The 242,289-nt window shown below is 39.8% G+C and overlaps 1 protein-coding gene and 1 pseudogene across 4 annotated transcripts; both read right to left on the reverse strand.

Moving 5' to 3' along the window:
- Positions 1-36,572: 36,572 nt before the first annotated feature.
- On the reverse strand, positions 36,573-215,407 carry ARAP2 (ArfGAP with RhoGAP domain, ankyrin repeat and PH domain 2). 4 transcript variants are annotated; one of them, XM_066387040.1, is made up of 33 exons: positions 214,994-215,407; positions 199,419-200,485; positions 188,538-188,596; positions 187,371-187,447; positions 185,787-185,878; positions 183,938-184,291; positions 169,089-169,158; positions 162,294-162,414; positions 152,332-152,504; positions 137,986-138,101; positions 134,948-135,147; positions 131,629-131,714; positions 130,717-130,899; positions 125,923-126,097; positions 125,321-125,455; positions 115,222-115,366; positions 112,619-112,721; positions 111,234-111,432; positions 110,971-111,034; positions 97,593-97,756; positions 92,789-93,001; positions 89,106-89,211; positions 85,506-85,653; positions 83,997-84,065; positions 81,376-81,450; positions 78,461-78,578; positions 68,453-68,581; positions 57,261-57,400; positions 53,568-53,650; positions 52,468-52,503; positions 49,728-49,791; positions 41,479-41,613; positions 36,573-37,389 (listed from the first exon to the last, which is right to left on the reverse strand). In XM_066387040.1, exons 2-33 carry the CDS (start codon positions 200,324-200,326, stop codon positions 37,006-37,008), a joined length of 5,124 nt encoding a protein of 1,707 aa, XP_066243137.1. In that variant the 5' UTR covers positions 200,327-200,485; positions 214,994-215,407; the 3' UTR covers positions 36,573-37,005. The 4 variants fall into 4 exon arrangements, with proteins under 4 accessions (XP_066243137.1, XP_066243138.1, XP_066243136.1 ...); XM_066387041.1 differs by having other exon boundaries at positions 185,787-185,875; positions 214,805-215,407; XM_066387039.1 differs by having other exon boundaries at positions 214,805-215,407.
- On the reverse strand, positions 145,018-150,566 carry LOC136405533 (C-terminal-binding protein 2-like; annotated as a pseudogene).
- Positions 215,408-242,289: the final 26,882 nt, after the last annotated feature.

A 242,289-nucleotide genomic window follows, 5' to 3' on the forward strand; every position in this document is an offset into this window, starting at 1 on the left:
CCCAAGTGAAATTAGACATGTCAACCAAATGTTTGCTATTAATCTATATCGCCAGCTTTGCATCTTACTGTAACACATGTTAGTGTTTTTTTTCCCAGTTGGCATCGTCTGATCACGATGATTTGATATTCACTGAACATCAGCAGTGAACTCAGCAACATGCAGAACATAATGATGGGAAATTTTCCTGGCCAGAGACCTTACACAGTGCTGCAGAGTAAGCAGAAAAGTGGGGATAGCTGTTGATACATTTAATTGAAAATTCAATGAACTTGAAGAACTAATATTAAAACAAGAAAAAGAGGTGGTTTAAGAAGAACTTAAAGGTAAAAAAGAAAGGATGAGTTTCTCATTCTGTCAGGAGGGAAGGCATGGTGTCCTAGAGTAGACAAAAAGGACCACAGTGTTGGGCATGACTTTGATTCTGCTCATTAAGGGCATACACATTAAACATGTATTCAGTTAGAGAATTAGTACTTGGATACCTATCAGAACTTCTCCTCTTCAAGTGAGTTAGCAATTCCTGGAGCATGCAAGGTGAATATTATATTAAAATTCCCCTTCAAATCAGTCTGATTATCTCTAGCAACAATGCGGTGAATGACACAAAAATCAAATAATCTTCAAGTTCCAAAAAGTGGCCAAGTCTCAAAAATTAGTTAATAAATAATATTTTTTCAAAATGAGTCTATCTATCTATCTATCTATCTATCTATCTATCTATCTATCTATCTACACACACACAGGTCATTGCTCACGGATACCATAACAGCATGAGGTGGACCCCATAAATGAACTTTACAGGAAACCGAAACAGTACATGTATATTGAAATAAGTATAACAAACTAATGAAATAATGTAAGGAGTGAGTAATACATCCCAGAAATAGTCATGCTAGCTACTTTGTAGAGTTCATTATAATCTAACAAGTTGGATTTTATTATAGTTACATCGAAGAAGAAAAAATAGAGACAAAGATCAGTTAAGAAGCATTGGGTTAATAAAAAGGAAAAAAAAGTGCTAAAATTTGAATCCAGTTCTACTAACCTCAAAATTCATACTCTTTTTTTTTAATGAATTTATTGAAGACTGGTTAATAACAATATATAAATTTTAGTTGTACAAGACTGTAATTTGACATCTGTGTGCTCCATTACTGTGTTGATCCCTTGAAGTCTAGTTTTCTTGTGTTTGACCTTCTTTACTTGTAGTACTCCAGCCCACTGGGAACTGCCAGTGTCACGTGGGAAAAACCTTCTCAGGACACAAACTAATGTCACTAGGAAGAGGGGGAGGCCTGCCAAGGGAGGCAAAGAAGACCTCCTGAATTTGCTGCTCCCTTAGCTTTTATTGATCAGAAGCAGAACAAAGGTAACAGGACTACAGGGGAAGAGATCAGGCCATAAGGAAAAAGAATGACTAATAAACTTTTTGCTGACATGAAGAAAGGGCTAATTTTGGTCAGTGCATTCTTTTTCTTTTGTTAATTAATGAGCACAAAGGAAGGGGCAATCTAGAACCTCTACTAGGCTAATTTTCTAAAGCCCATTCACATGCATTCCTTTGTGTCTGCACGAGGTTACTCATTCACCCAGCTTTCTGGTGTTTGCATCCAAGAGACATTCATTCAGGGCTTTTAACAAAAGTTCTCCAATCAAAGTCATAGAGCATTCAAGGTTAGATGGGTGATTCCCTACATTTACTCACTACACCCTCCCCAACCCCCCTTGCCCCTCTGGTAACTAACCACCATTCCATTGACTATGGCAACACTCATACACTTTCTACTACACTACCACCCCAACTAAAAAATATAAAAATCAAAATTTTTAAAAATATATTTGGTCTAATGGCACAGTTCTCTCATACGTGTATAATTAGCTACATAGTTTTGTGGCATGTTCAGTGTGTATGTAGACTGGTTTACCTCTAAATAATGTATTATGCTATTATTTTTACAAAACTTGATCTCTAAGAAAGGGTAGACATATAATTACAAAATCACAGCAAATTTGGATTTTCCTAGTCAAGGCATTATTAACTTCCTACTAATCATTAAATGGACTCTGTGGGCAGAGGCAATTTTCCTGTCATCTGTAAGATACTGGTATTTCCACCAGTGTCATTGTATTTATAACAAATCAAGTCACTTACCAATTACATATTCAGTCCATGGGGTGGGGAAGATTGGAGATAATTTTATGGTCAAAAAATTTATTAAATGGCAAGGAGCTATTTTATTTTTATTTTTTACTATTCTATTCTGGGAATCACTGGGGGTTTACATTTACACACAATTACATTTTAAGAAGTAAGTGGCATCAGAATATTTTAAAACTTATTAGTGAGGAAGAAGGAAAACAGCTATTGACAAGTGAGTACAAAGCACCCACCATATGGATTCTACCATTTTAATTATTTTGTCCTTTTCCGTTTTAAGGCAACTCTTAGTGGTAATAATTTCTCAACTAATGAAAGACCAGCTGCTACTTAGCGAGCCAGACACCCAATTAGGAATTTGAAGCCTGCTCAGCAACCTTTCTCTGCCAGCCAGCTCGCTGAATCACCTCCTGTCACTGGCACGGAATTGATTCTTTTTTGTTTTGTGAAACGCATGTTGTTGTCACACAAACTGGGTCTCCAGAATGTTTTCATTTCAGAAGATCTGAACAATCTAATGCCCTGTTAATCTCATTTTTTTTGGACAAGGTTGAGATTTGTAACAAGGTCCTTCATCTATCTTTGTAAATATAATTGAGGAATGGCCGTGGAGAGCTATGTCTCAAAGAACAAAGATAATGTGAAATGCGGAAGTAGCCACACCCAACAGCTCAATATTACTTGGTGATTAAATGATGAGATAATAGCATTAGATAAAATAGGTTTTATATACTCAGAACAAAAATTACTCCAAAAAAGATAATTATATTTCTACATATAACAAAAAAGCTTGATGCTAAATGTTAATGACATCTTTTTTTTGCTTAATATCTTAAATAATGAACTTGATAGTAACAAGATGCATTTTAGAATAAAAAAACGAACTTTCAAACTGCGATTTGATTGTATGCACTATATTTTTCCCTCTAAGAGAGCTCAAAACAGTTTTTCTCACAAAACAAATACAATCTCCCAAACTGCTAGAGGAAATAACACATTTAACATTGATGCTATTGAACATTTTTAAATGATATTTAATATTCAGAAAGTGTTTTCCCCCTTTTTAAAGAGTTATTGCTGATCAAATCTGAGTAAATAAGTCACACTGAAATCCAGAGATGATTGATCATGCAAAATAAATTGACATTTTCTTTGATTCATAAAGAAAATTCAAAATATCCTCTCGGAATATTTTGCTCCAGGCCAGGTGAGCCCTTCCTCAGCTGTCAGACACCTTGGGCATTGGCAGAGGGGCAGCCTAGGAGTCACATTTTTAGTTGAGCAATTCTCAGCGGCCTGGGAAAGCTAACACCACGGAGGGGTATCAGACACAACACAGAGGAACTGCCGCCTCCCACTGCTAGCTCTGCTGCGGCAGTTATCTGGAATCCTATTTCTGTGCTTAAACTCAGCGGGTGTGCAGTCAACACTGTTTATTGGCTGCCATTCCACCTGCTGTGAATGACAATGAGTACATTGGATCCTCCCGCAGCTCCAGCAAACGGTGAGGACCTCCACTGGGCGTCAGGGGACAGGAAGTGTTAAAGTCCTCTGCAGGGGACTAGCTCTGACTCGAACAGCCTGGAGTTGGTCTGGAAAAGAAAGCCTGGGGGTGAGAGGTGGGTGCAGTCTAGAGTAGATTCTCACTCTTGATTGGGCGTAGGGTGCAAGCAGTGTTTAGGGGGTGAATTATAGCTGACTCTTCACCAGGATGCCTCCCGAGACAGATGCTGTGGCCGGAAGGCACGTCCTTAAACTGAGAATTTATCTGCTCAATGCTGACTATGATTTAGGGAAGAAACAGATTGTCTTTGTCAGGCATGTCAGTAGGGAAAGCAACGGTAACGAGAAGTCAACTTTTATTCCACAATTCCTCATGTCTCTATAGTGCTGTCAGAGCGATTTTCTAGAAGGCAGGTCAGATCCTTTCGCAATTATACTTAAACAATTTAATGACTTTCACTTGCCTGCAAGATCACATTCAGGCTCGTTAGCATGACGGACTCATCGAGTCCTCTGTGAATTGGCCCTTGCCAATTTATTTTAAATTTCTTGTCTGACTCAGATTTCCTCAGATTATAATATATCACCTACTTGGCATATACAATTTGTTAGGTGCCCTTCTATACCCCTTACATAGATAAACTCAACTCTGGTCTCAGCCATCAAACCTCAGCTAAAGAAAGTTTTTCCTTATTAACTCTGATACTCCAAATCAGAGTTCTCTATTCTTTCTTTTTTTTTTTAAACAACACTAGACTTAGGGAAAACTAGTCACAACAATAGTTTCCACTACCACCACCACCACCACAGCAACAATAATTACCATGTAGTTATTATCACTTGCTGTGCTTGGCAAGGTCATCTACCAACTTCAATCTCCACAATAGCACTGCACAATAGCATGATACAGAGAAGTTAAGCAACTTCTCCAAGGACAAAGTAATGAGTGACAACTAGGATCTAACTCCAGATCTGCCTATGTCAAATTTAAGACCACTTGTGAAAAATTACGAATTGTATATGGCTACAGCAGAGCATTAAACTAAGCGCGTGCTCTTTTAAGCATGAGTACCAATGTGACTGCATTAAATGCATACCCATGGAGCCTTTCCCGGCAGGAAGCAATGGGAATGCAACTAAATATTTACTCATTAAATTACTGAGTATGTTAATGGCTTTAGAACCAAGATATACAAATGGGGATTAGCTAATATTGAACTATTCTTGCATACCCAGAATAACTTTTATTGGTGTATATTTTCAAGGTGGTACTGGATTTTACTTACTAATGATTTGTTTATAATTTTACATCTATATGTCTGTTATTGTTATCAAAGTGGATATATGTTTCATTAAAAGCATTTATAAATTTATATAACATTATGATTATCTAGTTTCTTCAATGTGGTAAGAATTCCTCCATTAAAGCCTCTAGATATGGTGGTATTTTGAGTTGTATTTCTTTAAAAATATTATTTCTTTTTTTTTCTTTATACAAGTAAATTTAATGCTGAAATATGATCTTTCTGGACTTGGTTAGTACCTCAAGACTGAGACATTTCTTTCTTTCACTATTTTCATTTGTATTTTTTTTATTTATTAAATTTAATGCAGTGACATTGATAAATCAGGGTACATATGTTGAGAGAAAACATCTCTAGATTATTTTGACATTTGATTGTGCTGTATACCCCTCCCCCAAAGTTAAATTGTCTTCTGTCACCTTCTATCTGGTTTTCTTTGTGCCCCTCCCCTCCCCCAACCCCTCTCTCCTTCCTCGCCCCATCCCTCCTCCCCCCACCCCCCCATCCCTGTTGCCATCACATTCTTGTTCATGTCTCTGAGTCTCATTTTTATGTCCCTTCTATGTATGGATTCATCTTAGTTTTTTTTTCTGATTTACTTATTTCACTCCGTATAATGTTGTCAAGGTCCATCCATGTTATTGTAAATGATCCGATGTCATCATTTCTTATGGCTGAGTAGTATTCCATAGTATATATGTACCAAAGCTTTTTAATCCACTCGTCCTCTGACGGACACTTGGGCTGTTTCCAGATCTTCGCTATTGTGAACAATGCTGCCACAAACATGGGGGTACATTTCTCCTTTTGGAGCCGTTCTATGGTGTCCTTGGGGTATATTCCTAAAAGTGGGATAGCTGGGTCAAAAGGCAGTTCGATTTAAAAACATTATTTCTCTTATAGATAATTTTGGTTTAGCCATTCTTTTTCTAGTCTAGTAAAATTTGATAAATTTTGATTTTACTGTTCATTTTTCTGTAATCTAAGTTTTCAAATATATTTGTTTGAATTTATACGAGTAATCTCTCATAAGTTTTCTAAAGGTTTTCTGTTTCAATAGTTATTTCCTTCTATCATTTTTAAATTTGTTGTTTTGTTTATACATTATCTAATGTTTGTCTGCAAGATGTCATCAGGTTATGACACAGTTCCATTCCTACCACAGGGACATAACCCGAATTTTGGTGTAAGTCGGAACACACCCTAGCCTAACACAGAGGAAACATTTGCATTTTTAGCAGTCCAAAATGGCATAAGTCAGCGCACTGGGGGACGCCAGCTCCCTCACTCATAGGCCGGCGTTACTGTGCATTCTTCCACTGCGCACAACTGAACTAGTTTGCCCACGTAGACTGTAAGTACAATGCTAACAGTGTAAAGCGAAACACTTGTGTCTCAATTTTTTTAAGTTTTAATGGGAGTGAGCATCGTTAACTTGAAACTTTGTTATGTTGAGGCTACCATAACCCCAGGACCTCCTGTATTTGTTTCCCCCAGATAATCAGTCTTTAATTTATTAATTCTAGTTTTTTTTCCTTTTTTCTCTCTCACTAATTCTGTACTTTTTTCCTTAAATTCTTACATTTACTTTATTTTTTTTCTTACTGGCTTTTAAATTTGAATTTATTCAGTGCTTTATCTCCTTGATAATTTTCATTTTTATTTTTTTCAAAACTTTACAATTTTCATTTTTATTTTATTTCCCACCAAAGAAAGTGTTCTTTTTGTTGTTATTATTAATTCAAGTTTTATCATATTGTGATCAAAAATATTTTTGCATCATTACTACTTTAGAGAACTAAATGAGGTATTCTTTGATACTTTATATAAAATCAATTTTTCTGAGCACTATGTTTAAACCTCCTTGTTGTAGAGGTATTTACACTGATGACAGAAAATGCAGAGTCTTCAGGCTCTGAATAACCCCAGGTAACTATTATTTTTATTCTGAGTGTTTGACTATCTGATTAAAGGTGTTTTCATCTAGATGATGATGATTTTAAAGTCAAATTTTACCTAAAATCATTGATTCTTTTTTAATAAATTCTTATGTTTCCCTTGTATGGATGTTGTCTGCCATTTTTTGTTCACTTTGAAAACATCCAGTTTTTAAGACTCAGATGGAATTTTTTTTGTTTTGATTATATTCTGGGAATAATAAAAAAATGATATTGTCTTAAAGATTGGAAATTATTTTTCATGGTCTTAACAAAGACTTTCACCTTGACCAAATTTTATTTTTTCCAGCCTTGCTGATATATAATTGACACATAACATTGTATACATTTAAGGTGTACACATATTAATTGCATATACTTATATATTAAAAATTATTAGAATTATTACCACTATAGTATTAGCTAACACCTCCATCAAGTCAAATAATTACCATATCTTGTGTGTGTGTGTGTGCGCGCGTGTGTGTGTGTTCAGAACATTACGTTCTACTCTCTTAGCAACTTTCAAATATATAACAGTGTTATTAACTATAATCAGTATGCTGGATATTAGATCGCCAAACGGTTGTTTTTTTTTTGTAACCAGAGAGTTGTACCATATATTCCTCTGAATATATACCCAGAATTAAGTAGGATTGCTGGGTCATACAGTAGTTTGATTTTTAGGTGTTTGGGGAATTTTCACGCTGTTTTCCATAGCATTTGTCCCAGTTTACATTCCCACCAAGGTTTCCTTTTCCTTCACGTGAACGTTCGCATTTCCCCAATGCTTAGTAATGTTGCACCTTTTAATGCACCTGCTGGCCATTTGTATGTCTTCTTTGAAAAAATGTCTGTTACTCTATCCATATTTTCAATTAGATTAATTTTTTGCTATTCAGTTGTACTATGAGTTCTTACATATATTTTTTTTTGAGAGAGGGAGAGACAGACTGAGCATCAACTCATAGTTGTGTCACTTTTAATTGTGCATTGATTGCTTCTCATACATGCTTTGCCCAGGGGATTCCAGCTGATCCAATGACCCCTTGCTCAAGCCTGCAACCTTTGGGCTCAAGCCAGTGACTATGGGATCATGTCAACGATTCCATGCTGAGGCCAAGAACCCTGCGCTCATGCTAGTGAGCTTGTGCTCAGGCCGGTGACCTCAGGGTTTTGCACCTGGGATCTCAGTCTCCCAGGTTGATGTTCTATCCATTGTGCCACTAACAATCAGGCTACTTATTTTGGATATTAACCCCTTATCAGATACATGATTTGTAACTATTTTCTCCCATTCTGTACATGGCCTTTTTCTTTTCATTTTGCTGATAGATTTCTTTACTATGTAACATTTTTATTTTGATGTAATCACACATATTGATTTTGCTTTTGGTGTCTTATCCAAAAAATTATTGCCGGGCCAATGTCAAGGGGCTTTTCCTTATATCTTCTAAGAGTCTTATGGTTTTAGTCTTCATTTTTAGGTATTTAATTTAATTTGAGTAAATTTAGGAGTCCATTTCATTCTTCTGTATTTGGCTACCCAGTGGTAAACAACGACACTTATTAAAGAGACTCTCCTTTCTCATTAAGTATTCCTGGTTTCCTGGTGAATAATTAGTTGACCATTATTCAGGGATTTATTACTGGACCCTTGATTTTATTCTACGGTTTATGTATTTATTTTTATAGAAATGCCATGCTATAGCTTTGCGAACCAAAGTGTGATGCCTCTAGCTTTGTTTTTTCCCAAGATTGCTTTGACCACTTGGGGCTTTATGTGGGTCCAGGCAAATTTTAGGATTGTTTTTCTATTTCTGTGAAAAATGCCATCAGAATTTTGAAGTGATTGCATTGAGTCTATAAATGACTTTGGGTAGGGTGAACACTCTAACAATTTTAATTTTTCCAATCTATGAACATGGGATATCTTTCCATTTGTCTCCTAGACCAGTGTTTTTCAAACACCGGTCCACCAGAAATTTTGTGCTGGTCCATGAAAGAATTAACTACCCTGATGTTGTATGAAGATTATAGACCTATTTATTATAGACTCTATATCTTCATACAACATGCATTGAAATTATGGTGTCATCAGAGAAGCTTTCCAAATTGGAATTTACCTTACTGACTTCACCACTGTCATTCCTTAGCTTTTCCTGCTTGGTGTCTTTAGCAACAGTAGGGACCCTACTTCAGGGATGTGATCACACTACCTAAGCTTGAAAAAAAGATTAGCCTGCGGGGGACCCGGGTTCTATTCCTGGCCAGGGCACACAGGAGAAGTGCCCATTTGCTTCTCCACCCCTCCGCCACGCTTTCCTCTCTGTCTCTCTCTTCCCCTCCCGCAGCCAAGGCTCCATTGGAGCAAAGATGGCCCGGGCGCTGGGGATGGCTCTGTGGCCTCTGCCTCAGGCGCTAGAGTGGCTCTGGTCGCAACATGGCGACACTCAGGATGGGCAGAGCATCGCCCTCTGGTAGGCAGAGCGTCGCCCCTGGTAGGCGTGCCAGGTGGATCCCGGTTGGGCGCATGCGGGAGTCTGTCTGACTGTCTCTCCCTGTTTCCAGCTTCAGAAAAGTGAAAAAAAAAAAAAAAAAAAGATTAGCCATGCATGTACTCTCACTGGTTTTCTCTCCCTGAAGGAAAAACACCTCTTGAAAAATAAAATAATAATCACAAAATTGACTGGTGAACATAGAATCAGGGTAAAAAGAATTAGTTCTGCCTTTCAGTATTTAGTTATATCAGTGTTGATAGTCAGATACACTCGTCATCAGAGTAGAGAGATACCTGCTACCAAAACCAAGCAGGGTGAACATTTTGTTAATGTGCTTTCTCCCCAGAACAGAGCTAGGAAAAGGGACTACTATCATTGATTGTCTAAAGGTCTTGTTTTTCTATATTTTATGTTAATTAATCACAATTTCTAATAATTCTTTTTAGATGTATTAATATCTTCTCTCATCTTTCTCTGCTCAGGGGGCCAACTTGTCTTTTCCAGGTGACTTTAGATCTCTCTTATAATTTAGTGTGGATTTTACAATTTGATTCTTAGAGAACCATTTTATTTCTCTGTTTCCAAATTCTGAGAAACCATCACTGACATGAATTTTTATGGAAATAGCCTTATAAAAATCTGACTATGTGATTACACACATATAAGATCCTTCTGCCTTCTCCTTTGGTGCCATTTAGTTGGGGGTATAGTGTATTCCGGATAGTTTAACCATGGGAGTTAAGTGACTAACATTAGCCTTTGGATATCAATCTTTCTGGCATACTTAGGAGGGCCAGTAGTATCTCTGATTGGACCCTCCCTGCCTATACAGCTTTAAAAAGTAAGGGCATGAAGTCTCACCTCCAAACTCCCAATTTGCTTCCTACTCATTTGCCAATTACAGTTAAAAGCACTTGGCTCCTACAAAAGACTATGATGGATCAGGGAATAATAGAGTTCGAGAAAGCAGTTGAAAAGCCTGTGTTTTCCATAAATACTCAAAAAGAAATTCTTTTGACTATTTTTTTCCCTTGTGTAAGATAATATTCATATTTCTGAAGTTTTTTCAGAATCTCAAAAGACCCTGACAATATGTCTAGACCTTACATATTGGCTAAAAAGTGACTGTGCTGACTCAGGCAACAGTTTATCTATAGTTTAATATCTCTACAGAGTTTCTCAACAGAGCTATATAAGTAGGTGCAGAAGGAGTAATCTTTTTTATACAGCCACTTTGAAGATATGAATACAAATCGGAGAGGAAGGTGAAGATGAGAAGCAATGCCATACGGAATATGTGTATCTTTCTAAAAGCTAATTGTAATGATAATTATCTTCTGCTCTAGAAGCATGTGGATGAGTGGGCTTTTACAATGGAATTTGTTCAAAGAAATGAAATAGATTGGGCTATTCAACAGTCACTGAATTGTTCATTATGTTAAGAATGGAAAGCAATCTTGTAAAATGTCATCTTTTGCATTTATTTTAATTTTCTGAGAACATTTATGCCAACTAAATGTAAAATTTCCCCAATATCACTCCTACTTCATTAAAGGGGAAAAATAATATGGCTAAATGCCTTTGACAACTAGTGTCATATTATTTTAGTAACTATCACTGTCTTTTTTCAGCAGAGATACAGACAAGGAAAAATCAGGTGAAGGATGTGGATTCAAAAATTTTGTTAAGGATGGAAAGATAAGAAGGAATCAAGAGTTCAGAGAGAAATTCACCGTCTGCTAGAAACAGCCACGCTCTGCCTCTCTCGGGAAGCATCCCTTCGTCACCTGCCACACACTCCAAACACACTCGGAAAAGTGACTAAAACCATGGCGAGGAATGAACTATTTCCTGTTTTGGAGCTACCAGCCCCACACGGTTTGTAGAAATCTGAACATCTCATCCAGATTTTGAACAGCTGTTTCTCGTCATCTGGTTAAAAAGTCGCCGACCTAGCCTGAATGCTGGGTTGGTGCCTGTGTAATTGGATTGCTTCTGCGTAAGCCTTCCTTTCCAAGTGGGGCCTCTGTAGGTTTACCTCCCTGGGTCTGTGCAGCAGTAGCCTGGACAACCTTCATCTGCTCTGCTTATGCATCTTGATTAAACTTTTGGAAGTAATCTCTGGCTGGAATGCTGAGCCTGAAAATTCTACTCATTTTTCCAGGCTGGCCTCATGCCACTGCTCTTTTTTTTTTTTAATTGAGGTATAACTGATATAACATTATGTTATTAGTTTCAGGTATAAATGATTCAATATTTGTGTAATGCAGCATGATCACAAGTCCAGTTAAAATCATCACTAGACAGTTACAAGTTTTTATGGTGTTTTGCTTTATTGTGCTTCTCAGATATTGCTTTTTTTTTTTTTTTTTTTTTACAACTTAAAGGCAAGAACTTCAGGTTTGATCCCTGGTCAGGGCACATGTGAGAAGAAATCAATGAGGGCACAACTACGTGGAACAGCAAGTTGATGCTTCTCTCTCTTTCCCTTTCTCTCCTTCCCTTTCTCTTTCTCTCAAATCAATGGGAAAAAAAATTTTTAAAGGCAGGAACCACTGCCCTCCCCATCTCAACAAGCAAAAAGATTACAGCTTGAGATACTCATTTTACTGTGGAGGTCTGGAACCAATCACTGTGCGGTATATAACACCCCCATGACTTAGTTATTTTGTAAGTGGAAATTTGTATCTTTTGACTCCCTTAACCCATATTGCTCATTCCCCAGCCCCTGCCTCAGGAAGCCACCAATAATATATATACCTCTTAGTTCGGTTAGTTTTATTGTTTTTTGTTTATTGTTTTATTGTTCTTTTTTAGATTCCAAAAATAGAGATAATATAACATTGTTTTTCTGCCTGACTTGTTTCACTTAGCATAATGCCTTCAAGTTCCATCCATGTGGTCTCAAATGAAAAGATTTCATTTTTATGGCTACATAATATTCCATTGTAGATAGATTAGATAGATAGATAGATAGATAGATAGATAGATAGACCACATCTTCTTTATCCATTCATGCATCAATGCACACGTTGGTATTTTCATGTGTTCAGTGTTGTAATATGCTGCAATAAACATGGGGCTGCCCTATCTTTTAGAATAAGTGTGTTTTCTTCAGGTAAGTACTCAGAAGTGGAATTGCTGGGTTATATAGTAGTTTTATTTTTATTGTCTGAGGAATCCCCAGACTGCTCTTCATAGTGGCTGAACCAATTTACATTCCCCCCGCCAGTGAACCAGGCTTCCCTTTATTCCACATCTTCATCAGCAGTTATCTTTTTGGTAATAGCCATTCTGACAGGCATGAGGTGATATCTCATGGTTTTGATTTGTATTTCTCTGCTGATTAGTTATATTAAGCATGCTTTCATGTACTGATAGCTCTCTGTATGCCTCCTTTGGAAATATGTCTATTCAGATGTTCTGCCCATACTTTATAACCTGTTTATTTTCACTTTCATAGCATTGTTTTTGGTGTCAACTCCAAATAATTATTGCCAATACCTTTGCCAAGGAACTCACCTCTTGTGTTTTTTTCTAGCAGTTTTATGGCTTAGAGCAGTGGTCCCCAAACTTTTTTGGCCACCGACTGGTTTAATGTCAGAAAATATTATCATGGACCGGCCTTTAGGGTGGGATGGATAAATGTATCACGTGACCGAGACAAGTGTCAAGAGTGAGTCTTAGGCCCTGGCTGGTTGGCTCCGTGGTAGAGCATCAGCCTGGCGTGCAGGAGTCTCGAGTTCGATTACCGGCCAGGGCACAAAGGAGAAGGCTCCATGGCCTCTGCTTCAGGCGCTAGAATGGCTCTGAATGGACATTGCAATAGAGCAACGTCCCAGATGGGCAGAGCATTGCCCCCTGGGGGGCATGCCAGGTGGATCCCGGTCGGGTGCATGCAGGAGTCTGTCTGACTGCCTCCCCGTTTCCAACTTCAGAAAAATACAAAAAAAAAAAAAAAAAAAAAAAAAAAAGAGTGAGTCTTAGACATGTGTAACAGAGGGAATCTGTCATTTTTAAAAAATAAAACATGGAGCCCTGGCCGGTTGGCTCAGCGGTAGAGCGTCGGCCTAGCGTGCGGAGGACCCGGGTTCGATTCCCGGCCAGGGCACACAGGAGAAGCGCCCATTTGCTTCTCCACCCCTCCGCCGCACTTTCCTCTCTGTCTCTCTCTTCCCCTCCCGCAGCCAAGGCTCCATTGGAGCAAAGATGGCCCGGGCGCTGGGGATGGCTCTGTGGCCTCTGCCCCAGGTGCTAGAGTGGCTCTGGTCGCAATATGGCGACACCCAGGATGGGCAGAGCATCGCCCCCTGGTGGGCAGAGCGTCGCCCCATGGTGGGCGTGCCGGGTGGATCCCGGTCGGGCGCATGTGGGAGTCTGTCTGACTGTCTCTCCCCGTTTCCAGCTTCAGAAAAATGAAAAAAAAAAATTAAAAAAAAAAATAATAAAATAAAACATGGTTCAGACTTAAATATAAATAAAACAGAAATAATGTAAGTTATTTATTCTTTCTCTGCAGACCGGTACCAAATGGCCCATGGACTGGTACTAGTCCGTGGCCCGGGGGTTGGGGACCACTGGTTTACAGTCTTACATTTAAGCCTTTAATCCACTTTAAGTTAATTTTTGTTTATGATGTAAGATAATGATTCATTGTTTTGCATGTGGCAGTCTAGTTTTCACAATATCATTTATTATAGACTGTACTGGTCCCATTGTATAAATATATTCTTCATTTGTCTGTAATAAATTAATTGACCATATATGTGTGGGCTTGTTTCTGAGCTTTCTAGTCTGTTCCATTGATCTATATGACTGCTTTTATGCTGATGTCATACTATTTTAATTACTATAGCTTTATAGTATACTTTTAAATCAGGGAATGTGCTGCCTCCAGCTCTGTTCATCTTTATCAAGATTGTGTTGGCTATTCAGGGTCTTTGGTGGTTCCATACAAATTTTAGGATTGCTTGTTATATTTCAATGAAAAATGCCGTAAATGCCATTAGAATTTTGATATGGATTGCATTAAACCTGTAGTTTGCTTTGGGTAGTGTGGACATTTTAACATTACTTCTTCCAATCTACGAGCATAGACTATCTTTCCATGTATTTGTGTCTTCTTCAGTTTCTTTCATCCGTGTCTTATAATTTTCAGTGTATAGGTACTGTATAAATACTGATTGAGATCTTAGGAGAGTCCAAAGTAAGACTCTGATACTATATTGCTATGTTTTTCAACATGTAGCATATGAAAATAAAACATTTACAAGGCTCTTTTACATGCACATTAATTCTATAAAATTAGGGGCTTTAGGATGGGGCTATCAAGTACTGATTAGACAATGATAAAAATTAAGTTTACTTCCAAAGGGATGAGGAATCATTAAAATTTTCATTTGTTTCCGAACAGTTCAGTTATAACAAACCTAATGTGCTGAACTTACAACAATGATGGGACTATTCCACTCTACCTTGTTCTCTTGCACTTTTTTTTCTCAAAAGATATGCATTTGTTTTTTTAACATTCTTGTCTCTCAAATACTTTGTAATATCTTTCTTCCACTTTCTATACCAGTATTTCTATTCCTCAGATGCTTGACTAGATTACTTCAAATAAAATGAGAAGTGTTTATCTTGCTGGGGCCAAAACCCACAAACATCCTTTAAGAATGCCTTTTATATATGGCTTGGTAGAGGCCTATAGGATCTCTTTTGTAGATCTCATGCTAATGGCTCCCTGTGGTCAAGAGTCCATTGGTTATTCACTTATTAAATCAATAAGCACATTGTTTTCAGCACATTCTTTTTTCTTTTTTTTTTTGTTAATTTTAATTTATTGTGTTAACATGGATTCAAGTGTCCCACTCAATATAACTCCCTCACCCCCACCCCCGTGTCCCCCATTACACCCCCTTTGCCCCCTCCCCCATCTCCTTCTCTCCTCCTCTCTGTGATTTTCTGTTCTGTTATCTGCATCTATGGCCAAGAAGAGAAAGAAAAAAAAAATCATATGATCTTACTTATATGTGGATCTAATGAACAAAGTGAACCGAGGAATGAAATAATGGCAGAGGCAGGGTCACAGGGAGCAGAGGGACAGCTGTCAGAGGGAAGGGGGAAGAGAGGATGAGATTAGAGAAGGTGAAGGGATTAGCACATTCTTTCTAAAAAATATTTTTATGGACTGCCCCATGCTAACACCTTTCCTTATCAAATTTGTAGCCTAGTGAGAGTCATGATTAAGCAGCCCCACTATGCTGACAATGGTCCTTTGATGCTTCTTCAAGGTCTGGGGCTCTGTATTCAATGATATAATCACTAATTTTATCAAATAATTCTCGATAATATGAAGAAAACTAAAGAAAACTTTAGAGAATTGCATTTCCCCCCATATTTCATACCACCAGATTCTTTGTCGAACAGCCCCTATTGTGTCTGTATATAGAAACTATAGTCCAGATATGAGAAACAATGTTTCCAGAAAGGAAACTAGAACTGTATTTGGTCTTTGGGGGGAGGTGAAATTAACAGAAACCACTTCAGAAACTTATAATAAGGATACACATAAACTTCCTAAACCTAAAGGAATGCAATGTGAAGAGGAAGAAAATTGTCTGAGATAAAAATCTGAATCAATTAGGCATGCCTGTAATTTCAGGCCGTGATTCTGGGTGAAACGAGCACCTGTATCACAGAGGAGAGGTGAACAGCGTAAGCACATCAATGCTTTCAGGTTTCTGTGTGTGTTCATTGGAGTTGAGTATCCTGTTTACCCAGGAAAAGGAGATTTCAAAAGGGAGCAATCCACTGTCAAAGGCCACTGGTTGAATAAGTTGTCTGAAGAATGAGAAGCAAGACTTTTGACCAAGTGGAGGTCATTTATGATTTTGACTAGAAGTAGGATTTTGGGGGGAGAGGGAATTAGTAGGGAGCAGAGCCGGGTTAGAGGAAGATTGAGCGAATGGGAGCAGACAGGGCACTTAAGGAGGCTCTTTTACAATGACTTGCTAGTGGGATGTTAGGAGATAACAAGAGGAGTAAATAAGATCAAAAGAAGGATTTTCTTTTAAAAAAGTTAAGACGGAAGCTCTAACAGGATGCATGTATGTTGACGACAGTAATAAAGCAGAGACAACACTTATAGCAAGAAAGAGGGGGGACTGTTGTCAGAGCAAGGTACAGGTGAAGAAATGGAGGCATGAAACGCTGAGAACCTTGCCTCAGGTCTGAGACCGGAATAAACGCTCAGGGCAGCTCCTTCCCCAGGTTCCCCTATTCATTCTACCTGGGCTGGGCTGTCTCTTCCCGAGGAAGGGAGGGAAGAATTAATCAGCTCCCTGTAAACTGGGTGTGTGCCTCCTCCAGCTAAGTTCCTGCTAGTCACTTAAAGGTAAGGGAGATCCCGACCAACTGTTGTTCCCTGCAATGGCTCTTTTGTAAACCTTGGTGAGTAGAGATTCCCTACGTGGATGTTAGAAGACATTCTCATGCAGACCACAGCAAGGATTTCTTTTCATGGAAAAGGATACATCATCATCCCCAAAGGTAGCAATAGCAGAGAAACTAACCACAGACCCAGCCCACAGGCATAAGGAAAAAATACTCACAAACCACAATAATACAGAACAAGAAAACCAAGATGTTTAGATTTCTTTCTCTCTTCCTGTCTAGGCCAAGGCAGAACTAATTCATCAAAGTCAGCAAAAATCCAAGAATCATGATAGTAAGGCACGTGGCTAACCATCTCATTAGGTCAGAAGGACTTGGTTAGACAGATATATGTGAACAAAATATGTTCTGAGCATGTTAACAAATAAATAAAACTACTAAACATTGAACTATATTTAGTTTTCACTCTTACTTGAATCAATCAAGGAGCAGATCATTTGGGAGCCCAGCTCTCTGGAGATCCTCTCCAAGGTGGCAGCACCTTCCGTGTTCCCTGTGACATCAGAGAGGTGGTCAGGACTCTCATGCCTCAAGGGGATGTGGACAGAGCAGACCTGACTTGCCGTGGGTTGGTCTCCACCTCCTCTAGACCAGGATTTCTTCCCCGGGGCCGTCCGTCCACCAGACGAGCAGGTGCAGACCAGCTCTTGAACTCCTCCCCTGCAGGCTGTGTACCAGCACCCTTCAGTCAGAATCAGCTCCCCAGTTCCTGAACAACCAATGCAGGCTTTTACTAGGGGACAGACTGTCCCCCATCCAAGAAAACCTAAGGTTTCTGAGATGGTTTGGTCTCTTCTGCCATAGCTTGATACACTTGATAAACCTAAACTCATTCTAATGGCTCAATTAAAGCTAGTGAGTTTTCCATCCTTGAATCTTTGGTCATAATCCAAATTATAGAGGACACTAGTATAGTCATCTAGTCTCTTCAATACAGACATCCTGTGGTGGACCAATTTTAGGTTTATATTTTCTCCTACGGCTCACTTCTTTATCAAACTTTCTACTGTGCTATCAGATACCTCAATTCTGCGAATAATTTCTTTAATCCTCGGTATTCATTGACTATTATTTTCCCCCATTGGCGAAACTGAAATCCACCTCATTCTTGTGGATACTGTTTTCACTGCATCCTACTCAGGTGAACACTGCTCATTCTCTCATGAATACATATCTCAGGACTCAGCTAGTAACAACAATTCATGTTTACTGAGCATATAATGCACTGCCTTTTATATATATTATCTTAGCTAATGATACTAGTATTAGCATTTTTCACATAAGAAAATGGAAGCACGGAGGTCCAGTAAATTTGCAAAAGCCACACCACTGGTAAGTGATACAACTGAAATGTCAAAAAGTCCAAGTCCAACCCTGGTGTGTGATTAGAATCTTCTTGCCAACACGTCCTTCCCTTTTACACAGACTGTGCTGGAACATGCATTCCAGTCAAGATGGCGCTGAGAATTCTCAGTGCCAAGGCCATCAAACAGTGGGCTCTTCTGCACAACACTGTGTCTCTTTCACACACATAACATGTGAAGGCAAATTTTAATCAGAGGGTGCAATGTGAATATGCATTAGGAACAATGCTGCATTTTTATAATATACATACTATAGATCTTAATCTACTCTTTGTGTATCTTAATCTTAAATGTATCATACTAGGAAAGCATCCATTTCCAAAACAGGAGTTAGATTCTTGGGCCAGGTCTCGACTCTGCACTTTTCTCTGCTTTGATCACAAAGTAGATTTAATCCCAACTTTGGCTCACACATTCTTTATTAAACAGATGGTACATTTTTATTCATACCACAATTAAGGCCAGACAAATCTACCTCTAAAATATACCCCTAATCACATTATAATTTTTCACCTCTACGGCTGTTAGCCTAATCCAAGTCTGCATCATTTTCCCCCCTAAATTATAATATATATATATATTTCTTTTATTTTACTCTTGGTCCTATCCAGTTTATTCTCCATCTAGTAGCTTCCATATGTTCTGGAATGGGGGCGCTAAATCTTTCATTACTGTCTAATCAAACCAGAGGAAAAAATGAGAAGCTTTAACTGTATATGTGAGGGCCCTGCATGATCTGGCCGCTGCTCACCTCTCCCTCAGTTTTACCCTCCAATCATTGCTTACAATGCTTCCGACACAGTGAGCTTTCAGACTTTCTCATGCAATAATTTTCCTTTTAAGATGCATTAGTCTTTGGAGTGTGCCAGCTAATAAATTGGTATGTGAGAAGAAAACACTAGAGCCCTAGAATCATATTTTTATCTCATCCTTTATTAATGCCTATTTTTATTGCAAAATAATACATGTTTCATAATGTAAATAATAAATGTATATAGGAAATAAGCTAGAGAGAGAATAGAGAGCTAGCTATTGGTACTGAATGCTCACAAAGTTTTTACTGGTGCAAGTGTAAAATAAATTAAAAAAAACAATTGAAGGGTACTTACTACCCTAATGTTTAAACTGTTGCTTACTTCTGAGGTTTTAAACATCTTATTCTCTGCCTGGAACTGTTTTTGCCCACTTTTTCATCAGGCTAACTAATTGCTTATGATTCTTCTAGTGTCATTTATAGAAAATGAAAACTGCCTAATAAAATTTGGTCCCCGTTATGTTTTTATACCTTTTCTTCAAAGCATTTGTCAGTGTATATAAGCATATATATTTCTTGGGAAGTATTATTTAATGCAACTCTTCCCAATGAAGCAGTAAGTGCCTTAAGATCTAAAACCACCCATTCTGTTTATCACTAAATCACAACTACCTAATAGACCCTAGTTTAGTTAGTTAACTCAACCCAGGTTTTTTGAATGGTGTTTTGTCCCTATAAGATATCTTTCTTTATCTCTTCTCTGGTCCATTATGTTGTAATTTCATAATTTATTTCTCCAAGATTAGTTCTCAGTCAAACTTACTGAGGTTCTTGTGAGCCACCTCTTTGAATCTCCAGGCACTGAAAATCATGCAAAATTAAACAATATCCCACGGGGACAAACTGTTCAGCATGCTTGTTATCACCAGTTTAAGCTCAGGATCTAACATTAGAAGTTTTATTTACTCTGGCAAACACCTTTTATATTCAATACATTTGACCTTTAACCAGTTCTCACTGCCTTACTCTTCTTAAACAGAATAAACTGTTGCTATTCAACTTTCATTTTGCAAAAATAGTTGCCTGGGCACATGGGGGTTATTCCCAGAGGGAACTATGCCCAAGAAATAACAAATCGAAACCATCTTTTTCAAAAACTTTTGAGTGCTTGCATATTATGGGCATTTTATTTTAATTTTTGTATTGAAAAATAATTGACATATATTAATTTCAGGTGTACAGCATGATTCAATATTTGTATATATTGCAAAACGTTCACCACAATAAATCTAGTTAATACCCTTTACCATACATAGCTACAAACTTTATTTTTTCTTGTGATGACTTTTAAGATCTACTCTCTTAGCAACTTTCAAATATTTGATATAGTATGATTAACTAGTCACCATTGTGTTTAATAGTGATAACTTAATCTTAAGTTTAATTACTATTAAACACTTTTCCCTGACTCTTCCTATGTCATTAAAGTATTTGCTTCTCCAAAAACAATGTGTTGCATCATACTTTATGAAAGTGAGCCCTCTGGTGAAACATGTTTCTGAGGAACTAGGAAGGAGTTGGCAAAACTGCTGTCCTTTTCTGGAAGCAGGCGCCCTGATGGGTCCTAGGCCTGAAGAAACGGGACCGACAGGCATCTAATAAGAGGCCGCATTTCTGTCTCATGATTAGTCCCTTTCCTTGAGGAGTTGTTAACTGTGATGGACTTCCTGCAATTGCTCTAAGTATGCACGTCCCATTTCAGGATATATGCATTCAGGTATTTAAATATATTTTGTTTGAAGATTAAATCTTGATATTTCAAAGCCTTGGCTTGGTCTTACATATTGATATTCAACTTTAACTGAAATGATAAGGTAGAACCAGTGGTGAGATTCTGCCAGTTCGCAGTGGTTCAGAAGAACTGATATCTAATTTCCTGTTGAGTTAGAAGAACCGGCTGTTAAAATGGCACTTGTAATCAGGGTTCTCTCTAGGTGGGTGCCTGGTCAGCTGCTCATTGTGGAAATCTCAAATTTACATTCCTTATTCTTTATTAATGCTCATCTGTGCAACAGCATATTCTAAGCGCCAGTAATAATGTTCATTCGGTCCATAGGTGAAAAAATTGTGAGGACACCAATAAGAAGCAATATGGAAATATCTTAAGTAACGGTTTTATTGTTTTTTTGGTCAGGTGTTTATTATTAATATTTTAAAACTCATAACATCTAGTTTTGTGTACCTTTTATTGTTCTTATTTAAGTATTAAGTGCATGAAATAATAAACTACCTTCTGGTATGTCATTTTTTTATACTTAAAACAATCATTAGGGCAGGCAACCGATTGTTAAATTATTTGAATCCCACCACTGGGTAGGATGTATGAAACTAGTGCATAACCTACAACAGGGGTTGGGAACCTATGGCTTGCGAGCCAGATGTGGCTCTTTTGATGGCCACAGCTGGCTCGCAGACAAATCTTTTATAAAAATAATAATGTTAAAAATATAAAATATTCTCCTGACCTGTGGTGGCATAGTGGATAAAGCATTGACCTGGAACACTGAGGTTGCTGGTTCAAAACCTTGGGCTTGCCTGGTCAAGGCACATATGGGAGTTGATGCTTCCTGCTCCTCCCCCCTCCTCTCTCTCTCTCTCCCCCCTCTCTAAAATGAATAAATTTTAAAAAAGTACTATTTAGACCTGGAAATGCTGAGGTCGCCGGTTCGAAACCCTGGGCTTGCCTGGTCAAGGCACATATGGGAGTTGATGCTTCCAGCTCCTCCCCCTCTCATCTCTCTCTCTCTCTCTCTCTTTCTCTCCTCTCCTCTCTAAAAATGAATAAATAAATAAAAATTAAAAAAAATTAAAAAAAATAAGTTTTACAAAAAAAAAATATAAAATATTCTCATGTATTACAATCCATTCATTTCCTACTGCTCATGTTCATGGATGCGGGTGGCTGGAGCCAATCACAGCTGTCCTCCAGGACAACACCAAATTTTTATTGGATAATGCATAACGTACACGGGTCATTGTATGGCTCTCATGGAATTACATTTTAAAATATGTGGCATTCATGGCTCTCTCAGCCAAAAAGTTTCCTGACCCCTGACCTACAATATGTCAGGAGCTCAAGAAATGTCTATTCAAGAGAGTTAAAAGAAAAAGGAACACTTTTCAGTGTAGAGACGTTTACAAGAAGCCACTGAATGTGAAATATAATGCTTAATATTTCATCTGAGTTAAAATATCTAAAATAGCTTGCCTTAGTATAGAGTTTATCTTTGAAAAATTTTCAGTTACACGGCTCCTCTTAGAATTAATTATGCATTTTTAAAACAAGATCAATGGGGAGGAGATAATAGCATTTTTGGTTGTTTTTGAAACTGTTAAGTTATTCATTTGTGAATTCATTTAATCATTTACTTATTAACACGAATTTCTTCAGGGTGCAATTCAGGAACACTGAGGAGCACAGTTGACCTGAGACTTGTTTTCATGCCTAGAAGGGAACCTTTTACACTTGGTTCTAGAGATGGACAAGACAGGGGTATATTTGAGAAGTCCCTGACCATGTCCACTTACGTTCTGTTGTGGAGTGTCTGCAGCAAGTCCCTGCTAGTGCACTTGAGTCAGAAAGTCAAACCCTATCACTTGAGGCTCTTTCTGGTGACGTCTGTCTGAAAATTTTCACTTTTGGTTTTAGCCAATTAGTATAAAATTAGTGTGATGGTGACTTCGCAGGAGTTGTTTGGAATTCTCATAAAATGAAGGCATTCCTGGCTGAAATACATTATTCTGGAACAACACACTCTCCTGCGAAAGCTTGTCTCTGAATGGGATGGAACGGGTTTCTCATCCTGGAGTTCCCTCTCCATTCTAATCAAAGATGCTGCTCCACCAGCCATTACCCTCAAATAGGTGCTTCAAGAAAACATTGATTTTATTAAAGGCTTTATTGAAAATGTTTTATCCTCCTATTCTTTTCTTTAGAGGATCACATACAAAAAAATTGTTTTCAATTACTTTTTGTGTATCTGAAATGTATTTTGCACTGATGTAACATCTGGAAAGTAACCATTCATCGGGACCTAATTGAAATATGGTATTTTCCCCTAATTGAATACCGTACCACCCACAATTCACTTGTTTAGATCTTTTGGCAGTTCTGTTTGTTTGCAAGTAAATGCATTTATGTTTGTTTTTCATGTGACAGTCCAGCCCTCAAGTACAGAAACAAGTCTTTTTATTTTTTATGTCATTCACTCCAAAGATAATTCTAAACAGTTATTATTTATATTGCTATGATTTTGTAAAGTACAATACATATCTAATTACTTTAAAATTCCCTTTTAAAAATCACAGAGACCTGATTTCATTCTCCCCATGTTTAGAAAGTCTTGCTCTCATGAAGTCTTTACGGAATCGTTTGTTCATCTCTCAGCACAGGTAATTCCTTTATGGCTGGGTTCCCCGCTGATGGTGGCGAGGAGAATTGTTCTTCTTGATAAATGCAGTTTTAGTTGGCTTTTGGTCAGATCGCTTTAGAGGCTCATCTTTATTAGCTTATGAGGCTGAGAAGGGCTCTTTTTGTGGTCAGGAGGATAAGTTGGTTTTGCTTGCTTTTGTAGAAACCTTTTAAACAAAGTGTCCTTTTCTAAGAGTTTATTTAGTTAAACTTAGTAAATATTCATAAATCCACTTAACCAGTCAAGTGTGAATGATAATACAATGAGCTTAACTGCTAATTCTTCCACATTGTATTTTTATTTATTTTTTTAAAACTTTATTCATTTGAGGAGAGAGAGAGAGACAGAGAGGAATGGGAAGGAGAAGCAGGAAACATCAACTCCCATATGTGCCTTGACAGGAAAAGCCCAGGGTTTCCGATGACCTCAGCCTTCCAGGTCAACACTTGATCCACTCAGCCACCACAGGTCAGGCTCTTCCACATTGTAAAACTCTCTGACTTTCCTTCAGGAAATTCAAATAGTGCATGTGATATATGACTAAAAAAGACCAACTGAGCGTATCCTGGCCAATCTATATGTTAAATATGAATAAAGGGTTTTTTTTGTTTGTTTGTTTTTTGTATTTTTCTGAAGCTGGAAACGGGGAGAGACAGTCAGACAGACTCCCGCATGCGCCTGACCGGGATCCACCTGGCACGCCCACCAGGGGCGACGCTCTGCCCACCAGGTGGCGATGCTCTGCCCCTCTGGGGCGTCGCTCTGTTGCGACCAGAGCCACTCTAGCGCCTGGGGCAGAGGCCAAGGAGCCATCTCCAGCGCCCAGGCCATCTTCGCTCCAATGGAGCTTTGGCTGCGGGAGGGGAAGAGAGAGACAGAGAGGAAGGAGGGGGGGTGGTGGTGAAGCAAATGGGCGCTTCTCCTATGTGCCCTGGCCGGGAATCGAACCCGGGTCCCCCGCACGCCAGGCTGACGCTCTACCGCTGAGCCAACCGGCCAGGGCCTGAATAAAGGTTTTTAAAGTAAAAATAAATTCAGATAGTTTTTATATACTCTTCTAACACCTTCAATTAATCTAAGCATTTTCTGGACCACTACCCTAGTACTAACTACTAGAACAGTTTATACATTAAAAAAAATAGGACATGTTAAATTTAAATTATGAAAAATTTTTAAACAATTGACTGTTGAACAGCCACTCATTACTTTGATAGAAATAATATAATCTGATGTTTATTCGAAAGAATATACATTTCAGTAATGCAGTAATTTGAATATGAATATAAAAATAAAATTGCCGGGAAACACAAACATTACTAACTGTTAATTAGAACACATTGGAAGGGAAGTTGGAATGAAAGCAAGTTATGGAACTTATTCATAAAGAGCAAATACTAATTTATTCTAAATTGTTCGTGTTAATGTAGTCTGTAACAGTGGACAAATCGGTGTTAATTGAATTCTAAAAGGAACACATTCAGGAAACAGCATTCACTATTATGAACATTAGATTCATATGAAAAGGCAACATTGAAATTAAATACAATTTAATTCAGTCCTGAATACTTTTATTACATCAAAAACGCTAGATGGAGTGAATAAATTACATGCACCCTTAATGTTGTACTTTTTTCCAATACTTTCTTACGCAAACATTTGAACATGATAAAAATCTGAAAACCTTTTTAGTGAATACCCCTCAGTCCCCCACCTTGAGTCTACCATTAACATTTTACTATACTTGCCCAGTCATACTATCTGTCCCTCTCCACCTTCATCCAGGAATTCATTTTATTGTCTGTTTTTAAAGTAAATTACAAACATCTCAACAACTTCCTCAAATACTTTAGCATACAGTTTTTATATAAACTTACATAAAATGGAAAGCCCATATTTTACGTGTACATTCCCTCTTTTTTTTTTTTTTTTGTATTTTTCTGAAGCTGGAAACGGGGAGGCAGTCAGACAGATTCCCACATGTACTCATTTACTAAAGGTAAAAATAAATTTAGTAGCTTAAAGAGACCTGTTAGGATGAAGCCTGAGGATATGGATAGCAGCATACCAGCGTTCACCAGAAATACCCAATAAATTTAAAAGCCTTTTCTTAAAGTTTTTTTTTGTCTTGTTTTGTTTTTTTGTATTTTTCTGAAGTTGGAAACGGGGAGGTAGTCAGACTCCCACATGCGCCCAACCGGGATCCACCCAGCACGCCCACCAGGCGGCAATGCTCTGCCCATCTGGGGCGTCACTCTGACGCAACCAGAGCCATTCTAGCGCCTGAGGCAGAGGCCACAGAGCCATCCTCAGTGCCTGGGCTAACTTTGCTCCAATGGAGCCTTGGCTGCAGGAGGGGAAGAGAGAGACAGAGAGGAAGGAGAGGGGGAGGGGTGGAGAAGCATATGGGTGCTTCTCCTGTGTGCCCTGGCCGGGAATCAAACCCAGGACTCCTGCACGCCAGGTCGATGCTCTACCACTGAGCCAACTGGCCAGGCTCATTCCCTCAGTTTTGATAAATACACACGCCTAGGTAGCTCAAACCTCTATCAAGAGACAGAACATTATCATCCATTGACTCCAGGAAGTTATCCCTTTACCATCCTAGTCAATCTTGGTCCCACCCACGACAACTGTTTGATCTGATCCTGTGATGAAAAACACCCATTTGATCTTTTTCCCTGTTCCTGGCACAGAGCTCTTAAAACCACTGGCATTTCCTACAAAGAGAGAAATAATGGTATCTTTTGTTACATTATTTTCCGTTATGCATGATGGGACTTTTGGAAATCACTTAAGGATGGGAGCTGGTTGACAGTGGATCCAACTATGTGATCAGAGAGTTGGTGTAGGTCGAGCGTAGAGCATTTACCTAGCGGCTGTGGCTTATGCAATGCTGTGAGAACACTCCAGCTCCCAGGACCCTCCTGGGCACACCCAGGAAGGAAGCTCGCCCGCTGCGTGGATATGACTCAGCGCCAGCCAGGCAGCCCTCTGACATTTTTGGCCATTGGCTATGAAGGACACGCCATAACACCCTATAGGCTGAACCCATCTATATAAGCTAGCTTACTTCCTGAATAAAGTGGATCTCTGTCACTGAACCTGGTTCCCGGAGTCGGGTCTCTGTGTCTCCGTTGTCCTCACCCCCGGTGGGACTTGTCCACATACTGGTGCCTCAAACAGGGACCCAAGCAGCATCCAAGGGACGGGTGAGTGACCCTCTGCAATGGGTAACCTTCTCCCCCACTCTTGAGCCCCGCAAGCTTGAGCCCTCTATGCCCTATTGCAGAGTAGACGAGTTAAAGTTAGTGAAAAGGATCTCTGTACTTACTGGGAGATCCTCTCTGGTTTCAATCCTTGGCTCCAGGATGTGCCTCTTTGGGACCCTAATACTTGGGCCCAAGCTTTCCGGCGCATCCGTTACCTTCCCTCCCAGCCTCATTCCTGCCCGGCTAGCGATACATGCCTGCCTGACCGGTGCTCCTCCTCGGGACCCTCCGCCAGTGCCAAAGATATTGCAGGCTGCCTCTTTCTCTGGGGAGCCCCCACCTTCCTATTCACCCCCCTCCACTGAGGAGGAAAGTAGTTTAGACTCCGAGTTTGACAAAATCGTGGCTGAGCGCGCAGAAATGAAACCAACCAAATTGCTAACTGCGCCATCAGCTCTGCCGCAGGAAAATCGGAAGTCACTTCTTTTGCATTCCCTGCCGGGGCTCAGTGCCCCACCCCAGCTTCTCAGATGCCATTTTCTACCCCAGCTTTAACTCCAACATGTGTTCCTGCTGCAAACCCATGGGCCAGCCTATATGCCCCCATGTGTCTTTTTTCTGTCTGTCTTGTATATTTTTCTGTATCTCTTGTACTCTCTCTCCCCCACCCCTCTCTCTGAAATGACGCTGGAAGGACCCAGCCACGGCACAGGGGATCACACCCTATTCTAACGCAAGGGAGAGGTTATACTTGTGTAGTTCAGCCAATTTGGTCCCAGGAACCCCCAACCTGCTTGACAGGGTTTCTTGGGAACCCACTAAATGGTTCAGTCTTCACCCGTCCAAAGCCACAGCCCTGGCCTTCTCCACACCGACTATGCCTGAGGGGAGGAGGTCCTCAGCGCTCCAGAAGGAGAAGACCTCGCAGCCGGCGTGAATGGCCCATCACCTGGGGAAATGTGGAGGCTTTGGCGGGGTGGGCCCAGAGAATGGCCCCTGATGGGCTGCCAGGCCCTGGTGCTCTGTTCTTGCTTGTGTGTGCTATAGTGACCGCTGACTCTCAGACGCAGGCGGACCCCCACGTCCAGGCTGCTATTCCCCACCCTGGCATAATTATGTCTGTTGAAGTTAATAGCCCACAGTTTCCAGCAGTATATTCCAGTAACTGCTCCCTTAGTCTCCCTGTGACAATAGTGGTCGGGAATCCCAACAGTGGAACGGCACTATATGGGGTAACCTCAGTGACCCAATGCTATTTAAGTTTACTCTGAATAATAACACCATCCCCTTGGAGGGGTGGGTCCACTTTCAAAATCATACTACGGGGAACTTTGCTGAAAACGGTCCTACCAACCAAGGCTCAGTACTTGGCCTACAAGCCCTTCTCCCCCTAGCTACCAACAGCTGGGCCTGCCCTGCTAACCTTGCCTTCCCAGGGTCGCCTCTTTGCCTGTTACTCCTGAGAGAAGGAATTCCCTGGAGAGACTGTCACATTGCCTCTGGCCTGGATGCACAGACCATCAACCTCGGAGTTTGGCATAGGAAGCTGAGAGATGGAATGCAACCATATGCAGTATGCAGCCCACGGCAAGCCATCTGTTCCATATTTGGATGCTGGGACCTTTGTGGAAAGGGGGCATGTATAGACCTACATTCATTTTTTGCAATCAAAATGGAACTGTGTTTAATGGCACCTGGAAGGTCTCTGTAACACAATAGGAGGGAAATGACATCCCGACCCCTAGGAGGAATCCCCTGTTTAAGACCCCCGTTCTATTTCCTAACTCATCAAACATTACAGAAGCTTGCCTCATTGTTTAATCCAGCTAATCTATTAGCATTTAATATAATAGATATTATAGTTGTTTTAGTTCTACTAGGGTTCTGTTGCATAATGCATAGCATTCAGAAGCTACAACAGCAACAAGCAGTCATCAAGCAAGTTCAACTGGCCTTAATTAAAAGAGAAGGGGGAGATGTAGGTAGAGCACAGATCATTTACTTAGCAGCTGTGGCTGACGCAATGCTGTGAGAATACTCCAGCTCCCAGAACCCTCCTGGGCACACCTAGGAAGGAAGCTCACCCGTTGCGGGGAAATGACTCAGCGCCAGCCGGGCAGCCCTCTGACCTTTTTGGCCATTGGCTATGAAGGACATGCCATAACATCCTATTGGCTGAACCCATGTATATAAGCTAGCTTCCTGAATAAAGTGGATCTGTGTCACTGAACCTGGTCCCTGGAGTTGGGTCTTTGTGTCTCCATTTTCCTCACCCCCAGCAGGACTTGTCCACAAGTTGGAACTTTCAGTCCCACCCCAGGGAAGGGAGAGACGCTAGAGATGGACTTCGGTCACCAATAGCCAGTGATTTCACCAATCCTGCCAATGGAATGAAGCCTTCATTAACACCGAAAGGAGAGCTTCTAGGTACACATGATTTGGTAAAAGATTTGGTGCGAGTGTCTCGCTGGGAGAAGGCTTGGAAGCTCCTGCTCTTTCCTCATATGCTCTCTGAGTAACTCTTCCATCTGGCTATTCCTTGTTATACCCTTTTATAATAAACAGGTAATCTAGTGAGATTTATTCGTGAAAAGGGCTGCAACCCTGTGCATGAAGATATGGCAAACCACATGGACACGCTGGCCCATGTGCCAAGATGGAAGGGTATTTAGAGAAGGGAAAAGGAAGAAAAGGGAAGGGGAAGTTAGAACCATAAAACTTGACTATAAATATAGCTTTCTTCCTGTAGGTTTCTAGTGTATAGGATTCTCACAATTACTTAAAGAGTATGAGGGCTTCCACAAGCCCTAGCTCCTCCCACAGGCTCTCCAGACTGATTGTCTGCTTAAAGCTCCTGTTAGTCTTTATCGACTCCTACGATATTTTCCAGTATAATGCTGCACATTACTTAAAGCGATCAAGTAAAAAGGAGTTATATATTCAACTGCTGGCTTTCTATTTTCCAAAGACATTAATAATGTTCCTCTGAATAAAAGAAAATATTTCAAACCACACTTGTAAAAAACTCATGCATCTTTCAAATGGTTGAGTAAAAGCTGAAGCATTTTTAATGTAGAAATAACTTATTTAAAGGGAGGCTGTCTTTAGTTGGAGAATGAGTGCAACACTAGACAACGTCCATCACGTTTCAGAGAGCTGGCAAGTCATCCGCACTGCGGACAAACCATGGTCACATCTACTGTCCTTCACCTACCTGATTATCCTACAGCTTTAGGTCCATCTATGAAATTGCTAGTTATCTCAATACCAGTTATAGAGTAGGTACACAATAAATATTTGTTAAATGAAATAAGATTGCATAAAAGAACAACAGAATGAATGAGGAGAGAACTCGTGTTTGCTAACTGTTCAGGAATATGAGTAGCAGAATGCTACCTGTTTTGAATAAATCATCTCTTGTTTTTTTTCCCCTTGGTACAGTCCTTCAAGTTATGTATGTTTTGCTAATAACTTGTACACTGTAAATGTTCAATATATCACTTTAACCACTAAAATGCATCACTATAACTACTGAAATGTGCAGGCTCTATCTTATTAAAGGGTCTTAATCTTCAAGAATATCACAGAAGCAACTGGAATACTCCTCTATAATAGCCTCAACACTAATTTCGTTATGTCCCCTACTTCTCTTTGTCTGTCTGGACTACAGAGGCATAGCCAGATAATACTGTATGAATATAAACCATTGGCATTTGATAATGTTATCGTTCTTTATTGTAAATACAGGAAACATCAGCAACATTATTTCAGTGTCAGTTTATTTATTTTTACTATAATTAGTAAGTAGGAAGAGCAACAGAATATTTGATATGCAGGATGTATATTTCTAGTACTCTTTACCAAAGGCAATTAAATTTCAATCTAATTATTAAGGAAGAACAGTGAAGACTGTATAAAGAAATGCTTCTCACAAACCACGATTAAAAGGAATTTTAATCAAAATGAGAGACACCAGATCTGGACTTCCAGTAAAAATTTGTGTTTATATAGAAAAAAAATGAAAGTCTGTCCTAATTTTACATTTAAATACTAGTAATGAAAGGAGAAAAAAGCAAACAAAAAAGTCAAAATAAACCAATAAATATACAAAATAACACTAAACAAAAACTATTACACCATTACCACAGACTATCAGATAAACATTTATCAACATTTAGAAATAATTTTTTACTAAGTGTGGGCTGCTGACTGCTCATATCCATGCAGTCATCCAAGAACTATTTATTAAGCACTTTATTCTGAGGCATGAGAGGAAATTCCCTAAGGGCCTGGAGGCTACTTCTAGGGCATTTTATAATGATTGCTGATTACAGATGAGGCCAGGAGTTCATTTTGCAGTAGCAATTTAAAATGTCTATTACCAGGAATTTATTATTCAAGTTTAATGACTTTAACTGATCAGCTGATTATCTTTTTTAAAATATGCAAAAAACTTTTGGTGATTTGTCATTTGACTAGTCAACTGATAAAAACGATTTAAATATTTCTAGTAGTTGAATTGTACTGCTTGTATAAGAGCACATTTAAAATATTTTTTAAAGTGACTGAATCCCTCTGTATGTGTGTGTGCATCTGTCACTTTCAGGTTGTTATTTCACTAAAACCCTATAAAGAAGCCTCAATTCTGGGAATAGTGTAGTACAATTACAAAATTTTAGATAAGACCTGATTTATCTGGAATGAATGCATAGCACTCTTTGCCTATGTGCCCACACTATTCTTCATGAGATAGACTAAAATAAGGCAGTATGTTTGTGCTCTAGAAGGTTAAATGTATAATTTTGAATTTGTTATTAAATATTAGTTAGACATCTAATTTCCTTATTCAACTGGGTAACTTTACCCAGTTGGAAGACTACAGAGTACATCATTCTATTTCAGTTACTTGTGTAAAGTAATTTTATAATTTTATTTCAGGAGAGAACCAGAATTGGTGTATAGTTAGAACAAGACATAAATGAAAACTTCCCAGGCAGACAACTTCCTTGGAAGCAAAGATTAAGTTCGTCTGCCAAGGAAGAAATATATCTTACTCAAGGATTAAGGATTCCTGTTGTTACTAGGTAACTGAGCAGTTGGTAGAAAATGATGAAGAAATATTAGAATTAATACAAATTTACTTATCATATTGGTTCTAAACCATCTCCAATATAAAAATATAAGTGTGGACCTGGCCGGTTGGCTCAGCGGTAGAGTGTCGGCCTAGCGTGCGGAGGACCCGGGTTCAATTCCCGGCCAGGGCACACAGGAGAAGCGCCCATTTGCTTCTCCACACCCCCCCCCCCCCTTCCTCTCTGTCTCTCTCTTCTCCTCCCGCAGCCAAGGCTCCATTGGAGCAAAGATGGCCCGGGCGCTGGGGATGGCTCTGTGGCCTCTGCCTCAGGCGCTAGAGTGGCTCTGGTCGCAACATGGCAACGCCCAGGATGGGCAGAGCATCGCCCCCTGGTAGGCAGAGCGTTGCCCCATGGTGGGCGTGCCGGGTGGATCCCGGTCGGGCGCATGCGGGAGTCTGTCTGACTGTCTCTCCCTGTTTCCAGCTTCAGAAAAATGCAAAAATATATATGTGTGTGTGTGTGTGTGTGTGTGTGTGTGTGTGTGTGTCTTTTTCTGGGCAGCCATTTGTAGACAGTATGGAGTGGTGCGCAGCTGCAGAGGAGACAGGACACACTCACAGAGTTTGATCTGCACTGCAGTCAGCATTTCCAAACACAACGGCCATGGACTCTCCCCTACAGCAGCTATGAGGAACCGGGAAATGGATCCAGCATTTAGAATGAAGAGCAGATGAAGTGTTCAAGACAGTATTGCCTTATGTTGCCAGGCTTCAGTAGATAAAAGGAATAAAGGAATTCCACAGAATGAGATGGAGGTCCCTGATCTTGGTGATGGTAGAAAGCTCTGTTACAATGAGTCCTTTCCCCATTTGAAATGGAAATTTTATCTTCCAGGAGTGGGAAATCACCTCTCTTAAACCTCTAAAGGTAAAGACAGCACTACCGTGTCCAGGAAGAAGAGTGCATCAACCACCAAGTTGATTGATTGCTCATTTCAATGCACAAATGATCTCAATAGTTGTTAGATGGCAAAACTCTTTCTCCAGAGTTAACTAGCTCAATTATTCTTTGTTCTGGTGGCTCCAGAACATCTTATACAACTGTTAGGAAGTGTTTTAGACTGTCAGAGAAGTTAACAGTGCAACGACTCCTGACCATTGTAATAATCTCTTATCCCTGCTTTTGAGTTGGACCAAGTAGGCTCTATTTCTGAGAGCAAGAAAGGAAAAAGTTTACTGGCAGAAAACTTACAGACTTATTGTTATGGCTTCAGTCATGCAACATTTCCATGAAATACAGTGTCTTGAGCTCTTACCCGTTCAGATGAGATCTTCTTACAGGGTGGGTTGGATCCTGGTCTTTGAATTTTGAATTACAATTCTATGAGAGATATACAGATCTCATTCATTAACATCTTCTTTTATAAGAGATGCTTCTCTGATACAATGTTTCCTACTTTCAAGTCAACTGTATTTTATATATATAGTATTGTGACACCAGTTTTCTTCTGGTGTCAGCATAGTATATCTTTTTGTCAACTTTTTGCTTTTGTCATCAGTGTTTACATCCTGAGAAGTACCAAACATAGATTCTGTTGTTTGCTTTTAATCGAGTGTTTAGTTCTTTTTGCATTTGAGGTAATTATTCTGACCTATTTGGCTTATATCTATCACCTTACTTTCTTCTATGGTGAGAGTCTACTATCACTGTACTGTTATTTTAATTTCATGTTTCTTTATTCTCCTTTTAAAAGTTCCTTTTTAATTTTTCCATTATTTTTCTCTGATGCTATGTACAATTCTCTTTGTGTTTACCTTGCTTAGAGTTTGGATAGCTTATTTTATCTGTTGACTGACATCTCTTATCAGTGTTAAAAAATTCATCATCTCTCCCAATATTGCGTCCTATGTACAGTCTCCTCTCCTTTTGGAGAGCAAATCACAGGCATGCTAGACTTCCCACAATGTAGTGTCCCACATTCTCTTTCTGCTATATCTTCCATTTGTTTTTCTGTTTGCAGATATATATATAGATAGATATATAGATATATATATATATAGATATATCTATATATCATCCAATTCATTAATCTATATTTTATTAAACCTCTATTATTTTAACATGAAGTAGTGTGTGTATGTTTAAATCCATTTATTTTATCTTTATTCTATTTTCAACTTTAGACTATCCATTTCATTTTTCAGATTCTATCACTCTGGCAGAATGATCCAACTTTTCCTGTATTTTCTTTTTCCTCTAATTTTCTTGATAATGTTAATACTGGCCATTACTGAGTCCTGAGCTGTCACTGAGTCCTTGTTTGATAATTCAAATTTGTGTTCCCTTGGGTTTTCATTTTATATTTATTTTCTCTTAGTTTCTCCTTTTTTTTTTTTTTGTTCACAGTCTTATCTTTTAAACAATGCCAGTGAAAAAAAAATTGTTGAGATTCTAGATAATTCTGTGTTTTGCTAGAGAGGATGCACCTTTTTATTTTTTAGCAGAGAAGAGACTGATGGCATTGATCCAATAAGGGGCTGAGCTGAATTGAGGCTGTGAGGCAGGTTATTTATTTTTAATTTATTTTTCTTTGTTTCTTTTCTCATTGAGGGATAAATGACATGTATATTAGTTTCAGTTGTATAACATAATGATTTGGTATTTATATATATTGCAAAATTATTGCCACAATAAGTCTAATTAACATCTGTGTCTATCCATAGTTATAAGATTTACTCTTAGCAATTTTCAAATATGCAACACAGTATTATTAACTATAGTTACCATGCTATATATTATATCCCCATAATTTATTTGTTTATTTTATAACTGGAAGTTTATACCTTTTGATCCCCCTCATCCATTTTTCCCAAGCCCAACCCTTGCCTCTGGGAACCACCAATCTATTCTCTGTATCTTTTAACTTTGTTTGTTTGTAGATTCCCCATGTAAGTGATAGTATATTGTATTTTTTTTTCTCAGACTAATCCATCCATGTTGTTGCAAATGGCACATTTTTATTATTTTTTTTATGTCTGAATAGCATTGCATGTATGCATATCATTCATGATGGACATGTAGGGTGTTTCCATATCCTGTGATTGTAAATAATGCTGCATTTAACAAAGGGGTCCATATATCTTTTTGAGTTAGTGTTCACAAAGTCTTTGAATAAATACCTAGAAGTGTATTCCTGGATCATGAGTAGCTCCATATCTAGTAATTCACTTTCAGGCTATAGAAATGAAAGTTAGAATAGCATCAATCTATTCGTGCTAGGCCTGTATACAGTCATCATTTAAAAATGAAACCATATTTGTATTGATGTATTTGAAGAAATGACAGAACTAATTTAAGTTTATATTAAATTCAAATTATTAAAAAAGGGAAGAAAGGAATAACTACTTATTTCGTAACAACCTTCAACTCTGAAAATAACAGAGACAAGTTGCATTCAGGTGGACTTGTAAAACCATTTTAATTTTTACTCAAAATATAAGATGTCATCATGAGCCCTTATCTTACACTTGGAAAAATGGAGAGAATTGTACAGGAAAGGAAGGGAGATAAGTTATTAGATTTTAAGCTCAAGTTTCAAAAATATTCAGGTAAGACAGGTAAAAAAATCCCAGATACTTTTTCCAGTGTCCTACCATGTCAAACAATTTTCATATGTTTCCTTACTTTACAACATAAGTATTACCATTTGTCAGGAATAATAGTTTATTTTAGATTTTTTTTCCCAAATCCTATGAAGGTTCCTCAATATTGCCACCTATTTTATAAACTGACCTGCAGCTTTTTCTTCTTAAAAACTTTTCTAATCTGTTTGGATTTGAAGAATAAATATCACACATCCAGGGCAAACAATTTTATCCCCACCAAACATAACTGATCAGCATTTTACAATGAAAAAGTTCATGGCATTTGACGGCATATTACTGTACTATGATTGGACTGATTCAAGTATGGGCCTCTGTATACATATTCTGGTAAGAAAGGCACCTGAAATATAGAGGGGGAAATGCCAGGAATAAAGCTTAACTGCAGCAAATAACTTTTAATTGAAACTCACCAGATCTGATAAAATTCTAAAGTAATTGCAGAAAAGTGCTGCCCTGAATGTGAACTATAATTAGTACTGTATTGTCTCTCCTGGGAAAATCACCAACTCAGTAGCTGACCCTACGTGGAAGTCAAGATGGAGGGCTTCGTTGTCATTCATCAGGCACAGGGGGGAGACTGCCCCGGCTGGAGAGTTACGTCATCTCCTACCACAAAACGGCCACGTGTTGTACACTTCCAGTTAATTCTGACATTGCAGAGAAACACGTTACAATCTTAGTTAAAATAAAAAGAAATGAGCACACAAAGTAAAACAGTAGCAAAAACAATGATAACACAACCCTGTGATGATGAGCTTTGTTCGTACCAAAGGAATAGCAAGAAACAAAATTTCTTGTACACAGCAAGAGTGTAAACGGCACCCGTGCCAGGTCCTGCTCACACACTCCCTTCAACGCAGTCTAATTTCTTCCCAGCAGCCACCGAGGCAGACCTGAACTGTCGTGAGTGTACGCCCGGGCTGGGCAGCGCGCCCCGTAAGTTAGCATGGCCGGTGCCGTTGTACATGTTTGTTGGCTGAATATACTCTTGAGAAATACCTAGTCACTAGACATTTTCTTAACAGTTTGTCAATAGTGAACCAGAATACATCTTGACTGGTTCTTTGGACGTTTGTTCACTTCTTGCCTCTTTTTAAAACCTCATTGTTACTTGATAGGCAGCTACTAAAATAAATCCTCCCCTCCCCCGCCCCCATTTTGTACTTAGCCCCCCTCCTTTTCCCTAGCGTAGACCCTATGTAAACCTAAAACCATGTGATAACTTAATACACAGAGTTTCTCAAAGTGCAAAATGTGTTAAACAGATTCATAGGCATCATTTAAACAGCATTTTATACAATACAGTACAGTTTGATATTTTTGCTCATAAATTACATCACTTAACAGATAACTACTTTAAAAGGCTGGCCACTCAAAGTAACTCAATGCCTTTTTTTACACAAGGTTAATACAGTTGAACTGTACAAGCTTTGTTCAGACCAAAATAAAGTTAATTTTACACTTATCACATATATACACATATATCTTAAAATGCTTTTTAAATGCTTACATATAGCTAGACAAATCTCACAAACCATAGATTATCTTACAGTTCGGTTTCTGATTTGCACATAAACATTGTAGACAATAGTTTTAAAATTTTGCAATTCATTTTATTTCTTTCTGCAAGATCTGCTCACCCTGTAACTCTTTTGGAAGGGTTCTGGACCGTTGTAGAACCACACTAAGTTCTTCGATGACCCTGGATGGCAACTTATTATCAGGGTCTAAAGTAGCTTTGCCATTCCTGTCCTCGGTCCTGCCCAATGTCTTCAAGCCTTTGAGGCCTTTCTGCTGCCCGTGAAAGACCTCAGGCTCTGTGTCGTCCAGACAGTTGAGACTCCGGTGTTTTCTGGAGCGATTTCGAAGTCTGTCGTCCCTGTGCTCCAGGCAGTGGGCCACAAGGGAGGCCCGCTCCTTCACGGTGCTGTCTCCAGACTCCCGGGCGTGCTGCTCACTGAGCCGCAGCCTGTCCAGCTCCGCGCGCACGCTCTGAAATACACGCCGCACGGGAAAGCAAGATTTGGCACAATTTAAATTTAAAAAATACATTCCATCTAAAAATGTTGATGCTTCTTATATTACACCTTATTTCTTCTATGAGTTAGGGCAGGGGTCCCCAAACTACGGCCCGCGGGCCACATGTGGCCCCCTGAGGCCATTTATCCGCACTTCCGGAAGGGGCACCTCTTTCATTGGTGGTCAATGAGAGGAGCACATTGACCATCTCATTAGCCAAAAGCAGGTCCATAGTTCCCATTGAAATACTGGTCAGTTTGTTGATTTAAATTTACTTGTTCTTTATTTTAAATATTGTATTTGTTCCTGGTTTTTTGTTTGTTTGTTTGTTTTTTTTACTTTAAAATAAGATATGTGCAGTATGCATAGGGATTTGTTCATAGTTTTTTTTTATAGTCCGGCCCTCCAATGGTCTGAGGGACAGTGAACTGGCCCCCTGTGTAAAAAGTTTGGGGACCCCTGAGTTAGGGTCTAACAACTTTGACACAAGTCTTGTCTAAATTTACAGACTGATCTGAGAGCTACAAAATCAAGTGAAATGTAGTCCATGAAAATCTATTTTAACATGCATTTAACAGAGAACATCAAAGATGTCTTTTAGGTCAGTTATTCAAATTGCCTCTCACTTCAAACCTGCCTCTCCTCATTCTCTTCTGCTCGGATCCGTCATGTGTTCATGCATCTGCAGTCCCTACAGCGCCGTCCTCCCGGCACCCAGAACAAGGGAAGTCTCTGTGGCCCCGGGAGTCAGGGACGTGCTCTGTCCTATAGCCCCTCTTAGAGCTTCACAATCCACACTGGCACAAAAACAACACTGAGGAGATCATGACAGATCAATCTAACTTCTTTTCCTATTTTTCTTTTCCAACTCGCAAAATACTCAGTGAAATCTTTCCTCTCACAAAACATCTATTAGAATTCCAGATACATTTTAAAAGACACAAACATTTCTATCTACCCACTTTAGTATCAGAGAATGAGAGTACATACACATCCATTCAGTAAACTGTAAGAGCCTACAGACCCTGGGAATCCAGTCACAACACCCTCAGTGGTACAGAGATACCCTTTCTTTTTAAAAATTTATTTCCCCTCAATTAGTTTCAGGTGCATAACATAGTGATTAGACATTTATATACCTCACGAAGTGATCACTCCGGTAAGTCTAGTACCCATCTGACACTGTATGTAGTTATTACTATAGTGTTGACTATTATGCCCTATGTTGTACTTGAAATTGCTGTGACTGCTTTTATTAATGGCAATTTATACTTCAAATCCCTTCCCTTTCTTCACCCATCTTTCCAACCTCCTCCCACCTGGCAATCATCAATTTGTTCATCTATGAGTTTGTTACTGCTTTGTTTGTTTGTTTTATTTTACATGTAAGTGAAATCATGTTATTTATTTTTCTCTGACTCCTTACTTCCTTTATCATAATACCCTTCAAGTCCATCCATGTTGTACCAAATAGTATGATTTAATTTTTTTGTGGTAGAGTAATATTTTATTTTATGTATATACAGTACACACACACACACACACACACACACACACACACACACACAAACACATCTTCTTTATCCTGTTGCCTATGGATGACACTCAGGTTGCTTTGATACCTTGGCTATTGTAGATAATGCTGAAACAAACAGGGATATATACATTATCTTCTTGAATTAGTATTTTGGATTTCTTTGGATAAATACCCAGAAGTGGAATCACTGGGTCATAATGTAGTTCTATCTTTAATTTTTTTTTTAGAAACTTCCATACTGCTTTCCATGGTGGCTGCATCAATTTACAACATCACCAACAATGAACAAGGGTTCTCTTTTATCCACATCCTCACCAACACTTGTTTGTTGACTCATTAACGATAGCCATTCTGACAGGGATGAAGTGAGATCTCATGATTTTAATTTGCACTTCTCTGATGGTTAATGATGTTGCGAATCTTTTCAGATGTCTACTGGCCATCTGTATGCTGTCCTTGTAGAAATGTCTATACAGGTCCTCTGCCTATTTTTTAATCAGATTTCTTTTAATGTTTTTGGTGTTAAGTTGGATGAGTTCCTTCTATATGTTGGACAACAACCCCTCATTGGAGATATCATTGGCAAATATCTTCTATTCAGTAGGCTGTTTTCTCCATTTGTTGGATTTCTTCACTGTGCAAAAACACTTTAGTTTGATGTAGTCCTATTTGTCTATTTTTGCTTTTATTTTTCCATTTGCCCAAGGAGATAAAATATTACTAAGAGCAATGTCAAGAATTTACTTTGTATGTTTTCTTCTAGGAGGTTTAAGGTTTGTAGAAAAACTTCCAATTTTTAATAATTTTGTTTTAATGCTTTTTAAACTTTCAACTTTTTTCCCCCAATGTTGGAATATGTAAAAACATATCACCATATTTAAATTTACAAAAAAATGCTTGGTTAATTTGAGTACTCATAAATTTCCCATTAACTAATATTTCATGGAATTAAGAAAAACCTTTAACAATTTCTTCAGAATTTTAGTTCATCAGCTTTCTAGTCTTAAGTGTACTAAAAAGAAGTTGTTGCTGAAACTCTGAATTTGGGATTAGGTAACAATTACATACTTAATTATCCTACAAATTCTTTACTGGGTATTGGTTCATGTATTTTGATACTAATGTATTTTGATGATACTTTATCTTTTGCTTTGCGCCATCAATAATCCTCAGGCAGCGTCAGGACAAGCAAGGGTGACAGTAGGTCATATCTACTCCTTATGTTTGCTTCCCTGGTTCAGCCTGTGTCTCCTAACCTGGGTGTCTGGGAAACTTGACCCTTAGAATTTGAAGGTGTAGATGACCCTTAGAATTTGAAGGTGTAGATTAGCTAAGGAATCCACACTTTTGCATAGCAGTTTATTACCAAGATAACCTGTAGTGCAGAAGGACCAAGTAGGCCACAAAGGTAATAAACCATTCTTTTCAAAGCTTTTATCTCTTAGAGAAGAGAAATACTAGAATGAGATAAATGTGCAAGGTAGTATAGACCTGGAGAAATATTTTTAAAAATCTGAGCACTAAATGAAAATGGCTTTAGTCTTTCAAATGATATTTTGTTTGGGAAAGCAAGAAATTCCAACAGATTGCCTGGCCTGTGGTGGTGCAGTGGATAAAGTGTTGACCTGGAACGCCGTGGTCGCCGGCTGGCCCCAGACCTTGTGCTTGCCCAGTCAAGGCACATATGACAAGCAATCCATGAACAACTAAAGTGAAGCAACTATGAGTTGACACTTCTTGCTACCCCCCCATAAAAATCAATAAATTAAATCTTAAAAAAAAAATAAAATTCAAGCAGCTGAATTCCAAACCTAGCCTCTAAGAATAATAACTCTTACATGCTTTTCTTTCTGCTTTGCGAGACTGAGGTAAGGCATTGAAACCTGCATTAGTCTCGAAGTATACAACCAGTTTTGAATGTAAACAGCCTACATCCTTTCCTGAAAAGACTGAACTTCAAGTCAAGATTGAGGCTACTTCTATTCTCCAGGCCCCTCCAGGTGAGAAGGAAAAGACGTCTCAGCTTTCAAGAAAAAATTGCCCAATCTTCTTTACTGATGCTCAGAGGTCATGTCGCAGTTCCTCAAATTAACTGGGACACCCCACTGGTTCCCAAACCACTAGAATGTGATTATGTCCCTAGAAAGTCTAGTTACCGTGGCTCCAGACATATTCTGCCATGGACTCATTCTCAGATTGGAAGAAGTAAACTTGTAAGACTAAATTTCGGATTGTGATTGTACCAACCAGAACTTCTGTATCCATATTCAAAATTGCTTGACTCCTTTGGGCATGAGAAAACAAGTGGCATTGTGTATATGTAATAGTCACTGCCATTATTAAAACTCATCATGAAAGAGAAGTTAAAAAAACCACAAAATTTCCAAAAATGCCAGAGGGCTATTCATAATGTTTTCGTGATGTGATTATTTCTACTTTTTTGAAGCCAATGAATTAATGCATCAATCACAGTAAGACATAAGAAAACAAATGCAATGCTAGAAAAGAAATGAAACCCCACCTACCTCGGTATTCCTCCGGGCTTGGCCTGCGTCTCTCTCCTGCGGGATGGGAATTAGAGGCAAACCTCCGATTTTGGGATTTTTGGTTATAGAACGTTTCCGTTCCTTCCCTGCTGGTGGCCGGATATCATTTTCATGCTGTGGAAACAAAATTCCTTGCCGTTGGTGTGTGATGTCATAGACCATACACCACGTTATAGAATGGCCTGGCTGCTTTCCCATATATGCACAAACCCAATGATCTGCTTTCCCCGAGAAAGCCACCTGTAATTATGATGTGGATTCTGGCGGCAGCACCGCTCCAGGACGTCAAACTCTCAAGGGAACTGAGCTTTGAGGTCTCGGTTCCATTTCTAAGTTCCAAATGCATGCTTCTGCACTGCTTATCAAACCAAAAGGGGGAAAATATTTAGGAAAACTGGCAAACTCTCTGGGGGGAAAATAGTACAGTTGTCTACACTTCTAGTCCCTGGAATCAAAGTAACTACACATTCACACTTACTCTCTACAACAAAGACGACCTGAGTGTACACATAATCATTTGTCCTTCTGTAGTCTAAGCCCAAATCAACTTTAGGCATATCTATCAGAAAAACTAGCTCTATTTTATGACCTTTTAAAACTGTTACTTTTCATCTAATTGAATTCCAAAGCACTGGTCCCTTGTACAAGACATTTATACTGAACATCATTAGACAACAGAGAGTGTGGCACATTTGTCCTCAAGTTATTGACTACATATTCTGGCTGCTGAGCAATTATAGATATGACTGAGGAAAAGTTAATTTTGCAACAGGGAGATATATCCACAGGTAAAAATATGAGCTCTTGAAAGATAAATCCTTGAGATAGGCATATAAAAGAAAAATCTTTAAAGATTTTTCTATTCCTCAGGGTAGATTCACCTGTCAGAAGTAGAGAAAAGCAACCTGATTTTCAGACAACAATCTATGAAAGAAATACAGAATACCAACTATAAAATGAGCAGCTTACAGAGGCAATGATGAGGTGAAAAACATTTGGTGAACTATGTAACTAAATGCCTGCTCTTATTAGCTTGTACTCTTAAGAGTCAACATGTTATTGTTCTTATGTTGCAATTACTATTCTTTTTTTTTTTTTAACAGAGACAAAGAGTCAGAGAGAGGAATAGATAGGGACAGACAGACAGGAACAGAGAGAGATGAGAAGCATCAATCATTAGTTTTTCATTGCGACACCTTAGTTGTTCTTTGATTGCTTTCTCATATGTGCCTTGACCGTGGGCCTTCAGCAGACAGAGTAACCCCTTGCTCAAGCCAGCGACCTTGGGTCCAAGCTGGTGAGCTTTGCTCACACCAGATGAGCCTGCACTCAAACTGGCGACCTCGGGTCTCCAACCTGGGTCCTCCACATCCCAGTCTGATGCTCTATCCACTGCACCACCGCCTGGTCAGGCACAATTACTATTTTAAAGTAGTGTTCTATCGCCCAAAATTCATTTTAACAAATGTTGAGTATGTACTCACTTTATAATAGCTAATTTATATTGAAGGGGATACTGATAAAATTTGTGCTTATCAATATACACACATTATCTCCTTCATTCCTTCAGGATTCTACAGTGTAGGGCCTAGTGATCACTAGACTTCGAGTTGTGCATGAGGTCGGCCTTAGCAAAGTTTACTTTGGTTCAACAAATGCACCATGGTAGATTATGCAATATTTCAATCAGGGAAAGTGACACACTTCATAATATTTTTATGTCATGGTTCAAAACTTGCTAAGATAATGTTGATATTATTTAATTAGGATGTTTCCAACATCTAAAGCTGGGAGAAAGCTGGCTGGGAAGAAAATAGGTTATTTATGAACCATGCTTATACTTTTACTCCCTGAGGTATTTAGTATAAGTATTAAATGATATTATGAGGAACCTAAGAGCAAATGCAGTTTTCAAACAGTATTTCTTTTCCTGACATGATAAATAATGCAGAGAATACTGGCTAATCAGGTTTCATTGCATTAACCCAAGAGGTATTTTTCCCAACAGCAGAAATCATTAGATGTAAATAATATGTCCTGATATTTATATTTAAGTGATTTCAAGTTATATTGCACGGATCATATAGCTGAAGATCATTATAACCAATGATCACACACCCAAATCTTCATTTTTTGCCTGACCAGGTGGTGATGCAGTGGATAGAGCATCGGACTGGGATGCGGAGGACCCAGGTTCGAGACCCCGAGGTCACCAGCTTGAGCGCGGGCTCATTTGGTTTGAGCAGAGCTCACCAGTTTGGACCCAAGGTCGCTGGCTCGAGCAAGGGGTTACTCGGTCTGCTGAAGGCCCCGGTCAAGGCACATATGAGAAAGCAATCAATGAACAACTAAGGTGTCACAATGAAAAACTAATGATTGATGCTTCACATCTCTTTCCATTCCTGTCTGTCCCTATCTATCCCTCTCTCTGACTCTGTCTCTGTAAAAATAAATAAATAAAAATAAATTTAAAAATCTTCATTTTGTCTCCCTCTATATATTTTCCATCCCTAGTTTTACTGAGGTATAACTGACAAAAAAAAATTGAAAAACGTTTAAAGTATACAAGTGCTGATTTGAGAGATTAACCCCCCCCCCCCACTGAGTTAATTAACAATCCATTACTTAACATTTACCTTTTCTTTCTTTCCTTTTCTTTTTTCCTGGCAAGAAGATTTAAATTCTACTCTCAGTAGCAAATTTTAGTTATATGATACCGTGTTATTAACGACAGTCACCATGTTACAAATTACATCCTCAGCACTTACTCATCATATAACAAAGTTTGTACATTTTTACCAACCTCTTCCTATTTCTCCCACCCCAGCTCCAGGCAACCACTTTCTCACTCTGTTTCTATGAATTTGACTTTATTTTTATTATTTTTTAAGAATCCACAGGTAAGTGATCCCATGCAGGATTTTTCTTTCTCAGTCTGCCTTATTTCGCTTGGTGTGATACCCTCCAAGTTAGTCGATCTTGTTGCAGAAGGTGGGATTTCTCTCTTTGTAAAGGTTGGGTAATCTTCCCTTGTGTATATGCACCACATTTTCTGGATCTACTCATTCAACTGTGCACAGACACTTCGGCTGCTTCCATATCTCGGCTGGGATGAATAAGGCTGCAGTGAACAAAGAACCTGCGTCTCATTTTCTGAGCTTGACCTCTTATCCTTCCAAGTAACTTGATACAGTTTCATTCCTGTCAAGTGTTCTTAGGCTCCTGAGACCTTCAATCCATTGTACTTGGCATACTTTTCCCCCACATTTCCTTCACAGCGTGGCCTACATTTTATGGTCAGCCAGTATACTCACCTCCTTATCAGTATTTTCAAGTCCCATGCTCTTTCTGCCTCCATCATACTTGCCTGGCAAAGCCCTGAACCTAGTTAAACCCAGTTCTGCTTACTCTATGGGTGCCTACCAACTGATGGAGGAAAATGAAGTAAGTCACTCTGGACAGGCCTCTCACTGTAACCGTAAGCGTCCAATGAGCACTGAGCATTACCTTGACATTCCGTTAGAGGGCAGGTGGCTTCCTCTTACTCTGCAGAATCTCATCATTACTCTGCCCCTCCATTCCTAATACCCCCATACAGTGACCTGATTTTATTAAAAATTATTAGTAATCATTCAAGAATTTCACTTTCCTATCATGAAATGTACTGATATCCTCCATATTTATAGCCAGTAAGTGAGGCTCCTTTCTCTCCCATCAGCATTGCCCTGATGAAGAAGCATGTCCCCAGCCCTCTCTGGAGTTGCTCAGTGAGCCAGCAGGCACAGTCAGTGACCTGAGAACCAGTGTGCCACACTCTCTGCTGCAGGATGGTTTTTCCAGCAATGATGAACAAACGTGCACTCACAATGCTTCACGTCTGCTCAGGGACTCTGCTGGTTTAATAACCTCCCTCCTCCTAAGAAGAACATTTTTTCTTCCAATTACTGGATTGTCTTCATCAGCATCCATGCAAAGTATGCACTCTCCATCTTAAAGAGAAACCAGATGAAACCCCAAACCTACCACGACTTCTTGTTTCTATCTACTCACAGCCTCATGTATCTCTATATAGCAAATTCCTTGACAGGATACTCTACCCATGACCTGCTTTTTCCTCCTTCCTCAACCTTCTCACTTCTTTTCCTGAGTTTTTCCCCCATGTTATACTTGGCCTTTCTATCTGTAGTGTCTCCTGGCTTGTCTGTCCTCTCTTTCTCTCTCCCCTATCACTCCTGTCTCTTCTTCTGTCTCTCTTATTTCTCACCCAAACTCATGACTTTCAAAACAATCTAAATACTGACTTCCTCAAAATTTACATTTCAGCTCCAAACTTGTGCCTGAGTTTTTCACCCATACATCCAAACAGTACTCAGCATATCCACTTGTATGTTTAAAAAGTCATGTCAGATCACATGTGGCCAAAACAGAACTCTCAAATTTTTTTCGCTGCATCCCTGATAATATCACTTACATTTACCAGTTGCCAGAGGACAAAAAACTAAGATTCTGTCTTGATGTCTACTCCTCTCAAACTGGTATAGCCAATTAATCAGCAAGCCTGCTGGCTCTACCTTCCAATATTCTTGAATCTGAATGTCGTACCAGAGCAACCACAATCTGAGCTGTTCTTCCACACACAGCCTCCTCCTAGAGTGTAGCTTCAACAAAGTAACCAACGCTGTTTATCAATGAATGTGAATTCCATATCCTTCCCTTACTTCCCACTCAATCTCTAAATTGTTACATCTTCTCTCACATAGGCCTTCACTGTTCATGGAATAAGCCAAGATTCTAACATCTGAGGCATCTGTTGGCCCCTGTCCCCGGAATGTCACACCTGCTACATACCTGCAAAACTCACTCCCTCATTCCCGACACAGCTGTCAGTCGGCCACCCCGAAAGGTATTCCCCGAGAAACTTTCTCAATGAACGCCCATCCTTTCCTCGGTCACACCGGCTTTCCTTTCCCTCACATATTTTATTTATTCATTATTCATTTTTTCAGATTATTTATTTACACTTTTTCCTATTTTACAAATACTGACTGAGCACATACCTTGTAAAAAGGTACTGGGTTCTGTAATATACATATAGGTCTCATAAGAGTCCTTCTCCAAAGAGGACATACAGACAGCCAATAGACATGAAAAGATGCTCAATGCCACTAGTCATCAGAGAAATACATATTAAAATCACAATGAGATATCATCACTTCACAACTCTAAGAATGGCTGTCATCAATAAATCAACAAACAGGTGTTGGTGAGGATGTGCACCGCTGGTGGGACTGCAGCTTGGTACAGCCACTGTGGAAAAAAGACTACGGAGGTTGTTCCTCGAAAAATTAAAAATGGAAGTTCCTTATGACCCAGAGATTTCACTTCTAGGAATTTATCCAAAGAAACCCCAAATACTAAATTGAAAGAATATATGCACCTCTATGTTCACGGCAGCATTATTTACAACAGCCAAGATCTGGAAGCAGCCCAGTGCCTATTAGTAGCTGAGTGGATACAAAATTGGTGGTGCAAATATACAGTGGAATGTTATTCAGCCATAAAAAATGAAACATTATCATTTGCAACAGCATGGATGGACCTAGAAGGTATTAAGCTAAATGAAATAAGTCAGACGGAGAAAGAAAAATACCATATAATTTCACTTATCTGTGGAATCTATAGAACAAAATAAACAAAAAAATTGAATCAAACTCAGATACCGAGAGTGAACTAGTGGATGCTGAAAGGAGGCGGGCTGGGGGGCTGGGTGAAAAAGGTGAAGGGATTAAAAAGGATAAACTGAATAGTTATAAAATATCATGAGGATATAAACCACAGCATAGGGCATTTAGTCAGCAGTGCTGTAATAACTATGTAAGGTGCCAGGGGGTACTTGTAATACTGGGGACTTGTGAGGTATGTGAATTATCTAACCACAATGCTGTACACCTGAGACTAAGGCAAAATAATGTTGAATGTAAATTGTATTTAAAATATTAAATTCCAACACCAGAGACTGACAGAGCATGGAATTTACATTTTAGTAGGAAAGACAAAAATGCAAAATCTAAATATACGAATGCTTTTTACTCAGTGCTACAGTGTTGAAGTACGGGATATTAAGTTTTCCTACAGGAAGGTCTAACTAGAAAATGAAAAGGTTTCTCTGAGAATGTGACATGTAAGCCAAGATCTCAAGGACTCCTGAGGCACGGGTGAGGCTGGGGATGGGTATTAGAAAAGTATTCCAGGCAGCAGAAAGACTCATTGTAAGGGACACTTACTATAGACGTGTGTGTGTGTGTGTGTGTGTGTGTGTGTGTGTGTGTGAACATACATACCCTGTACAGTTGTACCTACAGATACGAACAGACTAACATACGATTGTTTTTAAGATACGAGCTGCAACTAGGTCCATATTTTTGTTCAAGATCCAAGTGAAATTCCGAGATAGGAGTTGTGATTAAGTTTTTGTGGTTTCATTTTCAGTAAAGAAAGTGCAGTTTTAGTTTTGTTTAAAGTAAAGAAAATGCAGTTTTAGTTTACACTTAGTGTTAAGAAAGTGCAGTTTTAGTTTATGTGTCTACAGTGCCTGCATCCCTTCCTCCCTCCCTCCTCCTCCGCCATTCACCTCCATTAGCCGCACTCGTCTGTCTCCAACGTAAGAATACAGTACTAAATGACACTTTTTTCTTTTATTTCATATATTTTGCTATGCATTGGTAAAGTATACATGTGTGTTTCTTAATTAAAAACATGTCTTTTTTCATAATTTAGGATGGTTTGGGGATGTTTCACAGGGATGGAAAGGATTAAATCTATTTCAGTTATTTTAAATGGGAGAAATTTGTTTGATATATGAGTTCACTGACTTACGAGCTCAGTTACAGAATGAATTAAATTCGTATCTCAAGGTACCACTGTATTAACATTTACTGCTTTCCTGTCTGTTTCCCTGGGGAGGTGAACCATTAAATCCTTAAATCCACAAGGACCTCTGTGTTTATATTAATCCTAAAACGTGGAATGACAAGGAAAGGTACTGGGCTGAGTCTCTGGGGCCCAGACAACAAAGGACAGACAGGGCGGGAGAAATAACTTGGTCCTGAGGGCAATCTCTGCTTCCCAGCTACTTATACTTTGATTTTAAACTACAGAGTTGACTGACTTCAATTATAAAAACCAAAAAAAATCAATTTAGTTGCACCATAAAGAGAAAGTGGAACAGGTTTCAACTCTGTAGTTCCATTTTTAGTAAAATACTTTAAATCAAGTTTTTTAAAGTAAGACTTGAATATCTGAATTATTAAAAGTGTATCCCAGGTAGTAACAGTAGCACCAGGCTGAGAAGAACAGTGTTTATTAACCACCGGAGAGAATATTCAATTAAATGAACAAATGGTTTTCAACACAAATATCCAGATTTTAGAAGTGAATGAACTCTCCTGAGAGAGAAACCGGGGATACATCCTCAGTAATAAAGTGACACAACTTGATCGTTACCAGTGAGTTTCAATGCTCTTGTGGGAAGCATTTCTGAGAATCAGCCAGACAAGGCTGCAGAAAAACACAATTCTCCCACTGGGACTACTGAAACCTGCCCCCCCCCCCCAAAGTGAGTCCTCCTGAGGGAAGGATACTAAGTGGGGAACTGAGTGTACGTGTTGCCCTCTGGTAGCTCTGAGTTTAAACCACTAACTAAAGACATGGCACCTTTGTTAATCTTTATTACCTCGTCTATAAGCAATGCCAGGCAGAGTGTGTTGCAAGGAATACACGAGTTAACTCTTTTTGAGGTTTCTAGAAAATAAGAAATATTAAGAAAAAATGTAGGTTCCTGTCTTTGTTTGTGAATAACAGGCAGGAGTGGGGAGAAGAGATGGTTATAGAGAGAACAAAAAGGAAACTAACACAGTTTTCTAAGCAAAGATCCATGTGGGACTCGGGTAGTATGCAGCTTAGACGAACCCCTCTTTCTTATCCTATCTTTTTGAAGCAATCCACCTCTCCTAGGTGAAGGAGCTGCTGGGCGGGTAAAACACCTCAACAAGACAGAACTCTCTCTTTCAAAGAGTTATGGATAAAGATGGATGCATACAGATTAAAAATGTATCAATGAGTCAATAAAAGTATATGCATAAAACTCATTGAACGTTACTTGGAAATCACCACCATTTCCCATACACCATTATTACACTTTGCTGGACAATTGGGAACAGATATCTTACCTGGGCGATGAAGACACCAGCCATCCACTCCATCTGAGTTTGTAAACTATCACAACACAGGTGCCTGCAAAGCAAGATTCATACATATATGCATAAGACGACTATCCTCCAGTATATTTGGTGATTAAGTGATCAGACTTATTTTGGGGCTTCTCCAGTTAATCATTTGATGTAATCAAAATGGCAGTTTTTCAGTACAAGTTGCTTCAGGCTTCCATAAGTATAGAACATCAAAATAATAGTGCACATATGCTGTTTTAAATAAAATGTAACTAAAGTTTTGACAGCTGCTGAAAAATGATCAGCAAAATTTTTAGAAAGGTCAATGTCATTTGCTTTTTCAGGTGTGTGATGGGAAAATACCTTTGCCCCTAGAAACTCCCAGCCTAAGAAGAAAAATATGTGCATGCTTTCTTAATGGCAGATTTTTAAAAAAGGATTAGACAGTCACCATTATTATGACTATCAACATTAATACCTACAAGACCCATGGAAAAAAAAAACTACATGAAAAACCACTGCCTGCCCAGTAACACAATCCAGTCATTTTATTGTAAACCTATGTATAACAGCTCTTGCCCTCAAGATTCACATAGTCTATAAAGAGAGCCAGGCAAGGAACCAAATTAAACAGTGAGAAAAACGAAACATAGAGTGGAACACACACATAGACACAGCACACTCGGGGATGAGATGGAGGTTGTTTCCTGTAAGAGGAAAATTCCGTGGCTGGTGTTCAAATGAGAAAATGGGCATTTCAACATCTCTATTGTTTATATTCCTGGATTATTAAAAATCATTTATTTGAAAAAATGTTAAAATTTCTGAAATAATCTTGATTAGATTCTCTAAAAGACACCGTCCCTTCCCATTACCATGTCGTTCTCCCTACAACACCTTTAAATTACACACCCTTGCATATAAAATACTGTAGATACAGAGAAGACATAAAGAAGCAGAGGTGAGAGTTATTTGATGAGACTCTGGGGCATGTGAGCTACGGTCTGCGTGAAGGATACCAAGTCTGTGAGATGCGCAGGAGAGGACAGAGTGAGGGGGAAGAGGAGCAGCACGAGTCTGTGAGATGCGCAGGAGAGGACAGAGTGAGGGGGAAGGGGAGCAGCACGAGTCTGTGAGATGCGCAGGAGAGGACAGAGCGAGGGGGAAGGGGAGCAGCACGCAGTCTGATGAAGGCTCAGGAAGGGGCCCCATCTATTAAACACGGAGCTATGAGACGGCAAGGCATGCACAGCGAATCAAAGACGGACCACTGTTTTATCACTAAGTAAAAAGGGGAAGTCATGGGGGTTGAAGCTGGCAGAGCTCGCATTTCAGGGTCTTGTATGTCATGTCAACAATGTGTAGTTTATCCTGTAGGTCAGTGGTCCCCAACTCTTTTTGGGCCATGGACCAGTTTAATGTCGGAAAATATTTTCACGGACTGGCCTTTAGGGTGGGATGGATAAATGTATCACGTGACCGAGACAAGCGTCAAGAGTGAGTCTTGGACAGATGTAACAGAAGGAATCTGGTCATTTTTTAAAAATAAAACATCATTCAGACTTAAATATAAATAAAACGGAAATAATGTAAGTTATTTATTCTTTCTCTCGGACTGGTACCAAATGGCCCACAGACCGGTATTGGTCCGCGGCCCGGGAGTTGGGGACCACTGCTGTAGGTGACAGAATTCATGGAAGTGTGTGTGTGTGTGTGTGTGTGTGTGTGTGTGTGTGTGTGTTTAGTCATTTTAGAGAGAGAGAAGGGGGGAAGGAGCAGGAAGCATCAACTCTCACACGTGCCTTGACCAGGCAAACCCAGGGTTTTGAACCATCAACCTCAGCGTTCCAGGTGGACACTTTATCCACTGCGCCACCACAGTTCAGGCTCACAGAAGAGTTTTAAAGCAGGAAAGAAACATGATACCTGTTAGAAAGTTTCTCTGGTGGATGCACTAGAAAACAAGAAAGTCAGAGAAACGCAGGAAGAGCACTTAGAACTACCAGAATAGCCCTGGCCAGACAGCTTGCTTGGGTAGGCACTGCCCCAAAGCAGAGGTTGCCAGTTCGATACCCGGTCAGGGCACTTACATGAACAGATTAATGTTCAGGTCTTTCTCCCTCTTTCTCAAATCAATTAAAAAAAAAAAAAAAAGAACTCCTGGAATAATTCAGGCAGATGAAGAAAGGCACGACCCTGAGGACGCAGGGAGCGGGATGGGTGGGTCAGAGCAAAAACGAAAAGGCACATCAGGTATAGTGTCATATTGGTTAGACACAGGTTGGCAAGAGAGAAAGAGACATGTAGTATAACCTCTTGGAGAATGGCTAGATCCTGAGGACATCAGGGAAGGACGTAAATATATGTAAAAATCAGGACTGAGACAAAAATTTTTTAACTGAGTTTTGGGTAGTTCTTATTCTTTATTCAAAACTGAATTTTGCCTGCTTATCCCATAAAAGCCAGGATTCCACACTCATAATAACTAGAAAGAAATCAGATATAGTTTCTCTGAAGAGCTATTGGTAATTAGGATACATGGGATTCAAATGGACCTAAACCCTGAAAGCAAATATATTTTTCTTCTTTCTAGAGTCTTAGTATTTAATAAAGATTTTAACTTCACTTAGGTGAAACATTTCCTGTCTATAGATCCCGCTGCCAAATCCCAACATCATGCACTTACTGAAGTTATCATCAATGCACCAAATCCCCGAAGAAATGCCAGCCATTAACTTACCAGTGATGTTTTTCCGAATATGCTGTCAATCCCCAACTGCATCACAAGGGGGAGAAAACAAACACATTAAAAATAATAAACATTACAAGGTTCAAAACAGGATCGGATGCTAAGGAGATGACATTTACCAGCAGAAATGCATAACAGAATTGACACCCACAAGTAGCGATTCAATGGGTATGCTTTCATGGAGCGATAGATGATAAATGTTGAAGGATTTTGCTTCAAATTTAAATACGTTGAAGGGAGAGAGGAAAAGAGCACCGTGATGCTATGGAGCAGTGGGGAAATCTCTCAGACGTTCTGGCTGAGTAAAAGCAGCTGTCTAGGAAAATGGCCAAAATAAGAGAACATATATACTGACCTGCTGCTAGTGTGAGAAATGAAAGAATGTGCCAACTGCAACACAGGTTTATGTGCTGGGCTTATAAATTATGCATAGAGGCAAAAAAGTTGGGAACGTTCTTAGAATTGCAAATCACATACATACAGTTCATTGAAATGAAGTTTCATGAGATTAAGTGTGTAAGTACAAACATTAATTAGCTAATCAAAGTAATCTGTGGTAAGGAAGTACAGCGCGAGCCGAGTGCTGGGGTGATTCAGGTGTTAAGAGACCATCCAGTTGAAGAGCGGTCCACTTCCTCTCAACCGTCTCTGCGCTGTGGATTTACTACCAAACTCAGCCAAGCAAAAAGGGCAAATTATAGAGCCAGGAACAGACGCTCTCAAAGTCAAGCAGCAGCAGGAGGCTGAGGGCAGCCATCCGACTTGCTGTGTGTAGACTTGCTTGGAGCATTCCTTATGTCCCCAGGCCGAGACTGAGAAAGGAACAGGATGTGGAGAAACCCCTGTGCCTCTCAGCCGACAGGACCTCTGGGGATTTCTCCTGCAAAGGGCCGTGCAATCTCGCGGGAGCCTGCCGTCAGTGGACACCAGCCCTCCTTATCTACCCACACGGCTTCTCTTGACCTGGCAATTTAACGTGTCTAACGCTTAGTATAAGAAAAGTGAGGCTAATGCCACCGATCCCTAATTCCTCGAACAGATGATACATTTTCCTGTAACTGTTCCAACCACCCTTCCCTCCCAGGCTTTACCTTGTTGGAGGTTTCATTTTCTTTTTCACTCCAAGATAAAACCTCATTGAACTGAGAGACAACGTTTTGTCATGTTTGCTACTCTGTAATGAAAACAAAACAGTATGTAATTAAGCAGATTTTATAAATATCCTTGTTATCTGCCTCGAGTGTTAATGATTCGGTTTAAAATTGTTTAGTTTCTCCAATGTTCTGTGAATGTAAAATACCAAGTTTTTAGTAAATGAAGATTGTTTGGATTACAATGTTATAAATTTAAATAGGTAATTTTGGATTTATATATATATATGTTTATACATGTATATTTAAGCACACATACATAATAATTCCTTATTCACAACACCTGGGACCAGATGTGTATGAGAATTGATCCTTTCATTTTTCCCTATATCTTAAAAATACAATACAATGCATATACAATATATTATGCAATTCCACCACATTTCCAGTGTTGGATGGGGGCAGCACCCTGTATTCAAATATATTCATATTTCCATATTAAAATGCATGACATTTCATGCACTGTGAGATAAAGGCAGGCTAGAAATATTCTCATAGGCTGAATGTTTGTTTCCTCTCCGCCAAATTCATATGTTGAAATCAAGTCGCCGTGTGACGGTGTGTGGAGCTGGGAACTTGAAGAGGTGACAGGTGGAGCCACATGAATGGTGTCCAGGACAGAGAGCTGGCCCTCCCGCTCCACCAGGGAGGACACAGAAATTGGCAGTCCACAACGTGGAAGCGGGTCCTCACTGGCACCAACAAAGCCAGCCCCCTGACCTCAACATCCTGCCTCCAGGACAGTGAAAAATAAATTGCTGTTGTTTAGAACCCACCCAGCCTACGTATAGTACTTTCTTATAACTGCTTGAACTGAGACAAGATTTTCATGTTGGTTTGGGTCAAGTTTTGCTACCAAATGAATGATGATTTTCCATACTTTTTGGATTTCAGAATTAGAGAAAACATTATGAACATATATAGCCACATTCTGAATTATTTCAAATAATGAAAAATTTCACTAATACATGAAAATAGACTATAAAAAAGAATTTACATACATTTGCTTTAGATCAATTATAGCTTCTCCATATACATCCCGACATATTTATTTATGATTTATATTTTAAAAATGTTAATCCTTGCCTGACCAGGCAGTAGCACAGTGGATAGAGCATTGGACTGGGATGTGGAGGACCCAGGTTCGAGAACCCGAGGTTGCCAGCTTGAGCGCAGGCTCATCTGGTTTGAACAAGGCTCACCAGCTTAAGCCCAAGGTCGCTGGCTTGAGCAAGGCGTCACTTGGTCTGCTGTACCCCCCCCCCCCATCAAGGCACATATGAGAAATCAATCAATGAACAACTAGGGAGCCGCAACAAAGAATTGATGCTTCTCATCTCTCTCTGTTCCTGTCTATCTGTCCCTATCTGTTCCTCTCGCTGACTCTGCCACACACAAAAAAAGTTAATCTTTAAATCAAGACCATCAGAAAAGTTGTCTGACAGATATAAAACCTGAATCATTATACTTTAATTTAAAAACTTAGTATCAAATCACACACACTTCACTATTTATCCTTGGATACCCTGCGATAGATTTTAGCCACCATATCATGTATATAGAAGGACAGGATTAAGGAACTCAGTTTAATAAAGATCAAGGTGGGTGACCCATTGAAGAAAACCAAATACAGTTCAATCAAGATGACAATCAGCTGTGAAGTCTATCATTTATTTTTACATATATAAACCTAAGTTCATGAATCTTAAAATCTGATGTTCTATTCACAAAATCCCCAATTCTTATGTACAAAAGAAACTTCTTCTGCAAACTCCACTTTTCCACTACTACTACTACTAAAAAAAAAAAAAATCTGAAGAGTGATAATAAATAATAACTGGGCACCTGCCCAGACTCCCTGCTGGGTCTCTCAGATGGAATAACAAAGCGGGAGTTCAAGTGCAGTAGATCACACAGACTCTGGATAGAGGAATATTGGTTGCAGAATTCAGTGCTGTCTTACTAGCCTCCTGCCTGGACCTTCCACTCTCCTTGAAGAAAGTGGATGTCAGATGTACGCAACTAGCAATGCTACTAAGGTTTACTTATGGCCACACATGGAGGCTTCTCTGGAGAAACATACAGGGAAAATGATCAAAGAGTGTGGACACCTCAACAGATACTACCAAAAAATTGGGCCACAGAGCTTTGGAAAGCTAACAACTCTCTCTTCATATCATATTAACAGATGTTACTAGTCTGGTCTTTGAACATCGCCACCACAGAACACATTGTAGTGCCACACACTTCAAGTATGCAAACAATGCTTAGCTGAAGTTAATTTAATAATTTTTAATATAAAAAAGTATCTCTAGGTCCTGCTGATATTCAGCATTTAAACTAATTGTGTGGGCATTGCTTGAATCCCAAGGAAGTAGAGAAGATACCGCATACACTCATGTGATGACCACCTCAAACTGGAGGGAAAACATTTCTATTATTCTAGGACCCTGATGGCTAACTTTTTTATAAAAACCGCCCACTTTTGCAGTCCTGGTCAACCTGGTCCCTCCCGCCCACTAGTGGGCGTTCCAGCTTTCATGGTGGGCCAATTGCGATGAAGTTTGGTTGTTCCGTCCACCATGAAAGCTGGAACGCCCACTTGTGGGCAGGAGGGACCAGGTTGACCAGCACTGCAAAAGTGGGTGGTTTTTATAAAAAGTTCGCCATCATGGTTCTAGGAAGTATCCTTCTGACTCTATCACAATTCCATAGCAAACTTTCTCCACACCCCAGGCAAACACTTTCTAATTTATATCCCCATTAACGGTTTCACCTGACCTTAGACTTCTCACGGACAGACTTATATGGTACTTTCTGTGTTGAGCTTTTACTCCACAAGGATTTGAAGATTCATCTATGTTGCTACATGCATTAGCATTCACTTATTTTCCTGCCAAGTAGGATTCCAGTCTATGAATTTATCTTTCTTATAGTGATGGTCACTTGGAATGTTTCCAGGTTGCAACTGTTACGAATAAAGCTGCTTATGAACACTCTTGAACAAGTGCTTTTGTGGACATAATACCTAGGACTGGAATTGCTAGGTCACAGGGTAGATGCACTAATAACTTGATCTAAAATGTGCCATATATTTCTACACAGTGATTGTGTGATTTTACCCCTGCATCAGCTATTTAATGAGTTAAGTTAATCAACATCTTGTCAACATTCAGTGTTGTCACTCTTACAATTTTAGTCATTCTAGTTGACTTTAGCCAATGAGTAAAGCAGTACCTCAGACTTTTACTTTGCATTTATTAATTTCCACTAGCTATACGCAAGCCTCTTTAGCCTTAGGGCACGGCATATAATCTCAGTCAATAAAATTGACTGAAATGCTAATTTATATGCTCATTTATCTAACACGTATTAGACTTTTCTTTAGGACTTAAGTCGTTGCCTGCTCTAAAAAATGTGAAGTGCTCAGAAAGGCCACGTATGGAGTTCTTGACAGTGCTGCAGAGTATACTGGTGTCCCAGAGGTTGAAAGAGGTCACCGGCTTACTATGCATTTTATTTACTACAGTGCAGCCTTGACTTCCAAGAGAGAGGACCAAGAAAGGGGAAAAATGAGCATGTTAATACCCACACAAAAATGTATACATATTCAAATACTATATATACAAATACCTTGAGATCCTTGTAAAGGAAGAGATATCCATTTCGTAAAACACAATACCGATCTTGAAATTTATTTCCAGACAGTATTTTAGATGGTTCTTCTTTGATTTTCAAGGCTCCCTCTTTGATACTTTCCAGGCCCCTTCTCTCTGTAAAGCACATTGCTTTTGTAAGTTAGGACATTTTCATGTACTTGGAATAGGATATAAAACAATATTTTCAGTTTTGATATTATAAAGTAATATCTTGCTTCCTACCATTAAGGAGTCTGTCTGGGAATACAATGTCAGGGCGTATTGGATGAGTCACATATGCATCGACTAGATCCATTTACATCTATTTATAATAGACAGGCCTGCCTGTGCTGTTCTATTAGCACTGAAAATGCGGTTAGTCTCAATTGAGATGTGCTATAAGCATAAAATAAACATCAGGTTTTGAGGATGATACAAGAAAAATCTCACAATTTTGTAGTATCGACTACATGTTAGAGTGATAATATTTTGGATATGTGAGTTTAAATATTAGTAAAATTAATTTAAAATTAATTTAAAATTCATCCCACCATATATACATTTTAATGTGGATACTAGGCAACTTAAAATTACATCATCAGCTTGCATCGTATTTCTTTTACAGAGCACTCATGTAAACAGTGCAAGTGCACAGGTAAATAGGGAAACCTCTACCAGAATTCTGACACAGGAATCCAGGACTTCTGAAGGCATTAGAGAAATTCCTATCATTCTGAAGCGGGTGAGGGTAAAAAATGCAAAATGGCTAAGGTATTATATTTCACGTGCAATATTGTCATTGTCCCCCACTTAGGAAGCATTTCAGCTAACTCTATTAAGACAACACTTTTTGATAAAGAATATCAAATTTGAATTTGCATAAATTTATCATGTATACATTTATCGATATATCTCCAGTCTAAAACTGTCCCCTCCAATCCAGACAGGACCCGGCCACCCAGGTGAGAACTGAATACAGCGCAAAGAAAGGGTACGGGAGCCACGCAGTCAGGACACTGGCATCACCGGGCCAACCTCTGCTTCTCTAATGACAGGAGAAATGACACCTCTCCCATAGACGGCTGCGGCCCCGGTCAGGTGATGTTCACAAGAGGCGTACAGTGCACACTAGATCAGGACTAGGACCTTTAGCAATTTTTAGATGTTAAGGTGACATAATTTTAAAATATTCATGCATTGTTTCTAAACTTTATGAAATACTTCAAATGACTTTTAGAAAAACTTTTAGCCCTAAAACAAATCATCCTTTGGGTTGGAAAAAAACCTTATTTATACAGAAAATAACACACTGATGTTCACTGTTAAACTCAGCATAAGAAAAAAACTAAAAAAAAAAAAAAATAGAAATAGTTCCTTGCAACAAAAATATGAGCATGGAATGACTCCCTGGAAGAACCCTTCCCTCCCAGGATTAATCGCATCACTGGTCCTAACCACCAACAAGCAAAGGTCTTAACAAACCCCAGCAGTTTGCACGGTACACAGTGACTGGCCACAAACAACATTGTTTCAACCACATGGTCACACTCACATCGGTTATTTTTAGGTAGTTTAGGACTACAAAATAATTTCTGAATAACATAGCCTAAAATTGTCTTCCGGCAAAATTTATTATTATTCAGTTCCATCAAAAAATATTTTAAATGCTGTTTTATAGCTAAATAACTTCTGTTTAAATTGAAAATTACACTTTTCCAATTAAAAGACTTGAAGACATGTTTTAATACAACTGGAAAATTAAGAAAAAATTATACATTGTATAAAACTAGTATACATTTTAAACTTTTCAAAATGTTCTCATATTCTGTCACGATTTGCAAGTAACTTTCCAAAGTAGGAAATCCAAGTAATATAATCTCATTTTCTAAATGAGAAAATTGTGGCTCACAAAGGTTATGGGACAAGGTCAGAAAGCAACTGTACTAGAATCGCAGTTCAGGTCTCTCAATGACTAACACAGAAGTCTGTCTTTTGTAATGAGACACTTCTAAGTAATGGTCACAATTATCATGATCACCGCCATTACTACAGTAACAATAATGTCCATGTGCCTTTCTCGACCTCATGCACCGTTTTGCATTGCTAAGCACTCTTTTTTCCCTAAAACTCAATCCCTTGATGACTTCTGTGACATTGCTCCGTCTTTGTTGTCATGCAACCTTTCTGACTGTCCCTTCACATACCAAGCCTCTCTTGATACCTCCATCCTTTAAATGCAAATGCCAGTAATTCTATGCTCAGATCTTTAATGTTCTCACGCTAACCAGCAACAGGCATGATCTTGTATTCTCCCAAGGCTGAGTCCTCGTCTCAGGCAACGTGCTTCCGAGCTTCTTCGGGTCCCTTCTCGAAATCTCCCTCAGACACACTCCACAGACAACTAAAACCCAACACATCTGAAAAGGAATTCAGGTACCCTTCCCCTCTGTCACCCCACACAATGACCTTTTTCTACCAGGCTCCCTCTCTCAATGATTCACGAAGCATCCAAAGCGAGAAGCTGAAAAGTACACACAGGGTCTCCGTAATAATACTGTTGGGCAAATAAAATATATATATTATGCTCACTTTGTTAAAGATGGTTCTGCCCACGTGGAAGCCCGTCTCCCAGGTGATGATATTAGTTGTCCTTATGCTTGGAATGGGCATAATTATATTAATGTGTGTTGGGGGTGGGCTGTGGGCAGGCAGGATCCTTGTAACCTGGGTCTTGGTTTTAATTTTTTTTAACTTTTATTTTTAATTTTAATTTTTTTTTTTTACAGGGACAGAGAGAGAGTCAGATAGAGGGATAGATATAGACAGACAGACAGGAACGGAGAGAGATGAGAAGCATCAATTATCAGTTTTTCGTTGCAATATCGTAGTTGTTCATTGATTGCTTTCTCATATGGGTCTTGACCGCGGGCCTTCAGCAGACTGAGTAAGCCCCTGCTCGAGCCAGTGACCTTAGGTCCATGCTAGTGAGCTTTTTGCTCAAGCCAGATGAACCCGCGCTCAAGCTGGCAATCCTGGGGTCTCGAACCTGGGTCCTTCTGCATCCCAGTCAGATGCTCTATCCACTGCGCCACCGCCTGGTCAGTCTGGGGCTTGGTTTTAGGACTAAGTCTTTTCCACTCTTTTTGATGTGGGGTGGACTTTGTATCAGAGACTTCTCTATTTTGTATATTGGATAAAAGGTTTTGATTTCTGCATTATAAAGTGGGGCAGACCAGGAGCTTGCTCTCTCAGTTCCTGAGATTAACATTAGAGAGGAGAGCAGAGAAAGGCCACGTGGAGGAGAGGAGAGAGGCAGCCAAAATGATGGAGCCAGTTAGCGCAGAGTTTGTGCAGGGAGAAGGAAGGAGATGGGGAACAGAGGTGAATAAGTCTGGTGAGCTAGAAACCTTTGATTCTAGGAAACTCAGATAAGTCAGTAGCTTTGTGAGCACTGAATGAGTGGGTTTTGGAACCCAGTGTGTGTTTTTACTTGCCCGCCGGGTGCAAGCTAGGATTAAAGATGGTGGCCCACCAGTTTTCGGCTCCGTTGTTTCATTACCGTCTGTCCAAATCCAATGCGAACCAGACCGGTGGCCCTGGATACTGGCTTTACAAATACAATGCTCATTTCCTTTAGAAAGCATCCCCTCACCACCCTAATAATAGTTGAGTTTGCAGTCCTATGAGATTTTATCAGTAACTTCCCCAACTACAAAGTGTTTTTATTCATTTATATTTTTGAAAAGTTTACTGGACCTGTCCTTTTATTGAGTAAAAGAGTAAGACTGAGTCTTATAATAGAAGAACAAGACATACCGGAAAAACTAAAAAAGAACTATTTCCTTGAGTGAAAGACAATTCAGTGTCAGAAAATGTCAACAACCATCTGTAGTCAACCTTTCCATACCTACCGCCCACTTTTGTATCTCTGTTAGTAGTAAAATTTTCTAACCGCCCACCGGTTCCACAGTAATGGTGATTTATAAAGTAGGGAAGTAACTTTATAAAATTTATAAAGCAGAGTTATAGCAAGTTAAAGCATCTAATAATAATTACTTACCAAGTACTTTATGTCGGATTTTCACTAAGTTTGGCAGCATAAATCTTTATAAAACAACTTACTATAGTTAAGTCTATCTTTTTATTTATACTTTGGTTGCTCCGCTACCACCCACCATGAAAGCTGAAATGCCCACTAGTGGGCGGTAGGGACCAGGTTGACTATCACTGATCTAGCTGAACCCCTTTTCTGTGCTTGAAAGCTCTCCATAAACATAAACAACACGGCCCGCAGTCATCATGGATAGCATGTTGTGTTGGTACTTAGATTTGTATTTATGTAGTTTTCATCCATTTAGGTTCCTTGTGGGTGGGTAAAGTAAATGTTTTTACAATCCTTTAAATTTTCCACAGGTTCCTATATGAAACAGCGCTGAAACTTATCAAATAATTTTCTCAGTACCAAATTAAAATATCAGAAGTCAAGGCATTCATACTGTATAGTTCATATTGTTGTAAGGTACCTAAAAGCTGAAAATTGGTATTGATGTTCTGGGAGGAAAGGTCAGGCTTTCCTATCAGGCTTTCCCATCCTGTACTTTCTTTAGGGAGGGGAGGGAGAAGAATGTAGAAGTTTCTGGCTTGCAAGAACAATGGGTCATTCAGTTTTAAATCTAAAATAAAGGTTAACCTAGAAACTTCTTCTCTTTCAATGGGAGACAGAATTGACATACCACCCTGCATTGACTGTACTTCCTCCCCCTTCCTGGAATCTTGAAAGCAAAATACCTCTAGGCTAATAAGGGAAGATGAATCCTTAAAGATTTGTAAACATTTTTGATTGTGTTACCTTGAAAGTCTTAATGTTTCTGTGTATCCCCTAAACCGGGGGTCCCCAAACTTTTTACACAGGGGGCCAGTTAACTATCCCTCAGACCATTCGAGGGCCGCCACATATAGTGCTCCCCTCACGGACCACCAATGAAAGAATTGCCCCTTCCGGAAGTGCGGGGGGGGGGGGCTGGATAAATGGCCTCAGGGGGCCGCATGCGACCAGCAGGCAGTAGTTTGGGGACACCTGCCTAAACAAATGTTGCCAGCCTATACACCAGGGGTCCCCAAACTACGGCCCACGGGCCGCATGCGGCCCCCTGAGGCCATTTATCCGCCCCCCCCCCCCCCCCCCCCCCGCACACCCGGAAGGGGCACCTCTTTCATTGGTGGTCAGTGAGAGGAGCATAGTTCCCATTGAAATACTGGTCAGTTTATTGACTTAAATTTACTTGTTCTCTATTTTAAATATTGTATTCATTCCCATTTTGTTTTTTTACTTTAAAATAAGATATGTGTAGTGTGCATAGGGATTTGTTCATAGTTTTTTATAGTCCGGCCCTCCAACGGTCTGAGGGACAGTGAACTGGCCCCCTGTGTAAAAAGTTTGGGGACCCCTGCTATACACCATGATGTCATGCTCTCCCCTGCCTGTGTGGGATCAGGGTATATAAGCAGCCCCTGAACTATTTTTGGGACTGCACGATTTAGGTTTGATGGCTTGTGTCAGCCATATGTGGCCGGCATATTTAATAAATCTCCTCTAATAAAACTCTTCAAAATTCATCTGGACTGGGTGTCTCTATGTGAACTCAATGAAATGAGGTACAGTGCCTTTCAGAATCTGGGGTGTGGTACTTTATAACGATATCAAATGACTATCAATTCCCAAGAAAATTCTTCCACTTGAAGCGGACTAGGTCTTACCTGCAAACTTTTAAACATCTTTGGATTTAAAAACATTTGATGGACGTGGAATGTAAATTATTTTAGATAGACTATGATTTATAGACTCATGCTATTTCTGCTGAAATTTTCTTTTCTTAAGTCAGTTGACAGTGGATAGCTCAGCTTTCCAGGTCTGAACTTGCCGGAAGCAGTTGCATTTTGAACTATTCGATTCTAATGCAAATTTAATTCCAAAGCATCTGTCATAGCAGCAATCTAAATTTAGAAACCCACAGGGATCTGCATTTGAGTTACATCTTACATCTTAAAAGTATTTCTTCCCTATTGAGATCATTTATCCTCAAGTCCCCCATATCACATTCTATCGGGGTAATTTAAAAAAAAAACTTAGCACTTAAAGTAAGACTTTGGCAACATAGAATTATTTATTCTGGAACCTTACAGAAGCTATAAATTTATGCCTTACTTGTGATAGAGATGTTGAAACAAGAGATAATAATAAACGATGGTCTAATAAGATTAGCTGTGACAAAGTCTAAATAGCAATTTTAATGAAGTTTTATACTATCTCAATGTCTCAGTTATAATCCATGGTGTAGAAAAGAAATTGGAGGACTATTATCTTTCTTTTCAAGTTAGTTAACTCCTCATTACAGTAATGACAATGGCACAAATGTTTCTGAGAAATCAAATGCTGCTTTTGAAAAGCACAGAATTGACTTTTAAGTAGAGGCAACAGAAAATTCATTTACTCTAGTGTACTCCCAGAAAGGTATGTTACCTCACTACCTTAAATGAATGAGCAGCAGTTAAGTGTTGGCTGACTCTCAATCTATTCCTACAGTGATGGCTACATATTAAACTGTTTAGATAAAGTGAAAAAAAACAAACAGAGTAATTAAAACTCCTAAACCCCCAAACTTATTATTTAATAAAAATTCTTCATTTAGCAAACTAGTGGTGAAAACAACACCAATCAAAAGTATATGCTTGGAATTTATTACATAAAACTAAAAAAAGCCATCATACAATTAACAAAATGCAGTTCGTATATATTTGTGTGTGTAGATACAGCGTTGGAATAGAGATGGGTGAACAGACAGTAAATATTGTGGCAACTAGGTGTCAAGTATGAGGGGACAGAATACAGAGGATGTGGTATTGCTACTTTATGTTTCAAAAAATATTAACACATTGGCTATTTGTTACTAAGAGAAAAATGTGGTTGCAACCAACCACCCTTGTTTCAAACTCAGCTAATTTCTCCTCAGCCCCCAGGTTAGAATAAGCAAATCATAAGTAAGAGAAATCTTTAACATTGTACCCTTCCTACTGTGAAGAGTAATGCATTTCTGATGACTCAAAATTTTTCCAACAAACTGATAGGGAAATCACATTTGATTTACTTTTATTATTATTCTTTTAGATTCCAATTTTAAGGAGTGGTGGAGGTACTGAATGGCGCAATAATTCTGGAGTAGGTGGTCACTGTGATTGATTTAGGAGACATTTGCCAAGACAGAGACAAAGTAGACTGAATATCTAACCAGTCTAAAATCTATTGCAAAGCATATTGCATAAAATGTACTTATAAATGCTAGGTTGCTACAAGAGAAAACTAGAGGGGGAAAAATCATGATTTGAGAAATTGATTTAAAAAACAAACAACAGCTAGAGTTGATTTAAAAGGATAATCCTAAATTCACACATGCAGAAACATCCGTAATGAAAAAGATTAATTGCTTTGACAACCTAAATATAAATCAAGGTCTAATTAAAAGCACTTATTAAAATTTTATTGGCTAGAAAACTTTAAAAAAATAATTTAAATGTTTACGCCATTGGTACTCCTATTTTAATCCCCAAATACATAATTACCAATATCAAATTGTCTAATTAATGTATCTGCTGACAGATGTTACTCTAAAATCTGATTTTTCTTTTTTTTCTTTTTTTGCCTGACCAGGTGGTGGTGCAGTGGATAGAGCATCGGATTGAGATGTGGAGGACCCAGGTTTGACACCCCAAGGTCACCAGCTTGAGCACGGGCTCATCTGGTTTGAGCAAAAGCTCACCAGCTTGGACCCAAGGTCGCTGGCTTAAGCAGGGAGTCACTCGATCTGCTGAAGGTCCACGGTCAAGGCACATATGAGAAAGCAATCAATGAACAACTAAGTGCCACAACAAAAACTGATGATGCTTCTCATCTCTCTCTGTTCCTGTCTGTCTGCCCCTAACTATCCCTCTCTCTGACTCTCTGTCTCTGAAAAAAAAAAAATCTGATTTTTTTAATGCAATTTCCTGGAAGAAAGAATTATAGATATGTGACAAGTTGCATATGGTTTGGGAAACTGCGGAAGGAACAGGGCAGGGACAGGGATGTGTTTCAGCCAGCACCCTGTTAGAGGGATGAAGGAGATACGAGAGGTACAAAAAAGTTAGTGACATTTTACTTGACAGAATGTGTCATTCAAATTCTGAAACTATCCTTTAAAACAGGGGTCCCCAAACTACGGCCCGCGGGCCGCATGCGGCCCCCCTGAGGCCATTTATCCGGCCCCCGCCGCACTTCTGGAAGGGGCACCTCTTTCATTGGTGGTCAGTGAGAGGAGCATAGTTCCCATTGAAATACTGGTCAGTTTGTTGATTTAAATTTACTTGTTTTTTATTTTAAATATTGTATTTGTTCCCATTTTGTTACTTTAAAATAAGATATGTGCAGTGTGCATAGGGATTTGTTCATAGTTTTTTTTATAGTCCGGCCCTCCAACTGTCTGAGGGACAGTGAACTGGCCCCCTGTGTAAAAAGTTTGGGGACCCCTGCTTTAAAACCTGCTTTCACTGCTTGGGTTCTCCAGTCTTTACGCAAGATGCTTTGGCTCGACCTTACAGAGGCTCGTTGCTTTCAGAACAAAAGGACACACACACACATAACCCGACGGAGATGCAGGAGTAGGCGAGGCACCCTTATACTGCCCACTGGTCCTACTCTGTTTCTGGCTCGAGCTAATGTTCAGGTTGTCACGCTGCCCTTTCTTCCTGTCTTTTAAACAGCATAGAGATTTTACTCAGATGAGATTGCTCTCAACCTGTTTAATCTTTACTATCCTCCCCCAAAGATTAAGAGCATTAATGTTATCCTTGTTTGGATTTTTTCTTCACCCCAACTGCACAGAACGTTTCTGTATAGCACAGCCTTATAAGATCTTATTTTTGTTTATTTTTATTCACGTAGCCAGCCCACTACCACTCAAACAAGAGCTTAGGTATTATGTTTAGCTGTGAGTTTCAAGTATTTTGCAACATGAAGAATTAGACATGTGGGGGAATATTATAAAAAGGGATATAAATTTACTATAAAAATAAAAATTTACCTGAAAAGTTACTTCCTAAAAGAAAAGAAACCATGAGAACCATATGTATTTGATCATTTTGACAGGACTTTGTTTGTAAGCTCAGCAGGTTTTTTTACTTCAATGTTAAAATGAAAGAATACAGAGTTTAAGAACTAGAGCAGAATTCATTGATTATCTAAATCAGAAATTCTCAGCAAGGGCACCATTGACATTTGGGCCTGATAATCCTTGTTTAAAGAGCTTTCCTGTGTATTGTAGGGTGTTTAGTGGCAGCTCTGGAGTCTACCCACTATATAGCAGAAGCACGACCCTACTCAGCTGTGAGAGCCAGAAATGTCGCTAGCCACTGTCAAGTTACCCCTGGGGGACAAAGCTGGCCCATGTCTGAGAACCGCTGCTCTGTGACACAAAGGCATGTTGCATTCACATGAAGAGAGAGGAATAGGGAGGATGTGGTCAAAATCATTTGTAACAGTATCAAAAGAAAATAAGATAAAGGTCTCTAAAAGATTAAATTCTACAGCAAAAAGAGTATCTGCTCCCTTTATTTAGGTAATAGAAGACAAGAAAACTTGGCGTTGTTACACTGCTCACCTGTTGTAAAAACACTTGTATATTAAGTATAAAATGTATAGGACAGTGTGAAGGACTGAATGTGTTCCCCAAGACCACGCAATATGATATGGTTTCAAAAGATGGGAGCCTCCCGAATGGGATTCCTGCCTTTAGGAGAGTCACAAGAGGGCCTGCTTCCTCTCTCTGCTCTCTGCAATGTGACGACGTAAGAAGTCTGCAACCGGAAGGCGGCTCTCACCAGAACCGAACCATGCTGGACCCCCGATCTCAGACTTCGGTGTCTAGACTGAGAAATAAATTCCTGCTCTCTATAAGCTGCCAATCTATCGCAGTGACAGCAACTGAGACATCACATGAAGTCAGACATTTATCAGAGTAGCCATGGTACACTTTAGAACTTGCTGACCTATGGATATTAGCTTGAGGGTCAGCAATCATAACTGAGCACGAAGCTCACAGTCTTTAAGAGATGCATCAACACCCCCATGTGTCTTTTAATAACTAGAAGACAAATCTGTTCTCAAACCCAATATTTATTAGCTATAATGTAGATGGGGCAAGTTATTAATTGCTCTGAGCTTCTCTCTTAATTTGTAAAATTCGAAGGACAACATAACTCACAAGGACATTTTTAAAAGTTTAAATGAGATTTGGTGCGTACGGAGCTCAGTGGCTGATTAATATGTTATTAGACTGTTATATAATATGTAATAATATATTAATAGAGCTCAATTAATATATGCTTAAGAAATAATAATCGTTATCATTATTAACTATTAAAAGTTGTGGTAAATTTTATCTTATAAAACCTGAATCCTTTGCTTTTTGGGATTGTTTTACAAACAGAGCTGGCAGGAAATCTTTTTCTAATTTGTCAGTTAATGGCAACACAACAGAAGAATCAAAGTCTCACAATAAAGGTTTTCTGGTATCTCATAGCGGTTCAGAGACTAACCACGGGGCTCCTCGTGCCAGCTAGCTTCCTGTCTAACCTGACATGTGTACATGTCTTCTCCCAGTTGGATGGCAAGTATCCTTATTGGAAATGTTTTATTTTAGACGTGTTTCTTTTCCAGTATCAACAAAAATGGGAATTATATGAAGCACTCAATCTCAGGGCTTGCATGACTTGCACTTCTTGAATACCCAGAGAACTTCCACAATTTCAGAAGAAGGATCGGTCACCAGCTATCTAAAAATTAGGAAAACACTGGAGCATGGCAAAAAGCACTTAAAAACATAGACCAGTTCTCCCGAGCACTTTCACTCTGCGCCATCCGATTTGCTCACTATCACCCTAGAGCTAGCTGTGCTCCAGGAAACCCGACTCTAGCACGTGGCGCTCCTGGGTGTGTGTACACACTCTTCTTTCTGCGCATGATACTATGTCAGTGGTTCGGAGTGAGTCCCTCCTTTTTTCTTTTTTTACATTTTTAAATAACTCTTGTTCTGTAATAAATATCCTTTAACCACTTGAATTTTTAATCATAGTTACCACGTGAATAACAGCACCTACCATTATATTGTTTGATTGTATCAATGGTTAAGAATCTCTTCACCACGAGATAAGCAGAGCCAGGTTCAGCTAATGAACTCCACCGAAGCACCTGCTCTAACACGTTTTCTGTGTAGTGAAGAGGGCGCTCTGCAAAATATAAAACCAAATCAAATAAAAATATTTTAAGATGCCATTTTTTATAATTATAAATTCTTAAAAATCTTTTTCAAAATATCCTTATGCAACAATAAGCATAACCATATCCTATGTTATGCAATAATAGCAATAAGACTATATAAAACAGACTCTGATACCTAGAAAGAACACTATCAAGTATATAATAAAATTTACTATATAAATGAATCTATGCAATAATATTTGTTTTTAGGCTCAAAAATCACAGCTGTTGTCCTTTAGATAAAATCTCAGAAATAATGGTTACCCTTTTGTACAATAAATCACTGTCTTACTCTATCTTCTTTTGAAATTAGGTAACATTCCGGTTTGCTTGTGGAAACTGCCTATCTGCTTATACAGTTAAATAACTATAAAAGAATCAGCAAAATTACTCTTCTCCAATAGCAAGTATTTTTTTTTTTTTCATTTTTCTGAAGCTGGAAACGGAGAGATAGTCAGACAGACTCCCGCATGCGCCCGACCGGGATCCACCTGGCACGCCCACCATGGGGCAACGCTCTGCCCACCAGGGGGCGATGCTCTGCCCATCCTGGATGTCGCCATATTGCGACCAGAGCCACTCTAGCACCTGAGGCAGAGGCCACAGAGCCATCCCCAGCGCCCGGGCCATCTTTGCTCCAATGGAGCCTTGGCTGCGGGAGGGGAAGAGAGAGACAGAGAGGAAAGCGCGGCAGAGGGGTGGAGAAGCAAATGGGCGCTTCTCCTATGTGCCCTGGCCGGGAATCGAACCCGGGTCCTCCGCACGCTAGGCCGACGCTCTACCGCTGAGCCAACCGGCCAGGGCTCAATAGCAAGTATTAATCATAAAGATTAGCATAATATAAATTCTGCTCAGTAATAGTGAACAACTTAGAATTGATATCTTTATTCATAATTTCAACAGAGAACATATGAAAATAATCATGATATACTAATAGTTAATCTATGCTTAACTGTTAGTGGAAACATCAATCAGAAACAGTATGTGGCAATACAGGGTGGAGCAAAAGCAGGTTTACAGTTGTGAGTATGCAAAATACAAAGTTTATTCCTATTTTATTATATTATTAAACTACTGCATTATTTTCCATACAAACAACTGTCCACCTACTTTTGCCCCACATTGTATTATTCATTAACTATTAATGCAATAAACTAAAACCAAGAAATTAATGATATCCTAAAGATGTTTTCTTGATAAATACTCATTCATACACATTTTGTTTTAGGCAATCATATTTTTAAAAGCATTAGAATTTCTTAGCAGAGTTAAAAAAACATTTTACAATTATAGTCAAAGCCTCATAGAAAACTTTTATTGCTGATCAAAATATGCCAATCATTTAGTAAGTGTTACAACAGAAGCATATGCTAGAAAAAAATTCAACTGTTTTCACAGTATACTAAAAATAGAATAATTGAAACATCAAGAACATAAGCTCTAACAGGAAGATGTTAATACTGCTTCCCCAGTATCCTCGTCAACTGTAAGTCAATCCAACTCTGCTATACACTTTCTAAACGTGAAGCACATAGCACTTGAGCTTTTTATTTCTGGTTAAAGTAGGAATGCTAATAACAAACAAGAAAGAGTATGTCAATAGTATCATAGTCATATATGAACCATGATATTTTAATTGGTAATAAAATCACTAATAAAGACAACCTATTATATACTCTTCAACACCAGTCTCCCCTGCTATGACCACAGCATTCCAGGATATGTGAACCCCAGGTTCATAGAAGAAGAAAACAAATTTTTTGCCTCTAATATAAATAACCAGATGTTTGCTTACTATTCAATACAATGTAATGCAGTTCTGTACTTTGTGCTTATTGGAGAAAGCTGACGATGGCAACTCTAAATAAACAAATAAAGAATGACTAGGCCATACATCTTCAAGATATATCTCCCTCTTGTTTAAAAATATATCCCTGTACACAGTAGAGTGCTGAGTACATATATAACAGATTTCAAGTATATAAGTACTTGAGTAATAAAATGCCATATGAATTTCTATAGTGGCATATAACTAACAGAAAGTATTTTAAGTGGATTAGCAGGAAAAATATATTTCTTTGTAAAACTAGAGAAAATCCTTTGTGCTATATAAATCTTGTTTTTCTTCAAACAATTTTGTAAAGGGTTTGGCAAAAATCATAATTGTCCATATTTGCCAAAGCTATAATTCACTTGTTGATTAACCCATACATTGGTCATCTTCTATTAAGCAATGTTGTAATTCAAATTAATTGTATTTAAAAATAAAACTAATTATAATTTGAAATCCAGGCCTCAGCAATCAGACAAGAAAAGAAATAAAATGGCACCCAAATTAAAAAGAAGTAAAACTGTCACTATTTCCAAATGGCATGATACTTTATACAGAAAACCCAAGGATTACATGCACAAAAAATGCTATTTGAATAAATGAGTTCAGTATTTCAGGATATGAAATTAATATACAGAAATTTAAGATGTTTCTATAACTGGAAAGTGAAATAAAAAAAAAGAAACAATCCCATCTGCAACTGCATCAAAAAAGAATAAAACACCTAGTAATAAATTTAACAAAATAGGCAAAAGACCTGTATTCTGAAAACTATAAGACACTGATGACAGAAACTAAAAAAGACACAAATAAATAAAAGTACAGTGCTCATGAACTGGAAGATTTAGTATCATTAAAATGTCTTTACCTAAAGCAATGTACAGAATCAATGCAATTCCTATTAAAATGCCAATGGTATTTTTCAAAGAACTTAGAAGAAATAATCCTAATATATATATATATGGAACTACAAAAGACTCCCAAATATCCAAAAGCAATCTTGAGAATGAAGAATAAAGTTAGCGATATCACGCTTCTGGATTTCAATCTGTATTACAAAGCTATAGTAATCAAACAGCATGGTACTGAACAAAACAGATATACAGATTAATGGAACAGAATAAGAAACTCAGAAATTAACCAATGTTTATATGGTCAATTAATCTATGACAAATCAGACAGGAATAAGAAGACAGTCCCTTCAATAAACAGTGTTGGAAAAACTGGATAGATACATGCAAAAAAAAATAAAAAAATGAAGCTGGACAATGTTTTTAAACCATATACAAAAATAAACTCAAAATAAATTAAAGACTTAAATGTAAGACATAAAACTCCTAAAAGACAACATTGGCAATCAAGTCTCTGAGATCAATCTTACCAATATTTTTTGGATATCTCTTCTAGGACAAGAGCAACAAAAACAAAATTAAGCAAACAGGACTCTATCAAAATACAAAGTTTGTGCACCACAAAGAAAACCATCAACAAAATAAAAAGGCAGCCTACTGAAGTGGACAAGATATTTGCAGATGATATATCAAATAAAGGGTTGATGCCCAAAATATATAAAGAGCTTATACAACCCAACATAAAAATAAATTAAAACATAGGAATTTCTGGTCCCTGTTTTCTTCATCTGCTGCTCTAGTTCCAAAAGGTCTTCACTGGTTAGTTCTCTGCCACGGGTGTCAAGTAACTAACTCTGTGATACCATTTTCACTGATGTCCAGCTGCACTTAATTACCAACAGCCTGTATGGCATGCCGTTCTAAGTACAAGCTGCATGTAAGTTGGATGTTTGTAACTTGGGGAGTTACCATATAGAATAAGCACTTTCTTTACATTTTGTGTTATATAATTTTTCCTTCTACTACTTGCAAACACTGAGACACTACTGATCCCATTAACAGCTGCCATTTATGCAATAATAACTATGTATTAGACATTATGTATACTGGTTACTCTGCATCAGTTATCACTTTTAATTTTCACAACAATTCATTAAATATTATCATTATTATTCAAACTTTACATGTCAGGGAACCCAACCACTTGCTCAGTGAAACAGCTGGTTCAAGTGAGAAGCAGAGATTTGAAACTCAAATCTATCTGACCTCACAGACCCAAATCTTTTTTATCTTAATTTTTATTTATTGATTTTAGTGAGAGAGGAATGGGGAGAGAAAGGCAGGAACATCAATCTGTTCCTGGTCGTGCCCTGACCGGGGATTGAACTGGCAACCTCTGTGCTTCGGAATGATGCTCTAACAAACCGAGCTATCTGGCCAGCACAGCCCCGAATCTTAACTAATACACATAGTTTCATTTTGGCGAGTATGTAAACCCACACATAATCATTTTTTCACATGTGATTTAGGGAAAAAATTATCAATTCAAAAAGTTGTGGGTTTTTTTTGTTTTTTTTTTGGCGTGGACTGCACAAGGTGACTAAGCAAAGTGAAAACAAGGTCAGTTCACACTTGCCTAATTCCCCTTCACTTTCCTATCCTGAGTGAGAAGGTGGTAGGAAATGATAGCAAGATAGATCCAACATCCTATCCTTAAGGAAACTGATGATACTGCGGTTGACTTGGAGGTAAGAATGGTATTCTCTACTGAAAAACTTCATCTGGGTTGAATAAAAGTTTACTCTTCTTATTACAAGATGACATTGGTAATGAGACTCCCAGATATCAGTGTCTTATTAAAGAGGGTCACTATTACAAATAAGGGCTACAGTGATAGCTCTCAAGTATTCCTAGTTATACTGAAACTTATCACAGCAGATATGGAGGCAAATATAGATCTGTCTCTATTACATCAGTCTTATAATAATATAAAATACTTTATGAGAACAAAAATTGTGAAGATTCATGTTCCTGCATAAATGGCATTAAAATTCACCTTAAGAAAGAGATAAGAGGCAGAAATAATTGAGTCATCAAACATTGCTAGAATATAAATTCCTACAAATTTTTTTTTTATAGTTACATTTACAACTGCCTGTTATGGTAGATTATATGGTGCATAAGTCATTTGGCATTAGGGCATTATTAGAAATAATTCATTTGTGTACTATCTATAGCATAAAAATTGCTGAAAATTCAGTGTAGTTGAGAAGAACAGTTTATGGAGGTGGTTGTTTAGCTAAGTAAATAAAATTATTTATCTATCTATTTATTTATTTTGTGGCAGCAATAAAGAGACAGAGAGAGGGACAGATAGGAACAGACAGGAAGGGAGAAAGATGAGAAGCATCAATTTTTCGTTGTGGCACCTTAGTTGTTCATTGATTGCTTTCTCATACGTGCCTTGACCTGGGGGCTCCAGCAGTCTAAGTGACCCCTTGCTCGAGCCAGTGACCTTGGGTTCAAACTGGTGAGCCTTGCTCAAGCCAGATGAGCTCGCACTCAAGCTGGTGTCCTTGGGGCCTCGAATCTGGGTCCTCCAGATCCCAGTCCGACTGCTCTATCCACTGTGCCCCTGCCTGGTCAGGCAGATCCAATCATTAATAGCTTAAAATCATGTTCACAGAAAAACGCTGGGCTCCCGTTAAAAAAGAGAACTCTCCCATTTTTCACTTGAAATGAAAGGTATTGTCGTTAAATTTTCTGAGACAACAATGACGTCCCCAATAATTAAATTCTTAGTACTAAACTTAGAGCTGTGCAAGTCTCTCTCTGTCCTGTCCACGTAATTAGAGGGAGATAGCACTTTCTGTGTCAGTGAAGAGAAGGCCTGGGAAGAACCTGAATTAAAAATGAGCAGATCTTCAATATCATAGTAGTTATGGGAAGGAATCAATAGAACATTTCATTACGATACTGTTGCGTAGAAAGTGTTTCACAAAGTTGAATCGCACAGCGAAAAAGCCCACTTAAATGAGGGCCGTCGGGCCGTTACGACTTGTTAGCATGTGAAGGACCTGCAGGACATGGGGCTCTATCAGCAGAGGACAGGTTCAGCTTCAAGGTGAAGCACTGAAGTAACCGCATGTTTCAGAAGATTAGATCCTGACGAAGGCAAGGGCCTCTCCTAGGGTGGGCTTCCGCTTGTCCTAATGATCGGCAGCACCGGGCCAGGGATGCCTGGCGTCTTTCAAAAGATGAGACGAAGAAAGCCTTTTTCTCTCCGTACAAATTTCAAATGTCCCACCAGACATTCGCTTAGAAGGAAAACCTACTTATAAATTAACGGAGCCTAAAACTATCTCAGCTTTGTACAGATAAATTCTGAACATATTTTATACGGTTTTAATACGATGTATTTTTTCCATGAATCTGGTTACCATATAAGCAGAAAAAAATCAGGCTTTGTCAGAACTCCCTAAGAATTGTCCACCCTTTGCTAGGGTCTCCCTACCCCATGCCCCAGAGTCCTACATTGAAACCTAATTCCCAAAGAGATGTTAGGAGGCAGCACCGTTGGAAGGCAGAGTCCTCATAAATGGGATCGGTGCTCTTACGAAAGAGAGGCCCCAAAGCCCCCTTCCACCATGTGAGAACAGAGACAAGACAGCCCTCTGTGAACTGGGAAACCGGCTCCCTCCCACCTGACGATGAATCTGCCAGCACCTTGATCTGGGACTTCCCAGCCTCCAGAACTGGGAGAAATACATTTCTGTTGTTTATTAGCCATCCAGGCTATGGAATTCTCTGATAGCTGTCCAAATGGACTGAGGCACCACTTCAGGGACAACGGCAATGCTTCCAACGATGAAGAGTCACAAACCGACCTGCTCTTATCAGTGCATGTTTGTAGCTGTAACAGCCATGGTCATTCCATAGATGTGTAAGAACTTATTGTCAGGATCTTTGATCACAGAGGAGGGTCAGTATTTACATGACATTACGTATTTTCCTCTTACTCATTTTATATTATAATCAGGGTATTATATTCATTTTTAATGAATATAAAAAAGAATCTCAAAAGAGTAAAGGGAATATTTCAACGTATTTATTATACAGAGGTGTATAATACAGAGATGGCACTGGTTATGACAGGGTAGTGAACTATTGCTTTAAAATTTACAGACACCTAAAATAAAACCCAGCACTTCCAGTTCACTTATTTACCTGCTTACTTATTTATTTTTGGTGACTTGCTTACTCAGGGGTTTATATTTACATGAGAAAAAGCACCAATTCCCTGCTGACATTCCTCCATCAACAACCATCTGGGGACTCCCAGTGCCTTCCCTTTTATCTTCTTTTTCTCTTCCGCTTCTCCTTCCCTGCACGTTTCCAGCAATGAAGCTCTGCACACTCCAGGTCAGGTGGAGCGGGTCCCGTGTGCCGTGCAGGAAGCCGACATAATCACCGGCCCCTCTGCTGCCTTCCCAGCTTCGTGCCTCTAAAACCGTGAGAACCGTCTTCGTTTTCTCGTCTGGCATTTCTACTTGAACAATTTCTACTTGAACAGTTGACCAAACATGAAAGGCACTCCAAATTTTAATTCTTAACTCCTTCAAATGTAGGTTCTTGAGGTACGTGGGGTGTTCTTTTGATTAAATATTTGGAAATTCACAAATCAAAACAACTTGAGGTCTCCTGCTATTTTTAAAGCTTCAACGGGTAACTTTTTTTTTTTTTATGTAGAGAGAAGGAAACAAAAGAACAACAAAACAGTAACAACAATGTAACCCACCCCCATCCAACCTTACCATTTATTATCATTATCACATTTTCAGGGTAGGTATCCCTTCATTTTCCCTGATGAAATTTAAAAACAATGTTTCCAAGCTGATTACAATCTCTCTTCTAACTACATATAATCCCCTTCTACCCTAGTCCACTCTGCTCCCTCCTCTCGGGCTGAAGGAGGCATCACAGAGCTCCAATGCTGTGACACAGGAGACACTTTGACTGAACCCTTGAGAGAATGAGGTGGTAGAGAGAGGGTGCCTACGCCCAAATCCATGATTCATTATTCTGCTGAGAATCTCCTGAGAAACCAACAGAAACAGAAGCAGGCAGGAGACAGTCCAGTCGGCTGGCTCAGACCCAACCAAGGCCTTACTCAGATGGCCTCATGGTTGCTAATCTACAAGCAGGAGTCATTTTTTCATTGCCTGTCACATTTCAATACATTTATCCAAGAAGCAACAACGCGGAGCACTCAGGTTCTGGTACTCTACTCAGGTTCCACCTCAGTGAACAAGACATCTGCAGGATGTGTCCCACACCAGTGTGCGATGCTAGAGGCAGTGGGACATATAAAGGTCTGCAAGATACGGTAAATGTCCTAAGGAGCATGTGGCCCAGGGCAGAGCCAGGTACATACATTCAGTAAGGCAGACCACACACATTATAGATCTATAAGCAAATACTCAGGAAAAGAAAAGATCAGTGGGAACCATGTTGAAGTGGCATTATGGAGGAAGGGGTATTTGAGCTGGATCTTGCAAGACAGATAGGCAATAAGCACGTAATAAAAGGGTTTTAATGAGGGAATGGTACGATCCTGTTCGTGGTCTGGAAAGATGGTTCTGGCAGTAAAGGCTGACAGTCACCTTTTACTTACGAATATGATGAAGCGGACAACCTACACCCTTTCCTTATATTTAAACAAAAATCAAAAGACTCTACCACTACTGAACCATACAATGATACAAAATTGTGCTGCAGTTGTGCAAGAGATTTTAATTGCATGATACTGAAACACCAGAGCCAGCCTTGACAGTGAATATTGAAAAATAACATTTTGATACCTGTAAAGGTTATTAAAGAACTGTGCATGACAAAAAGGAAATAAAAACATCAAGAATGGAGCACTGAGAGATGAAAGTGTTTGATAATCCTATTTCTTGCATTCTAACAATGACCACAACATTCCCAAGAACACAGCACTGGAGTATTTCAACGTTGAATTTTACTTTTTAGCTTGAACTTGCAGGTGGCAAGATTTTACTTCTGGCAGTTTGACAGCTACGTGTGAAAGGGTCCCAAGACCTTAGTAGGTTATCAGCTAGACAGATGGTCAAAGCACAAAGACATCCTGCATCTTGTATTCTTTTTCCTAAAGGTCTTTAAAACCAAATGGTGTCGTTAGAATGGTAAGCTTATTCAGCACTTGACTGCCCGGATAGTCAAGGTGTTTTGAAAGCTCTCTTTATCCACCCACAGCTGTGACAAAAGAGGACAAAATATCTGACCCACTCCACTAATACACAAAAAGGAAAAAGGAAAAAAAAAAAGGCTTCTGATAGGCTTAAAACAAAATTATTTTTTTAAATAGTAAATATTCTTTTAAATCAATGTTCCTTTTGTTAAATAAGTAGCATGCAGAAATAATGTGGATGGTGGTGGTGATATTTAAGAATGTTGTTACAAATCAAACTGCATGTCCTTAGAAACAAAAGCCTTATTTCCTAAGACAACAACATAGATGCTTAACACTTTGCATTATATTTTCTTTTTTATTTATTTGTTTGCTTATTTATTTATTAATTTTTAGGTGAGAGGAGAGGAGATAGTGAGGCAGACTCCTGTATGCACCCTGGCCAGGATCCACCCAGCAACTCCTTCTGGGACCGATGCTCCAGTACCAAGCTATTTTTAGCCCCGGAGGTTGACATGCTTGGACCAACCAAGCTATCCTCAGCAACCGGGGCCACTCTCAAACCAATCGAGCCACTGCTGCAGGAGGGGAAGAGGAAGAAGAAGCAAGGGAGAGAGGGAGGAGAAGAGAAACAGATGGGCACTTCTTCTGTGCACCCTGACCGAGAACTGAATCCGGGTTGTCTGCATGCTGGGCTGACACTCTATCCACTGAGCCACTGGCCAGGCCCTGCACTATATTTTTATAGTCAATAAATAATCTAATTGTTTCAATGAGTAAAATCATAGGGGGGCAACCGCAAGTGGCAATAACATATCAGCACAGGCACTGCAGCAGAGGGGAATTTGTAATGTAAATCTTCAGAAAAACATAAAATGCTAGTAATGACATCACAAAAATAGTACTTCTTCATGTATTAAGGAATTTAAGACTCCCTGGCATGAAAATCACTTACCCAGCTCTTCATTATCAATGACTTCAAATGTGGCCCAGATATCACCTTTTGTAGGAATAATATTTTTTATTGCCAATATATCATTCGTTAATTCTTCTGCTTCCATCACAGGAGATATCTGTAAAAGAGGCCAAATTTCTTTAGAACGCATGTCAGATACAGACGAAGCCCAGGCTAAGGCACCCATATTCGCCATCCACCATCTTCTGATAGCCCAAGTTTCTTCTTAGTATGTATAACTAGCTTCTTTAAGCACACAGCAAAAAACAGCCCATTCAGATCTTTCCCATAAAATACATTTTAATGTGAGGGCAAAAAGTTATTACAACACAGACATAATCAGGAAGATTTTTTTTAACTTAGTAATTAGATCACTCAGAAGGGAAGCATATACCTAAGTCACACACTCAAAGACCCTCACAAGACAGCAAATCCAATGGCGTTTGAGAGTAAAACTTTTCACTTGTCAGTTCTATAATCAAGAGTTCAAAGTGGCTTGGTTTATTCAGCCTGATGCCCAAATTATACACAGCTGACTGCTGTCTGCTGTGCCAAAGAGCCTCAGGGTTTTAGTGGTCTGCAGTGTATCCTGCCCTGCCAAGTGACAGATGGTGGGACACCAAAGTGCACGGGAGACCGGATTTCAGGGCACAGGCCAGGGTCTGCAGCGCCAGCCCAGGGGCCAGCTCTGCAAGAGCCCCAGAGCCTCAGGCCACTGCCTGAGCACACCACCTTCTTCGGGACCTTGTGGCTGATTTGTTTCTTCTTGTTTCTGCATGTGCCAATCTGAAATGCATGCTGGCCAACAGCAAGCTGGCTTTCTTCAATGAGAACTTAGCTAACGTGTTAAACAAATAAAAGATGGTTTAAGCGTTCAACTATTCTAACCTCACATTTTCAGTAAAAGTATGTACCTATTTAACAACTTCTTAGGAAAGAAATGTGCTCGTTCCCATTTCTCCTGTCCAATACTGATCATGAACACACTGCACATGTATAAATAATATAAATAATTATCATCATAGGGAACTCATACAGTGTATCTTTTCAACTTTGTAGAACCCAGTACTTTCTTTGGAATACTAGTTACATGTGAACTCCACCGTTTCCCATCTAGAAAAGCCCAAGACAGTATAAACTTAAAAGCAAACCCCCCCAAATAAATAAAGCAGCATCTGGGTAAAGCAGAAAACTTTGAGCAGCAGAAACATTAGTCGATGACTCATTTCAATGAGGCTGTTCATCTGAATGGCTTTAAAAATTTTAAAGTATACTCTTTTCATAAATTAATCTAATTGAGAAATCAATAATAAATTAATGACTGAGAAACCAAATTTGTGACAAGGTCAGCAAAGAACACATCTCAGAGGGATACAGGACAGGAAGGCTGAACTCCAGCCTGTCTCAGGGAAAACCCACGGCTCCCTCTTCAGAACACCTCCAACTCCACCAACGGCACTGTGGAAACCATTATTGGAAAGAATATGTAAATCAGTATAATGGACATCGGGTTTGGAATATGGTGACCCAGGTTTGCATTCTGGCCTTGATGCTTCTTGAATTCCCAGTTCCGATTCTTATAAACTTAGGACATTCCCTGCTTTATCTGCCAACTTTGTTTGAGGTAATGATCAGCTGAGATAAAGGTAACTCAAGATTTTTGCAAAGCCCTAAGCATTAAACAGATGTTAATGGTTATTTTTGTATAGTGTTTGCAATGTTTTCGGAAGGAATTTTTACGGTGAAACTGGACAGTCATTTCTAAGTACTGTACTTAAAATAACAAAAAGTTTGCTCAGCTGTAAGAACTTCTTTTACAGCTTCCCTTAGTAAGACAAAGCTAAACTGAGCTACTAAACTAAAGCATTTGGGTGTATGCAAAGTCAAGTCATGTGCTGTGAATACTGATTCTAATGTAAGAACTGGGCTGATTCATCTGTCCTGGCTCCTCAAGACCCCTTCCATCACCATCACAGAGTGATCAGCATAAGAGCTGTGATGTGACCAAGGAGTCGCCAGACCATAGCCTGCGATCAGCTCCATGTTCTAGGCAAGGTAACCAGTGCTACAGTCATAATATGTTAACTATTAAAAATATATACATTAACAATCACAAGACATGTTTAACAGAACTAAAGTCCAGAAATATCTAATATGAAGACTCTGATCTTGAACTTTAAAAATGATAAACTGCTGTAGCTGAGTATGTCCTGCTACATGGCGTAATGTCTATTCCTCATAGAGAACGTTTTCCCACTAAGTGGGAATTGGAAATATCACTGTTACTCTTCCTAAATCAGACCAAGCATGGACCACGGTAGCATGATAAGGACCTTTTTAATCTATAAAAATAATTAATAGGCATAGAAAAAAAAAGAGTAATCCAATATTCAAATAAATTGTTAAACTAGAAACTAAAGTCTACAATAGAAAGGTAGCAGATTAATGATTAATAATAATAATAGTTGTAACAGTTATTACACACTTAATGTGCCAAGCAATTTGCTAAGTGTCTTATATGCATTATCTTATTGAGTCCTCCTATCAATGCTATGGTGCAATAGTTTTTCCTCACTTTACAGGTGAAAAGACAGAGGCTCAAACCAAATAAATAACTTGTATAACATTAAGAACCTAAGGGAAGGAGCGAGAAATTTAGTCTCAGGTTGTTTTCCAGGACCCATGGGAAATCCTAACTTCAAGCCAAAGCACGTTAAAATGCACCTTTTCCAAATGACTAAAACATGGAATTCCCAGAGGCTACTGGTTTAAAAAGTCAATCCTGTCATCAGTCATAGTTTGAACTGGATGTGTAAAATAAGCTATAAGAAACAGTGAAAAATTCAAAACATGTAAATTAACGCTGACAATTGCACTTTCCAGCAGGACTTTTTGCAGCCACGTTCAGGACTCACCCGGATTATAATACTGCAGTCGGGCTCCTTCCTTCCCACATACACTTCAATCAGCAAGTCCCCAGCCTGGGAAACCTGGCGGAGGCAGATGTGAAGACGGCAAGTGTAAGGACGTGGCAAGAACACATGTATGACACTTAAGACACTGAGACAGTACTAGTCCTAGTTCTGAATAGTTCATAATAATGAAGTCAGCCCATGTCCCCCTGAACAGCAGATGATACCAATTTACCAGATGTGGTTGACCCAAGACAAGGATCTACACAAACACAATCAGCCTCAACAGTTACAGGGAGACTTCTTATCTCTTACTGCAGAGCTTAGAGCCCTTAGATATCCTTATATTCTTGCAGAAATAATGAATCTGGCTAGAATAAAATTATGCTTGTTATAACAACAGCTGTTGTTTAACAAAATAAGGAGTGAAAAATCAGCTGTATGTAATTCTGCTCTAAGCGATAGTGTGGGCCAAATGCCAAATGAAAAATAGGTGCTGTGACATTTTCAGAGATAGTATGTCCACAAGTTGACATCTGAGGATAAACTCGGTCAGAGTTGTATTAAAACTACAGATAAAGTATACTTAGCAAGAAAAACAGAACAAAACAGTGAAGTGACAAAATAAGGTAGATAATAAAGATAACTTTTTAATTATTTTTAGCCAAGCATTGGTGCTATTTGGGGTCACTATGAAACCCTGAGAAGACATCCTAAGTGAAGGAGATACCAGCCAATAAATAAAAAGAATAACATAAGTGTTATGTAGAGATTGACAGTATAAGGTGGAAAAGATTAACAAAGAACCAAATTAATCTATGAAAAATATTTTGATAAGCTTTCTCCAAAAATTCCCTTAAGTTGTGTAACCATTTAGAAATAATATCCATCATCGAATCTTTAATGGAGAAAGGGTCATTCTGCAGTTAAATTTGCCTCGGAGTAAAACCTAATGAGTAAATTTGTGGGGGAAACACTAAAAATGTACTTTGAAGAAGAGTTCTTAATTATTCTGACACTGTAGGCTTAGAAAACCTTAGTTCTACTTTTTCTTTCTTACTTTTGATGCTATACAAAAATCCTAAGGAAGAAAACATCCAGTTGACATTTTTCCTTTTCACTGTGTTTGCATAAACAACTCTCCAGGAAGGACACGTTTTTAAAAATTAAAAAAGCAAACACTACGAACTCACAGAGTGAAGCCAAGAACAAGCACAGCTAAGATATTCAAACAGGGACACAGAAACTGTCAGAAAAATACTCCAGAGGAGAGAGCTGGATGAAATAGAGAAAACCTAAAGCGATAAAAACAAAAACCAAAAACCAAGAAACAGATTTTTCCAAACACTTCTAACTTTCCTTTCCCAATTACTCTATTATATAGATCATTCTTTTCTTATTTTTACTTATACCTAATGAGGAAGTATTCAAGACTCCTTTCTTTACTGTAAGATGAATATAGGAGAAAAATGCAAAAGGGTACTCTGCTTTATGTACAACAGTATAGCTAATGTGTCAAAGATTATCCCTTGGGCTCACACAATCCCTTATTTCATGACTGAAACTCCCCGAAAAAGCAAGAATCCAAAAGAACTTCCTAATAATGAGCCAGGTTTTTTAGTGTTCCAGCTAACTCCCCTGGAGGCTGCGTTCATTACTTGGGGTCAAAATGGAGGAAATACTTGTTTCGGAAATTAGTTTCAGAGTACTGTTACTCGGAAATCCAGGCACTGGCATAAAAGCCTTTCGTCATCTTTTTCATATAGAATGATGGCTCCGATGGCTTCTCTAATTAGGAGTGGATATTCCAGGAATGAGGTGAATTTGGGGTTTGACTAATAAGGAAGCATTTGCCTCATTCTCTGAGTGCATCTAATAAACAGAAAATATTCCACCCATTTCTATTATTTACATTGGTACCCTGAATTCACTAAAATTCCCAGTTATTAGAAGAGGATTAAAGAGTGACCGTAAGCAAGTCCAGTGAACAGTCGTCAGACGAGGAGAGGTACCCTGGAAAAGTGCAGCACAGCCTGAACACACACATCCAATATAATGAGACTGAAAAAAGCAAGAAAAGATCTAGAAAAGCCCACTAAGACATAAATTAGCATGTGTTACAAAGATCACACAGAAACGTTCCCGCTAATGCAATCATCCCACAGCAGGCAGAGCAAAAGCGTATAAGAAATAATTTATATGTTCAAAATCGTAACGGACAGAACCACAAGGGAGGCTGAATTTTCAATTCACTCTAGTATTTTGGGCTTTAAATGCTTCCTGTGAAATCCACTGACATTTTCAATAGTGCTTTTATAAATGGAAACTGATTTTATAAAGGATATTTTGATAAGATTAACGCTGATTTTTTTTTTTTTTCCCTTCTACAGTTTGAAAAATTTACATTAAGGAACTCTGGCATTTTGCATACGTGCTGCAAGCTGCAGAATTACACACCTATTTTATGTTGGGTCCCTTTGCCCATTAATTTTACTTTGCTTCAAAGAGAAACTTGAAATAAACACAACAATTGTTTATTTAACAATAAACTTACAATGGAAGTTTTGAGGGTTTAAAAAAATTTTTTTTTTTTATTCTTTGGAGATCTAACTATTACTACTCACTTGAGTGTCTTTCCACTTGGTAATAAAGCTATTTTCTATGTCCATTTGTTTGACTTGGTCTTCTTTAACCTGTTTAAAATATAATTTGGGACATTCTAATAAAATGCATGGAGTGATGGTATTCATCCTCACATAGTTTCTTCAGGAATTTAAAGACCAACATGTAAAAATAAACGAGCATGGCCATCTTAAACCAGCGCAGGCCCACACAGCTGGGGCAGAAATCAAGCCCACAAGGTAAGAGCTTCATAAAAGGCAGAACACTTTATGATGATACCACTTCCGGCGACAGGTTCTGTCAACGAAAGCCCCTTTGCCAGGGCAGTTTAATGATCAAAGGTGCAGATGACTGGTTTGTAGAGTGTATTATGTAGGTTGAGAGATAAGACTCGTTTCTCAAACTGAAATTTCCACCAATGACAGTTATATTTAACAAAACTATGAAAATAACCATTTTCTTTTTCATTAATGAAACAGTAAAAATAAAAAAATAAAGAAAGCACGCAAAGCCACACAATATTCTTTTTCCTAATTCTTTCAATTCTCAGCATCAGAATTATTGCACAGAAGCTGCTGTTGATCAAAAACAGTGAACATATATAGAAAGAAATAAAAAGAAGATCAAAAAGCAAAAAGAAACTGACAACTCCGGTGTCCGTTCCTACATAAATTAAGATATCAACCATGACTATTTTATTAAAATACAGCTTTCTTCCCCTTGCTAAAGAAATCTTGTGACCAGTTATTATAATAACATAAGGACTTTACAAATAGTAACCTACTAATACACTTGCATTCATCTGGTACATCTGTAGCACTAGAAAACAAGTCATCTTCTAGAGCACCATTTAATGCAATGCTCAGAAAGGTTCAATGACACAACTGAGATGCTGAAAATCATATGCAGCCAGACTGTTGACCTAGGTCCCCTGTATCCCTACATTCAAATTTCCTCTATTTTGACATCTTTGAACTATGAAACTATCCCTATTCTAACAGTTTTCTGATGAACATGAATATATTAACTGCATAAAATAGCAAACTGAAAAGTCAAATAATTAGAACAGAGATGATAGTGAAAATCACAGAATTATACTTCAGAATTTTCATTTTTTTCCAATTCAGTGCACAATGAAAAGAAAACATGGAAGCACTTTCAAGTGCAGAATTTAATAGCCTGGTGTTTATTACTGAATTTGTAAATTCATAATTTCACACCTCTAAGTACACATATTTAATGCATACATAGACTGAGGAAGAAAAACACACAGAAATACACTATAAATAGGAATATTATGTCTGACAGACACCAGATGGTAAAAGAGCTTTAAAAGCAGCCCACTTTAAAAAGCTGTTATATCTAAAAAATTAAGACCAAATATAACTATCCTTTATTTTCGTTATTTTTAGATATTCATAAAGATCTGAATAAAAGCATCCTAAAATATGTATTTTGTTTGCAAACAGTAAGAAAACTATTTTAATAAAAAGAATATATAAAATATTTACCTCAAATATTTCAACATAATTATTAATTAGGTCCTCAATTACATTTACTTCTTCACTCGTCTGTCCCTTCGTTTGAAATAAACAGGATGAAAAGACCAAGGCCAAATTATGGGCATTCATGTGATTGATTTCTGAGCATCTCTGAACCCTGTTAAAGAAAAGCATTGCTCATTATGACACGCTCCTATTTGAAAATTTCATAAACTAGAAGTCATATATTCATGTATCACTTTAATATGTATCAAAAGTCTCAGCTATAAAAGGTGCAGTGGTGTTTTAAAGGTAAATACACAGTTCTTTCTTCCAAGTAGCTAACAGTGTTGTTAAGAGCATAAGAAAAAACTACCATCAGAGAAGATATTGCTACAGGTTACAAAGCAGTGCCTGAGTGTTGATTTCGAGGGACCCACTGTATCCAACAATTCCCGATAGTGGGACAACCCATGACAAAGGCATAAAGGTGTACTTGAGAGCAGTGTGAAACGAGCTGAGGGGCCGAAGCACAGGTGCATGAGGGGAAAGGGGGTGGTAGGTCAGGAGGGAACCAGGCAGAATGGTCAATCAGGCGGCACAGGGCGGAGAGTCCCAAGGTCACTGTTCAGGGCTGCCCTGACTGTTGCAGAAAGTGCATTATCAAGGAACAGGATACTAGCTCTCAAAAAGCAAACATTTCAATTAAAAATATAATTATACTTCTGAATAGAACTAAGAATGGCTTCTTATAATGAACAGAAATGAACAGATGAGTCAAGTCTCCCAATCAGTAGGCTATGCTTGGGTCTTAGAGCCTTTAAAGCAGTTACAAGTGTAAGTTCAAAACGATTAAGATAAAAAGGAAAACTACAGCCATCACCATAATAAAAGAAAATTTATATTGATAAAAATGCATGAGATGAGAACACTAAGTGATAAACATGGAAGTATCTACCAATGCCCTCTATTATAGCAGCTGCTTAATTGCCTAATTACATGTCCAAACTTTTAGGACACATACCAAACAGGGGAGGCCAACTCCACCAAAAGATTAAAGCAAGACTAAGGTTGGTACACCTGTCTATAAGAACAGAAATTCTAGTAGGGACTGGAAGAAAGTGAGCAAGCATGACAGCAATATATATATACATATATATATGTATGTATATATATGTATATGTATATGTATATATATATATACATACATATATATAGTAAGAAATAAGATGCCAAGTCGCATAGCAGACACAGAATAAGCACAGTCATCCTATATGATCTACAGGATGCACACAGAATTACAAGTTAGAGAAGAATGTAATAACTGGACACCCTTCTCAAAACCACCTCTGTATTCTTCTACACTAGGCTGTGAACATCTGGAAAACGTATCTGCAGGTTGGTCTCTGTTACTAGAATCTAGGCATCTCACAGTCGGACAGTGTTGCTTTAATCACACTCTAGTGTGATTGCTGCCTTCATTTCTGGCCAAAGCACCTACAGTGTGGCATGTTCCTTTTCTTCCTGTATTTTCAGCCCCCACATGTTAGCGTTCCCTGGTGCTCCTTATTCAGCCTGCTCAGTCTCTTCTCGCTCAGGCCTTCTCGTCGGAAGCCCATTCAAACTGTTTCCTAATTAGTTTCTCTGCCTCTACTCTAACCTCTTCCCAACCATCCCACTACAGGGGTTATTATCCTAGAACAGATTTAATCAGTCACCACCTATCACTTAAAGGAATAAACCCTGAATGTTTTTGCATGATTCATAGAGCCTTTCACAACCTCCTGCCGCCAGCTACAAACCACCTCCTCTCCTAGCACACCTGTTTCCGAGAAAGTGCCCTTGGCTCATTCCTTATACTTCCTATACTACTGCATGCCCAGTTCATATGTCTCTTTAAATCTGAAGCATCCCCTGGACATCCACACACAACGAGTGACTCAGTCCCTCCTCTACAAGTCCATGGCTCACGATATCATTCTCTGTATGAAAATCTGCTCCAGTGTTGCTGAGCTTCCTTAAAATACATCCAGTGCCCTGCAGCACCGAGTCTACAGTGACATCCCCGGCTCCTTGGGGCTCCCTTTGGGAACTGCAGACTTAATGATTTTGTCATCTACATATTATTTTCAAATATTTGTGCTCACGTGGACTCCGACAGGCACCGTCTAGCACACAACAGAAGCTAAACTATATGTGAGGTGAGAAAAAGGAGTGAGGGAGGAAGGAAGGAAATGAACACGTTATCTCAAATTCTAAACTGAATTAAGAATTGTAAGAATAATGATGTGTAACTAAAGGTTTAAAAATTAATAAATTGCAGCAGCCTGGTCACTACTAAAATTATTGAAAAAGAAAATCTGTCCCAATGTCTCATAGGCATAGAGCTAGGACTCTGCTGACTATATTTATCTGATGCAATAAGAAAATCAGAAGGTCTCACTCGTGGGCATGGACACACAATGCAGGGTACAGGGATGTGCTGTGGAACTGGGCCCCGGAACCTGTAAAATTATGTTATCAGTGTCACCCCAAAACAATTTCAATTAATTTTTTTTTAAAGAAAAGAAAACCAGATTGATAGTCATAGAGTTTACATGTATGAGGAGTGGTGGCTGGAAAAGATGAAGAAGAAAAATAAATGGTGGAGGATATCTGAATATAGACTCCAATGGAGTACTTTGAGCAGAATTCAGCTTCCCAGAAATGTATTCAAGGGAGAACTGCATCCAGACAGGAGGCTACAACAATATATTCCTTAAACAATAGTCGTTTTCGCTGATCGCAAAGCAAACCTTTGGTTTTAATGTAAAAGGTTATTTTCAAACATCCTCATCCTTGAAGTGTCATTACTTAAGCTACCATTATATTCCTCCTATCCTCCCAAATACAGGGGACCACATGCTCTGACACAGACAAAGCTTCTGATGTTCAAAATTTCCTCATCAGATCAACAGTCTGACACCAATACATTCGAGTCCGGCCAGATACAAACTGGTGGTAAATAGATGAGTTAATGAAGAATCCACCATGAGAAAACACGGGCTCACAGAGTCCTGCTATAGAATTCCGCCCTTCCCTTCTCTTAGCCACCTCCCTCTTATTTTTAAAAACATTTTTTTAAGATTTTTTTATTTATTCAATTTTAGAGAAAGAGGAGAGCGAGAGAGAAAGAGAGAGAAAGAGAGAAGTGGGGAGGAGCAGGAAGCATCAACTCCCATATGTGCCTTGACCAGGCAAGTCCGGGGTTTTGAACTGGCGACCTCAGCTTTCCAGTTAGTGCTTTATCCACTGCACCACCACAGGTCAGCTTAGCCACCTCCCTCCTGAATGAGGTTCCCAAGTCTTGCTTATGCATTTGAAGATACTGTACATGACTATTTTTAATTCATTGAAGAAACTCTCTAGGGTCATTATTTGAAATGCATCTTAATTACAGAAAGAGACAGTAAAACAAGAGTTTAATGGTTTAATTAACTTTGAAAGTTTAATTTTGAAACCTCTCTTAAGATATAGTGAAAGATTTGCAGTCACATGTAGAAAGTTAACCACAGTACTTACAATTCTGGAAATAATAACTTATCAAGTGCCATGTTTGAAATGAACTAGAAAATTCATGAATGTGCCCACCTGTAGAGATGTTCTATTATAGCTGCCAGTGTTGCTCGGTTGACCCCTGAGAGTGTACGTATAAATGCTCCATATTTTTTAATTCTTTCCTTGTCATCTTGGGTATCTAGAGGTTAAAAAAGAAACTTTAAGTCTAATGTAATAAACTGTATTACAAATTTGCCTTTTAATAGTATTACATAACAATATTCACAATTATATTTCACTAAGCGATACAATCAAGTTTTAACAGAAAAATATTCAAACTTCTATAATCCTGGAAAAGTATTTACATAAACATTCCATGGCTATATGCTACAGTTCTTATTCAAAACCCAGGGCTGTATTTTATTTTCTACTTTATGGGCTACTGAACTTCATCTAATAGGAATATATTCAATTAATAACTCAAAGTGGAGTGAAAACTGAAGAGATAAGCCAAAAGTAGTTGAACTCTGACTATGAAAAGATTTTGCTATTTGTATTTGAAAATGACATTACTATTCTTTTTTCCCTTGTGAAATCATAGAAATCTTCCAAAAACTAACCATCCCAGAGCTGTGAACTGTGCACTACCCAGCAGGTCCAAGAAATTTCACCAGCCCTGGCACCTTCAGCTCTTTGGAAAAGAAAAGGGGACAGTAGAAGTCGTGTGCAGCTCCAGATAGCTACGATACTGACTTACAGGAGGATGGGCCCTTGGCCTTCGTCACGGACAGAACTTGGTTAGTCATGGAGCAGATGACAAGAAGGAATTACCCTCCACTCTCCTCACCCCAGGAAGTCAAATACATACTTGGAGAAACTAAGCATAGGAACCCCCAAAGTTCTAGTCCTTAGAAGAAGTCTAACCTACTAGTAGCTCACAGGGGAAATAACTGCTGACTTTGTAACTCGAGGGTATTGTACTCATATATTCCCTCTAAATTCCCAACTACTTTTGGAAACCAGACTTTTTCATTTTCTGTTTAGCCCTGCCTATTCTATTCACAGAAAGCCAGCGACAAATGAATAATTCTTTAGAAGTACATGGTCACTTGTAAAGGGCATTAGGATCCTTGGGGAGGTAAAAACCTCTATGACACATTTTGAAACACATTCCTATTCCATACTGCAACTGATAGCTCCTTTGTGCTTATTTAGCCTGCATAGAGATCTATAAAAGTAAACAGTCATATTGACTTATCTGCATTGGCAGATGAAATGACTATAAAAGCAAAAGGGGCAAACACCCAGATTACATTCAGATATCACACTGGAAGTGAATGAAGAATTAACCACTGGCCCCCTAGCTGGGCAGCTCAGCATCGTCATGGTGTGCCCCAGTTGCAGGTTTGATCCCCGGTTAGAGCACATAAAGAATCAACCAATGCACGCATAGATGAGTGGGGGGAAAAACTGATGTTTACCTTTCTCATTCTCTCCTTCTCTAAAATCAGTAAACAGTAAAAAAGAATTAATTGTCATCCCTAGTATAACCCAAACACTTACCCTTGTGTCATCCTGTTTCTAACTACAGAAATAATTGTATTTATTCAATAAAAAGTTAATTGATACTACTGCACTTATTACAAGAAGTCATTCTGGTATAGCACATTTTCACAAATCTTATAAAAACAAAAATAAATGACACTTTCAAAACAAAGCCTAAGCAAATGGAAAGTAAAACTTAAGACAGATTTTAGGTCACACAGAAAATATAATGAACTATTCAACTAGCCACACAGACTTCAGACAATTTAATAGTGTTCCTAGAAGAACAGATCATATATCATATAAGCAAGTGCTTTGTCACTGGAAGACATCCTTCGCCTTGGCTGCACAGGACCCCAGAGAGCTCTTCTGAGAGGTCACCCAGAGTTCTGGTTTAGCCTTGTCAGAAACAGCACAGGGCACTTCTGAAAGGTCAGGGTGAGAGCAGCAGGGAATTTGAAAGCCAAAGACTTTAAGGGCTATTTGACTCAGTATTCAAAGTCTTCTCCAAGTAAATTCTCAAAGAATTCACACCCAAGTGCAAGGTGAATGCAGTCCTCTCTGACACACGAAGCCACTCCCCACTACCTCCTCCCGGTAGACGGACATCACAGACAGCTTAGTCACTGAATCTGACAATTCAGCAAAAGCTTATGTGTCACATAGTTTTTGGTCACTAATATTATAATGAAGACAAAATTTAAATCTTTGTAAGACAGATACTATAAAGAACTATACAGTTAAACTATACAATAAAATCTTTTTAAAACAAACACGAAGGTGTCAAGGTATCATATAATTCCATATTTTATACCCCAGAAAATTGTACAGTCAACTCTTCTTGTGATTAGAGTTAAACCTATTGATTTGAGAAATATCAGGAAACAAATAAAAGACTTCTGACTTAGGCATACTGTGAAAAGCTTTATTTTTATAACAATATTCTGTTCTTGCTGGTGCTAATAGGGTCATTCTTAGAATAATATTTCAAATTGTGGATGTTTTGTGACATTTCAAAATTAATTCCTTCAAATATCATATTGGTGTTTTAGAGTAAACAAATACTTTCAAAGAAAAAACCCATTTCTCAACAGAGCAATATCATACTGTCAAATTCTAAGGTCATTTTCCAAATAAAGCCTTTTTAAAAAATATTTTATTTATTCATTTTAGAGAGGGAGGAGGGGGGGGAGAGAGAGAGAGAGAGAGAGAGAGCGAGAAGGGGAGGGGGAGAAGCAGAAAGCATCAACTCCCATATGTGCCTTGACCGGGCAAGCCCAGGGTTTCGAATTGACAACCTCAGGGTTCCAGGTTAACGCTTTATCCACTGTGCCACCACAGGTCAGGCCACCAAATAAATCTTAAAACAGATTAAATGTGCCAGAAAGGAATCTATTAGTAAGTTAATGATATAATTCAATGATAAACTTTAAAATTTGATATGAAAATAAAGACTGAAAATCTATTTTTTTGAAAACACTGTAAATATATGGAAAATGTTTGTGATTTAATAAAATATTTATAAATAAATTATAGATGTGGGACAAAGACCATAAAATAAAATGTAAAAATAAAAGTAACTCTATTGAAAAGATGGAATTAAAGACAATAGTTATATTTTGAACTCTTTATTGTTTTAATGTTTCTATAAAACGAGTTGTTTTGAATTAATGAAAATCTAGTTTTACTGAAATCATTTTGCCCAAATTAGTCATTTATTATAAAACTACTTTTCCAGAGTCGTTTCTTAAATAGGTTCTCTTACACTGTAGCAAAGATTTCTAACTTCATTTCATGGAATATAGAAAAAATAAAGAGTAAAAAATTGTCATTAGGTATTCTAATGAAGAAAATTAAATAATAGAGGAAATCCAAATGAGCCATATGGGAAAATCTTATAAAACCAATCTTATATTAAACCTTTCAGTTCAATCATAATGAGAAATTAACAGCATACATGGACTTGACCATAACACTTCCCAAGTTCAAGCAGAGTAAGAATTAAGAAATCGACTGAAAACTAAATATGTAAAACATGCCTTAACAATTATTATTATAAATTTCTTTTTAGGTAGATGTAAATAACTATTGTTATTTACACAATTTCTCTTCTGAGGCATATGTGCATTTTCCCCTTCAATTAAATTTTCAGCTTATCCAAGAAGAGTTTTAAAATTTAATCATCCAATTAAAAAGCGAACATTTATGATCATCCGCAGTACGTGCATTACCTAAAGCAGAAATCCAGTATGGATAGAGCTCCTTAGTGAGGAGTGCATCGTCGATGTCAGACAGAAAACTTTTCAGCACGCCCGTCACGTCTTCAAGCTGATGTTTTCCAGCCCTCAGTTTAAAACTTCTTGCATCTTTTTTGAAATTCTCCAGGAGTTCGCTTATGTGTAATGGATCACCGTTTTTTTGATAGATATATTTGTACCCTAAACCTTTAAGAAAAAAAAAGTTGTATGAAAGAAATCTAAAATCAAAATGTACATTGATATCTTAAAAATTGAACAAACTGGATGAGCAAGATGAAATCATTATCCAAGCATTGATAGAAATACGTATGAGGAGAAAAGGCTTGTCCTCCTAATTTTAGTATTTACAATGGAAACGTGATGAAATATTGTGTATCACCCTCGGCTTTTAGCAAGACCCTGGCCAGCCCTTCCCCCAGTTCTTCAGACTATCTTTTTTAATTGTCCTTTTAGAGCAAGTGCCCTATCTTTACTTAGTTGCCTGGAATATAACTTGCCTCCAGTTTCACTGACAAAACTGAAGCTCTCTGGTATAAATTTCCTCAACCCTCTGTCCTTGTGTTTGTATATTAGTGTCTGTCTGTTCCCACCTTCACCTTCTCATAGATGAAGAGTTGGGTCTTCTTTTTTACAAAGTTATTAATTCAAGTGCCCATATAAAATAATAGAAATAATAGTGGTTAATAGGAGGAGAAGTGATTGTGATGTTGAACGCAAAGCAGATGATACGAAAACAAAAAGCCTCCCTTGCCCCTCCCTGGTCTCTTTTCTCTTACTTCCAAAACTAAACGGAGTTTCCTGTATTTATTGTTCCTACTACCACACATCCCTGCTAATCCTCTAAGCACACATTCTGTGCCCAATTCCCACTCTATTAGGACAATCTTCATCAAGAATATCAGTGTGCCTGACCAGGTGGTGGTATAATGGATAGAATGTCGGACTGGGACATAGAGGAACCAGGTTCGAAATCCTGAGGTCATAGGCTTGAGCGCAGGCCCATCTGGTCTGCATAAGGCTCACCAGATTGAGCTAAGGTTTCTGGCTTGAGCAAGGGGTCACTTACTCTGCTGTAACCCCTCCCCCTGTCAAGGCACATATGGGAAAGCAATCAGTGAACAACTAAGGAGCTGCAACGAATCGATGCTTCTCATCTTTCTCCCTTCCTGTCTTTTTGTCCCTATCGGTCCCCCACTCTCTGTCTCTGTCACACACAGAAAAAGAATATCAGTGCCAACTTATTGGCTAGATGCTATTTCGTTTTTATGTAATGAGAATCCGCTGCAGTGTTTGACATTCCAAATGAATTTCCAAAAAATTTATTTTAATCTCATGGTTTCATGGCAATATATCATACCCTCCCTTACTCTATGGTCACACTTCCGGTCTATTTATTCTGCTCATCTAGTATTTACTGGCAATTCTAGGAATCTAACCTCCATTCTCTTTACTTCTCTACTTCCCCACAAAATTTTCAGGGTAAACCCACCCAACCTATGACTTCAACCACTTACATGTACTTTTTCACCCAGGTTTTAATTTCAAAGATTTCAAACACATTTGAATAAACATATGCCATATACATACAAAACACATGAACAAGCACATACACCATGCTTATACACATAGACAAATCAAAATAATTTAACAGAATGAATTCTTCTCTTGCTCCATTCACCATTTCATGTCCAATCTCATCATACCCTTTATTTAGTTCTTCCATCTCAATATATGCAAATGACTTTCCCCCAATTCTTCCATGGCCACCCCTACTCTGGGTAAGATTTACCCTTACAGACATCTGCACCAACCTCAGAAACGCTCTACCACAGAATTTTGTACACTTGAGATGTAACTGCCCACTTGTTTGTCTTTGATCCACAAATCTATAAAGCCCTAGAAGGCAAGGTTCATGCTTATTCTCTGTAGAGAACAGTTATATAATACCTAAAAGAATTAGCAGATTTTCAATAAATGATCACTTAATGCAAGAATAAGCAAATTCTACAAAAAACAATTGTAAGTTTCTGAGATACTACATTCCTAGCTGAGTGAATTTCTAATAGCTGGTAATCAACTAAGTTAACCAAATGTGAATGTGAACACAATTTTGTTTACATAAATTAATTTCCCCCAAGAACTAACTATTGTAACTCTTAAAAAATGAAAATTCTAAAGTTCATACTGTGAACTCAGTCAAGTTCAGATCTTGACACAATGAACACACAAAAATATTGGTCTTTAAATTTTAACCCAAAGGTCAAAAGTTAAAACTAAGCATGACCTGAAAGGCTCTGAGCTGTCCACCTGCATCCTGTAATCACTGGACATTTTCTAATATGATTGGGATTTTCCTCAAGTTCTGCTTATTAAAAAACATTAAAAAAAATAAAGTATTTCACTGGCTTTATTACTTTAATATGCAAGCTAATGTACCTTGTGTTAGAGTTATAAAGTAGATATAATGTATGAAATTTAGTTGAAAACAATCTAATGCTTAATGATTTTAAATTCAAATAAATATCACAAAGTAACTTCTGATTTCCCTAGAGAAACGTGGAATTGTATACACTGGAGCTAGTCAGGTTATTTTAATCAGTTGTCAGCTTAAGAAAGACTCTATGTCATTGTAAAATTAACATGATATGAAAATTCCCAATGAGGTTATGCCCTTGCCAAAACATAGCATGTGTGCAATTCATTCATACAACTGCACTAAACTGAATAACTGATAAAATGAAGATGATAACCTTCTCTCTGCCCCATTTTCAAATAAACAGATGATTACAGCAGATAAATTCATAAACATACTATCATGGGAAGAAACCTCACAGAGTAATGCCCATATAATGTGGTTAAAAACATATTTAAAGTAGAGGTATAATTCAAACAACATATCTGAATATTAATGATAATCATACTTGGATTATGTATGAAGTAAAAATACTTAAAATAGCACTATTCCTAGAAGAAATTAGATTAATATACACATATCATAAATTTCCACAATTATTTTCCTCACTGCTTCTGTTATTTCTGATATTTTTGTTACACATCACTTTGCTGTCAGTTCTCATGCAGAATACACATAAGCCACAGGTTTGTCTTTAGCTTTCTACTCACACCACCATATTTCCAGCACCAAGGTCAGCAGCTGGCACGCAAGACCCAATAAATAAGTAGCCAACTGAACACACAATGTTTTTTTTGTTTGTTTGTTTGTTTTAATTTTTTTTAAATTTTTTAATTTTATTTTATTTATTCATTTTAGAGAGGAGAGAGAGAGAGAGAGAGAGAGAGAGAGAGAGAGAGAGAGAGATGGGGGAAGGAGCTGGAAGCATCAACTCCCATATGTGCCTTGACCAGGCAAGCCCAGGGTTTCGAACCGGAGACCTCAGCATTTCCAGGTCGATGCTTTATCCACTGTGCCACCACAGGTCAGGCTGAACACACAATGTTTTACTGCAGCTCCCTCACTAACGATACTTTCTTTCAACTAAAAAACACCCCAACACATTTCTAATTTTAGGAAAACAGAAAAAGTTAATACACCTTCCAAAATACCAGATCAATCATTTTACTCTTTTCCACATCTGTAATCTAAATGAAGGGCATATTTATCTACAGATTAAAAAGGAGAAATATGGCCCTGGCCGGTTGGCTCAGTGGTAGAGCGTCAGCCTGGCGTGCGGGAGTCCCGGGTTTGATTCCTGGCCAGGGCACACAGGAGAAGCGCCCATCTGCTTCTCCACCCCTCCCCCTCTCCTTCCTCTCTGTCTCTCTCTTCCCCTCCCGCAGCGAGGCTCCATTGGAGCAAAGATAGCCCGGGTGCTGGGGATGGCTCCTTGGCCTCTGCCCCAGACGCTGGAGTGGCTCTGGTCGCAACGGAGCGATGCCCCGGAGGGGCAGAGCATCGCCCCCTGGTGGGCGTGCCCGGTGGATCCCAGTCGGGCGCATGCGGGAGTCTGTCTGACTGTCTATCCCCGTTTCCAACTTCAGAAAAATACAAAAAAAAAAGAAAGAAATATTTTAATATTAAAAATATAGTCAAGGAATTTCTAGCTTCTAGAGTATTAAGGAAACATGTACAGAAAGAAGGAATCTGAAGAATTCACAGTAATTTGAAAATAACCAGGAAGAATAAAGGCATACGTTTGCTTTTCAATACTATCTAAAATACTACCGCTGCATATTAAAGTGAAACTGGACCATGCAGGCATCAACTCGTTAGCTCATTTTATCTGCACACTATTAAGAGTTTTTGTTACAATTAAGTCAACACTATTACAATCAATAACCATGAGTCTTAATATAAACATGTGACCAATAACATGGTAAGTGAAATACATGCATACACTCTTATTTGCATGCTAAAAAAGTAAATTCTTTCATATATTGTCTTATGGTTTGCCACTTTTAAAGCCATGCTGAGCAGCACACTGAGTTTCCCGAGACCTGACTGTAGGCTTGCACCATCTGAAAAATATTCTTCAATCCATTTTCAATATACACTTCACGACACAGACTCTTTCAAAATGTGATTTAAAAATTTTATGCATGTAAAGGAAGAAGAAAATGGTAAAAGTACATTCCATAATTTAAATGAGTTTTACTGGGAGAAGGAATGGCCTTTTACTGAACAGCGACTGTTTTTATTTTTCACTGATGTACTTAACAACTACAAAAGGCTCTAATTCAGTCCAAAGGAGGTACCACTTAAAACCTGTAAGAAAGATACTAGGAGTTCTGGGGTTGAATAAAAACTCTTGATACTCACCATACTGCGTAACAAATGCTATACAGCTGTTCACGATAATGGGCACGTCGTTTTTGCTGAGCTGCTGATCTTGTAAAGCATTGCCATCTGTACCTGCTGCTTTCGCAATTGCAGTATGCCAGACTGAGAAATCCAGCTTGGTGTGCCCACGGATGTATAATGTTCTGTGAAGTTTCAAAAGCAGTTCAAATTATAATTTTGCTTAAAAAGAATTCTTACTTCCGGACAGATGACCCTTAAATCCATACACGTTATCTTGTCTGACCCATGAGAAGAAAAACCCTCCATCGACATTAGCTCCCACTCAGATTTCCTCTTTGTCCTGTACGGTCATCTCTCCCCATGGAGGAGAGGAAGTTTTCTGAATCTGTGGTCTCCCCTCCTTCCATTTCCCCGCCACTGTGACACTCCTTCCGCATACGGACTGAAATTGTTCTGGTAAGCATCACTGCTGACGGCTATTGGAAATATGTGTCTATACTTTTCAAGATTTACACCTGTTGATGATTTTCTTTCTTGAGAAAGAGAGAGAGAAAGAGAAAAGCCTACTCAATTGGCTTCGTGGAACAATTCTTTCTGGCTTGCCTCTGAGCTTTCTAGTCAGCTTCTTATCCGAGCTCAGTTACTCTTTCTGAAAATGAAGCTGTAACCTCAGTGAACTCACAAGAACTCCAAGGCCTCTCCACCAAGACGTTGTTCAGGCCTGTGGTCTCATCCCCCATACACAAACTGGGGACTCCCAAGGCTTCATCTCCAGGCTGTAATTTACTCTTATAAACCGAGTCTCCCTAAGCAAAAAGCAAGTCTGAAAACAGCGAGGAGAGTGGGAAATCGGACCACATCCAGAACTCATGTTCTAGCTCCGCACTACTTCCCGTGTGACCTGGGAGGGTCCCCAGCCCTCTCGGGGCCTCCGGTGCATCACTGGCAAAATGAGGATAATACCTGTGCCTTTCCCAGCACTGGATAAATGTAATATTAATAGCTAAGAAACATTAATCCTTGGGCACCTTCACCGTAATGTGTCACAGGCTTCTCAAACCTTTCTGCCTCCTCATACTAAACAGATACTATGATTCTCCACTTATCCCATCAGAAATTTAGGATTAATAGATTAGTTCCCCCACACAACATACACACACACACACACACACACCACACAGCACACACACACACACACACACACACACACACAACACATACAACACACCCACACCTTCATCAATGCCACATGAATTCAGTCACAAAATGCTGGTTCCAGTTCCCTGGCATATTTGCTTTGCCTCCTCTTTTTTCCAACCTTGCCTTATTTCAAGTCCTTAAAATGCTTCTTCAAGAAACTAAAACCCCCCTGCATAGAATCCATTCCCCAATTCTCCACCCATCTCATCCCGACTCTTTGGGGCTGCCGGAATGATCTTTCTAACATGCAAATCTAATGACATCACTTCTTGATCACTGTTCTTCTATACCTCTGGGGTTTTCAAGATTAAAAGGCCTTCATGATCGGGCCCATAATTCCTGTTCAATTCTGCCCATCTCCTTAGCTCTGTAATAAACAGTTCATGCGCTTTGGCTGGCAACTCCAACTCGCCCCCCCCCCCCCAAGTACTCCAGGGTGACCACCTTTGACACTCTAGCCTGATGTCCCGCCTACATTCACGTGTAACAGGTGTCCCTTCTCAATCCCGAGTAGCCGCTCTGCCCTCCATTCTAACATCTGTTCTACGTTTGAGAACATCAGAATCCAAACCTCACACAGGCGAGCAAGGAAAGCATTTCCATATCATTAGTCATTAGCGCAACGTCTGACATTTAGGAGGTACACGTAATAGTTTCAAAGTCCGATCACTAGATATAAACACTGATGTGAAGCTCCAGTTAAAGTAATCACTAATGTATTTGAGTGTGTTTGCACCAACGTAGTAAAACTATTTAAACTCCACTTCAATCTATGCGGGCGTTCCTCTGGACTCAGTGGGGAATGTGCTGGGTAAGCCTGGGTCGCTCTGGGTCTTCCGTGTTCCTCAGAGGGAGGGTTAACTCTTACCTTCCTGATAATCCACTGACCCTAGTTTAATGGAAGAACAAAATAAAAAGCCTTTTTTTTCCTTCAGTTTCTTTCCTTGAAATGCTCCTCCAAGAAGACAAAGTTATTGCACCTCACCACAGTTACGCAGGATCTGAACTCGCTGTGAGGGCCTACTTCACTAACGTCCAGCACCTCCATCACTTGCTTCCTGGCATCTTTAGCTTCTGTTTTTATTTTTCTACATCACTATAGCAGCCCTGACCCCCAGGCTTTCTCATTTTATTCTGACGGAATTCAGCCACTCTAATGAGATTCCTGACATGTGTCAGCCTTTGTCGTTTCTCTTACCTCATCTTTAGTTCAAGAACATTCTATGGCTGGGTATATTTATCTATAATAAATGAAACTGTGTAACTCTGGTCATTTCCCCGAGAAATTTCAAGCCCCTACACCTTGTTAGACCTCACTAAAGTTACAGATGGCTAAACTCAGGAGTTTAGGTAAAGAGAATCTTAACTTGTTTTGCGCCTTAGTTGTTTTTGTTTTGTTTTACCTGATAATTAAGCTCTAAATTAGATATATCTGAAACTATTTGCTTTTAAACAAAGCCCTACAGTGGATGTTTCACCAAGCAGTGAAAGAAATCCAAAATGCAATGGCCCTCCCACAATACCAATATAATTCTGCCATTAACTGTGAATGTTTCAAACTTCAAACTTCGTTTCTGGTCAGGAGAAATCCCATGATGACAAACTTAGTTGTCTCCTTGTGGGACTGGTGAGGGGTAAAACGAATGACAAGCTAAGTCCTGAGTCAACTTGTCAAGGACCGAATCCTAAAATACATCATCTGGTGCAGCAGATGTTTGACATTTAACTGCATCAATTCAACAACTTTCCTCCTTGATGCTTATCTAAACTCGGTGCACATTGAAAAAAACATCAAAAGATATTTTCAACACAAATGCTGGTGGAGTTAGTGATTTCAAGTGTTACCAACGAACCATTTTACATTTCTGGATAAGAATTCCAAAGAAACATTCATTTACATCTGGAAAATCTGAAAAGTTATTTTGAATTCTAATTGTAGAGAGAATTATTCTAATTGTCCATTTCCCAAGCATTAGTTTTAAAGGGTACCTCAAAGCCATATAAAGAAACATCCCAATATCCTATAATGAATCAAGACAGTTCAATAAGACCCAGAACCCAAGTCCCAGAACTAATAAAAACAATTCTCTCAGAATTGCAATATAATAACCACAGAGTGTGGTCTATCATATTTGAGCCTAGTCTACTGACAAGAACCAGAAATGGCTTCACACATAATAGAACTAATAAATTTGTATAAAAATAAATTCACTTATATAACTAAAGAACACTTTAAAAGTAAAAAGCAAATAATATGCTAAGTATACAAAAATAAAAACACTGAATCTTCTAGCGTGTCAGCATTTATTTGGCCTACAAATACTTTATTTTTCTTTCATTTCTGAAAAATATTTTTGCTGAATAGAGTATTTTAGGTTAACAGCTGCTGGTTTAGATATTTTGTTGAGGTTCCCCCCCCCCTTTTTCTCTTTTCTTTTTTTGGAAGGGGGGAGCATTTTAAAAGATATCATTATACTATCTTCTAGTTTGAACTGCTTTTAACCAGGCATTCTCACCTTTGTCTCCATATTTCATGTGTTTTCCTCTGAGACATTTTTCCTCACACTGGTCTTCATCATGCTTGAAGTATGTTGATTTTGTATGTGTGGGTTTACAGTTTTTATCAAACTCAGAAAATGTTTAGCCACACTTCTTCATATATTTTTATAAGCCATCTTTCTCTTCTCTCACTCTTGGGTTCCAATTATACTGAGACTGCTTGATACTGTCCCACAGGTCCCTGAGGCGCTGGTGATTGGTTTTAGTCTTTTCTCCCCGCGCTTAAGTGTTGATCATTTTTCTATTCTCATGCTTTGTGGTTCATTAGTGTTATTTTATATAGAGTCTACTCTTAGGTTAAGCCAATCCAGTGAAAGTTTTTCAGATAACATACTCTTTAGCTTTAAAAGTTCCATTTGATACTTTTTTATTTTTTAGTTATTCATATTTTCTTGATATGTTTGTTTTTCTTTACATCTTTGAAAATATTTATCATATTTAAAAATCACTGTTTAGAGTCTTGGCTAATTCCATTATCTTTCTCATTTCTGGATAAGTTCCTATCAACTGATTTGCAGCTTTTTCTTATCACTAGTAACCTTAATCATATGCTAGACATTGTGAGTGTTAACTGAGTGCCAGAACTGTGTTATCTTCCTTTATTGATTTGAGAGAGAGAGAAGGGGAGGGGGGTGAGGAGTGGGAAGCATCAACTCGCAGTACAATAGTTGCTTCTTGCATCTGCCTTGACCGGGCAAGCACAGGTTTTTGAACCAGCAGCCTCAGTGTGGTTTTCCTTTAGAATACTGATGTTTGTGTTGGCAAAATCTGCCTGTTTGATAAGGGCCACTAAATTACTTGTGGGGCAAAGCTGATCTTTTGGAGGTCTATTTTTGAAGCTTAGGTAAAAACAGATCAGCCTTTACTTGGAGGCTGGCCTGGCCCCGATACTAAGGAGTTCCTTTTCTGGGGTCTTTACCAATGCCCTATGTGTTTAATGAGGTCTCACACAGCTGGGTGGAATTTGAACACACCCAAACACTATGCTCTGGGAACTAACTGTTCAACGTGTAGCCCCACTGTGGGAGCTGTTCCTGCCCGGTGTCGCAGAGCCTCGCCGCTGAGGAGCTGGGACGGAAGGGAACTGCTCCACGTGTAGCCCCACTGTGGGAACTGTTCCTGCCTGTGTCGCGGAGCCTCGCCTGCTGAGGAGCTGGGACGGAAGTGAGAACCGAGGACGATTTCTGAAGCTCTTTCTCGACACATCTACCTCTGCTCTGACACTCCATCCTGCACATTTTAGCAAGCACAGACTCCCCGAACTTCTAACCCTTCCTCGTCAGGGTAGCAACACCGCCACATTCTGCTGGGTCTCCCCACTGACCGGGCTGGGGACTGAAAAGCGCCTGCAGAGAGGAAGCCAAGGTGGTCTTAAGTCTCACTTCCTTTGCTCCCCTTCTCTCCGTGATCACCCCCTGGAATACCCATGGTCCCCACGTCTGAAAGCAGATGGGTTCATCTATTCCGTCCAGTTTCCTGGTTGTCTGAACTGAGAGGGCAGGTACAAGGAGAGTTATTTCTTCATAGCTCTCAGAAATAGGAGTCTGGCAAATGTAATTTAGTCACTGCAGCTATAAATTACCTTCATTTTCATTTACAGAGATACAGTATTTTTTCCTAACTTCAGATAAGAAACTGCTGCACAGAGATGGACTTCTGGCCAGAAATGGGCAAACAATTATTAAGAAAATCTGCAGATGCAGACACTGTGTCGCAAGATTAATACAGTTGAAAATGTTATCCTAAGTAGCTTGTTCTTCCTGAATCCCACAGTACAATAAAATATGTCAAGGCACCTGATTCCCTGAGAAAGGCAAGGGCTCTAGTTTTTCAATCTCACTGCTATACACTCATAGGCTATACTATATAATGCTATGCTATGTAGTATATATACAATATATATAGTATATATATGCTATATAGTATATATACATAGTATATATATATAATTCTATGCTATATAGCATTATATAGTATATAATACTGTACTATACACAGTATTATAAACTATATAATAATATAGGAATGGAGACTCAACCCTGTTCTGAGTCTGCTCAAAACCTTTAATGGTGTTGCCTGACCAGGCGGTGGCACAGTGGATACAGTGTCGGACTGGGATGCGGAGGGAGGACCCAGGTTTGAAACCACAAGGTCGCCAGCTCGAGCGTGGGGTTGCTGACTTGAGCATGGGATCATAGACATGACCCCATGGTCACTGTCTTGAAGCCCAAGATCACTGGCTTGAGCCTAAGGTCGCTACTTAAGCAAGGGATCACTTGCTCTGCTGTAGCCCCCTGGTCAAGGCACATATGAGAAAGCAATCAATGAACAACTAAGGAGACTAAGGAGCCACAATGAAGAACTGATGCTTCTCATCTCTTTCCCTTCCTGTCTGTCAGTCCCTATCTATCCCTCTCTCTGTCTCTCTGTGTCTGTCTGTCTGTCTCTCTCTCTCTCACACACACACACACCCACACCCACACACACAACCTTCAATAGTGTTAGGCTGGCTGTTGGAGGAATCCAAATCATTTTAAAAAGTAATTTTTAAAATCGTTTTAAAATATCCTTTAAAAAGAAGTCTTCTATACCCTTGTAACGGACCTGCAGTCCCTTCCAGAACAAGGCAAGCTGTTAATGAAACTTAATTGCTAATACTATGTAATGTGGCGTCAGTGGCGTCTAGGCCCGCTGGTTCCTGCATCCTCCTCAAGACAGCAAGGGTAAGCCATCTGGACTACAGTAGTTCCACAGCCCATCCTCTTTCTCTGAACCCACTGTTTCCGCCTCCTGGAATACGTTCGTCTCTTGGTTGTCTCCTTCTTTCCTACTGAAATTCTACCTAGGAATTCCAGATCCAATTAAAAACACTTGTTTTGAAAAAAAAAAAAAAAAAAAGCCTAATCTTTTTTTTATCAAGATGGGATCTTTACATTCTTTTGTATTTTCTCCACAAATCTCATTTATTTGTAAGCTTACATTTTATATACAGAAGGGGCTTTGAACTGATTGAAATAAATTTCAAGCAAAAATATATACTTTAAAACCACCTTTTGTTAGTCCTGTATTCCCTTTACCACAATTCTCTTTAACAACAACTACAAAACACTTCACAACATAAATCTGAACACTCGTTTTCTTTTTGCAAAACTTATGGAGGTGGTGAGGGGAGAAAATCTCTTGTTTACCTTGGCAACATTCAAATTAAACCATCAGAAAGTTACAAAAACAGTCAAGCTGATATTGTGGGCAATCGGCTACTATTTAATTTGCAATTACATGCACAATTTAGAAAACACTTTAAGATAATTCACCCTCTGGAGTATTACTAACATAGCTGCTAGAAAACACAATTCAAGGAAGGAAAATATTACATGCAGTAAGTTGATATGAAATAAGAACCTTAAACTTAGGGTGCTAATGTCCTAAATTGAGAAAAGTAATCTGTTTCATAATTGTGGGACATAATGATAAAATGTTTATTCTCCAGTGGTAGCCCCTTTATGCCTGGAATTTGCAATTAAAACTGAATGCAATCAGGCTTGGGAACCATTAAGTGCATCATGTTTTACTGTAAGTCAACCAAGGAATCTTAAAACCAACAAAACCAAAGAAAACAAAACACACACACACACACACACACACACACACACACACACACACACACACACACACACACACACACCGTACCAGACTTTTCTAATAACGCAGCTGAGTTCTTCATTCATGTTTACTGTATATTTATTAAAACCAACAACCTTTCAGTAAAAGCTCAATAATAGGTGTCTGACAAATGGTTAAGAAGCTATTTAATGTGAAGATGATGAACACAGCAGGTTATTTATCAGAAAGAGATATACAGAAACTGTGGACTAAAGTGTACAAACAGTTTTCAAATTTTAAGAACAGGATATTGTAATCTATTAAATGTTCCAGTTAATATGAACATATAACCAGGAAAATGCCTTCTGAACTTGTGATCCAGAACATTCACTAATAAACAATAGATATTCAAAAACATGGTTTGGTTATTTTTGGTGGGTTTTTTTTTTTTTTTTTGCATACAAAAATTCTGATTAAGGCATAAGAGAAAAGCCCAGGACCCAGTCCCAATAACAGCAAGTAACAGCACCAAACAGCATGCCAGGAACTCTTAAGTGTAATCAAGAAAGCTTTATTTTTCCAAAATAATAATTTTTAAAGTATACAAAGAATACACATTAAAGCGACACCATCTGGAACACCTTCTGTTTAGAGCTTTTTAGAGCAAAAATGCTCTGTGCCTAAAAAATATTATTGCAATATTTCTCTGTCTAAAGGCACTCATGCTATGCATACAGAAAATTACCACAAAGATTACAATATATGTCTACACAGTGCCTATATTCAGAGGATGATTATCAATTTATGAACTTTTCTAGTTCAGAGGGCTTTTTCTCCTCCTTGCCTTTAAGGAACATAAATATGTTTTAGCACTTTAATCAAAGGTAGACAAGGACAGGGAAAAATGTGAAATTAATTCATTACATTTATTTATAATTTCCAATTCTGGTTCTAGCGGTTACTAGCAAAAAATAAATAAAAAGTTTAAAACTTACAGCTGGTTGGTTTCTTAGTCTTTCAATTATTCAGTATCTCTATATGCCATCGACATGAATAATTGGGAGTTGTTTTATTTCCTAAAGCCACAATTTTATCTGTCATTGACAAGTCTAACACAATTTACTTTAGCTCACAGTTGTTATTTCTCAAGGGGCTAATAGATCAAAAGAGATGGAAAAGAGGGTAGAGCAATGAAATTCTCTTATTTGGACATGGTATTAGAACAGCTCTTAAACAATCCCATCTAGAATTAGCGGGCCTTGTTTGAGTACTGAGAGAGAAGTTTATATTCCCTATCTCAGTAAATGATACAACCGTTTGTAAAGTCAGCCAGGCCAATGGCTCAGGAGTCATCCTTACCCCCTAGTTTACAAAGAACTGACCCCATCAGATGGGTGTCCCTCGCACATCCTACCACCGAATCTAGAAAGTTATCAATCAACCTTCAAAACCATCTGTCAGTTCCTCTTCTCTTCCTGTGGTAACTGTTCTTCTGTTGTCCACTCTCTTATATCTTCAGTCTGTGCTCTTTTGAGTCTCTTTCCCATTGGAATTTAAGGTTGCACAAGCTCAAGCCATCTCACAACAAACTGCACACACTTTCCCTTTCTGGGTCACATCGCTTCCACCTCGAGAATCCTTTTAACCTCCAGGCCTCCTTGGCCAACTCTCCTCCACACCTGTGTCAGCAGACTGGGTTCCTGCCTCACCCTACCCCAGCTTCTGTTCTGTCACGTCTGCTCTCCCAGCGTCACCAGATGGGGTCCACACCACTTATTAACGGAGTACCAGTCCTCACTGGGCAGCACCTGACACTTCACTATTCCTTCCTTCTTGAAACTCTTTCTAGATTTTGTGACACACTCTCTTGGTTTCTCGATTCACACCCTAGGTAAACTAGTTAATAAACTAGTTAATATCCAGGACAGCTCCTCCTCCTGACAACTGCCCCCACCTCCAAAACGACGCGCACTCACCAAGGCGCCAACGTGCGGCTCCCTCCCTCCTCACTCTCAGACCTGCTGTGGTGAGGGAGCTTATCTTCTGCCTACTATATAAGAACTCCAAAATCCAGTACCTCCACTCCATCCACCTTTACGTGAACATCAGACCCACAAATATAACCCCCACCTCGGCCTTTCCCCTTAGGGGTTGACGAGCACCTACTGTTCAACAGGTCTAAAATCAAACTCGTTGACTCCCAGCTTGTCTTCCAACCCTGCTCTTTCCCACCATTCCCTGTTTCAAGTCCATTTGTTTACGTAATCTCTATATGTGCATAGACATGTTACACAGGTCCGTATATGTGTAATCAAATACACGTGAGACCCTATTTCTACCACACACAGGTGCGGTTACACCCGCATACTCGCTGTTCTGAAAGGGTTTATAACCTACTCTACTCACCTCCCCCGGTGCTGAGTCTCCTCTGTTCACACTTCTGACTTCTCTTCCTCTGATTCATCTTTACTTAGGGAAGCGTTGTATGGATATTTTTTCTAGTAAAACAACTTTATAGGTTCTCTGTTAAAATATTTATTTTTTAATTTTTAAAAATTATTTTTATAAATTTTTTCCTCTAAGATTTTATTTGTTGATTTCACAGAGAGATGAGGGAGGAGGGAGGAGGGATGAGAAGTGGTTGCTTCACTGTAGCAGTTCATTGGTTGCTTGTCATACGTGCCTTGACCGGGCAAGCCCAGGGTTTCAAACCAGCAACGTCAGTGTTCCAGGTCAGCGCTCTATCCACTGCGCCAGCACAGGCAGGCTTTTTTTTTTCTATTATTTGTTAATTTTAGAGAGAGGAGGAAGGAGAGAGAGAAAGACAGAAACATCGTTCTGTTCCTGAGTGTTCCCTAACAGGGGATCAAACCTGCAACTTTTATATATAGAATCACACTCTGACTGAACTATCCAGCCAGGGAAAATTTTATTTTCTAATAAAATGATGAAATTTTAAATTCCAGTAACATATTGTTTATTCAGGCTCTGGATCCCTTGGTTGATTTAATTCTTGAGAATGAGCTGTACAAAAGTATTGGTAGATTAACACGTAGCACTTGTTTTAGAAAGAAAAATATTTAGCCTGACCAGGCAGTGGCGCAGTGGATAGACCATCAAACTGTGGAGGACCCAGGTTCGAAACCCTGGGGTAGCTGGCTTGAGCATGGGATCATAGACATGACCCCATGGTCGCTGGCTTGAGCCCAAAGGTCACTGGCTAGAAGCCCAAGGTTGCTGGTTTGAGCCCAAGGTCACTGGCTTGAGCAAGGGTTCACTTGCTCTGCTGTAGTCCCCAGGTCAAGGCACGTATGAGAAAGCAATAATCTCTCTCCCTTCCTGTCTGTCTGTCCCTATCTGTCCCTCTCTCTCATTCTCTGTCTCTGTCAAAAATAAAAAGAAAAAAAGAAAAAAAATTAGATTGTTAAGTTACCAATTGACTGTACTTTGACTTCAAACTAGAGTATTCTCTTCAATATCATAGAGGCACTGGAAGGCTGTTTAAACACTTAAAACAGTATCTTGCCCATGGTAAATCCTATACACTCTCATCACTGTATTACTGTTATCATCAGAATATTACTGAGTTGCAGAAAACAAAAAAAGCAAGTAAAATCAAGATGCACAGTGTGGTACAGTTATACTGCAATGCTGCATTCTGTATGGCAGCTCTTCAAAGAGAAGAAGGGAAACACCATGCTCACGTATCTGGGACCTGTATCTCTCCTGCTCCTACCCTCAGAACTTCTTGCTCTTCCTTCTGGAAACAGACTTTCAACATAACTTGCTACTGACACAGGTAGATAAAGACTTTGAAATTATTATCAAGAACATGATTGTGTAGCTTTGACCATTATTTTGGAATGCCATCAGTTTTCAACTATTATGTGAACTCAGATATGCTCCCCATTCCTACAGTCCAGGGGAAAAGTCGGTACGTTACAAAGTAACAGAGCAGTCTTCTCGCTCCCTCATCTTGCATCCCTAAGGGAACTCACTGCATGCAACAATAGCCACTAAATAAAAATTCATCATATTGAGAAATTCTAATCCACGTTTGCTACATTTTAATTAAGACCTGCGTAGCATTAGTCAAATCCTCCTTAGACTGAAAATGGTTCAAAAATCCTTAGCTATCGTACCCTAAAAATGTATACTGCTCACAAAAATTAGGGGATATTTATTGCTTCATATTCATTTTGAAGTATCCCCTAAATTTTGTGAGCAGTATATATAAATGATAAGCACAATAAATTCAACCAGCAAGCTGCTGCTTATTTGGTTATGTGAGTTCAGATTCCATAGCTGTATTGCTGACCACTTTTTCCAGCCGTGGAGGTGGCAGGCAGCAGACATTTCATAAATATTAATAGATGACTGTAAAAACTGCATTTGTGCTTGTCTTTAAGAATACAGTACCACCTATACATAATACTGCCTCATTAGTATTTCTGAACATATAATTAACAGTACTCTGACAGTACAGTAAAACCATCACCTGGTCCCAAAAATCGGAATCTCAAGTATCATGAACCATTATAATCCCAGAAATAGTAAGTGGAAACATAAAATCCTAATTATGCCTGTAAATTAAAAAATGAACGCTGACATAAATACCTCATCAGCAATACCCTTGCTGTCTGAACTGTTGATGGTGTCCTCCCAAGAAGCTGGAGAAAAGACAGGTTCAGGGAACGACGGAGAGTCATTATTCTCGACACCAGCAAGGGAAACACCCAGAGGGGAGGCTGACTTGGCTGTATTTTTACATTGTTCTATATATAGCAAATTACCTTGTATCCTTAGAGAGCTAAACATTCTGAACCCGTGTTAAGAGACAGTGATTCACAAGGTTTCTTGTCCAAAGAACAAGAAATTAGTGAGTAAAAGATCTTGTCTAAGAGACTATAGATTCCTAACTGCGGTGATATGACCCTGGTGGCTCCTTCTTAGTTTTTTTTCTAGATCATTCTAATCTTCCCGACTTCTAAATACTGGAAACCTTAGGGCTAAATGCTTAAGTCTCTTTTCTATCTATGCTCTTTCTCTAAATGAATCTGTCAAGTTCCTTGGCCAGTTCTACTGGTGACTCTCCAAGTGGCATCCCCACTCACCTTGCCACTTAATTCCAGACTCGTATCTCCAAATGCCTACTTACCAGCCCCACTTCGCTACCAAATAGATAGCTCAAGGTTATCATTTCCAAAATCGAATTCTTGATCTACTACTAGTTACAAACTTACTAGTAACTGACTTCTACTCCCCTGTATTTGTTATCTGACAAAACAGCACATCATCATGTAACTGCTCAGGCCAAACACTTTGGGGTCATCCCTGACCCTTACACTCATCCAATCCACCCACAGAACCTCTCCTTGCTGCCTTCACAGTACGTCCGACCACTTCTCGAACCGTGGTACCAGGCACGTCACCTCTTGCCTGGCCTCAGGGGCTGCATCCCAACTGGACACTCACTTTCACTCTTGTCCTCCAAAAGCCTCTTCCTCTGGGGTCAGAGTACTTCTTTAAAAACACGTCAGATCATTCCACTTCCCAGCTCTCAAATCAAGCAGTTTCCCATCATTCTTAGAATAAAATTCAAATCTGTGCATACCATCACCTGTAAGTCCCTGCATCATCAGTAGCTGTAACAGTTCCTGAGACACAGATGCTTCATAGTTACTGAAAAAGTGGATAAACTGGCTATGCATGACTCACATGCAGAAGTAATTCATCAGGATATTATTCATTCCTCATATACCTTCACTGAAAATATATTTACAACTACCAAAGTGCTTCCAAATACTTAAATGGGATGGCCAGAGGGATCCACATCTACAGAAAATTACAAAAATTATCATACTGAGTTTGTCATGAGTATATAAACATACACACATACACACACCCCTTTCACATACACCTCACAAAATTTCTAGTGGCTATAAAATAATCTGTTCTCCTCCAAGAAGATAACCAAAACATCCCACTCCCTAGAATTATTAATACAAAGAGTCAAAGAAAAAAATGCACTTACCTCCCTTTTTCTACCAAGAGCAAGATATCCACTTTTTCCCCATTTTGAACCATTGTGCTGATTGCTAGAAGGAGAAAAACATCAATACATTTCTTAAGAACATTTACAAAATACCTACTAAATACCCATAAAAATATAATTACTAATATTCCTTGGTCATATGTTTGGGAGTGAGCTTTCATTAATTTTATGTAAAAGCTACTATTACCATATGCAACAAATAATTGTGTCCAAACTACATAAATGAGGGAAAAAAATCTTACTTAGTTCTTGCAGTCTTCTTAAGTTCATTCTCCCTTCCTGAACTTCCTGCATTTGAAGGCAAAAATGCAAACTAGACTTGTCCATAGCAAACCAGCCTTTTCTCCACTGATCGAGGGCATGGCAGTCTTTGTAGTCGAGTTGACCAATCAAATTATAGTCAGCTTTTGTTAAGTTTTCAGCCACAAAGGGAACAAAATGCTGTTATAACAAATACAGAAAAGTAATGAAGACAGTGAAAATAAGATACCCCTTCCCTATCTAGAGATATGAGGGAAAGAGGAAAAATTATCTTTGTTTTTCTATTTTAAAGATTTAGAAGTAACCTAAATTTCAAAATAATATTTTAAACTTGCTATCAGTCTTAAAACTGATACCATATGCAATATGAACTTAAAACTGAACAGCTAATCAAGCATTTTCAAATGGCAGCATCTGAAGCCATTTTTCTTGAAATATGTAGACTTGAAATATAAAGACATTCTCTTAGTCAATGTGTGTGGTACTTTCCAAAATGTCAACCTTCACTGTTTGTCTTCATTTGTATCTTTTATAGAATCTCTCCATCTCCCCTTTGTGTATACTGTGAATAAGATACCTACCCATAAAAAGACATACACAGAAATGACTTTACAATATTGAAAAAAAACACTTAATCATCAGAACGTGACCTTTATTTGAAGAATGATTTCCCCAAGGTCCTATATGAAGTTCTTCTCCACTTAAGGCTCTAAGAAGGTAGTACTTCACCTCTTTTGACTACAACTTTTTTTTGTTGTTGTTATTTTTCTGAAGTTGGAAATGGGGAGGCAGTCAGACAGACTCCCGCATGCGCCCGACCGGGATCCACCCGGCATGCCCACCAGGGGGCGATACTCTGCCCCTCCGGGCCATTGCTCTGTTGGAACCAGAGCCACTCTAGCACCTGAGGCAGAGGCCATGGAGCTATCCCCAGCACCCGGGCCAACTTTGCTCCAATGGAGCCTCGGCTGTAGGAGGGGAAGAGAGAGACAGAGAGGAAGGAGAGGGGGAGGGGTGGAGAAGCAGATGGGCGCTTCTCCTGTGTGCCCTGGCCAGGAATCGAACCCGGGACTCCCGCAGGCCAGGCTGACGCTCTAGGCACATATGGGAGTTGATGCTTCCAGCTCCTCCCCGTCTCTCTCTCTCTCTCTCTCTCTCTTTCTCTCCCTCTCCCTCTCCTCTCTAAAATGAATAAAATTAAAAAAAATAAAAATTAAAAATTGACTACAACTTTTGAAAACTTAATGAAGAACGGACATTCTCCCCAGGATCTTGTATAATATTTTCGTGGCCCTCTGAAGTTCAACCACAGACCCCAAGTGAAAAACTCCCCTGGATTTAGAGTAATAATGCAATATTTAAATACCTTAGCTATTGCCTCTGTCCATTTTCTTTGGGCTTGAGATGTTTCAGCTCCAAATAAAAACGCACGTTCCGAGGGCAAATAGATCTCGAAGGTAAAGATGGGCCTATGGCACACACAAATAAAAAGATCGCACTTTTATAATGGGCTCTTATGAAAATAAATCACATGATGGTCAACTTTTTAAATATAATTCAGTCTGAAAACAGAACAATATTGTGAAATCAATCTACCATATGTTTCTGTTCTAAGTGTATTTTATTCAAATGAGTTAAATGGATCACATAAAAGGAAGAGTGTTCTGATTGCTTCATCACTACAGTGCATGGCTTTGCTGATGTCCTGGACCCTCCCCAGTTGGTTCCTGTGGCACAGGGCTTTCTCTGGTCTTGTCTCCCTCTCAGGCCACTCCCGGATTTACTTGAACCAAATTGTTCTAAGCGAACACCATCTGAACAGTTCTCTAATTAGCCGTCTTCTCGTCTTACTTCACAAAGTTTCCCTCCATCATTGCATCTTATTCCAAAATTTCATCTCCTTACTATATAAAAAATTAGAGCACTATTCCAGGTCCTGAATTCTGAATTGGTTTCTCATCCACAGCTTCAGCTATTTTGTGGAACATGCTAAGTATGTACTCTCCTATTACCTTAAAAAAGCCCTCAAAATGGCCCTGGCTGGGTGGCTGAGAGGATAGTATTGGCCTGGCATATGGACGTCCCGACTTCATTTCCCGGTCAGGGCACACAAGAGAAGCAACCATCTGCTTCTCCTCCCTCTCTCTCTCGTCCCCTCCCACAACCAGTGGCTTGCTTGATTTGTCTCAGCATCGGCCCCAGATGGGAGTTGCGGGTGGATCCCAGTTGGGGCACATGCAGGAGTCTGTCCCACTATCTCCCCTCCTCTCACTTAAAAAAAAAAAAGCCCTCAAAATACCCTATATCATATAGTTATCTTTCCTCTTCCTCTTTTTTACCCCAAACTCATTACATCTCCTTCATGTTCCAATTTGCAGGCATCACCATCTACCTTATCAACAAACCATCATGTTTAATTTATTCTTCCCCTTAACATCAGCTTTTCATCTATTGTAGCTAGTCAGACATTTAATCTTATCACATCAATCACAGTGTTCTCTCAATCCACTGTTTTTTTTTAATCATCTCTTCCTCTAGTTAGACTCTCAGTAATTAGAGTTTCTCTTCTTCCAATCTCTTCCTTCCAATTATATCCAGCATACTTCCAAAAACCTGCACACTCCTCAGTGCCTACATTACTGAGCTCAAACTCTACAATATGCTATCTAAGATAATCCAGAATCCAGCTCCAAACATTACTCTTTAACTGCATTTCACTGTACATGCTTCCTCCTGTACATCCACTTCTATTGGTATCATCCTGTCAAGAATGTTTCATTTTTAAATAAATTTATGCTGGCAACCTAACATTAATTATTTTAAATTTTATTTTATTTACTAATTAAGCAGCTTAATATATTGAGTAAACTTATTTTAACATTTCACGGTCAGATAGAGTACACTGATAATATATTTAGAATAAAAGCTTTGTTAAGATTAAAATAAAAACAAATCAACTAGTAATCAATTTTGTTTGCATAATAAATAAATTCTGACTTACGAGCAAACAACAGCCATCTCAACTAGAATATATTGGTCATTACGTAATAATGTTTCATGAAATTGTATGTAAGTAACAAAGCTTTGCAAATCTCTTCCCTTATATAAAATTTTCATTAAATACTATGCTCCATGCTCCTTATTTTTACTTTTGCATTAATATCATCACAAAATGTGATCAGAAACTTCCACACCAAAGATCTTTGATGCTCTGCTTCTAAAAGTTGTCACAGAAACTCTATTAGCCTGACCAGGCAGTGGCACAGTGGATAGAATGTCGGACTGGGATGTGGGAGGACCCAGGTTCGAGACCCCTCGGTCGCCAGCTTGAGCGCGGGCTCATCTGGCTTGAGGAAAAAGCCCACCAGCTTGGACCCAAGGCCGCTGGCTCGAGCAACGGGTTACTCGGTCTGCTGAAGGCCCACAGTCAAGGCACATATGAGAAAGCAATCAATGAACAGCTAAGGTCTTGTAACGAAAAACTGATGATTGATGCTTCTCATCTCTCTCCGTTCCTGTCTGTCTGTCCCTATCTATCCCTTTCTCTATCTCTCTGTCCCTGAAAAACAAACAAACAAACAAAAAACTCTATTAAACTATTCTATGAGACAATGTATTTTCCTTTGCTATCTATTTGAACTGTGGTGCATTAAATGAATGTATAACATTTAACCCTGTTCCACTATTTTAAATAATAAATCTTAAAAATTAGATGGCTACATGTTCAAGAATGGAATACTATAAATTTACTTCTGATTAGATGCAGATATGTTAGCCTTTCATATCACTGAATATAATATTGTACTTTGTAGTGAATTCCCTCAGGAACTGCAAAGTGAGCAGGCTTCAAGAAACGATCAAACCCTCCCACAATAAACAACTGAGGCACTGAAATAATGAAACTCTTGTTACCTGGTATGATAAATGTCAGAAAGTGTCCTCATCCTGCCTGTGCAATGATAGACCTACCCTGTATTTAGGTAGAAGTCCTCCTTATGGACAGCCAGGCAGATGACTTCATTGATATTAATGGTGCCATTGGGTGTGGTAGACTTATCATTTTCATAGTAACTCAAGAAGCCTCCTTCAAAAACACACCACTTTTTATTTGTCTCTAAGAAGGAAAAATAATAATAATAAACTGAACCCTATCAAAATTATAATAAAAAAATACATTGTTTAAATAATGACTGCATTTAAATAAATGAATTAATTTTCTGTTTCATGTAAAGAGCACGCTATTGCTTCATGAGACATAAAGTTGTCACACTCTGCTTTCAAAAAATGTATAATCTAGTAGCAAGGGATGTATAAGACAAAAATAACAGTGAAACTGATGACCAGTGAATCAGGTAGATCCATAAAGCACAGCTGCAAAACAACTCTGAAACAGACAAGACTGAGATCTGTCCAGACTTAGGCAGGAAAGAAGTATAAGGTGAAAAGTAAGACGATTGCTGATCTCAGGTGTACAGAGGAAGAAGGGGTCAGAACATGCAGATCCCATGTTCTGAGACTCAGAAAGACGAGGATCACTGAAGAGAATTACAGGGCTTAGAAAATGACTGATTTGCCTGACAGGCAATAGCTGGTACCTTCAGACATGCAAAACGAGGTCAACAAGAAGTACATAACGGTTCTGTAAAATCCCAGAAAGTCTTGGAGAGGCTAATGTCTCCGCAGGTGTGGGGTAAGAAGCTATTAATTGCTACAATTCAACAGAGGACTTGATGATGGAAGTCAAGACCTATTACCTAATGGTTGTTTATGCTTTGTCTTTTTATTTTTTAAATAAAATTTGGGGTAGCTGAAAAAAAGATGCTTATTTGCTCCAGTGGAGTCCAAAGACAGTGGGGCTGGGAAGGTGTCATTTCAGACACCTGTCTGTTATGGCTTGCTTTGCTCCCACTGAATTCTGAAAATTATGTGCAAATACACACTGTGTGTCACCACTTACAGTCTTCTAATGGGTTATACATTATTATACATTCCAAAAGTATTCTTTGCATTTAGCTTACTTCCCGACTAAACCACAGGCACTGAAAATATAAATGCAAAGGAGTTGAAACAAAAGGGATGAACGCCAACTAGACACAATGATTTTATATATATAATATGTCTCTGTATTGCCAAATTGTTATTAATCTTCATTGTTCCTTTTTAACTTGCACTTATAAAGTAAAATAATGAGCCTTGTTAATTAAGCAACAACGAAAAACCACCATCCCAAATATTTCCTATTGAAAGGCACTAACATGTGAAAATTAAACTCAGAAAGTGTTATCTTCTATTAAAATTTAATGATGTAATTCAAAGTTCGGTTTGCCTAATAACTCTATAAATGAGGGAAAATACTAAATTCAAATATTTCAATAAAGTAATTCAAGGAAAGAAAAGTTATTTGAAATTTTCACTTTCCCTAGATGAAATACATTATTATTATTATTTATAAATTATCACCTCACCATCCTCTTTTGGATTCTAGAGACTATACACATTCTCAAATTGTTAAGTTACTATGAAGAATTAAATTATATAAATAACCATCAATGTTTCATTTGAAATACACATCAAATCTCCAGACATTAAGGCTACTAAACAAGGTCTATAGGTACAGATATAATGAAGAAAGTCTATAAATCAAGTAATTTTCCAATTCTGATCACTGTATGTGGTTACTTCAGAGAACACTCTTATTTTTAAGAAATACAGCCTGAGGCACTGAGAACTAAAGGGGCATCAAATCTGCAACTTACTCAAGTAATTCTGAAAAGACATATACATGTGCATATGTGTATGTATGTACATATATAATACATATGTAAAGAAATGTACAACGTTAATATTTGAGATGACTGGTGAAAGATACATGGGGATTCTTTGTACAATACTTGCAACTTCTCTGTAAGTCTGAAATTATGTTAAAATAATTACAAATGAAAAGTGACAAGAAAGACTTATTTCCCTTTATCATGGGTGGGGTGGCTGTGAGAAGGAGAAGAAAAGACGATGTATTCAGCCTCAAACACCAGCGTGGGGAGGGACACTCGAAAGGCAAGGCCCCCGAGAACTGTAGGACCACTGCGTTCTGAGAACGTGACCACCACACGGAAGGCTGCATCGGAACTTGCAGAAGAAAACAGCACAAAGAATTTCTTTATGGCTACTGGAAAGGACATCTAACCGAGAGCCCATCCATTCCTGCTGGAAGGTGATGTATTGTTCTGGGACCCTAATGTTCTGAGTCACAGTATATACTCTGCACCGTCACGTAAAAGACACAAAAGAGTATTGTTTTTAAATAAATATTTATCTCAGATTTCTAAAATATAAGGAAAAGTCTAAGTACTAAGTTATAAAATAATTTTAAAACAATGTACTCAGATGCCTAAAATAACTCTGTAAAGAATAAAGCAGAGCCCTGACTGGTTGGCTCAGCGGTAGAGCGTCGGCCTGGCGTGCAGGAGTTCCGGGTTTGATTCCCGGCCAGGGCACATAGGAGAAGCACCCATCTGCTTCTCCACCCCTCCCCCTCTCCTTCCTCTCTGTCTCTCTCTTCCCCTCCCGCAGCCAAGGCTCCATTGGAGCAAAGTTGGCCCAGGCACTGAGGATGGCTCTATGGCCTCTGCCTCAGGTGCTAGAATGGCTCTGGTTGCAACAGAGTGACGCCCCAGATGGGCAAAGCATCACCCTCTGGTGGGCATGCCGGGTGGATCCCGGTCGGGCGCATGCGGGAGTCTATCTGACTGCCTCCCTGTTTCCAACTTCAGAAAAATACAAAAAAAAAAAAAAAAAAGAATAAAGCAAAGAGCCTGACCAGGCAGTGGCACAGTGGATAGAGCCTCAGACTGGGACACAGAGGACCCAGGTTTGAAACCCTGAGGTTGCAGGCTTGAGCGCGGACTCATCTGCCTTGAGACCCAGCTTGAGCTCAGGGTCGCTGGCTTGAGCATGGGATCATAGACATGACCCCATGGTCACTGGCTTGAGCCCAAAGGTCACTGGCTTGAAGCTGAGGTCTCTGGCTTGAGGCCAAGGTTGCTGGCTTGAACAAGGGATCACTCACTCTGGTATAGCCCCATGGTCAAGGCACATATGAGAAAGCAATCAGTGAACAACTAAGGTGCCGCAACAAAGAATTGATGCTTCTCATCTCTCTCCTTCCTGTCTGTCTGTCCCTGTCTGTCTCTCTCTCTGTCACACACACACACAAAAGAATAAAGCAAAGAAATGTACATGTGCTCAGAGCACTGATCACTGGCACAGGGTAGAAATTCCAGCCCATCCTCAGTCCACAGGCAGCTGTAATCCAATCAAAGGGGAGTTGTTTTTGGAATAACAACCACCAGGTGGTACCTTTCGGGGTGTGAATCCTTCATGGAGGGAAGCTAGCCTAGGTCTGAAGTGATAAAAAAAATTTACAGGAAAACACAGCTTCTGAAATAGTCATTTATGATTGAAAAGGCAAGTTTCTAAAGTAGCGAAGAAGGCATTCTGAACGGCAATCATTCCATAATTCTGGGGATAAAACATTGTGAGAAAGGTCATGGAAAGAGGAAACTACTGGAAACCTATTTGGCCAGAAAGTCGGATTACACATGGAGCTGGGACATGGGAAACAGGGCCGCAGGCTTCCGGCCCAGGCCGGGCCCAGCAGTCCCACAGGACAGGTGTTCAGGAGTCTGTACCTTTCTCAGTAGACAAGTGCGAGTCCTTGGGAGGTCTTAAACAAAAAGTGCCAAATACATGACACATAAAATAAACGTAAGTGCAGAACCTAATTATGCAAATGCTAACGAGAAACAAATGACAGAGCTCTTTAAAAAGGTGAGTACAAACTCATTTTAAGTTAGAAATATGGGCTTAGGAGCTTTAGACCTATAGCATTATCATCCCTATAACCCTTGATTAGCTTCATTTTTATAAGTGAAAATGGGCCAGAGGTCAGACAGGAGAGGCATGGATATTACCTTTGAGGATTTATAATAACAAAGCTGTGATAGCAAATCTTGACTTTCCTATTCATTTGGGAAGCAGTGAAAAGCTTTAACAAAATTATGTTGGACTGCATTGGTCTGCGTAGGCCAATTTCAGATATGCTCTGCAGATTCCGACCTTGAGAAATGTCAACTCCATCCGTGACACCTTGTTGGCTATGGAAGAAGTCTTACTATTATTATTCAGTTACCAGAAGACATCCACCGGAAACCAAACTGGGGCCACTCACAATGGATACCCCTCAGAACGCAAGCTGCTCAACAGATACAAGGTCATGTGACGGCGGTCGGACTGATGGGAGGGTTTGTCCATTCCTTCCATTCAATCTTAATGTTTAGGTCAAGGATGACAACCAGTACTAGAAATTACTCAAGTACAGATGAAGGACTCCAGAGACGACCTACTGAAATTCGACTATAAAGTGATATGGATGTGAGCGTTGGATATCTCAGTTGCCCCCTACAGCCGGTAGGATCTACCTACACTCAAGGGTTTACTGGAAACCAGAAGCAGCCCCTTCACGGCCTCTCCTTGTCCTCCTCATCCCCTTATCCTCACATTGACGTGCCGGGCGTTGTTCTACACTCTTCAGGTACCTTGACTCACTGCGTCCTCAGAACAACGCCATTAGGTCAGTTCCGTCACTATCTTCCCCTCCCTTGTATCCTGCAGACAGGCACAAAACAGTCCGTCGACTCTCCCAAGATCACACAAGTACTTCGCATCCGAGTGGGAAGCAGGAGCCAGGCAGTGAGCTCACAAAGCTCCAGTCTCACCTCCTTCAGGTACTACCTCTCCGTGCCTGTTGTACAGGGGAAGCATGTATGTCCATTTTTAAAATGTATTAGGGTAGAGTAGAGGTCTTACCTTCTAACACCTATGTGCACAATAAGTCTGAGATAGTTAAGGTGAAACTTATTTTTAGAAAGCATGAAGTCATTGCCTGATGAGGAATTTCCTAAACTGACAGTATACTGCATCCACTGACAATAAGAATACAACTAGGGGCCCTGACCAGGTGGATCAGTAGATGGACTGTCATTCCCGCGTGCCAAGGTCGTGGGTTCGATTCCTGGTCAGGGCATGGATGAAAAGCAATCAATAAGTGCACAACTGAATGGAACAACTAGGTGGAACTTAGAATTGATGCTTTCTCTCTCTCTCTCTCTCCTCTCTCACTCTTTCTCCCTTCCCATCTCTCTCTCAAATAAAAAAAAAAATAACAATACACACTAGGAATCATTTTCATTTAAAACTAATGTTTTAGCCTTGGAAACACTTCTTAAAACTGTACAATCCAGGCATTCATAAAACAACAGATCTCCAAAATTCCTCAATGCTAATCTATGAAATTAAAAATAAACAGATGATACAGAGTTTCTAGTAACCCTATCAATAACTTTCTTTTTAAAAATCAAACACTGTGTCAACAACCCAAAGTAAACTGCTAAGGGGAAAAATCATGGTTGAGGGAAAAGACCAGAAAACAAGCGGAGAACGCTATCCTTCAGCCCTGCACTGAGGGTTAACAAGAGCTATCAATCTGCCTTTGCACGAGCTCTAAATTGAGAAGGAAAAGGAAAACACAGATCAGTCTTCATAACCAGAGGCTAGGAGAACTTCAAGTCCTAGAAACCTGCGCTGACAGTCCGAGGCCTCTGTAGCTCTGAAGGGCCGCGTGCTCTTTTTCTCGGCGTTTAATCATTCGGCTCCTTGGCGTCCGGACAAGCGCTGATGGAATGGCGCGGTCCGGGGGCTCGCCATTCAGAGGTAGAGGAGACAACCACACTTTAATCTCTAAATCTCTCCGAATAATTCATCTTTTCCATCAAGCTGGTGCTCAACAGGAGCAATGCCACGACAGGATCTTGAGGGCAAAGAGAAAGAGAAAAACAAAAACACCAGAACTGCAGGCTTCTTGGTATTTTGACTTTTTCTCTTTTGTTCTTAACTAGGCTCCTTCTGAACAGAAAAAAAATGTTGTTTTTTGCCAGCAAATAGTATTTTTATACACAGGTGAAACACAAAATATTAACAAGTCACCTGCCCTTCTTCACTGGTAGTAACGTGATTTGGGAAATGATCATTTATTCAACAGAGAGTGATCACGCGACCACCACGTGTCAAACATGGTTTGAGGCACCGATGATTTAAAAATCCTGAATAAGCCAGAAAATGCTGAGGGTCCATTGACCTTTCACTCTGGAGGGAAAGAGGCACAGGCCAGTGAAGAAGGGAGCACCTTGGTGTGCCCAGCGCTGCCATGGAGCGGGCACGGACCCCGAGAGAGAAGGACTGGCAGTGGGGACGCGCGAGCAGAGGGCCCGGGCTCTGTCTGACCAGGCAGCGCTGCCATGGAGCGGGCACGGACCCCGAGAGAGAAGGGCTGGCAGCGCTGCCATGGAGCGGGCACGGACCCTGAGAGAGAAGGGCTGAAAATGGGAACGCATTAGCAGAGGGCCCGGCTCTGTCTGACCAGGCAGCACTGCCATGGAGCGGGCACGGACCCTGAGAGAGAAGGGCTGGCAGTGGGAACGCGCGAGCAGAGGGCCCGGGCTCTGTCTGACCAGGCAGCGCTGCCATGGAGCGGGCACAGACCCTGAGAGAGAAGGGCTGGCAGTGGGAACGCGCGAGCAGAGTGCCCGGGCTCTGTGTGACCAGGCAGCGCTGCCATGGAGCGGGCACAGACCCTGAGAGAGAAGGGCTGGCAGTGGGAACGCGAGAGCAGAGTGCCCGGGCTCTGTCTCACCAGGCAGCGCTGCCATGGAGCGGGCACGGACCCCGAGAGAGAAGGGCTGGCAGTGGGAACACACGAGCAGAGGGCCCGGGCTCTGTGTGACCAGGCAGCGCTGCCATGGAGCGGGCACGGACCATGGAGCGGGCACAGGCCCTGAGAGAGAAGGGCTGGCAGTGGGAACACACGAGCAGAGGGCCCGGGCTCTGTGTGACCAGGCAGCGCTGCCATGGAGCGGGCACAGACCCCGAGAGAGAAGGGCTGGCAGTGGGAACGCATGAGCAGAGGGCCCGGCTCTGTCTGACCAGGCAGCGCTGCCATGGAGCGGGCACGGACCCTGAGAGAGAAGGACTGGCAGTGGGAACACACGAGCAGAGGGCCCGGGCTCTGTGTGACCAGGCAGCGCTGCCATGGAGCGGGCACAGACCCCGAGAGAGAAGGGCTGGCAGTGGGAACGCATGAGCAGAGGGCCCGGCTCTGTCTGACCAGGCAGCGCTGCCATGGAGCGGGCACGGACCATGGAGCGGGCACAGACCCTGAGAGAGAAGGACTGGCAGTGGGAACGCGTGAGCAGAGGGCCCAGGCTCTGTCTGACCAGGCAGCGCTGCCATGGAGCAGGCATGGACCCCGAGAGAGAAGGACTGGCCGTGAGAACGCGTGAGCAGAGTGCCCGGGCTCTGTCTGACCAGGTAGCGCTGCCATGGAGCGGGCACGGACCCTGAGAGAGAAGGGCTGGCAGTGGGAACGCGAGAGCAGAGGGCCCAGGCCATGTCTGACCAGGCAGCGCTCCGCTGATCCCCGAAAGAAGGAGCCAAAACGGGGGAAGGGGCCTCCTTGTAAAGTGAGTAGCAATAGGCATGATCCAAAAAAGGCAGAAAAGAGTGGGGCACATTGCGGAAACAGACAGGAAACCAGTGTGGCCAGGCATGCCGCAGCGAAGGAAGGAAGGCTACGGGACGAAAGAGAGAAGGCAGGAAAGAGAGGGTCTTTAGGTCCTAATAAAGAACAGGGTTATGTTCTGGAATGGGGAACCATTCAACTTGACTTGAACAAGGGCAGCACACGACCTGATTGAAACTTTTAAGGACCACTGAGTCCGATTTTTGGAGACTGCTTTGGAGGGAACGAGGGCAGATACAGGCAGAAAGTGAGGGGGCTGTCACAGCCCAGGCAGGACATGATAGTGGCTGGAGCTAGAATTGTATGAGTGCAGACAGAGAATAGCCAACTGATTCATAACCCATTTTGAGTTTCAAAGAATAGACCCTGCTGACCAACTGGATGGAAGAAACGGAGACCACCGCAGAATACCATGACGGATTATTTCCAATGAAGTAACTTTTGTGTGCTGCATAGCCAAAGGCCAAAAGCTCCATTTCATAGTACTTGAAAGAGATGTGCTATAATGAGAAAACATCCCTCATTAAATTGCACGTACACAGAATGCACCAGTTTCCGCTTTTTCAAATAAATTTTAACAGCAACAAAAAGAATCTATAGTTGATTTAGAAAAGACAAAAGGAAACAATGGCTTAGTTACAAGTTTAAAACATCAATTCAATCCTCAAATAATTAAGGGAAAAAAACCCTATTTCAAGGAAACAGTCAAACTGGTAAGTCTATAAATAGTATAACCACAATTGTCAAGTTTTTAGCCTGCAGGGTGCTTATGACATATTGGAAAGCTTTGGGGAAAAAAGTCTTTATACTTCAAATTTCTTACTTCATCTTCATATAATAGTTTGACGGGTGGGTCTAAGATTGCCTACTGTGTAGAAGAAACATTCTAGAAATCTGGTTAAACTTATTTACAAGTACATTAATTGCCTTATTATCTAATTGTTTCAATAATTTCTATAGTCTATTCACAGATCATTTAGGTACTTTCTCCCTTTTCTCTGAGCAGTCGACTTCCAGTCCTTAAGAGTTTAACACTGAACCAGGAGTAACAGAAGATGAGGAAAATCTCTGTTAAATTCGCAATTTATTATTGGCTAGGTTGACTTAAGGGCGACACTAAAATCCAGTTGCTCTGAGAATCAAAAACATCTAAACTCCAAGGACAAACATGCTCTGACATCTCAGTGCCATCGGCCAGCGCGCTGTGACCAGCCCAAAGTGTCACAGTAACAATGGCAACACAACTCAGATGTAAAACTCTGCTTCGTCCTGAACTCCACCATTTTTCATGTGAAAATCCGCATAATATCAATTATCTTGCAGAGTTTTTATGAGGATTACAATTAATGTATGTAAAGTACCTAAAACAACGCCTCACATATAGTAAATGCTCACTAAAAGACTGCCCGTTTTCAGAAAAACCCAATGAAAGACAGCTAATCCCAACATAATTCTGCTTAGGAAGTAATTTTTTTTTTGGAAGTGAGGCGTTCATACTGAAATAATCACTTCAAAAGCACAAGGATCCGGATTAACACTTTAAAGTGGGTTTCTGATCCTACTGCTCCTGTGGGGCGTGGAATGCAGCTGGATTTTGCCGCCCGGGAACCAATATGGCCCTGAGCCTCGGACCGCCCACCATCTCTCCACCTGCACAGCTTAGTCGCCCTTAAATTCCTTTTGTTTCAGGAAGACAGAGCTCATATTTTCCTGCCTATATTTCTAAAATTAGTTCAAATATCTGTCACATGAGCATGGGGCCAGTGTCTTTCTCGTTCTCATATTCCTAAGGCCTGCCTCGCACATGCCTGACACAGGAGCTAGGTGGGTAAATGCCTGCGGAGATGCCGCTCAGATAATTCCCCAAACGTAGAATAGGCTGTTAAATCAATTAATTCCCATCATTATTTGAAAACCACACTAAGCTTTATTTTACACACACACACACACACACACACACGCACACATCTGCACACCACTTACCATCCGAACAAACTGAATGACCTAACATCACTCAGTATTCTAACAGAATGTGCACTGAAAACTCGTCAGTCCTTCCTAGGTGTTGACATTTATCTATATATCTTATCTCCCAAGTTAGAGAGTCTGTCCCTAAAGGGAAGGGGCTGAGTTTCACATTTCTTTGGAAGAACCCTTAAATCCTGGAACAGAATTGGTTGGCCCTGCAACAAACATCAGCAAGTTCTGTTGAGAATTCACTCGGCGTTCCACCCCGTGGTAAACCCACTGCAGTTCAGGAAATCGTATCTGCGCTAGAAGCATTTATAAATCCCAAGAAATACATTTCTCTGCTACAAGATAAAATCTAGTATCTTCGGGGGGGGGGGAGAAACCATCAAAATTTAAACCTAATTGTTTTGATAATAAAATATAGCTTGATCAGGTAACAAAATCTAAAAGGAGCAGAAAAGATACCTTCCAGCAGTTTCTTCTCTGTGGAGAGTTTCGAAGCAGCAGACGGAGCCTGGTACAGAAAGTCACAGAGGAACGAGCCCTGGGAAGACTCTTGACTTAACCCACTTTCAGAATGAATGTCGTGTTGAGGAAAATCTAGAAAATTCACAGAAATAATGCGGTTGAAATCGAAAATGTAAACAATTTTCCTTTTGCTCATAAACGGGTGAGTCCCGAGCCAGAAGGGAAACTACTTCAAACATACCGCAGAATAAACATACACAGATATTCACTTTACTTTGCATAAAACATGCAAAAGAAGCACTCAAGTGACGTTTATTATTCATATATGAAAATCGGATTTAATTTTGGTGAAAATGATAATGTAGGATTAACTGTTTTAATCTTCCATTTGTGAGATTAAAGAAACATAAAAGATTTACTTCCTGAACTTCTTAAAATTAAAGAAAACATAATCTTATGCATCCTCCATCTCTTTTGGTAGTTATGTCCTTTTTCTTCATTACGATGGTTGTTCTTTTCTCAGAAATAAACAGATTTGTGCTTCAGGCCATGTAGGGACATAGCAGAAGGAACAGGCTAATGAAAGGACGGGGACAAACCTGAGAACTTGTTATGGTAGAGGAATTCCATTTGCAGACTCTGCCCAGCCTTCTTGGCCAGCAGATAGGGGGTGCTGTGCACGGGGTCTCCAGTTGCACACATAACGTCTGCTCCGCTGAACAGCAAAGCCATTGTTTCCAGAACATCCGATTTCACCACAGCAGCACACAGAGCCTGCTCACGGAAAGAAAACACACCTGTTCAAGGAAGGAAACACATCCTAGCTATTAAAATGTGTGAAAATCTGTCAGTTCATATGTGTTATGAAGTCTGTACTCCTTTTTAACTGAGACATCTAAGTGTGCCTTGAATAGGCACAAAACGCCTGCTCTGTATGAATTTCAGTGATAACTCAAGACCTCCAAGTCTCAATTCAGTGTTTTATTGCTAATGTGTTTCAAACCTTCCAATCCAGGATGTTTGCTTTAGAAGACATTTTTTTATACTTACATAGTATGATAGTGACTGATGCTCAGAAAATTCAAAATATTTCATATGTAACAATATAGAGCCCACTAAATGTTTCATCATATGAATGTTATATGTATTTATGTATGTATGCATGCATGTACTGCCCATCCTAATCGAGATCTGTAGATTCAATTACTGTTGTGTTTTGGTAATTTGAAAGATGAGTCCAAGTTCAGAACCTTTCCTTGTGGGAGAGGGGTACGTGGGGAGGAGAAGCAGTAATCAGACACAATAAAGCATTACTGACTTGCGTTATATATCACCGTTGTACAAACAGAATTGCTGGGACCTGATTTCTTTTTTCCTCGAGGTAATAAGCTGCCTTTACATCGCTTCTCATCCTCTCTCCCTGCTTTCTCACTTCATTGGCTTCCAAACCCTCTCCTTTCGGCACCCTGATCCCACCTGACTTTAGCCTCAGGTTCACTGTTTCCCTCCTTCCTGACACTGCATCTGGATGGATCACTAGTTAATTTGCCCGCCGTAGTGAAATTTCAGGATAATCACTCAATAACTATCCCAACGGAGAGCTTACGAGGGTGCAGCCGGCGAGTCCCAGGATGCATGCACAGTGCCAGCCTGGAGGGTCTACTCTTTCAATAGCACTTACCTTTTCTACCAGGGTCTAGCTGACCTCCAGAAGCTGAGCTTCCTTCACTGCAGAATCAAGAAGCCTGGATTCTTGTACCTGACTTGGCACTAATTATCCAGGTGATCCTGGGCAAGCCCTTCTCCCCTCTGGGTCTTAGTTCTTTTATACCTGAAAAATGAGGGTGCTGGAAAATATAACAGCTAACGCCCCTTCCACTTTGACTGCCCTCTCGGTCTAGTCACATGTATTTCTTCTTCTTGTCCCTCTCATCGCCCTATTCCTATCCTTCACAACACTGTATTTGCTGTGGTGCACTCACTGACGTTCATCTGTTCATGGTCAGTCTCCCCTATTGAAGCTCACCCTCATTAATGAAATAAGCACATTTTTACTACAAATTGTATCCCCAGCACCAAAAGAGAATTCAGCAAGTTATAAGTATGCAATAAATATCTATTCACTAAGAACACCAATGGGGAAAGGATAAAGTCTTCAGCAAATGAAGGTGGGACACTGGACAACCACATGCAGAAAAATGAAACGAGAAGCCTATTCTACACCACTCACAAAAATTAACTTGAAAGGTATTAAAGACTTAAAAATAAACCCTGATACTGTAAATTTTTTAGAAGAGTGTGGCAATCTCCTTGACATAGGTCTTTACACTGATTTTTGTATATGTAGTGGGGCTACATCAAACTTAAAAGCTTTTGCACAGCAAAACAAGCAACAAAATGAAAAGCCAACCTAAAGAACACAAGAAGGTATTTGCAAACCATTTAACAGATAAGTGGTTAATATCCAAAAATATAAAGAACACATGCAACTCAATTCTAAAATAATCTGATTAAACAATGGGCAGCGAAGCTTAATACAGATCTTTCCAAAGAAGACGTCTAAATGGCTAACAGGTACATGGAAACACGTTCAACATCAGGCCAACCAAAACCGCAATAAGATATCACCTCACACCTGTCAGAAAGGCAACGCTCAAGAAGACAAGTGCTGGCAAGGATGTGGAGAAGCGGGAACCCTAGCACTGCTGGTGGGAATGCAAACTAGCTCAGCCATTCTGAAAAACAGTATAGAGATTTCTCAGAAAAATTAAAAATACAAATACCATATGATGCGCCAATCCCACTTCTGAATGAATATATATATATATATATATATATATATATATATATATACACACACACACACAAAAGAAATAAAACAGATTATTGAAAAGATATCTACATCCCCATGTTCACAGCAGCATTATTATTCACAATGGCCAAGATATGGAAACAACCTAACTGCCCCTCATTAAATGAATGGATAAAGAAAGAAGCAGTATGCATATATAATAGTGTATTATTCAGCCATAAGAGAGAAGGAAATCCTACTATTTGTGACAGCACAGATAGACCTTGAGGGCATCCAGCTTAATGAGATCAGCCAGAAAAAGACAAATATTGTATAGAATCACTTATATCTGAAATTGGAAAAAAAATCAAACTCATAGAAACAGAGAGCATGAGAATGGTGGTTCCAAGGGGCTGGGAGCAGGCGTGGGACGGGAGGAAGTTTAAGGGCACAAACTAAGAACTAGTAGGTAAATAAATTCTGGGGGTCTAATGTACAGGACAGTGATTAGAGTCAGCAATACTGTGTTACACACTTCAAAACTGCTGAGAGACTAGATCTGAAGTATTCTCATCACCAAAAAGAAATAATAATTAGGTGATGTGATAAAGGTGTTAGCTAAAGCTATAGTGGTGATCATATTGCAATATACAAATGTATCTAATCACCAAAATAAATACCTTAAACTTATGCAATAGTTTGCATTAATTACATCACAAATTTTTAAAATATCTATAGAATAAGATATTTTTTTGTAAAAATTATTTACTGATATTAAGAGTATCATTTTTAAGAAGCCCAAAGTGGAAGTAAATCCTAATAGGTCAACTTCCTTATAAACAGTCTTAGAAAGAATCCAATCACTAGTAACTAATGTAAAACCTACCTAGTGCCTTAGCTCATGGGAACTGTGTGGTGTGGCAGACAAGGCCTCATTTGGGGACATCTGAACTGAACGACTGACAAGATTCCCATCACCATCCAAACAAGAGGAACCACTGGGGGAAGGCACGCCCTGGTTCTCCAGCCTCACCAATTACTACTCTTCCTCAAGTCCACAGCTTACTGTTTACACACTGTTTCTTAAGAACCTCCAGTATACAAAATTAGGTTAATTAGAACCCTTGCTCTATGATCCCCTATCATCATTTTTTCCAAACATGTCTGGTATAATTGGTCAGTTATTTTCATGATATAATTACCACTCAGAAAACCACCACCCAAACAAAATTAAATGTCTAAATAGTAACCTATATAAATATATGGCTCCCTGCTCTCATCCTATCTCTCTGAGGCATCCTACATTAGGTGCCTCGCCTGAATCTTAAATTTATCATGTGCCACTGCTTTAATCAATTGGTGGCCTCACTTTACAAATACCAGAGGTATACAAAGATGAAAACTTTAGTTAATGGGAACTAAACCCACAGAAGAGAAATGTAGATCAATTGTATAAATCTTATAATGTCTAGGGAAGTGCGGACAAAGTCTTTACTTATTTTCCAAAATGTTCAGCGTAATGCTACTTGCCTGGAGATCCTTATCTAATAAGTATTGGCATTAAAAGCATTCTAAAGGCCTGACCAGGTGGTAGCACAGTGGACAGATTGGGATGCAGAGGACCCAGGTTCAAGACCCCGAGGTCATCGGCTTGAGCGCAGACTCATCTGGGTTGAGCATAGCTCATCAGCTTGAATCCAAGGTCGCTGGATCGAGCAAGGGGTCACTAGCTCTGCTGTAGCCCCCAGGTCAAGGCACATATGAGAAAGCAATCAGTGAACAACTAAGGAGCCACAACAAAGAATTGATGCTTCTCATCTCTCTCCTTTCCTGTCTGTCCCTATCTGGCCCTCTCTCTCTATCTCTGTCACACACACACAAAAAAAGGCATTCGAAAGAACTGAAAGCCATGGAAGAAACATTCCCTAAGCATATAAAAAAGTGTATGTTGTAGATATTTATACAAAGAAGAGCCTCCTGACTCACAAGAACTGGAACTAGCAATCTAAAAAGGAGAGGGGGGCAGGACGGTTAAGAAAGCCTGGGCCGTAAGGGTGAAGACCAAGTGGGTAGCACAAAATGGTCACAAAAAGACCTGGAATCACTCAGCCAGAGGCAAATGACAGTTCAAATCAACGGCACTAAGCAATGTCTTACTTGTTACAATAAACTGAGTAAATGGTGTTAATTCTGGTGAGAGCAAGTCAGCAGTGTATGAGCTGAAGACTCCGTGCTCACAACAAGTAGGGGATATTTTACAGCTTCACGTTCATTCTGAAATACGCCCTGATTTTTGTGAGCAGTATATATTCAGTATCCTGTCCCTACACGGGAACACTGTCGAAGGTTTAAGGATAATGAGATATGCCCAAGTGATCTGGAATCTCCTGGAGGAAGCGTTTACCTGCTACTGATGACAACTCCTAAAGTGGAACAATAGGAAATCGTTGACACGATCTCAGAAAAGGAAGCACAACACAATTAAACAATAACTTCATCAAACAGCAGATGAGCTACTTCTTCCCAAAGTCTCTGGCACATAAATAGGTGCCAAAAGGTATTAAAATCGAGGCCTACTGTCGTTTACTGTTGTATCCGGTACCTTGTTTAATTCTTCCTTGGTGAGAGATGCCAAAAGGGTTTTTCTGAATCTTCCTTCTTTGTACTTCTGAGTAATAAAGGTTTTTCTCTTTTCTACTGGTGAGTCCATGTGTAATTCTTCATCTTTTTGAAGATTGCCAGCCCAAAAGTCGTTTGCTCTTTTGTTCCCAATGACAATAAATAGCTGAATTATCAAAAAAAAAATTATTAAAACGTATCAGTTCCTGAAATGTGTTTAAATCTGCAGAAAACTGACTCACATTATAAATTAAAGCGTAACTTAGCACAAAGTATGCAAAAGCACAAGAGAGAATCCAACTCTTTCAGGAAGATGGAGTGCGAAGGCAGATTCTATTTCTGCGTTAGGGACAGGCTAGCTGCTCTTCATAATGGTAGAAGATTAGTGGGGAAAGAAACTGCAAGCCACACAAGTTGCAGCAAAAGCATTATTACTTTCTGAAGCTCAAACTGAGACAGATTCATTTAAAATGGCTGAGCAGGTGGGCTAACGTGGTGGAGTGGTGCTGAAACCCGAGCAGAACACGGAACCGGGAGACAGCAAGTTAGACACGATGGCAGTTAACGACAGAGCAGGGCCAAGATAAAGAACGGCCAAGTTCGCCCAGTGTTGTCATCACTTTTCTAATATTTCATCCAGGCCGGGTCAAAAGGAAAGTAAATTCTGGCTTAACGAAAAAGCTGTCAAGCCTCTAAAAGTAGTTATTACTTACTAAAACTCCGTGTACTTTTTATCTTTAAGATACCTATCTCATTTGGGAAGCGCTGTAGAAAGCTGCTCCTATCAAACAGGCTGGCAGCCACTTTCATAACGTGGTGAGGACTTCATCACGGAGCTCCGAAAGCGGACCTCCCCGCCCCGACCTCTAAACGCCGCCGCTGTGACTGGACTTACCTCGATGAGTTCATTACTCCAGATGCTTGCATCCATTTTTAGACTTCTAACCTTGGAATCTTTTGGTCCTAAAGATCTATGTTGTCCTGAAGGCAAAAAAAAAAAGTTGCATTTTTATTTTAATTCATATGTAAATGCATTTTACCTTTCAAAAAAGTGTGTATGGCCCTGGCTGGTTGGCTCAGCGGTAGAGCATTGGACTGCTGTGTGGAAGTCCCAGGTTTGATTCTTGGTCAGGACACACAAATGGTTGCTTCTCCACCCCTCCCCCTTCTCTCTTTCTCCTCTTTCTTTCTCTTTCTCTCCCACAGCCATGGCTCAAACAGTTTGGGCAAGTTGGCCCCCAGCACTGAGGATGCCTCCATGACCTCGCCTCAGACAGTAAAAATGGGTCGGTTGCTGGGCAACAGAGCAGTTCCCTAGATGGGCAGAGCATTGCCCCATAGTGGATCCCTGTCGGGGCACATGCCGGGAGTCTTTCTCTGTCTCTCTGCCTCTCACTTAATAAAAAAAAAAAGTGTGTATGTATGTGTGCATGGATGTGTGTGATTATACATTTTTTTAACTAAATACACTAATATCTAATTTCCACACTGGAGTAGTGATGGTATTTATACAGAAATCATAACCAAGCACAACGAAGATAACAGCAATCACCTTTATCACCACCTTGTACTGGTATAAGCTATACTCTTAAAAGGGTATATGGATGTATATGTGTATGTGTGTATGTATGTATGCCTGTATGTATATACATACATATATATGTTCTTCATTGTTTGGTAATTAACTAGAAATTATAGGTCACTGAAAATATTTTATAATAGGTCTGTGAAAATGACATGCATGTGAAAATTATCTCTTTATTCTTTAATAAAAAAGAAACCTAGCTACCACTCTAATAAATGTGTACTTAAAAATCTTCAGTGAACTCTTTATTCTATTGTTTTATGCCTGGTTGAGAATAAGAGCCCAGCATTCTATTATCATCCATTCAATTCTGCTTTATAAATCAACATTCAGTCATTACTGGGCACCCAGGCATATGTCAGCATGTGAGCTGCTTTATTTCTATGCTGAGAAGAACAAAAGGTACACAAGACATTATCCTTGATCATAAGGACCTTCTGCCTTCGGAGCATGAAAGCTCATTCCTCTCTCTACCATAAAGGTTCCTTTCCTCTCTTCTTTGAGATGGAGCCTACTCAGAACACAAATCCCTACAATTCCCAGGGCAGTTATTTGCACAGGTTTGCATTTACAAAGACTACCTAAAGGCGGGGGGCAGGGGTCAAACTCAGAGCCATGTGGGAAGAACTGGGTGGGATGCTAGAGCAGCCTCGAGAACTCCCAGAATCTGAGCTGAGGCAACAGGAAGAGAAACAAAATGGAGATCAGATTTCGACATACTGCAGAGATAAATGGATGGGACTTGGTGGACTTGAAGGAGAGGGAAAAGGACAAGAGAATCTCTCAGAGTTTAAGCTTTAATGCAGGGTTGGCACGATCGCTTCTGACCAAGTTTGTAATCTAGGCGAATGTGCACTTTTATGCAGTGAACTGGGCACCAGAGAGAGGTCCACTGTTCACCTGTTATTTCTGAGGTCCCCTGGGCAAATCCAAGCAGAGATTCTAATAGTAGGTAGATATAAGTGTGGTTTCCAACCGAACCCTCTGTGTAAAAATGAGAGTTGAATTCAAACCTGAGTAAATACCATCACTCAGGAACATCAGAGTGGAAGAGAGCAGAGCATGTAACTAACCCAAGGGAACACACACATGCGAGGAGCAGGCAGAGGAAAGGTCACCTGAAAAGGGTGCCCAGAGCAGGAAGGGAACCCTGAGAACATGGTCCCCTGGAAGCCAGGGCGGATGGGCAGTCACCAAGTGCCAGGCTGATCAGGAGAGTGAAATACTGCAGAAGACAGTCAAGACAGGAAGTGACCACACAGAAACCGGGAGGTTTCAAATGCACTGGTAAATGTGGCGAAAACATCATTACTGGAGTAGAGAGAAGAAGGCTGAAGAAATCAGGTGCTGAAGAAAAACTAGGGAGTTAAGGAAAGGCAGAAAATCCATGCAGATCACTACTCTTGAAAGTATTAGACTGTTAAAGGAAAAAGGGACAAAGAATGATACTCCAGAAGGGAATGGCAAGTTCAGAGCACTGGTGGTCACAGGACGGACCAAGGCAAGTTCACAAACCGAAGTGAAAGAAACCGCACGTGAACAGTTACACAGAGAGTGAGTGATGGGGTGAGGAGCCTAAGAAGGAAGGGAGGATGGGGGACATGAGCAGAAAGAGCAGTCCGACACATAGGCCCGCTCTTCCTGCGACTGGAGAGGAGAAAAGAACAGGAAAAAATGCAAAGAAAAGGGGGATTAGCTGATGCTACTGACACTGTTAATTAGCTCTTTAGAAAATCTACCCTACTGTGATGAGAAATGTGGTAGCACAGAGCTCCAGAGAAGTGTTCAGGGTTTGAAGCAAGTGTCCCTGGCCTGGCTCTGGCTGATGCAGGTCCTTCCTGTCTCTCAATGAAACTTGTACCCTACGCTCGCCCTTATCATGCCCTACTGTAATACCAGTTACGTGTGACTGCAGGGAATGCCATGTCGTTTACATTGTTTTAATTCCTGGGACCAGTACAGTAGCTGGTAGAGCAAAGAGATGAAGTGAAGTCTGGGTTGCAGCTAACCTTCTCCCAGACCTCCACAATGACATACCCACGCAGGGGCCCATTCCTCCACTCCCCGGGACAACTGTCTGAGCCCCCGAATCCAGTGCTGGCAGACCGTCTGCAAGGTGCAAGGTCGCAACAGGAAAACCCATCACCGCACCGGTTACTTTCACAAACTTCAGTCCACCGGGAAAAGGCTTCAGCATAAAGTTTCTCATTGTAAGAGGGACCAGCTCTGGTGTACCGAGTTTAGAGCTCAGAACAACCCTGATGTAAAATATAGGGCTTATAACATATGACTAAAGAAAAAAGGACAAATCATGAACACAGCAAGCGTGTTCAGGGTGCATTATGAAACACATTCACCAAAAATCTAAAAATGTCAGCACTTTTTAAAACCCATACACGGACCAGTAGGCACAAAAAAAATGATTACATGCTTAAAAATCAATTTTTATATCTAAGTCATGCATAAGAGACATTTAGAATAGCATTTCTAGAATTGATTTAAATGTAATAAGCTTTCCCTGTTTTTATTTTCCACAACCATTAGCTGGGACACATTATATATGACAATAAAGAGCATTCGGCGCCAATCTGCCACCAAACAGTGATGAGCGTAACTCATCGCTAATTACCTGCACACTTCTTACAGATGACAACACAGAGGTTGATGGACGCCCAGTCAGGGTCCGGGGCTTTACAATCTGCGCAGCTCCTGTTAGACTCATTGAACCAAATCTTCTCAGCTACTTCGTAATCAGAGAGAGTTTCTGCTATCGATTGCTGCACAGCTTCAATCCACTCCTGCTTCTCCTTTTCAGACTCGGCTATAAAGCTGAAACAATGAACGGTTCTGCATTATCGATCTCCCTTGTAAAGGCCAATTAAGCAGTGTGTTCCGTTTGCATATTAATTCCACTCACAAATTAAACAGCAGCTGAAAAAAAGCTGCCTTCCAGGCACTTGGACAGTCTTTTCTGTTAAAAATCATCCAACTTAGAAATCTGATTTTTTCCTGTCACTTTTCACATTGCTGATGACTTTGTTTACCTATCTTGAAGAAAAAAAATCAACATACATATTTTTCTGACCGGGATATAAACATTGCCTTGTTAGGTAAAAAGCTTAAATGAGAGGCCATGTTTCCAAAGCAGCGGTTATGTCAGAATCAATGGGAGATTGGCAGTCGCACAACTATAGGATTACTTCTAAGAAAGAATGACATGCTAGCCTGAAACTAAACTATCAGAAACACCCACCATATATTTTAATTTTTTTATGTTAAAATATTCTTTTGTAATTAGAAGAATATATAGATGGCTTCAAGAAACTGAGAAATCAAAAAGTTTTAAGGGATTACCATTCTAATAGAATTCTAACTCATTTTAATCCATGTTTTGATGCATTCTAATTCTTAGTGTCTATTGATTGCCTGAGTGAAAAAAATAAAAAAATTAAAGATCAGTTTCTTCAAGTCCTTTAAGAAATAGTCACTAAGTAGCTATAATGTGCCTGAAAACGCGCTCCAGTGCTGCAAATCCGGTGAATGGCCCAGGGGTTAACGCTTTGCGTTACAATTTTCTGTTCTGAAGATGAACATGCTTAGAAATATAGTGAAAATAACAGATGGCTAATGTGTTCTAACAATCTGTAAGAAAACCGAGTGGCCTACATGGTTCTTTTTTTTTCAGTTCTTTATGCTTTCATCGTCACTATAAATTTCTTAGTGGTTTCTGTCTCTACGTAGGGATTGGTCACAGCCAACTTGGTCCAATGGAAAACAGTCCTCGGGCTTGGCCCCTGGTTCCTGGTGCGCACTCTAAAACCGTTGGAAAGATAAGCGTCTTCTGTGTGTTAAGGAGATAACTTACGGCTGGCAGTCTAGAGTGGAGCTGGACACCAGAAAGACCGAGACGACAGGAGAGCGGGAACTCTGTGCCAGCCCCTCGAGGCAGGCGACTGCGTTCATCATCACTGGCCCAGGATTTAATCCAGCCTATGAGCTAAAACCTCCGTAAAAGCCCCTGAACAAAAGGGTTCAGAGCACTCCTGAGCTGGGGGACACACTGCGGTGCTGGGGGCGGGGCGCTCCCAGAGGACACGGAAGCTCGGCGCCACCATCCCTCACACCTTGTCCTGTGCAGCTCTCCTGCCTGGCCTTTCCTGAGTTGCATTCTTTATAATAAACTGGTGACACTAATTCAACTGTTACCTTGAGCTCTGTGAACAATGCTAGCAATTTATCAAAGCTGGGGGAGAGGGGGTTATGGGAACCCTGGTTTAGAGCCAATTTGCACTGAAGTGTGAGTAACCTGGAAACCCAATACTTGCAATACTGGCACCGGAGGACGGTCTTGTGTGACTGAGTCACTCAGTCCGGAGGGTCTGGTTCTCACTCTGACACGGCAGAACAGAACTGAAGTGTAGGACATCCAATTGGTGTCCAAAGAGTTGGAGAATTGGTCGATATGAGGAAAACCCCACATATTTGGTATCAGACATGGTACTGAAACAGCTCGGCCAATGTCTACATTTTCAGTTGAAGCATGAATCTGCATGTGTGAAAATAAAGCTTACTATCTTTTATATGTCTTTTTTTGTTAGAATTTGAACCAGCAAACATATTTTGACTGATAAACTCAGTACTAAACTTGGGAGTATTTTTGAAATTCCTAAGTAATTGTTAGCCCTTAAAGGTCCCTGACAATTGCTTCTGACCTTTATAGTACCCTGTAGTGGATTGATTAGTTATGACAAATGTATTAATGTGGTTGAACTCAGCAGATACTGACTTATGCTGCTTCTGTGTACTACAGCTGTGGAGTCATTACAGATTATTCTAACACACTTTAAGAACACGTTAGGTTTTCTGTTTCACTGTCATAATGAACAATTACTAGAATACCATAATACAAGATACAAAACAAAATGCTAAAATATTTGATTAGTAGGTGCTAGGAGATCCATTAAATTCTGCATCATGTTAAGCTGGAGTTCCTTTCAAGAAATCATTACAGAGCATTTACAATTATGGGTTGATCTTAAAGGAGGGATGGCATTTGATTAAGCTAATAAAAGGTAAATAACAACACAGCTTAAGGACAACGTAATATTCTCATTTTTATTTTATTCCTACAAAATGTAAACTAAGTTTTCGTATATTCATTGATAACAAAAAAATGATCATACTTACTAAGCCCACTAAGAAAAAATGGTCTTAAGAAAAGAAACAATTCAAATTTCATGAAATTAGCATCTCTGCAGGTTTGGTGATTATTCAATTCACTTTTACAAGATGCTTACATATACTGGTCAAAAAATTAAACATTATGGAAAAATAAAAAACTTATTTTATTAAATGTCCCATAAGCCTGACCTGTGGTGACACAGTGAATAAGGAGTTGACCTGGAACACTGAGGTTGCTGGTTCAAAACGCCCAGCTTGCCTGGTCAAGGCACACAAGAGAAATAACTACTAGAAGTTGATGCTTCCCACCCTTCCCCGCCCCTTTCTCTCCCTCTCTCTCGTCTCTCTATAATCAACACATAAAATCTTAATATAAATAAAAATAAGTGTCCCATAAGAAATAAAATCACCACTAGCAAAGGAAAAGTGGCTCCCCAAAGCTTTCCCACAGTAGTACAAAACACAAAATGTTTAAATATAACTTACCTAAAACTCCTATAGGGAGTGATTATTTCAAAAGATTGTTTCATAGTGCGGTCCACCTGCTTTACATTTGCTACATTCATTGGAATTATGGTAATGCCGAGTCCACTTTTAAAATCCTAGTTTGAAGAAAAATAGAGAAAATAATAAGCAAAAATATAAATTTTAAGAGTACAACCATATTCTCTAACACCCCATAAATCTTACTAAATTTTACATAAAATTAAACAATTCATTAAAAACTGCCCTGGCCGGTTGGCTCAGTGGTAGAGCGTCGGCCTGGTGTGCGGAAGTCCCGGGTTCAATTCCCAGCCAGGGCACACAGGAGAAGCGCCCATCTGCTTCTCCACCCCTCTCCCTCTCCTTCCTCTCTGTCTCTCTCTTCCCCTCCTGCAGCTGAGGCTCCATTGGAGCAAAAGATGGCCTGGGCGTTGGGGATGGCTCTGGTAGCAACAGAGCGACGCCCTGGATGGGCAGAGCATCGCCCCCTGGTGGGCATGCAGGGTGGATCCCGGTCGGGCACATGCGGGAGTCTGTCTGACTGCCTCCCGTTTCCAGCTTCAGAAAAATACAAAAAATACATACACACAAAAAAAAAAAAAACCAAAAAACTGCATGGAGTAGTCGGCTCATTGTAGGCAGTCACTTTCAACACACAGTAAGAAGGTGCCATTCTAAGCGTGACAGGTCCACCAGTAATCAAGTGTGGGCTTCTTTTACATTAAACAGAAATTGAATAGGACACAGACCCTGGGCTACACACGCCAGGCTTTTCAAAGTTGGGCACGTTTCCTCCCTTATTACCCAGTAGTGCCCAGCAGTATTCTAGGTGGGAGAGCCAGATGACACCGTGAGGTTGTTGTAATTACTATTTACACCTGGGATCCCCAAACTATGGGCCACATGCGGCCCCCTGAAGCCATTTATCCGGCCCCCCGCTGCACTTCCAGAAGGGGCACTTCTTTCATTGGTGGTCAGTGAGAGGAGCATAGTTCCCATTGAAATACTGGTCAGTTTGTTGATTTAAATTAACTTGTTCTTTATTTTAAATACTGTATTTGTTCCCTTTTTTTTTTTTTACTTTAAAATAAGGTATGTGCAGTGTGCATAGGGATTTGTTCATAGTTTTTTTATAGTCCGGCCCTCCAACGGTCTGAGAGACAGTGAACTGGCCCCCTCTGTAAAAAGTTTGGGGACCCCTGATTTACACAAAGAAGGGGCAGTCAAGGCTCAAGAAAAGATTAAGTTACATGGAAAATACAGTTGTCCTTGGCAGAAAGGGACCGAACCCCAAGCCATCTGTTTGTCCTTCCTCTGTTTTACTATAAGATGTGACTCTATTCTATCCCATTATATTTCTCATTTACTCTCAAAGGCATTACTTATTTTACAATTTACCTCATTTCCAGCATTTTATTATGTTGCTCTCTCTTCAATTAGATTCTGAAAAAGCCCCTCCACTGCTGTTTTGGTATGAAGCGCGTGCCTTTTGTTCAACACCTCCCACCACCACGTTTGGTTTGTCTCACCAAGATTAGAAATTGTTCACATAGCCACACAGCCTGCATTTTAAAAGTGTTCAAGGTTGCAATATATTCTCCAGTCACAAGGGCTTGGGAATTTGTTTTATCAAATAATCTCAACATGTTAAAACTATAATTAATCTCTACCCCCCCCCCAAAAAAAAGAAATGTCTATGTGAACAGGTGCAGGATCAATGTGCTCTGAGTTCCTCAATTATGACTGGGAAACGTAGCCATGCTGAAGGCAGACTGCAAAGTGCCTTGGTCCGCTTTCAAGAAGGACACTTCTGGCAGGACCAGGAAAGTAACAACTTGTACTGATAGGTCTTCTTCTCTCTTGCTCGATAGGTCAAAAAGAAAAACCTTATTCTTCCATGTCCCTTGCAGGTGGGAGGGGCCATATGTCATAGTTTTGGTCAATAAAATATATTTATAATTCCTGGCTCGGGGTGGGAAGGTAAAAACACAAGGACTTTCCATCCCTTGCCTTTCCATCTTCCTGTGGAATAACATCGAGACACACAGAAGCCATTTAGGGTGTTAGGATTCTTGAGATGAAAAGCCTGAGGATGAACTCTTATACCCCAAGGCCCCCTGGTGGCATCGGCTCACCACTACCTACAACAAGATATTTGTTAAAAACAAATAAATCCTGTCTGTTGAAGCTACCCTTCAGGTTTTTGATACTAATGCATTTCTGACATAATAAGTGAAATAAAATAATACTTTAACAGATCTTCCCCTGTTTGTCAAGATCCCCCGAGTTTCCATCACACTGCAGAAAAGACTAATTTTTTTTAAATGTATGAGTTTTTAGTTAGAATAAGAAAATGACTCATAAAAGAAATCATCAAATATTGTTTGCTGATGAAAGAACAAACGGCTCCTTTTACTAGGAGAAGCAAGCCAAACGAGAGTCAATAACATAAAAGAAAAGATGCAGACACATGCTAAGTGTTTGCAATAATTAGGAGAATGTGGTATATACTTCCACTTTGTATAGTAAGCCCTTTTACAAATATCGGTATTGACTGTGATCTGTATGAAGAGAAGAAGGCAATCAAATGTTTCTGGCCTGTCCCATTTCATGTTTCAGCATTCTGGCAGAGTGCTATACTTACTAGTTAAATGAAAACAAATTCTCGATTATCCATGCCAATGGTCCTGCTGAATAATCCAGTTGTTAGAGGAACCCCCCACCCCCACCCCATGCATAGGACTGGAAACTGAACTCTCTTTTATAAATGAGGAAGTAAAGTAGGGGTGGCAAGCAAGGAACTTTTAAAACAGGTTTCTGATGGATCAGCTTGATACAGGCTAACTCTAGAATAAAACAGGCTGCACGTCTTTCAAAGAATTCTGAGTAATGAAGCTTCTAACAAGAGCTGGGTATCAGATCACCGTGGATGGTATTCTCCGATGGGGGTCTGGCCTGCAGGGTAGCACGTGTCACTAAGGGTAGAGGACACACTCAGACCATCAGACTAGCAGACAGTAAGACTGACAACCTTTGTGGAAACTGATGGGCCTGATCAGAGCTCCAGCCTGAATAGATGGCCCTTCATTTCTACCAGCAAATCACGAACTGTCTACAAGCAAAGCTGAAATTTCTGTTAAAAACAAAACAAGGGAGGGTCAGCTTAAGGCCCCAAACATCTTCACAGCAAGGCAAAGATGGTTTTTAGTCTGGGAAGAAACTGCAACCCACTTCTCAGCCGCTTGCGATGGCCATATGGTTTGGGGTAATTAGAGTACCCACTGAACTCACCAGCGCAAATGGGCTGTAAAATGCGCCGCAGAGGAATAAAATAAATGTCAGTGCTCGCAAAAGCTATTAAATAAAAAACAAATGCTTTTCTTATTAAAAATATTTGTGGTAACATGAAGCCATCCATCTTTTCAGACCGTTTTTAGAACAGACTTAGAATCAATCTCATTCCTTGAGGTTCAACCAAGTTATCTGTGCTGATCTTTCCCTCCGACTCTGAGATTCCAATTCCGTGAATCGGGAAGCAGAGCCTAAGGATCTTCCCTTAAAGAACAAAGCAAAGCCACAATCCTGTGAGTCTCACGGGCAGCCAATGTTGAGGAATGCCAAGTTACAGAGCAGAACTAGTTGTGGAATCTAGACCCGAGGAGTGCAATATTAAACTAACAGGATGTAAACGCTTCTCGGCCTTCTGCCCTGCAAAAAAGGCATGCGGTCAGTTCAGACAAAAACCATCGGAAATCATTAAGACTACTAGCTAAAAATAGGCTGGCCGGAACCCAGTGATACATTGGATTTTATCCAGCTCCTGTCTGTCCTGGGTGCCTACCCCTGTGCCAATATCTAGAGGTTGTGAACGCATCAGTCTTCATTAGGCATACACAGAGCATGCCACCGTTCAGGATTTCTTTGTGTAGGGCTCTGAGGATGACAAACAGCTGTGAGCTCTCCTTTGATTTTCTAAATCTGTAAAGAAAGCAAGAGCAGATACACCTGTTTTTAAAATGGGAAAATCTGCCCTGACAAACAGTGTTTAACAGTTGTTTATTAAGTACTTAGCAAGAAACAGAAATTGTGCCAAGCCCTGGATCCGCCCCAAAGCATAAGACGGGGTACCACCTTGGGGGAGATTACCGTCTAAGGAGGGAATGAGAAAGAACTGTAATAAGTCAGAGAAAGGCAAGTGCACAGATGCCAGAAGGATAAGCACCAAACCCAGCCCAGAAAAAAGAGCTGTGCTCACAGGAGGCTTCCCAAAGGCAGTGCCACCCGACCAGACAAATGACAAAACCGAGACCAGCTTGATGTGATGTACCTCTCCTGCTTCAGTTCCCTCATTTGTACACTGGGGATAACAGTAGTATCTATTGTATCTAATAGTACATCTATCACTGTGGGGAGCATTAAATTCATACATTGAAAATGCTTAGAAAAATGAACACCTGGGATGCAGTAAGCGCTACACAGTCCTAGTCAGCAATTGCTATCATTGTCATTTTCTACCTCTTTTTAAGTTTGAAGCCAATTGCACACAATACCTATTAAAAAATTAATTACAAGAAAATACATGTATAAAAATAACGAGTATACCTAGATTTTTAAAAATGGGATGTAATGTCAAAGTTAAACTTTCAAGAAAATTTAAAATAAATTAGCCACTAATTGCAATCTGTCAGCACTCCTCATAATTTGAAAAATAGACACAAATCAGGAACAAGGCAAACTTCCCATCTTTAAAATGCTATAAACTAGACTGAAAAAAAAAAATACCATAAAACTAAGTGGGTAAAATGTTATTACAGAGTACATAAAACTAAAAAGCTTCTGGAGTAAACAACATTTTACATTTAACTTGCTGTCAAGAGAATGTAGGATCTCAGAAAGTGAGATTCCCGCCATTAGTTCTCCTGTAACAAGGGCCATGGTTGACAGCGCAGATCTGGACAATTGCCAAGGTGGTAACGGACAACAGGCACCGGCAGTCAGACCTGGGAGAACCTTGCTGAACCACTCACCAGGTGTACAACAGTTGGCAAATTATTTAGTTTATCTATACCTCAATTTTATCATCTATGAAAAGACAGTAATATCTTCCTTATCTAGCTTTGTTATAAAAATTGATGAATATAAAATTGAGGATCCAATACATCCAGGCAATGGATTTTAAAGCCAGAATTTGTCTTCAAATTTTATCCATTTTATTTACAACGACGGAACGTATTCACACCAATGATTCCATAGGAAACATCCAGATTAGAATTAATGGTGTTCACCAAAGATACTGCAATGAGTTATCTGTACAAATCTGAAGCAACAAAATTTTGTTGAAACTACATTTTAAAACTATATAACAAAAACTGCAAAATAAAAGTTTGATTCCTAAACAGAAAAAATAAAAAGGGTTTATTAACCCCAAATTTGCTAAAACCTATTTCAGGAAATACTGAATGCCAGGTTTCCAAGCCAGGAATTTAAGAACTTAGTGCTTAGACATTTGTTGAAAACAGATGTGGCATTGTCTGACATTGGCACCGGATTTCCTGGGAAACACCAGATGCAGAGTTTGGCCAGATACAGAAGCCAGAGAATTGAGGTCACCACCTACATCGTGCTGCCGCTTTCTGCACCACACAACCCAGAGCCCTCTGAGGTCCATTTACATTCTGTCCGAGTCTCCGGCCCCTGCCAGACACCAGGGAACATGATGTTGGGGGAGTGCAGGGGACTGAGTCTCTTATTATGCCCTGATTTGAGAATGTTTAATCAAGTAAATGTATGTAGTTAAAACCTCAATGCCGCAATTATCACTAAATGGATAGACACACAAACCCACCAAGCAAGACATCTGGCTGTAATGAATCTGCTAATATTAACATGATATTCAAAAATATTCATTAGAAAAAAGATGGCAGACTCATTTTCAGGACAACATAACAAATGGAAACCAAAGCCAAATATATTAAATTTGTCTAACATTCATTTGTAGAAATTCCATTCAACTAGCAATACCATATATATATAATATATATATAAAATATATATATATCTCCAACACACATATATATATACACACATGCATACACACATACACATTATTTCAAGATAAATACATTTATAAAAATAATTATTTTTCTACAATACAGAAAACTTATAGGCTTTGAATACAAAAACAATTACAATAAAATTTCTATATAACAAAAATTAACTGGAAAATGAAAAGTGAGCAACAGCTCAGGAAAGCAGTTACAGAAAGTATAACATGAAAACTAACCTCATTACCATATGAAAAGCTTAAAGAAATTCTCAGAAAAGACAAAATCCCAATCAGTAAGTGAAGAAAGTTCACAAAGAACAATTTTAAAAGAAAAAAATTTTAAAGATAAAGTGTCTAGTCAAGAAAACATCTGTAGGCCCTTGCTGGTTGGCTCAGCGGTAGAGTGTCGGCCTGGCGTGCGGGGGACCCGGGTTCGATTCCCGGCCAGGGCACATAGGAGAAGCGCCCATTTGCTTCTCCACCCCCCCCCCTCCTTCCTCTCTGTCTCTCTCTTCACCTCCTGCAGCCAAGGCTCCACTGGAGCAAAGATTGCCTGGGCACTGGGGATGGCTCCTTGGCCTCTGCCCCAGGCGCTAGAGTGGCTCTGGTCACGATAGAGTGACACCCCGGATGGGCAGAGCATCGCCCCCTGGTGAGCGTGCCGGGTGGATCCTGGTTGGGCGCGTGCGGGTGTCTGTCTGACTGTCTCCCTGTTTCCAGCTTCAGAAAAGTACAAAAAAAATAAAAATAAAAAAAATAACTTAAAAAAAAAAAAAAGGTCTATTTATTCTTTGTGATCTGATGCACAGATGAAAAACAACACACAACAACAGAAGCTGGTTGTCACTGCATCACATCCTCATCTTTCCAGGCCTCTTCACTTTTCCCCAGTCTTGCCTTCTAGCTCTTCTGTAGTCTGAACGCTGCAATGTCAATGGTGCTTATGTCCTGGTAAGTTAAAAAAACTGTCAAATTCCTTTCCTCTTAGTTCATCTATTTTTCACTGTCTCATAAGTCCCAGGCTTATATGACCTTTTGTCATCCTCTGCCATTGCTGGTTGGGGTGCTCTCCATTGTTCTCGTCTGTCCCTGTGTTTGGAGGGCTGGCTGGGAGAGCGTGCTTGGGAAGGGCGAGCCACTGTGAGTCACCAGGACACCCACCTCCGGGCTGATCCCTTCCATGGTGGCAGGAAGTCTTTCCTGGCCACACCCACAATAGCTGGAGGGTATCTGTACTTGGTACCACTGAGATCTGGGTGAATTACTAGCTGATCTATTACTGACTAGGGTGCTGCTGTGATGAAGAATTCCTTGTTCATACATTTTTTTAAGCTTTCTGGGATGTGACCTGTGACAGCCTGGTGGGCCTCAGTGGCAGTGGCTTCCCTCATCTCTAGTGACGCTTTTCACTGTGCCAGGCCATGTGGGGCATACAAATGAGATTCGGTGCATCTTTCAAGGGACCCTGAGCAAAGCGTAAAGGCTCCAATTCATGCACATGAAGAGCCACCCCTCATATCCTGCCTTCTTCCTTGAGGGCCTGGGTCAAGGCTTTCTCATCCACCCGTCCACCCATCTACCATGGGCTGCGTTCACCAGGAACACTCCTCGTCTCATCCACTTTGCAGTCAAGTCATTGATGAGGAGGTGATTCTGTTTCTTGAGGTTACAGTGCAAGAAGATGCAGGTGATCTGACACACTAAGTCCTGCAGGGTGCAGACCCTCTGTATGGCTCGGGACCGCTCTCCCCCATCCTGCCAATAGGAGTCCTAAAAGATGCTGATGAATCCAAAGGACTTGGCTCAAACTGCGACGGCCTGCCCCCCCGCCACCGAAGCCAAAGAGGCCCAGTGTCTCTCCGTGGATGCTGGTTGCTCCAAAGCAGCTTGATCAGCTTGACACTCTGCATCCACGTGCCCTTTGGCAAGCACCTGGTATACCACATGTTACTCCGCTGCAGACGATCGGGCAGATGGTAGAACTGTGGTGTCTTCCACCACGCAGGTGGGATGTCACACACGCCGATCCTGAGCTCGCAGACCAGGCCGCCTTGGTATAGACGTTATCGTAGCCACTCCCTATCTGCACGATCACTCTCAGGCCTTTCACCTCTCCAGGTTCTCCCTGGTGAGGGTGATGATGTGGTACATCATGATGCCCATGGCTTCATTTAACACCTACCTGTTTCAATTGGTTGTGCTTCAGCACTTTTTAATGACAGTTGTTTGTCACATTTCTGTAACATTTTAAAAGGCAGACAAAAGCAAACCTCTGGATAGATTTTTATTCAAAAATCCTGCAAATGAAAGTGCTGAAAGTGCAGCCAAAAAGGCAAAAACAGGTGATGATTAAATGAAAAATACATAATGTTAAGCTTAGGTTAAGTTTAAAGTTAAGAAAGTGCATTTTTTTACAATTAAGTTTTTGTGGTTTCATTTTAAGTAAAGAAAGTGCAGTTTTAGTTTTGTTTAAAGTAAAGAAAATGCAGTTTTAGTTTACATTTAGTGTTAGGAAAGTGCAGTTTTAGTTTACGTGTCTACAGTGCCTGCATCCCTTCCTCCCTCCCTCCTCCTCCACCATTCACCTCTGTTAGCTGCACTCGTCTGTCTCCAAGGTAAGAATACAGTACCAAATAACACTTTTTTCTTTTATTTCATATATTTTGTTGTGCATTGGTAAAGTATACATGTGTGTTTTTTAATTAAAAACATATTTTTTCATAATTTAGGATGCTTTGGGGATGTTTCACAGGGCTGGAACGGATTAAATCTATTTCAGCTATTTTAAATGGGAGAAATTTGTTTGATATATGAGTTGACGGACTTACGAGCTCGCTTACAGAATGAATTAAACTCGTATCTAGGCCCTGGCCAGTTGGATCAGTGGTAGAGCGTCGGCCTGGTGTGTAGAAGTCCCGGGTTCGATTCCCGGCCAGGGCACACAGGAGAAGCGCCCATCTGCTTCTCCACCCCTACCCCTCTCCTTCCTCTCTGTCTCTGTCTTCCCCTCCCGCAGCCAAGGCTCCATTGGAGTAAAGATGGCCCGGGCGCTGGGGATGGCTCCTTGGCCACTGCCCCAGGCGCTAGAGTGGCTCTGGTCGCAACAGAGCAACGCCCCGGAGGGGCAGAGCATCGCCTCCTGGTGGGCGTGCCGGGTGGATCCCGGTCAGGGGCATGCGGGAGTCTGTCTGACTGTCTCTCCCCGTTTCCAGCTTCAGAAAAATACAAAAAAAAACCCCTCGTATCTCAAGGTACCACTGTATAAGATAACAAATGGTTACTAGACTACTTATAGTGATCATATAGTAAGTTACATAAATGTGGAATCACTATTTGGTACACCTGAAATTAATATAATAATGCATGTCAGCTAGAATTAAAAATAAATTTAAAAAATATTTTTAGTGTCAGTTGCTATTTTGTTATCTTCCTCTCTGACAAATGTTTTGGTTTATCTCTTCATGGTTTTATAAACTAACATTTCCTAAGGCATTTCTCCTCCTTAGGCCAGTAGCTACTTCAAGTTTCAGTGACTACAATAAGCCAAAGAATGAAAGAGAAAGGAACAGATGAAGAAAGTGCATGCTGGAACTGAGCAGCTGGGGAAAGGAGAGTCCACGCTGACCGCACAGAGTTTAAACCTGTCAGGGGAACAAAGAAGGAGACTCACTGACCGGCCTCCCGGGCTGTCATGATGCCACTTCTGTTAAAAAGGAAGAGGATTCAAAAATAAGGAAAGGCATGAATTATGAAAAAGTCTGTTCTAATAGCCATTTTAACTTAGAAAATATAACTTCTGGTTTCAGCAGACGGGACAGATCCCGAAAAAGTGAAAGGAGAGCCAGCAGTGTGTGTGTGGGGATGCCTGACATGGAATCACAGGGACACCTATTGGAAGCACAGAGAAAGCTCTGGAAAAGATGAGCAATAATCTACAAAATCAGAGGAAGCTTCCAGGCATACCCAGAGCTAAAGGACCTGAGGAGATACAACCGCTTCAAACATTTGCTTTTATTCTGACCTTGCAAATGGAGTTTTAATTTCTCCAATAAAGCATTTTCTGGTAATAAAAGTTAATGTGAAGAAAATAAAAAGTGACATAGGATTTATAGGCTGAAAAATGAAAATTTATATGAAAATTATTAAGATTTCAGCAAAAAACAAAAACCTAGTAGCTGTAGTTTAGAACCATTCTTCATTTATCAGTAATAGTTCCAAAATTTTTAAATTTAGTACCACTAATAATGATGTTAACTTTCCACTTAAAATGTTGCACATTTCAAAATGTTCAGTCAAGAAAAAGAAACGCTTACAAGTGAAACAGTCGCCAAAGTTGTGGAAGGCTTTTTTTTACACATTTCCCAACTCCAGAAATATCTTGTTCACTTTAACTGGATGCTTATCGTTCTTAAAGAAGACAAACCTCAGAGTAGCTAGCTTTTCACTGAGGGGGTTTTTGGGTCACCTGTCACTGAATCACCTAGGATGTTGTCTACAAATGCAGACTCCAACACACCATATCAAGAAATTCTAAGTCAATGGGTCTAATGAGTCCAGATATCTGGAATTTCAATGTGCAACTTATTTAAATAATGGCCTTAGAGACAGTAATCCATCTCTCTTCTTCACATGATGCCATTTAAACCTAAGGAGATTAACTTAATTACCTGAGCCAATTAATAGCAGAGCGAGACTGAAACCCCAGAACTGCTACCTTCCAGTCTAATCTTCATTGTTCTAAACATGCTCCCAAGCATTTTTATAATAGCTCTTCCACATATGCTGCGACAGCCGCCCTTCCACCTCTATCCACTGTCTGTTTACTCTCTAGCGTCACCTCAAAGTAAACTAGTGGAACTATGTACAAACAGAGGGAAAAAATTGACAACTGTTCACACACTAGGGTGGTACAGGGCAATTGTCTTTTTTTTTTTTTTTCATTCTAATCACACTATAAGTCATATGGGCAATAATTTTACTGTCTTAAAATATTTTTAAATGAAAATAAGCTTTGATGCATGGAACTAAATTAGAGCCAATACAAATTAAGATACACAGATTCAAATCTCTTACAGTTTTGAGATTTTCCCTATTACCTTAAAAAAAAAAAACCCAGAAGATTCTCCTATGTAGTGTGCATAGAAAACTTCCAGAAGCTGTGTCAAATGACATTATTATATTTTAGTGCTTTCCTAAAACATTAGCTTAAAAGCTCAGTGCACTCAAGAGAAAGATTCCTTATTTAGCATGTCACTCAACTTCTTCAACACAATTTGCTCAACCATGTGAGCAAACCAATAGGTAACTTTCCTCTGGGAGAACAGCAAAACTGGATGTAAAAATCAATAAAATTGGAGTGGAATGTCAGGGCCTGAACATAAAGAGCCTTCCATAATTTATCCATCCAGTCTTTAGCCAACTAGTTCTTTAGACCAAGTCTTTTAAGACCTGGCTCGATATAGAATGATTAATATGATGCAAATTTTTAAAAGAATACATATACAAACAATAGTATGAGTTTTTTAAGGGTGTGTGTGTGTGTGTGTGTGTGTGTGTGTATATATATACACTTAATATGTAATATGCATATTAATGCATTAAAAAGAATTTAAAATTACATATATCAAAAATAGGTTTATTACTTAGAAGATGAGGAGGGGTCTAGTATTAATGCTTTAATTTTAAGGACAATATACTAATTATTTGTGCATAAGGAGTGTTCTTCATTCTCAGACTCCTCTAGGTGCCCATTCTCTCCACTTCTTCTACCCAAGTCTCATAGAGCATTGAGCTCACCACCTGTCATGAACACTGGGCTTTTCTGACTTTCCCTCCTGGAAGACTTGTGTCGTCAGTAGTAAGGGCATCATTTTTAGAGTGCCTGACATGGTACAATGTTTACTGAATGCACACTGTGAACCTTCTAGGTAACTAAATTATTTAAGGAGAGAATCTTAGTCTATTTCTAAAAGGTCACAGGCCACAGTTTTCTTTTCCACACACACTTAAAAAGATAGTTTGCTGTACAGGCAAAGAAGCTGGTCTTAGAGTTACAAAGTTCTGGTTTTAAATTAAACTCTGCATAATGAACTGTAATCCTTAAACAAGCTACTTAATCCTCATTTTCCTCATCTATAAAACATGAAGAAGAATATCTTCCTCCTACTTTTGTGGGGAAGATTAAAGGGAATGTTTATAAATTAATTAGCACAGTAGCTGGAACTCAAGAAATGATATCCATTATTATCATTTTTATGCTCAATTACAATGTTAAAGCAAAAATTTTCATATAACTTTTTTCTAATCAGAAAATATTAATAAAACCTTAAAAAACATTCTACTTCTAGAGAATAACAAACTAAGACAATCTAACTAATGTAAGCAATTAAACTAATACTTTGAAGCCCACCAGGTCTGTGCAAGTAAAAGATGAATACCTCAATTAATTTGTGCTATGCATTTGGCAGAGTAACTTCCATCTGATACATGCAAATGATGCATTTCTAACCTCCATTCCAATAACTAAAGTTTTAATCATCTTCGCAAACTGAAACTGTCCACATTGAGTTCATACACATTAAGCTGTACATCACTATCCTTGAGAAATAAGCTAACTATCAAAGTTATTAAGATGCCAACAGTGCTCAATTGATGCTGTCCATACTTAACTGGCTAACAGAGATTTACCCCATAAAATATAATGAATAAGGTCAGGGAATGCCTTGGCTAAATAGCTATAGTTACCTTTTTGAAACTACTGTTTGTTTTGAGTTTATATCTCTATTTTCATTATGAAAATATTCAGCATTCATATTTCACCATATCATAACCCATTACACTGTATCATAAAATGAATTCATTTTATATCAGTTATCCAAACCATATCATTTTATTTCACAAATAATTACTAAGCATTTAATACAGTGTGTCTGTAAAGTCATGGTGCACTTTGGACCAGTCACAGGAAAGCAACAAAAGACGATAGAAATGTGAAATCTGCACCAAATAAAAGGAAAACCCTCCCAGTTTCTGTAGGATGATGTGGCAGCATGTGCGCATGCGCAGATGATGACGTAACACCGTGTATACAGCGGAGCAGCCTACGGCCATGCCAGTCGAGATGTGGATGGTACAGAGGCAAGTTCGGTGTGTTCTGTGGCTCACTAAATTCGAATCTGTGACTAAAGTACAACGTGAATATCGGCGTGTTTATAACGAAGTGGCACCACATAGGAATAACATTACTCGGTGGGATAAGCAGTTGAAGGAAACCAGCAGTTTGGTGGAGAAACCCCGTTCTGGTAGGCCATCAGTCAGTGACGAGTCTGTAGAGGCTATATGGGATAGCTACCTAAGGAACCCTAAAAAATCTGTGCATGAGCCCACATCGAACTGCACTGAATAGGTATGAAACTGGGAGAGTTTTCCTTTTATTTGGTGCAGTTTTCATATTTCTATAGTATTTTGTTGCTTTCCTGTGACCGGTCAAAAGTGCACCATGACTTTATGGGCACACTTCTAGGCTGAAAGATTAAGGTAGAATTAATTACCAAAAAGGGGCAAGGAAAGAATTTCCTTACACATATTAAAAACAAGATATGTTACAGAAAGGGAAGTCTACAGAATCAAACGAAGTTAATAAAGTTTGATAATACTTTAACATCAGTCTCCTTAAAACAGTTAAATTTTCTATTGAATCTTTCGATATTAACCAAATTCAGTAAGTTGACAACTGAAGCCTGTTTTATTTATATATATGTGATGTATGTGTGTATTTAAGTGCATATGTGCGAATGTGTGTATTTCAAGCATGTGCCTCTATTACTTCCTTTACTAGCAACATAGCTGCTAAAAGAAAAAAAAAAAGCCAAAATGCTGTGACTCAAAAAAAAAATGTACTTACACTATAATTTTCTGTTTCAAGAACAAAAGCAATACAACAGGTGCAGAACTGGGCCTATTTCATCCACAGCTGTGATGTTTAATTTGTTCTTAATTATTCCCTCATGTAGTTTTATAATGTTACTTCAGCTAAGGAATACTTTTCAAAAAATTATTTCCACTGATTCTATTTCCTCCGTCTCTTAAAAAGGTGACATCTAGCCTCAAATCTGATGTAGATTACTTTCTTGCTACTGAGCAGAGAAAATTCAATAAAACCACAACACTTTTTGCTGTATTTAGTGGAGTACACAAAGCAAAAAAAAGCAAGACAAAAAGTAAGAACCCTAACAAGTCTAACAAAGCACAGTTGCTAATATAAAGAAGGAACCACAATTTGCAAATGCTGGAATATGGCTTACCTGTTCGTTTTTGCAAAGCCACACGCTGTTTCCACTTAACACAGTAAAAATTTTGGCTTTATACCCTCTCAGTTCAAGATATCCACATTTCTCAGGCGCAACTGCTTGAGACTGGGAGGGGGACTGTGATTTCAGTGCATTTAGTAGTACGCTCATCCAGTCATTTCTCTCCTCTGAAAATAAAGACAAGAGAAAATACATATATCCAAACGTATACATATTATATACACATAGCAACACGGACAAGGGATCTACTCTCTACAACAGAGACACACACTACTCAGTTGTCCTATACCCAGAAACATGGGCCCCACCTTGGAGCTTCTTAGAAATGCAGAATCTCAGCCCCCACTCCAGATACAATGAATCAGAATCTTCCCTTTCAAAAGATCCCCAGATGACCTGTATCCATGCTCATGTAACAAGCATTCTTCTAGATTATTCATGAAATTGAATTTTTTGTTTTAATAGAAGAAAGTAATAAAGTGACCAAACTAACGTTAACATATTCTGCTTGGCAATTAACTTACTCAAAAGCCCTAAAAAATCTTACTTTCTGTCACTTAGCACCTACTCACTTAAGATTATGCAAGTTGCCTTGATATTCACTTATCCATTCCATTCTCACAACAATCACTAACAATGGCATCTCTTTTGGAAAATTAAAATTTGGATCTCTCCATTCTTCCACAAAAGGTAATTGACCTTCATGGGTGTTATGGGCACAGGAATTTGATCTCGTCCCAAAGAGCAATCAAAGCTATAAGTCAAGTTAGATATAAACACATAATAAAACACAGAATATGAATAGTATTAAATAGTATATAAGTCAATATAATGAAAGTTAATGATGTACTAAAGATCAGACAGCAAGTTAGTATTAAAATGATAAGAATCAGCCTAATAGATAGTGGCACAGGGGATAGAGTGTCAACCTGGAATGCTGAAGTCCCAGGTTCGAAACTCTGAGGTCACCGGCTTAAGCATGGGCTCATCGGCTTGAGCTCAGGCTCACCAGTTTGACACTGGGGTCACCAGCTTGAGTGCAGGATCATTGACATGATCCCATGGTCATTGGCTTGAGCCCAAAGGTCACTGGTTTGAAGCCCAAGGTCTCTGGCTTGAGCCCAAAATTATTGGTTTGAACAAGGGGTCACTGGCTCAGCTGGAGCCCCCCAGTTCAAGGCACAGACGAGAAGCAATGAATGAATAACTAAAAAATGTGTCACAACTACGAGTTGATGCTTCTCATCCGCTTTTCCTTCCTGTCTCCCTCTTGCTACAAAATAAAAATAAAACATATAAAAAATTAAGAGAATCAAATGTGTCAACTCTCAGACAATTGTGGCTGGCACTGTGAAAAGAAGGAGAATTCATGCTGGGTCTTGAGAATGAAAAGCAATTGAAACGACAAAACCAAGGTCTGGGGAGTCCAGGAGACATAGCTGCTCTACCTGACACATAGAAACAACACAGAAGGCTGCCATGGGGAGTCCAGGAGACATAGCTGCTCTACCCGACACATAGAAACAACTCAGAAGGCTGCCATGGGAAGTCCAGGAGACATAGCTGCTCTACCCGACACAGAGAAACAACACAGAAGGCTGCCATGGGGAGTCCAGAAGACATAGCTGCTCTACCCAACACATAGAAACAACACAGAAGGCTGCCATGGGGAGTCCAGAAGATATAGCTGCTCTACCCGACACATAGAAACAACACAGAAGGCTGCCATGGGGAGTCCAGGAGACATAGCTGCTCTACCCGACACAGAGAAACAACACAGAAAGCTGCCATGGGGAGTCCAGGAGACATAGCTGCTCTACCCAACACATAGAAACAACACAGAAGGCTGCCATGGGGAGTCCAGGAGACATAGCTGCTCTACCCGACACATAGAAACAACACTGAAGGCTGCCATGGGGAGTCCAGGAGACATAGCTGCTCTACCCAACACATAGAAACAACACAGAAGGCTGCCATGGGGAGTCCAGGAGACATAGCTGCTCTACCCAACACATAGAAACAACACAGAAGGCTGCCATGGGGAGTCCAGGAGACAAAGCTGCGCTAGCCGACACATAGAAACAACACAGAAGGCTGCCATGGGGAGTCCAGGAGACATAGCTGCTCTACCCGACACAGAGAAACAACACAGAAGGCTGCCATGGGGAGTCCAGGAGACATAGCTGCTCTACTCAACACATAGAAACAACACAGAAGGCTGCCAATATGAGTAGACGAAGAAGCATGCCTCACACAGATGAAAAAAACAAAACTACAGAAAAATAACTATACAAAATAGAGACAAGGCAATCTACTATCAATAGATCAGTGGTCGGCAAACTCATTAGTCAGCAGAGCCAAATATCAACAGTACAACGATTGAAATTTCTTTTGAGAGTCAAATTTTTTAAACTTAAACTATATAGGTAGGTACATTCCTTATCGAGGTAGCAGCTTGCACATGGTATTTTGTGGAAGAGCCACATTCAAGGGGCCAAAGAGCTGCATGTGGCTCACGAGCTGTTGTTTGCTGACCACTGTACAAGATGAGTAGCTCAAAACAATGGTTATAAGGATGCTCAACAAAATTAATGAAAACTTCAACAGCATAAAAAAGGACATGGAAACCATAAAAAAATCCAGTCAGAAATAAAGGCTACACTAACTGAAATGAAGAATAATGTACACTGTACAGGATACCAAAAGTAGAGCAGATGAAGCCAAGAATCAAATCAGCGATTTGGAATAAACAGAAGTAAAATACACCCCCATTGGAATAACATTAAAAAAAAAAATCCCCCCCCCCCAAATGGGAGAGTATAAAGAGCCTCTGGGACAAATTCAAGCATACCAACATTCACACCATGGAGGTGCTGAAAGAAGATGAGAGAGAGAGAGCAAGAAATGAAAAACCTAGTTGAAAAAAATAACAGAATACTTTCTTAACCTGTGAAGAAAATAGACATACAAGTCTAGGAAGTGCAGAAAGTCCCAAACAAAATGAACCCAAAGAAGCTCACATGAAGATAAATCATCATTAAAATCCCAAAGGTTAAAGACAAAGAGAGAATCTTAAAAACGAGAAAAGCAGTTTGCTACATACAAGGGAACTTCCATAAGACTGTCAGCTGATTTCTCAACACAAACTTTGCAGGCCAGAAGGGATTTGCAAGAAATATTCAAAGTGGTGTAAAGCAAGAAACCTACAACCAAGATTATTCCACCCAGCAAAGCTATCATTTAAAATTGAAGGATAGGCCTTGGCCAGTTGACTCAGTGGTAGAGCATCATCCTGGCATATAGAGGTCCTGGGTTCAATTCCCAGTCAGGGCACACAGGAGAGGTACCCATCTGCTTCTCTATCCCTCCCCCTCTCACTTCTTTCTTTCTCTCTCTCTCTCTCTCTCTCTCTCTCTCTCTCTCTCTCTCCCCCTCTCCAGCAGCCGTGTCTCGATTAAGATGAGTTGGCCCCAGACGCTGAGGATGGCTCCATGGCCTCTGTCTCAGGCACTAAAAGAAATAGCTCAGTTGCTGAGCAATGGAGCAATGCCCTAAAGGACAGAGCATCGCCCCCTACTAGGCTTGCTGGATGGATCCCAGTCAGGGCACATGCAGAAGTCCACTTCTCTGCTTCCTACCTTCTAAGTAAAAGAGAAAAAGAATTATCTAGACCCTCAGGGCCTCGTCCACTAATAGGAAATAAACAGTCATGAAGAAGATTAGAAATTAATAGTAACATTCAGTTTATTCATAATAACTTATGCCAATGGAGATAAACAATGATACAGATAATTCAAAACAATGTAACAGATCACAAGTTGTACTTGGTATCTGGCCATACAATGTGTACATCCTTAGACATGGGGAATATGCTCTGATAAGTCACAATTTCAAAAACAGATAATGATTCTTGTCTTGGGTAAAGTTAGATGCTATGCTAGCTTTTGCCTGCTTTTCACATCGAGGTACTATATATTAAATATATATATATAAAATTTTTCTTAAGTGAGAAGCAGGAAGACAGAGAGACAGACTCCTACATGTGCCTTGACCGGGACCCACTGGGAAAACCCCCTACCAGGTGATGCTCTGCCTATCTGGGGCTGTTGCTCCATTGCTTGGCAACTGAGCTATTTTAATGCCTGAGGCCAGGCCATGGAGCCATCCTCAGTGCCCAGGGCCAACTTGCTTCAACCCAGCCATAGCTGTGGGAGGGGAAGAGAGAGATAGAGAGAAGGGAAATGGGGAAGGGTAGAGAAGCAGATGGCCTCTCTCCTGTGTCCCCTGACTGGGACTCCAACCCTGGATGTCCACATACTGGATACCACTGAGCCAACCAGTCAGGGCCTCACTGAGGTACTTTTATTTTTTCCAATAACAAATATTTATTGTCTATGCACCACGTTCCTTCTGAGAACATGCTCTGATCTACATATAGCTTTGCTCAAAGTAGAATACATATTTCAGATTGAAGAAAAAAAGGGGAGGAGAAGGGGAAACAAAATGACCCCTTTCCTATGATTATGCTAGAAAGTAAATAAAATGTAAGATCAATCCCCTCAAATCTCATATCATTTCTCATTTCTTGACATGTTCAGTCATGCCAACAATGGTATAAGACTCAAACAGGAAATGTTTTAAAAAATCAACTGGAGAGACTTAATATTCTCTGGACCTCTTGATTTAGCAGCAGACATAATAAATATTAGTAACAAAGGATCGATTACACGATTACATTAGGTATTACTACTGTGCAAGGTCTGTGTGACAGATCAATAACAGAACCTAACCAAGTTTAGATGGACCCTTACTTTTGATATAACCTGGTATGATAAAGAATATTTAAAAATCCCTCAATATAACCCATAACTGATTTTAGAGATTTTACCCAACTATTGAACACCAGGGTTGTTCTTGAAATCAATAACCATTCTTTCACACAAATATTTACTGAGTGCCTATTCTGAGTACCAAGAATGGAAAAGTAAACGAGACGGATCATGCCCTTCCTCTCCTATCGGCTACATTCTTGTGAAAAGAGGATACAACATAGGAAAGTATATTACACAGTGACAAGCGCTCTAGGATAAAACAAAGAATGAGATGAGGAACACAGGAAGTGCTATATTATACCTATAGGGTAACAGAAAAAGCCTACTAAGAAGGTGATGGTTGAGCAAAAGCCTAAAGGAAGGGAGAGTAAAGGAGCGAGTGAAGAGGAGGCTGGAAGAAGAGCATTCCGGGATTAAAAATAAAATAAAAAAGCAGCAAGCATTACGACCCCAAAGCAAGGGCAGGTTTGGCAAGGTCAGAACAAAGAGGTCCCTGCAGCTGCAATGTGGTGAGTGAGGGAGGGCACAGGAGACCAAGCTGGACCGTGGAGGGGATTTTAGACATCGGAAGTACTTGATTCTCAGTGAGATGGAAAGACAACGGGGCATTTGAAGCGGACTGACACGATGTGACTTTCTTTTGGACGATCGCTCGAACATACTGTATTGAAAATACGACTGCCGTCGACGCAGACAGACATGGCGGCTTGCTTTAGAGCAGGGAGCCGTGCAGGTGCTGAGAACTGGTCTGAACACAGACATATTTCCAAAGTCAAAGTGATAGGATTTGCTGATGAACTGGATGTGATATATGAAAGAGGTAAAGGCAGAAAAATGACTCCACAGTCTGTGGGCTATTGCATTATGAAACGTCTATCAACAGGTACTACAGAGAACTCTCCATCCCTCTGGCTGTTCTTCCAAGTAATAAATGTTCCGTGTCTTCTAAAACATTGATGCTTTCAAAACATGTAAGTCTACTTGCCCAGACACAACTAAAGGGACTTTTTTTTTTTTTTATCCCAAGTTCTTTAAAAAAGAAAAAAAGAAAAAGCTTTGGTGTATCACAGTTGCTACTGGAGGGGTGTATGTTGTTGTCTAGAAACATGGTTGAAAAAAATGACACACTTGCCTGTGCCAGGAGTCCGGCATTAGCTGACCTGAATAGGAACATGGACCTGCAGCTGAGAGCCAGCACTGGAAAAGGCCTGGGACCTGGGGAGGGGACTGACCACTCAGAATTCTTAAGTCCTCTTTCAACTAGGAGAACCGCCCACTTACACATCACCTGCTTCTTTTTGTTTTATTTTGTTCCGTATTTTTCTGAAGTAAGAAGCAAGAAGGCAGAGAGACAGACTCCTGTATGCGCTTGACTAGGATCCACCTGGCATTCCCACCAGGAGGCGATGCTCTGCCCATCTGGGGCGTTGCTCTGTTGCAACCAGAGGCATGCTAGCACCTGAGGCGGAGGCCATGGAGCCGTCCTCAACATCTGAGCCAACTTTGCTCCAATGGAGCCTTGGCTGCGGGAGGGGAAGAGAGAGACAGAGAGGAAGAAGAGGGGGAAGGGTGGAGAAGCAGATCAGTGCTTCTCCTGTGTGCCCTGGCCGGGAATTGAACCTGGGACTTCCACATGCCAGGCCAATGCTCTACCGCTGAGCCAATGGGCCAGGGCCGTCACCTGCTTCTTGGTCACAAATCTGCATGTGTGACTCCAATGTGTCAGGGAATACAGACTAAATGAAGAAAGCATTAGCTGTTATGACCAATTCTCATGGTTCTGCTTGAGGACAAAAAAGTCAAGACTAAATTTTCTATATGAAGAAGAGCACTTTTAAAATGTTATTTCAATATAATTCACTTTCAACTAAAAGAATAACTATAATGCACTAGGCAACCTGGGGAATTGAAGCCTTTGAAAATGCATGGGGCAGAGACGCCACGCTGTCATCCTGGTTAGCAGTGGGCTCCGAGCAGTTAGAAACCAGAGGCACTGGATTCAGGGGAGACAGAGGGGAGCTGCTGTATACAGGTCATTCAGAAGCTTTCTGCCAAATATGAAGAATTCATCTCCATTGGGATAGAAAACCATTTCCCCCTTCTGTTCTACACTTTGGTCTTGTATGATGAACAGATCAAAGATAGATTTAATTTGGCTTAAAGTTCATTAAGTCAAATATTTTAATAAACCATATTTCATATGACCGATATCTCAGTTCCTAAAATAAAATCACTTAATAAAACATATTTAGTATTTTGTTGGAAGTTCCATACTAGATATATGGAGACACATATACCATTTACATGTATGTATACACACAAATACATACACACATCTCTACATCCACTCATCATTAAAAATGTGAGTTGTGACTGTGTAAAAAGGACTTTCAATGAAAATTGTTCAGTAATTTCCTGTGAACAGTCTCCATTTTCACTAAAGCAGTATTTTCGTGCTTTCAAAATTAAAGACCTAAGACTTATTTAACAAATAATTTATACCAAAGTCTATGGCATTCTTATACTAAGTTGACACCACAAAAGTGAACGTGTATCACAAATGTATTTAATGGTCCATGGTAAACACATACTTTTTAAACATGCGGGCTCATACATTCTTCTTAAATAAAATGTGTCTGTTTAACTTTTAACTGCAGCAAGTGAATACGGCTACAGCAGATTTTCACACAGTTTGGAAACTTGATTTAGTATGTCTGTCGTCAAATGCAGGCCGTGTGGCATATGTGAAATTCACTGTGCGAGGCCAAGGGCAAGGTGATAAGGCCCTCACAGAAACAAGCAGTCACCTTTGGGACAGGGGGCACCACAGCAGAAGGAAAGATCACCATGGCAGCCACTCAACAGTAGCAATGCCATGTGTTTTAACAAATAGCCTAAAAGAAAACTGTGATTTCAAACACAAGTTCCGTATTGAGAATCACACTGTGGTATCCTAACTTTCTGAATTTTAGGCAATGAATCATAAGAAGTGGCTTCTCACATAAGCAAGTCTACATAAAATGCTCTAGGATAGGGGTTGGGAAATGTACTTTCTGTTAAGGGTTGGACGGTATCCCAATTATAAAGTCTGTGCTGTAACCCCTCAATACTGCCACTGAGGCACGAAACAGCCAATGCTAAGATATACAGTGGCACCTTGAGATACGAATTTAATTTGTTCTGTAACTGAGCTCGTAAGTCAGTCAACTCGTATATCAAACAAATTCCTCCCATTTAAAATAGCTGAAATAGATTTAATCCATTCAGCCCTGTGAAACATCCCCAAACCATCCTAAATTATGAAAAAAGACATTTTTAATTAAGAAACACACATGTATATTTTACCAATGCATGACAAAATATATGAAATAAAAGAAAAAAGTGTTATTTAGTACTGTATTCTTACCTTGGAGTCAGACGAGTGCGGCTAACGGAGGTGAATGGCAGAGGAGGAGGGAGGGAGGAAGGGATGCAGGCACTGTAGACACGTAAACTAAGACTGCACTTTCTTTACTTTAAACAAAACTAAAACTGCACTTTCTTTACTGAAAATGAAACCACAAAAACTTACTCACAACTCGTACTTCGGAATTTTGCTCGAATCTCGAACGAAAATATGGACCAAGTCACAGCTCGTTTCTTAAAAAAATTCGTATGTTGGTCTGTTCGTATGTCAAGGCACCACGGTAAATGAATGAGGGTGGTTGTGATCTAATAAGATTGTATTTACCACAGGCAGAGAGCCAGAATTAGGCTGCATGACATGTTGTATCAATCCCCGCTCTAGGCTAAACCTCTCAACATGTTTTTAATAGCCAGTATGAAACACTTTCTACATTACACATGTGTAATATACGCACTGGTACATTTCACAACACAATATTTACACTTACTAGCAGTGATGTACTTTGCTAGTTTTATTCTTTTTTATGTTTGTTTGGGGGGATTTCTTTTTTTTCTGTTCATCAGAAACCACTAAGTTGATCTCACAAGTGGGTAGTGATTCACTATTTGACAAAAGCTGCTCCAGCGTCAATAGCAGCTGGGACTTACTCATTTACTGATTATCCCAAGAAATATAGGAAGCTTTCTAGGAATATATATTATTTGTTCTATGTTTTCTATGTGCCATGCCCAAGCATATGTTCTGGGAATCTAGTAGTTTTAAAAAGATACATATTGCCCCGTATCAGTTAATACTGTAGTTTATAAAAGGTGAATGCTCGTCTGTGTCAAATGGAATAATTACTGCAATTCCTACCTACCTCATAAAATTGTGAAAATAAAGCATTTCGATTGGCACAAACCGAGTATTCAGTACGTTTTCCATATCAGCATTATCCAAATAATTAAATAACAAGAAGTAAAAGTACTTTTAAAAATCAAGTTGAATTATACTCTATATTAAAAGTGGGCTTTAAAATAAGTTAAATTCCTATTTAATTAATGAAGATGACCTTACCTATATTATTTAATGTAGTAAGGTTTATAGTAATGAGATAATTTGGCAAAACACATTACAGAAAACATTTACTCCAGTGGTTCTCCCTCCCTCTCCCCCACCCAAAAAGTCGGAGAAGATTTAAAGGTTTAACTCCATCCCTAAACCAAAATCTTTAGATCAATTATCACCAGCAAGTGACCTATAGCAAATGATGGAGGTGAAAAGATTCAAGAAAAATAAAAGATGCTCTAAAATCTGTTAGTATGATTACTGTGCCTGTGTATTCAGTTAAAAATCTGCCCTATGCCAACTTCCATGAAATTAACCTTTTAATAGTTAGAATGATAACAATTTTGCAAAACTGAAACAACAGCTAAAAGGTGGCTGGCTCCGTAAGAGCCAAGATTCTGCCTATATTTTTTCACTGCTGTATACCCGAATTTAGAAGAGTCCTTGACACTTTGTAGATACTCACTGAGTATTAGTTACATGCAGGAATAGTGAACAAATGACTGATCAACTGTTTATGGCATTCAAAAAAAATATATAAAATGTAAATTATTTCAAAGTAACATATTTAAATCTTTCTTGACATATCTAGCTTATCTGGTTTACTCAGCTCTGGTCAGAAATTACTGAATGTTTGCAAGTGTTTTTTAGGGACAAAGAAATAATCTTACCTTCTTTCTCTACTCTAAAAACGAAAGTTCTTTGTGTGGTAACAACCTCAAATTTGTTGTCTCCTTGAACTCGGACTGTAGATATGGCAGAAAGGGGAATTATTCCCTTTGAATACTTCTCCTGCATTGGTTAGAGAAAAAGATACACAAAAGAAGATACATTAAAATGAAATTTTCTTGATCTTATTTTTAAAAAAGAAAAAAAAAAGGCATAACATTTACAAGAAATCTCTTTCATGATTTCAGTCTAAATGTTTAAAATAACAAAGGCATAGTTCTTATCCTCACACACAATACCCCCAGAAAAGAAAATATTAAATGCTCCTTTCAAGTAAAATGTCCTCATCTGGAATTAAAAGGCACAGAATCAAATACAAACAATTGTACTAGACTAGCAATATATGAATGAGTTCCAAAAACAGCAGTATGTTCTTTAAAACAAGCTGGTCAAAATAATTATATGGTGTTTGCTGGCATCTGCTGGCCATACCAGGTAATGTAACTGAATCATTTCAAAATGACTGCTGTTTAGGACAGCAAGAATATATCTAAGAAACCAGATTTTTGGATTATATCAATTAACCATATTACTCAATGCCCTGATGATAATAATCGAAATCTCACAACTGCATCACATTAATTTTTATTCTTCAAGGACAAAAGAATGAAAAATAACGGATGTGGCTATTTGCAACTGATATATAAAGATGAAAATTTTACTCAAGGAAATCATTCTTAAGACTCCTTGGTGGCCTTGGTCGGTTGGCTCAGCGGTAGAGCGTCAGCCTGGCGTGCGGGGGACCCGGGTTCGATTCCCAGCCAGGGTACATAGGAGAAGCGCCCATTTGCTTCTCCACCCCCCCCCCCCCCCTCCTTCCTCTCTGTCTCTCTCTTCCCCTCCCGCAACCAAGGCTCCATTGGAGCAAAGATGGCCCGGGCGCTGGGGATGGCTCCTTGGCCTCTGCCCCAGGCGCTAGAGTGGCTCTGGTCGCGGCAGAGCGACACCCCAGAGGGGCAGAGCATCGCCCCCTGGTGGGCAGAGCATCGCCCCTGGTGGACGTGCCGGGTGGATCCCGGTCGGGCACATGTGGGAGTCTGTCTGACTGTCTCTCCCCGTTTCCAGCTTCAGAAAAAAAAAAAAAAAAAAAAAAAAAAAAAGACTCCTTGGTAAGTCTGTCTTCATTTTCCCAGACTCTCCCAAACCATTTGGCATACTAACCACCCCCACAAATTCAACTATTTACTAAGGGTATAATGTTGACAGGGCCCTGCGTTAGAAAGAAACTCAGGAGAAGGAGGCACTAGACCATTTCATGCAGAGAACAAGTGTCAAGTTCCTAATCCTCCCAGCAGTAAACTGCCGCACACAGCAGATAGGTAAGGAGCAGTCCGTTAAGGAGCAGCGACATGGCCCTCGGCTAGCTGAGAAAGCACTGTACTATCTTGACATCCCTTAGTCCTTCAACAGTTTCTCCTCCTCCACAGCCTGTGCCCAACCTCCCATCCCTTCCCGTGTCCATTTCAAGGGTGATTTAGGAGGATGAGTGGGCATCCTCATAGAAAAAGGAGAAGAGTCATTACAAAGTAACTTACTCTTCTCATTATTTTCCATTTTTTAAAAAGTCTTTCCTGCCTAAGGAAAAAAAAAATGCCTTCTTGCTATTTTAACTACCAATTTTCCACGGAGAATTCTAAAATCTGCCCTTCCCTCCTCAGCCATTTCAGTCAACTCCACTCCCTGTTTCGAGTCATCAATGGTGCACCTAACTGTCCCATCAGTACCTCAAATTTTAAAACTCAATTCATTTCTGAAAACGTTTCCTCCTCCCTCTATATACGTCCATTAAAACATGACTCTTCTAGTCAGCCCATCTTAAATAGAATAGTCTTTGATTTGTGCTAACCTTTTGCAACCACAGAATTTAAGAATCTCTCTTTGGCAACAGTATCAACTTGTTACCAGCCACTCCATGACCCTTTACAGCAGTGGTCCCCAACCCCCGGGCCCAAAGACCGGTTCCGGTCCGTGGGCCATTTGGTACCGGTCCGCAGAGAAAGAATAAATAACTTACATTATTTCCGTTTTATTTATATTTAAGTCTGAACAATGTTTTATTTTTTAAAAATGACCAGAGTCCCTCTGTTACATCCGTCTAAGACTCACTCTTGACGCTTATCTCGGTCACGTGATACATTTATCCGCCCCACCCTAAAGGCAGGTCCGTGAAAATATTTTCTGACATTAAACCGGTCCGTGGCCCAAAAAAGGTTGGGGACCGCTGGTTTACAGTAACATTAACCTTCTTGAGGTCCCCTAAACCTACTGTGTTTCTACCCAATCTAGTGTCTTTGCATACTCTGATTATTCTACAAGGAATTTTTAAAAATTAAATCCATCAGGGTGACATTGGTTAATAAAATTACAGTTTCCAAGAGTACAATTCTATGACACATCATCTGTATGTTGTTGCATTGTATGCTCACCACCAAAGGCAAATCTCCTGATGTCACCATGTATTTGACCCCATTTACCCTCTCCTACACCTCCACCCCCTTTTCCCTCTGGTAACCACCCCACTATTGTCTGTATCCACCCGTTTCTGTTTGTTCATCTGTTGCTTTCCATTTTACATCCCACACAGGAGTGAAATCATATCGTTAACTTTTTCTGTCTGACTTATTTCTCGGGAAATGCTTCTCATACCCGACTTCACACAGTTAGGGATGCCTCTACAACTCCCCCATTTCGGCACAGAGGTGTTCCTGCAGAAAGCCTTGCTGACCCCCGTCCTCTCAGTCCGGGATCGTCACCCAGGCGGATGATACCCTCACTCAAGCCAACAGCAACCTGCACTTTTCTTTTAGAGCGATCACTAAATATAATGTAAATGATGATGTTTATACTCGCACTGATCATTTGGTTAATACCGTCTTCCCAAATAGACTGTGGGTCACATGTGCATTTTCCTTACTACCTTTCACAAAAGCAGTATTGTATAAACTTTTTTGAATAAATGAAATCTATGTCCAATCCATCACAATTAAACCAAACTCTGACAGCTGGTTTTTAACCTTTTTCTAAATTCCTTCTCCGGCCTCGGTGGTCTCCGACTGGTAACTGAAAGCCTGAGTTCCCGCCCACGCTCCCGAGCTGCCTCCCTACTTTCAACTCGTTCCCTCTAGACCGCGCTGGCATCTTGTTCCCATGTCACAGGTGGAGAAAATAAAAGATTCATGGGGGAGGGTAACAAGATGGGTCTCGAAGTTCGCACATGATGTTGATGGATTGCAGCGGCTAGGAAGGTCAAGAGGAAAGAGCAAAACCATGGCGAGGAAAACAGGAAAGGACATGTTCGCGTTCCCAGTGTATCCAGACACTGCTCAGAAATGTCACTGCAAAGAAATAAATGAAACAACTGGCCCTACAGAGGAAAGCCAAATAACACAGGTGGGTTGCAATGGCACCATGAGATCACTGTGTGCTCCCGAAGGACAGGAGGGAGAGAAGGTCTCCCGCTGTAAGGGGACCGAAGCCTTGGGGAAGGGCGGGCACAGCACCCTTGGGGGCCGTGTAAGGGCCTTCCAGCTCTAAGTGGCTGAGACTCCACAGTCAAAAATCTAGAATGTCCAAAAACATTTATTTACACTTTATCCATTCTCAAATTTTAGTTTGCCTAAGAATTAGAGGAGCTTATAAAATTATATATCTATCATAAAATTTTATTTCTAGTGAGATAATGAACTAAATTTTGAATAAAATTTTACCATTAACCCCTTTTTTCAGTAGCAAAAAATCAAGTAGCATTGCAGAAAAAAAACCAGAAATTTAAAAAAGGAGATTTTTCCTTCCTCCCTCTGGGTCTCTTGAAAAGAGATTAAAAAACGCAGTCCTTAAAAAAACAGCAACTCACCTCCCCTGTCTATAATAATGAAATTATACTTAACAAGCAAGTAGTTAGAGAACAGTAACAGAAAAAGAATTCTCCAGAAGTTATTAAAATGTACTTAACATGCTAAAGACTGTGTGACTTTAACCTCAGTAAGTTGTAGTTTCTCTAAAGGCTCATCTGTAATCTATCATGAGATAATTACAAGATAAACCTCACAATTTTGAACACTGCAGAGTTGATTTTATGTTTCTCTTCTAACAACACTCGATAAAAACAATATGGTGGGGCAAAAAGCAGCTCAATGACAATAGGCTCAAAATGACTATGTTTTTCAGAGTGTAAAATTTTCCTTAAGGAAAGAAATTTTACAGCATCCCTTGAGCCTGTAACACACAGATATCTGGGTCAAGTTTGTCATTTATCTACCACTTTCAGACAATGAAACGACCACAGGGCAACTCTGCCCACAGCTGAGTGAGAATGGGGGTGAGGCAGATTTCTTGGCAGGTGATAAAATATCCAGGCTATTGGGATGTTGCCATTGTCAGTAATACAATGAGAAGTCCTGGCAGGGACAGGAGTGAGCAGCGCTGAGGAAAATGGAGGAAAACCTGGAAAACGGGAACCGCTGCCCACTGCCTCCTAAAACTCCATGCTGGCGCCTCAGTGTACAATTAAACACTGACCCCGCCCACTCAGAGCACGTGGCCACCAGAAGCTCAGCCAGCCGACACAGGAGCCATGACGGCCCCATGTCTTCTGTTTACTGGCCTTGAAATACCTTCTTCCCAGGCTACCTCTTTTCTCAGAAGGGTCACAACAAAAACTATGTCTCTTTTTAGAAAAAACCCAACCCAGTGTTTTGTTTTTTTGCCAAGATAAACCCAACCGTCTAAATAGTCAAAGGGGAAAAACACTACAGAAAACAACCATTTGAATTTTTTTTTTAATTTGGTGTTAAGCAAAAGGATTTGTAATAATTCACTTTAACGTGAACTTCTGATTCCAATTTCAAGCCAAGGTTGCATTAATTTTATTGCATCAATATTTAAAAGTGTGATAGGCAATCATCCCCTCGCTGCACTTGAGATGAGCTTTTGAAGGACAGAGTGAGTCCGGGTGGACACACATACTAGAAATCCTCTCTCCCCGATGGTGATGATGATACCAACCCCACGGCTTCATGGCATGGCAGCCTGCCTCGTTCCTGAATAGCTGCCGTCCTCCTTTCAGTCAAACCAGAGAAGGGCACAGGTGCTGAAGAAAACTAGGGGTCAGACACCATCAGATACAGACCACGCTGCAGCCTCCCAAGGCATAGAAATTGTCTCAATATTCAAATACACAAGCAAACTAAAAACCGTCGCTAAGGCAGAAAATCAGCTATTAAAAATATGCATCCCACTAGCTTGCAAACTTCCAGGAGGTATGTATAAACCTATTTTGATGCTTTATCTGGATCGCTGCAAAGTGAAACCAAACAACTAACACTTCCCTAAACTTTCTGTTATTCTTAGTGTAGTGTGTGTTATTTTCTGTCTAAAAGCATTTACTCCTCTGCCCTGCAGTAGGGAGGAATCGGTACATGGAGAGGAACATAAATCTCTATTTAAGCCGCAAATATCACCAATATTAGGCAGGGGAAATCTCTAAAAAATGAAAAAAATAGTGTTAGATTATAAAATATAAATAAGAGAATGTGGTTAAATGTTAAGTGAGTATGTTAAAAGAATGTATATAGTTTAGACGAAAAAATTATCTGATTATAATTAACTAAAATATGGTATATTTATTAGTTCCAACTTAAGGGAATTAATTTTCAAACACAAAAATTTGAATATTAGCACAATGAACTTCCATATACTTCTCCTTAAATTTGACCATTGTTAATAACTTCAGTTTTTGCATTATTGAATGGTGCATTTGTGTAAATATATATACAGAGGGTCTTCAGTTGCAAGTGTCCTTAACCTACTCTATTCTTCAATCAGAGAAAACTATTGTACTTACATGGTAGAATGGATTGCCCATCTGAGCATCTCATTGTTCTCTCTGCTACTGAGTCCTGTGCCCTCTAGTTTTCCTATGCACAAACATTTCTCTGGTTTCTTTATGTACACACATTGCATTTTCAAGACCCATGGCAAATGAAATCTCGTGCAAAAAGTCTTCCTTGGTTCTTCCACAAGCTTTCCAGAATACTGAGCAACTGCTCTTTGCTCTGCCATTCCCTACCGTGCTGTTCTGCAAACGTTTCTTAGTGCTTTCTAGGATAAAGGCATTTTCCTACGAATTTGAATATCACTCATAGCAATTCCTATAGGCTTTAAAGATAGTCCATAAATAATTATTAGGTGTCTATGTTTTTTAGAACTTCCCATTTTGTGTGTCAGGTTAAATTATGAAAAGAATAAGTTTTACCCCACTATAATTCTTTTCATGTGATAATCCAACTCACAGTCTTAAAAACAAATACCACTTTCTTAGTTTATTGAAGAACACTTAGCATGCGCAAAGCAATACTTGAAAACTGTAAAGCAGTGGTAGTCAACCTGGTCCCTACCGCCCACTAGAGGGCGTTCTAGCTTTCATGGTAGATGGTAGTGGAGCAACCAAAGTATAAATAAAAAGATAGATTAACTATAGTAAGTTGTTTTATAAAGATTTATTCTGCCAAACTTAGCGAAAATCTAACATAAAGTACTTGGTAAGTAATTATTATTATATGCTTTAACTTGCTGTAACTCTGCTTTAGAAATTTTATAAAGTAAAATTACTTCCCTACTTTATAAATCACCATTACTGTGGAACCGGTGGGCGGTTAGAAAATTTTACTGCTAACAGAGATACAAAAGTGGGCAATAGGTATAAAAAGGTTGACTCCCCTGCTGTAAAGTGTACTTACCTTCTCGTTGTTGTAATAAGAAAGGCTAAGGCCATCAAATTTCACCCATCTCTTCTGGAACATGCGTTTTCTGTGAAACATGTGAAATTGTTATTTTACATTTAAGTATCATGAACTTGAATTTTAAATACATTTGTAACATAACTGCGCTGAGTACATTCCCATTTCCTGTTCAACAGTGCAGAAAACAATAGGCTATGTAACAACGTACAATTTTGGCAATGGTACACAAAGAGAAAAACTTTATATGATGATACTTTCTAATCAGCTGACACAGGTACTTAAAACAATGACACTGTTAACTGCTGTCATGCACATTTGTAATGTTGAGTGTAAAACAAAGTTTTGTCAAACACACTCTCGTATCCATTTCCCTTAATGGGAATAATTCTTTAATTAAGATAATATAACTTTCATCCCTCAGTAAGCTTGAAACATTTATATACTTTACCTTAACTTTTGCTTTGAAGATGAATAAATAATATTTTGTTAAAATAACAAAATTTGTCAATGAAGTTTACATAGAAAAACTATTTAATTATGATCACCTAAGCTGAAAAGGTCCTGTCTAAATAATCATTTACAATCATCCAAATTTCATAGAAACATTAATATTTTTTTGAAAAAGAATCATGAAAGACAAATGCCATTCAAAATAGTTACTAACATGAGAAAGTAGATAATGTAATTACATGTTTCCTAGTTAGGCTTAAAAGAGAAAGAACTTCTGGCTATAGAAGGGAAAGTAAACAACCATTTCTTTATTTTTTTCCAAGATTTTATTTATTCACTATAGAGAGAGAGAGAGAGAGAGAGAGAGAAGGAGGAGGAGCAGGAAGCAGCAACTCCCATATGTGCCTTGACCAGGCAAGCCCAGGGTTTGGAACCGGCAACCTCAGCGTTTTCAGGTTGACACTTTATCCACTGCGCCACCACAGGTCAGGCCACAACCATTTCTACTGGGGATTTTTTGCTCTGCTTTTAGTTCCCTTTCCTAAAGACAAACAATCCTACAGGTTTTGAATATCTCACCCTCTATGCATCTCTCTGTGTGGATTGCTATGACCTGGTTACTTTTAGCCTTTAAAAAACAGATATTTCAGGCTGGGACCTACTCCTAATTTAGAGCTCTCTTTCCCCCTTTGGCCAACTTCTATTATGAATCTACCTTTGCCACCCAGCTTAGTGTATCCCAAGGTTCTCTTTACCACGCCACAGTCTCAGAGTTCCAGGGAAAAGCAACCTGGTCTCATCTCTCCAGGCAGAGGAGAACAGAAGCTCCATATCCACACATGCTGCAGATGGCTTGTCCAGTCTACCTGAATCATTACCAGCTAGAAGCAGCGGTCATTGGGACTTGGACATGAGCTGCAAAGTATAGAATTGTGACAACAATTCCAGTGCCATGCGAACTTTTCCTGGATGTGGACTTTTCCGGGATTCCTGCTCCTTGTGACAGCTCCTAACAGACTGAACTGGGGTTGGGTTGCATTTTTCAGGGATTTGGCATGGTGTTGAGGCCAACTTGGACTTGGTGAACATGTTAAGGACACCACTCTTTTATGGATTCTTGCTGTATTGGCCAAGAGTTTGCTTAAAGGCTTTAATCACTGTAAAAAAAAAAAATAGAAGACTGGATAAAGAAGATGTGGCACATATACACCATGGTATACTATTCAGCCATAAGAAATGATGACATCAGATCACTTACAACAAAATGGTGGGATCTTGATAACATTATACGTAGTGAAATAAGTAAATCAGAAAAAAAAACAAGAACTGCAGGATTCCATACATTGGTGGGACATAAAAACGAGACTAAGAGACATGGACAAGAGTGTGGTGGTTACAGGGGGCAGGGGGAGGGAAGGAGGGAGAGGGGGTGGGGGTGGGGGAGGGGCACAAAGAAAACTAGATAGAAGGTGACGGAGGACAATCTGACTTTGGGTGACGGGTATGCAACAGAATTGAATGACAAGATAACCTGGACATGTTTTCTTTGAATATATGTACCCTAATTTATTGATGTCACCCCATTAAAATAAAAATTTATTTATAAAAAAAAATACAGATACAAAAACTACATTTTTTAAAAAAAGCCACTTCTAGACAAATAGGTAATAAAACAACTATCTTTTCCCTTTGCTGTGCTCTGACATGTTAAGATAAGGAACTGGCATAACCTTCTGTGGTTTTCAGAAGATTTAAAGATAGTAAAAAACTTCAGAATGTGGAGAATTTTTCTTCTGGGCTTGTTCCTGAGCGATACACATGGATTACTCAGCAATCTTTCTACACTGACCCTCAGTCAATGTATTCTGCTTACGATCAAATCAAAGAAAATCAGAGCAAATGAGAAGTTTCAAAGTTCATCAGCGCAGACAACATTCCACATTTAAGCACTGAATTATGAAGTAATAAAAACATGTAAAGGCATTAAAATCATAAAACTACAACTAACTACCCATCCCTCTGTCTAGATTCCCTGATCTTTCTGCTTCTTAACTTCTCTTGGTCCTGCAATGGGTTTCCTTAACTTTGTTTCTACTTCTTTCTCCAATCCAAGCACTCAAATTAAAAAGTAAAGAAATATTAAGCAATCACAAAATAATAATGCAGTGAACAAAATCACTCCATACACACATCATGTTCATCTCTGTCATATTTATTATTTTTTTTTTTTTTTACAGAGACAGAGAGAGGGATAGATAGGGACAGACAGACAGGAACGGAGAGAGATGAGAAGCATCAGTTTTTCGTTGTGACACCTTAGTTGCTCATTGATTGCTTTCTCATATGTGCCTTGACCATGGGCCTTCAGCAGACCGAGTAACCTCTTGCTCAATCCAGCGACCTTGGGTCCAAGCTTTGCTCAAACCAGGTGAGCCCGTGCTCAAGCTGGCAACCTTGGGGTCTCGAACCTGGGTCCTCCACATCCCAGTCTGATGCTCTATCCACTGCGCCACCTGGTCAGGCCATCTCTTTCATACTTAAACACAGGTTAAAACATAACTTCCCACAGGATCTCAACAGTAGTTCTGTAAACCAAGATTTGTTTTGAGCCTCACCTGCCTCACATTGTGAATGGTGGTAAAGCTCAGTAACTTAGAATCTTCTATTTTATTACAAAAATCATCAACATGGATAGGCAATAAAGACCTTGGAACCTTCCGTTATCTCCCAAGTCCCTTTGATAATTAATCTTTATCTTTCCAGGTTTCAACTATAACCACCTACACAGATAATCTTCCCCTGATAAGCCAATTCAAAGCAGATCACAGTGTTATTTCCCTTCAAAGCAGCATCTCCTTTTCCTCATAGCTCTTAACACAATCTCCCATTATATACCATATATATATTTGTCTACGTGCTGTCTGTCTCATACCAGCCATGATGCTTTACAAGGACAAAGTTCAAGAACGTTTCATTATCTAATGTATGATCAGCAACTAACACAGACACAAATTGGGCACTAAAAAGAAGAATTCGTTGAATGAATGACATAATTATACAGATGGTTCCATAACCTTGGGATGGCCACTTAAAAGTCATTCTCTCCAAGTTAGCCATCCCTGACTACCAGAGAGACCCTTCCGGGCTCCCTTGGTCTCTTACCCTATTTCTGTAATCAGACCTCACAGATTTTATAATTATATATTTGTTTACTTCATCTTATCTCCCATGATAGATATTTAGATACTTGAATATAGAATCAATTTGTTGATCAATGTAAAACTGATAGTCGTTAAGAGTTTACACTTTAGCTTGAGTAAAGGCAGCTTTAGTTATGGTCAGTGCATAATGGTTAATGCAGGTAATAGCTTTGTTTCAGGAACTGGGATGTCTGCCTACATGACTTAACAAGATCTGCGAGAGATTCACCTTTGTCAGGCCTACGTGACAAGAGATAGACACCTCTGTGCCCCAGGGGACTGCAAGCAAAGCCTTTGTGCTCCAAGGCCTGGATGCCTGCTCTAACTGCCTCCCCCTTGAAATCCCAAAACCCTTACCTCCCCTTATAAAAATGGTGACTGGGGATAGGGAGTTGAGATGATTTGGGAATGTAAACCCCTGTTGGGTAAACAAATGCTTTTAGATTTGCTCGCTGGTAGGAGCAGCACACGCGTGTACAGTCTGTAGAAGCCTGCGGTGCTTGCCCTCAGGGTGGCAGACTGCAAATTGCCAGTTTCCTGCCACCACCGTGGGGGGGGGGGGGGGGGGCGGCGGCTGTTTGCTGGAGAAGGAGTCTTTTACCCCAGTCCGTTCTGGCTAGGGAGTGCAGAGGGAGAGAATCTGGAGGGTGAGTTCAAAGTGTGAGTCCGGGTTAAGGAACCAGAGACCAAGTCGGGTTTGGGAGCCCAGATTTCCACCTGGCCTGTTTGGCTGGGGGTCCTGAGGCTGGTGGGGGCCCATTATTCCGAGTGAGTCTGGAATGCTGACGGCCTCGGGAGCCCTGCCTGTTTGCTCGTCCACCCTTAAGAGACTCTAATAAATGGAATGGCCCACCATTTTCTAGCTCCACAGTTCCTTTACCATTTGCCTGAATCCAGTAAGAACCTGCATGGCCACTGTGGGGTGGTCAGCAATGGGGAAGGTCACATGAGGAACTCAGACCCAGAAACTTTGGCTAGAGCCGCCCACAACCAAGCGTGCCAAAAGAAACTTCCCAGGAGTCCTTGGGAAAAGAGCGACTGTCCGTCAGCCAGTGAGATTTCACCACGTCATATCAGCTCGACCACCCTAGTCGGAACCCTTTAAATATCCTCCACGGGGGTCATCCTACCTGACTTCCCTAGCCTCTGTCCCCTGGGCCAGGGAACCTCCTCAGGCAGAAGCTCTGTACTGGATAAAGCCTTTTACTATTCCACACTTCGTGGCTCCGGCCCCTTCCTTCTTCCTCGGCAGGGAAAAATACCTTACAGCCACAGCAGCCACTGGCCATACACCCCATCTCCCCAGATTGCAGGCCAACAAAATAAAGGGCCCATAAATATTCAATCTCTGGCTCTCAAGTGGTGACGGGTAGCACTAACTGTTATATTTTCCTGTTTCAAAACCGGCAGCTGCTACTGTTCTTAGAATGTAAATTGAGCTTTACAAATATTTAATGAATAGTCATTCCTCATCATAGCACAGTTCATTTTTTGCGGTCTCACTGTACTACGGATTTTTAAATTGTATATATCTAATTTTGTACTGAGGACTTTTTGCTATATCATGGGATTTTGCAGTATATAGGTGTTTTTATGTATTTATTATTTTAATTATTTTTGCAGTAAAATAAGCATTTTCTAGCCTAAAAAATTTAAAAACTATAAAATATATTAATTAAAATGTATTAAAAGAATATTACTGTATATTCACTGATGAGTACCCATATAGAATTTTATATGCTGTTAAAATTACGTAGGTTTAAGAGTGTGGAAAGTATTTAAGAGCATTAGGAAGTGTTTATAAAAATGGGGAAAAGGTTAATAACAGTGTGGGAAAGGTTTATAAGAATGTGGAAAGGGTTTATAAAACCTTAAAATATAGCAGGTCTACCGAAAGTTCTGTCCATTTTTGGAATAAAACAAAATACAAATTTTTTTGTCAGTAAACTTTATTAAATAATATAATTGCCATTATTATTAATGATTTCTTGCCAGCGTGAGGGCAATTTGTATATCCCATTTTTGAAAAATGTTTTATCTTTTGATGCAAAAAATTGAACCAGTGCTTGTTTGATATCTTCCTCATTTTTGAATTTTTTGCCCTTCAAAAAATTTTGTAAGGGCAAAAACAAGTGATAGTTTGAGGGTGCTAACTCCGGGGAATATGGTGGATGCGACAGACATGCTTCTGCAGTATTTCTTCCTTGTTGAAATTCGTAAAAATTACAGTGATGTAAATGAACTTTATCAGTAGCCATGGGTACACTATCGCTTCACACATAAGACTAACGTGAGTCAACTTTGTTTTAGTTAATTTGCTATGTCAGTATGTATGCATTAAGTGATAAAAATAGAGAGGCACACATGCGCCAAATAAACGTGATTACGTGTCGAAACTTGTTGTGATAGAAACGGACAGAACTTTCCGGAAGACCTTATATATAAATAATAAAATAAATATAAGGTTGCTATGTTATGGATTTTTGCCTGTTGCGGGTTCCTGGGACCTAACCCCCACGATAGATTAGGGACCACTGTATATTTTTCAATGAAAAATGCTTCAATTTTCATTTTATATACAGAGAAAATAAATACCACTAAAACACTTTACCTTCAATTTCATTATTTTTGTTTTTTTAAATACTAAAAATCAGATTTTTATATGACCATATAAAAACTTTGTAAAACTACCTCATTATTAAAGAAGAATTAGATACCACGGAAAATGTAAAGTTATGGACATTAATTTCAATGTAATTTTAAAATATATTTTATTTTTAAATATATTCTTTAAAATGTACTCATTTGATACTGTTACAGTAATATGTTATAGTAATTAAATATATATAAATATTGAAGAATATGGAAGATATATAGAAGTTAGAATATAATATTAAAAGCCATTAAGCTAAGTGAATAAGGTTATACCATCTGGGTAGGAATTAATCTAGTGTGTACAGATACGATAGGCAGACTCTGCCTTTTGTGCAGGGCCCAGTTAGTGTGTGTGTGAAGTTATATGTACATAAAAAGTGGCTTGATGTGACAACTTTGTAGGTTAACATAAACAAGCTTCCCTAGGACCACCTTAAAAGTGGCTTGATGTGACCTTTCGGTAGATTAACATAAAAAGGGCTCCCTGTGAGGAACTCCCAAAAAGGTGGTTTGACGTGATAATCCTGTAAATTGACACCTGTTAGAAGATGGGTTGAGATGATAATCCTGTAGATTGACACCTTTTAGAAGGCGCTGGCCAGAAAAGGTACTAAAGCTAAGGGGCCAGCCTGCTGTGGAAGTTTCCCAGACTCCAACCTTGAACGTGGACTGTCTCCACGCTGCTCTGACCAAGGACAGCTCAGAGGAGCACGTCGATGGGGCCCCTTTAAGCTGTGCCCAGGCACGCCAAGAGGATTTGTGAGTAATAAACTGCCTGTGCGATTCTTGCAACTAACTTGTATGTCAGTCCTGTCTTTCTTCCAGTGGCAATTGATCTTAGTATCAATAAATAGAATCCTCATAGCCACCTCAAGAGTAGTCTTGAAAGAGGCTGACAGCCCTGCTGTTAAGCAGGAGTGTCCCACTGTGCGGGGAAGTCAATCTGGGATGCCTGATTGACTAAGAGCTTGGACTCTACTGGGACAGATACTTTCCTATTTCAAACACGTTAATCAGTTGAAGATGTTTCTAAAACTAAATTTATATAAACAACCTATTTTGCTCATTGAATATGTCAACATTCAATTAGCTATTTTCTCCATGTAAACTTCAATACCACATTCTAATAACTAGTTAAAGAACTTAAATTTAGATCCTTTTTCACAATATTATCTTTTACCTAATAAAAATCTTGATTTAATACTGGTAAACCCTACAAATTAATCAAAATCTCAATTGAATAAAGAGAAAGCTTTAAAAGAATGTTTCTAAATGTCAACATACAATTTTAAATCAATAAATATTGGTGAATACGGCCCTGGCCGGTTGGCTCAGCGGTAGAGCCTCGGCCTGGTGTGCGGGGGACCCGGGTTTGATTCCCGGCCAGGGCACACAGGAGAAGCACCCATTTGCTTCTCCACCCCACCCCCCTCCTTCCTCTCTGTCTCTCTCTTCCCCTCCCACAGCCAAGGCTCCATTGGAGCAAAGATGGCCCGGGCGCTGGGGATGGCTCCTTGGCCTCTGCCCCAGGTGCTAGAGTGGCTCTGGTCGCGGCAGAGCGATGCCCTGGAGGGGCAGAGCATTGCCCCCTGGTGGGCAGAGCGTAGCCCCTGGTGGGCATGCCCGGTGGATCCCGGTCGGGCACATGCGGGAGTCTGTCTCTCCCCGTTTCCAGCTTCAGAAAAATACAAAAAATAAATAAATAAATAAATAAATAAATATTGGTGAATACAAAATTTTTAAGAAGTACCTTTTCTGAGCAAGGGTTAAATATTCCTCTCATGTATTTATTAAATTCTATTAGATATCACACAACTAATTCTACTGGAATTATGTAAAATTAATCTACTTCACACAATTGGAGGTTGCTAAAGTCCCTTAAACATTTTCTCTGGTGTAAGTTATGCCTTTCCTCTACATTTGATTAGTAAACAAAACAAAACAAAAAAAACCCCTCAAGGTGTGAAATGCAATGTCACCCCTATCATACAACAAAAATTAGATAAAATAATAATGAATTCTATCACAGAGGAGATATAATAAAGCATTAACTAATTAACTATTTATTTGGCAGGATAATTTTGGTAACAAAAATAGCAAACACAGAGTGCTTTGCTCTAGACACTATTGCAAGCCATATACACATATTCATTCATTCATGCTACATAAGGAATATTATTATTCCCATTTTACAGAGGAAGGCACAGAGGCACCGATAGGTTTAATAATGTGCCCACACCACACAAACGGTAAAGAGACTAACTGTGAATCTAACGCAGGCAGTCTGTGCACTTAACCACTTCTCAAACCCGACTCGAGCACATTTTATAGCAAAACATCCTGGACATCCCTTTCGGCAGCAATAACATTTGACCTATACCCATTTTATATGTAAGTTCAATTTTGTAAAGTCCTTCAGAATTCCTTCAGGAAAAAAGGTAAAGCGGACAAGAAACATATTAGCCTAGGTTTTGTCCTATTTTGTTTTTAGAGTTCTGAAGGGAAACATTTCTTTAAGAAGCTTTTTTAGAATAGTTTATAAGGCTTGTGCAGTGTTATTGAACGGATTTCTACAAACTCTTCCCTTGAGCTCTGGTAGGGCAGGTGGTGTAAAATTTCAACTGCTTTCATAAATACAGCCTCACCACCTGGTGCCAGTTTTTATTGTCTCAAAATTGTGTATCTTTAAAATTCCTTTTTAACAACAACGCATATACAAACAATTAAATCTCTATTCATGAAGCGCTCACATAGGTATTTCTGTTTAATATCATTCCTAGGAGGCAGAATTCTTTGTAAAGATTTCATCTTATAGCTTAAAAAAAACACCAAAAATCAAACAAGCATGCTAACCAACAATAGTAATTTAAGGTAGCAGTGGCTACGAAGTTGTCGTCTATAAATAGTACCCAACTGAAATGAACCTCAACGACACTAAGTCCAATTTATCACTTTTATTAATCATAGTACTTAAATCATCACAAGCATACCTCTCAATCATTTTAAAAGCTACCTAAGAAGAGACTAATGTGCTTTACTATATAGATTCACCTGCCTTGTTTACATAATCCTGTAGAATTATAGGTACATTTCATCTTTTTCAACTCATTTTTTTCTTTTTCAATTATCATTGACATCCATTATTTTAGATTCAGGTGACACCCCAGTGATTAGACATTATCTAACATACTAAATGATCATCCTGATAAATCTCGCACCGACCTGACACCATACATAGTTATGAGAATATTATTGACTGTGCTTTCCATCCCCACGACTATTCTGTAACAGCCATTTTGTTCCTCTTCATCTCTTCCCCGTTTTGACCCATCCTTCCGATGCCCCTCCCCTCTGGCAACTGTCAAAATGTTCTCTGTGTCTTGAGTCTGTTTCTGTTCTGCTTGTTTGTTTCTTTCGTTTTTAGATTCAATTTTTGATAGATATGTAATTATTGCATTTTATTGTTCATAATTTTTACCTTTTTATTCCTTTTTCTTAAAAAAAAAACACCCTATAATATTTCATGTAATACTGGTTTGATGGCAACGAACTCCTTTAATTTTCTCCTATCTAGGAAGCTCTTTGTCCTTAGATTCTTGCTAGGCCCTTGCTTTTCACCCCTCTGAATATTTCGTGTCAGCCCCTTCTGGCCTGCAAAGTTTGTGGTGAGAAATCAGTCTTATGGGAGCTCCCTTGTCGGTAACTTAACTAACTGCTTTTCTCCTGTTGCTTTTAAGATTCTCTCTTTGTCTTTCATCTCTGGCACTTTACTTATGATATGTCTTAGTTTGGGCTTCTTTAGGTTCATTTTGTTTGGGACTCTCTGCACTTCCTGGACTTTATGTCTATTTCCTTAACCAGGTTAGGAAAGTTTTCTGTCATTATTTTCTCAAACAGATTTTCAATTTCTTGCTCTCTCTTCTCCTTCTGGCACCCCCCTGATGAGAATGTTGGTACTCTTGAGGTTGTCCCAGAGATTTCTTACACTGTCTTCATGGTTTTGGTTTTGTTTTGATTTTGCAGATTCTTCTTCCTTTGTGCTGTCTGATAGGGTGTTTTTTGCTTCCTCATGTTCCAGATCACTGATTTGACTCTCAGCGTCATCCGCTTTATCGCTGAATCCCTACAAATTATTCCTCATTTCAGTTAGTGTATCCTCCACTTCTGACTTTTTTTTATGGCTTCCATGTCCTTTTTTACGCAGTTGAAGTTCTAAGTTCCTTGAGCATCCTTATAACTGTTGTTTTCAAGTCTATAGCTGGTAGTTTGCTTGCTTCCATTTCATTTAGTTCTTTTTCTGTGGATTTCCCTTGTCCTTTCAACTGGGATATGTTTTTATGTCTCCTGCAGTTTGGGTGGTTCCTCCTGTTTGTCTCTATGTATTAGGTAGAGCTGCTATGTCTTCCACACTTTGTAGAGTGGTAGTAGGTGCCCTGTAGGGCCTGTGGCACAGCCTCCCCAGCCACCTGGGCTGGGTTCCAGGTGCGCCCCTGTGTGGGCTGTGTGCACTGTCCCGTTGCAGCTGAGCCTTGACCGCTGTTGGCATCATTGGGAGGGATTGACACCCAGGCCAACACAATCCATGAGGACCAGCAGCAACTACAGTGGAGGAGCTGCTGTGCCAGGAGACCCAGTCTTCATGTGACTTCTTTAAATCCCTACTTGTAGGACTTCCTTTCAGCGAGATTTCAGGTGGCTCTACACAACGGCTGTTCTGTATCTTAGCTGTCATTCTGATGTGGTTGTGGGAAGATTCAAGTACCGCATTTACCTATGCTGCTCCTTGCCTGCCCAGCAGGCTCACATAACCACACAATGATTCTCCATGACTAAAACATTTTAATATTTTTTAAGGAAGAGAACTTAGCTGAATAAGAAATAAAGTCTAAAACATCTTGTCAGTAAAATAGAAATTCCTCAGTTTTTATAAAAATGCTCAGTGGGTTATGCTGAACACACAAACATCTTCAGAAACCAGCAAGTTAAAGTCAAAAGCGTTTCCTTATTGCAGATATTCTTAGTTATTTCAACATGTGCACCTCCCACAAGGGAAGCAGACACGACACCATGTTCTCCTTTCTTTACAGCAACTCACAGGGTTCTTCCTCTGAGTTACATAGTCAGAAAATGTTGAAATAAATTATATCCAAACTCTCATATGACTACCTATTCAGACTTGCTAAAATGATTGAGCTTTTTTAAAATTAGTTACAGCTAGAAAAGGGGAAGGGGACAGATTTGGGGTATTTTTAGCCTCATAACTCAGTGAGTTTTTTTAAAACTGGTACCATTTGTTAAGTTTTTCATCTGCTTGCCCTATTTGAAACCCTAAATACAGACCCAAGTTCAACATTTTTGCCAAGTTTCTTCCATACAATTTTGTAAACCAATAGTATCAGGCTACATTAAAATTAGATCATTCAAATACCTAAATAAATTTCACACTTGGATCACAACTGGAAATGTTTCAGTATTTCTTTAGTTGTACAATTATTGTCTTGCTAAATACTGGGTGGTTTTCCCATACTGTTCATTAATTCAAAACTGGCGTTTCCATTTCCAAAGCAAATAGATACTCAATCATGTGAATTAAATCCAGATTATGAATTTGATTATTTTGTTTAACGTCACACCTGAGAACAAGTTTCAAACAATATTTGGAGAAGAATAACTGACTGTGGCTATAATTTTTAAACTGTGCTTTGACAACGCACGTAAGAGTCTTTATGGAGGAAACAAAATTGTAAGAAGAACACGGAGAGTCATTAAGTCCACTGCTCCAGTAGTGAGTGTATACCAGTGTCATCAACGGCACCTGCAGATTTTCAACCACGACAGTGGTCAGAGTTCACAAGGTTCCCATAAATGAGTAAAACTTAGCGGTTTTTAAAAAAGTTTCGAGAAAAAAATTATGTCTAATGCTAGGTTTTTTTACTGATCCATTCAACAAATATTAAGATCAACTCCCACATGCCTGGCAACATTTGAGCTACTGAAGAGACTGCAGTAAGCAAAACAAAAGCCAATATAAATGCCGTCCCCAGGGAGCGTGTATGACACAGATAAATCATCTAGGAGAAAGCCCCACAGAGAAAACTGAAGTAACTAAGGGAGTAATGAGGTGGTGGGGGAGGGGCAGTGACAATTTTAAATCCGTATTGTCTTCAGGGCCCAATGCCAAGGAGACATTCTATCAAGAACCCAAGGGATGCAGAGTACGAGTCCTGCTGCTCTCGGGGTACGTGCACTGCAGACAGAAAAAGTGCCAAGGTCCATGAAGAGGGCTCCTGCTCCTTATTACTTCTCTACTTAATAGAGTCATAGAAAGTGGTTTCCCTATTTTGTGATCAATCAGGTTTTAATTTTCTATTTGGGGCCCAGGGGAGATGCAGGAAATTAATGTAAGATTTTAGCCAACCATCTAATCTGTTCTGTGTCTCTAACTGCTCACAGGCCAAATGCGGCCCATTGTGTGTGTGTGTGTGTGTGTGTGTGTGTGTGTGTGTGTGTGTAAACACGGTTTTATTGAAATAGCCTCATGCATTGGCTTACATATTCTCTAGGGCTACTCTGATGCTACAACTGCTGAGTAGCTGATGTCCCATAAAGATCATATGGCTTTAAAGATTAAAATATGTATTATCTGACCATTTACAGAAAATGTTTGCTAATCTCTTCTCGTGGAATTCAGAATATCATCTAAAGCAGAGCTACCTGCACCAAGACACGTGAGCATGAGTTCAACAGAGCTCGGCACCCTCTGCACGAGGACAGGCATCACTTTCTCTAACTAGTGAGCACCTTAAACACCTTCACGATGGCCCGTGGAGTCTAATTAGGAGAAAAGGAAAACTTCAGCTTCTACTCTGGCCTAATAAATACATAGTTCTTGGCCAGTGACACATACTTCTTTCCAGTCATAGCAATATAATCATGGAGAATTTATTTTTTTAATTTCTTGCTGAAATAACAAGCTCCTTTGTTTACTTTCTTATGTCCATTCCTCCTGGTATTCAGGAGAGAAAAGTCTTTAAGCTAGAAAACTCAATTATTTCCCCCTAAAATGGAAAAATATAAATCTAGAAAACTTACAGCATCTAACCTTAGGGCAGGTTGAGAACAGAAAGGCTGGAAAGCCAGGGTTCTGACAAAGGGAAAGAGGAAAATGTCCGGTCCCAGAAGTGGCTGACAATGGTGAAGCTCTCTCAGGGCGCCTGCAGCGTAAACATACCGAGCCTGTACAGAGCACGGGGCCACCGGAGATGATGGAGCAAAGCACAGCTGCTCAGGCCCCTGTTCCCAGTCTGCTCAGTCTTCCAGGGGTATTTTAAGAGAGCACTCGGACCTCCCTAAACACTTAAACTTCACAGAAACGAAAGATTTGAGAATATTCCAGCTCACTGTTTCATTCCACCAGTGTGTGTATCAGAGTGCTGACTCATATGCTTGCTAACTGACTGTGCATTTACCAATACTGGTGACTGCTGAAAACCCAGCACAGCTGACTACTTCATTATCCTAATGTAACCAGAAAGGAGTGAGACAGAGGAACTGATACTAAGATGTACTCTGCTCTGGTTAATTCAACATCTCATTTCCTAAAAGGAAACAACTGTATGAAATATTAACCACAGAATTGCAATTCCTGCTCCCAATAGTTAACTGATAATGTGGTAGTTCTTCTGGTAATTTTTTGCTAGTAAAATTTATTTCAGGTCAAACCAAGACCTTTTAAAATGATGCACATGTTGAGGGGAACAGTAGAGAAAACCAGCACTTCAGAGAGGTCCACTACATTAATTACTTAAACAGGAGAGGCTTAACCCCAGAATAATTTAATAATTTATGAGGAACATTTCAAATAAACATTTCAAAGAGACATCTAAAAACCAAGATACCAGAAAACAATTCTAATTAAACATAATTCCTCCCCAAAGATTTCTCAGTCCTAATAAAATGCTTAAGGGACAGAAGTTTCTTTGTAAACAGAAATGATAAGTCTGTTTTAAAAGGATAATATTCAGGGGACCCTGACCTTCTGTGCAACACACAACAATCAAAACGATATATCAATAACAGTGATGCCAGAAATCTAACAATGACGTCCTTTCCCTTAACTATAATAAGCCTTGGATTCCCAAACAGGACACTGTTATGAAATGAGCAAAAGCCGAACAGTGTGGGCTGAGCAATACTAACTCAATCGGCATTGTTTTTCTTTGCTACAAATTGGGAGACAGGATAGTGCATTTTGGGGTGAAGTCAGAAACTAACCTTAAGGTTCTAGAGCTGAAATCCTAACGTGCAGTTTTAATTTGCTCTTCAGAACCTTAACCCAGCATTCCAGTTAGCACAGAGCACAGTTTCCTCCTGTGTTGAAACAACAGACTCTGCAAAAGCAAGCTGAGTCCTGCACAGCTGTAGCTGGGTGCACGAGGAGGCAGGGAGGGGGCCGGGAGCAGCAGCAACCTAAGAGGCTCAGAAATGGATACACTCCAGTGGTTGAAAATGTGTTATTCAAATAAAAGCATAAATACATACCCTTGAGGAGAGAGTTTGTCTAGCCATCCCGATTTAACCTTCCTTGCGGACGGTCCATAAAAACAGGCATAAGGAGATATTGCATTTGAGGAAAAGACGGACGAATCAGCATTTCCACTTGTTGAGCTTAACGGATAACTGTGCCTATTAACGGGGTCCAGAGTCAATGTTTTCTGAGTCCTTGATTTAGATGCCTTTGAATTTTTTCTTCTTAAACTCTGGAAGCACTCCTCAACTGTTGAATATTCTGAATCACAAGCGCAATCCGCCGGAAAATTGTTCTTGTCCTCTCGTGGTATCCAAATATCTTCCACCTTTTCTTCACTTACAGTCTCCTTCCTGTTGTCATATAAGCTAAATGGGAAAGAATAGTGTATACATTTCAAAGTGTTATGTGTCATTGAAGTCATCAGTTATCTTTTTAAAGTTATAAACAACCCATCACAGAAATTTAAGCCAGGAAAGTCTTAGCATTTAATTTCCCATCTGATCATTTTTTAAAGTCTTCCAGAAAAATGAAATACGAATCTCTCATTATCCTAAGACATATTTAGACACTACTAAAAGTAATATATTTTTTCTTATGAATCATTTAATCTTATCTATTTAGTTTAGGGGCTGCATATGGTGGAAAGGATGGAGACTGTAGTCTTCGCATCACAATTTAAACATCTTCACCTGCACCGTAAATGTGGCCAGCCCAACCTCTAGTCCCTGGGCAACATCGTGAACTACTAACTTATCTCTCTGGAGACCTCTCTTCTAAACATGTTGCCTCTTCTCTGACTCCCCATTCATTGACTCCAAGGACTCTATGTTGCATAATATAACAGAACAGGGAGTATGTCTGACTGGTCAGAGCTTTAATATTATTTTGCAACACTAATAAGGAAAAACCATACCACACTGCTAGCTAGAAAATGAAAAAGGGTCAAGGTTACACTAAGAAGGTAAAAGCTATGTAGCATATAGTATTTATTGTAACACATTTATCATAACTAAGCAAAACACTATAAATTTACAGAATGACAAAATAGAGTCACTGAGTAATTATGTATAAAGTTTTTTTTCCTAGTCAATAAAACAGATATGCTTAGGGGTCAAATTGCATCTTTCTGAATCTATGATTCTAAAAACCATTACTTCCTTAAAGAATTATTTGGCCTGGCCCCTTTCATATTTTGCATTATAATAAGTTCAGACAAAATGTTTGCTGAAGATATGCAATTAGTATGTCAGTATTTTCCTTAAGTTTTAGCATTTTCCTTAAATTTAATTTCAACTTCAGGAAATTTACAACAGTGGTAGCCTTGGAAAATGAAAAAGAGAAAACAAATGTTAAGTAATGAACCAGGACAACAAAGTTGTAAAAACGATGAGAAAAATATATAATTTAATTTGGTGCCTTAGAAAGTCTGTTTAATTTCATGTGTGATCCACATAAGTGGATAATTCAAGCCACTTGTCAATGCTGCACTTCTAGTAGAAGGGTACACTAAGCTACATTTGTAAATATTCTGCCCCCCCACAGTAACATTTTTTACACTGCTCCTTGATCCTTCATATTAACATGACTTTTGATCCTTAAACTGCAATCCGAGTCACCACATATTTGCCACTTTGGGGAGAGGAAAAGCAATTTTAATTGGACAAAGACCAAAATAATCTGCTACAGAATATACTTGATTTACAGACTCTAAATTCAATTATTAAAATGAGTTCTATTATCAACACATTTAAAAAGAAAAGATTTGAACTTACTAATATAAACTATTTTCTTAGAAACATAATATGAGCAAGAAGTCAGTGTACAACACTTTACTCAAAAGAATTAATCATGACTTCATACCTTGATTTGACCAAAAAAGAGTTTTTGTCAGTCATTGCTTCCCCTTTGAGTGTTTCTTCATGGGGCCAAAATTCATTCTTTATAGACTTCTTCTGTTAAAAGAAAATATATATATACACTCTTTTAGGGTTCCAATATTCTACAAAGATCTACAATATCTGGGTTTAGTTTTATTAAACAAATGTCAAATGACTTTGATCAATTTTCAGTAAAAAACAATTTAATTAGGGAAATTAAACAGTAGCTTTGGATGCCTTTTTCAATGTTTAATTTGAATCTTTAATTACTCATCATTTCCATTAAGAAAAATAGAATATGTTAATAAAAAATAAAATATATTTACTTTTACTTTTCGAATAATTTTTCTTCCAACTTCTTTTTGATCATGACCAAGAAATAAAATGGCAAAAGAGCACAAGTGCTGAAAAGAAAGACTGAGCGATAAACTGAGCAACTAAGACAGGTGAGTCGTTAGGAGTCCACATTTGGGTCCATAATGCAAAGCAAAATAAGGGAAGAGGACTGTTTGCTTTTGGTTTTTATGTATTTTTTTCTGTCCCTTTTTTTTTTTGTATTTATCCAAAGCTGGAAATGGGGAGGCAGTCAGACTCCTGCATGCACCCCACCGGGATCCACCCGGCATGCCCACCAGGGGGTGATGCTCTGCCTATCCTGGGTGTAGCTCTGTTGCAACCAGAGCCATTCTAGCGCCTGAGGCAGAGGCCATGGAGCCATCCCCAGCGCCCGGGCCAACTCTGCTCCAATGGAGCCTTGGCTGCGGGAGGGGAAGAGAGAGAGAGGAAGGAGAGGGGGAGGGGTGGAGAAGCAGATGGGCACTTCTCCTGTGTGCCCTGGCCAGGAGTCAAACCCGGGACTCCTGCATGCCAGACCGACGCTCCACCACTGAGCTAACCGGCCAGGGCCTTTTCTGTCCTTTTCTTTTTCTTTTAATTAATTAATTAATTAATTAAATTTTTTTTCTGAAGTTGGAAACGGAGGCACTCAGACTCCCACATGTGCCCGACCGGGATCCACCCGGCATGCCCACCAGGGGGCGATGCTCTGCCCATCTGGGCATTGCTCTGTTGAAACCAGAGCCATTCTAGCGCCTGAGGCAGAGACCATGGAGCCATCCCCAGCGCCCGGGCCAACTTTGCTCCAATGGAGTCTTGGCTGCGGGAGGGGAAGAGAGAGACAGAGAGGAGGGGCGGGGTGGAGAAGCAGATGAGCGCTTCTCCTGTGTGCCTTGGCCAGGAATCGAACCCAGTATTCCTGCACGCCAGGCCGACACTCTATCACTGAGCCAACTGGCCAGGGCTTCTGTCCTTTTCTTAAAGTAACTTCTCTTGCAGAAAACTTTGATAACTCACTGACCTGTATTTACGAAATCAAACTGAAAATGTGTTTTTGTGATATATATTTAAAGATAAAAATTTAGCATGGTTTTACTGAACAGAATTTTACCAACAAAAATTTCATTCTTCAACATAACACATTCTTCAAACAGCTTACATAAAAATAAAGCAGAAAATATAGGCAGGAAAGCAAATAATAGGGAAAAAATTAAAATGTATGCAAACAAACCTTGGAAGTTTCTAGTCTCTGGAAGAGAAAGGTCTCTCCATAAGGAAAGATGGAAGATGAATTCTCCTCATTTGAATCTTTTGGAGAAATTATAGGATGAGAATGGAAAGATGTGAATAATGTAAAACATTATTTAAAAAAAAAGGCATTTATTTTAAAGCAATATTAAAACTTAAGCTTTATTCTTTGAGAGTCCAAAATTATGTTCATAATTCTTACCCCAAATAAACTCACCAAATGGTCTTCCTAATGTAGCACTCACTATATACACCCCCCACATTATATGACATATTATTCATTTCTTAAAGTGTGATGTGTCATGTGTGTGTGTGTGTGTGTGTGTGTGTGTCCTTGCTAAACTCTAAGAACTACATTAATACAACCAAGCACATTTCCCACTGTATACAGTAGAAATTAACATGGTGCCATTTTTAATGTTAATTCCAAAATAAGAGAATAGTATTAACAGAGGATACTTATAATTCTATAATTTTCAATAAAATTATTAAAAATTCATTAACAAAACAACTAGACGTTATATCACTCAAAATACACGAATCACTTAATACAATCCCTCTAATTCCATAGCTACTAACACATCTGTAAACGAATTGTTTTAAAAGAATTCCCACCATCTTTGAATCACACCAATCTACTAGAAAGAATATAGCAAAAACAATTTTAAAAGGGTCAGTACCCAAGTGTTTGTCAACTTGTTGAGAAGAATGTTCCTGAACTTATAGAGGCAGAATTCTCAAAAACAAGAAAAGTCTCTGTCAATGATCAATTAACCAGAGCAATGTCAGCCCTTTTCTGTTACCATGGCAAAATTACTTTCCATAAATCTGTGTTCTGCACTCAGACTGTCAGAAACCACTTAATTCGGTTAAATGCCTTTGACTGTGGCTAATGATGAATGAAGCCTGTACAAAAAACCATCTTTTTACTTTATCATGTACAAATTTCCAGGAGTTTGAGTATATATTACTGTCTCTTCTTCACTCACCTTTAAAAGTATCTGAAGTACTACGAACCCTAGCAGACAGTCTTCTCATTATCCTCTCTTCCCCAGGTGAGCTACCTTCTCAATCATGATTTAGACAAATTTAGGACTATCATCAAATGAGTGCCAACTATTTTATAAAGACTTGAAATTCTAAGACTCACTTTGCTGTGTCACAGATTTTCCAGTTGAGGTAGCAACATTTCTTCTCTCTCGGAAATAGCTTAAAGCAAAGGAAAAAAAATAGGTTAAAAAAGATACATAAAAATGGGAAAGTTAGCGTCGGCCTGGCATGCAGGAGTCCCAGGTTCGATTCCCGGCCAGGGCACACAGGATAAGCGCCCATCTGCTTCTCCACCCCTCCCCCTCTCCTTCCTCTCTGTCTCTCTCTTCCCCTCCCGCAGCCAGGGCTCCATTGGAGCAAAGTTTGCCCAGGCACTGAGGCTGGCTCTGTGGCCTCTGCCTCAGGTGCTAAAATGGCTCTGGTTGCAACAGAGTGACGCCCCAGATGGGCAGAGCATTGCCCCCTGGTGGGCGTGCCGGGTGGATCCCGGTCGGGCGCATGCGGGAGTCTGTCTGACTACCTCCCTGTTTCCAACTTCAGAAAAATACAAAAAAAAAAGGGGGGGGGGAGTTACTATCTTGAGTAAAGAATTAATTATAGAGACATACATTCTTTTGGGTAGAGAAACCAATACACAAAAAATAAATTTGATTTTAAATAAACCAAACCACCAATTTCCACAATCCACTTTGTTTTTATCAAAAGTGCAAAGAAAGAGATTTCAACTGATTTTACAAGTGTTTGCTTCTCATATTAATAATTCACAAAAGCAAACATATTTATCCAAGGCTAGTCTGAACATAACGCAATTTAAAAACCCATTTCCATAACCATCTAAAAAAACAATTTTTCTACTTATATTTCAGTATGCATGCAGTGTTTCTGTCATTAGCTTTATAATATTGAACAAAAGCTTGTCTGGTTCTATGAGCATGCCAAAATACAAAAGACTTTTCCTTAAAGATCTGATGGTCTTGGGAGAGAGACATTACAAGTAACTAATTAGAAAACAATCTAACAGCAATGACAGAGGGACACTGTGGAAGCAGAGGGTAACAAGTACCTACTACCATATGAAAGAGTTCCACCTAGTTTACCAGCTAAATGTAACATCAGGACACTGTCCTTACATATATATCTGCCCAAGTAACTACATACAGGTAAATAAAAAAAGAACAGAAATCAATAAAACAGAATATGAACAAAATTTTAAAATCACTGCAACCAAAAAGGTGGTTCTTTGAAAAAACTGATAAACCTCAGGGAAGAAAAATAAGAGAGACAGAAGACATAAATTACCAATATCTGGAATGAAAAAGGGGACATCACTACAAATCCTACAAACATGAAAGAAGTAATTACAGATTACTAAGAAAACTAGACAAATAAATTCAACAACTGAGATAAAATGGAAAAGTTTTTTTAAAAGATACAAATTACCAATATGATACAAGAATAAATAGAAAATCATAATACCCCTATATTTATTAAAGAAATTAAATTTAGTAATTAATCACCTACCCACAGAAAATACTCTATGCCCAGATATTTCACTGGTGAATTCCACTAAACATTATTAAAAAAATGATACCAATTTTACACAAACTGCTTCAGAAAATAAGGAAAGATTCTCATTTGTAAGCCTATACTGTATTACTGATACCAAAACTAGTCAAAACAAAACCACTGAGGCCCCGGCCGGTTGGCTCAGTGGTAGAGCGTCGGCCTGGCGTGCAGGAGTCCCAGGTTCAATTCCTGGCCAGGGCACACAGGAGAGGCGCCCATCTGCTTCTCCACCCCTCTCCCTCTCCTTCCTCTCTGTCTCTCTCTTCCCCTCCCACAGCCAAGGCTCCATTGGAGCGGGGTTGTTCCGGGCACTGAGGATGGCTCCTTGGCCTCTGTCTCAGACGCTGGAATGGCTCTGGTTGCGACAGAGCAATGCCCCAGATGGGCAGAGCATAACTCCCTGGTGGGCATGCCGGGTGGATCCCGGTAGGGCGCATGCGGGAGTCTGTCTGACTGCCTCCCTGTTTCCAACTTCCGAAAAATACAAAACAAAAAACAAACAAAAAAAACCCCAACACAAAACCACTGAAACAATAACTTACATAAAAGAAAGCATAGGTACTAAGCTCATGGACCTTGGCCACAGAGAACAATTTATGAATTTGACCTCAAAGGCAAGGGAAGCAAAAGCAAAAATAAATGAATAGGACTTTATCAAACTAAAAAGCTTTAGCATAGTAAAAGAAACTGACAAAAATCATTAACCAATGAAATGGGAGATGATATTTGCAAACAAGAGCTCTGAAAGGGAGTTAATATCCAGTATATACAAAGAACTCACAAAGCTCAGAAACAAATAAGCAAACAATCCAATTAAAAAATGGGGATAGGACCTGAACAGGCACTTCTTCCAAGAAGACATACAAATGGCCAACGGATATTTGAAAAAATGCTGATTATCACTAGCTATCAGAGAAAGGCTAATCAAAACTACAATAATATACCATCTCACACCTGCTAGATTGGCTATTATCAACAAGACGGGTAATACAAATACTGGAGAGGCTGTGGAGAAAAAGGAACCCTCATTCACTGCTGGTGAGAATGTAAAATAGAATAACCATTATGGAAGAAAGTATGGTGGTTCCTCAGAAAATTAGGAATAGAACTACCAAATGACCCAGCAATCCCTCTATTGGGTATCTACCCTAAAAACTCGAAAACAGTGGCACATAAAGATACATTCACCCCCATGTTCATCACAGCATTATTCCCAGTGGTCAAGACATGGAAACAACCGAAGTGTCCCTCAACAGAGAGTTGGATAAAGAAGATGTGGTCCATATATACAACGGAACACTACTCAGCCATAAGAAATGCTGACCTATTGCCAGTTACGACAACACAGATGGAATGCCCATACGCTGATGTTACTATAAATCAGTATCGCTGCTTTCAAGGAACAGTTTTGCATTACCTACCAAAGTGGAAGATAATCGTATCCTATGACAGCAATTCTTCTCCTCGGTATACATCCTACAAACATTCACATAAATACACTCCAAGAAAAATGATAAAAACTACCCAATATATGTCAACATGTGAATTAATAAACAAGTTATGGGAGATTCACACAAAGAAACATTATTCAACAATAAAATAACTGACATGCTGCAACATCTCTAAAACATGATGTTGAGTAAAAGATGCCAGCTACAAAACATTACTCGCAGTACGATTCCATTTATATGAAATTCTAAAACAAGCAAAAATAATATAGGGAGATCAGTGCTCGCCTAATGCCGGGAGTAATTTTACTGCAAATGGGTAAAAGAGACTTTTATAGGGGGGTGTGGGGGGGGTGCTAGCATTGATCTATCTATATCTTAATGTGGTAGAGGTCACATAGGTATACATATTTGCCAAAACTCACCAACCAGGATACTTAAAATGAGTCTATATGAAAATAGATATAAATAACACTGATTTACATTTGTCTTCAAATAATTTATATATAAACAAACACACAATAAACAGGCAAAATACTAGGCCATGTTGAGAATACCAAATATCTGCAAAGGAATGACTACCCTGCTGGTGTCCCACAGTGAACTATTCAACAGCAGTGGAAGTAAGCTACAACCACGAGCACCAACACAAGGAAAAAGTCAACCTGACTAAAAGAATACACACTATATGACTATTTTTCAAATCACAGAACATTCAAAACTATATTGTATGGAGCATACTCAAAAGGTAAACCCTAACTAAAAAAAAAAAATACTATTTTTTTTGGTAATAAATTTTTATTTAACATCAAGAGAGGAGTTTGTCTTTGGCAGAAAAGTAGTATACAAGTTGAAGACTGCTTTTAAATTTGAAATATAACGCATGATTAATTTGTGAAACTTAAAAACCCATAAAGAAAAGAAGCAGTCATCATCCTTGTTATTATTATGCTTTTGAAATCACGGTCAGGTTACCTAAAAGCTCTGAGCCTGGTTCGCTCTTTTCATGAAGGAGAATAAACACAGGGCTTGCTGCATAGGAATATGTGGGAATTAAAGAGATAATGCATTTAAGGAGCATCAGGTGTGCCCTATTCAATGTAAACACACAGCAAATGACCCAATCATTACCATTTTTATTAGAGAAAATCATGGTTGGACCTCCTGATAAACCTAATATGCATATTTCTTAAAGTCCTTGAAAGTATGAACACTCTTCATTTGTAATAGTGAAAAGTATCAACAACCTAGCAGAAAAATAGGGTTTTTTTTCTTTTTAATAAAATACTATATAGGAGTTATTGTTTAAAATAACATGCATCAATGTGGACAGAACTCAAAAATAATATTAAGTGAAACACCAAGTTGCAAAACAATAACTGATTGTCAGAGGGAATCCCTAGCATACCTACAGATGCTATTTTTCTCACATTTTTTGAACACTAAAGTTGCCAATAAAAATAGTGGCATACAGGTTAATGTAAAAAATCTCCTTTTATGATTTACACTTACCTATTACTTCAGCAAGGTTGCCACAACAAAAAATAATCAAACATATACCATCATCATTTCACAGAATATTTGTCTAAAAAGAAATTCGGTTCTTACAATTCACAACAGACTATATCAGATTGAATACAGATTATTACAAAAATGAATTTAAAAAAAGAAAATAAAAACAATAAATAGGCAGCAGTTTAAACCAGCCTTAGGTTTACATAATATCTAGCTAAACACACAAATCTAAATTCAGAAAGCATGAATGTACTAGCTACGGCATAGATCAAGAATGTGAAATTTACAATGCACGGATAATTAAGACAACCTATAAACTTCCCCCAAAAAAGTCCTCATGATAAGAATAAAGTATACATCTTAGAAGGATTACAGCACTAAAATCTGTATCACAAAACTTTTTTTTAAGCAACAAAAGTTGCAGTTCAAATGTGCACCCCAAGAAGAAAGATCCATTAGATGTGAACAACAAGAAGGAATTTATCTACTGAGACGGATTCCCCATGATCAAAAAAAGGTCCAATTTTTATAAATAATAAGAGCTTAGAAGCCATCTGTGGATGGGCTTTTCTGTATACCAAGAGAAATCTCAAACTGGACTTTTGGCTTCCCACCCTAAGCCCTGAGTAAACTATTAAAAGTTTATTCCTGGTTTTATCTGTTGACCAATGTACTAAGACCTTAGTCCAGGTCTTAGTCCATAATGACCAATCAGAATGCCTAGTACTGACCAATCAGGATTGCAAGATTCAGACCAATTAGAAATGTTCAAATTTAGATACCTCATTTACATACAATGGACCTAACTGGGCAGAAACTTTGGATGTAGAAGATGGTCTCCCCTTTCTCTGGGTGGAATATGATTTAGGTTACTACCTGAGTCAGTGCCTCCCAGGCTGCAACTCCTTTTGCTCAAATAAATGCTTTTCATTCTTTATTACAGTCTAGAACTATTTTTAGTTTACAAAAATATATTTTTTTCACACAAAGTGGAACTTTTTTAATTGTGAAAAATAAAAAGTATAACCATAATGTATTCTTATAAAAATTATAGATATATAGATATCCTATCCTCAACCATAAATCAAACTACTATCTCAATTTTGATTTGTTTATATGTTAAAGTCAAAATTTTACAGGCGATTTTATCATAGAATTTATAAAAAGGCATTTTAAAGAAAAAAATCTAAATCTTGTATTGCTAGGCATTTTTCTGCTATAACACAGAATACAGAGTTTTTCTTAAACATGGAAAAGATGTGATGAGTTTCTATGCTTTCTTCATTCAATGCAGCTGACAATGGCTATTATTTTTCTGTACAATTTTTGCTTGTATATAGATTGACATTAAAGTCTAAAGTATTATTATACATTTCTAATCTCTGCATAATTCTATGTACATCTAGAGAAAAATCGCTAAGATTTTTACTTTTACAAAAAGTTTAAAGAAGGCTGGAGACTTAAGGTTTAGATTTCAAACTTTTGAAAAGCCCTTCAAAAGTCGATATAGTACCTCAGTCTTATAATAAATTAAATTTATTGCAATCACAATGCTGCCCCACAAAACCATCATCCTCCCCATTTACTCTGCTGCTTTCCTCTCCTGTCCCCCAAAACAATCAGGGGCACAAAACCTAAAAGAGAAGGCTCTTTGACTCATCCACGGATTAAAAAGTTGCATGTAAGATGTATAAAAATCATTAAACTGGGGAAGGTAAAAGTACCTCTTCAGTAACTGAAAGATACCTGTTCCTTCCTGCCCTGAGCATGAAGGAGGCTCTTCCTGGAAGGATCACAGGACACCCCAGGACTCCAAGGAAATGACAGCTGGTTGGACTTGCTTTCAGCTTGGAGGCTTCCATAGGACCAGAGAGACCTCAGGTGAGGGAGATTAAAAAACTGGCTCTTCCAGCCTAGTTCTAAGAGATCCCGAGATTCATTGTTCAGCACAGCCCCACCCAGCCCAGCAGTGCAGAAAAAAAGGAGCAAGAATTCATGGAAGAAGCCCAAAGCAGGAGCAAAAATAATCCTTTTGACTGGAGAGTCAATTGTATCAGATAGATGAGAAAAAAGGGCTTCAGCTAAGCACATTCAGCATCACGTTCCTTTTAACAATTACATGGAATGTTATTTTTATTATTATTAAGCGAGGAAGCAGAGACAGACTCCTGCAGGTGCACTGACCGGGATCCACCCAGCAAATCCCCTACAAATCGGCACTCTGCCCGTCTGGGTCTGCTGCTCCGTTGTCGGGCAACTGAGCTATTTTAGCACCTGAGGCAAGGCCATGGAGACATCCTCAGCACCCAGGCCAAGTTTGCTTGAACTATTCGAGCCATGGCTGTGGAAAGGGAAGAGAGAGAGAGAGAGAGAGAGAGAGAGAAGCAAGAGGGGGAGGGGCGGAGAAGCAGATGGGTGCTTCTCCTGTGTGCCCTGACCAGGAATCGAACCCAGGACTTCCACACACTGAGCCAATGCTCTACCACTGAGCCAACTGGCCAGAGCCATGGAATGTTTAATTAGTAAAGGAATTATGTTAAAAGCACTGGCCACAAAAAAATATTTTTATTTGGTACATCAAGGAATGTACTAAATATCACTTAGATGTTATTTGATTAGAGAGAATCTCGGATTATGTAGTCCACAATTTTATTTTAAATGTTTTATTATAATACTTTTGAAACTTGCAATTATTATTTGTTATTCTGGTGAGGACCACAAGTCAACATACATAGTGAAGTCTGAAAATAAATTACTTTCTCATTTTATGATCTAAGTGCCACAAATGCATAGCTGCCGTTTACTGCCATGATCAAGGAAGAAAAGAAAGGTTACAATGGGTGATCTGGCGATGATGCAGCTACTAAGTTATTTACTACTAATTTTAATGATATTTCAATTCTAATTCTCAAGGGCTCACAGTCAATTGGAATATCAAGCTTTTCAATTTGTGTAAAATAGCGCATCTTATTTAAAACTTAAGTCAAATGTTTCTTATCTAAAGTTACCCTTAATGGTTCCCAAGAGGATTCTGCTCTAGCAAAGAGGAAATTCCAATATGTGTACTCACAGCAGACCCTTTCCAGTTCATTTTATTTAAAATTAGCAAAATATTTTAAAGTTAAAACTGAGTGATCTTCTATATGCCTGAGAAATATTCCAGTTCTCATACAGGCAGACCTCACTATACAGTGTGTCCGTCAAGTCATCACATGGTGCACTTTTGACTGGTCACAGGAAAACAACAAAAGACGATAGATAGAAATGTGAAATCTGCACCAAATAAAAAGAAAACTTTCCCAGTTTCATACCTATTCAGTGCAGTTCCATGTGGGCTCACACACAGATGTTTTAGGGCTCCTTAGGTAGCTATCCCGTATAGCCTCTACAGACTCGTCACTGACTGATGGCCTACCAGAACGGGGTTTCTCCACCAAACTGCCGGTTTCCTTCAACTGCTTATCCCACCGAGTAATGTTATTCCTATGTGCTGGCACTGCATTATAAACGCGCCGATATTCACGTTGCACTTTGGTCACGGATTCGAATTTAGCGAGCCACAGAACACACTGAACTTTCCTCTGTACCATCCACATCTCGACTGGCATGGCCTTGGGCTGCTCCTCTGTATACACAGTGTTACGTCATCATCTGCGCATGTGCCCATGCTGCCACATCATCCTACAGAAACTGGGAGGATTTTCCTTTTATTTGGTGCAGATTTCACATTTCTATCATCTTCTGTTGCTTTTCTGTGACCAGTCAAAAGTGCACCATGACTTTACGGACACACTGTATTATGGTTAGCTCTTTTTTTGTGCTTCACAAATGTTGCACTTTTTTTACAAATTGAAGGCATGACCCTCCACCAGGAGAAAAGAATTTGACTCACTTTATTGGGGAGGTCTGGAACTGAACCTGCAACATCTCCGAGGTATGCCTTGATATGCAATCAACATTTTTAATTTTAAATGAGTGGTTTAGAAAGCAGGTTCTGGCTTGACCAGGTGGTGATGCAGTGGATAGAGCATCAGACTAGGATGCAGAGGACCCAAGTTCAAGACCTGAGGTCACCAGCTTGAGCGCAGGCTCATCTAGTTTGAGCAAAAGCTCACCAGCTTGGACTCAAGGTCGCTGGCTCAAGCAAGGAGTTACTCGGTCTGCTGAAGGCCCGCAGTCAAGGCACACATGAGAAAGCAATCAAGGAACAACTAAGGTGTCGCAATGCTCAACAAAAAACTAATGACTGATGCTTCTCATCTCTCCGTTCCTGTCTGTCCCTATCTAGTCCTCTCTTTGACTCTCTGTCTCTGTAAAAAAAATTAAATTAAATTAAAAAAAGAAAAAAGAAAGCAGGTTCTGGAGTCAGATTCACTGACATGAAATCCAGTCCACTATCCTTGAGATCCTAGGAAAATTAACCTAAGAGTTAGTTACCTTATAAGAATATAGATGAATACAAACCAAACTAGCACCAACGTGTTTACTAAACGACACTACTACTACTATTGATTTCCTAATAAATAGTAGACATTGCTATTGGCACTAGGGATGCCAAGCTGGACAAATGAACTAGGGCCTCTGCCTTCAAAGAGTGGCTGCTCCAATGGGAGATACTGAAATGAACAGTCTTGCAAATGGTCACGTTTCCTCTTGCAAATATTACATTTTCATGTTTTCTCTTGGAAATACAACCAAGATTTCATACTGCAATTAATTACCAAAGGTACTTAAGACAGGAGAAGAGAGCAGATAGGGGTCAGGAGTTAGGGATGATGGGGGAGGGGGTGTAGCAGAATTGCCCATCTCCAGACAGGCAAGGAATCTGTCACAGCTTCGAGCCCCAGAGCAGTAACAGCCAAACTTGACTCTCAGCAGAAAGACAAGTTTTAGCTTTTAGTGAAAAGAAAAAAAAAAAAAAAAATTCCACCTCAGCCCTGCAGAAAAACCACAACTATTTCAGGTGTAACTTTGAGACACACATAAAAGCTCTCTCTGCTGAAAGTCAGCTCCTCTCAGGACTTCGCAGGTCCTGATGCCACCAATCACCCAGCAGTTTGGCGGGGCCCCTCCTTACAGTTCCTGTGTCTAGAGGACCTGGTGTCATACTGTACTGTCACCATCGTTTTACGTGTCTCCTACGCCACACTTCAAGCACCTTTATTCCTCTCTACGGTTTAAAAAAAAAAGAAAGAAAGAAAGAAAAGAAACAGGCCCCAAATGAAGTCACCCATGCTAAACCCCACAATATCTAACCCAACTGCAGTTTCAGACTCTCCCTGGAAGTTCATCTTTATTCTGCAGAACAGCTCCCTGAAGTCACTCCCCAAGGAAAGTGACCAGGCCTGAAACAACCCACTCTTTTGCTGAAATAACCTCCTTGCCCTGCCTCCGTTGCCTAGAGAAGTCTCCCACTGCGCACCACGCCTGGGAGCTGCTTTCCATTTGCTAAACGGGATGCTTCCCGGTTCATCAGTCACGGAACAAAACCAATTAGATCTTCAAATTTACTTGGCTGAATTTTGGGTTTTTTTGGTTTTTTTTTTGTATTTTTCTGAAGCTGGAAATGGGGAGAGACAGTCAGACAGACTCCCGCATGCGCCTGACCGGGATCCACCAAGCACGCCCACCAGGGGCGACGCTCTGCCCACCAGGGGGCGATGCTCTGCCCCTCCGGGACGTCGCTCTGCTGCTACCAGAGCCACTCTAGCGCCTGGGGCAGAGGCCAAGGAGCCATCCCCAGCGCCCGGGCCATCTTTGCTCCAATGGAGCCTCGGCTGCAGGAGGGGAAGAGAGAGACAGAGAGGAAGGAGGGGAGGTGGAGAAGCAAATGGGCGCTTCTCCTATGTGCCCTGGCCGGGAATCGAACCCGGGTCCCCAACACGCCAGGCCGACGCTCTACCGCTGAGCCAACCGGCCAGGGCCTGAATTTTGTTTTTTAATACTACCTCCTTCACACCCAGCCCAGTGACCAGTAGTACCAAATAGGTGCTCACTAGGTATCTGTTGAATTATTAACTCATGCCAAGCACTGTGCCAGGCAGTAGATATACAGACAGTAGAAACCTGGCCTTTGACAAAGAACAAATTATTTAGTGGGGAGAGACAGAGTCAGCAACTCAAATATGCGAACAGCACTCATGGAAGAACGTAACGCCAACTGTGGAGAGAAGCTCACAGAGCCGAATATCCAGACAGAATACAGAGAAGGGATGCTCCCCAATTAAATGGGTGAAAGCTGAAGAGGTCCAGGCAGTTCTAAGCTGGATACAGCCTCTGGGAAAGTGTTCAAGAGAAATGACATGACAAAAATAAAGTTTTAAGAGAAGAAAAGGTTGGTTGAAATAGGTAAATTAATAGAAGTCAAATTTAGAAAACAATGAAAATATAATTGTTTAAAATGACAAATTCACCCAAACTGAATACTTACAACTTATCATAAAAGTTCTTACCTCCCTGAAATTCCTTTTGTTGACCCCGGAATCTCTGGTACAGGCCGATGTCTCAGCAGGAAAGACCGAGATGGCCTTGAGACCAACTTGCTACGACTTCTCATCGGTGGCAGGAAGGGCGATGACGGAACATACAAATCATTGACAACCATTTCTCCTTGAAATTTAAAGAAAGGGGATGGCGGTGATCTTTCTAATGAACCATTAGTCCCACTTCCAGAATTTGCTTCTGATACTAAACAGCTAGGGGAAGAAAGGCATTCAGGGTCTACCTTAGGAAGCTTGCTCACAGTTTTTGAGATCAAATCGCCTTTCTTTGTTTGTCCTTCTTCAGTTGTACTATCCACAGTATTCTCTGTAAGCAATGGTTCTATTTTAATAGTTTCACTACCAAATAAAGAATCTTCAAAAGAACCTGAATTCCGGTGTGGTTCTTCTTCCGGAATGGGAAAGTTGTGTTTAGGAAGAGACAGCTTAGCATCCGATTTAAGAGGCTGGCTATTTTCCACACTAATGTCATCTTGACCAAGGTTTTTTGTAACAGTCTCCAACTGCCGTGAGCTAGGTGTCTGAATACTACTGGAATCTGGAAGTTCTAGGCAGGTATCCAGCTCAGAAGATGGAGCATGGTGATCCTTTGAAGTCTCATCATTTGTCTTTGTTTTATGAATATTTGCATATATTGGGAGATCTTGCATTTTTGACAGGATTATCTGTAACTGTTTAATTATCCTCCTCCGGTGTCCGGTAGGTGAGATTCCAATTTTGTGTAGCACATTGTCATTTACTGCTACACAGTCCTTGATGGTATTCAAACCAGACTCACGGAAGTGAGGGACGTACTGCTCCAGATTAATGCTCATCAGGAAATCTCTGATGTCAACATTTACTTGGCCGACTGAGGACATAATGGTGGCTTCATTACTAAGCTGATTTATAAAAGGTGGTACAATGAGGTGCACGCACAGGAGGGTGTGCTGCTGTACTGGCTTTTCCTCTCGTCCTGGCAGCAGAAAAACGTCTTAGAACGTGATTTTCTCCATCATGAGGGGCTTACGTGCTCAAGCCTAGAAAAAAAAATTAATTTATTAGGACACTTAAGTTATTAAAACCTAGCGTCACACTATAAACTTTCTCTGAAGAAACACAACAGAAACAAGGATAATTATTATAACCCACTGAGTGGGATCTCCGGGCATTACTCTGGTGCCCTGGAAGGTCAGTCCTAGGCAGAGTAGGAAGGTAGCGGACAGAAATGCAATGGGAGTATCAAACGATGATTTTTTTTCTTTTCTTTTCTTTCTTTTTTTTTTTTTCTTTAGGTGAGAGAAGGGGAGATAATGAGTCAGACTCTTGCATGTGCCCTGAACAGGATCCAGCCGGCAACCCCATCTGGGGCCGATGCTCGGACCACCTGAGCTATCCTCAGTACCTGCGGTCAACACTTGAGCCAATTAAGCCACTGGCTGTGGGAGGGGAAGAGGGAGAGAAAAGGAAAAGGGAGGGGGAGAAAAGCAGATGGTCACCTCTCCCATGTGTCCTGACCAGGAATGAAACCCTGGACGTCCAAACGCCAAGGCCAGTGCTCCATCCACTGAGCCACCAGCCAGGGCCCAAATGATGATTTTCAAAGAGGTTAAAACTGACTGTCACACGAATATAAAATGAACATGTGTCAAAATGTCATTCAACTTGTTGGTCAAATGGGTTGTGGCCGTGGCTTCTGGCTTTACAAACTCATTAATGAAGGAACCAATAACATGGTAAGGTTAGTTCTAAGAGCATTTGTGGAACAGGCTTATACAATCTATCAGAAAAGGCTTTTTTTTTCTTCGGGTTTTTTTTTTTTTTAGTGTTAGAATAAGACTGGTAGGTTAGGTTTTTTTTAAAAAAAGGGTTAATGTCCTACAGGGCAGTAAAACCATAGCCTTTAGAGTTGTCTTTCTACTGGGGAAAAATCTATAAGCGATCAGGTAACTTTCCAGTTCTGGGCTTTAACCAAAAAATAACTAGGAGCTGCAGCACAAGAACTGGAGTCACTACCCTGAGGGCGGGCCTATTACACAGTAGCCCCAACAGAGCAATGAAAGAACATGTGTCCATTCTTTTGGTTTCCAAGCCTTAGATAACCTTCCTTCACAGCAACTAGATAGGAGCACCTTCCCCTTTGGCACACCTGCTTCAAAGACTCTCCTAAAAAGCACAGTTAAGAACGTGTTTCTCAGGGCAATAATTTTCATTTCAAAAAGTCATCAGCACTCTACGTGCAATACTGATACACAAGGTAGGAATAGTTAGTTAATTCTTAAACACATTATAAAACAGGAAGTAAGTTAATGTGAAAGGAAAGCGAAAACGGTTAAAGGTCACCTTTTCCTTGATACACACGCAGCAGATTCGCTTAGCTTCATTTTTCTCCCAAATAACATGAATCAATTTTTCTAAAAGCCGATTTATCTAGGTTCTGTTTTTACAGCTGTGTTCAGTTTGCAAACATGTGCATGTGCAAATTTCTGAATATTATGCTCCAATAAAAAGAAAAAGGTACAGGCCCTGGCCGGTTGGCTCAGTGGTGGAGCGTCGGCCTGGCGTGCAGAGGTCCTGGGTTCGATTCCTGGCCGGGGCACACAGGAGAGGCGCCCATCGGCTTCTCCACCCCTCCCCCCCTCCTTCCTCTCTGTCTCTCTCTTCCCCTCCCGCAGCCGAGGCTCCATTGGAGCAGGGATGGCCCGGGCGCTGGGGATGGCTCCTTGGCCTCTGCCCCAGGCGCTAGAGTGGCTCTGGTAGCAACAGAGCAACGCCCCAGCGGGGCAGAGCATCGCCCCTGGTGGGCGTGCCGGGTGGATCCCGGTTGGGTGCATGCGGGAGTCTGTCTGACTGTCTCTCCCCATTTCCAGCTTCAGAAAAATGCGAAAAAAAAAAAAAAAGAAAAGAAAAAGGTACAGAATATGCCTAACACCCTTATACCTGAAGGAATAAAAGGAGACGCACACAACCAATGTAAATTCACCTGAACACGGGCTGATACACCGTTTCTGGAAATCACATGTCAAAATGGCTCTCTACACAGCACCACTCAGACGCTGCGTGTCTTACACGCCAACGACCCAGAAACTATTGCCTCGACTATTTAAAACGTCAGCAAATCCTGACAAACACGTATAGTAGAAGAGTTCAAAGCACTTATATTCAGGCAGCACTGAAAAGAGCAGAGAAATAAAAATACGAACAAGAGATGAAAGGCAGGAAGTGCCTTTATCAATAAGACACCCCTCTGTCACAATCACAATGACAAAAAGGCAGGAAAAACATAGAAAGTGAAGCCTCAACACCACACACAAACCTAGGTCTCAGATATACGTATGTACTACTCTTCCTATACATGATTATTTAATAAAGGAACACACTAACTCTTTAGCACATCACAAAATGGGAATAATTATTGCCAAACTGGCTGGCACCTCAATCTTGGTCTTTCCATCCTCCTGAACTGTAAGAAAATGAATGCTTGCTTTTTAGGCTAGGCTAGTGGTCGGCAAACCGCGGCTCGCGAGCCACATGCGGCTCTTTGGCCCCTTGAGTGTGGACGCAAAGGCCAGCTTAGGAGTACCCTAATTAAGTTAATAACAATGTACCTACTTATATAGTTTAAGTTTAAAAAATCTGGCTCTCAAAAGAAATTTCAATCCTTGTACTGTTGATATTTGGCTCTGCTGACTAATGAGTTTGCCAACCACTGGGCTAGGCAGTCTGTGTATTTTGTTGTAGCAGCTTGGACTGACTAATACCCTCCTCCAGCCTTACTGCCTTTGCCCTGGTTCAGACCTTCATTAGAGTCTCTTGCCTGGATTACTGCCTCACTCTGAACAAATCCCTGGGCCCACTCTTCATCTATCAGTAAATCACTGAGAAGCCAAATTTGGCATATCACGGCACATCCTCAACAGGATCAAGTCTAAGCTTCTTATGGTGCCATAAACACAGTCTGGTCTTGATCTAACAATAACAGCAGCAGCTACTGCCGCTGCTGTAAACAGCAATTATGTGCCAGACGCCATTCCTCAGATATATTCCCTGCAGCATAAGTGTTGCTATGTACTCATTCCAGGCTCAGGTTCAACCTGTGCCAAACATTCTACCTACATCCTTCACTCACTTTAGCTCACTGCTAACTACTGCTCCCAAAAGCAACCAACTATTTAATCGCCCCATACCTTTTGCATATGCTATAGCTGCTTGTGAAGCTACACATTTTTTAAAATCCTCTGCACTATTTAAAATTCTGAATAGGCTGATGTTACCCCCTGTGTGAAAGCTTCCTATTGACCTTAAATAGAACCACTCTTTTCAATATATAACCAAGATTCTTAAAACTTGCCAAGTGCTTGGGACATGTTTAAGAGAGAGGAGAGAATTTGGTAGGGATGACGGAATCGGTGGAGAGGCCCCTGTTGTTCATGTCCTCATGTGTTTAATACACAAAGCCCTTTCTTTCTCGTGCAGTATACACATCTACTTCCTGGGTGGCTGATTCAGGGACGAAGACACCATGTGTTTTACCCAAAACCATCTCTCTCCACTATCAGTCAACATGCTAAATATGGCTAGTGAACCTGATTCCTTTTCATGACCTAGAATAGGCTCCCTACCACAGGCCCTACATAATTCTCTGTGCACTTTAATATCAGTTCCATCCTCCAGTCGCCTGACTTGTAAACTGTCTTCCCACTGTACAGTGTTCACAGATCCCCTTCTTTCCTTAGAGGCTGCTAGTCCACTTGTAATGATCAGGGGCAACAACAGATGGACGTGCCTAACTATAAGGGTCTCTTATAGTCAAACTCCTTAATAAGGAAACTGAAGCCTCCACGTCTGGCCTCCACTTGGGCACCATGGCACGCATGCCGCGCTCCAGGTCAGCCGTTGTCCAGGTGCCGGTCAGTGGATCTGCTGTACAGCAAAACAAGTGCTGATGATTGGCCCAGGAATCTGTATTTGTAACATACCAATGATGACTGGGATGCACAACAACACTTAGTAATTACAGTTTTAAATTCCTCACACTCCCCAGTAGGCTTTATACCATCTCACCTGAGCCTAGCTCATCATTCTCCTCCTAACACGCTGTCCACGAGTGGGAAGTCAGACTCAAGTCCTACCTCCTCCACTTTCTAGCAGTGTAAACATAGGTACAGGTATGTATGTCGGTTTCCTTAACCATAACATGGAAACATTCAAAGGTACCTCTGCACCAGTTAAGATTAAATGAGATAATCCATCTGTTGGTGTTAAAATAGTGCTTAGAATGTGCTAAGTGCTTAGCAAACATTCACCACCATCATTATAATTATTTCTTTTCATCATTGCAGTCATTATCTTCCCACAGCTGAAATCTTTCCCATTCTTTGAAGTCTAACTCAAATGCTATTTCCATCACAAGGTTTCTACTGAACAAGAAATAGAACTCTCTTCTTTATAGTCCCACAGCAGTTACTTGTTAGAGCACTAATTATATTTTATTCATTCGATAGTAAACTACAGAAGTGGGGTAATATAGTGCAAAAGCCAAGATTCTGGAGCTGAACAACCTGGGTCAAATCCCAATTCCCCCCTCTCTCTGCCTCAGTTTGTTCATCAGGAAAATGGGAGTAATAAGTACCTACTTCACAGGGCTGCTGCAAGGGTTTAGAACACCAACTGCACACAACAAATGCTACATAACTGTCGGCCGTTAGAATTACCTTCTCTTATCCCATTATAAACTAATAACTCTGCCAGGATGATGACCAGCCTATATAAATTACCCAATAAATTCCAGTCAAATTATGTGTTTATAAACTTAATGGATGACGGGCATGCGGAACATGTTTAGAGAATGTGCAGCTGGCATGACCAATGTGGTGGTGCATCTGGCCACGCTATCCTCCCCCATTTCCAACAGGAAGAAGAAGAAAAAGGGAAGAAACATTCAGGAGCACCTACTGTATGCCTGGCTTGCAGTATCACTTAAGCATGATCTTATTATTTCATTGAGCACTGCACCCTGGACCTACATCCTGAAGTGACTACTTCTCACCACCTGCCCTGCTCACATCCCAGTCCAAGCCATTATCTGATGTATCTTACACCATGACAACAGCCTCCTGATTGATAGTTCAGATTCTGTCCTGGTCTCCTACCCTACGCCCCTCCACACACACACACACACACACACACAATATATATTCTCAATATAGCAGCCAGATGACATAGTTTATAACAAAAGTCATTCCCTGAGACTTCCCAGCTGTCCCTGGCTTTCCCCCTCCAGTACTCCATAGCCACCAAGTTGGCCTCAGTCCTATTCTCACCTCATGACCTTAGCTCTCGCCTTTCCAGTCTGCTTCCCCCACATATATCAGTGACTCATGGTTCACTCCATCACCTGAGTAAGTCTCTGCTCACACAGGCCCCTTTACAGAAGCCTTCCCTAATCCCCTGATGCATAGAAGCATGCCTTGTGCCTCAGTACTCCTTACCCTTGCTTTATCTATATCCATGGCATTTGTTACTCCCGGACATCAGTGCACTGTTCCAAGAGGGCAGAGACTTTGTCTTGTCCAATGCTCCAGCCCTTAAGTTTGAACACTGTCAGGCACATAGCTGGTGTTCAGTAAATGTTAGCAAACACAGACTTCTCCAATTCATCTAACCACAAAAAAGAAATCACATCAGGAGTTAGGGATTGGCAGGAGGGCAGCTGAAAACATACCAACCACCCATGGGGTATTTAAAAACTCATGAGTTGGAACAGCCTTCCCCATCGCAATGCCTCAAGTAAGGAAAACCACTACAGTGACCCACTCCCCGCCCACCCCCAGCCACTACCAGGGCAGTTTTGTCATTTCTCCTAGTCTAGTTAGGAAACAGAACAACTGAAAACCATGGGTCTCCCTTTAACCAGAAGGTCATTAATTATTCAGCGCTAATAACTTCTGGAATCACCTATTCCTAACTCCAATATCTTATAGGAAGGAAAAACTAACATAGCACAATTGAATTTGGTCATAAGTGTAATCCATATTTTTCAAAGCACAACATTTTAAAATGAGAAACATAACCTCAGATTCTTTAGAAACTGCAAATGTGTCAAAATAACAGGTTTAACAGTCACAGAATCACAGGACTGAAAGGAACCTCAGAAAATACCAAATAAAAAGAAATTAAACTGCCGCACGAATAGTGAAACTTTTTAATGTTATCAATACAAATCTTACAGATTGTAAGAACAATGATAGTTGATTGTATTTCAGAATACAAGGAGATGATTCTCAATAGAGTGGAACCATCTCCCTGGGGGAAATCCAGAAATGTGTAAGAAGATGCTTTTGCTGGTCCTAAGAGCTGAGTGGCACCAGTAGATAGGAAAGGGGATTAATAACATCCTTCGGGTACCATCTTCAGTACTCCCATAGGGTGTCTGGCACTAGAGGTAAGAGAAGTGTCCCTGCCTTTAAACTGCTAATAAACTTATTGTGGAAAAATAACTAATCCTTTAAAAAAGAATTAGGGAGCTCCATCTGGATAACTTGCTGAACTAATTAATTAGTTCAGGTGACAGATTTTAAAGGATTGCACCTTTGTGACAGTACACAATATAATCCCCCCAAAAATAGGTATTGTGGTATTTGCTTATCAAGTAAACTCGCTATTTAATACCAACACTTTAACTCCAAGTATTCACAAAGTCAACATGTTCTACTTTGTTCCCCACAACTATGCAGAAGAGGAAGTGGTTTTGAGAAAATATACTTGTTGTCGTATTACTCTATCGCATAGTATGAGCAGACTGCAGAAGGTCACAGGTCAAGGATCCTAACTTACTGTTCCAGCCTAAGAGCTCAGTCCCCGGTTCACCGGTCACTTAGCACCCTCTCCTCTACCATCCACTCGCCTACATTAGCTTGGGGTAACACTCCTTCCCTCCCATTAAACCCCTTACAGGAAACCCAATTTCCTCAATCTGGCCATCACTCTTCACTGTGGTCACCTCCACTGCCGGTGTGTGCTCTGACCTCCACTGCCTCTGTGCTCTCTACCTTGACCACTACTTTCTCTCCATCAAAACACATCCAACCTCTTTCATTCTCTCCCAGACTCGCACTGTTAATAATAATAGCTATTATCTGTGGAGTGTTAACAAACCATCCCTGTCATCCTCAGAGCTGCCTTAGGAGGGAAGTCTCACTCCCCAAGCCCCTTTAAACAGTGGAACCAGAGTTCTGAGAGTCAGATGCCACCACCTGTGCTGCCTAGGAGTTACACAGCTAATTCAGCTGCAGAGGGGGAGTGAAGGACTTCATATTTCTCTCTCCTCTGACTGTCTAGTTGGGCACTTATAGCCACTAGAGCAGGGGTCCCCAAACTGCAGCCCCCTGAGGCCATTTATCCGCCCCCACCGCACTTCTGGAAGGGGCACCTCTTTCATTGGTGGTCAGTGAGAGGAGCACATTGACCATCTCATTAGCCAAAAGCAGGCCCATAGTTCCCATTGAAATACTGGTCAGTTTGTTGATTTAAATTTACTTGTTCTTTATTTTAAATATTGTATTTGTTCCCGTTTTGTTTTTTTACTTTAAAATAAGATATATGCAGTGTGCATAGGGATTTGTTCATGTTTTTTTTTTTATAGTCCGGCCCTCCAATGGTCTGAGGAACAGTGAACTGGCCCCCTGTGTAAAATGTCTGGGGACCCCTGCACTAGAGAAACACTAACTACACCATGCCTGGCCAACCCAAGTTTCATACACCTTTTCAATTTGATTGTGGGTATATGTGTCCATGTAAGTAGTTAAATATGGAAACCTACGTTTGTTTACATTTAATTGTTTGAGGTTTAAGAACCAAAGACAAATTAAGGGAGAACACCTTTGAAGTTACCGTATAAAGAAATGTTAGCATAGAATTTAGTTTATTAAAATTTATTTTGCGCCTATCATTGCAGAAAGGCAGTTAATGAAGAACTATGTAAGACAACAGTATGAAAACAAAATGACATCATCGAATACGGCCAAAGAATTCACTGCTCACCTGAGGAGTCAATGGTGATGGGATAGAAAAAACTGCTTGACTGTAACAGAAAGTATTGGAGCACTGTTTGAAAAAGTACTTAACCATGGCTTTAAAGGTTTAACTTTGAATGTGATGCAAAAGAAGACAGGGATCTGGAGCAACCCAAGTGCTGATGGATGAACGAAATATGCTAAATATATACAATTGAATACTATGCAGTGTGAAGCAGGAAGGAAATTCTGCAATATGCTACCAACATGGATGAACCTTGAGGACATTATGCTAAAGGAAATAAGCCAGTCTAAAAAGGACAGTTTGGTTCTCCTTACATGACATATATAAAGTAGTCCAATTCATAAAAGGATGGTGCTTACCAGGGGCTGGCAGCAGGGGAGGGTGGGGTTCAATGGCTCCAGTGGCTCGGTTCTGCACAATGGAAAAGCTCTGGAGATCTGTTTCACAACAGTGTATGGATACTTAATGCTACTGAACTATATACACTTAAAAGTAGTTGAACACTGTGTTTATCACAATAAGAAGGAGGCAGGGAGACTGACTAGAGATCTGGGCTTTCAGCTTTTTTGTTCAAATGGAACTCCCCGTGCATACGCTGGCTTTTTTCTCTGCTGTGGCAACCAATTCAAGTCTCACAAGTGTATCCCACCACATGCAGAAATCTTCTCTACCTATTCTGTTCCCCCATAATTCCTCATTGATTCCATACACAGAGACAGAAGCACAGTGCTCGAATCCAGGCTGCCTGAATCCAAGTCTGGTCTTCACCACTTGTTAACTGTGCCCTTTGATTACATTATTTAACTTCCCTGGCTCAGTTTGCTTGTCTGTATAATAAGGATAACTTACCTCACATCTAATAGGATTAATATTAGCATTAAGTAATATATGTAAGGTATATGTAACAATACCTGACATGAATTATAAATGTTGGCTATTATTATTTTCACTTCATCTGTTATATTCAATATTGCACTTGCTCATATTCATAATAGATTACTGAACTTGGTTTGACTGGTATTCTTCTGCCCACCTAGTAATATTACATTCCTTTAATTTAGCGCTGTAAATTATTCCTCTAATAAACCTACAAAGCACCTAACACAGCAGTAAACAGTTTTATTAATTTAGTAAAATACAGATGTGGTTAGAGTAGTGAGAATAATGATCTTCCCGAAGACCTCAGACCTGGGACAGAGAGCAGTGATTACCAGGGATCCCAGCTCTGCTGTGCGCTAGGTGTATGGCCTTGGGAAGGTTCCTTTATTTCTCTGAGCCTCACTGTTGTCATGTGTAAGCAGTGATGACAACAGTGCCTACACCACAGGACTGCTTTGAGGATGAAATAAGTAAATATACATAAAGATGTTAGAACAGACCCTGGCAAGTAATAATAAGCATTGCTGAGTTTTGAAATAGCTAGGCTCTGGGCAAAGGCATTTGTGGCTTGGATCAAGGAGGCATTACTGTTCTAAGTTATGTTTTGATTACTTTATGTACTGCGCAATCTGAAAAATACAACTCTTTCAAAATATGGAACTTAATATCTACTTCCACGTCCAGTGAAGGCCGGAAGTGATAATTCCTTTACTTGTTATGAGAAGTTATCAGTGGCGTTAAGTAGTACCTAGGTTAGGTTTTGTAGATAGTATCTTAATAATTATGTGGTTGATAATCTCCTTAGCTTCACTTAACTTCAGTAAGCCTTTTCTCTTTCAAGCTGTCCACCTAGATTTTAAGTTAATTGGCAAATGTTTGAGACTTATTTTCCATTAGAGATCTTTAAAGTACAGCCATAAATCTTGGGCAACCAGAGAAAGACTTTGTCTTCCTGAGTTCCTACTAGAGCAGAAGCAGGAATAATTAAAAGTACTAAGTGAAGCCTGCATCACTGTGGAGGACTGCCAGCTGTGTGCCCCTCTGACCTGAACAGCTCCCTCTGCCCTGTGCCAGCTCTCTCCTACCCTCTCTGCAATCTGGCCACATCTAGCAGGAAGGGGAATCAGACCGCTTAGAACGCTTGATATAAACACAGGCATGTGTTCTTCAAGATTGTGTTCCATTTCATGCTACACTGAACATAGCTTAATTTACTCACATCAAAACTAACATTATATTTCAATAAACAGATTTTAAAATATACACTTATAACATGTGCACTTTATATATATACATATTTTAAAATTTAATACAAGTGTGTAACCCATCATTTCTCTGAATTTGAGCTGCATTTTTAGACTAACAACCAGATGTTTCAAAATAGCCTACTGTGAACCGTTTCCTCTCTTTGCATTTATAAATAGCACCCTGACCTCTTTTCCAACTGAATTTGAGGGCTTATTCCTAGTGGTTCTGTAACTGTCAGTCTCTTTTTGTTAGAAAAAGAGGATACCTTAGCAAATGTCCCCCAATTTATTGATTTCATTTGTTAAAATTGCTATTCATTCAATAAATATTTAAGGAACACAGTTTACTCTCTCCAAGATAACAGCAGGAAATATTTGCAGTTCAAGATAACAGCACCTACAAGCTCATTTGAGAAGACTTAAGTGCTACAAAGAAATTGAAGATGCAATGTCTTCCCTCAAAGAGTTTAAAACCAAAAGGGCAGATTAGACACAGCTACAAGCACAGGAAAATAGCACGCCTAGGAACAGTCAGTTCTCTACTACAGCAATAAACACCAGTAAAGAAGGAATATCAAACTTGGAAGATTATGATGTACCCAAAATAGCACTCAAATAGTAAAGATAAGAAAAATCAAATCAAATTTTGTAACCTTGACTTTCACCTGGTTTACATTTAAAGTACAGAGAGAAGAAGCACCATCATCTTTCATGAACGCCAGGGAACTCTCAAAGTCTCCAGTTTAATGAAAGTTAAGTGAAATATGCAGTAATCTGAGCCTTGAGGATGGAGTGCTTAGTGAAGGAGTTATGGAAAGGAGTTTCAAGAAGTGTGGAAGAACGTCGGCCTAGCGTGCGGAGGACCCGGGTTCGATTCCCGGCCAGGGCACACAGGAGAAGCGCCCATTTGCTTCTCCACCCCTCTGCCACTCCTTCCTCTCTGTCTCTCTCTTCCCCTCCCGCAGCCGAGGCTCCATTGGAGCAAAGATGGCCCCGGGGCGCTGGGGATGGCTCTGTGGCCTCTGCCTCAGGCGCTAGAGTGGCTCTGATTGCAACATGGCGACGCCCAGGATGGGCAGAGCATCGCCCCCTGGTGGGCAGAGCATCGCCCGCCCCATGGTGGGCGTGCCGGGTGGATCCTGGTCAGGCGCATGCAGCATGCAGGAGTCTGTCTGACTGTCTCTCCCTGTTTCCAGCTTCAGAAAAATGCAAAAAAAAAAAAAGAAGTGTGGAAGAAATGTAGCAGAAGAGAGCAGCATCTTAGGTGGAAGGAATTCCCAAAGGGGGGCACAGGAGGAGAGGTCTTCAGGCAACAGCACGGAGTGAGAGTAGCTGGGAGGGCCCAAGGGTTTAATAAAAGGCGGTGATGCCATAAAGAAAGCTGGAATTGGTCATGGAAGGCCTTGAAGAGCAGGCTGGATTCTGAACTTCATCAAGATACTGTGAAAGCACTTTGGCAATGATTGCCCTGACCAGATAGCTCAGCTGCTTAGAGCATCGTCCCAAAGCAGAAAGGTAACAGGTTTGATCCCCAGTCAGGGTACATTCAGGAACAGCTCAATGTTCCTGTTCTCTCTCTCTCTTCTTTTCTCTGTTGCTGAAATCATAAATATTTATAGATATTATTAAAAATGAAGAAGAAAGCATCTTGTTAACCACATTCACCAAGATCACCCTAGAAGCCCAAGTCACTGATAATCAGCATGGAGACCACATTTCTCTTTCTTGATCATTTCTATAACTCCAAAGGATTAAACCATTCTGTCCTTTCTTAAAGCTATGTAATGTAACAGTCCTTTTTGCATCCCACTGTGGTGAGAACTATGAAAGCAGATGCACTATCTTACCAGCCCTTCCCTAAGTATTCCCTCGCCTACCCACGCACCTTTGTACAAAAATGGTATACGACAGAAACATACTTCTCCCGATTTCTTCACTGGTACTTTTACCTCTAAAGCTTCTCAAAATGATTACTTTAACCCAGATCAGGTCTCCCTTGCTTCTTCCAGGGCTAGGCTAAGGAAGTAAGGTTATGCTGAGTCAAAACTGCAACAAAATTTCACAGATCAAATTTCCAGCCAGAAAAGAACAAGTGCAGAGAATACACTGACAGTTCAATTAAGGAAATAAGTGAGCAAAATGGTTTAACTATCATGAAATATTTAATCTAGGCAATGTTTTAACAGAAACCTAAAATGATCAACTACAGGGGTCTAGGATTTCTCTCTCTCTCTCTCTCTCTCTCTCTCTCTCTCTCTCACACACACACACACACACACAAAAGACATCTCATAGCCTCTAATCTTTCATCAGTCACTTCTCGCCAGAACTGAGAAATATTTCCAACTTTCTCTACCTTATTAATATTTTACAGAAGGATTTTTTAAACCCTTCTGTTTAGAGTAAGTGAAAAGATTGGATTCAATAGTCAATAAATAAATAAGGAAAAAAACACTTGTTAAAATAAGGCTATCATAGCAATGATGATCATTTATACTTAACATTTTTATAGCATCTGTCACCACACTCTGTCAAAGTTGCAGAGAGGTGGGGTAGAAAGTAACAAAACAAGACAAAATACCTTTTTGGATATCATGAGGTCTATACTCCAGAGTAGTAAGCAGTTTCTTAAACATCATAGTCTCTTAGAGTTTACAAGAAAATAGCAATTCATTATAATATGAATCCTATACTTAACCAAAGTAATTAAGAAGAGGTAAATTGAAAAGTAGTTACCGAAAATCTAAGAGCCTCACACTGCTAGAGAGATGTAGTGATTGACGATTATGAGTTTGTTTCAAATGTACCATCTGATTCTCCTTCCTTGCACAACACACAAAATTTGACAGGCTTACAGAAGAAGGAAAAAACACAGACACACATGTGCTCATGTAAATAAGTTTATACGAGTCATTTGATTTACCCTTTAGGTATTTTAATTTAAATAAATCTTTGATACTGGCAAATCAAGTCCATAAAAAGACACTCCCGGTTTTAAGACTCACTTTCAACGTGTTACATATACAAGATGAGCAAAAGTAGGCTTACAGTTGTGTGTACGGGAAACTCAAGAGTTTATTCTTGTATTATTTATTAATTATTGTATTGTTTTCCACATTAACAACTGTAAACCTACTTCTGAAGGAGCCTGGGAGAGATTTCCACTTAAAGCTCTAGCCTAGTTCTATGACCCATTTTACTTTTTCTTTCTTTTTCTTAAACTTTGTTAAACAGTGGAATGTCATGAGAATTTTCCCTCAGTATGTCTCTTGTACATGCATGAAACTCATCACTAAAAGCTTAGAGGTATTTTTCTTTCTATTTCCTTTAAAAAAAGTTAGCTTCCTTTTTAAAACAGCCATAACTTCACCCTCCAATTACTTTCGGGCAAAGTTCCACAAAGTCGCTGGGATGCAGAGTGCTTAAGTGCGGGGAAATCAATACCGCGCTTGTAAGTACAATACTATTATTGGTAATCAAAATAACGTCCGATTAAAGGTAATTTTAAAAATAGTTTCTTTTCAATACACTTTTTTTTTAACCAAAAGGATACATTCCACTGAGCAGCCTACTTCAAGAACAACCTTGCCAAACTAAATAAATTGTTGCTATCACCATACAAACTTGCAACAGCCTAGAACCTTATTCCACATAAACCAGCTTGTACTTTCCTCTAATTATCAAAGGTTATATAGTTCACAATACAATTTCACGAAGGCTTCCCCCACTGCAAAATAATCCCAGCTCGCCGCAAGGAGGCAGAGGGAAGTGCTTAAGAAAACAAGCCAAGATGAACTTACTTTACTTAATGTGATGGACACCCATTTCCCCCAAGGGACCTGTCTCCAAAAGTAAAAGAGAAAGATCAATCTGCTCCACTCACTGCCGACAGGTCGCCGGGCACGGTGCTCGGTTCAGGCAGGTGGAAGCCAAATGACTGTAATTAAAGTGAATTCACAGGCCTGTCGTCTCACGACGTACAGCGAGCAGGGTGCGGGGGAGCTGGGAGATCAGGGCAAACTCATCCTCTCTACCGAGTCAAGAACTTGGCGCCTGAAACTCGCTAAAGGGTGGCTCCTCTCTGTTTATTGTTCCTTTGGGGAGGGGTGATGGAGGGGGATGCTGGCTGTCTATCCGGATTGTCACCACCGCGGACCAAACCGCATTAGTAAGTGGGGTTTTTGTATCACTTACCCGCTTCTGGTTTCCTTTCAGACGCCCACACGCGGGAGCGAAATCCAAGGGGCTGAAACCAGAGCCCAGCACTTCGCGCTCTGGAAATTTACCCGAAAAGTACCGAAAAGCCTCGGCCGGACCGGAGACGGGGCTCCCACACCGGCCCGGTCCGCGCCGCCCGCCCACCCCGTGGCCCCCGGTACTCGCCTTGCGCGAGGGCCGCCAGGCTCGGGAGGCGAGGCGGGCGGAGGGGAGCGCGGGCGCCGGCGTCTCTGCCCGCCCTGCTCGCTCGTCCTCCCCCGGCCTCCCCCGTCGGTCCCTGGCGCAGGGCCTCCTCCTTCCCGGTCCCCGCCGGCTGCCCGGACGGCGGCCACGCGGGCGGCGCTGTCACTCGGCCGCCGCACCTTGAGGCGGGGAGCGCGCAGCTCCGGAAGCGCCGCGCCCGCCGCCGGCTCCCGGCCCAGGTGCTCGGCGCCGCGCCTCGGCTGCTTCCTCCCGGCCCGCGGGGGCGGGGAGCTGGTGCCCCGCGCGGGGGTGGCGGGCTCAGCGGCGGGGGCGGCCGAGCTGGCCGTCCTGGTTCCGCCGCATAGTTGGGCGGCTGACTCAGGCCGGCGCGACTTGACCGCGCCTGGCACCCTCGCCACCTGGAGCGCCTCGGGCCGGGGGCTCCGGACCGGCGGGGCTGGCGAGGCTGCGAGGGCGCGTCGGGAGCGGAGGTCGGCGGGGGGATGGCCTCCCGGGAGGGAGATGCCGGGGGCCACTCCCGGCTCCTGCGGGCGGGTTGGGTTGTCGGTGCTCCCTGATGGGGGGTTGCTGTCAATAGGGCGGAACCTCACCGCCACTGATTATTAGTGTTACTCTGCTGACTACTTTCCATGCCGCCTCGGCGTTGCCCAAACTTAAGACGCACCTAGGGCGCTCATTTTCCCAGGCTGCTTCTTAGCAAGGTTACATTCCTTGGAATCAGTCTGTGGACCAACCCAGTGCTTGCTGGTTAAGCAGAGCCCACTATCTAGGATTCTCCTGCAAGTCACCCCTGAGAGGAAAGGGTTAATATCTCCACGTTCTACTTAATGAGTCTGTGAGGCAGAGCCACTTGCTCAAGCAGACACAGCTCTGAAGGCTCCAGGTGATTTTCAATCTAGATCTAAACTCTTTCCCCGAAGAAATACAGCCTCCTCAGTGATTTTCTAAGTTCCCCTTTCTAGACTTTTCTGCTGGCGGGCAGAGATAACCATGCCCCGGTCCTTGTGGCACTGGAGATTGTTAGAGCCAGGAAAGATATTTCCCCTTGGAGTTGACACTCTGCTCTTAAAGTGATAATGAGGCAGCAAAAGAAAATAAGAGGATCAAAAACAAAACAAAAAACACACACCAAACCTGTGCACGCCCAGTCCAAAGAGTTTCTAAAATCCACTTGTTTGCCATGAGTTCAAAGGCCAACCCTTCATTTTTGTTTCTGTTTGTAAAATAATCGTCTCTTCACAGACTGCCTGTACCTGAAGTTCTCTCTCTTAAAATTTGCAATTGCCCTTATCTTTCCCCTGTACCTGTAGATGGAAATGAGGCAGTTAGGGAAAGTGGTGAGCTTAATTATGAAAATGAGATCATTGGTGAAGTCCCGCGAGTGGGAAGCTGCCCAGGAGCTTGGGAGACCTCAACTTTCATCAAAAGACATGCCCACCAGAAAGCACTCTCCTGCTCCAGGGCCCCTGGATCAGCCAGGCAGCTACCCAGACCCCAAATCCCCAGTTTATTTTAACTTAAATACTCCAAAGCAAACTCAATTTCTACCAGGACAGTTTTCTTAACATTTTCTGAACCTCGAGAATTGTCTTCTTCTTCCCTATTTTTTTTTAATTCCATGAGAATTTTATTTATGTAGCTCTTTCCTGACTTTGCTTCATTTGCAGTCCATACTCTTGTTCCCTGGGTTTTTTTTTTTCTCTCTCCCTCCCAGAGTCCTCACATACTTTTCATTTCTTTTTATTTTTGTAAGCCATCTTACATCTCTTTCTGAACAAGGTGGGTTCTTCTTACAGCGATTATGGTACGTCTCAGAATGTCAAGCACTGTTTTGTCCTCAAGTTACTTCTCTTGGTAGATTTTATAAACTAATTGGGAATTTGTGCCTGTTGGCAAGTGTCTTAGTTCCTTGTCAGTCAGTGATTTGTTTAAGAAATTTATTGAACACTTACCTTTTTGATAGTTTGAGAATACAGTGGCTAGCTTATACAAGCCACCTCTGAATTTTCAATCTTCTCGGAAGGGAAATAAAGTTCAGAGCTGGGATACATGCTGATGATTTAATAATAGCTTTGGAAAGTGAAGAAAACAGGCTCCCCTATTGAACACACACATTGGTTATACCTGTATTCTCGTTTTAAGAACCTTAATATAGAGAGGAAAATAAAGAGCAAAGGAAATATGGGGGGAAAAACCTTTTATTAATTACCCATTAATCATACCAGGCTCCAGCCAAACAAACATGTAACATATATGTTGTATATATACAACTGTATTATTTGAAAAATTTCCCCCAGTTTTATAAATATAGGCTTGAGACTTAAGAAGATTAAATAATAAATAGTGAATAAATTGAATACAACTAAGTTGCACTATTTGTAGGCTTGTAAATTATTTATGTAGCAACCTTCATAGTGGGGCATTAAGGGAGCAAAATAGGAAAATTAACTCGAGGTATGAAAATCTGTTTACTGCCAAGGCCATTGGAGTATATGTTCCCAACAGGAACATATCTAGGCTGGATTTATTCCAAAATGATCCACTCCCACCCATTTCTTCCATTTTGAGTAAGAGAGCCAGTACAGCTATGTCCTTCCCAAACTTTGTATCTTTGCTCCTCCTACCCAGAATGCCCTCTGCTTCTGAGCAATGTAAGAGACTGGAAATCCTCTCCTCTTCCTCTCTCTGCTTTTATTCTTTAACCTTTCTGTACATCACTGAGGCTAACCGTAGAGCATTTACAAGCCAGTTGCTGTTCCCAGCACTCTACTTGTAAAAGCTCATTTAATTATCTCAACAGTTCCTTGAAGAGATGGTGTTAATAGCCCCATGATAAGAGAGGGAGGTTGAGCAATGTACACCAATTAGGACCATTAGGGAGAGAGAAATTCAGCCCGGTGGCCTCTATCCACTCTCTGCACTGTCTTGTCTCTTACAGGAAAGTACAGCGCTAGAACTGAAAGGGCCTGCACTCAAATGAAACCTAATTGTGTGGGTTGTGGCATGTTGAGCAAACTCGTTAATTTCTCTGAGCCTCAATTTCCCTATCTGTAAACTGGAAATAATACCTCTGAGAATTTAATATGATGACATATCTAAGTCGCCTAGAAAATAGAAGTCCCTTCATATATTTAGTTCTGTTCTGTTCTCTCCAGTTATTCTTCAGCAATTGCCTTTTCTTTGGATTCCAGTAGAATTCTATTTATATGGCTCTTTCCTGGCTTCATTTTAAGTTTCTTTCAAGCCTTTCCAAATCCCTGCTGCCCAGAACTATTTACAAAACAGAATTTAAAGTAATCTCTTCATTGTTCCTTTAGGAAAACTCAATATTATTCTTGCTAATTATAAAATTGTAGAGATATAGATAAAATAGGCATTTCTGCTTATTTATTTTAATAATTAATTCATCATTTCAGAGAAACATAAAAATGAAGTAAGTATACATTAATGTATAAATACTGCCTTTAATATTCATATTTTATAAATAGATTTATTCAAATTTTAACATGCGACTTGGCATCAATGACTTCATCATGAAAGCCACATTTTGAATCACCAGTGGGTATTTTTTTCACTTCGGTTTATATTTTTGACAGTATCTACTTTTCTGAATGCTTTTATGCTTCTGTCACTGGGAATTTTATTACAAACCAGATTTCCATTTGCTTTATATTAAGATGTTGTTCTTCTCCTTCATCATAAATAAGTACATTAGTGATCTCCACCTATATTTGGTTTTTGAATGATTTTTAAAAGGGTACTTGCCGGCCTGGTGTGCGGGGGACTCGGGTTCGATTCCCGGCCAGGGCACATAGGAGAAGCGCCCATCTGCTTCTCCACCGCCTCCCCCTCCTTCCTCTCTGTCTCTCTCTTCCCCTCCCGCAGCCAAGGCTCCATTGGAGCAAAGATGGCCCGGGCGCTGGGGATGGCTCCTTGGCCTCTGCCCCAGGCGCTAGAGTGGCTCTGGTCATGGCAGAGCGACGCCCCAGAGGGGCAGAGCATCGCCCCCTGGTGGGCAGAGCGTTGCCCCTGGTGGGCGTGCCGGGTGGATCCCGGTCGGGCACATGCGGGAGTCTGTCTGACTGTCTCTTCCCGTTTCCAGCTTCAGAAAAATACAAAAAACAAACAAACAAACAAAAAAAACAAAAACAAAAACAAAAAAATAAAAGGGTACTTGCACTAATATGGGACACTTAAAATTGTGGGTCATAGCCCAATAATAATTACTTAATCTGTTTTAAATATCTATGCCTCTTTGTATTTTAAACCAATTTTGTCAGATTTCCTCTGTATGGATTCTACACCAGGATTGATTTGAGGGTTTTTCATGCTACACTCACCACCCTCTACTGCAGCAGTTTTATAGTTTGCAGTTTAGATTAATGTACAATAATTGAAGACAAAAAGAGATCATGTGATATAGATTCTGTGTATCATACATTATAAACTCTTAATCCTCTCAACAGGACATGGAGGTAGGAGCAATCATTATCTCTTTTTTAGCCAGTGAGGAAAAAAAGACATAAAAAGGTGAACTCATCTAAGAACTCATGAGCAGTAAATAAGATAGAAAGGATTTGAACCCAGATAATATAGATTCAAATTCTATGCCTTAAGCATTCTGCTGTGATGCCTCAGAGAAGAATTTTCAAGTTTTGACCACAGGGACATCTTTTCTGATGCCTAATTTTAAGCAAAAATGAGGTGTCTTATGTTCAGGCGTATCTAACACTCTCTTGGATTTTACCACTGCCTTTTGATTTTACTGTTATTGGGTTTATTGGTGGGCTTTGCACTGTGGATATTGAGAAGCTTTTGTTACTACTATTTGTATCCCAGAAGTACCATCACCTCTACTGGAGTACTCTCAGTACTCCAGTAAAGTCAGTCTGCTTTGTACTATGGGTACCTGGAAGCTTTCCTACTATTTGACTTTTCTGAAGTACCTATTATATGGCCTTAGATGAATGTTTTCTTTTTATTAGCTTGAAATACTTATATTCATAAGGTTGACTCCTTTTGGTACTCTGTTACAAGTTTTAAGAGTTGCTGTTTTCAATTGCTGTTGGCCAGGCAACAGTCGTGACATAGCTGACATTGTCTTACACGTTCATGAACTTGATCACAGATGTTTATGTCATCATCACTTCATGTAAGTTACTTGTATTGACAGTGCTATACAGGTTGAATTTAATTTTGATTTGAAATGCCCTCAAAATTATTATACTAGGTTTTTACAGATAGGCAAGGAAACAGAGCAAAGTGATATTTGGTAAAAATCTATGTTTAAATAATTCTCAAAGAGCATTTTTATATTTATATATATATACATAATAAAAAATTTAAGTGAATACTGTTATAGTTTGGTTACAGTGGTATTTTTTTCTCATAGTTTAGAATATATTCATTTAATGAAAAAAATTGATCCTATTTTAGTGTTGTTGACCTCCAGTAGTTTCAAATACTGCTAACATGGAAAGTTAATCTTTTTTATGGGTAAAAGTTCCTCAAGGAAAAATAATTTTTAAGAGAAACCCAGAAAACCTTATTATTGCCCAGTGGATTTGTAGATTAAATATATCAACTGAGTGTAAAATCATTGCTTCCATTTTGTCATGTCAATTTTTTTCATATATTTCTGAAATTGAACTTACTAAACACATCACAAAATTCTACTTATTGTGCTGTAGCTTGAACATACTAACCAGTTCCATTTTTTTCTTTTTGCTAAAAATTCTTCTCATAATAATAGATAATCAATCTGAAAGCTTTTCTTACATCGAGAAAACAAAGAGGTAGAGATTTAGAAAAGCAAAAGATGAAGAGGTAAAAATTCAAAAACAATAGCTAGAAATAGATCTCCTACAAAGGAATTAAATTCAGCTGTTAAAAAAACTAACCTGAGCCTGACCAGGCGGTGGCACAGTGGATAAAGCGTTGGACCGGGATACCGAGGACCCAGGTTCGAGACCCTGAGGTCGCCAGCTTAAACGCGGGCTCATCTGGTTTGAGCAAAAGCCCACCAGCTTGAACCCAAGGTTGCTGGCTCCAGCAAGGGGTTACTCGGTCTGCTGAAGGCCCGCGGTCAAGGCACATATGAGAAAGCAATCAATGAACAACTAAGGTGTTGCAACGTGCAATGAAAAACTAATGATTGATGCTTCTCATCTCTCTCCGTTCCTCTCTTTCTGTTCCTGTCTATCCCTCTCTCTGACTCACTCTCTGTCTCTGTAAAAAAAAAAAAAAAAAAAAACTAACCTGAAAAGAACAAATATCCATGTAAAAGGTAAATGAAAAACAAGAAAAGGATTGATAGAACCCCCCAAAGTTGATAGACAACGGCCCCCAAAGCAGAGGTCACAAACTAGCTGCTTGTGGGTGCAATGAAGTCCCAGTATCTTTCAGACCACATAGAGTTTAGCAGTTTTTAATTAGGTTCTCCAATTTAGAAGATTTTACACTAAAATATGGATTTCAGTTTCTCTTGAAAAATTAATACTTGATTACACTGAAATTACATTTTCACAAAGCAAGTTTGGAGGAATTGGAAGGCCTTTTGGGACAGGACTTACTGTCTCGAGTTTACTCTAGTCCCTTCTTGCCCTGTTGCTTTTTGAGGCTAACCCTTAGGAGCTGTGGAGGTGGCAACTATGGGATATTGCCTGGAATTACGCTCCGTGATAGACAAGCTATAGGAGGGACCCTCGAGGCAAGGTTACGGATTTGTGAAATGGAAGTCTTAGCCATACACAGCCCAGATCAAAAATGAATACATGAATATTACGGATATTTTCTCAGAAGCAGCAGTTTGATCATCATAATAGCTAGTATTGAGTTCTTAAAATAAGTCAAATAACATGTTGAATACTTTGCAGCTATTATTCATTGAGCTGAGTTTTGTGGATATTATATGATGGGATGAGTCACAGAAATGCAGAAGTAAACAAAGTAGGCCTACTTCATTATCTTTTTGAAGGTGACAGTGTGATAGCAGAGGCAGCTATTCCCCAAATAATCACACAGATAGATATCTGTATGACCTACATATAACATATAGTAGAGTACAGGCATATGTCAGAGATACTGCAGGCTCTGTTTCAGACAACCATAACAAAGTGAGTGTCACAATAAGTGGTACTCAAGGGTTTTGCCTTCCATTTGTAAAAATCAAAACCCCTGTAACCTGCATAAAACGACACACAACAAAACAAAGTATGCCTGCATACATATGTATGGTCTACGTATACATGAACACATATATCACATACACTAATAGTATACATACCTATATATCTATTTATATATTTCATGTGTATAAAGCATATTATACATGCATGATTATGTTTAAACTGTATGAATTTGCGATATTCATCTGTATTTAACCTCAGAAATGATCATTGCTTACGGTTCAGATTAATACAATTTAGATTTTATTAATTGATTTTTAGGGGGGCAGAGAAAGGGAGGAGAAGCTTCCTGTATGTGCCTGGACTGGGCAAGCCCAGGGTTTCAAACTGGCAACCTCAGTGTTCCAAGTTGATGCTTTATCCACTGTGCCACCATAGGTCAGGCCAGATTAATACAATTTAACTGAGAACAGAGGAAATGCTTTTCCCTACTCTGAGTCTTGACTTCATGAGAAAGGACTTTCTAACCCTCCTGGCCTCTCTTTGCCCCATCTCCACTCCCACTCCCTGACACATACACACATTCTGCCCATGTGACTGTGTAGTCATTTATTTAGTGTATTTGGAAGGAGGAACTGGTCCCATGAGCCCTGCTATTTCATCCTCTCTTTCTTTGAAGAAGCCAGAATTCCGTGTTGCTCTTCCACACTATAGAAACGCTATGGGAAGTCTAAATCTATCCCGAGCCTTCAGAGCCTGACATTTGTCTAATGGTAATAAAGGTGCTATTTGCTTCCTCATCTGCCTGATTCCTATCTTTCCACTCATTTCAAACAAGGTACTTCAACACTTACCTGTGGTGCTAGAAATGAACAAGATTTTATGCAAGAGAATGATAAAAGAAAGGACTGGTTTTTTAATTGGTAAATCAAAGGAGTCCTCTTTAAATAAGAGACCTGTGAGCTGAGAAGGACGGGCTGGTAGGGAGTGAGATGGGTATGCTATGTGTGTGGGGGAGGACAGAGATATGTTCCAGGCAGAGAATAGCACTTGTGAAACCTCAGAGGCATCAACAAGCAGGGGAAATTGAAAGAAGGTCTATCAGCTAGATAGCGTAGAGCAGAACAAGATGAAACTGCAGGGAGAGGCAGGTACATTGTGTGGGACGTTCACAGCCATGCTGGGGTTTGGGGGTTTTATCAGAAGGGAATGGGAAGGAATCAAGGGGCTGAAACAGGGGATAATATAATTATTTTTTTTATCTTATATAATCTTTAAAACAATTCTTGATCAAAGGTATTATCATGATGCCCGTGTATCAGCTGAGTAAGTTGAGATGCAGAGGTTAAATTGCTCCTGTTATTACTTGATGGAACATATACATAATGCCAGGGACCATTCTTTTAATCACTCTTCTAGCCTACCTATCCAAAAAGACTCTACAGACTAATCAGTAGAAATCTCAGGGTAAAATTTGTGGATTATTACTTACAAGTACCAGATATGACCAATTCATCATCTTTTTCAACGATTTATAAAAATTATTTAGTATCTTTCATTTGATACCTCTGTTTAGGGAAATAAAATGGACAGTTGAGCCAATTTATCATTCTAGCTTCCACAATTAAAATTCTAATGTTAGGGAAAATTTCACTTTTTAACTGTGAAGTACCTCCTTTTGTGTTATGTAAACAAATTTAATAATTTCCTCCAAACCAGATAATTAAAAATAGATTAGAGGAAAGATTAGAGTAGAAGAATGTCCCAGCACTTTATGAAAAAGTTTTGGTAGTCCTGACTGGTGGTGGTGCAGTGAATGGTGCATTGACTTGGGACACTACAGGTCCTGGACTTGAAACCTCGAGGCCATTGGCTTGAGTGCGGGATCATTGAAATGATCTTATGGTCACTGGCTTAAGTCCAAGGTTGCTGGCTTGAGCAAGGGATCATGGGCTGGGCTGGAGCCCCCAGTCAAGTATAAAAAGCAATAAATGAACAACTAAAGTGCTGCAACTATGAGTTTATACTTCTCTCTTCCTTCCTGCTGTTTCTCTTTAAAAAAAAAGAAAAGAAAAGAAAACCACCCCCAAAAAAACTTTTGAGAATGAGGATGCTACCCAAGGTTAAGCTCTCTATCTCTAAGAGTGCCAGAAATGGACACATGATTTAAAAGTTCATTGACTTCAGGTAATTTGTACATTGTACTGGTAACTTCTATGCCATCAAAGTCTGTTCTTCCTTTAGAAAACCGAGTTCCATATATCCTGTCTCTCTGTCAGAAAAGGTACTGTTCTTTATTTTCTTTTCGAAAAAGACCTCTTTAGAAAAGATGTCTCTCTGCCATCTGATCATTTTCTATGTGTGAAGGATGACATACCGTCTCAGTAATGCTTGAACAGCAGGTGCACAGACCTTCAAAGACCCAGCCCTCCAGCCTGCGTTTCCTTTGCTCCACATGGCTTCCGGAGCATCCTGTGTAATGGCTTTATAGTTTTTCCTGTGGAAACTCTTGCCCACAATACTTCAACCTCAGTCTGGGTTGGCCATCGGAGGACATGGTGTCTGCTTGTACGTTTTGCAGGCATATTAAGGAGACCGTGGCAGACATGCTTGATTGAACAGTTCTTTCTTTCACTTGTAAAGAAACTTCTGCTCATGCGTTCATTCAGCCATGAATGCTTGGCATTTTCATTACAGTTACTAGGCCACTAAAAAAGGGTTGTTGTTTTTTTTTTCATTCACCTCCAAAAAACTAAACAAAACAAAAAATAAGAAAATAAAGCCGCACTGAAATCTGTCCCTCGTCTTTATGCCCTGGGTGGGGATAATTTTTATGAAAGCAGTAATAAAAAATATTAATTCATTAGATTATCTTCATAGAATGCAGAGTGCACTTTCAAATACAAAGCAAGACATTTATACAATCATCAGATGGCTAAATGTTTTATTCAGCCAGCTGAATCCAATAGAGAACAATTAAATATAAAGAACTTAAGTCTTTCTTTTATTGTTCCTTCCAAACTGTGCTTTTTGAACCTTTCCCCTGTCCCTGAATGAAATATAGAGTGGGTCCCTTAGATTTTCTGATCTGTGTCAATGACAAGAACAATCTAAATCTATGACCAAAATGTCCGATCTGAGTTAGCAAAACATACTACCACCAGTATAATTCATTCAATAGCACGTGTGCCATCCTCAGTCACCAGCCCCTTTCCCGCAGGCCTGGATGTGGTGAGCGGAACTGGAGAGCTAAACTTTCTTCCCTCCCATGCTCACCTCTCCCCTCAGTCACTCGGTGCTGCATCAGCTCCCTCCCTCAGGGTCAGTTCCCTGGGAAAAGGAGATCCAGAGGAAGGGCAGCCCCTAAAAGGGTGCACGCAACTACCAATTTCTTGCTCCTTCTGTCCTAGTTCTCCCCAACTCTGTCCCCATTGCCCCCCACCCCATTTTTGGAGTCTGGAATCTGTCTACCTGTTGTCCCTGAGATGCCGCAAATTTTTCCTCTCACCCAGCAGCTTCTGACATCCCCCTTCAGCCCTTTATGGACGTGAAAGTTGCTTTCTTTCAACGGACAGAGTGCCTACCCCAGACTTCTCTCCTGAACCCCACAGCCATCAGCAGGGGCCAGGATACACACCGTCTTTATTTCAGACGTCCTGTTGTCCACCTTCTTCAAAGCTGAACCTCAAACTGCTCTACGTATCACATCTAACACGACTCAGCCTATTAGATAAGAGCCTGTGGCTAAGTATATCATTAGGTAGACACACATTATAAAAAGAACTTGCCACCTCATCAACAATGCTGGAGTCTTTCATTTTTGTAGGAGTGCCTGCCTGCATGCATGTGTGGGTGATCGTTTTTATTAAACACTACCCATAGTTATTTACATGCAAGCTCAGCACATAAACTATCTCCCTCAATCCTCACAGCAACTCTGTGAGTTAGGTTCTATTACTAGCCTCACTTAATAGATGAGGATACTTAGAAGTTGAAGAGTTTAAGTAATTGCCCAAGGCCACACACCTTGTAAGTATCTGGAATTCATGCTTGGTACCACTATCAGAGGCATAGGCCTACTTCCCTATAATTACAACATCTGGCCACTTCTCCTTGGAACTGAAGTATTATTAGCATAAATAGTAACTGCCGCTAGGCTATTTAAATGAAGTCTTGCATCCATAGCCAAAGGTTTACCCAGATAACAAACTTTAACAGCAGCTTTCATCTCTATTATTGATAAAAATCTCTCACTGAGCCAGGCATGTCCCACGTCCAGGCCTGTACAAGACTGTGACCTTCCTGTTAAACAGTACAAAAACAACAGCAAGACCCAGGTCTGCAAAGTCGCCCATCCACTCCTTCAAGCATCATCTTGTATATTATATCAAAAATACAATCAACAATGTTCTCATTCAACTTTCCTCTGACAGTTAATGAAATTTAAAGTTTATTTAGATATGATTTCTAGGAGCCTAGAAATCTTTGTTTTGAATTCCAGCTTGCAGGTTCCTGTGGCATCTTTGAGTATTGAAAATAATCTTATTACTCCTAATACTTTGTGAGAAAAAAAATGGGTTCAGTCAATAACATTAACAGGCAAGTCATCCACAAGCTACATTGGTATCATTTTGAATTCAGAGGAAATGGATTTGCTTTATAGACAAGACAACATTTCAAATTCTTGAATAAAAAATAAGGTTCTGGTCTGTTAGGTCTACAGGGACCTCAGTGGCATGGTTCAGTGAAGAAGAGAAAACCGGGTTCAAGCCTGAGGATAGGCTCTGGGAATAGTCATTATTTTAATACAAAGTGTCTAAAGGGGTTTAAGGAGCAAAGGATAGATCCAAGAAAACATTTGACTAGTGGTTTAATCTGATGCGATGGTTATCCAACAGAGGACTCAGGCCGGTCACCAATGACCTGGGTTTCATATTAGGTCTACATATGCTTTATGAAAACAAAAACTACTTAATAAAAAACCTTCCAAGAAATGCTTCCATCAGTACTCTATCCTAGAGATTTAGGGCATATTTATCATATATATTAAAGTCTTCACGGAGTCTTACAGAAGAGAAACCTGCTACACCTTGTTGAGTTTAGCATTACCTAGATTTAGTGGGTAAGGAAATCATCTTTTGGGGGCAATACCTTTCATTTACTAAACCACACTTTCAGAAAAGATGATCCAGTGTAATTGGGGAACCCATAGTCTATAGATAAATTTCAAAAGAAGATTATTAACTAGAACTTCTCAGAGCAAGGCTTTTGAGAAGGTGGACATAGTTTAAAGGAAATAATCTTTAAAATATTGCCAGCATGCAGATATTCTGCTCAGGTTTCATGGACATCCAGTGGGAGATAGGGCTGACCGACTCGAAGGAGAACTGCAGAACCCCCAGGGGACGGGCCTTGGTCAGTCAGTCAACCACTTCGTGGAAATGAAAGAACCTGTTTCTGTGGACAGAGTTAGGGTTTATCCACAGAAGACTTAAAAATAAGTCCAAGCTAAAAAGGAATAAATACCATAAAGTTCCATATCCCAGGAAATTAAACCCAGAAAATTTATGAGTGTATGTTAACAAATTGTTATATAAGCCCTGAAAGATCTCACCAAGGTAGCATTACAATAAATAACTAGTTTCATTACATAAATTTCAAAGAAAGTATGGAAGTTTGTATTGGCCAAAAATGCATCTGCATAAATAAATGGGCTAACATAGTGCTTTAATAATAACAGTAGCTAATATTTTTTTTAAGGCTTACTTTTGGCAAGTACCAAGGTGAGCACGTCCATGGCCTAAGTATGTTAATCCTCATGGCAACACACAGTTTTTAGAAGGAAAGGGAATTTGAGGATAAGAGACTTCAACTCATTTGTTCAAATTCATACTGGGGATGAGTGGTTGAGCCAGAATTACCCACTCTATTTAAAAAACCTATCACATGATCGTTATGTATTGGAGGTTTTATGAGTTAGGATATTTTGTTTAGATGTGGTAAGAAAGGCCAAAGTAAAAATCACCTAAATAAGATAAAAGTTTATTCCTCTCTTAACTTCTTTAAAAGTAGTCCAGAAATGGATTAAGCTTTTTTCCATTTTTATCAACATGTGAAGCATATGTCATGGACAAAGATGGCTACTCTTGCTCTCACCATCACATCCACATCCCAGCAGGTGGGAAAGGAAAAAGACAGGGCACAGTGTGCTCTTGTGTGATCCAGACCTAGAAATCGCCATTACTTTTATCCATAATCATATAGACTAGAGAACTTAATCAAATGGCCACACCTAGCTTCAAGGAAGGCTGAGAAATGAAATCTTTTCTGGCCATCCGTGTGTTCAGTTGAAATTCCTAAAAGAATGAAGGGAGAATGTCTTCTAGGGAAAACTAGCAGTTTGTCTCTGAGTCACTAGCTACAAGCTAGTTAGAGATTCCTACCAAAAATAGTGTTTGAGCTTTAGAATGTTTGTATTCCCAGTGTGTTTGTTTGTTTGTTTTTCAGCTAGAAATGAAATAGTGGGGCTAGTTGGTTGGAAGGATGTGAAGTTTGAATCAACAAAAGTTTCCTTCTTCATAAGGATGGGAAAGTGTTGATCTTTCTAATCGAAGATACGACTAACTTCTCCAACATTATAAAGTCATTGGAAATTACTGTCAGATCCACCTAGACATAAAAAAGACTTGCTTTGTCTCTATAATGCTATTAAGCTGTAGATTAAGTTAATGTATAAAGAATCAACATTGAGCTCATCAGATGAGTCCATGAATGATACATGTCCACTGGATTCAATGGATAATAAGTAAGAAAGCTCAACATGAATAGGTGTATTTGCCAGTTAAAAGTCACATCATAGGCAGTAAAGAATAGTTATCCTAGCTAAACACACTTGTGAAAACCATCAAGGTATCTATGAGATTAACTTGGAGAACACATAAGAGAAAAATCTATAGTAGAACACTCCATTCCCAAATCCATGAGGCTAGAACTCATCAAAAAATTATAGAAATGTCTATTGGGAACCATTTTTCTTTGCAAAAAATATTAAAAACCCATGGAATCACATGGAAATTATTGAAAATGCCACATGTAAATGACCCAGTGTTTGAGAACTATTTTTTTTAGATTTTGCTTATTTTAACTAATATACACTAACATATAGTGTTATTGCATTGACAGAAATAAGTCAGTTTTTAAAAATGTTTTTTCATGGCTTCCACCATATACAGTTCTGATTTCTTTTAAATATCTATATTTTTACTTCTTCTTCTTTTCTTTTTTTACCATTTCAAATATCTGCCTAGGTATTGACTCTTATTCATAAGAGTACTGCCAATATTTATATCTTCCTCACAAATTTCATTAACTTCTTGGAACTAATGCATTGTTAGAGAGCTCACTACATTCTTTAATGTTCTCCTATTTAACTGCTGAAATTCACAGATTCTGATTTATGACCTTTTTAATTGATGGGAGGTTTTTATTATTACATGTTAACTAGATGAACAATAATGGAAATTCCGCTCAAGGTAAATGAAGGGCATAACCTGTACATTGCTGTGGCTGTGGTAAGACTGTCTCTGGGATCTCTGACTGCTGAGAGTATAACTCAAGTAAGTCCCCAGCTGCCAAGCTCTGAAACCCATCACCTCAGTTTGCGAGGGCCGCACCTTCCATTGTGCTCCAGCAGGTGACAGGGTGTGGCAGTGGTGCTAAGGCAGGCTTGCTTCTGGGAGACTTGGGGCTCCTCAGACAGCAGAGACTTCCGTTCAAGGGTTCCCAGAAGGCAATGATGAATCTTCCCTAGAACAGCAATTCCGTCTAGAATGTCTCCTTTTCCTTGTCGTTGCTCTTTGCCCCTTCCTCCTTCCCTCCTTCCTTCCCTCTCTTTCCCCCTTTCCTTCCCTCCCTTCCTTCTTTCCTTCTTCCCTCCCTCCCTCCCCCCTCCCTTCTTGCCTCCCTCCCTCCCTCCCTCCCTCCCTTCCTTCCTTCCTTCCTCTTTGTCTCTTTTCTCTATCCAGTGTCAAACCAAGCTTCTTCTAGCTCCCTCCTCTATATAAAGAAGAGATGGAAAGAAGGAAAAAGTTTTCCTCTTCTCCAGAAGGAAATAATGTTTAAATGAGTTGTGAATAGTTTAACAGTTCCAATTCAGGAGAGTGTTTGAAGTTTACATATAGTTTTGTTTTTTAGTTTAAAAGACTAAACCTCTCCTTTCCATCCAGGTCAGGCACTGGAATTGAACCATGGACCTAATGGTAGCAGATGCAGCTCTGTGCTGAAACCTCACCACTGCAGCTAGTTCATCCCAGGCTGGCCTCAGTCATCAAGTCTGGAGGAGAGATAGGGTCCTAAGGGCTCATCTCCAGCGTGCTCTCTCTCTCTCTCTCTCTCTCTCTCTCTCTCTCTCTCTCTCTCTCTCTCTCTCTCTCTCACACACACACACACACACACACACACACACACACACACACACGAATAACAAAATAACAAAAGAGGTGGCATTGACTAGCGGAAGTTTCCAAACTTGTATCTGTTGACAAAAACAAGGCCAGGAAATGCACTGTAGTGAAGCGTTTCCTCTCAAATTAGATTTGAATGTTATATCACATAATGAGCCTTCTGAAGTTCCAAGATTCCATCCAGTGATCTGACCTCATGAAATGGATCCTTAACCAGTCAAAAGAGCTAATTCATTATAGGGGGAAAACGATACTAAAAATACCTACAATTTCTTAGTCATTATAATTGTTTTGTGAAACTATAATTAATTTAGAAATAAATTTTTTAGTAAATATTAAATAAAACAGGTACTATACTTACAACAATGTGGAATAGTAGTGATTTGAAACAGAGCAATTTGTTTTATCTCAAACATAACTGTTAAGGATTACTTTATTCTAGCCGTCAAGATAAACAAAGCAATCAGATCTGAAAGAATTTTGTTTAAACTTTGTTGTGAAATATCAGATAATCTTTACCTGCTGCAACATATTGAGAATGGCTCTTTTATGTGTAGCACTAACTGCCAAACAAAATATATATAATATATATAATAAATTCAGATTACATACCATTAGAAATTGTTTATTTAAGTCTATCTGAGATAGTTAGCTAGCCTGCCTCTCTTGGTAGTCTAACCTACACAAACAGGATAAGTCACCCTCTTAAATTCAGCTACTTGATGAATGGCACTAGTGTTCTCAGTGCCTTAAATGGTACCTGACATACAGTTGATGCTTAGTAAACATTTGTAATGAATAAACCTATTTGTAAATTATCTTGCTCAAGTTAGGGCTTAAAATTGAAGTTATCAGTACTCACCAAAGTGGATGGATTTCATTTCTTCACAACACATGGAAGACATTTTAGAATGTATGTATAGTCCGATGCCACTTGTATTTCTGGTATATCAGTTGTTTAAGGTGTTTTTTATTGTTTTCTTCTAAATACTGAAAATGAACGTTCTACTTGTGGAAATCCCCTTGAGCTCACAGTGTTGTTATAAGTCTGAATTTATCGTGGTATTGAGGCTTTCCAAAGGCTATTTCTTTCAAAACCTCAAAGGAAACAATATTTTATGTAGTACATGCAGTCAGCTAAAAATTGAGATTTTTAGCTAAAAGGGACTAGAAGTAATTACCTGCTATTATATACTTCCATTGGTTTACCATTTTTATATCCCTGAAAATCATTTGACTGTAAACATAGGGAGAAAAAGTCTTACTGGCAATTAACACAGAGCACTAGTAAAAATCCCAGGATACCCCAGAGAGGAAGCAGGTGTGAGCAGAACTATTTTTCAGTGCCTTTCATATTATAGGCCAGGAAACAAAAAACAATGCTTAAATTTTCGTTCAAATTCACATCCACAAAATTTTCTCTGGGCCAACCAAATTCAATTATAACCAGCTTGAGTGATTCAAGGATTGAGCAGAGAAATGTCCTTGTTAAAAATAAATTTGTATATAACCTAGAGGACTTTTTCTAAGTTTAAGATGTTGGCTGCTTTATAGTTCTTGTCCCCACGGCAACAAGATGTGCTTGGTATAGCTAGATGATGAATGAATCAACAGCCTCCGTTCTGTATGCCTGGGGGTGGTTTCACCATGAACTCCTGGCTGATACACTCATGCTTTATCTGTTGTTCTTTCTACAAATCGGGGTCTTTGCAACAGGTTTTAAATTGCACTTGAGGACGTCTGGAGATATTTATATTTAACCTCTACCACTCCACTTGCCTAGCTGGGTAATTTGCTGGTTCTTCATTTTGCTTTCCTTGTCTAATCTATAGCCCTCATTTTTTTTTCCCCTCAGGTGAAAAGCAGGGGGGCAGGGAGACAGACTCTGCAACTCCTCGACCAGGATCCACCCAGCAAGCCCCCTATAGGGCAATTCTCTGCCCTTCTGGGGCTGTTGCTCCATTACTCAGTCAACCAAGCTATTTCAGCACCTATAGTGAAGTCATGGAATCATCCTTAGCTCCTGGGGCCAACTTGCTTCAACCAAGCCATGGCTGTGGGAGGGGAAGAGAGAGACAGAGAGTGAGAAAAGGGAGGGGGGGGGGTAGAGAAACAGATGGTCACTCTTCCTGTGTGCCCTGATCAGCAGTTGAACCCGGGACATCCACATGGTGGACTGACTCTCTACCACTGAGCCAACTCCCCAGGGCAGCACTCATTTTTTTAAAAACCCTTTCATACATGGATAATTTGTTCTTCTGATATAAATTTTTGGTTTCTAGGATCATTATCAAATGCAATGTTCAGTCACTCCAACTACATTTTTAAGATCCACAGGGACAGTTCTATTTCTTCTAAGCCACCAACATATTAGGACAATGCTTAGCACAAAATAGCCCACAACATATAATACATTGTCTGGTGGGCAAATGTCTCACTTCAGGGCCCCTTCTCTGTAATATGTAGGTGTGCAGATCAATTGTCCTCACTTTGCCTAGCAGAGGTTTGGTGATAAACACATGTCTTCAATTGAGTGGGTTATTGTAGATGATTTTATTGTACTATCTGTGCTCATCACGGTTCACAGGTGATGTTGATTGAAGTTGTCCCCAGATGGGTTGCAGTATCTATTCTTGGCTCAATTCTCCCAGCTATACCGTACAGGGAGACCATCACCACCACCAGGCTGAACCAGTTCATGCTGCAGGGAAGCTGAGACTGCACCCACATAGCAAACTTTCTCAAGAACTTAATTGCCTTATTGTATTATGCTTCTCTGTTTATCTTATATAATACAAAAGGGCACTGCCTGAGCTGCTGAATTAAGAAATGGTTCAAAATGTCAGTCTTCAAGGGCATGCAAACACACTGCTGTTTTTTTCTTTGGTCAAGGATAAGGATTTCAACTGCAAAAATTCTCAAAACACTTTTATTTCCTCATAAATAGCCATCCCGTTGATCACCTCTTCTTTTCAAAAGCATAATGGAAATATTTCTTAGTTTTTTTCTTCCTAGCATGTCCTCTGCTACCCATCCTTGAAGCGCTCCACTTTCTTGGTTCATAAAAATGTTGACATGGCTTCCCACGCATTAAGTTTAGAGCTTGTTGAAATGAGAACAAATGAAGTACAAGAAAGTATTTGAGAGCTTGGTACTTTAAAAACATATATAGATTTTCTAAATAAGAATCTTTTGAATATGTGAAACATTCCTATTTAAAATCTTGGTAAAAGCTGAAGACTCCTTATACTTCTACTTATTAAGTTAGCAATTACTGATTCTTTTACTACTCTAGGCTATCACTAGACTTTTGACGGTTTAATGAATGAAACTGTGATTTTTAAAATTTCTCCCAAACAGAGGATGACTTCTTCCCATGGATGAATACATTATTTCTCTTGTACATTTGAATTAAGTCTTCTGGTATTGAACATTGTGGCTTATTTCTTCTAGTACTATGTGCCCCTCGTAGGGTATAAACAAGGCACTGGGGATTTAAGTCCTTCAAAACACAAGGTAGCCTCTTCCCATACAGGGGCACTAACTAACTGTCCTGTCCTATGGAATTAAATGAGTCCATAGGGCACTTTTCCTGACATGCAATGAAATCACGAATCCCTAAGCACCTAATTTATGTTCCAGAAGTAATCTTAGACTTTAGAAAAATACAAACCAATGTAAGATTAACGAGGCAATACAACCATGTATTTGCAGAAAAAGAGAGTAAGAGGGGGTGGTAGGGAAGACAAATAGGACTTGACTCTTTAAACTAGAATTTTCATACTCCCACACCCACCTAGACAAAATGCCTTAGAATATTCATGTTCTCTTAGGATTTTTGCTTTTAAAGCAAAACTAATAGTCTTAAGCAATACAATATGCATAAAGTAGCGTAGCCCTGATTCTAAGATCTGATTTTCAAATAGCTTTCTCAGTTCTTTTGTAGGTAGCGGCCAAGAGTAAAAAACTACCCTCCTCTTGTGTTAGACAATACCACAGAGTATTTCTAACTTCAGCTTTAGCTTTTGTCTACTTGCTAGACCTACTTAAATTTTCTAACACATTTAATGAGCTCCAAAAATAAATGTATATTATAGAGAAAACTGAAGTACACTTACTGGTTACAGAGAAATGACACAGAGAGGGCATTTATGCAGTATGTGACCTAAATAACCCAAAGCAGATTTAATTTAATATGGGAGCCAGGGATTACATTGGCGCTGTTATCTGGGTCTACCAGTAACTAACAGAATCTTTTAAGGGTGGAACATTCTTGAATCATCTATGTCCTAACAAAAATTGAGTACTTTGTGAGGACAGAGGTCAATTCATTCTCATTCTCATATTTAACACAGAGTTTAAAAAACTTTTTTTTTGAAATCAAATGAAGTTCCCTTAAAATCCTATAGCTGATTCTGAAGTAAAAAGAAATCTGCATTTCTAACAGTGCTCAAAATAACAGAAAGGAAAAAAATGTTCCCAATGATGGCACTTCACTGCGCAGAGTTAACACGCAGGCTTAGATGTAGCTGGAAAGACATCACACAGAAGCTTTGATTTTTACCATTACAGATTCATTCTTTAGAAATTCAAGTAATGCTGGTGAGGAAACTCACAGACCTGCCAAGACTCTAGTGCTAATGGGTTCTTCCAGATGATTTTTGGCAGATGACACAAGGTAGCAGGAGAGAAAGAATAACATGGAAGATATGTGGAAAGGGAGAGATGGGTCGGAAACGGGCCAGAAAGGAGATGCCTGTGATCGTTTTATAATAAAAATGCTTGCCTGGGGCCACGTACCACTGCTCCTCAGGCCCACGCCCACGTCCACGCCCACCGCCTCCCGCTGAGATCCTAGGATGGCCCTGAACCTGGGGAGGAGAGCACTGAAGAGGGAAAGGAAAGCAAAAAAAAAAAGAAAGACTGATAATATTTTTTTCTGAAGTTTAACATGGTTAATGTCTGTGGTGGATGTATATATATAATTTGAGACAGCAGTTGATAAGCATAAGATTAATTGTAGCAAGATAACAACTTAGAAAGGAGAAAGCTGTGATTCTGAAGAACTTAATGCATTATTTATAATGAGTTATATTTCTGAGAAACAGAGACATTTGAGGATTCAACCTGTACAATATTGTTCTCCTATAATGATGGACACTGGGGATAGGGTCCCGAGGGGAGTCTCAGTCCATTCACATTAATTGGAAACGTTCGATTATTTCTGAAAAGCCTCCAATTGGGCATCCACCAGCGTTCTTTTTTTTTTTTTTTTTTTTTTTTTTTTTTACTTTAAACAAGTTTCTATGATGTTGAGGATATAATGTGTACTGAAGAATTTATTTCTTGCAGATTTATTTTTGCAGTGCGAGGAATAAGACTTCTGATGACAATTCAGCTTTCGAAGAGATGAATCCTTGAATGATAAGTCCAGGCATAAAGTTTTTAAGAGATGTGATAGAGGGTCGGCAGGAGGGACAGTCTATGGAGGTGAGATCTAGAATCGTAGTATCAACTGCATTTCCAGTCCAGAGGAAAGAACCTAGTCGTGACTTGGAGGAATACATAGAGTCAAAACATATTAGACCCTTTCTTCTTCTCTCTTTCTCTTTTCTTAAAAAAAAAAACAAAAAAAGAAAAGCAAAAAACTCTTTTCTTCTTTCAGTTATTTCTTCTTTCTTTTTGACAGAACTATGCCTCAAATCTCCGACCATGCACTGTAAGAGTTCAAGCAGTGAGGAGGGCGTGGAAACACAGTCTAATCCTGGGACGCATACCGGTCACTGCAGCAATGTACCTGGTGCACCCTCATTTGAAAATCTGTCTCAGAGTAAAAAAAAAACAAAACAACTGTCTAGTTTTGATTTCACATGAAAATTTACATTGGTGGTTTCATATCATAGGCCCATTGACTATATCATGAGTCAATCTTTACAAACACAGTGACTCAACAGAGCAGGGTTACAAAACCGTAGTCTAAGCCCTGGCCGGTTGGCTCAGCGGTAGAGCGTTGGCCTAGCGTGCGGAGGACCCGGGTTCGATTCCCGGCCAGGGCACACAGGAGAAGCGCCCATTTGCTTCTCCACCCCTCCGCCGCGCTTTCCTCTCTGTCTCTCTCTTCCCCTCCCGCAGCCAAGGCTCCACTGGAGCAAAGATGGCCCGGGCGCTGGGGATGGCTCTGTGGCCTCTGCCTCAGGCGCTAGAGTGGCTCTGGTCGCAACATGGCGACGCCCAGGATGGGCAGAGCATCGCCCCCTGGTGGGCAGAGCGTTGCCCCATGGTGGGCGTGCCGGGTGGATCCCGGCCGGGCGCATGCGGGAGTCTGACTGTCTTTCCCCGTTTCCAGCTTCAGAAAAATGAAAAAACAAACAAACAAACAAAAAAACAAAAAAAAAAACAAAACCGTAGTCCAAATGCTGATATTAATTGCAGGCCACTGATGCTGTTAAAAAAGGAACTTTTGCTAACCAAGTAACAAAATATTCTCAATTATTTTTCTGTTCTATTGTATAGTTCCTGACACCTTGAGCAACCATGTTCTTTATTTTTTTTATTTTTTTATTTTTATTTATTCATTTTTTCATGTTTCCAAAGCTGGAAACGGGGAGGCAGTCAGACAGACTCCTGCATGCGCCCAACCAGGATCCACCAGGCATGCCCACCAGGGGGCGATGCTCTGCTCATCTGGGGCGTTGCTCTGTTGCATCCAGAGCCATTCTAGCACCTGAGGCAGAGGCCACAGAGCCATCCTCAGTGCCAGGGCCATCTTTGCTCCAATGGAACCTTGGCTGCTGGAAGGGAAGAGAGAGACAGAGAGGAAGGAGAGGGGGAGGGGTGGAGAAGCAGATGGGCGCTTCACTTGTGTGCCCTGGCTGGGAATCGAACCCGGGACTCCTGCACGCCAAGCTGACGCTCTACCGCTGAGCCAACCGGCCAGGGCCAACCATGTTCTTTACGTAGTGACTGCAAACTTGTTGATAAGAACTTTCCCTCCTAAGCTCCAAGGTATGACAAAACATCTCAAATTCAATACTATAATTGAATGGTAAAGATTTAAGAACGTACTTAAACACAAAGGAATGAAACTACTCCAGCAAATATGTCTGCTTTACTTTCTCAAAGCTGGGACTTAGTCTCAATCAACTTCTTTCACTTCTCATCAACACATGGAAATGATAAAAATAAGAGACATTTCAAATCTATAATTAAACTGCTCCATCACCATTTTTGCTGGCATGTGTTTTTGTTTTTTAAGTGAGTTTTTCAGTTGTTTTAATTTGTATGAAAATCATTAACCAAGGAGTTAGTTAGTTGCTTGTGTGGACATTATTTAGAGCTCAATTTTTAAAACCTGTTTTTTAAAAATTCAAGACATTTGTGACTTTTCTAAGATGACTAGAAATTTGAACCCTGCCCAAGTATTTGATGATGTGAAGAAATTTTCTAAATTACATTTTTAGGAGACTAGTACGAGGAATATTTTAAAAGAACATGTGGACTGTTTATTATATTTCATTATTGTCTTAATCATCAAACATTGGTTAACCGTCTGCTATATCCAGAACCCTGTGCTCCAGAGGAATTATTTGATATTGGGCCATAACCAGGTGGTAATTATTATATCTCTTTTTGAAGATTATACCCAGGCCATTTGACAACTTAAAAAAAATGTTTTATTATTATTATTTTTTTTTAGATAGAGAGAAAGCAAAGAGGGGGGAGAAGCGGGAAGCATCAACTTGTAGTCATTGCTTCCCATTTGTGCCTCGATAAGGCAAGCCCAGGGTTTCAAACTAGTGACCGCAGCGTTCCAGGTCGACACTTTATCCATTGTGCCACCAGAGGTCAGGCCCCAATTGATGACTTTTAATTTTTTATTCTTGGATACATGCCACCAAATTCCAAGCATTTTCAAGTGATAAATTACTCCTTATAAAGTTAATAGATTATGTGCTAGCTGTTCTGAAGTAACCCACATGATGTGAATATGTTGTGTCAATTTTAATATCTTCACCAAGGGACCTGTAGTAAGTGTTGAACATTTTGCCATAGTTCTTTCTTTTCTCTCTCTCTCTTTTTCCTCTTTCCTTCTTTCTTTTCAGAGAAAGGGAGAGAGGGGAAGAGAAAGAGAAGGAGGGAGGAAGGGGTGGGGAGAGAAGTATCAACTTGTTGCTCTACTTAGCTATGTATCCCACTGATTACATCTCATACATGTGTTGACCAGGGATTGAACCAGCGCCCTCAGTTTGAGCCAGTAACCTGGGATCAAGCCAGTGACCTTGGCTTTCTAAGTGGAGACCTTGGTGCAACAGGTCAACCATCAAGCCACTGCGCCACCACCAGTTGGGCCATAGTTCTTTTTTAATATGTGCATTTAGTCTGTATCAAAGTACGTAATACATGTATAGTGTTTTTAAAGAATCAAATATCAACAGATCCTTGTTCTTTGATCTCCTCCCAACCCAAATACCCAAGTATCTGTCAGTCCCCTCCAGCCAAAGGTGCCAGGAACACAGCTACAATTGAACAGGATGGGCCTATTATGCAATTCAATGAGGGAAAATTTAAACTATGGGAAGCCATGAGGCATCTCAGTTAAAGAGTGTTAACTTATTACAGGACTGAACTTTGGTTGTGTGACTTTTGGGAAAGTTTCTTGCTCTGGATTGGATGCTGTTTAAAAGTGGAGATAATTATATGATAATCTCAAGAAATTATAAATATGAGAGGGCTAGACTAGAAAGATTCTAAAGCTATGTTTGGTAAAAAGCATCCTTCATATGTATAGCTAGAACAGGAAGATATTTGGTAGTTTGAGGCTTGGACAGTGCTCAACTTTTATCTGTGTTCAGATGTAATTATAGAACGGTCTTCATTTTGCCTTGATCGATCATGGTCACTGAGTGACCTTGTCTGATGATGATGTCCTGTGAAATCTTTACATTTAGCAGGAGGACACCAAGGTACTGGACTAGCTCCCAGAGGTGGGGAGTATCAATCACATGCAGTTGTTTAGCAGTTTCTCCTGACACCTACCTCCAGATTCCTAAATAATAAATAATAGTTTCTCTGTGTTTTTAAACATTTGACTTCCTACTGTTGAAATGAGCTTGTTGCTCTCATATCCATACTATTACCCCTGTACCCATCCTGGTAACAAACTTACACCACTAGTTTTAGTAAAAGTAATTACAGTATTTTTGTTATTATGGCTATGTAAATATTATGCATAGCAAGCCTAGTAGTATACTATGATTATATAGCTTTTCCTTTAGAATTCAGTTCATCAGTTGTCTCACTTTATTGCATTTGCTCAGTTATCAATAATTCTTCCTAGAAATTAGTAATAGAATGGCAAAAGTCCTTGAAATGGTTAAGTAGCAGGTGGTTCTTCAGTCCTCCTGGGCCACTCAGATGACTGCTGTCATCTGGACCAGAGCTTTCAAGGCCCATGACATTGTTGTCACCTGGGACTTCTGTTTAGGTGTCTGATTTGCGTCTCTTCTTCACTGGATCTTTTATTTCCCAACTCTTTCTCTTGTGTTATTCTGTTGCTTCTGTCAGGGTACATCCCTTAATGACTTCTTATACAAAGACACACAGGAGGCCCCTGTTTTGATATTTGCATACCTGAAAATGCCTTTTTTTTCTCACTGCACAGTTGAAGGAGACTAAAGGGGAACTAGAATTCTAAATTAGAGATTTTTCTCAGAATATTGAAATCATAACTCTATTTTTTTCTAAGTCTTAGTGTTGTTGAGAAATCTAATACCTTCTGATTTAAATGTGATTTCCCCCCCTCTTTTTGGAAGGCTATTAGGATTTTTGTCCTTATTTTGAATATTCCTGACACTCTGACCAGCTATACTGTTCTTTTTTTCTTTGCATGTATTGTCGTAGGCCTTTTCAGTCTGGGACTTCAGGTCCGTCCATTGCAGGAAACCTTGTAATACTTTTTTTTTTTTTTTTTATAATTTCTTTCTTTTTTTTCTCTCTCTCTCTAGGACTCATATTAGTTGAGCATCTGGACTGAATTGTCAATACTATTAAGCTTTTTTCCTATTGTCTCTTTGTCTTTTTGTTGGACCTCCTAGGAGATTTCCTTAACTGCTTCTTCCTACCCTTATACTAGTTTTAAAAAATTTATGTTGTCATATTTTAATTACTGTGAGGTCTTTTTTATGGTCTGAAAGCTTCTTTTTTAAAAAAAAAAAAAAAAAAGAGAATGATTTTTTAATTACTTTTTTTTAGATTTTATTTATTTATTTTAGAGAGAGGTGGAAAAGGGGAAGAAGCTGGAAGCATCAACTCATAGTAGTTGCTTCCTATATGTGTTTTGACTGGAAAAGCCCATGGTTTTAAACAGGCAACCTCAGCATTTCAGGTTGACACTCTATTGCACCAATCACAGGTCAGACTAAGAATGTTGATTATAGCAGGACCAGGTGGTGGTACAGTGGATAGAGCATTGGGCTGGGAAATGGAGGACCCAGGTTCAAAACCCCAAAGTTGCTAGCTTAAATATGGTCTCACCAGCTTGAGTGTAGGCTTACCAGCTTGAGCGCGGGGTCACTGCCTTGAGGATGGAATCACAGACATGATCCCATGGTCACTGGCTTGAGCTCATAGGTCGCTGACTTAAAACCCAAGGTCACTCGCTTTAGCCCAACATTGCTGGCTTGAGCAAGGGGTCACTTGGTCTGCTGTAGCCCCCACCCCCAGATCAAGGCACATATGAGAAGGCAATCAATGAATAACTAAGGTGCCGCAACGAAGAACTGATGCTTCTCATCTCTCTCCCCTTCTGTCTCTCTGTCCCTATCTGTCCCTCTCTCTGACTCTCTCTCTCTCTGTTAAGAAAAAAAAAAATGTTGATTATAGATTTATATGATATTTTCTTTTCTTCCTTTTGTTGGCTCTACTTTTTTTTTCAAGTCCTTTATTTGTGTTTCTTTACTCTCTAGCATTATATTAGAGGCCATCTCAAATGTCTGACCTCCTTAACTATTATACTGAAAAGTGAGATATTATCTTTGGAAGCTTTATGTACTTCGATTGAGCTTATGACAAGGGCTTGATTCACTGTCCATGACTGGGCTAGGGCAGGGCTTTTCGGGGTGGGGAACAGCGGGAGGAACACTAAACAGTTCACTACCAATCAGTTTTTCTCTTCTGGTGTAGAGTTACTCTAGAGAAGAAACCTCACATATTTTGCCTGAGATGTTAAACAAGTAACTATGCTACTTACTTGAATTTTGTCTTTACTCATTTTGTTCCTTTTTAACATCAAGAAGAATGATTGTCTTTTCAACCACACAAAGTATGAGTATCAATGATCATAATAACTAGCAGCCATTAGCACTTGAAGGTGCTAATCAAATGTTGAACCCATCAAGATAAATTTTTGCAGTTAACTTCTGTGGGTATCACAAATCTTGACTGCAAATGTCAGTTCTTTCCGTGGTTAGTGACATCAGTTAATAGAAAAACAAGATGCAGGAACCTGCAGATGCTTGTTTTAACAAGTAAATGCAATGGAGCTTGTGCAAGATCTCATTTTGCAAATGTTACCATGTTCTTGGGAAGCCAGAGAGAGAACAAATTTAGACTTGAGGAAAACAAATGTTAATGAGGCTAAGGAGAAATATTTTGGTGTTCCCCCCCCCCC

This window comes from Saccopteryx leptura, chromosome 5, assembly GCF_036850995.1.
Source record: "Saccopteryx leptura isolate mSacLep1 chromosome 5, mSacLep1_pri_phased_curated, whole genome shotgun sequence".
NCBI classification, from domain to species: domain Eukaryota; kingdom Metazoa; phylum Chordata; class Mammalia; order Chiroptera; family Emballonuridae; genus Saccopteryx; species Saccopteryx leptura.

Excerpts from the sequence above, each read along its gene's own strand:
- ARAP2 (XM_066387040.1), bottom strand. The coding sequence starts at position 200,326 with ATGTCCTCAGTCGGCCAAGTAAATGTTGACATCAGAGATTTCCTGATG. Across the intron at positions 138,102-152,331 it reads GGCTTTGCAAAAACGAACAG|GATTTTAAAAGTGGACTCGG; the intron begins GTAAGCCATATT and ends TCTTCAAACTAG. Across the intron at positions 112,722-115,221 it reads GACTTCTACCTAAATACAGG|GCCCATCTTTACCTTCGAGA; the intron begins GTAGGTCTATCA and ends TGTGTGCCATAG.